General features: G+C 41.3%; 4 protein-coding genes across 5 annotated transcripts in view; 1 reads left to right on the forward strand and 3 right to left on the reverse strand.

Moving 5' to 3' along the window:
* The first annotated feature begins 5,044 nt into the window (after positions 1–5,044).
* On the forward strand, positions 5,045–171,651 carry cacna2d3a (calcium channel, voltage-dependent, alpha 2/delta subunit 3a). Its single transcript, XM_078253980.1, has 37 exons — positions 5,045–5,160; positions 5,546–5,627; positions 46,377–46,493; positions 67,280–67,339; positions 98,163–98,325; positions 101,631–101,762; positions 107,336–107,547; positions 108,635–108,709; positions 113,000–113,089; positions 113,746–113,859; positions 122,428–122,506; positions 126,783–126,916; positions 128,777–128,794; positions 132,511–132,582; positions 132,930–133,010; positions 135,728–135,802; positions 138,992–139,075; positions 139,187–139,258; positions 140,002–140,063; positions 140,203–140,270; positions 141,182–141,227; positions 141,726–141,823; positions 141,940–142,033; positions 142,446–142,541; positions 142,712–142,833; positions 144,033–144,110; positions 156,275–156,336; positions 156,758–156,802; positions 156,895–156,957; positions 159,215–159,285; positions 161,269–161,344; positions 161,466–161,518; positions 162,362–162,417; positions 165,175–165,289; positions 169,348–169,460; positions 170,527–170,609; positions 170,808–171,651. Exons 1-37 carry the CDS (start codon positions 5,045–5,047, stop codon positions 170,898–170,900), a joined length of 3,270 nt encoding a protein of 1,089 aa, XP_078110106.1. The 3' UTR covers positions 170,901–171,651.
* Positions 147,780–152,178, reverse strand: lrtm1 (leucine rich repeat transmembrane protein 1). Its single transcript, XM_078253981.1, has 4 exons — positions 152,142–152,178; positions 149,903–150,287; positions 149,570–149,775; positions 147,780–148,309 (listed from the first exon to the last, which is right to left on the reverse strand). The coding sequence occupies exons 1-4, from the start codon at positions 152,176–152,178 to the stop codon at positions 147,780–147,782; spliced, it is 1,158 nt and encodes a 385-aa protein (XP_078110107.1).
* A 29,912-nt stretch (positions 171,652–201,563) lies between the features above and the next one.
* wnt5a (wingless-type MMTV integration site family, member 5a) lies at positions 201,564–213,963 on the reverse strand. Its single transcript, XM_078255111.1, has 5 exons — positions 212,896–213,963; positions 209,748–209,896; positions 207,539–207,786; positions 204,234–204,526; positions 201,564–203,539 (listed from the first exon to the last, which is right to left on the reverse strand). The coding sequence occupies exons 2-5, from the start codon at positions 209,882–209,884 to the stop codon at positions 203,081–203,083; spliced, it is 1,137 nt and encodes a 378-aa protein (XP_078111237.1). The 5' UTR covers positions 209,885–209,896; positions 212,896–213,963; the 3' UTR covers positions 201,564–203,080.
* Positions 213,964–215,532: 1,569 nt separating this feature from the next.
* Positions 215,533–225,138, reverse strand: part of LOC144520974 (ERC protein 2-like) — a 165,497-nt gene continuing 155,891 nt past the window's right edge. For both annotated transcript variants that reach the window (XM_078255114.1, XM_078255113.1), the window contains one exon: positions 215,533–216,846. The gene's annotated coding sequence lies outside the window, so the exon portion shown is untranslated. The remainder of the gene's footprint in view (positions 216,847–225,138) is intronic.

Raw genomic sequence — 225,138 nt, forward strand, 5'->3', positions numbered from 1 at the left:
AAACCATGCTGATATCATGACGTTTTTAGTAAAAGACTTCAAATCTAAATCACAGCCCAAGCTATTTGGTTTGCAGAAAGCGATTTGATTAATCAGTTCAGAGTATTCATTTAAATGCCTAAATTATTCAAAAAACTAAATGGAGGACTTCAAGTTTATAATCTGCTCCTTGAGGCTTTAGAGCCCTTTGCAGCTGCTGACTGTATTCTGCTTATGCCTTAGGCCAGCTATACAGATATTCTCAGGTGAAAGTCTTTAGAGAAAATGGGAACACCAGCCATGATAGATGGTCTCTTGCACCATTCATCCAAGGAGGAATTTCTGAACTTTTACCACTCACTACTACTCCTCATCTTACAAACTAACATTTATAGTATATGGATTTATATAGTACATCTCTTTTTCTGCATTGGGTTATTAAACATCTCTAAAGTTTAGATTTTAGATTTTATATGATAAATAATGAGAAGCTCCCCAAATGTAACTGAATGGTACCCCGTGGGGTAAACCTTTCTCGCTCTTTCTAAATGTGTTAAAATGGCATCTAAACATCCACAGCAATTATGTAAAGAAAAGATGTCAGTCTGGAAAATTAGGCTACCTTTCACCAGCACCGGAGGAACCCAAGTCAATCTCTGCATAAGCTTTTTAATCATCGATTCAACTTAGAGTACTGTGTGTTGACAGCCACTATTGAAGATGATTTCTCCCAAAAGCTTTTTATTCTCTTTCCATCTGCTTAGACATTCCTCTTCAAAGAACTTACTTTTTTGTACAAGCCCAGTCAGCCTTTACTTTATTACACATTTGCGATCAAATGTTTAATTCAAGGACATAGTTTCCAGTAAGGGAGGAAAGCCCAGTAGTCATTCATTTTCCCTGTCCTGATTTCATAGGTGACACACCAGGCTTAAGCTCACCTCTCTCGCATTGAGGCTACTACCGCACCCTGCTGATTATCATGGCAAAGCTTCGTGCAGTTTGTCCTTGTTTTCCGAGCCCATGAATCTTGCATGCAGTGGATATTTTGATCCATGACAGTGCAAATTCCACAGGCAGCTGTGTTCCATCATATACAGTCGTCTGTTTCTCTGCCAGTGTGGATGGAGGAAAGTCTTTGGCATCTCATTATTAATTGAATTAAGGGAGGTATTTCTGAAGCAAGGTGAGTTCTGAGCCTGGTAACAAAGAATTATTTATGGTGCGTTTTGAAATTCCCAGGTACTAATGGGACTTAACCCAGCACTGTATATACGGATAAGAACATCGATGCTCACACTCAGACACAACCTCCCGTCTTCTAGTGTAAATACAAAAAGTGACTAGATGTCTAATAGGGACTGTAGGATGGAACATTGGCAACTATCTGGTTATCATGACCACAAATGTTCCACAACTTTCAGTTTGATTAGATCTGTCAAATGTGCAATTCCCCTAAAAGCTGTGTATTGTATCATCAAGGCCTGTCACGCTGGTGCTAAAATCCCACCTAAGTGTAGGTATTATACTAAAAATGTCAGGGCATAAGATTGTTGGCAGTAGAACAGTAAAAAACCCGCATATTTGTGGAGCAAGATAAAAAAAAAAAGAAGAAAAAAGCATATACGCTCAATGAAGTATCAGCATATCCAGATCAATCATGCCAAAACGCCTACCCTTTGCTTTCCCACTGATCCTTTATTCTGTAGTGGTATGCAGAATTGACCTTGGTGCTAATGAGCTGCTAGAGATACAGGATAGCTGGTAGGCCTTAGGTCAAACTAGCGACATTAGAAAAAGAAACATGGCCATAGTGATGAAGATCTCACGCTGTTCATAGTCTCATGTAGTTTGTATAATATTATTTCTAAGACTTTTTAGACATTTCCATCTTGGAGAGAAGCTATCATCTTCCAGTAATATCAACAGCATCTCATTAGTTTGTGAACCACAGATCTGCCCCCTTACAGTTGCTCCACATGTAAACTACAATCACTTGGATGTTTGAAATGACCCTCAAATGCTTGTAATCCACTGTTGTGCACATGAAATAACACCTCGTATAGCACACAGCATAATCTTACCTGTATGTTAATATGACAAAAGGAATGACTGTGATTATTTTTGTCAGACCTGAGATCTGACAGTCTTCACTTTCTCAGAATTAGGAGAAAATATATTGTCAATTTGACAAAACAGAAATCAGGCATACAGAGACTATTCCAAAGTGGTTCAAATTTCAATTGATATGGAAATAATGACATGTCATCTTTAAAGCTGTAGGTTTTATGTTGCAGGGACATTCAAATTCAAAGCCATCGCTATTGGATGGAAAAGGAAATGCACTATCAAAACTGTCAGAATGTTTCTTTCATCGCTGAAATGCCAGGTACAGCCCAATTACCACCCGCTATAGTACACTGCTCTCCAAAATCAGGTGTGATTACAGCATTCAGAACTGAGGAAATGGAGGGTTAGAGGAGAAACAAGAGGGGTCGTGGGCGTGTGAAGATGGAAAGGAGTACTGGGTCATTAGTTTTTTATGTTTTTTCCTCTGATGTGACCCATGACTAATTCTCTGCCACTTTTTTACATGAAGTGTGTGTATGTATCTATAAATACATTATTAAATGTATCTATAAATGCCTGTTCATGTCCTCTAATACTGTCTGGTCTTGCTCACAACGTTATTAACCTCTTCCCTGTGGCGACTGCATGCTAGATATTGGTTTCAAGGTTGACTGTAGTGTGTAAAAGAATCCCTTGCTAATCCAGACTTTAGCTCCCTATCTTAATGCCCCATCCATCTAGAAATTCTCCTGAGACATGCCTCTAGCTCACGTGTATAAATCTAACATCAGGAATTATGTGGAAAAGTGTTCGGCTCCTAGCTACTTACTGGAACTTATTTAATATCAATGAGTAATATCACTGGGACAATGTTATTCTCTCTCCAGACTAGCTGTGTCTTTTGGGTCATGGCTGGCAGCCATTATAACAATGGATTGGAAATCATGAGGGACTAATGGGATGGTGTATGGGGTCCCATGGGACATGAGTGGTATTACATTGTGTTGAATCAAATAATTCAATGAGCCTTGGGAATATAGATAAGAGACGTGAGGAATTAATGTTCAATAACCTTATTATCATCTGACTTTTGTTTAGTTTGGAACCGTTTCATTTGCTCAACTTAAATTGAAAAATCAGCTATATATAAAAAGGCTTATTACATTCCGTTTAACAGTACCACTTATACTTAGACCTACCTTGTGTGTGAACAATCTGTAATACTCATTGAAACAAGATGAAGAGGAAAGAGCTCTGGAGGGGACAATAGCAAAAGGTCCAGGATGGGTAGAAAATAACACAATAATAAAATGTGGAAAGACATAAATGACTTATCCTGTCCACCCTCTAACCCTGATACTGAAGACTTCCGTGAACTGCACTGCACATATGTTTTTCTTTATTCCATACTTTTTATTTGGCCATTCACTTTACTTACTGTAGCTGCTATTATTCAGACCCCATCGTACTGTCAAGCGAAATGCCCCTGCTATGCTCAGGGATATTCCTTTACACAATAACATTTCCCTCCCCGGAACTCTCAGGGGAGACTTTAGCCTTGTAGATAAAAAATCACATTTAGTAAAGAAAAATCAGTCCAGCTCCACAGCTGATATTTTTTGTTTTATTTTTGCAGGTTTCCAGAGTAATGAAACCTATCTTTCATGCTGTATGCCACGTCATCTCTTTCATCTCTGTCAGTCAATACCTTTTTCTACCTTAACAAATACACAGTTTTGTTTCAAATTACAAAAGTCTACAGTGTAATGTGATGTTGACTCTACATCTGTGTTGGTGTAATGACTCTTGTGAGAGGTTTGAAAGACAATTTGTGGGTTTGACTAACCAACGTTTTACATTGATGTTTGACCCACATATGTCAAAGGTGAGTCTTCAAGTGTGAAAGAGGGAGGCCTGCAATTAACACGGCACCACTGCAGGGGTAGAGATAGGCTATTTAGTCCGTGTTGATCCCCTTTCAGTGCTTTGCCAGAATCCTTCAAGCTCTATGTGAAACGCGATCTGTCACATGGGGTCCGTCGCCTGGGGGCTCTCATCCTCTTTCACAACCCATATGCCCACACACTGCCAGTGCCACATCACTGCTACAAAGTGCATTTAATTGACATGCTTTTGTGCAGCATAACTAACTTATCATGTGGTCCTTCCCTCCTTCCACCAAGAGGCTGCACATCCCAACTTCCTTCTGTGTCTATGACACACACACACACACACACACACACACACACACACACACACACACACACACACACACACTTTATTTTTTCTTCTCCCTCTGTCTTTCGTCAGCACTTTGGCAGTAAGTCCTGCTTCAGTGAACTGGGCACAGTGCATGACTTGATCCGACATGAAAGCTAAAGGCTAGCTATTATTGCCCTGTATTAGAGCCCATGAGTGGGGGGGAGAGAGAGAGACGGAAAGAAAGGGAGAAGTATGGCGTAATTCAACAACAACAATAACAGCATCCTCAGTAGCCTATGCTCAGATCCTGAGAGTAAGGAGGAGAGAAAGTGAGAGAGAGGGAGTGAGAGAGGAGGCTAGTCGCATCACTCAAGAGGAGTAGGCGTGCTCTTGCTACATCGTTTGATGATCTCCCTGGTTTCCCCTGAACCTCCACTCTCTGCGGGTGAGGTCGGTCAAACATAGGGGCTGAGCGGACTTTCCCTGTCGGAGGAGTCGAGCTCGACTTTCCCCCGGGCAGCAGAGCCGTGTGCACAGCACCGGTCAGCGGGGCCACGTCGCGGCACTTTGGATAACTCACACAGCTGAGGATCCTGCCGTTTGCCAAGGCGCATCGCTCATTCGCGTCCCGCACCAAGAACACATTGCTATGAACGATTTAGTCAGACAGCATAGGTGACTTTTGATTTCCGGCAATTTTCCCTTTTTCTTTTCATTTTTGGATTCTCTAAAGGGGGGAAAAAAATCCACGGTGGCAGCATAAGCCCAAAACTCGCTGGTATTTTTGCCCAAGATGCAGGTGGATCGGAGCTGTGTGGTTTCCAGTGCGTGTCTGCTTTTACTTTTCTCAACTCTGAGCTCCAGGGTCAGTGAGGTGGGAGGCACCCACCAAAGCATCCCTCCGTCCGTGTAAGTAGATGCATTTTTATGCATCACTTAAATATCCTAGTTTTAAGCAGAACTTGATTAAACATACTCCAGCTGTATCCGTACAACACACATTTGATGGATTAATGTGACCTGTCGTTGGATAGTTTCTACTGCTGTGTTTATTGAGTGTGATCTCCTCTTTTTCCAAATTTCTGTCTTATTGTCACATTTAAAATGGGCAGGGTTGCAAATGAATGTACTTGCAAAATCTGTCAAAAAAATCGGTCCAAAAAAAACAGACTACTTTTTAAGTCGTGAGTTAAGTGTGAAAAGTTGTGGCCTATATGTATATATAGGCTATATACATATATTATCTGATTTCTTCCTTGTCTGTGTGTGCTATCTGTGTTGGTGCTGTCTGCAGGGTGAAGCTGTGGGCTTCAGCTTTTGGTGGGGAGATGAAGTCCATCTCGGCAAAGTACTCTGGCTCCCAGCTGCTGCAGAAGGTGAGCAGTTTTATTGTCTGAACCCGACTTGTCAAATTGAAAGTACACCCTAGAACCTCAATACTGTTAAAATATGATTCAAATGTGCACATGACTGAACTTGAGCAGAGTTTTCTTGTGGGCAAAATAGTGTTTAGAGGAGAAGATATTTTATTTTAAAAAGGAGCTCTACTGTCCCTGAAATAAGTTTTTTATTAGATACAAAATGTTTACACCAACCCAGTGTGTAAGTACACCCATGGACACACAGTGATACTGTGGGTAAAACAAGTGAGAGAGACTTTTAAAATTACTGTGTGGATGCAAAAAAAGACCAGCTTATGAGAGAAAATGACCAGTTGAGTCATTTTTGAATTGAGAGAAATGTCACTCTTCATCTCTTAAACTGCAGTCCTTTTAAGCCCCTTGAGAATCAGTAATGCATGTCTACTAGGTAGGCACTGATTTAAAAAAAAGCTTATGTGTATGGGTGTCCAATTCACAAGCTCTTCAGCAAATACACACACACACACACACACACACACACACACACACACACACACACACAGATATACTCTCTGCTGGAAAGCGCTATTTTTTTTGCTAAGCAACTGAATGTTTTTCACATTTCTAACACCCCCTTACCTCTTTTCATACCTCTCTGCAGTCTGTTCCCCTCCCTCATTCACTCTGCTTTGTGGCATTAATGCAAGATTTGAGTGTGATGGAATGCAAATTGTTCTAATGGCGGGTCAGTTGATGAAGCATGAGGTAAAACTGGCTAATGGATAGCCAGTGGATAAAGGGCAAAGCTGAAGCTAACCTCTCAACGGGTGCACAGACACAATGTTGTGCTTGGGGCCATTGGTCCAGGTACCCAGTGGATGCAGAGACCTACTGTGGTGTGTGGCTGCAGTTATGTCACACAGGCCAAACTAGTGATCTGCTGTGATGCATACATGCATTACATGTACCCTATACATTATTGCACACATACATAATTTCCTCCACCTCCCACAGACATAAATGTATTCACATGACCACACACATTGCGTATTCACATGCACAAGTAGTCACATAGACACACATTGGCCTATAGCGTGGATTTCATCAACCGCTCAGAAGCCAAAGGAGTGGTGTTATCTTCTTGATAGGATAATAAACTGTTACCCCTTCTCATCTTTTTCTGCCTCCAAAAAGAAGATAACCCTCCTACAGAGTGACGACCTCTTTATGAAATGCAAATGAAGGCCGCTGGGTTAATTGAGCAAAGAAAAGACTGGAGACCTTTTTCTGGGAAAAGTGCATCTTTGACACCAAACTGGTATGTTGCAAGTATAGTGGTATTCACTGTGCCAATGCACACATGCAATCACTCGCAGGATTTTGGCAACATGTCACAGTGTCCTGTATGTTTTGCCTTATTGTGTATCCGGTAGGCCTATTGTCGTAGTAGCTTTTGTCCAGGAATGCTGAGGAGGGACCACAGTTCCCCCAGGGGCACATATGCTTTTAAATAGACAGAAAGAACGAGGGCTATACTGTACACTGTAGTACATAGAGATGAGGATGGTACTGAGGAGAAAAGATAAAGGCTTGTGTGCGTGTGTGTGCGTGTTTGTTTCCCCTGGGCAGGGGACAGATGGACTTAGTCTCTCTTCAGTTATCTCTCTGACCCAAGCGTAACAAAAATCTTTTTCGGAAACCACACACACACAACACACACACGACACACACACAGTGTATTATGGTGTGTAGGGATGTCACAATACCAAAAATCTAGTAGTTTGTACCGATACCACCAAAAGTACACGATACTCGATACCAAAGTCATTACCATGGTGTGTACAAAAAATAAATAATAATACTTAATTAATACATTAATACCTTAATTTAAACATTTGAACATTATAAAAAACACAACAGTCACATAATAAAAAAACGATTACAAAATAGATATGTAATAAATATTTAAGCAGTTGAAAACACAACAATATTGGCATGTAGCCTTTAAATAATAAATAAAATTAAACTATTACAAAATAGATCAATTACAAAATCACAAATAAACAAAAAAGATCAACTTTTACCACTGTACTCTCCTGGTGGACATCCTCCTCTGGCTAATACTGTCAAAAAAAGACAGCGAGTTATCAAACATAATGTCTGACAATTCCTAATGAAACAGTGGAGGCTACAGACCTGTGCTAAGGTATTTGCTAAGGTTGATACTTGATGTTACTTCCAATGTAATCATCTTGAATGAGAGATATTCTTAAAAAGCAAAACTGTAATTAATCAAAATTAATATCATAAAACCGTGACTTTAAATTGAGTGCGAGCCCTAATCTAAATACATTAGTAGTTCAATTTAATATTTGCTTTCAGTAAGAAAGAAAACATGTTTGTATGATCAGTTTTGAATGAATTTATGACTTGAAATAGTAAATTATTTCATGGCTACTTCTTTGGAAAACAACATAATTCACAAAAGGACCTAGGTGACAGGAAATTCTATAAAAAATAAAAAGATAATATAGATAATATATATTAGAAAATAATGACTTTTGTTCAAATAAGCCAATTTGTTTGCTGCTTTTTTTCAGAGACAACATTTTAAATCTCAGGAAAAAAAAAATACAGTTGGACCAGATTTGGCCTTTCATTCAAACCCCCATCTCCTCTTTCCTCTACTCTCCTTTGCTGATCTGTCCTCTCCTCCCACGCCACAGCCCGCTTCCTGTAATAATCGGAAACAGCTCTTCTTTCAAGGTTGTACCAGTCAGGGCACATGTATGAGTGTGTGTGCACAGCAGACGTTAGCGGTATACACATTACTCTATGTACAAATACAAACATAAACACTATATTGAGTACACTCCTCATACAAAGGACAGGAGACTTCAGTTTGAGACACATTAAACATCTCCCACTGATGGTTAGAATTAGCTCTGTGTGTTTTACTATCTTCGCTGCTATTCTGTTGAAATCTTTAATTTCATGTATCATTGAGCAACCTGTCTATATGAGCCTGTGTGTGTGCGTGTGTGCGTGTGTGCGTGTGTGCGCGTGTGTGTGTGTGTGTGTGTTTTGTTGGCTGGACTAGTTTTCACCTCACTGATGTTATGGCTTTCAGGAATCAAAGTTGTAGGACATTATGCCACGCTGAAATAACTTCAAGCCTTTTGGTAATGGAAGATATAAGACAAATGATCATTCTGTGAGATTGCCACAGTGGCTGGCTGAAAGTCATCCGTGCACGTCTGCTTTTCCTATTTTAAAAGCATAAGCTGGAGGCAACAGGGCTTCTGTGTTTGCAGCCTGTGTGTGTGTGTTAAGTTTGCATACAGTACCTACTTATAGCATGCTATAGTACACATACACACACTGTATACACAGCACAAGATCAGAGGATGCTAGGAAGGTGTAATGATGTGTGACAAGAGTATGCTGAAATCGATTTTCCTAGGTGGGGAAGAAAAGTGTGTGTGGCTGGGTGTGTGTTGTGGTGTGTAGGGATGTCACAATACCAAAAATCTAGTAGTTTGTACCGATACCACCAAAAGTACACGATACTCAATAACAAAGTCAATACCATGGTGTGTAAAAAGAATAATAATACTTTGAATTCCTTTATTTAAACATTTGAACATTATAAAAACACAACAGTCACATAATAATAATAAAAAAAGATTACAAAATAGATATGTAATAAATATTTAAGCAGTTGAACATTATAAAAACACAACAATATTGGCATGTAGCCTTTAAATAATAAATTAAATTAAACAATTACAAAAAAGATCAACTTTTACCACTGTACTCTCCTGGTGGACATCCTCCCCTGGCTAAGGCCGGCTACACACTGCCTGCGTGGCGTGAGAGTGGCATTTCTGTTGCGTGTCAGCTGCGTGGCGGCTGTGTGGATTTTTCTATGTCTTTACACACCAGCAACGTGTCTGATGTGGCGCTGCTGCTGCTAGCCTTGTCTGTACACATGTATGTTTCCCATAGGTAAAATGAAATACCATGTTAAACATAAATATATACTGATTTGATTACAGCAAAGACAACGTCGACAGTATTGACGGCAAAATAGGATACAGAATATTTCGTTCTGTATTGACAGGTGCAATATTAGAAAATCGTTTTTTTTAAATAATGTAATTTAAAAAGAAATCTGCATTTATATCAAAACCTAGAGACTTTCAAACATCAATATGTCATTTATTAATATGTATTCATGTCAAAATGACATATAAACATCTTTTCCTATTCTATTTGCCTGGAAACGCTTCCAACACGCTTGCGTGTTGCGTGAAAAATAGGCGTTGGTTCTATTTCTAGCATGCATGCGTTTTCCGCGCGGTTTGAGCTGCGCCTAAGACGTGCCTGTCACGTGCCTGTGACGCAGGCAGTGTGTAAGCTCTACCCTGTTAACATGGGAGCCGAAATATAAACGGATACGCCACGCAGCTGACACGCTCACGCGACGCAGCCAGTGTGTAGCCGGCCTAATACTGTCAAAAAAAGACAGAGAGGGAGAGAGAGATATTTTTGTTATCAAACATGTTTGACAATTACTAATACAACAGTGGAGGCTACAGACCTGTGCTAAGGTATACAACACACACACACACACACACACACACACATACACACACACACACACACACACACACACACACACACACACACACACACACACACCTTATACTCTGAATGCAAGCATTAGTTTAAATTCACTGGCATGGTGGCAGGCCGAAAAGTATTATATAAAAGTAAATATATAAAAGTATTTATTAAAACCATTAACATTTCAATAATTATTAAGGCTACATTTTGCTGACAGGACACAGACTGAGGGGTGATGCATGTTAGCCCATTAGGAGGTAATTTATAACGTTGCCATGCGTTTGCGTCGTTAACAAATAACTGGCTATTGCAAACATTACATTGAGCATAATGTTAGCTTGTTTCCAGGCAACAATGCCAGCTGCCTCAAACAAACATAGGGCCTGTGTTTCAGGATTAGGGTTAGAAGTTTGTATATGATGTTAATATGACTTAAAACTTACTCACCTTCGCCAAATTCGAGGTGTTACCTCCCTTTGTTTGAAATGAACGATGGCATCGTTTGCGTGTCCATTGTCATCCGCCTCGATTGCAAAGTATTTCCATATTAGATTAAACTTGTTGCTGTCTTCTGTAGTTTTTCCTGTGTGCTTGTCGGCGTTTTCTTCTTCTTTACCACTTGTGGACCGACTAAAACAGTTATGTGTATATGCTGCCCCCATCAGTTCCGGAAGAACTGCAACCTTGGTACCATCGTTAGCAACGGTACCTACTCTACTGCAGGAAAACAAGTACTGTCACGTTTTAAGAATATTGGTACCGACTTGGTACCAAAGTACCGGTTCTCGTGACATCCCTAATGGTGTACCATACCATTCTCCTTTTCTACTATAGAGCTTAGTGTGGCAAGCCACTGACATGTTGACATGCTGATAATACTTCTGGAGACCGAGCAAAATAAGACGAAGTGAAGTGGTTCCTTAAAAAGAAGCAGTGGATGAATCACATATATCAGTATTAAAGTCGTCAAGAGAGGCAAATTGCTTAGCTGCACAACATGTGCATGCTGGGATTATGGAGTATAGAGAGAAAGAGTTACAGAGAGGGAGGAGAAGAACACTGATAGCGTCATCAGCTTTGTTATCACTATGTGATTTAAATCAAATAAATGTATGAGCATAAACTGAAATCTTGAATACTATGCACCTTATCAAAGTCAGGAAAAAGAAATTGTAAAAAAAAAAATATATATATATATATTTCTGACTACATGTTCATTTTGCAGTTGCAGTTGCCAACACCTCTAGTCCTGCAGTACACACTTCTTTTTCTTCCACTACCTTAATAAACACAACATATTTGTGCATTGTTTCTACAAAAATAGCATATTATCACTGACTAATAAAACAAATCTGGAAATGAAAGCCTACGAAGTTTTCAAAACATAAGAAAAAATCTCTGTAACTGTATCAATCAAACATTATCTGTATAGCATCTTTCATATAGAATAGTGAAAAAAAACAGCATATTTTTTTGCTTGATACGTCTTTTTTTCTTGATACTAGTTTATTTGGCATTATCTAATGAACTGTCAGAGAATCTTTTAAACCCAAGAGCTCAGTGAATTCTGTCGCACATGATCAGTTAAGTGATTTACACACAACAGCAATAGGTTTTGATATAAGATGTTTCACAAAAACATAATTTTATATTTCTGCAGAAGGCAGTTTCATGTTTGTCTGTGTTGGCGAAAGATCTATTTTTGTTCTGAATATGTATTTTAGTCACACTAACCAGATTTAAGTGCATGACAAATTATCTAATTTAGAAGTGGAAATGATTTTGTATTTCAGTTTTTTTATTAAAATTAATTACATATTTGGCTGACAACAGTGGAAGAATGATTCTTGCTGTGTGCGGATGAGTTTTTTTTAAATAGTTTCCACTCAGTACATATATTAAACAGCGCTTAAAGTTTTAATTTGATTAAGCATTCCTTTTTTTATTTCCAAATGTCATCCATTTGTCATACTTGTTAAAAGGATGTTCATGTAGTTTAAGTGCCTTTTAATTCTTATACAAATTGGCCTTTTCAGAAATTTGTAAAGAAAATATTTTGTTTGTGTTAGCCATAGGTTGTTTGTTAAAGGGTGTTTTTTTAACAAATACATAAAAAATGAAGCACTATAGTATTTCTCCACTGGAATTACATTATTGGATAATGCTTTTAGACAGTATTCTGGGGAGATATATATATATAAATTTATTATCAGAAAACTTTACAGACTTTTTTTGGCTGCTAGTCAAAAATTTCTTAGAGGGTCGGGGTTGTGCTGGAGGAATTTAGACAAACTCTGTGTTACTAAAATGTTTGGCTATTGCGCTGTTTACTGTATTTAAACTGCTGTGTTTCAGCATGGTGGAAAAAATATGATTCACCTGATCAGTGAAACCCGAGTTGTAGGCTGCTATGGTATTGAAATAAGTTATTTTTGGGTCCATTAATTCAAAATTGTATGGACAAACTCCATCACTTGTTCTTCAGACTCATTATTTCTCCTTTTGCCCTCTATTTGTCTTTCTTGCCTCATGGATGACTTTGTGTGTGTGTGTGTGTGTGTGTGTGTGTGGGGCTGTTTCGAGGTGGAGGGGGAAGTGTGATGGTTCCAATCTGCTGCCAAGGGTGGGTGATGGCTGAGGCGTTCCAGTGTAACAGTGTGTCAGTGAGGGGGAGACGGCTGCAGATTAGATTTAGCTTTGGGAAAATTGAATAGCTGTCAGGTTTGGTTCAGCACGGCTGGCGATGAGGTGAGGGAAGGGGGTGTGTACTGATGACTGTCCCTCTTTCCCTAACCTCCCCTTTCTCTCCCATCTCTTCTCCTGCTTCTCTCGCCCTCCCCCTCTTGTTCTCATTGACCAAAGCATGATCTTGCTAAATTTGATTCCTCCACTGCTCGTAGAGGGAGAGGGAAGAGAGAAAGGTGTGTGTGTGTGTGTGTGTGTGTGTGTGTGTGTGTGTAAGAGAGAAAAAGGAGGAGGAATGCCGTGTCACACAGTTAATTACAGTGTTAGCAGACGGGAGTTTAGCCTGTGCTGCTATCCTTTCATGTCTAGTAGGCCAGCTTTAGCCAACACAGCCACTCACTCATACTATAATTAGTGCTTTGTTGGTGAGAAAAGCATGAGAAAGCCAATGTGAATCAAACACCCTCCCTTTACTGTAGAGAGGTCAGGAGCAGGGAGCGAGGCCCTTTGCTACTGAATTAAAGAACTTAAATTCCTAAAGAGCACAACTGCTGACGCTGTGTTTGTGGGCTTAGAAAATCAAGTGTCTTTTGATGACTTGTTGTGCAGTTTACCTCTTTGATTTATCCCCAATCTCTCTAAGTTAATTTACCAGTGTGAAAAGTGTTTGATTTAGTAGTTAATTTGTGTTTTTAAGATTTTTCTTCCCAGATCCTGAAGTTGCTGCAGAAGAAACGCACGCACGCACGCACGCACGCATGCACACACACACACACACACACACACACACACACACACACACACACACACACACACACACACACACACACACACACACACACACACACACACGTAGTGTTTGCATACAGTGTAACACTGTGCTCTGTGCTGTTAGGATGATGAATGTGAACACTGAAGATAAATATCCACTGTCATCTGTCATCGCCTGTTCGGGCCTGGCACTGCCTCTGCCTCTGTTGGCCTGCAGATAAAGAACATCTCACCGTGGCTACACCAGACATTAACGGACGTACACAAGAATACAAGCATAGACGCACACACACTCACAGATTTCTGTAATTATGACAGATTGTTCACCTGGTGTACTCCAGACTGAATTGCATGCAGAGAGTAAACATTAGCCATCTTGGTAAAGGGGCGGGACCACTACTATTAAGCACATTAACGTGTTCACATTGTGTGAAGGACTGTCTGTGACTTGCTGCTGTCCACATCCATCATCCTGGGTCCAGTCTGTGTGCTGTAGGTAAAGATGGCCCGTATGAAGTAAAACAGTGAATAGAAGAAAGGAAATCAGACCCATTACAGCTATTCCATCAATCACAACTACCTCGTTACATGCTTAGATAATTCTGCTTTATACGTTATACTCAGAATTGAAGATGAACTGGCACCCCCAGCTCTTTCTTTCTTTTTTTCTTTCTTTTTCTAACGTTGTCTCTTTATTACCTTCAACCTTTCTTTCAACTTGTCCCTCTGTCAACATTTTTACCCATGTGTTTTTGTGTCCTTGTGTCTCACCCTAATTATTTTTCTCTCTTTCTCCCCATACTTCTCACACTTTCTCTTCTCCTCCCCCTCCATCCCTCTGCTTTAATAATGGATAGGATGCAGCTACGGCACTAAAGAATACATGGGAGGGGATCTTGGGACACGCCAGTGTTTGGTGCAAGTGTTGATGCCCACACCCTTAAAAAAGTAGTTCCGCTGGCCTTGCACAATGTTGTGCACTCACTGCACTCTCGAGTGCCCTCAATATGTGTCCCAAGTCACCCCCTTTGCCTCTCCATCACCTCTGCCAACATACACACACACTTGCACAAACACACACTTAGTTTGGCTGAACTTTATGGAGCCCCACACTGTGTCCCATTTGCACAACACTTCTCATAGGCTGTGAGAGTGCTGCCAAATCCTCCTGATGACCTCCACCTGCACTTGCTATTATCTCACCAAACACAAACTTGCTAACACAGGGTTTAAGAATACAGTTATGCATAAACAGCCATTTGGGAGCAGAAACAAAGCTGCTTGAGCAGAATAAATAAAAGGGTCTTTTGAATGGCAAGTTGAGTTTCAAAGCCCCTCCAGATAGTTACCAATGAGGTAGTCAGTCTCAAATACCACATGAGCATTAAAAACTTCATCTATAAAAAAATTGAAAAAATATCCCTTTTAGTACATTTAGAATAGATACAAACAATTTTAGATTAATTTGCGGTCAATCGCGAGTTAACTAGGACACGTGATTAATCGCAATTAAAAATGTTAATCGATTGACAGCCCTCGAAAAAATAGAAGACCAAAATTGTACTAACATTGGGCATGACCAGAGCATGTGATAGGATTGGCTGGAGCCTGATGGCAACGGGAGCAGGTGAGATTTGCGTCTGGATATATCCTGGCAAGATTACTCCTAGAGAGATGGAGCCTATGGAACACTTTAAACTGAAGCAGGCTGTGTCTAATACATATAGATGAATCTATTCTCTTGATTGCCATTTGCCAAGAACTATCTGAAATATCATAGCCAAAGTCAGGGGAGGCAATCATTTGAATAGGACAGTGCAATCTACCAGAGATGGGGACTCGAGTCTGAGACTCGGACTCGAGTCGCACTTAAGTTGCACAAACAGCTGACTTCAGACTTGACTCGGACTCGAGCTTCGAGACTCGTCAACAACCTGTTTTCATGCAGTTATTGCTTTTTAAATCAAAATGTATTCATGTATTTCTATTTTCTTTTATTGGCGCATAAACGGGGAAACGTATGACGAGCTGTATGTCCCCTGCCCTTTGCCATAATGTGCAACATAACGCATGCGCCTATGTGCGCGCACTCACATATCAAAATATGCATTGCCGATGGGGACACCAAATCCTTCCGGAGTTGTGCCTTTTCTCATTAGTTTTGCTTTCAATAACTTGGTAAACAGTGGCAGTAAGCTAACAGCTACATGCAAAGTGTGTGGCACCAAGATAAATGATGCTGGATCAACAACGTCGGACTTCATCAGGCATCTCAAAACACACCTAAATAGGTCAGTCACTCTAATGTGAAAGAGTCGTTACATTTAGCATATATCGTCACAGGTAACAAGCTAACCATCGCAAAGTGTTGTGCTAATGCTGGGAACAGGCAAATTGTATCTTAGAATTAGTAGTTGCTGAGGCTAAGACATCCATGGTGCACAGGAGGGGTGACGCACGGATCCATCTCCCCAGGAACAAACGCTGTGTCGGGTGGGCAAACTCATGTGATGCGTAATTGATCCCGTGGATGATTTGTAGGCTATTAAGTGAACAAGGTGTACCCGGTCCACCAAACACTGGGCCGTCTTGACTGTCTTAATTCTGCACATATTTCTGTTACTGTAGTCCTATTTACTATTTCATTATTTCATCCATGCGTGGCACAGCGGATCCGTGCGCACTGTTACCTGCCGTGGAGACGCTGGCCTCACTAACCTCTCCTCCTCTGAGTCGGATCTTCCTTGCGCTGGACTCAGTTTCACTGAGCGTACTAACACTTAGAAAATAAATGGCATTATCAGTGAGTTCAAACTGCTTATTGTGCGTAATTTGGACTGACACTGAGATGCATGTTGTTCTATAACTGGTGTGGCGCTGCCACTTTGCTCTTGATTTCCACTTCGACATTAGACATTTTTTTGAGTGAAAGAGACGTTACATTTAGCATATATAATCACAGGTAACAAGCTAACCATCGCAAAGTGTTGTGCTAATGCTGGGAACATGCAAATGGTATCTTTATAGTTGTATCCATATGAGGTGACAGACTTAGGTTAATATTTCACCAGGTCCGAGGTCTAGAGGGATGTGTTAAGTAGACCCAATAAAGTTATCCTACAACTGATTTTGATACTGTACTCTATGGATGGTAGCTACAGGACATGGTTTGAATTCCTAAGATTTAACAATACAGTGTTAGGGACAGATCAGATGGCCAGAGACTTGAGACTTGACTTGGACTTGTGGCAAAAGACTTGAGACTTGACTTGGACTCAAGCTCAAAGACTTGAGACTTGACTTGGACTTCCAAAAAAGGACTTGTGAACATCTCTGCAATCTACTCACAACTCCCCTTTGATCCATCCAACTATTCAACAACGGAAACAGAAAGGAATATGCACCTGTAAATACCTGAAAAAAATGCGAGTGGGGGATATTGTACTCTTTCACCAACTGCTCAAAGTCATGAACAAACTGTTCTTAGAAATGTCCTCTACACGTTTTAGGCCATTCCTGAACTATAACTTGAACGCTCCATCCATGTGTGAGGTTGGAAAAAGTGCATTAGCCACAATTGGGGAAACACATGTACTTAGTTAGCCTTTTCCTGTTACTCACTGCACAGCCTCTCTCCCAATAAACATTGCAAAGAGATTTTTCACTCTATCAGTGTGTGTCTATATTAGTTTCCTTATGCGTCTCCTTTACATGTCATGTAGTCTCACATTGCCAGCCCTATCTCCCCAGCCCTGTGGAGTAAGGTCTGGCTACACCACAGATACATTTTAGGATAGGAGAAAAAAAACTCTCTGGGTTGTTTGTATTTCCTTAAACCAATCACAATCGTCTTGGGCGGTGCTAAGTTCCCGCGACAGTGGCATTGCAAAATAGTCTTGGAAAGTAACTTGTTTTGGTGGAACATCTGAACCCAAAAGAAAACACCACATGCAATATTAAATGAAGTTAACTGTTCACACAATACAGTAACATGAGCTATTTAAATTGGCTGGATACATGGTAATTTGCTCTTATCAGTGTATCGCTGTGTGTATTTCATCCATAGCAATCCCCACCGATCGGTCCCAAAATGGTAGATAGTAAATGGCGTAAACATATTCCTTGTGAATCTTTACAATCATTCCCCGAAAGAACCTTGCTAGCTCGAAGTTTGTTGTTGTTTCCTGTAGCAGATGGATTTTGAGAACGGCAACACAAAGAGAGCGGGTGTGAGCCACGCGCAGGATGGCATCCTCTATCTTGGAAATTTACTTCCGTTGATCCAGACTGTTGATGTAATATAATGCATTTACTGGCTTGAGGCCTGCACTGGCAAATGTGCAGATGACACTGGTAATGCTGAGCACTGAGTGAGTGACTAAGGATTACTTAGACACAAGGATCAGTATGGATCAATGCTGAGCCATATTGATTACATGTTGTTTTTGACGTGCAGTACCGATACTGTGTGGAAAGTAAGCAGTTTTTTACTCCCAGGTTAGACTGACAACATGGTATTGGTTTAACTTAATCATTGAATCGCCAACGTTTATGTATTGCTGGTTAATGCTTTAGGTGTGTGGTGACAAAGTATTGGTTATTCCAAATATACATAAACTCTACAAAAAAATCTTCAATGGTCTTCTCAACCACTTGGTAATGCACAGTTTGAGTTGTGATATCTTGTTGAGTTGTACTTAAGGGCTATGCTTGATGCCATATAAAAGTGATCATATATATACTGTAATATGTGTTGAGTTGTTGATGCTGTTAATGTTCATAAATGTATTCAATTATAAAGTGTATATTATCTTTAGTGTATATTTTATGATCTTTAAATATTTCAAATTATTTATTTATTTCATATATTCAGTTCACTTCATGGTATCTACTAAAAAACTTTGTGAGGCCTTCAAAGCAAACTCAAATAAAACTGCAGTCCAAAAAGTCTAACTTCCCATAATAAATCTCCACTTGCAAGGATGAATATTACCTTAATACATCCACCACAATGTTTTGCTCTCTCCTACCACTTTCTTGCTGGCTGCTGCTAGAATCAATTTGAGACTGTGACAATGTATGGAGTGGAATAGGGAAGCAGCAGGCCGCATTGTACGTGCTGCTAAGCATGAAAAATGTTTCCACGACTCTACTGAAACCAACTGAATGCAGGCAACTACAGATATTCTGTGGACTATTAATCAGTTCCATGTGAACAGATTAGACCTGCTCTTAGTGCATTATGCCTGTATGGAAGAAAAAAAGTGGAGTGGAGATGGTAGAGAAGGTACTTCCTCTACCTGCTTCATACATATACTGTAAATTACTTTTTTTTTTTTTTGTGTAGATATGTTCTCATGCTGGCATAGATGATGTCAGCCTCAGCACTTAAGGAGCTTGTGTGTGTGTGTGTGTGTGTAGGTGGGGGGCACACCATGATAGAAAGGCATATGAGGACATTGAAAGATGGCGGTCATTAGAGAGAGCAGGGATTTGGCACCCACTCTGAGGGGCAATGTTGCATGCCCAACAGACGCAGTGCACCCTGGGACAAACTCCTGCTATGCCATAAGGCTTTGTGTGTGTGTGTGTTCGGGTTAGTATACAGCTGTTATTCCACTGTTCCTCCTAATAAACCTCAGGCAGCCTTTAAACACTCTATCACTGCAAAGGCACACACACACACACACACACACACACACACACACACACACAGGAGCTGCAGGTGGCAATCCCACATTTCTTAGCGTTTTTACTGATGGACAAAATGAACATCATGTCTTTGCTCACAGGGAGGATGTGCAATCTTGTTCATATTCAGTTATGTAGTATCTATGTTGTATGTAGTATTAAAACCTGACATGTTTGCGTTCTGTGGAGGAAAACCACCATTGTCAGTCGGTCGCTCCACCACTTTGGTCCTGACTGAAATATCTCAACAACCATTAGATAAAGGATTGTCATGTAATGTTGTGGTCCCCAGAGGATGAAGCCTACTGACTTTGGTAATCCCTGGATTTTTCTCATAATGCCACCATGAGGTTGACATTTGTGATATTAAGTGAAATATCTCTACGACTATAGGCAGATGCCATGACATTTGGTACAGTCGATCATGCCCCCTTCAAAGTAAGGCCTCAGCCTCAGCTGTACTTTGCAGGGTTTCCCGCAGCACTTTGCAGTTAAGGCGGCTGCCTTAACAACACGTGGCTGCCGCCTTAACTAAGTCTTCAAAAAATAAAATAAAATAAAATAAAATATATATATATATATACCGCTCTGTTACTCTCTCCTGTTTGAGTGGCTGTAATGTACAAGTCGCATCAACACAGTCTGTAGGAAACAAGGTAATGGCGAGTTGTCAGGATACCACCAATCACAACAGAAAGAGCATTTGCTGTGAGTGTAACTGTCGTTTATTCACATTTAAAGGGATAAATCGCCATTTCACCGTCGCCTGCGTCATTGTTTGTGGGAGTTTGTCAACAAATGCGTGGGCAGCTGGTGCATGCCCGGGCAGAGACGGGGTGAATGGACTTACTGGAGCGTTGGCATATGGCAGGCAGAGAGCATTTATATATGTATATCTGTCCTGTTCTTTCTTCTTTTGTTTCAACGAAGTGAATACATGACGAAGTGACTGGAACTATCCATCACCTCTCGCGCGTGGATTCTCAACGTCCCAGCTGCTGTTGCCCGGTCTTTTACACACAGCTGTTGTCTGTTTTTTTTTAATCACTACACGTGGTTCACAACACACGGTTAGTTAGCGTAGTTAAACACTACACACAGTGAAATTACATGTCCTGTTTTTATTTCATGCATACTATCTGCTTTGACTGAGTGAAGCTGAGTGACTGAGTGAAGCAGAGCTTATTTGTTTTGGAGAAGAGTTGTCAGGCGAAGTGGAAGAGAGCGTGTCACAGAGGATAATGGGAGCAATGCGAGTAAAACCGTTTTTTTTAAAATAGTTTAATGAGCTTAAAATTGCACATTGCAACTGTTATTTTGAAAAGCTGGTTATTTATTAATTATATATTATTATTTAAATTTAATATTTAGTGTAGTGTGTAGTACAGAGTCTGTAGTCTATCTACCCTCTTCCCCCCCCCCCCGGTCAGATGGGAACCCTACCACCTTAATTAACAAATTTTCTGTGGGAAACCCTGCTTTGTGTTTAATGCTTATTAGCACATGCTTAACTAAGATGGTGATCGTGATAACATTTTACCTGCTAAACATCTGCATGTTAGTGTTGTCATTGTGAGCATGTTAGCATGCTGATGTTAGCATTTATATCTAGCTGCACACTGTGCCGAAGTACAACCTCACAGAGCCAGCATAGCTGTAGACTCTTAGTCTCTCAGGGGAAGTGTCAAGTACAATTCAGCTCAAGTTTGTCAGAGCAAGTGTAAAGTCCTTTACTGTAGGTCAACTTTAAAGGTGCTGTAGGTAGGATTGCGAAGATCCAGGACTTAGCCAAAAATGTTTAACATTGACAACTCCTCAGTCCCTCCCCCCTTTCTGCTAAAGCCCAAAACGGTCTCCTAAGCCCCTCTCCCCACAAGGGAGAATGAATGCATGTGCATGAGCAGTGATTGACACGCAGTTAAGACACCACCCCTGGCCCTGGTTGGTGCATCTGAACAGGGAGCTGTGGAGTTTTGCAAATCGCACTACAGGCTGTAAGTGGTGCCAGAGGAGCCAGATTTTTTTTTAAATTACCTGCTTCATGTAGGTAAGAATGGGTGGCAGTGAAGGTCAGGGGCCTCGACGGACCAGACCCGGGCAGCAGAGGCTGGCTCTGGGGACGTGGAATGTCACCTCTCTGTGGGGGAAGGAGCTGGAACTTGTGCGGGAGGTGGAGCGCTACCGGTTAGATCTGGTGGGGCTTACCTCTACGCACAGTCTTGGTTCTGGAACCATACTCCTGGATAGGGGTTGGACTCTTTTCTTCTCCGGAGTTGCCCAGGGTGTGAGGTGCCGGGCGGGTGTGGGGATACTCACAAGCCCCCCGCTGAGCGCCGCTACGTTGGCGTTTAACCCGGTGGACGAGAGGGTCGCCTCCCTACGCCTGCGAGTTGTGGGGGGGAAAACTCTGACTGTTGTTTGTGCATATGCACCAAACAAGAGTTCAGAGTATTCGGCCTTCTTGGAGGCCTTGAGTGGAGTCCTGCATGGGTCTCCAGTCGGGGACTCCATAGTTCTGCTGGGGGACTTCAACGCGCACGTGGGTAATGATGGAGACACATGGAGAGGCGTGATTGGGAGGAACGGCCTCCCTGATCTAAACCAGAGTGGTTGTTTGTTGTTGGACTTCTGTGCTAGTCATGGATTGTCTATAACGAACACCATGTTCGAACATAGGGATGCTCATAAGTGTACTTGGTACCAGAGCACCCTAGGCCAAAGGTCAATGATCGATTTTATAATCGTTTCATCTGATCTGAGGCCATATGTTTTGGACACTCGGGTGAAGAGAGGGGCGGAGCTGTCAACCGATCACCATCTGGTGGTGAGTTGGGTCAGGGGGTGGGGGAAGACTCTGGACAGACCTGGTAAGCCCAAACGGGTAGTGCGGGTAAATTGGGAACGTCTGGAGGAGGCCCCTGTCCGACAGACTTTCAACTCACACCTCCGGCGGAGCTTTTCGTGCATCCCTGTGGAGGCTGGGGGCATTGAACCCGAGTGGACAATGTTCAAAGTTTCCATTGCTGAAGCTGCGGTGAGGAGCTGTGGTCTTAGGGTCTTGGGTGCCTCAAGGGGCGGTAACCCACGAACACCGTGGTGGACACCGGTGGTCAGGGAAGCCGTCCGACTGAAGAAGGAGTCTTTCCGGGATATGTTATCCCAGACGACTCCGGAGGCAGTTGCAAGGTACCGAAGGGCTCGAAGGGCTGCAGCCTCTGCCGTGAAAGAGGCAAAGCAGCGTGTGTGGGAGAAGTTCGGAGAAGACATGGAGAAGGACTTTCGGTCGGCACCAAGGTACTTCTGGAAAACCGTTCGCCACCTCAGGAGGGGGGAAGCGGGGAACCATCCAAGCTGTGTACAGTAAGGATGGGACGCTGTTGACCTCAACTGAGGAGGTAATAGGGCGGTGGAAGGAGCACTTTGAGGAACTCCTAACCGACTAATACGCCCTCTATGGTAGAGGCAGAGCTGGAGGATGAGGGGGGGATTGGCATCAATTTCCTGGTGGAGGTTGCTGAGGTAGTTAAACAACTCCACAGTGGCAAAGCCCCAGGAATTGATGAGATCCGTCCAGAAATGCTTAAAGCTCTGGGTGTGGAGGGGTTGTCTTGGTTGACACGCCTCTTCAACATTGCGTGGAAGTCTGGGACGGTGCCTAAGGAGTGGCAGACCGGGGTGGTGGTTCCCCTTTTAAAAAGGGGGGACCAGAGGGTGTGTGCCAATTACAGGGGTATCACACTTCTCAGCCTCCCCGGTAAAGTCTACTCCAAGGTGCTGGAAAGGAGGGTTCGGTCGATAGTCGAATCTCAGGTTGAAGAGGAACAATGCGGATTCCGTCCCTGGTCGTGGAACAACGGACCAGATCTTTACTTTCGCAAGGATCCTGGAGGGAGCCTGGGAGTATGCCCAACCAGTCTACATGTGTTTTGTGGATCTGGAGAAGGCGTATGACCGGGTGCCCCGGGAGATACTGTGGGAGGTGCTGCGGGAGTACGGGGTGAGGGGGTCCCTTCTCAGGGCCATCCAATCTCTGTACGACCAAAGCGAGAGCTGTGACCGGGTTCTCGGCAGTAAGTCAGACTTGTTTCAGGTGAGAGTTGGCCTCCGCCAGGGCTGCGCTTTGTCACCAATCCTGTTTGTAGTATTTATGGACAGGATATCGAGGCGTAGTCGGGGTGGAGAGGGGTTGCAGTTCGGTGGGCTGGGGATCTCATCGCTGCTTTTTTGCAGATGATGTGGTCCTGATGGCATCATCGGCCTGTGACCTTCAGCACTCACTGGATCGGTTCGCAGCCGAGTGTGAAGCGGCTGGGATGAGGATCAGCACCTCTAAATCGGAGGCCATGGTTCTCAGCAGGAAACCGATGGAGTGCCTTGTCCAGGTAGGGAATGAGTCCTTACCCCAAGTGAAGGAATTCAAGTACCTTGGGGTCTTGTTCGCGAGTGAGGGGACAATGGAGCGGGAGATTGGTCGGAGAATCGGCACAGCAGGTGCGGTATTACATTAAATTTATCGCACCGTTGTGACGAAAAGAGAGCTGAGCCAGAAGGCAAAGCTCTCAATCTACCGGTCAGTTTTTGTTCCTACCCTCACCTATGGTCATGAAGGCTGGGTCATGACCGAAAGAGCAAGATCCAGGGTACAAGCGGCCGAAATGGGTTTCCTCAGGAGGGTAGCTGGCGTCTCCCTTAGAGATAGGGTGAGAAGCTCAGTTATCCGTGAGGAGCTCGGAGTAGAGCCGCTGCTCCTTTGCGTCGAAAGGAGCCAGTTGAGGTGGTTCGGGCATCTGGTAAGGATGTCCCCTGGGCGCCTCCCTAGGGAGGTGTTCCAGGCACGTCCAGCTGGGAGGAGGCCTCGGGGGAGACCCAGGACTAGGTGGAGGGATTATATCTCTAACCTGGCCTGGGAACGCCTCGGGATCCCCCAGTCGGAGCTGGTTAATGTGGCCCGGGAAAGGGAAGTTTGGGGTCCCCTGCTGGAGCTGCTACCCCCGCGACCCGACCCCGGATAAGCGGATGAAGATGGATGGATGGATGGATGTAGGTAAGAATTGATTTCAAAATACTTTTGCTGGTTTATAAATCACTAAACGGTTTAGGGCCAATATACATTTCTGATCTGCTACTACACTATGAACCACCCAGACCTCTCAGGTCATCTGGGACAGGCCTGCTTGTTGTCCCCAGAGTCAGAACTAAACAGGGGGAAGCAGCGTTTAGTTTCTATGCTCCACATATCTGGAACAAACTCCCAGAAAACTGCAGGTCTGCTGCAACTCTCAGTTCTTTTAAATCAAGGCTGAAGACCTATCTTTTTGATGTTGCCTTTCTTTAAATAACTGTTAATTTCTTATACTGAAGCTGCATTGTTGACAATGTATAACAATCTAAGCATATAAAGAGAAATTCCTAAAACAAATAATAGAATTGAATTTATGATTATTCCGGTGACATTCTTTTGCAGAAACAGACATATCTCTGATTATTTCTCTGATGCAGGCATGACAATAGTTGACAGAAGAGACAGATGTTGGGCTGGTCAAAAAGTTAGTCGAAGTAACTAACTAATTTAGGCATAAGGCCTAAAAAGAAAAATAGTCTATCAACACTCTGAGTGAGTTCCTGACTATTTAGAGACAGACTGCAGAAGAAATAAAATAGTTTAAGAATACGTTCTTGGCTATTAAAAGATTTTTGTCTGCAGGGCTGTACCGGGTTTGCCGAAAAAAAGAACTAAGCTTTGCGGTGACGACTACATCGAAAAAGATAAGAGTATATTCAAGAAAAGCTTCTGTAAATATGGGGAATGAAACCTCAAATACGTGCGACGCATCTGGACCCATAGTGGGTGAGATGGTTAGAAAATATGGACCGGACTACATGAGATATCTGTCATATTGGTCAAAAATCTTTGGCTTTCCAAAAAATGGATCACTGAGTCCAGGAAAGTTATTTTATCTGCTTTTATATATTTAACTGTTTTAACTGCTCTTCAATGTTTAATTTCTTATACTGCACTGTAACTTTTTTTTTCTCGTATTTTATCTGTTTTTAATTTTTTAATCTGTTTTCATATAAAGCACTTTGAATTGCCCTGTTGCTGAAATGTGCTATACAAATAAAGCTGCCTTGCCTTGCCTAGTTCTACTCAAACATAGGGTCAGTTTTAGCAATTATTACAGAAAGTTAGTTTTATAAGTCTTACCTACTGCATCTTTAAATTAAGCTGCAAGTCCTAAACAAATCAAGTTAAGATGTCTTTTAGATATGAATGCTGACCATTCAAATTACACGATATTTGAACGTTTTCCTGTCAGTCGTTGTTTTTTAGTTACATTATTTGAGACCAAGTCCTTCCAATGCTTAGGCCAAATAATTAAATATGCAAATCATGCATGTTTTTCTCCGATTCATGACTCCCTGCTAAGTTTCACATTTAAGTTGTGAAATGAAACTATTTTCTGTTTTCAACAGTCAATTCTGGCTTTAGCTTTACTGATGATAACACATTTACAGCTGCTGTCACTGCTGTCAACCTCCTCAAGAATAGGAAACAGCTTGTAACTGTTGATGAAGAAATGCTTGTAGGATCATAATTTAACGGTTATCTCTCTAGAGACATACTTAACAGAGTGTTAATCACTCAAAAGCAAAGAGATACGATATTGTTATTAAGCCCCGACGCAAGGCAGGATTCTGTTATATTTCATCGTAATCAATCGTCAGTTTAATTAAGTTTTAATAATTCAGTGTATTCATCTAGCAAGCAAAATGGCACGTGGGATAGTTTAGAATTGTTACTGTATGTGGTCACGTGTGTATGTTAAACACGTGCTTTATGATGCCTTCAGATGTGACTGAGTAGAGCAGAAATGAAGACCAAAACAATTTGTTTAAAAAGAATTGAGTGCAGGGTGCCAAGTGTTAGTGATACCACAATCTGCTTTCCTTCTCATTCTTTTTCAGCCTCTAACTGTGAGTCTGACCGTGTGGTAGATGTCCAGGGCCCAGTGACAGACCACAATTAAACTTTTTTCCAGCTTGCTTCTTATGGCACAGTCTGTTTCCTATCAGGAGCTGCCCTCTTATCACAGTATGATTGAGTGGTCAGTCAAAGCGGTGTGTGCGTGCATGTGTTCTCACACACCTCCCCATTCATTCACAGCTCATTGATCTCACTTTGAGACACGTTATGATCAATATTATATTCATCCCAACTGATAGATTGCATTATGGTGAATGGAGCAACGATGAAAGTGTGGCCAGTCAGGCAAGAAGAGTTTATGATCCTATGAGTTTTATGTGTGTTTAAAGATGTCTTGTTTTATGTCTGTGTGAACAGCATTTACAGTAAGTGTTTGATTTACATTGTGTGTGTGTGTGTGTGTGTGTGTGTGTGTGCTTTACAATCCGTGGAGAGTGTCTCTGTGCCACCAGATACAAGACTCAGACCAACATGCTTTTGAGGCAGGGAGGACAAGCGTGAAATTAATTGTTCCACTTCATATCCGGCCAGTGCTCTTCTTTTGAGGGAACAATTTGTCGGCTGGCATACAAGGGAGGGTATAAAAGGAGGAGGGCACAGCAACGATTTTGGTGTTCCTGGGAGATCCTGTGATCTAGCAGTGATTTCCTGCTGTGGATTTGGGCTGACGTTCCTGTCCCCCTCTCAAGTAACAGACTTGTAGTGTTTGGAGTGAATGCAACATCAGTCAAAATGCAATTGTTTCAGACAGCCCCTCAACCCCTCTCTGTTTTCCCTTTGTTTCTGCACACAGACGCACACTTAGCCACACACGCAGAAGTGGTCCAGTGATACTGTTTTTACTGATGGACACAATGAAAATCATGCCTTTGCTCACAGGGAGGATGTGCAATCTTGTTCATATTTAGTTATTTAGTATGTATGTTGTATATAGTATTAAAACCCGACATGTTTGCGCTCCGTGGTGGCAAACCACCATTGTCAGTCTGTCAGTTGCTCCACCACTTTGGTCCTGACTGAAATATCTCAACAACCATTGGATAAAGGATTGCCATGAAATGTTGTGGTCCCCAGAGGATGAAGCCTACTGACTTTGGTAATCCCTGATTTTTTTCATAATGCCACCATGAGGTTGACATTTGTGGTATTATAGTAAGTGAAATATCTCAACGACTATAGGCAGATGCCATTACATGTGTACAATCGATAATGCCCCCCTTAAAGTAATTACATTTCCCTCAGCCTCAGCTGTACTTTGTGTTTAGTGCTAATTAGCACATTCAGATGGTAAGATGGTGTTGACAGAAATGGTCCAGTGACACTGTGGCAAAAAGCAGAATTAACTTCAACCACCACATGATGCCTCTGGGTCCTACCTCTTCTCTTTTTCTATCCTCACCTCCTCTCTCCTTGTCTCTCTGTCCCCACTCCCCTTCTCCTCCTCCCCGAGTCATGTTGGCTGTAATTGCAAACATGGCTTTGGGTAGTCAGTGGCCCTTTGTATGAAATGATGACACTTTTGTTCTCATGAACAACTTTTAGGAGAATACATGTTTTCGCACTGTAGGCACAAGGTTTTACTGTAGCTTGCGTTACTGGACACATACATGCACCTGGAAGCATATACACACAGAAAGTGAACTTCATCCAGAAAGAAATGACTTCCCAATGGTGGATTTCTGTCCTAAATAATTCAGGTCTATGTCTGACATATTTAAAATGTGTTCAACCAATATTAAATATTGTCTTTTATATTCTCCACATGTTGGAAAAAAGATAAAACAGAAATATAAATTAGGCTGCAAATGTTTAGTCTGTTTAATGTCAGAGTTAATATATATGTTTGTGATGACATCACTGACATCAGGGGCTATTAATTGTGCTGTATTGATGTGGTAGTAGATGTATTCAGACCCCTTTAAAAGGGTTAAAAGCAATTTGAATTGTAGCAATACCACAATTCAAAAATACGCAGGCAGATTGGTGCCTGTCATTTACAAGTTATTGTAAATTATTTACAAGTTATATGTTATATTATTGGACTATTGCAACTAATGCATTCACGTGTAAGCAGTATTTTAATGTTGTCTAGTGGCTAATTTTAACTACTTACGTATCTTATGTTTTGTATGTAAAGTCTTAAAGGGGTGATAGAATGCAAAACCGATTTTACCTTGTCATAGTTGAATAACGACAGTTCGGTAGGTAAATAGGACATAGATAGTAACTCAAAATCCCATTGATACCCCTATCCTCTGCAAATCTCACATTTTGAAACTGCCGCTGATAACGGGCGAAATTCACTTCTGAGACTTTTTTATGCGAGAAATCAACTATGTAGAGGTCAAATATGGGCCGTTTTACGAAAATTGATGGCTAATTGCAAATTTTCTGCGCCGCCCGACATGTCCTACTTCATAGACTCTGGCTCGCTGTGAGCTAGCTGGATCTCCGTCACGAAGGGAAGCCCACGGTGCTCCATACCCGCGCAAAGTCACCGGTTCTGGGTTACTGGACTACAAAATGCCGAGGCCCTAATGGTGCTCCAGGGCCTGCAGCTAGCCGCGATTCATAGGATTGAAGGGACAGCAGCAGCTAACGAAATCCCTAATGTTCACAAAAATGCATTAAATTGAAATTGGACACCATAGTTGGCTTTATAAGACCTTGGGGTAGATGTTATATAAGTGGCGTGACGAAATTCAAACTGTAAATATACTTTAATTATGCCGAAAGTGAAGCTAACTAGTCGCGATCTGTAAACATAGGATTGGAGGGACAGTCGCAGCTAACGAAACCCCTAATGTTCACAGAAATTCATTAAATTCAAATCGGACACCATTGTTAGCTTTATAAGACCTTGGGGTACATGTTATGTAAGTGGCGTGACGAAATTGAAACTGTAAATATACGAAAGTTATGCCGAAAGTGTAGCAACGATCTTTTCCCCCAGATTAAATGGGACACATAGCCTAGCTTGGAGCTCCGCGGAGCCCCGAGCCCCGGTTGTTCAGTAACCGAGAAACGGTGACTTTAACTGGGTATGGAGGTTGCCACTTTCTCGTCAGACTGTGTGGAGCTCCTAAAGTCCGACACGTCTTACTAAATTTGCAATTAGCCATCAATTTTCATAAAACGGCCCATATTTGAGCTTTATATAGTTGATTTCTCGCTTAAAAAAGTCTCAAAAGTGAATTTAATAATGAAATAGCCTGACAAACAATGTATACCTTTGCAGTATCTGAAATATGAGACCTGCTGTCTTGTCTCCAATGTGTTTCTATGGGGTTTGCTCAAACCAATCAGCGCGCAGCTCATCTAAATATTCATGAGCATACCATATTTGGAAGGAAAACTCTTGGTCCAAATAGAGCCATATTCACAGGGTAGTTAAGGGCCTAATAAAATAGCATTCTGGCAATTTTCAGCCCAACCAATGTTACATACCCTATTAGGAGACCTTAAGAAACTGTGTAAAATACCCTATATAATCATTCTATCACCCCTTTAATCTGCAAATGAACTGCAGGTGTAACTATAGGTGATACATGTAGTGGTTTTTGGCACGAACAGCGGTAACGCTAACGGATGTGTAACGTTACGTATGGCCGCTGTTATGACTCGGGTGCCTGGGTCTGTTTCCTGACGGTTCAGTAAACTGCCGTTAGCGTCCTTAGCACCGGAGTTAAGTGCTGACCGGGTGATGATAGTGGCTGGCTGGGGGCTGGCTGGGGGCTGACTGTGGATTTGTCCCCGGGGCTGTTGTCAGCTCTCATCCTGACTGAAGCCTTGCAGCGCCGGGAGAGTGAGGCAGATAGACAGGGGTGTGCTAGCTGGCTAAATTACCATTAGATTAGTTGTCTATCTATACAGTTAACGTTACTGATGAATTCGTGGGTTTGCCCAGAGTTGTTAACCGTGGTCAAAACAATCATACTAAAAATAACTGAGCGTGTTGAACGATGTCGTAATCTTATGTTACCCACCAAGAATTAGCTAACGTATAGACCAAGCATTAGCATTAGCTCCTTGTCAACCATATATATATATATATATATATATATATATATATATATATATATATATATATATATCTATGCTTGTCAACCAGCACCTTTACAGTAGGCACCAAAGCACTTTTCCTCTTCGGTCCCCCTACAGGTTGGAAGCAGAATTGTCTATTACCGTTACCATTATTCTTATGTCTCATTTTTGGAAACATTATTTTAAGGTACAAAAGAATCTTTGGTGTTGGATCGATCAATATTGAAATCAATCAATATCAATAAATAAGGTCTCTGTTGTATTATTGTGTTGCAAAGTGGCGTGTAATCAATGACAAAACGATGCCATGTGGCAGAAAAAAAGTTGTATTACGTTTACTGAGTATAACTTTCCTTGAGGTTTGTATCGAATTGTGGGTCAAAAATCATGATTCAAACTGAATCGTGGGTTTGGTGTATCGTTACAGCCCTAGTAGTCCCTGATACTCCAGTTCCTTTCTGCCCATTTTCTTACCCATTTACATCGTCTTCCATTTCTTCCCTACTCCGTTATTGTTGATCATCAGTATCTTGAGGGAACATTGGCGAAACTATTACTAGAAATGTCATGCACACTAGAAACTTTCGTGTGTATACCACAATTGCTCATTTCAGCGGCCTCAGTACATCAGAGAGTCTGTTAATGAAGACTTATTGGTCTCTGTGTAGTCTATTCTCGCCTCCTCCAACACACACACACACACACACACACACACACACACACACACACACACACACACACACACACACACAACACACACAACACACACACACACACACACACACACACACACACACACACACACACACACACACACACACACACACACAGAGGGTTTTCTGAGCCGTGTCTCTTTTGTTCATCAAACCAGACTCATCCACTTGTAGCCAGACAAGCAGGCAGAAGCAAACAAAAGAGACAGGGCTGCTTTTTGTGAATGAAAACCAAATAACACAGCTTGAATAAGACAGGATATTATGGCACAGACTTGTAATTCAGAGTTTTATGCTTGGCTTCTTGGCACATGCTTCCGCCTCTCCTTTTCTTTTGTGAATGTTCAGCTTAATTTACTAAGCCAGAGCGACGAGAAACATCTGTGCAACAACAAAATCAATAACACTGTTTGAGGTGTAAATTATGTTTTTTTATTTAATAATTAATACTGTTTTTCTTTTGGATTTTTTATGCACTATTTTGAAATAGTGTAGTGTTTTTCAAAACACTACACACAATTAGCACAACCACACACCCCAATTAGCAGAAGACCTCAGACCCTTTGCAAAATGAAACACTTGCAAAAACTATACACTAATTTATGAAAACCATATTTTGTTACCATATGAAACACTTCTGCTGAAAGTCTTTTCCCCCGGGTGATGTCATCCGCTGGGTTTTGGGCAGAGTCTACGTAACGCCATGCCTCCCGGTCTTTTAAGTCTTGAATCTCCGCCGCTCTTGTTCCAACGAAGACTTTAAATCGACATGAGTCGGACTGCAGCCAGGATAGGACGGTGGTGGAGTCTGACCATAAAACAACCTGATGGATGGGCAAAGACAGTTCTGTGCTGAGTACTGTGGATAATTGGGCTCCTGTAAGTGCCGCACAGAGCTCTAACCTTTGGATGGTCTGCTGCTTTCTTGGTGCTACCCTTGACCGAGCAGCTAGAAAGGCGATTTCCACCTGACCGCTTTGGGTCCTCAGTCATGAGATAGGCTATTGAGCCATAGGCACGCTCAGACGCATCACAGAACACATGGATTTCTCTTTGACTGTTGCCAGGGTCCATCTCTGAGCTGGTGTAGCATCGTGGTAGAGAAATGTGCTGCAGGTCTGCAACTCGCTCTCCCATGCCTTCCAAGCGTGAAGAAGCTGCTCAGGCAAGTTAGGATCATCCCAGTCACGTTGCTTAGTCCATAGCTGCTGCACTATAACCTTGGCCCTTGTTGTGTAAGGGATGATGAATCCAAGGGGGTCGTATTGGCTGGCCAGAACTTTGTAAATGGTACGCATGGTGACCTGTGGGAATACCGGCAGGCGTAGCTTGTAGGATAGGTGTCCGTGGGGCAGTGCCAGTGCAATTCCAATGTTGATTCCTGAGCATCCGGTTGGCCTTGTGCTATCCAAAGATCGGCACTATCTGACATGCTTCAGCTGGGAGGTGACTGATAACAGCTGTTGCTTGCCCACTGTCTCAGTTCGAAGCCCCCATCGGCAAGCACGTTTAGCAGCTTATCAACAAGGACTTCTTCTTCTGATGGTAAGCTCTGCAGACAGTTGTCCACATAGAAGGACTGCAAAACAGTCTGGCGTACATCCTCTCCTGGCTGGCTGTGATCCAGCACATGCTTCTGCAATGTGTATATCGCACAACAAGGACTGCACGTTGTTCCGAATGGGAGAACTCGCCATTCATAAACTATGCTAGGTTCCTCTCGCTTCAGATCATGCCACAGGAATCTAAGAAGCGGATGGTCTTCGGGGAGCAGTCTGACCTGGTGGAACATTCCACGAATATCACTGCTGATGGCGACGGCATGCTCCCGGAATCGAAGTAGCACAGCCAGGAGGGAAGACCCCAAGGTGGGCCCAGGAAGGAGAAGCTTGTTGAGATTGTCACCCTGGAACTGGAACGAACAGTTCCAACAACTCTGTTCTTACCATTGTGCTGGACCATATGGTGGGGGATGTACCAGCTGTTCTTTGTTTTCTTTGTTTGCTTGACTACATAGCCTGCCTCTTCAAGCCTACAGATCTCAGCAATGTAGGCCTTTGCCTCCTCTCGTGATTTAGCCAGTCTCCTCTCTGTACTGTGTAACTGTGGGAGCACCGCCTCCTTTGGTGCTTGCAATTGTGGCATGTTAGAGACACGCAGTAGGGGAGTGGCATAACGCATAAGTCCATTATCATCTACTCTTATGGTCTTGGTTTTGAGAAGCTTTATCGCTTCTTGGTCCTCGTGAGACCTGGTGCTGGCCTTCGCACTGCGCCATGGCAGCACGTCCATTTGCCACAGTTTCTCAACATTGCTGTACAGGTCTCCATGCCGTGGCTCCGGGCATGTGAATAGACAATGCTGGTCAGTAAAGCGGTGCAGCAGCCCCTGAGCTGGACCCTGCAATGTCCAGCCTAGGCATATATTGATGGCGGCAGGACCCCCTGGGGGACCAAAGCAAACTGGCTCTATGGGCGAGATTAAGTGGGATTTGTCCGAGCCGATAAGCAGCACAGGGCAGACCCGGTCCAAGTCCTGTAGTGGTAGTCCCCTGAGATGTCGGTACTTCTCTGTGTTGACTGTGTTAGTGAGCTGACTGGGTGTGTATGTTCAGCCAAACCCAGTTTGTTAGCCGTGAAGGCACCTTGGATCTGATAAAGTTTCTTTGATTGAGAGGCCAGGGAGAGCCTGAATGATACAGCCGCCCCATGGAGGATATGAAGCTCCTGCCGCACTGTCCGCAAGCAAATCCTCTGGTTGTCCCTGGAGGCCCAACTGCTGAGCTGCGGTATGAAAGAGGATTGTCCGCTCTGACTCGTCATCCAGGATCGCATACGATTCTAGGGTCTGATCTCCGTAATGTAAGAGGACTTTAATGACTTTAAGGAGAACCTTGTGCCTTTCCACTGGCCGATCAATCTAGAGTACTTCCTCTGCAGTCGTTGGAGAACTGTTGCTGTTCACCACTCGGTTAACAGCCTTCTCATTTACCTCGTGGAGCACAAGTAGGTGCTGATTGTTGCATGTCTGGCAACACATCTTCAAGTTGCACTCTGATGCTCGATGGGCTCTCCCACAGCACCAACAGGCCTTAGTATCCTTGATCCAGCTGTGTTTCTGAGGTGTTGTCAACTGCTTGAAATTAGTGCATGCATTTAGTGAATGCCTACTACTATCACAGTATGGACAGTATTTCTTTGGCCTTTCTTTGGAGACTTTAGGCTCAGGCTTGCCCTCAGCCAGTTTATTTTCTGTGCCGAGGAAGATGGTTGTGATCTTCCCAGAAGACTTTGATTCCTTCCGTGTTTCTTTCCTTGCTGATGTCTCTCCCTTTGAGCCGTATCGGGCAGTATCCACTTGGACTTGAATCTCAAACTCTAACCAGTCCGAAAGATCAAAAAGCGTGGGAATGGGAGTGTGATGAGGGTGAATAAAACGACGGAAACTGGCTCTCAGGTCATGAGGTAGCTTCCCTAACAACCTAGGCACATGGGACCCACACTGCAGCTCCATTTTCCCCTTTCCCCCCAGCTGCTCCAGCATGGTCACAAGGGAACGCACCTTTAATGCAAACATGCGGAAGGCCTTTACATCCCCACTGGATACATTGGGAGCTTCCATTAACTCTGCAATCCTCTGTAGAGCGAACTGATGAGGCTACCCGTACTGCTCAGTAAGAGCAGCCATAGTGTCTGTGAAAGGGTACTGTGAGTTTGAGTAAGAGTCAGCAATCAGTAGGGCTTCCTCAAGCTTCAGGTGATCAACTAGAATTTGGAACTTGAACCTTTCAGTTGCATCAGCTGGTAGGATGTTGTTTAGTGCAACTTTCAGACATGCAAACTCTCGAGGATTTGGATGAACAAAGTCTGGTATAGTAGGCGGTGGACCTCTATATGACCGTTCTTGGCCACCAGCTGGACTGCGGCTGCAGTGTCTGGAGTGAGAGCGATAGTATCGTGGGGAGTAGTGCTGCTTGGTGACTTCCCAATTACCTCTCCCTTCTGTACGGTAATGGTCAGGGGAACAGAATCTGGGCCTCTCGGCGGTGCGACAATTTTCAGATGAGCGGGCATGTGAGTACTCTGGGGAGTAGTGACTCACAGGAGAATGAGCGTGGCTGCTCCTTGGTGACTGGCTGGGTCTTCTCACCGATCTGTATGAATGTCTCTGATGTATGTGGCGATACTCAGGAGAACGGGCTTTATATTGCTCTGTGGAGCAGTGGCTATACTCAGGGGAACGAGCTTTACAATGCTCACGGTGCTCAATAGGGTAATCCTTTGGATCACCTGAGTGAGCATAAAGTCGTTGTCCACCTTTCTGCCTTTCACCTCCATCTGCCATGGTGAGTTGTAGATCTACTCTATTCTGCTGGCTCTCGAGAATAGGCTGATTAGATCCTGATATGGAACTTTGTCGAACAACACAAGGAAAGTCCCTATTCCCTTCTCTCATCTCAGCATCATCACTTTGATGCTGAACTGTCGGCTGAGGCTGAATTGCAGGTTCATTAGTGTTTTGTAACCGTTGGAGTACTCTTCCTAGGTGTTGTAACTGCTGATGAAGCTGCTCGTCTCATGCGTAGTTTGGCGTCTGAGCTGCTCTAGCTTGTGCTCACTCACTTTAGCCTAGATCCTCATTATGCAGCCGTAATTCCTGTATGGACTCCAGGAGAGCTTTCTGCTCGAGCTTTAAGACTCTGTTCTCCGTTCGTAACAGATCGGTCCTCTCATCCCAGCTTTCCTGTATCACCCATTGTGATAGGCTGTGCTGCTCCCGACTTCCTGGTGAAGATGAGCGACTGTGGTCTCTACTCCTCTCATACTCCTTTTCCTCCCTTGCTTGGTCGGTTGGAGCGTGTGTTGATGTAGGCAGTGAACTGCGTCTCCTTGTTTCTAGACCAGTAAGATAGTAGTCCATCAAACGTGCTGGAAGTGCAGTCTGCCTCCGCACCCGCTCTGTGGGCGCATCTGGATAATCTGACATCGTCAGTGGGCCTTGATCCGGCTCGAAGGACCATGAAAACACGGGTGCACGATGGTGCTACCCATGTACCGGTAACTGACTGGTTAGTGGTGAATCCGAGTCCACTGAAGGGGGCCGACGTTTTGCTAACGTTAGCGTAGACAGCTAGGTAAATATTACGACTGCCTTTGGAGTTTCTTATATCTGCGTCAACTTAAGACATGTGGCGTTAGTGTTCCTTTTGTACCATAATTGTATTGAATGAAATGTTAAACTTCGCTCCTATGAGATGGGTGGATTTTTTTTACGTTACACACAAAGCTAACTGGCTATAGTTAGCCTGTGCGTATGCTAGCGGAATTAGCTAACGTTGCGTAGCTAGCCAGCAGCTTCGGCAGTAGTTTTGGTGAGCTAACCACGACAGCTAACACATCCACAAGCGTCTCTATTTCAAACATCACTGCAGGTTGACTGCTTTTAGCAGCAGAGGTTGATTGTGGGCGACAATACTGTCGTGGTTAGCTCACCGAAACTACTGCCGATTGCCGAAGTTGCTGGCTGGTTACGCAATGTTAGCTAATTCTGCTAGCATACATACAGGCTAACTATAGCCAGTTAGCTTGGTATGTAACAAAAACCCACCCATCTCGTAGGAGCGAAGCTTAACATTTCATTCAACAAAATTATGGTACAAAAGGAGCACTAACGCAACATGTCTTATGTTGACAACGTGGATGCAGATATAGGAAACTCCTATATCTGCATATCGTAATATTTACCTAGCTAGCAGTCTAGGCTAACGCTGTTGCGCTAATGTTAGCAAACGTCGGCGTAGCTAGCTGTCTAAACTTGTGAAAAGCCGAACAGCATCCCCGTCCAAGCTGTGTTTCACTTTACCTCCAATATTATTATACACATAATAAAGACACATGGACTCGGTCGAGACCAAAAGCTATATTTTGCAACACCAGTGGCATAGACCGAGACCATAAACAGTGAACAGAGACGGGGCTTTCGTCTGTCTTCTCCCCAATGTGACGTAATGCAATGCACTGTGGGGGAAAAGAGAATCATTGCAAACATCTGTAAAATAGTACTACTTTTTCGTATTTTATTCCGTTTTGTGATATCCATTGTATTTGATGTTGTTGGGTAACAGTTTAAATGTTTATTACCAACAAGCAAATTGCGCAAATTCATTAGAAAATAAAACCTGCAACATGGGCTTTAAATCCCAAATTAAATAGACAGCATTCAATATATCTGTATATCTAAATCCTTACCAGTTATAGGCATATGAGCTAACAGTTAACATTAACATAGAAACTATCATACATACATTTAAATGCCCTCTGTAAATTGACGGTATTACATGGCTATGCTGCCGCCTGCTGGTAGGGGCAGTTAATTACATTTGACCTACTTCCACTTAACTGCCGTAAAATCTGCACTCAAAATCTCCGTGATCTGCGTAACTACAGCACTGTGGAACATTTGCCTCCAACAGAGTGACAGCAATAACCCATTGTACCATCATTACTGAGATTAAACTACACTCAGTTATATTTGCACTGAACAACGCATTCAACAAACAGAAACATAACTCCTGCAGCGCACATGAACAGATGCGCAAATATTAGCTTACACATGAATTAGCACGCTCGTGAATTAGCCTACTGTTGCTAACATGCATTTATAAATCCTACATAACATTGTCCTGTACCTACAGGACGTCAGACTTACTTATTGATGCACGCACACAGTAGTGTCCACAAACTTCCAATGATGGGAGAAAAAGAAAGTGATATAGCGGTTCACGTTAACGCCTTTTTCTCTCGCTCGAGACCGCTGTGCCTAAGCTGAGGTGCAGAGCATGACCTTACCGCATGCCGATACGTTACTAGTCCAGATAGAGCGAGCCACTGATGACAGGGAGAGAGAGAGTGTATCACTACAGCCAATCCAGTCTGCTCAAAGTAATGGTCTTTTTTACATCTGCAATTAATTACAGAAAAAACAAAAACAAACAAAAAAAAAAGGATCTGAAAAAGTACAGAAAATACTAGACATTATCTCTTCGCCTAGCTGGATCTGGCCAGAGAATTTCATCAACATCACAGTCGATATACTGTATTCCCATTGGCAAGACAATGTGGGAAGAACCGTCTTGAATGTTGAATCCATCCTTGCGCAGCTGCAAGTCAACCTGTTCACAGGCGTCCTCCATGGAATGATGGGTACCTCTTCCTCTACCTCCTTCTCCTCCTCTGTGGATTCCCCCTTTCACCCTCCCTCTTCTTCTGACTCCTTTCATTTTGATTGAAGGCAGGTGAACTTACCTGCTGCATTTTTATAGTGCTTAAACCTGAATGGTGTGTCTACAATTAAGCAATCATGTGTTTACGCACCTGATGGCTGTGTTTCACAGTGACATCATGATATAGTTCTGTGTCTAATGTATACAAGTGTGCAGGGCATGGAATTAACACCCGACCACCCGCCAAATGCGGGTGAATTTTGCAATTGGCGGGTAACACTGTCAATCTACCTGCCACATTGGCAGGTAGCCAATAAGAATTGAGTGATTCAGACGCGTAACTATTGGTAAGCAGGGTACACGGTTGTTTACGGGCCTGGTCCAATCAGGGGCCCGCATCACTGGAAGACATTGATTGACAGCCGGGGCCCCCTATCACATTTTCATTACTCACACAATCTCAGCAGTCCCACGTGCAGCCACTGACCAAGCGGGAGTGAGGGAACGGGTAAAATGTATTTCCTTGTTTCTGTTATGAAGGCGAGACGTGTGTGACTCAAACATCTCACATTTACCAACAAAACGTACAGCGAAAGACCATGCAAAACATTTCAGACCGTCCTGCCAACATGTATACATTGTAACATCAATGTACGCTGTAACATTTTTTCACTCTAAAGTCTAAAGTTTCAATCTGTCGGCTGTCTGCAGCGGGCGGGGCTGTTGCTCCGTTTCCTCTGCGACTGACGCGCGCACGCACACACACACACACACACACACACACACACACACACACACACACAATCACACACGGTGGATGCAGGACAAAACGCAGATGAGATGTACAGTTTGACATAAATTGAGGACAGCTACGCTCGTTATTGTAAGTGCAATGATAAGTTAAAGTCCAATAAGTACTTTATTAAACTGTATGAATGTGTGTCCCAGGCCAGGATAGGAAATTAACTAACAAAGAACAAGCCACTGACAATGACCGATATGTTCATATTTGATTCATTCAATAAATTATTTTGTGTCTTAAATCCACTAGCCGTTTTCATATTATACCTTTATAACATATAACATTTGCAGCATCTTGAGCCTTTTTGGTAAGGTTCCTAGAAAATCTCAGCCCAGAGTAATTCATTAATAGTAATAATTATTATTTTACCCAAAACAAGTTTCCTTTTTATTTTTATTTTTTATTTTTAAGAACTATACAAAAAAAATATGTTCATGTGTTATGGTGCGCATTCACCAGTGTTGTTGTGGTGGTGCGCATAGGCTACTCCTGATTTTGTCAGTCATCTCATCTCTTATATGCAGTGGCGTACCGAGCCAACACCGGGCCCCTAAGCAGGATTATCAAGGCGGCCCCCCCTACTACAGCACGTGATGATGGCGCAATGTCCACGACTCGTGGACCACGAGTAGGCTACCATGAATAGGACAGGATAGGATCATAGAGACACAGTAATTCCTGTTTTTCACCTTTTATGAGGCACAAAAAGAAATGGCTGGTAAAAAGTCACTGTGGCAGTGGCTGGTGGTCAAAAAAGTTAACTTCATGCAAGTGTGTTTAGTGTTTTGCAAATCACTGTGTGTATTGTTTTGCAAAAAGTGTGAGGCTGACATTGTGCTTATAGTGGTACACATCCGGGCCAATGTTTTGCTCCTTGAGTGTAAGGTTTTGATAATTGTGTAATACTTTTGATTTCAGTGTGTAAGCAATCGGCAAAAACTGTAAGTCAGAAATCCAAAGAGAGAGAGAGAGAGAGAGTCAAACAGCAGGGAGGTTGTGTGAGAGCGGAAAGAGGACAGTGGGCTCTGGTGACGCGTTAAATGAGCTGGGATTTTGGGGACTGGTGTTCAGTCTTAGTGTGAAATGAAGTTTTTCCCCTTCAATAATCACTTCATTATCAAAACCCAAGGAAATGACACACATAGATACCAACACATGCTGTATTATGTTATTCAGGAGTCTAAACTCTAACACTGCATTGTAATGAATGTCCAACAGAAGAGAAACAAAACAAAACAGATGCATGCATGTACCTACTGTATCTTGCCTTCTATAGTTTACATATATCTTTTGGGTCTACTGTGTACCTATTGTATTATTTATTGAGTTTTGTATGCATGTGGGTGCATGTGTGTACATTCAGCCTTGCACATGTCTCTGTTTTTGTGTGGTAAAAAGCAGCCTGGATATGGGGAATCTAGCCTCTAATTGTTGTCCCATAGTCAGAGCACACTGTGTAGGAGAGAGATTAGCAGCATCAGCTCATTCATGTGATGCGGCACAGCAGAGGGGTGAGGGGGGAGAAAAAGTGAGGGATTGAGTTACCACAGACCATACAATATGTGTCACCACTGCTGGTCCCTGTCTTCAACACAGTTGATACTACTTTTTGCAGTGGACATATGAGGTACTCTGATATATACTGTATCTTGTTAGGGGAGAAATAATTTCTTCTTTTTCTATTTCTTCTTTTTTGTGTGTGGCATTTTTAGGCCTTCATTGTTGATAGGGCATCTTAGACTTGAAAGGGGAGAGAGAGGGGGAATGACATGCAGCAAACGGCCACTGGTCGAACTGAACCCGCGGCCTCTGCGTGGATGACTGAGCCTCTGCATATGGGCGCGCGCTCTACCAGTTGAGCTACCCAGGTGCCCGAGAAATACATTTCTGACTGGGCTGTAGTTTTGTTCATGGGCAGAAGGTTATTCCGGGTTATCAAAGCACAGGGACATCACTAGGATTTAAAGACAGGGGGTGCTTAGCCCCCAGGGTATTTGTAACTTGCGTTTGCAAATTTTTGCACTCACATCTTTTGTTACTGTATTAGAGCTACACTTATTTCAACAACCAGTCAAAAAACCAAGATGTTAACAAGTAAAAAGTGACAGACATATCCTCTTCTTCCATTTCTACTCTGTTCAACAAAAGTTACTGTAATGTTAGCTTTTAGACACATCAAAGCTGCATGGGGGAATTTACTTAGGCCAGACTTTGCTTCTGATCAGATCTTCTGTAAGCAATGACTTAAATGCTATCTGTGTGCTCGTGTAAATGTGTGATAAAGTAATACCATACTATATCTAATTCCTCTCTCTATAAGATAAGTTGTCCAAAGAACTACTACTGTGCATGCAGTAGCGAGTTCAGACCAAAGAGACGAGATGAATCCTCCAGTTACTTGCAACGCTCCGGTCTGCAACGCTCTGAAAGCTGCCAGTTCACACCAATGCAACGAGACGGTGCATCATCTTGATAGCACAACGACTCTTTGTACTTCTGTCTAACTTCCGACTTTTCGGCTATTTTGTAACTGGATATATATCATTTGTTGCTTCTAAATATGAATGGGGATATGGTTAGTGATAATGAGATGCTTGATACAATTGCAGAATCTTTGATTCTCTGCTTTGTTTTAATGCCGCTTGGCTCTCTTCAGTAGCTACCTCTTTACCTCAAGACTGGCTGCACAGGGCAGCTTCAAGATGTGACTGTATATTGTATGCAACACACTGAACCCCACCATACTACGCTGCTGTCAGTCATTATAGTGTGGTTAATGACATTATTGCTAGCTAACTGAAAACGATTAGAAAATCATCGATCTAACAAAAGGGAATGTTTCAGTCACAGCTGAAGACTGTCTAATCCTGTCTGATCACTCATGTTTGCGATACCACGTGAACTCCAATGTAAAGGATTTATACAATGGAGGTGAATGAAATTAGTTTGTGGTGCTCACTGTGTGGAAGGATTATGTTTAAAAGCATTTTTAAAAGGATTTTTCTTAGACTTGTTATTGAGAAAGGTCCTAAGAAAAGTCTACATCAGATTCAGGACATGTTCTTAAACTACAGAATTCTTCGCACCTGTGTTCTTATAATGATGAATCCCATTGTCCTCATAAATTCAAAGTGTGTGTTCCTAATTGACAAATGAAAGCCCATTTCCTGTTATTGGGGTGGCAGCAGAAATCCCAGAGGTGGATATTTGAAAGCCTAGGCGAATTAAATCAAAATAATCTGCAAGAGGTAGTAAGAAAATGTTTTGTTGTCATTTGCTTTAACCGATTTAATAAAAGAACAACCCACAACCCCATATCTCAGCAAGATGGCAAGTAATTTTTTTTTTTAAACCAATAGGAATGATGGAAAAACCAGGTGCAATGAGATTATATAAAATGGAACCACTTCTTTGTTAGTTGCAAAAAGTTAAACCTGAAGCCCAGCTCACATTATACAGTAGGTTAAAAGAAATCTCCCTGGTGAATTGAATACATCTACGACTGGTAAATCAGGTCAGTATCCAGGTGCACAAATGTTCTGTAAATAGAGCAATCTTTGGGGAAAAGGGAAAGGAAACATTACTTTGTGCTCAACAGCAAGTTAGGCCAAAACAGGATTCTTGTGATACAGCGTCACTGCTCAGCAGGAGATGAGCAGCTAAACTAGTGGACATAAACAGGTGCTCCAGCTAAGCATTACATCCCAATACAAACCCCCACCTTCAAAGCAAAAAAATGTTACCACTTTAGTAACTGTACAAAAAGCAACTATTGTATTAGAATATTATTTCACCTTATTTTGCCAATAAAGCCAGTTGTAGAAGCTTTCCTGTCCCCTCTCCTGTGAAATGGTGGTTCTGGATGTATGTCAGTTGGCTTTCCTGTGATATTGATGTGATGTGAAGAGGATAGCTTCAGGCTAATTAGGCTTGGTTTGCCCTGGACTCGGCTCTGGTCAGCTTGACTGAACATAGCGCTGCAGACAGCCTGTGGTCAGCTGGACCCTCTTAACCTCTCACTGGCCACACGGACGTGATAGCAAACACATAAACACTTTGGCTCAGGCCGTGGGCACTCAGTGCTTTCCTTATGGAATTCCTCCTTGGAATAGTAAAGTGAAATATCTGTCAGTTCTGGGCCAGTTTCATCGACAAGGATTTAGTGGAGCTGTAGACAGAAATATAAAGATTTCAATAGAAAAGACTTTGGAACTGTCTTTAGAAAGAATTCTTAGCTATGACTGCATCCATGAAGTCAGCCCAGTCATTTGTATAATTAGCAAAGGAAGTGGGTGCAGTAGAGAAGAAGAAGGATGATAGAGGAAACAGGGGGATGGACAAACTAGAGAGAAGAAGAAGCTTTAGGGAGCTGGTAAATGGGAATGGAAAGAGAACATTGGTGACGAAACCAGTCAAGCCAGTTCAGGTTTGAGCCGCTGCTGAGCTTTAACAGCCCACCACCGCAAGCCAAGAACCAGGATTGGCTTAAAACCTGTTCCTCTGACACACTGCAGTTGTCAGTCAGCCAGTAGGATTATCATTCTGATTTTCATACAGTTACGGTTGCTGCGTTTTGGATTTCTGAGTCATCAGCCAGTCACTTTGATTGGCCACAGAAGATGTTACTTGAGGTTGCAATTAATTAGCAGTGCTGTTGGGTCAGGGACTTTGAAAGGTTTGTTTGAAAAATGTTAAACTTAGTTGGGGTAGTCGTCATGCAGAACAATTCTGAAGAAAGAAATTGTATCTAAGAGAACATTAAATTAACATGTATTCAGGTGCATCTTCCCATTGCTTCGTAGGATTTCTTTCTTTATTTCCTTGCCTCTTTATGTCTGATCCAATCTTTACCATATGCAAAGCATTTTTGGATGGCTGCACCGGAGCTTTTGAAGACAATTTTGATACTCCAAACTGTGACATGCAAATGAAATTGGCAGCGAAGGCACCACTTCGGCAGTGTTTCAAAGGCGCACAGGCTGTTCAGTGTTATGGTTGTGAACAGAGTGTTGATGCTATGATATGAATAAAGATGGAACAGTGAGTGTTTACCCTGATGAACCTGATTTTATTCAACCATTCCCTGGCATCTTACCGTTAGTAGCTCTTCGCTCTTCCTGCTGCTGTTCCTTTAAATTTCTCCTTTTCCACTTATTCAGAAAGTGAATAGGTGAACTCCATTATCACCACATTCTTTATTATACTATAAGTTGGATGTTAGTTTCTTTAAAAAGTACCTTGATAAATCAGACCCTCTTTTCTCTAACCACTATAATTGCTATCACAAATCCCTTCCACTTTAGCTCTTATTTTAATTCTATATTAAGCCAAATGTAAATTTAGCGATTTGAACCTGATTCCCTCTACTTGTGCCCACCTGCAGCTCTTGAAATACAAATAGCATTTCACACTGCCCTCTGACCTACCACTTCAATATTATCTTCCTCTGTTCATCCATCATCCTATTCCTCTACTTTATACCTTCATGTTTCACCCTTAACATCCCTCCACCTTCCCTTTCTTCCATATCCTACTTGTCTTGCATCTCTTTGCACCCACAAAGTGTTTGCTCTCCCTGTCTTTTTTTCTCTATCTCTCTCCTGTCTGTCTCTTTGTTTCTCTTTTATCTGTATATTCCCTTTCTCATGTGTTTGTCTTTCTGGCTGTGTCTTTCCTTCGTGATGAAGGCAGTCAAGCAATGTACCAATCATTCTAGCAAGATAACAATCAATGATCAAATTCAGTGTCCCCTTCACAGTTTTTTGGGGCTCGATAGTTTTCACTAAGTTTTCCCCCAGTGGTATTGCACAATACACTAACTAGTCTCACTCAAGTGACTCAACATTTTGCTCAGCCTCTCTGCTTTTACTTATAACCTTCAGCTACAACTGAATAATTCACCCTCATCATACGATATGGTATGAAGCAGAAAAATATTCCTCTTTGTTTTGCTGTCCTGCAGTTTTTCAGATGATTGCCTGAATCCAAAAGCTGTCCCTGTTCCTCCTCCTACCTTGATTTCTCTCCCCTTGCCCTGCTCGTCATGTGTGTTGCTGTACAGGAGCAGCTAAGAGCATGTGTCTAAGCAGGTTGGCATAACATTAGAGGGGGCATGCTATTTGATATGGCGGTAATCTCCTGTTAAATCCCCCAAGAGTGAAACACAGCCGCCTGCAGCTTAACAGAGATTTCAAAATAGTTTTCTTCTCTTCTTCCTTTTTTTTGCACAAGTATACCTCCTCACTTAGATCATCTCTGCATGTGTGTGTGTGTGTGTGTGTGTGTGTGTGTGTGTGTGTGTGTGTGTGTGTGTGTGTATGTGCCATGTATGGGTGTGGAATTAGCGAGACTTAATGTCACTGTCCCCGGTTAAGGCGCTGGTTAAGTTAAGCACCCTAGTATTGGTTTATTGTGGAATAATGTGATTTAATGTAGAGGGGCAGCAGTGTGTCATCAATGTTAAATGTGTGGTTGGTAAAACTTGAAGGAGGCTGATAATTCTCTTGGCTGAGCTCATTGGTTTCGTTTGTACATTAGTTTAGAGAAGCAACTCGCTATATTCCACTATTGAACGACTAATAATGCATTTTTGGTGTTTGGTTTTATTTTGTAACGTTGCCATTGCTACTTCTGGCTACTCTGAATATGCAACATCTATTCCATGTTTGTAAATCCTGGAACAGGAATCCCTGTTTCCTCAGGTTTTCTCCCATTCATTTCCTGAACTCTTTTTTTCTCTTAGTTTCTCCAATCCAAGATCTACTGTATCAAATAGATTGGGTCTTAATTATGCTGTAAAGAGCCTTCTGAGAACTTGTGATATAAGTTTATATAAATACACTACTTTTTATACCTTACTTACCTCTAGAAAATACCTACAAAAAAACGAATGCTTTCATAACTGATAATAAGATGTGTTTTAAAGACATTAAACACATGACTCATGCAAGTAGTTGAATGTGGGGTTATCATATTTTCCCCATCACCTTGCTTTGCCTGAGAAATATGGTTATTTGTCAGATATGATCAAAACATTACTGTCGATAGGAGCCTGAACATTAGCATGAACTCACACTGGGAGGTCCATGCTACAAACTATCACATGTAGTGTAAAGCAAAGTAATACTTGCCTATTTGGAGTTGTAATGAAAACACATTGTTCAGTGGTTTAACTGTTGCAGTAATTCAAACCTGATAACATGAATGTGTTATTTTCTTTCAGAAATACAAGGAGTTTGAGCGGGCAGTGCGGGTGGAGGAGATTGGCGGGCTGCGGCTGGTAAAGAGGCTGGCAGAGGACATGGAGGAGATGTTTCACAAGAAAGCCCAGGCAATGAAGGTACCTTAATCATCATCTATCACACTTAACCTACAGGTACCTTAGAATTGATCAATCCAATCCATCCAATCCAACTTTATTTGTAAAGCACATTTAAAACAACCAGGTTGACCAAAGTGCTGGACATTGACATGATTATAAACACGAGTAACAAAACAAACATTTAAAACAAATAACAGACTAGAAAAATAAAATGCAGAATACAGAATACAAACTCTCAAGCAGGTTTGAAAGCCAATGAATAAAAGTGAGTTTTGAGTCGTGATTTAAAAATGTGAAGGCTGGGGGCCAATCTGACATTTAGAGGCACTTCATTCCAAAGCCTTGGGGCCACGACTGAGAACGCTCGATCTCCCCTATTTTTGAGCCGCGTTCTAGGGACAACAAGGAGTAGCTGGTCAGCAGACCTTAACCACCTCATAGGAGTGTGCGGCTTCAGTAGTTTAGTGATATAAGCTGGGGCTTGACCATAACGAGCTTTAAAAACAAACAACTGAATCTTAAAATGTATTCTAAAGCAAACCGGTAACCAGTGAAGGGAGGCAAGAACAGGTGTAATGTGATCTCGTTTCCAAGTTCCGGTAAGGAGCCGAGCGGCAGCATTTTGAACCATTTGTAATCTTGATAGGGAGGCCTGGTTAATACCTAGATATAAAGCATTACAGTAAGCCAGGCGAGTTGTAATAAAAGCATGTATAACCCTCTCAAAATCAGTGAACGATAAAAATGGCTTCAGTTTGGTAAGCAGCCTGAGTTGAAAGAAACTAGCTTTTACAACAGAATTGATCTGCTTCTCTAGTTGAAACTCACTGTCCATTTTAACACCAAGGTTAGTTATCATGGACTTGACATAGGGTGTCAGAGGACCCAGGTCCAGTTGGGAGGCACCAAGAGCACTACTGGGTCTAAATATCATGACTTTGGTTTTACTTTCATTAAAATGTAAAAAGTTTAAGGCCATCTAGGCTTTTATGTCAGAAAAACAATCAAGCAGTCTTTTTAGGGAATTATCACCCTTACTTTTTATAGGCAAGTAGATCTGTGAGTCATCTGCATAGAAATGGAAGCTGATGTTATGCTTCTTTAAGATGGAACCAAGGGGAAGCAAATACAAGGAGAAGAGAATCGGCGCCAAAATAGAACCCTGAGGAACTCCACGTCAGTGGTGCTGCGGGTGAAGTAGAGCCACCAAAGCTAACTTTGAACACTCTCTCTGATAAAAATGGTCTAAACCATTGGAGTGCCATGCCTTTAATCCCCACAGTGTGCTCGAGACGAGAGATAAGAACACTGTGGTCAACAGTGTTGAATGCTGCCGTGAGGTCTAAAAGCATAAGTATTGCAGAATCTCCAGAGTCTGTTGAGATTAAAAGACCATTAAAAACTTTTATAAGTGCAGACTCTGTGCTATGAAATGCTTTAAAGCCAGACTGGAACATCTCAAGGATACCATGCAGATCTAAAAAAGACTGTAGCTGCACGAGAACTGCCTTTTCTAAAACTTTGGACATAAAAGGAACTGCAAGAACTAAGGTGTCTAGATTTGGCTTTTTGATAAGAGGCTGCACCACTGCCTCTTTAAAACAAAGTGGCACATGACCAGAAGTAAGGCTACTGTTAATAATTGCTTGGATGTTTGGTCCAATAGTGTGCCACACCTCTTTAAAAAGATGAGGTGGTACAATATCAATAGGACAAATTGAAGGTTTTAAATGTGTAACAATATCAGTAAGGGCCGAGAGGGATAAAGGCTCAAACTTAATGAGAACTGCTGCACACACTTTGGAAATGGAGGGGTCAAAGGCTGGAATTGAAATACTAGCTCTAATGGTGGTGATCTTTTCCACAAAGAAGTGGAGAAATTGTCTGTGCTAAAAAGAACATGAGGTTTATGGCAGTTTTTTTCAATAACATCCGAGAGGTATTTAGCCTTTTCAGCTTTAACAGTTCTCTGGTAATTACACCAACTATCGTTTAGGATATCGTAAAATACCTGCAGTTTATGTTTTTTCCACTGGCGCTCAGCTTTCCTACACTTTTGCTCAGCAGCTCGAGTTAAGTCATTTATCCAGGGTTCAGAATTCGGTTTGGAACGCCTGGGTTTAAGTGGTGCAATTGTGTCGAGAATATTGCTACAGGTAGATGAAAAAGAGGAAATCAACTCATATACCTAGACAAGCAGATGACCCTATATTCTCCATAACATCATTGAACGTTTGGGAGAATTGGGCCGCAGTGGCAGGTTTAATCATCCTGCGGAGACGAGGCGGAGCGCATTTCTTAACAGTATTAGTGCTGGGAAGGGAAACATCAAATAAAACCGGTGTGTGGTCAGAAAATACAGCTTCGTGTATTTCGATATCAAAACACTTCAAATACAGAACAACTCCTATAAAAGCACAGGGAAATGTAAAGATTTGTTTAAAAAAAAATTCTATTTTATTAACAACCATCTACATTTCACACGTACTGTAGTACATAATACATAACAAAATACATAATATAAAGTATAACATTTTTAGTTGTATTGGTACATCTATTCCCAGAGAGGCTGGGAATGAAAAAGCAAAGGTACTCGACTGCGCTCAGCTCAGTAAAATCACTTGGTAAAGAATTTATTTCCCTCTGCTGACCCTATTCGATGTCTGAAGAAGTGCTGTAGTGTCACATTGCCACAGTGAAACCAGACACGTCATGTGTTTGCTGTGTGTATGTGTGAGAGAGATATGTGAAAGAGCGGGTGCTGTGGGTAAGGTGACAGACAGAGAGAGGCGGTGAGCCACCCATTAGTGTCCATGCCACTTTATTGATCTGCTCAGACCAAACATCAGTATCTAAGAGACCACTTTAAGAAAAAGCTCTAAACTAAGCTCAAATCATTTGATTTCGGGATTTTTATGTGTTTATCACTTGTTTTTTTCAATTCTGCTAGTATGTGGACAGGACAATGTTAGTATCCTGGGGTGGACAAGTACTGTGCTTGAGTATATGTTTTAGGTATACTTCTACTTAAAAAAAAACATTTCACATAGGAATATTGTACTTTTTACTCCACTACATTTATTTGACAGTTATAGTCAACAGTTACCTTGTGGATGAGATTGTACATGCTAAACATATAATCTGCTAATTAAATATACATTTTTATATTTAAGTAACATTTATGTAAAAATTAAAATACCACTAATATATGCATGCATCAGCCATAATAATGCAATAATTATATGATAAAATTAACCCTGAAAGAAGCCATTCTGCATAACGAGTACTTTTGCTTTGATTCAAATTTCTTTAATAATTCTTGCGATGTATGGATATGTATGTTTGTCAATGTTGTAACAGGTGCAGTTCATAATGTGTCCACGGTGCACTGCCTCTCTGGCTGCAGCTCTAGCTCCAGGTGATAGATCTTATCAGGACAACATGGCGCTGTTAACAGAAATTGGATTTCTCTCTGAGAGTCGGGTGCATGGATACAAGCTGAAAGGAAAGCGAGGGAGGAGAGAGAGAGAGACAGAGAGAGAGAGAGAGAGGGGGGCACAAATAGTGACAAACCATTTCCGTGCTTTAGCTTTACCCGTGCCTGTGTTATTATTCTTATGTATGGTACCTTTGCCTGCTCGGATTTCATGACCATCCCTGATGCACCGTGTTACATTCCCTTTGAAAGCATTCACATTTCCACCTGTCCACATGCACAACAGTCGTCATTGAGCACATAGAGAAGTATTTCATGCTATTGTGAGTCATCTGGCATTTCAGAAATATGACTCCTACTCTTATACAATGATTGCTGGAATGAAATCAAGGTTCTAATTGAATTTTGTTACTGGTTATGTAAAAACTATTATATTAACTTAATGAGTTTTCTAATTATAATGAACATGGTTTTGGAATTAAAACACTGCTATACTCTTTCCAAACCAGTATCAACTATATTTAACTTATGTAAAAAAAAAAGAGATATGTCTTGTCAACCTGTTGCAACTGTCTGATAAATGTAATTGTTGACAAGTGTCTGTGCTGTGAGATCAGATGTATTGAATCTAGTAACATAGTTTTCTGTGTGTGACAGCTCCTCAAGAGTGCGTTAAAATCCTAGAGATTCGAGGACTCGGCTAGCTAATAGCTTCTCTAAAGCCGCCTGCCCGGGTGCTGGCTGCCTGATAATTACGCATCTCAGTGGGGTTGAGTGTGCCAGTGTGTGTTCATATGTGTGTGGAGTAAAAGTTATGGGGGTTGATGAGAAGATGAGACAGAATACTGGTCATAGGGGTGATGGAATTGCACTTCAGCAAAGACAGATAAAAGCCGTGGGAGGAATAGGAAGAATAAATGTTATAGGAAAGAACATGAAAGATCGTGGAGGAGTGAAAAAGAGGCAGTATGCACACATCCGTGGAGAATTTAACCCCTTGTCTGCTGCTATCATGATTCCACTTTACCTCTGCCTTTCTCATTTTTAACGCAAACATTTTGCCTTGTGATAGATTACTAGTTGTGAACATACAACTAGTGTCCATGAGTCCTTTTGCCCTGTTTTTCTCCATCTTTCTCCAATTTCTTTCTGCTTTTATTACCCAAACTCTCATCTGTCTGGCCTAGGGTGCAGTCTCACTGCTGTCCTTAAGCATCCCTCGCTCCTTTGTCTGTCTCTCCCCTCTCTACTCCGCCTCCTGCCCATCTCTCTGCTTTTTGCTAAAGTATATATGGCGCTTCAGCAATTCAATTTCCATGCAGGCGCTCTCCCCTGTCCGTCAACGTGGTTTTATCTCCCCGTCTCCACGTTGATTCCGCCTTTTTATCGCATGCCACCACCTGTGGAGAGACAGCAGCCTCTGATGCTGTAAAAGGTTTCACCTGTATACGTGTGCATGCTACAGTAGTTGATGTCATTCTGTTTAAGTGTGTTTGAGAGAACATTTGTGCTTTCATTCTTGTATTTTAAGATAATGTGTTTGATATGGAGAGAGGAAGCTGATATGATAGAGAAACATGTTTATAAGCTTAATTCACAATAAGCTTTCTGCAGGTTTTGTGTGTGGTATTGTGTGTGTGTAGTAACAGAGTTTATGTGTGTGTTGTTGCATTTAGAATTGCTGTTTAATTGTCTTCATGTCTCTATCCCCTCTCCCTTATCTCCACATTATTGAGGCAAGCACAGCCTCTTCTCTGTCTGATCAAAAACATGAAACATTGGGGTTTACTACTCCACTATTATAGATAAGATAAAATGGCCAATGAAACAATGTTTCAAAATAAGCATGTGCTTGCAAAGGGCATTGTGTGTGTCCTTGTTTGTAGCTCCCACAGGCATGTATGTGTATGTATGTGTTTATTCCTGGGCTCAACAAGCATCTTAGCTCACCATTGCTGCTTTTTAATTACTATTACCTTCATCACTTCCTGAGTTGGTGGGATAATATCCTCTCGTCTCGTCTCCTCTCCTCTCCACTCCACTCCACTCCACTCCTCTCCTCTCCTCTCCTCTCCTCTCCTCCTGAAAATGGTGGCAACAGCAGACGTTTAAAAAAACAGTGAACATGTTATCAAAGTTGAAAGGCGTGGAGCTATTGTAATGCCCTCTTTGAAGTTAAGCACGGCTGTGTTTCATGCGACAAATGCACTTCAAAGCAGAGTGGATGCCTTGCTGCTAGGGCTGTTTCTCCTGTAATGGCATTCAGTCTCTGCACGCTCTGTACCTGCTGATATCATTTACCTGTGGCAGCTACTCCTCTGTAGTCTTCAACATGATTACCAGTGTATTGCAGGGGAAGTCTACATGGGTTTATGTTCAAAATAAAAAGCACACGCAGGACTTTAAAAGTGTCTGCCAGCAAAACCTCCTAAAACATTTAACTTTCATTTGCTGACATATACGGGGAATTTTAAACCCAAATTCAGCATTTCAACAATGTGGCACACCTCGTCCTCTGCAAGAGATGATTTGAATTATGATGTGTTTCCTCTTAACACTTGCAATTTAATTGCTGAGCATATGACGACATTGCTCAAAAGAAGTCAGACAGAGCAAGATACACCAGCAATCAGACAATCAAACCTCAAGGTTTGGCTCATCAAAATAAACTGTTGGGGGAGCTTATCCTCCAGTCCTGTGCATACACCATTGCAGAAGAAGAGGGCGTAAGGAAGTTATGTAATTAAAAGAGGTCCATTGGAACCGTGTAGAAAGGTGATAGAAATATGGCATTTATGTTAGTTTCATGTATTTATTTGAGGAACATTACTGACTTGGTCCACACCAATTTTGTCACATGTCATGTCCATCATAACTGGTTCGGTAAGTGTGTTTCCATTGCATTTCGTCATATTTTCTATTCCTATTCCTTTTTCTGAATTTCTTTTTTGTGATACATTTTTTATTGTATTTTATTTTTATTATATAGCATACAGGTGGAAATTCAATGATAGTACAGGCTTTAAGACATCACAAAACCTTATACATCACAGAAACAGAACAAACATCCCCACCCTCCCCCAACCCATGGCGACCCCATTACCAACTCCCCAAGAAATAAAAAGCTACAATACAAAAATACAAATATAATAAAGACATGGTAAAAATTAGTCAAATACATTAATGCTGCACTCTTTCTTTGACCAAGGTGTAAACTTCATCCCATGCACGTAGAGTTTTCTGACTAGCTCCACGTACCCGGGTCACAGATCTCTCCATCATAACTATGTCTAGAAAAGAGTTGGCCCACTGCTGCCACGATAATGTGTGAGGCGGTTGCCATCGCAAGGCTAAAATTTTCTTTGCTGCAGTGAGACCAGTCCATAGTATGCGCTTCTGCTGTAGAGACAATTCTAAGGTAGAGTCATCTTAAGTAAAAGTAAGGTCAGTGACAGTGGAATATTTACTCCAAGCATATCACTAAAAGTGAGACATAAATGTCTCCAAAAGGCAAACACATTGGGACATTCCCAAAACATATGTAAAAATGACCCTGAAACATTAAGTGTACATAAGTGATAAGGGGATGGGATGATTTTCATAGCATGACGTTTTCTTGGAGTAAGATACCGTCTGTGTATACATTTAAAATGTATTAATTGGTGATCAGGGTTTTTGGAGGTATCCTGTAGATTCTCCCATACTGTGTCCCAGCAAATCTCTCCCTCTTTTATAGAGGAGAAATCCCTACACCATACATGTTCTACTGATAAAGATATATTAGGTTTAAAGATAAAATTATAAAGTTTTGAAACCATCCCTCGTGTTTGTCTTTTGCAATTAATTTATGCAGTGGGTGTGTTAGGAGTTGTACTCCCCATGGGACATTATATGCCTTCATGGCAGATCGCAATTGCAAATAAAAGAAAAATGATGTGCCAGGCAAATCATAATCAGCTTGTAGATCACCAAAAGCTCATAAGCCATTGTCGTCATACAAGTCTTGGAGAACATAAACTCCCTTACCCATCCATTGTGGAAAAGAAAATGATGTTTTGCCAATAAGAAGAGAAAAGTTATTGAATATAGGAGAATGCTTATGCCATTTAAGATCTACTCCAACATGTTTCATTACAGAGCGGCAGGTTATGAGCAAAAAAGAAATCAGAGGACCTAGGCGTTTTTTAGCCTCTTTAGGCGGTATGTTGGAGAATACCAGGTCTTACAGGTCTTACAAACCATACAGACAGGGGGCGAAGAACAAAAGACTTCTTCTAGTACCTAATCTTAAAATTAGGTAGAGCTAATCCTCCCTGTGTCCTATCTTGTTGAAGAGTTTTTAGTTTCAAGCACGGCTTCTTCCCATTCCTACAAACTTAAATATGATGGAATGCAATTTTTCCCAATACCCCTTTGGGGGTGCAAGGGGAACCATAGAGGAGTAAAAGTTTATACGAGGAAGGACATCCATTTTTACTATTAATGTGCGGGCTCAGAGGGAATTTGGAAGCTTAGACCAGCGTTCAAGAGCCTTCTCAATTTGATTATATATGCCTTGGAAATTCTGTGATGCGGATGTGGAAGGGAATATGTCAACACCAAGGTACCTAAACTGCCTCAATATTGGGATGTTAGAGGGCAGGGACGTCAGTGATAAAGCCGAATTTAAGTGCATTAATGACGATTTAGTCCAATTGATCTTATATCCAGATAAAGAGCTGAATAAATCAAAGGTGGATAGTAAATGTGGTATGGAGGACCCTGCGTCCCTAACATAAAGTAAGATATCATCTGCATATAATGATATTCTGTGTTCTGTATTGCAAAATGTAATAGGAAGTACAGCAGGATGCTGTCTAATTTTCTGGGCCAGTGGTTCCAGAGAGAGGGCGAAAAGTAATGGGGACAGGGGGCAACCCTGACGGGTGCCCCTTGATATAGGACACTGGGTGGAGCAAATATTACCTGTGTTAACCACTGCTGAAGGATTGGCATACAAGACCTTGATCATCGTAATAAACTGAAAACCTAGCCCAAAGGTGTCCAAAGCATCCAAAGATAATCCCACTCCAGCCTATCAAAGGCTTTCTCAGCATCTAGTTACAGGACTGAGCAGGGGAAATCAGCTGTACTTGCGGCATGAATAATATGTATAAGGCGACGCACATTATCAGATGCTAGACGGTTCTTAATAAATCCAGTTTGGTCATTATGTATCAATTTTGTCAGATAACTTTCTAGGCGTGTAGCAAGTACTTTAGCAAAGAGCTTGACATCCCCATTGAGAAGAGATAGGGGTCTATAATTACTGCACTGGGAAGGATCTTTGTTTGGCTTGGGAAGTAATGATATTATAGCAGCATTGGCACCTGAGTTGAATGCACCTTTATCAATCGCAGTATTAATCATATCCAGCAGTGGTGGGCCAAGTATGTCCCAAAAAGCAAGATATAACTCTGGTGGGATACCATCCCACCCTGGGGACTTGCCCTTCTTCATACTGACAAGAGCCTCTCTCAACTCCTCTAAGGAGATGGGAGAACTTAGTTTTCCTGATTCTTGGTTAGAGAGAGAAGGCAACTCCAGATCATGAAAAAAGTTTTCACAGGTGTTTGGGTCTAGTGTTACTTCAGATTGATAAAGGGTAGAATAGAATGTTTTAAATGCAGAATTAATTTCACCAGGTTCAGTTAAAGTACGATGAGGTGATTTAATGGCCGAAATGTTATTATGTGTTTGTTATGTTATTATGTGTATTTTTCATTATGTTTCAGTCTTAGAGCTAATAGATGGCTTGGTCTAAATTCATTGAAATAATATGTCCTTCTGGTTCTGTGAATCAATAACTCTGCCCTCTGCCTCAGTAAGGAGTTTAACTCGGCTCTTGTTGCAGATATTTTGCCTAGTAAGACATCACTTTGTGCGCTCTGTTGTTTGGCCTCAAGTTGTGTAAGTGTATCCTCCAGTTCACTTATTTTAAGAAGCCTGCTTTTTTTAAGGTGAGATGAAAAGGAGATTGATTAATCTCTTATTGAGCCCTTAATGGCATCCCATTTACATCCTGAAATAATAGTTTTGATGTATGCAACCCTGCCATCCTCAATGCCAAATGTATCTAGTATATTTAATGAGAGATTGCGTTTCAATACTATTAATGAACCCCTAGTTTTGGAATTCAGGGATGCCTTTTTTCCGAATTTCTGACGTTTTTACACAGGTTTCTTTATTCGCAAATTGAAAATGCATATACAGACAGATGAATGGAAACACACTTAATGTCACTTTCCATAAAAAAAATTTTTTCAACATTTTATGTATACTGATTATGATACGTAAATGGGAGCTAAACTTGCTTATCCAGGAATTTTCCATGTTTGTTGGTGTATAGTTCTGACAGGGATTATAATGGTGTGGTCCGGTCCTACAGTCTTGTCCTGACCTTTCCTTCTGTCTGCTCTCCTCCCTGACATACAACACTGTCACGCTGAGCTGACAGCACTGCTCCCCTCATTTCCCTAATTTCATTAGCTGTCTTCAGTCTCAGATCATTGCTACGTCTGTCTGTGTGTGTCTGTTAAGAGTGATGGCTACTAATGGCAGAACCAGCCAGTAGATGTCAGGTTAGCGACAGTCTCTTCCTTGTCCTTCTCCCTGGTTGTTTTCCGTCACCAAGAAGTCACAGTGAGAGAGATGAAATGGCTTTTCACACCAGACATTTTGACTTGTCATAGTAGGAAAAGCACATTGATAGTGTTTACTATTAACACTATCAATGGCTCTGTTCTATTATATGCCCAGTGATAGTCACAGTGAGCCGACATGCACAATACCAGGACTCTGAAATATAAGTAGCTAAATGGAATTCCGTCATTATTCATTTTATTATTTACATATACATTTACTGTGCTTTTCTTACTGTGACAAGTAAAAATGTCTTCTGAGGCATATTGTCTTCTTGAGAGATGAAGAGATAAGAGATGTAGACAGGAAGGATGGGAAAGGTAAAGAAAAGAGATAAGTCAAAAGTTCAGTCCAGGCATTAAATGAAAGTGAAGAAAGTATGAAGAAAGAGTAAATATGACACAGAGAAGAAAGGAATGGCAGGGCTGGGTAAGGCACTTCGTATTCCCTTTATATTCTGTTTCAGTCAGCACAACTGCTAAGAACTTGTCAAGTATTGATTATTGGAACTTGATGTTTCAAAGCACACTATTCCCCTCGCTCTCTCTGTCTTTCCCTTTGTGTCTGTCTCTCCACCATGCTCTTTCTACTTGGCCTGTACCCAATCTAAATGTGCAAAACAGAGGAAGCAAAGTGTCACAGAGCACGTTTCCATTTTGTCGATGCTGCAACTCTTCCCTGGCTGGTTTGACAATATTAATTGCTGTCCCCAGTGCTATTGATGGCCTGACCTGAGCCAATCCCGCTTAGCCCAGCTCAGGCCTCGATGGATCAGGGCTCTGGCAGAACCAAGACCCATAGGACATGTCCTGATCCAGTAGGCCAAGGCTTAGATGGCATTTCTTCTTACAACCAAGGAAAATCTATACATTTGGCCAAGCAGAAGCACGCCAAATTATTCAAGTGCATTAGCTTGTGTTTATTTATGAAAGGTTGCACATATATTGTAGCCATTTTTAAAGGTGCAAACATATTTAGATGTGAGAAAAAGTGTCAAAGCTACCATCTGCACATGCAGAAAAAGCTGATCTGGAATAACTTGTGTTGCTGTTGGTAAGTTGTGTATTAAATGGCAACTCTCAACAAATATTTCTAAAAGATTATATGGAAAAAGGAAAATTTATATTTGAACCCAAAATACAAATGCATGCTGGAGCGTGCTGTTTTTTTTATGTGAGTCTATTTCGACATGGAGTTGACTGCGGTCTTGTTTTCGCCTACCTCGGAAGAACAATCTGATTCAGGCCACTGCCTCCTCTTGGTGGAGGGAATGTGCCGAGGCAAGGCTTAATGTACTGCTTAGAAAAAAGTCCAAAACTTTCTCTACCAGTCAATAATGTATGTGACACCCCGTCCACCCCTACTCTGCATCTCAGCGGTTGTTAGTATAGCTCAGCTGTATATGACAGCTTTTGCTAACTTTCACAGCTTAAGTGTTGCATTCATAATGGATAGGCATTTGTTAAGGTCAGTGCCTTCAACCATCAGGAAACCACACAGTAAGTACGGCACAAGAACAATAAGGCAATCATGTTGACAGCTAAATGACGGGGATCGTTTATGAACTTTTGAAAGTGTAAACAAGCTGCATCCTTTGTCAGGCAAATCATAATCACAGCATGTCAGATAATGAAAGGGGGTAGATGATTCCAAATGTCAGAGAAATGGACTGATGGGTGAAAGGGGGCGGGATGAAAAATGATTAAATAGGAATGGAAATTGTGTTAAATCAAGAGGGAAAACATTGATTCACAATAATGTGTCTATATAAGGACCACCCATTGTGTTGTATTTGACACTATCACTAAGTTTGAAAATCCTTTACAAATCTTTTGTTAAAACTACAGTAGTTTTGTTAAAAGTAACACAAACTGTGTGGTCCCTATATAGACACTTTAGTGTGTTGATATTAACATATCTATGTTAAGTAGGGAACTGAGAGTGTAGGGGAACTGAGAGAACACTAGGAAGTTTTTTTCTTTCAGGCTAAAAAAAGTTAGGTCTAAACTAGAGCTAGGCGATATGCCAAAAATCTTCTATCCCTATATACTATAGTTCATTTCATATCTTGCTAAGGATTTATATAACGATATAGCATATTTTCTGGTAATTCAATAAATAAATAGTCAATAACCACATGGTAAAGCATATTTTTTATAGACTTTTCCTTCTGTTAGGACAAAATAAATTATCTTGATGCTAATGTTCTCTTCATAGGCATCATTTTCTGCACTAATATGTATCACCTCAGCCAACCTGACAACACCAAAGTGTCATAGAAAGTGCTGGCCAAGCAACGGGGGGCTAGATGTCATCTTGTTAACACAACACACTCCTGTGGTTTGATTTCAAATCGACAAATAAAATGAGCCTGAAGGAATCAAGAGAAAATGGAGCCTGACCCGGACTAGACTAGTCAGGTGTGGTCTAATCAGGTTTGTGATGAGAATCTAAAGCTCTATAGGGAAGATGGAGACCAGCAGAAACGCATCAGGAATCTGTAATCAGGTAGAGATGGCAGACTCTTCTTCTAGCACTAACTAACTAATCTAGTTACCAAAGCTAGTCTTGTCAGCTCTGTGTGTTCAGCTTTTACCCTGTCAGCTGAAGTGAAGGCTTGGGAATGTGTGTGTTTGTGAGCGTGTGTTTCTCATGGAGACAACAGGGCCTGCCCCTCTGACTGTGCCAGTTTAATTATTGCTGTCATCTCGTACCAAGGCTGAGCCTCGACAGAATTAATTGAGAAAAAAAAGTAATTTCCTCTATCTTTTTAAACTGCATCATACACTCTGGCAGGACCACCTATTGACAAAAAGACATGGCAGACTCATTTGAATTATTTTTTTCAAACAAAGGATTTCTGGCCAACGTGCTCAGAGACAATATTCGCTTTTCCATTACATGGTACCTGCTCGACTCGCCTCGACTCTACTCGCCTTTTTTGGTTTTCCATTACGAAAAAAAGTACCTGGTACCTGCTAACAGGTACTTTTTTTTAGTACCACCTCAGTCGAGGTTCCAAGCGAGCTGAGGTGAGCCGAAAAGGTGACATGAAAGCGACAGACGGGGGTGTCCTGAACAAACCCGCTATTTTTAAATAGTTTAGCCAGCTGTGTTTTTTTTTTGCTGCCTCCAGCTTCATTTGAAACTAAATGTGTCTTCTGGCTGTGGCAACAACAACACACCTTCCACGTTCTGTGTGTGTGTGTCGCGTTAGGTCACGGCAGTTTCCTGCGGCGCCGCTTGTTTTACAGTTCTGCGGAGGCTCCAGGCAGAGCTTTCGCCATAGCCTACGTACACACACACATGGCCGGCTCGATGCACGCACCAGCGCACAAGTATAAACATCAGGCCACTTACATAGTATACGGCGAAAGCTCTGCGTGGCGCCTCCACAGAACTGTAAAACAAGCTCAAGTGGCCTGATGTTTATAGCCGGCATATAACGACCAGCCACGCTGAGGCGGTACTAAAATCTGCAATGGAAAATGGACGCACAGTGTGTCGAGTTGAGTCGAGGCGAGTCAAGCAGGTACCATGTAATGGAAAAATGCCAAATGGGCCAGAGACAAAGAAGCGGCCTGCATGTAAGAGCCCCAGCCTGGTGAGTTCACACCTCTATGCGAACGTCTAAGCCAAAGGGGAAAGAGCCTCGCAACTGGCCGGAAGTCAAAGAACTACAAGATTGTAGTCTTCACACGTTCAAGAGTTTCGAGTCTTCCTATTGGTTCAGCGGGACCATAAACACAGCATGAGTTCTTAACCTATAAATAACCTGACCACCCAAAAATCCCGGTCTTTCACTGCAACCCCGTTGCTGCAGGAAGCGCGCAAGCTTCTGCTAAAACTTTCTGGCGAAAGTGGATTTATCTCTTGGTGTTCTGAAAGAACACTACTGGATCCGGGAACACACGTCGTGTTTCAAAACTGCAGTAGAGAACACCGTTTCTCTACAAGGAAATCGGACCACACAACGCCGCTTTTTCCTTCATCGAAGTCGACTCTGAACTGCTCCACAAACCCTGCTCGGGTGGAGTTGTTTCGTTAACCCCTGGCCAAGTGGTTAACCCGTTTCTGTCCTACGTGGAAAATCCGCTGGACAAACTTAACGGACTGCACACAGTGAGGAGGCTTACGTCTGGGCAGAGATAAATAGTGTGTTTTATTAATGAGTAACTTGCTATTGCTGCTATTTTGTGTTACCATTAATGTGATCTGATTAATAAGCGCTACTGGTGTGCGTTTGATTTATTAATCTGTTTGGCTGTGACTGTACCTCTGATCCAGATATTGTGGAAGTCGTGTTGAAACTGTGAACTGTAGTTTTTACTCCCCGCCGGGGGAAGTTAATTACTGAAATAGTCAGCTGTGCGCCCGCAGAAAGGAGTGGGGAAAATAACTCTCTCTCTCGTTAAACAAAACCTTGGATTCTGCTGTAACGTCGAGTTAAGTTAGAATCTCGAGTAAACAGAGAGAGCGATTATTTTCACCAACACAGAGATCAAGGTTTTAAGTGTTTTCTTTCTATCAATCGTGTTTTCCCTCTTTTTCTCTAACCTCTCTATCACACACACACATAGATATATGAACACATAGCTACAGAGCACACACTGCTTAACAACTGCGCTCCTCAGGGTGTCCCTTTGTGTCAATCACACGGTAGTTTGAGAGCTAACTGGCTAGCCTAGCCACGTGGAGCCTGCAACGAAGCCCACTGCCGCTCTCTTGGGGGCTAACTAGCTTTTGCGCAGCTAACACCTAGCCTAGCTTCAATGAGCTAATAGCTAATCTGGGCATAACCAAGCAACTCCTGGGTTTCGCCCGCCCCCTCCTCACTTACACACTCACACTCATTCACACACCATCACACACACAGTGTCTCACAGAGACATGCTGGTTTGCTTTGTTTTGTTTGTTTTGCTGTACTTAAAAGAAACGTATATTGGTTTTAATTGATCAAAGGATTATTGATTGGCCATTGATAATTTTGAAGTTAATAAATTCTACTATACTTTAATTAGCAGTTGTCTGTGAGTATTTGTGTTCTTATTGTAATAATTGCTGGTTGAACACAGGTCAGTGCTCAAATTTCCCCCTTCCTTTTGTTCCTTTAAAGAATCAGATAGATTAACAAAGTTAAGATCTGTATTTTAAAGTGAACACTACTAATGAGACTATTTCACAGTTCAATATTGGCCCCTGAAGCTTCAGGGTGGTGCCCCGTTTTGATTGTTTGTTGATTTGATAAAGTTATTAATAACCATATTCATAACTTTATTAATATTGATAAACATCTTTGATAATTTGCCAATAATTGGATCTGTACCCCTACGAGTACCCAACAACACACATTCACATACAGCCACAGTGACACAACATACACACAAAGACAAACACACCACCTGGAGTGTTCATCCTGGTGATATGCTGGAATTGAAATTCACAGAGTGAGTAGTCTACTTATCTCTAATCTGTTTTTCCAATTGAAAAACTCCCTGCTTTTAAGCAAGTTATGTTAACCCTAGAGCTTTAAATCTTCCAGCATGGTAAATTACACTACATGAATAATATGCCAGAATAGAATATTCACTTATTCACGATTATTCGATTATTTAATTAAGTGTTTAATTTTTTTTAAACACAATTTTTTAATCACTTATGTACCCATATGGCAGATTAATAGACCCAATTTTGAGTAGGGAAGATAAATTATACATTTCAATTTGAGAGACCATTATTTAGACCATTTCACATCAAATTCAATCAGATTCCATCGTGCACATATTGACACACTTTCATACTCACATTCAATGATTGACATTTGCAAAAGCAGCTGCAAGGCAGAATTGGTCAAAGGTCTAATATCTTAACACATGTCAGCTGAGAAAAACATTAACACTCACGCATGCAACACACACACACACATCCTCACCCACTCACAATTGCTGAAAAGTGTTTCTATCGACACTGGCTTTACAGGCAGCGCTGACATTTAGCTGGGAGTGTGAGGCTAAGCATTCAGACCTTTAGAGAATGTTATTCTTTCATTCCTCTCTCATCCTCCCTTTATTCCACCGTCCTTGTCTTTGTTTGTTCCTAGAGCATGCTTTGTTGTGGATTTTCAACAGATGAGATTTTTATGGTGCCTTTCAATGCCCGGATGCCCTCACATAGGCGTAAGAGTTTCCTAATCGATTCTAAAAAGATCTGAAATCCAGGCCAGAGAGAACACAGAGGCATTTACTGTGTCTTCTGCTGTTCTCTCTCAGCCTATCAGACCAGGAAGGAAGCAGAACATATCCATGAATCGATAGCCGACCGGAACCGAGCACAGAATGATATGCAACAATATGCAATGGCCAGGTGTGTTGCTATGGTGAAGAAAATGATTGGCCAGGCTCTAGATTAGAGTGTTTACTTCCCAAAACAGACTGCCTGCACACACAGTAGCAGTGACACATACACACACACACACACACACACACACACACACACACACACACACACACACACACACACACACGCGCAGCTCAGCTGACATAAGCTGGCTGATTGCAATAGTTTTACGGGTTAAGCCATTTGAATGGAAATGCGGAATGGAAGTGCATTACCAAAACTCGTAGACACCAAGACCAGCTGTGAATGAGTGAAATTACTTTCTGTGAGAACATACCATGTGCATCACAGTTGAAAGTAGAAAGAAGTGCTTGTGTGTGTATGTGAGAGAAATCCCTGAAGCGGTTACTCAGAGCCCAAAAACCTTCCATCAGGTCTTTCACCTTTAGCCCATTTGAATTGCTGCTCTATGACAGCCATTATTACCCTAGTCTTTCTATGGAGTACAATTTCCTCACAGACCACAGGCAAGAGGGACTGACACCTTTTATAGCATATATATACAAATGACCGTAACAGCCCTACACCTATCACCACATTTGTACTTCATATACTCTGATGTCGCTGCCATACTTGGGCCAATCAGTGTGTAATAACTCTGTAATAACTGCATTACATTGTGCTATTCTGACTATATAATGACAGTTAAACCTTGCAACGAAAAATAATCAACAAGTGATTCATCAAGCAAAACTGAGGGTTTGTGGCTTTTTACTGTTTTATGTAATTGTGAACTGAATATCTTTTGGTTTTGGTCTATTAGTTGGACAAAACAATATATGACGATGTCATCTCAGCCTCTGGAAACAAGTTTTTTTGTTCATTTTTAACTATTTTCTGACATTTGTTTAAATAATCCATTGTTTAGTCTGATTTTACACGCTAAACAATTAACTGATTATTTAAATAAAATCAGATTAATTGATGATAAAAAAGAATCACTATTGAAGACTGGGAGCTGGATCCTTAAGGTGGATAATAATATATAAAGGTAATTTGGACAGCACTCCAATTAATACTTTTTATTGCCACACGGTCGGTTTGGGTAGGATGCCTTTCTTCAGCGTGTTTCACAGGCAATCTCAAACAATCCTACACAGGTAGGGTTTATTATACACAACCAGCTCATCAACTACATCCCAACAGAGGGAGCCACAACATATCCAGACAGTAGGGTTACCAAGTCAGAATGATCAGACAAAAATGAGAAAATGAAAAAACAAATGAAATCAATAAGCATTAATGAAATACAAACTTTTTGAAATTAAAAGACTAATAAATCACCAATTCATTTTAAAAAGCAAGCAAATAAAACTCCTCATTCACACCATTGGGAATGAGGGTGTCAAGGAACTGTATCCAATATGCCTCCCTTTGGAGAAGGATTCTGTCCATTTCCACCTCTCTGTGGCATAAATACAAGGAAAAATATGATCTTGTTTTACACAACATTTCCATGAATCATGGATGTGTTGATGGCATAAATGAGGAAATGTTAGAGGACTTAAGGAGATGTGATGTTGAACTGCATGTGCCGATGCCACTTAACCCAAATGCCCCAGCAGCAGCACGGGAGAGGAGAGACAGAAGAGCTGCACCGTCTATAGTGAGGTAATCTCAGTCTAATGTTAGACTACATTGCAAAAATATCACCATGCATTCATAACCTCGTGATTCAGTGAGAGTGAGCCCAAAACATCGGAAAGTATGTTTTTGTGACATTTCTTTATTTACATAGCAAACATCGGTCTCCTCGGCTGTGAATTGCTCCTGGCGTGTGCCAATGGTTGTATTAAGAGCGTGCGCCTAGCAAATCCGCCATTATAATAGCAATCCGCCATGGAACAAGCGCGCCTGCTTTTAAAGGGAATGTGCGATAACGCTCTGATTGGTTTATTGCACGTTACGCCCAAACCACACCTATGAGTAATGTAGCTACTTCAGACCAACCCATTTTAGATTTGCGTCGGGCGCAAAAGTCATTTATCCCGCCGGTATAATAGCAACAGCGCCCAAGATGCGGCCACAAAGCTACTTGCGTTTGGCGTTTGATACATGCGTTTCAGATCATAAATATAGGGCCCTCAGTGTGTCAAAACACACATTCATGAATTTGTGTGGATGCATTGAATTATTATTGTCTTGAATGACGTGCTTCTCGCAAACCATCTATATACTGTAGGCAAGGCAAGGCAAGACAGCTTTATTTATAGCACATTTCAGCAACAGGGTAATTCAAAGTGCTTTATATAAAACATTAAAGAGCAGTTAAAAACGATAAAAAAATTAAAAACACAAAATATGAGAATAGAAGTTACAGTGCAGTATAAGAATTAAACATTAAAGAGCAGTTAAAAACAATTACAAATAAAAAAGCAGATCAAATACGAGATTTTAGGCTGCTAGTATGTGACAATGTATAAGCCGTTGCTCTATACACGTAATCCACCCGCAATCCTTGCCGTTCCCAGAACGGGCCGGTCCCACCGGTCTTACTCTCTTTATATGCTTATATAGATTGTCATACAGTTTTAACAATGCAACTTCAGTATAAGAAATTAACAATTATTTAAAGAAAGGCAACATAAAAAATAAAGGTCTTTAGCCTTGATTTAAAAGAACTGAGAGTTGCGGTGGACTTGCAGTTTTCTGGGAGCTTGTTCCACATATGCGGAGCATAAAAACTGAACGCTGCTTTTCTGACTCTGGGGACATAGACATAGAAGTAGAGGTGTCCCAGACGACCTGAGAGGTCTGGGCGGTTCATAGTGTAGTCCAGTCATTAATTTGTTCAATGCACTTAGTCAGTTTTTGTATTAGACTGTAGTCCCCTGGCGATAAGGTTATGTAAATTTGTGTGTCGTCTGCATAACTATGGTAACTTATTTTGTTGTTTTCCATAATCTGAGCCAGTGGAAGCATGTAGATGTTAAACAGAAGAGGCCCCAGAACGGAGCCTTGGGGAACTCCGCACGTCATATTTGTATGCTCAGATGCATATTTACCTGTTAATACAAAGTAATCCCTATTCTTTAAGTAGGATTCAAACCAGTTTAGTATTGAGCCAGAAAGGCCAACCCAGTTTTCCAATCGGTCTAGTAATATGTCATGGTCGACTGTGTCAAATGCAGCACTGAGATCAAGTAATACTAAGACTGAAATTTTGCCACTATCTGTGTTTAAGTGGATGTCATTAAAGATATTAACAAGAGCCGTCTCAACGCTGTGGTGTGGGCGAAAACCCTTCCAGTCGGAAGTGACAAGAAAAGGTTCAGTTGTTGAAAAAACTCTTTTTCAATGATTTTACTTAAAAATGGAAGGTTTGATATCGGCCTGTAGTTGCTCATTAGTGACTTGTCTAGATTGTTCTTTTTCAAGAGTGGCTTGATGACTGCAGTTTTCAGGGCCTGTGGGAAGATACCTGAGAGAAGAGACGTGTTTACAATCTGTAGAAGATCAGAAACCAAACAATTTGAAACATTTTTGAAAATGCCCGTTGTTTTTACAGTTGATCATATGAAATTGTGTCATATTGGAATTTCTTTTGCCTGGACACTGTGACAATTGTGACAACTGTAACATGAGTGTGAAGGTTTGTATTATGCTGGAATATTGCCACTGCACAAAAGATGCAAGTCATAAATCAGGGAGAACTTTGAAAGGGGCTGTGCAACTTAAATTTCTCCATGATTATCTTTAATTTGAGAAGGATGGCAGTGACATTTTGCCTGCTTTTGACAAAAAGCTTTTTTCAAAAGACGATTGTTAATTATTTCTCTCCCATAAGAGAGAGAAAATAAAGAGAGAGAGAGTGAGAGAGACAGCACAACGTTGACTCCAAGGGACACAGATACCCGCACCACCCTACAAGCACACACAGCAGACCGTAGCAGCAAGGGGGTGATGATAGAGTGAGTGTGTGTGTATGTCTGTGTGTACAGTGTGTTGTTAAGTGTATGAGAGAAAGAGAGTGCATGTGTAAAACAGCATGAACTGGTGATGATGGAGTTTGTTATTTTAGTGTCTAAAGAACCCAAAAGCAGTCATTACTTCTACTGCTGAACCATTTAGGAAAATAGCCTTTTTTCGCGAGATGGCCAAACGTCAGTCCGCTATCTGTGTATGTATTTTATTTGTGTATCCTAAGAGCTTGTGCTCTAGTGCTAACGGGTGCTTATAAAGCCAGTTGTAAAGCTTCTTTCTTTAGGGCTGTTTCTCTGCCTATTCTTATTTGACCCACTAATCAATTCACTTTTGTACTGAAACCGTTTTTTCTCCTCCCCTGCTGTAGAGACTGGTAGAGGCAGCAGAGGAAGCCCACCTACAGCACGAGGAGGATCCAGACCTACAGGTACGTGTATATGTGTGTGGATCTACAGTATAGTCATCAACATGTTCACTCCCTGTTGTTGTAAGCTCATTCATTAAATCATGCTGAAAATAATTTATCCCTCAAAAGCCAGTGCTTCTGGGATTGGACCCCAGTGAGAGAAAAAAATCAGTGAATGACAAGTGCCTCTGTAAACACAACAGAGGAGAGATGGGGAGAAAAGGCATTAGGAATCTTGTTCTGCAGTTTGTTTCGCTTGACTAAGCTTAACAGTCTTTTCTCTTTTAAAAGTGTTTTTGTCCACATCTCTCTATAATCAATTTGACAGCATATGTCACAGTCACAAATTTTTTTAATTGAACAAAAAATCCACCCCAACTCTTCAACATCCGTTAGTGATCATTTACAACACAATCCTGCTTCCATCTTGTTTAATAATAACAAAATCATAGACAATGAGAAGCCACAATGACCCAGTTCTAGGAAATGGACTAAATAGATAGGTCATCAGTGAGATGTGTATGAAGAGGGTGTAAAACAAATCAGAAAGACTAAGGTCCCTATCTTGCACCTGGCACAAGTGTCTTTGCTAGTTTTTTAAGACCGACGCAGTTGTCAATTTCCCGTCCAGCGCCCGTGTCGTTTAAATAGCAAATGCACCTGCGCCCATCTTCGCGCACATAGTGTGTGCTGGTCTTACAGGGAGGTGTGTTCAGATGAATTCTTGGCGTATTGCTATCTTAAGGCAGCGGGAAGTGATCGCGCCATTGGCCAAGAAAAACCTGGTCTAAAGTCAATAGCGCAGCATTTCATTGTTATTTTAACAGCAAATTAGTAAAATGCGCCTAGGCTTATGCACAGTGCGCGCACACTATTGTGCTACTTGTTACACACACACAGGGAAGTGCAGCAGCACACAAATATACAAAAGATTACAAATAAAAATATTACGGCGCAAATCTGGCATCATAATAGCGATGCGCCAAGGTACAAACGCGCCTGGCTTTTAAAGGAAATGGGAGATGACACTCTTGATTGGTTTATTGCATGTTACGCCCAAAACACACCTATCAATTAATGGAGACACTAAGTGCAACCCTTTTGAATCATGCACCCGGCGCACGGACCCTTTTTTACGCCGTCAAACTAGCAAAAGTGGATTTGGACACGCCCTAAAGGCACCTGCACTAGGCGCTTCACGCCGTGCACTTAGATCGTTAAAATAGGGCCCTAAGAGCTCACGAGGAGATCAGGAGGAGTTGTTAAACTGCATCAATCGCAAAAGTATTATATTCAATATTCTAAGAAGGAAGCCTCCCTGTTGGCTCAGAGTGCAGAATTAACATTCATTATTCCTTAATGAAAAATTCCACTTTTTTACAACTTGGGTGTAAGTTTTTTTTTTTTTTTTAAATACTTTTTATATACACAGATGTTTGTACAATATTCACAGTTTTAGTCTAGTCCGTTGTTACCGGTGTTCAGCCATTATGATAAAGTAATGGCTGACAAAAATGTAAACATAAATGGTAGTTATGTAAGCCCCAACCTCACTGTAACACAAACTGTGCATTTGAAAATATGCTATAGACATATATATGTATATATATTAGAGATGCACCGATTACAACTTTCTAGGCCGATTCCGATTTTCTGTGAGTTAGGCCAGCCGATACCGATTTTAGCCGATTCCGATTTCATTTTTTCTAACCACTTTACAGCACACACAGATATTTATTTATCTTTTCTTTAATAGAAAATGTTACATTTTGCATAGAACATAGAACATTTTTTAAATAGATAATCGATCGCTATAAAATACAACTATATAAATTACTCCTGGTGGGAAATTCACACACATCTAAAGTGCAATGTTATAGAAGAACCATTTCCTTCTTTTCACATCCAGTATCCAACTAAAAAAATTTGATATATTTAGCAAACTAAACTTCTGTATGTATGAAAACAGGGGAAATGGGTAATGGCAATAAAATAATATAAAAATAACAAATAAAAATAAAATAAATATAGCCGTAATGCAGTAGGCTATAAAGATATTTCTCAAAACACACACAGGCCTGTTTGAACGTCAATAGTAACGTTACCTGAAAACAGCGTGTAGTTCCTTTTTTAGCAAGTTTGTTTTATGTCATTGTGCATAAATGTGAACACTACCGTTGCTGTCAACAGGCTTATCTGCTAACGTTAGCTACCGACGGTTACCTCGGAACAATCCAGCAAATAGATGGTACCCTGGAGTGCCGTTACCTGAAACAGATGATTTAACGTCACTGCTCATTTTACACACAGTTTAACAACAAAACTAAACTCTTTAAAGATTACTACGTTTTTAATGTTGGTTTTGAGCGGTATGCATCCCCACTAACATGGAAAGCGTTTTTAACAGTAACGTTAATACAGCTTGTCGGAGGAATACACAGCGTCTCTTTTAAAAAAAATGTTTTTATTCACAGCGTCTCCTACAGCGGCCAGCGGGGCGACAGAGGCAGAGGGATCACAGCGTTTGCTAACGTTAGCTTCTTGTCTCATCTGGGGTCTGATAAACAGTAAATTCATCAAAGTCAGTGTGCCTAACGCTATTTTCCGATAAACTGTAGTTGTCATATTTCACGGGACCCGCGTGAGTGCGGCCTCAGAGGGGAGAGAGAGAGAGCGGCTGACTGTTCGAGCTGTGTATAAATACGACTGTATGACATTTCATAAACAGCTGATGTAGCGGCAGTGCGCCGCTGCTACATGCATATAGCGGAAACCCTGCATGTGCACGTGTGGTGTTGCTGTTGCGCGATGTACGTGGCCAATGACGTGAAAATCGGCCAATTCCGGTCACCGGCCGGTCAATCGGTGCATCTCTAATATATATATATATATATAATGGCATGCCGTTTAGGAAATTATATATATATATATATGTAAAGTTTGAATATATTGAATGAAAGTCTGAATATATTGAATGAACCTTGAATATACTGAATGAAAGTCTGAATATATTGAATGAACCTTGAATATATTGAATGAAAGTCTGAATATATTGACTGAAAGTATGAATATATTGAATGAATGTGTGAATATATTGAATTGAAGTCTGAATATATGGAATGAAAGTTTGAATATATGGAATAAAAGTCTGAATATATGGAATGCAAATCTGAATATATGGAATAAAAGTCTGAATATATTGAATGAACCTTGAATATATTGAATGAAAGTCCGAATATATTGAATGAAAGTCTGAATATATTGAATGAATGTCTAAATATATTGAATGAATGTCAAAATAAACGTCAATATATTCAGACATATTTAAGGCTCATTTAATATATTCAGACATTCATTCAATATATTCAGACTTCCATTCAATATATTCATTCATTCAATATATTCAGACTTTCAGTCAATATATTCAGACTTTCATTCAGTATATTCAAGGTTCATTCAATATATTCAGACTTTCATTCAAGATATTCAAACTTTACACACACACATATATATATATATATATGAACTTAGCTCACTCAACTTTGTCTGTCAGGTCTCTACTCAATAGTGGGTAGTCTCGCTTTGCAAGACCTTCCTCCACAGCGCAGCAAAGGAGGGTGTGGCTAGTCCACACAGCATACCGGGATGGGAGAAAAACTTGATGTGGTTCATTTGCATTTCTTTAAATCAATCACAATCGTCATGGGCGGCGCTAAGCACCGGGAAAAACCACAGTGCCTCTGCAAAATGGCCTCGGGAAGGAACTTGTTTTGGTGGAACGTGTACGTTCAAAAGTTGTTTTAGTCGTGCAACAGAAAACTCAGATTGGACAGATAGTCTAGCTAGCTGTCTCGATTTAACCTGCAGAGATCTGAGGAGCGGTTAACCCTAGTCCTCATAAATCGACCAGAGTTTAAAATTAAAATTTTAAAACAAAACGGAAGGTAACGGACATCTGGGTGAAAAACGACATCCAGCGTAATTTCCAACGGCAACGGAGCAATCCTGGAATTGGAACGTCGTGGATATAGACTATTTAGTGGGAAACCCCGGGGTATTGTAGTCCAAATCCTCAATCTCAGTAGAATAAATCTACCGCTCGTTTAAGGCATCATGATTGCGCCTGCAGATGTATAGTAATAGCTAAAGATTAAATTGAATATGAACATGTATTGTCAGAGGTGAAGCAATTCATTTCTGGCATACATTTTTATGCCAGAAATTACTCTTTTGGGTCTGAAACATAAACCATGCAATATTTATGGTATTATATCACTGTCGTATTACTACTCAAAAACTCAGTATTTAAAACTACTCCCTGGGAGTAGTTAGTTGCTAAAATCCATTTGATCAGCTTTCATTTTTAGAGTGCAGCTTTGTGTGTGTGTGTGTGTGTGTGTGTGTGTGTGTGTGTGTGTGTGTGAGTGTGTGTGTGTGTTTGTGAGTGTGTGAGAGAGCGCTAGACAGAGGGACACACAGTGTACTTGTAATGTGTTTTGTCTGAATTTGCTGCACATCATGCACATCTCAGAACAGAGTTTATTCAAGTAGGAGGAGCGACAGCAGAAAAACTTGAGTTTTAAAGAGGAAATGATGCTAAGCCGACTTGGGAGTATTTGCTGCTAAACTACTTAAAAAGTTGGTGGCATGAGTGTTATGTGTGCCTGTGGCGATGAGTATGTGTTTACTCTGTCAGCTCTTTAAGGCATTACAGTGAATGCCCTGTGGTTTTCGGCTGTCATGGGCCATTAAAGTGGATCAATTACTACATTTTACCACTGACTGACTGCTGTCTAGCTCTGAATCTTTCCTTTCTTCTTTTTTTTTTTGGTCACCTGGTTGATTTTCCACAAACTCTGCAATGTCCCCCTCTGTGCTGTAAAGGAATATTCCACCCTCTATCACTTTAACAATGCTTCAAAGAGACTTGTCATTTGTGGCCTCTTTGGTTTTAGATAGTATATAATTATTATTATTATTAAACATAGATAACTAGATCTTTTAATCAAAAGAAAATGTATTTTGATAATCAATTAATTGTAACCATTTTTTAAGCAAAAGCTCCCAAACATCGCTGTAAATGGCTGCCCACTGTTACCTTGAGGGATGGTTAAATGCAGAGAATGAATTTTGCTACATGTATGTGTATGTGACACTAAAGTACCTTTACCTTTACCTTTTACATGCATACTCTGTTTCCAGCTTTACTCGTGAGGGATACACTGTTACCAACCAGTTAATCAAGAAAATAATTAGATTGCTCAATTAGATTAGAGATTAACTGATGATAAAAAAAATAATCATTAGCTGCAGGCTTATAGATAACACAACATCACATTGAGATAAATTATTGAGATTTACTGCAGCTATAGTGGTGTTTGAGTAAGAAAAAAATTAAGCTGCTGTACTTGACATAGAGTTTAAGCTCCTAAGAAGCAGCAAGTGCTTCTGTCAAGACAGTTTTGCACTGAAAAGTAAGAGATCCACCTTTAGACCATAATGCAATTCAGTCACACAATGTTATGTTTTGAGAAAGGGTTTTTTTTTTTATTGGAAAAAAGTCTCTCTTTCTACTTTCTTAAAATTGTGTTTGCTTTAACTGCACGATCACCCTCAGCTGATTGCAATAAATTCACTCTGGGTTTGACAGAGATGTATAGTCACGAAGTAGAACTACTGCACTACTGTACTAACTACTAAAAGGCTGTATTTTCACTCTACTGGAGTATTATTTTTTTCTCCTAATTCCACTTTTACTTCAGTACACATTTTCGATGAGTTTAATACTTTTATTCTGATAAAATTTGTATGTGCTGCATCGTTACTTGTTACAACTAGTGCTGTCAAACGATTAAAATATTTAATCGCGATTAATCACATTAATGTCGTAGTTAACTCGCAATTAATCGCACATTTTTATCTATTCTAAATGTCCCTAGAGTTCTTTTTTTTCAATTATTTTTTCTCATTTTAATGCTCTTATCAACATGGAAAAGTGGATCAGCTTTTGTATCAGTATGTGACTCTGAGAGACAATGACCAAGCGGGAGTGAGAACGGGATGACGTAACACACGGACGTTGCCAAATTCATTTCCTTGTTTCTGATATGAAGACAACATCTCACATTTACCAACAAAACGTACAGCGAAAGACTGTCATTTCAGACCGTCCTGCCAACCTGTATACATTTTAACATCAGTGTACGCTGTTTTTTCACTCTAAAGTCAGCGGCTGCTGTTTCAATTCTGTCGGCTCTTTGCAGCGGGTGAGGCTGCAGCTCAGTTCCCCCCACGACTGAAACGCATACAGACACACACACACACACACACACACACACACACACACACACACACACACACACACCTGGTGGATGCAGGAAAGACCGGAGATGAGACGTACACAATGACCTAAATTGAGGACAGCTATGCTCATTATTGTAAATGCAATGATAAGTTAAAGTCCAATATGCACTTAATCAAACCATATGAATGTGTCCCAGCCCAGGATAGGAAATTAACTAACAATGTAAAGATCAACAAGCCACTGACACATATGTTCAAATTTGATTCATTCAATAAATTAGTATTTTTTGTCTTAAATCCACCAGCCATTTTCATATTATACCAACATTTGCAGCATCCTGAGCCTTTTGGTTACTAGGAAAACTCAGCCCAGAGTAGTTTTATTTTTCCAAAAACAAGCTTCCTTTTTATTTTTAAAGAACTATACAAAACAAATTGAAATAATATAAACAATATGATATTCAAACTTTTGACTGCTTTCTTTAATAACTAACACAATACTTGTACTTTAACTTTCAGTACTTGAGTAGTAAATATTAAAATAAACTACTTGCAATACTTCAGTACAAAAAATGTTGAATACTTTAGTACTTCCACTTAAGTGGTGTGCTTAAAGAGCACTTCAACTTCTACTCAAGTTATTTTTTTGATAGAGCACTTGTACTTTTACTCAAGTCTGGCTCTCTAGTACATTATACATGTCTGGGGTTTGAACACCATTCTGGAAAATGTTTAGCACCATCTGAAGCAACAGTTACACCAGGAGAAAAGAAAATTGCTACATTTTTATCACAAGATTACTTTTGTGTGTGTGTGTGTGTGTGTGTGTGTGTGTGTGTGTGTGTGTGTGTATGTATGTGTGTCTGTGTATTGTTATGATATCAGTCTAGTGTTTTTAGAGAAGTGGGCATGGTTAGCTGATGGACAGGGCCAATACTGACATGACGCTTGAGGGGGCGTGTTTGTGTGATGCTGATATAACCCAGGCCAAACGGCAGAGAGATTTATTCAGGAGGTCGATTCAGAAAGGAGCAGCACACGGCAGGCTGACGGCTGCAAACCACATGCTTTCACACGGAGAACATTATTGAAGAAAAAGACTTAAAGACTATTCTTTCTTCTTGTTTTCTACAACCCCTGTTAGGTAGGAACGTATACACACTACAATCCAGGCAAGCACATGTCTCATTCTCATGTTAAATACATCAGGCAGAGAGAGGAGCCCAATACCATTAATGTTATAACAGGCTCGGATTGGCTAATCAGGAGCACTGGGAGAATTCCCGGTGGGCTGGTCTGTTTTTTTTGGTTGCGAGGGCCGGCGTTGTTCAGTCATGGTACTGGGTTGAAATCATAGGCGAAATATATCATGGATGTTGTCCCTAGGTTGCCTGCACTCCGTGACAACTCTTTTTATTTATTTTTTCTTGCAGCCCACTGTTCTCCACATTCATACAGCCCACTACAGGGTGTACTGGTGCAAAAAGAAGCTATAAAAATAGATAATAATAAGGGCAAAAACGGTGCTGAAAAGGCGACAATTATAAAAGGAAGGGTCTGGAAAGTGACACGGCCAGATGATCTAAACTGAGCAACTTTTTCATTAAAACCAGCTCACAGTTTGAGAGTGAAACGCCAAAGATGATGAGACTGGTAAGCTAAGCTACGAGCAGTGCAGGATGCTAGCGGCTGTGCAAAACAACATACAACGTTGCCTGCAAACCATTAACAGTCTATGCTGCTGTGGTATGAATCAAACTTTTTCTTGTAGCTCCTCAGCAGCAGCCACTCATCCAGTTTGCTGCTAACAGTGAAAAAGAAGAGCCAGTACCAAGCACCGGCAATGAGCCCATAACTCCAGAGTAGGCAGGTAGGATTGCTCATTGAGTGAATAATATAAGAATTAATATTAATGAAGAGTATGGTGTGGGCCTGTTCTATACAATAAAATGCCCTGAGATAATTACAGTTTTTGCCCATTGCTTACACACTAAAAACCAATGCTTAGACCAAAGCCTCAATACCTAAACTTCTTGTAGCATACCTTAAACAGAGGATAACCATAGCTTTAACACATTGTCAAATTTGCACTTTGTTTGCAATTCTTTAACACACTTATTGCGAAACACTACGCACGTTTTCTTACATTAGACACTGTTCAAAAACAAAATCTCCTGTTATCATTGGGAAAGCACTCTGTTCAAAATGCATAACTCATCTGGCAATTGTAGGCACTTACATACAGACCTGAAAACACTTGCACAGAAAACAGAACACCAATCAGTCTTAGCACTACAAATAGGCCTCAGGTAAGCCTTTTTGAGAACTTTGCAAGCATGTCAGAGTAAGAGGACAAAGAGAGAGAGGAGTCGGACATGGAAGAGACATTGCCTGTGATGTTGACGAGGTCTTGTGGCCAGATCCCCACCACTTTTTACTTTTGTTTTGTTGCTAAATTTGCTATTTCTCTTTATTTCTGTAAGAATGTTTGGTTTTTGTAAAAACTCTTGTTTGATTACTGCAGAAATTCTACTTTTGAGTTTTATAGAAGACTGAGAAAATGACAATAAAAATAGAAACGCAAAGACTGCAGTGTTTTCTATAAAGCCCATCAGTGTGTTGCTGGTGATATGAAAGAGTAATTCAAATGGTGCTTGTGTGTATGATTTTGTTGCAAGAATTTGATTTTTAGAAAGGAGTGTTAGGTTTTGATTGCAGTGTTTTATTTTGGCATAGATATGAGTTGTTAATCTCCAAGTGCTATGTCTGATTGGCTTGTGTGTAGAGTTTTGACGTAATGAGCCAAATTCTGAAAAAAGTGTGTAAGCAATAGGCAAAAACTGTAATAATGCCAGGTGATTTGGCACTACATTAATGATACTCACTTTAGATTTTAGAGATTTGTGCTGAGAATTATGACAATTTTTAAAAGTTGATTTTGTGTGAGATGCAGAACCAGTAGTGTGCAAGGAATAGCTGCTGTCAGTGTGGAAGACACATTTACTGTAAGCTGTTGTACCACAGTGTGTGAACAAGCAAACATAAACAGATTAGTTAAAATATAACCACTTTCTATGTCCAAATGTTACTAGTGACCCATTATGCCTTTTTATCACCGAAAATAGGATAGTAAATATGCAAACCTACGACTGAAAGGGAATAGGTTAATAAATAGGATAAAAGTAATATGCAATATCATACAAAGTAAAAAATAGATGATAGTGTCATTAGAAAGTGCAATACATTTTATTTTATTTTTATGTCTTTTTATTTATATTTTTTATTTATTCTTTTATTTCATTTTCAAGGTTTGGATATCTGTGAACACTTATTTGCACAGAAAATAGATTCTGATATTGTTGAACATCATTGTGTTGTTGTAAAGATGTTATCTGTTCTTATACACCTACATTGTAAAGCAACACTTACTGTGTTTTCACTGAATTGGAAATTATGATATTTTACAAAAATACACTGAATTACAAGGCTGTAGAGAACAGTGCGCTATTGCAGACTTATATACTAAGGTTTTAATTACATTATTTTAATATAGCCAGTCGTGAAGTAAAGTGGGCGGGTCTAAGGCATGAAACTCCAGGCCTAAAAATCCCACTCCAGCCCTGTGTTACAAGCTAGGTTAGCCTTTAGTAGATATGTCCCTTTGTTGTTCTACGAGCCCAGGTTAGCTTAGCCTTGTAACAGTATGTTCATTAGCCGATTTTCAACTATTGTTGGCCTGGGATTAGTGTAGACTACCACCCACCCCTTTTCATTTGACAGTGGGGAAATACACACACACACACACACACACACACACACACACACACACACACACACACACACACACACACACACACTAATATAACAACAATCTTGCTTACTGAAGAGTAAATTGTGAAAGTTTGCCTGTTGCAAACTGCCCATGCAAATGGATTGCATGCATAAATATATATATGGTTCCCTGTACAGGTTTTATATGGGAGTGCACTCTGTATATCTTGATGTATCTTACTTTATCTGTACTTGTGTGTATGTTGTTGTTGATGCATGTAAACAAAACTCAAATATATATATATATATATATATATATATACTATATATATATATATATATATATAGGTACTTGTGTTTGTCAAGTATTTTGCATGTGTTTGTGCATCTGCATGTGTGTGTCACCTCTGGACACTTGTCTGTATGTTTGTGTTTTCAAATGCTGCTTGAGGGGCAGTAACACTGTGTGGGCTCACAGCAGTGCTTTATGCCAGCAATTACTTGGTGGAGATGAGATGAGCCCAGCGAAGTGAGTGTCCCTTTGTGTCAGCTTTAATGACACAGCTCCAGAACTGATAATGGCTGATAGAGAGCCTTTAGTGTAATCTGGAGTTTCACAATGTCTAGGACAGAGTGAGAAGCCACAATCAAACCAAAATACCTCTAAACAAGAAGAGATATTACACTAACAAACTCTGTGTTCTATGTAGTATGCTATAACTAGGGAGAGGAAGGGGAAGAGAAGGAGGAAGAAGAAAGTGACAGAGGAGGAGAGAAATAAACATTATAATGACAATTACATTTACATGCCAGATGCTTGTTGGCATGGTGTGTGACCACAGTAATATAATTTAGTTTAATCAGAGATTAATGTAACTGCAGATGCGGTTGGTGTATGATGCAGTGTTACTACATTACAGAGCATAATTTCAAAACCAGCAAGACACGGAAAACAAAACAAGTAATGGAAACTATCAAACCACAGAGCCCATTTCCTTTAGGACCTTATAGGACTTATTTCAGCACACCTCACAAATGCATACTTTTTTTTTACAGTTTTTGCCTATTGCTTACACACTTTTTGCAGAATTTGGCTCATTACAAAAATGCATCAACCAAAGGGTTTCCGTTAGGTGTCTCTGAACCACGATCTCCCAGAACTGTTTGGAGCGCTGTCGTTCCCACACCACAGGCCGCCTCTGTTGTCGTCGGGCATTTACGTGCATCTGCATCTGCATCATCATAGCAATGTGTTGATAGCGTCGTTGTTTTCTTATTATAGCTTGATATGTCACTATCAGCTGGCACATAAGCACTATTACAACTTATGCAATATTGATCATTTGTTGGTAGATGGCACGATCCATTTTGTCTAGCTTAAAAACTTTGTTCGCAAATGTTTGCTTGAATGTTGTGCGATTCAGTGTGAAAATGAATGGAAACACCTTAAGATGTCTAAAATCAATTCAATATACCAATTTGATCGCAAAACAGCATGTGACGTCATTACGCACAGGTATTTATTCCGTTGGATGGAAACACACTTTCACCAGCTTTATTCGCATGAGTTTTTTTTTACCGAACTTTAGATAATTCGATTGACAATTGGATGGAAACTTAGCTACTGTGTTTAAGGAATGCTACAAGAAGTTTAGGTATTGAGGCTTTGGTCTAAGCATTCGTTTTTAGTGTGTAAGCAATGGCCAAAAACTGTAACGGTGGGTCCTAAATAATACTATGACAAAATATTCATTCAGCACATACCAGCATCATAGACTCATCATCATCTTCGTCATCATCATATTTATAGTCACACTACGCATTACCCCTCAACCAATCATCAATCAATCAATCAATCAATCAATCAATCATTAACAGCACAGATTGTTAAGAAAAACATGTGCTTCCTTTTTCATTTTTACAAAACAAATGCTCCTACTTTACACTTCCAGTGTGCTCTCATCTGCTCCAGCTTCACCATTCTCCCCTCTTTATTTTGGCCACCTGTGATGCTGCTTTTTCCACCCTGCTGATCCACTGAAGCGAGTTTGGCCTGCTTCAGGTCTGACAGTTAGGTTATGCTGATGTAAACTATTACATTACATATATTACATTTCTGGAAAATGTGATGCAAGTAGTTCTGTCATTACTTTATTTTCCAATTGATGTTAAAGGAGAATTCCGGCCAATTTTTACGTTAGTCTTGATCGCTATAGCTACGCGAGTACTTTCGATAGAAAAAACCCCAACCCGAATCAGTGCAGGTAACATGGAGAAGCTGCAGCTACGTACTACAAGCGTCCCCTGAGCTAAAACGGCAGTTGTCGGGGAAAGTTTTAGAGTGCCTTTGTGCCTCTTACCAGACACAAAATACAATTAATATGTCTGTGCCACATGAACAGGGCACTTACGTGTCAACAAGATGCGTTTTCAACTCAGGCAGTGTTTAAATTCACCTATCCTGGTCCCTGTCTCGATCCTGCCGGTAGCTAGCTTGCCCTGCTAGCTGATAGCCGTTAGCTGCTAGCTGCCGTCCGGTGAGTGCATTCAGACAGGCTTCTGTGATAATCATCCCAATAACAATCCACGGAGCGGCGGTGGTCTAGTGGATGTCCTGCATAGGACAGATCATGCCTTCGCAGCGAAAAGTTTAGATTATTTCCTCCTCAAAATAGGTAATTGAGCACTGTAGTGGTTATGACCATATCAGTGACTATGTAACTACATAGAAACTGATAAACAATGTCTGTGGCTTGCACAGTAATAGCGTTACTGAAGCTTAGCTGTAGCATCGCGCTGTCTACTGGGAATTCAGTTGTAGCAGGAAAAGGTAAAGAGTAGTGTGTGAAGAATGAAGAGCGGAGTTGTTCACAAGGGAAGAAGCTTGGAGTAACGTAACTATGGAGAACATAGCAGATATACAACATACGGAAGAGCCTTTTGAGTTTGATGGTCGTCCTTATTTATTCGAACCCGAGTATACAGACAAAGAGCTAGCCTCACAAGAGCTGGAAAGAATGAGACAGACAGAGGGGCAACAGGCAGATGAACTTGCTGCTCCAAGCGCAAGCTAAAGCTAGCCTTCAGTAACTGGAGGACATAGCAACACCATCGCCGCTCTGTGGATTGTTATTGGGATGATTATCACAGAAGCTTGGCTGAATACACTCACCGGACGGCAGCGAATGGCTATCTGGCTGTACACACTCACCGGAGGGAAGCTAGCAGCTAACAGCTAACAGCTATCTGGCTGGACACACTCACCGGAGGGCAGCTAGCAGCTAACAGCTACTACCGGACTACTGTTTTTTTTTAGGGGGAATAAACTTCAAGACGTGACATGAGGGGCAGCTAGCAGCTAACGGCTATCAGCTAGCAGGGCAAGCTAGCTACTGGCAGGATCGAGACAGGGACCAGGGTAGGTGAATTTAAACAATGTCTGAGTTGAAAACGCATCTTGTTGACATGTAAGGGCCCTGTTCATGTGGCACAGACATATTAGTTGCAATTTGTGTCTGTTAAGAGGCACAAAGGCACTCTAAAACTTGCCCCGACAACTGCCGTTTTAGCTCAGGGGACGCTTGTACATGTAGCTGCAGCTTCTCCGTGTTACCTGCACTGATTCGGGTCGGGGTTTTTTCTATCGAAAGTACTCGCGTAGCTATAGCGATCAAGATTAACATAAAAATTGGCTGGAATTCTCCTTTAACATCAATTGGAAAATAAAGTAATGACAGAACTACTTGCATCACATTTTCCAGAAAATGGATTGAAAGATCTTGATAGTCACAGACGAAATTCAGAGTAAGTCCCTGTCCAAATGTGGGAGGTTCCGCATTGTGTTCCGACATCCGTCACAAATGAATCCCTGCCTCACCAGCTCGGCCATTATAGTAATAGTAACGGATTGCCTTTGCCTGGCTATCGTTCTGCATCCGTAGTGTTGCCTCTTGGCAAATGATGTAGCAGCCATTCATTTTTTACTGCTAATTGTGTTTTGAATTGTCTGAGCATAAAGTTAAATGGTTGAGCATTCTTTAGTTGCGATCGAAAACTGCTGTTGCATCTTTTGTTGCTATTTACCTGTTTAATTATGAATATGCATGCATATTTTTGTGAGCGCTGTATGTGTACACCTGTGTAAGTGTGTGTGTGTTTGTAAATGTACAGCTATGATGGTGGCATTTCTAATAGTGCCTTTTACTGCAGAACATGGTGAATAGATGGTAATTATCACCAGCTGTGCTAAAAATACCACATCCACGCTGTAGGGTGAAACCTCCTCCATCACTATTCGGGGGTTTTTTATAAAATGTTTGTGTGGTTTTTTTTCCTATTGGACACATATTTAGCTGGCAGCGGTTTGATGGGAATTTCCTTATCTATCCTTTCCAGAGCTCTTCTGCTGCCATGTGAAATTGGCATGGTAATCTGCTACGATTTTCCTCACTTGCTCTTTTACCCGCACTGCTCATGCACTGTAAATAGGAAAACAGAGAGCCGTCTCCGATGCCCTCTGCAGCCAATGAAATCCTTCCTTGTAGGTTGGAGACAAACAGCCAATTGCCAAGCCTGATGTTGACTGAAAATGTAGCCCCAGTCTGCAGGGAGCAGTGGGAGAGAAATGCTTAATCTTTCCTTTTCTCTCTCTCTCTCTCTTGTTCTCATACCCCCCTGTCTAGGGTATTACCATAGAGTGCAGATAGGTGGCCACACGCTTGTTGATTTGCCAATTTGCTCTTTTTATTACTGACAAAAAATATTTGACCTCAGTGTGTGTGCCTGTGAATCCAGAGTATCTTCACTGTCCTGTGGCATGCATGGCCACTGATGCGAAGATGGGATTTTTTAAGCCATTTATTCAAGCACCACACCCACTGCTTTCCAAATCCAGACACAAAGCATTTCAAGGCACTTTTATCTACAATCTTAGGAAAAGGTTCCAGACAGAGAGATAGGGTGCTACCTATAAACACTGATGTTGACAAGCCTCTGGAAAGTGTCTTTGAAAAAATGTATTAGTTTCAGAAGAAAAAGTAAATAAATAGTAAGGCGGTGAAAGGTGAAAAATCAATAACATTTCTACAAATAATCCTTTGTGGTATTTACTATCTTATTTTTAGATTACTTAGCATGCACTAAACTCAAACTGCCAATACTTTAAAAAAAAATGAGTGCTGGCAGACAACCAGATTGGAGCCTGGTCATGATGCAACCTGGTGCATCACACAGATAACAAATAGAGCGAACTGTGTTTTATCACACAGAAGCTTCTGGAAGAAAACTGAAAGGTCAGGTAGGAGCAGGTAAGTTCTGTCTTATCTGACATGAGTTACCTGACCGTATTCTTTGTTGAGGGGAGGGTCACCCAACGTTTTTTAGTCTAGGGAGAAGGGTCACCCAACTTTTGTATTCATGAAAACAGCAACATTTCAAAGTGGCTTGTTTGGTGCATACTTTTCCATGTAGATCTCACTCTCGGCCCCCCATCGCTATCAGATGGGTCTGAACCAACAAAAATCGCAACATGACAGCAACACTAGTTTGGAGTTGCTTTCTTTGAGAATGCAACCTATAGCTAACTGCGCCACCTGTTGCCAAAGTATCATCACTGACATGAAGATGGAATATAATGAAGCCGGCTAGCTGAAAGGTTTCACATTGCCTCGAGCTGGATCACCCACGGAAAATACCTCCCGTCTCATGCCTCCCGTCTCATGCCCTCCTGGCTGGTGCTTCCCTGAGCTTAGACTTTTGCTAAAAAGCTTGCGTCTGGTCCGCTATGTTTTCTTACTTTGGTGTTTTGGATGTTTTTGAATTAAACAGTACAGCAATCACACATAAGTGTGTTCAGCCAAAATATCACGCAGCGTTTCCGTGTGTATTTGTAGCTCATCCATTTTGTGTGTGATCGATCCGGTGTTGGTGAGTAGGAGGCTTGGCAGTGTCGATCGGTGTAGTAGTTCCCTTAGCCGCGCTAGCAGGCACGACCTTGCTTCTCAGAGCGATCTGCACACTGTTTACCTTTTCCTGCTACACCGGGACTTCAGCGCAAGACTACAGATAGCCTTCATGTTTCCATGTAGTTACATAGTCACTGATATGGTCATAACCACTACAGTGCTCAATTACCTATTTTTGAGGGGGAATAAACTTCAAGTTTACATCGCAAAGGTATGACCTGTCCTCTGGAGGACATAGCCAGACCACGGGCGCTCACTGGATTGTTTTTCGGGAGCCGGGAGGCGACGAAGGCGGGAGAAATCAGAAGCAAGGATGCCCAGCCGGTCGGGCCTGCTAGCGCAGCTAAAACTACCACACAAATCGACACTGCCAAGCCTCCTACTCACCAACACCAGATCAGTCACACACAAAATGGATGAGGTACAAATACACACGGAACTGCTGCGTGATATTTTGGCTGAACACACTTATCACGGACGGCAGCTAGCAGCTAACGGCTAGCAGCCGAAAACGCATCTTGTTGTCACGTAAGGGCCCTGTTCATGTTGCACAGACATTTTAATTGCATTTTGTGTCTGTTAAGAGGCACAAAGGCACTCTAAAACCTGCCCCGACAACTGCCGTTTTAGGTCAGTGGATGCTTGTACACGTAGCTGCAGCTACTCCGTGTAGCCTGCACCGATTCGGGTCGGGTTTTTTTAGTACACGCATATTTATAGCGATCAAGATTAACGTAAAAATTGGAATTCTCCTTTAACTGTGACTTCATTTAGAAAATAATTCACGTTTTTGTATTCTCCATCCATCTTCGTCCACTTATCCGGTATCGGGTCGCGGGGGTAGCAGCTCCAGCAGGGGACCCCAAACTTCCCTTTCCCGAGCCACATTAACCAGCTCCGACTGGGGGATCCCGAGGCGTTCCCAGGCCAGGTTGGAGATATAATCCCTCCACCTAGTCCTGGGTCTTCCCCAAGGCCTCCTCCCAGCTGGACGTGCCTGGAACACCTCCCTAGGGAGGCGCCCAGGGGGCATCCTTACCAAATGCCCGAACCACCTCAACTGGCTCCTTTCGACGTGAAGGAGCAGCGGCTCTACTCCGAGCTCCTCAGGGATGACTGAGCTTCTCACCCTATCTCTAAGGGAGACGCCAGCTACCCTCCTGAGGAAACCCATTTCGGCCACTTGTACCCTGGATCTTGTTCTTTCGGTCATGACCCAGCCTTCATGACCATAGGTGAGGGTAGGAACAAAAACTGACCGGTAGATTGAGAGTTTTGCCTTCTGGCTCAGCTCTCTTTTCGTCGGTGCGATAAATTGAATGTATTACCGCACCCGCTGCGCCGATTCTCCGACCAATCTCCCGCTCCATTGTCCCCTCACTCGTGAACAAGACCCCAAGGTACTTGAACTTCTTCACTTGGGGTAAGGACTCATTCCCTACCTGGAGAAGGCACTCCATCGGTTACCTGCTGAGAACCATGGCCTCCGATTTAGAGGTGCTGATCCTCATCCCAGCCGCTTCACACTTGGCTGCGAACCGATCCAGTGAGTGCTGAAGGTCACAGGCCGATGATGCCATCAGGACCACATCATCTGCAAAAAGCAGCGATGAGCTCCCCAGCCCACCGAACTGCAACCCCTCTCCACCCCGACTACGCCTCGATATCCTGTCCATAAATACTACAAACAGGATTGGTGACAAAGCGCAGCCCTGGCGGAGGCCAACTCTCACCTGAAACGAGTCCAACTTACTGCCGAAAACCCGGACACAGCTCTCGCTTTGGTCGTACAGAGATTGGAAGGCCCTGAGAAGGGACCCCCTCACCCCGTACTCCTGCAGCACCTCCCACAGTATCTCCCGGGGCACCCGGTCATACGCCTTCTCCAGATCCACAAAACACATGTAGACCGGTTGGGCATACTCCCAGGCTCCCTCCAGGAACCTTGCGAGTGTAAAGATCTGGTCCGTTGTGCCACGACCAGGACGGAATCCGCATTGTTCTTCTTCAACCTGAGGTCCGACTATCGACCGAACCCTCCTTTCCAGCACCTTGGAGTAGACTTTACCGGGGAGGCTGAGAAGTGTGATACCCCTGTAATTGGCACACACCCTCCGGTCCCCCTTTTTAAAAAGGGGAACCACCACCCCGGTCTGCCACTCCTTAGGCACCGTCCCAGACTTCCACGCAATGTTGAAGAGGCGTGTCAACCAAGACAACCCCTCCACACCCAGAGCTTTAAGCATTTCTGGACGGATCTCATCACTCCCTGGGGCTTTGCCACTGTGGAGTTGTTTAACTACCTCAGCAACTTCCACCAGGGAAATTGACGACAATCCCCCCTCATCCTCCAGCTCTGCCTCTACCATAGAGGGCGTATTAGTTGGATTTAGGAGATTTTGTATTCTGAACATCTGAATTTACCGTTGGACATGCCCAGACATGAGACCGGAGGCATGAGACGGGATGGCATGAGACGGGATGGCATGAGACAGGTCTCCAGGCTGCAGCTATACACTCTTTGAAAATACTTCCATCCACTTGCATCCACGTGTGCCAGACTGCCAGTAGGCTACATTCATTCAAAATTAAACATTGCAGTTGTTGCTAAGTGGAGCGTGTGAGTGCTGATCGCGGTTACATGTATTACAGGTACAGGTCATAACTTCTCATCTCCAATCCTATCTGTATTTGTGAGAAGTGGCGCTGTCCTGAGTTGAAAGATAGCCTACTTTACGGCTTTATTATCAAGTTAATAGGCGTGTGTGTTCGTGTCACCCTGTTTTTTTTAAAGGGTGTGCGCCTGTGAGCACCCACCGAGGAAAACATATATTGGAAGTGAATTTAGTAATGAAATAGCAGACGAACAATGTATACAGTTTTCAGTTGTAGTTCCAATGAGACAACCTGTAGGGGGACCGAAGCGGGAAAAGTTCTCTAGTGTTGCTTTAACTTAGAATTTCTGATTTGTGTTTTGTTGAACGGTCTCAATGTTTTATTGTTTTATTCCATGTGAATACTAGTTTACTAGACGAGTAACTTAGTATTTGAAATAATGCAGTAATGCAGGAAGTGTGCATTTAGTTTCCATGCTTATTTTGTTTCCACAACAATGTTAGTGAGTAAATCTACTTGCCACCATAGTAGTGGAGTGTGATGTATAAGATGAGAAAGCAGAGGTTAAATCATCTTTGACATGGTTGTATAAAAAAAAAGTGGTTATCTGTACATCTTTGCCAAGTGCAAACCAGTACAGAAGGCATCAATAAGTTGTTGGGTAGGGTCATGCCTTTTTTCCCAATCATTTTGGAGGGTCATAGAAAAATGTATTGCTGGTGAAGGGAGGGTCAAGTCTATTTTGACTAAAAACTCCTCCGGTAGCCCCTTTAATAAAAAACGAACAGTGTCTTTGTTGAGTTTCTCTTCACAACCCAAAGTGTTGATTCTAGAGAGAGTCTGGAGAGATAAGTATCCAGTTATTACATTACTTATTATGAATCCCCTTTGGACGGAACACTGGCAGCTTACACAGAGATGTGGTGGATAGAGCTTAAACAGGATTTAACTTTTTGGGTTTTTTACCAACATACTACTTTGTGTTAATTTCAACAATTTCACAGTACAATTCTGCGTTAATCACAGTTAATAACACTGATAATATTGTTACCGTCTCCTTCTCACACTCACACACTCTGCAGCAGAATTGTTTTAAGGTGTGTGTGTGTAAGAAACATTACAGCCTTATGTGGCTGCTATAGATTTTAGTCTGTTGTATTTTTTTCTCAGAGTGTGTGAGCACAAAGTTTAAGATGCATGAAAAGGGATTTTAAGCACAGCATATGAACCCCTACTTGACCTTTCCTCTAAGTTATTTACTCAATCTGCAGTCTTGTTTACTCACTGATTACCTGTATCCGTGCCCCCTGGTTGTTTTCCAGTCAAATTTCCACACTCTGGGAATGGTGTCTTCCTCTTTCCCCACCGTGAAGAAAGAGAGTAGGGAGGTGGGTGAATAAAAGAGGAGAGTCGAAGTGGAGCTGAAAGTTAAAAGTGAACACCAGAGGGTGGAGCGTCATGGTCAACCCCACATGAAGTCTCCTCTCTCTCTCTCTCTCTCTCTCTCTCTCTCTCTCTCTCTCTCTCTTCCCTTTGAGGCTGTTGACACACTGTGCAGGAAGAGTATTTATCTAAATCAACAGGAGTGTTTTTATTTGTATGTGAGCATGTGCATGTGGGTCACAAACTTACATACTATATGTGTGTGTCTTTTTCACACTTTGTGACAACCACAGTTTTCTCCATTATAACTAAGGCTATAATTGTTTTTAACAAATAACTTAAAAAGAAGCAAACAGTTAGTTACACTCCAGCAGCTTACATTAATATAATTGCCCTGTAACATTGTGCAACGGCTTGAAATAAATGATAGCCATTCAACTCAATGATTGCATGGAAAAAGCAGTATTTAAAGTCAACATTAAGTGTGTGCCTCACTGTGATGCCTTACTGCACAAGTCTCACTCAGCATTCACAAACAAATTCTGACCAGTTTGTAAAAAAATAAATAGTAAATTGCATGTCCACAGAAGCACTGAAACAGGTTTATTTATTTAGCTAATTCTTTGCAGATTCTATTACATGATTTCTCTCAAACCACCATAGTGATTTGTGAATTTCATTTCTGTAATAAGAGTGATCTGATGAAACATAAGTTGATGCATTGATCATCACAGCAGCGAAGTATAAGGATACTGTAGTGTTAATGTAGCTGGGGCTGCACCTAACGGTTATTTCTTGATTAATCGAATACTTTTATTTCTGTAAAATGTCAGAAAATAGTGCCATTTGTCCCAGTGACCAACAGTCTAAAACCCAAAGATATCCAGAAAGGCAGCAAATCCTCATATATTGATCTGGAAATAGCAAGTGCTTAGTCTATTTCCACGATGTTCCACTTTCGGGATTGCAAGTTTGCCGCCGGAAATTCTGCTGGATGTCCCTCTTTTTGGCCGGCTGTCCATTACCTTCCGCTTTCTTTGTGTTGGAATTTTAAACTCCGGTCGATTCATGAGGACTATGGTTAACTGCTCCTCAGATGTCTGCAGGGTAAATCCAGACAGCTAGCTAGACTATCTGTCTAATCTGAATTTTCTGTTGCACAACTACATGTTCCACCAAAACAAGTTCCTTCCCGAGGCTATTTTGCAGCGGCGCCTTTGCTCCGTGTGGTGCTATGTGTCACCCATGACGACTGGGATTGGTTTAAAGAAATGCCAATAAACCTCAGCAGGTTTTTCTCCCATCCCGGAATGCTGTGTGGACTAGACAGACCCTCCTGCGCGGCGCTGTGGAGGAAGGTCTGGAAAAGCGAGACTAGCAAATGCTTGGTATTTTTGCTTGGAAAATGAAACTCAATTGACTGATCAATTAATCGACTAATTATCCCGCACTTAAAACAGGAGATGTTTTTATTAGGTAATTGAACTTCCATAGGCCCAGTTGATACCTGACCTGATGAAATGCTTAAGCACTTGTTTGAACGCTAAGAAGCGTCATCTTTGAATTATGCGTTTTTAATTCTTCCATAAAATTACTTTGCAAATTTATATGTATTACTGTACTTCCTTTTTTTGCTCTCAAGAAGTGCTTTATGTGTAAAAATTCAAAAACAAAATACATTTCAAAAGTACCCACATGAATGTAAAGAACTAACAGGGCAGAAACCAAAGAAAACAGAGAAAGTACTATATGATAATGATATAATTATAATGTATCATAAATTATTGTATTGTGCTAACAATATCAATGCAGCAATGACATTTTGATGTTAAAATGGTACACAGAACACCTTAAACCTACCTATTCTTTGGGCTTATGTTTTGAAGCAGGTAACTGAAATGTGCTCCACTGTTTACCCCCAGTAACCCGTCCTCATCCTCGCCCTCTCTGTCTGTACCGCACTGAGTGAGTGGGTGCTGATGGTACATGTGCAATCCCTCAGCATAATGCACTGCAACGTTAAAGATCAGGTTGTTAACACCATGATCAGGGACTGCATTAGTGGCACTGAGCACTCCTTCACTGTAATGCTGGAATGGCATAATTGACTTACTCAACACATACACCCACACTGGGCACACACATTTCCACACACACAGCCTCAACTGATGCTGGGGAGCACACACACACACACACACACACACACACACACACACACACACACACACACACACACACACACACACACACACACACACACACACACACACACACACACACACACACCATGATTTGCTAGGCCTCCATTCTCACACCCACACTCACTCCCACACTCCTGAAACTCAAATGCTGATGGGTGCAATTTTAATCAAAATTAAAGCCCACATGCTGTGAATTTAAATAAGTATATTAGCAGACTCATTAACAGTTGTTTGTTTTACTCTTTTCACCATTGACTTTGATTTCTCTATGCTTTTAAGAGCTAATGTTTCTGGTGGCATTTCCACTTGTCTTTGCCTTTTCTCTCACTGTCTTTCAAGACACTTCCATAGGGTATAAAGCCAGAACATCTGCACAGCTTGTTTCTCTGAATTGAGCCATTAGTAATTATTTTTTTCTGTCTTGGATCTTGAGATAGTCACTGCCGTTGCTGTGTGTGTGTGTGTGTGTGTGTGTGTGTGTGTGTGTGTGTGTTTCTGTCTATTGTTTCTGCCCAATCTATATAATATGTATGCATGCGTTTTTGTTTACACCTTTACAAATCAACTTTGTTATTCTACTGTCTGCATTTGAACAAAAAGAGCCACATTTGCTGTAAATTGCTTTGTTTTTAGGAATGAGATGTATCTAATTTTTCTATTCCATCTATTGTACAGAAAGAGAGAAAAAATGGAGCACAGCCAGTGAGATGGAAGAGCCAAACAGATAGAAAGGGTTGACTAGATAGTGACAACCTGGCAACAGTGGTCTCACAGATAGAGCTGATTGTAGCCAAACATTGCCATTGAGAGCTGTATGCATGAGAGAGCACATTGGAGTTGAATGCCTGGAAGAGACAGAGGGTGGTGAGGAGCTTGATGAGGATTGCATACAGCCAGTGAACAATGGTTAGAAGGAATCAGGCTGAGCCAGAAAAGGAAAGGAATAAATCAGGTTGGGAGGGAGAGATAGAGGAAGTGATAGACAGAGAATGATAGAAATGGTACTAACGAGACAATGGCAGAAAGAGAACAGGATGAAGACACAATGGGGTCTTGTCTGCTGCAGGTATAGTTGACTCTGCCTCTGTGTGCCATGTGTGAGTATGTGTGTCGTTGTCTGTGTGCGTACTTCTTGTGTACACTAAGCTCCCAATTTTAAGTATCGTAATTTTCACTCACAATGTTAGGTTGAGGTCAAATGAAGTATATGTCATTGGTCCTTTTGCACTGAACGTTATTTTGTTTGCCAAAAAGAAAGTCTGACTACATCTGACTCATAACTGTTTTTGTTAAATGATAAAAAAAAAAATGAAAGGCTCAAAATTAGCCAAGAAACGAAGAATGACTAAAATATTAAAGCTGCAAGCAGCGTTGGACGGGCCCTCGCTCCTGTGCGGGCATCGGGGTTACTGGCGGACGCAGATCCTTGTGGCCGTGCATTTGCGCAGCACTCAGACACTGCAAATCATCACTAATGAAAAGGGAACTCCCTGCTGAGTTCATTGATGCCTCACACAAGACACTACATCATACAGGTCACCAGTTATGAAAGGGGCCGTGGCTTAACCATAGTAGGGCGGCCCAAACCATCACCAATGAATAAGGAACTCTCTGCTGAGTTCAATGATACCTCACACAAGGGTCTACATCAAACGGCTCATAAGTTATTAAAAGGGCCGTGGCTACAGCATAGGGGGCGGGTCAAACCATCACCAATCAAAAAGAAACTCTGCTGAGTTCAACGATACCTCACACAAGACTCTACCTTAAATGGGTCACCAGTTATGAAAGGGGTGTGGCTTAAGCATAGGGGGTGGGCCAAACCATCACCAATGAAGAAGGAACTCTCTGCTGAGTTCAATGATACCTCACACAAGACTCTACCTTAGACGGTTCAAAAGCCATAATAGGGGGCGTGGCCTAAGTACATGGGCGTGGTTAAAGTATAGGGGTTTGTCATATAAGGCGGATTTCCTGTTTCCAGCGGGGGGTGCTATGACCAAAAGTCAATTTTGGCCTTGTCAAAAGTGAGAAATTTCGGGCAGATATGACAATGTACACTAAAGTTACAACTTCTACGTTCATTGATAAATGCTCAAAATTTCCACCACGCCCACACCGTTTGACGAAAAGTTTTTCTTTTAATAACTTTTCATCTTTAAGGTGTTGAGATGGTACAGACCAAATTTGAAGTCCATCGGATAAAATCTCTAGGAGGAGTTCGTTCAAGTATAGCACCTTGACTTTTAGGTCTACTTCCTGTTGCCACTAGGGGGTGCTATGACTTTGAGCCAATATCGGCCTGTAGATGTCGTCAGGGTTGGACTCTTATGAATCCTGAAAAGTTTTGAGCCAATTGGACAATGTACACTCAAGTTACACCCACTTCCTGTTTCAATGGCGAAACACACAAAATGGCCGCCACGGCCGTGCCCTATGACAAAAAGTTTTTCTTTTAATAACGTTTCATCTTTAACATCTTAAGATGGCACAGACAGAATTTGAAGTTGATTGGCTGAAATCTCTAGGAGGAGTTTGTTAAAGTACGACGTGCAAATGGCCAAAATTGCATTAATTTCGAACTTTTAATTAAAAATGGCGGACATCCTGTTGGGTTTAGGGTATGGCTCCAATGAGCTTTTTTGTACGTCTTGACATGGTACATATGTGTACCACGTTTCGATAGTCTACGTTAAACGTACTGCAGGGGCTCAATTTTTTAATATTGTAGGCGGCGCTAGCGAGTCATTTTTGTGCGCCTATTCCCGAAACCCTTAAAATATAACAATTTTCACCAGGCTTGATGCGACCGCCAATTCTGGTGAGTTTTTGAGTATCTTAAGCCCCTCAAAAAAGGCAATTCATTTGCCGGAAGAAAGAAGGAATAATAAATTCCTTTAGTTTCAATAGGGCCTTCGCCGCTGTCTGCGCTCGGGCCCTAATTAAAACCAATTGAGCAATCACAAAGGTAAGAAGTACTAAAGGGCAAATTTTTTATTAAAGGTGAAGTACTGGTTGTGTGGAATTTGCATTGTATTCTCTACATGTGTTTTATATGGATTTCTTTAGACTGGAGAACAACATACTGAGAGAGACCTGGAAAGGGGGTGAAGGTGATAATCAGGTGTACAGTAAGGCTGGCTCTGGACACTGTGGCCCTCTTTGGCAGGAACAAAGATACAGTTGCCAGATGCAGAGAGGTCAGGTGCAGAGGAAGCAAGAGATGGGTGAATAGGACACGTAAGCCATTCTCTGTGCCAGAGTTTCCCACCACTCGAAGGTCGTCATTCCTGCAAGCTCATTTTATTTCACAAGACTCTCTCTCTCATGTCAGTGGCAACAGTTGCAAGGTGCTTGTTTCAAACAAGTTGTTTGACCTGACAAGAACATTACAAAAGTTGCACAAGCTATCAGGCCCATTAAACATATTATTCCCTTCAGAGTTGATATGCAAACTTGTTAGCAAACAGTTGTCTATTTACACATTGAATTGATTGATTGATTGATTGATTGAAATTTGTATTAAGAACATGTAAAAGAAAACAGAAAATCAGGTCATACATAAAATAATAATGTACATAGCATAGCATGGATACATAATAACAAACATGTTATTGATATAACATAACATGTTTTTTGACATGTCTGAAAGGACTGGGAAGAAGGATACATTTACTTAATCCCACCCCTTCTAACACACACACACACACACACACACACATTTATTTGAAGTCGTGTTTCTGGCCACCTGGCGACTATAAGTCTGATACTCAGTCTCCTTTTTGCTCTGTTTTTTGACTCAACTAACTCTTGAGGGTTTCACTCTGGCAAGAAGCTTACATTGTTTTTTCAGAAACTGCTGCAAAAACAATGAGCACAGTGAGAATAAAACATTGTGAACAGTGAGCAGAAAGATGCTATAATGCTCTGTAACTGAGGAGAACTGCAGAGTCGGTGATGATTATCTGTGGGTTCGTCATTATGAGCAGCATACCCTTTTCACACACAAGTAGTCATGTGATCCATTGTTGGTATACAAATATTTATTATAGTTGCTTTAAAGTAACCAGATAAGTCACCTACGCAGCAGCATGACCCTTTTCTTGCCTCTTCGTATCTTGTCATGTCCTTCCTTTTGTCCAGTACTATCATGTCCTATCATATTCTATCATTTCTTCTTCTGTCTTTTTGCCTCATCTGTCCTGTCCTATGCCTATAATCTATCTTTGTCCTTTTTTCTTTCTTCTCTTGCTCTCATGTATTTGCCTCTTTTCCATTTCAATTACTTCTTCTTTTCTTCATTACTTTTGTATGGTGTAATTAAAGATAATATGGAGACTGATGTTTTTGTTCTGTAAATTCTTTTTTTTGTTTTTTTTGTTTGTTACTCTCCTGACTGTTTACTATATTGAATACTATTATTGTGAAGCACTTAAAATGTTGTTTTGAAAAGTCTTCCATAAATAAATCCTTACTTACATACTTGCTTGAAGGCGCACTGTCAGAGCTGACATTTCAGGTTTAAAGTGGACATTTTGAAAATATTTTAACGATTAATTTTTTTTGGTCTATTCTTAAAAACACAAGGTTGAAGCAGTTATACTCAAAGTCGACTCATTTGGATTGTATTTACCCTGTTGCACTAACAAAATATGTACCATACTGGTGGTAGAAAATGGTATCCCAAACCTCGTAAAGGTCAGTGTAGATCAGATTTTCACAATTGGTGGTTCAAGACCAAAAAGTGAGTTGCATACTAATGTCTTGTACTGACTGAAGAAACCCCTGTCCTACACTGACTGGCAGTGCATTTTGCCATGTGTATGTCTATCAGAGATGTTCACAAGTCATTTTGTGGAAGTCCAAGTCGAGTCTCAAGTCTTTGAGCTCGAATCCAAGTCAAGTCTCAAGTCTCTGGCCATCTGATCTGTCCCTAACACTGTATTGTTAAATCTTATGAATTCAAAGCATGTCCTGTAGCTTCCATCTATATAGTACTGTATCAAAATCAGTTGTAGGATAACTGTATGGGGTCTACTGCAATTCAGTCTGAAGAAACACAAATTAAGAACTCTGTTTCAATTTCATAACTGTATTTTTCAACATTTTGGTATCTGCACCAAAGAAGTTTGTCTGTGTTACGAGCTGGCTGTAAAACCCAACCTCATCATGCGTTACATTTTTATAATGAATGACTCAGTGCTGCTCTGTCCCTCTCTAATAGTACCTTTTTTAGCATTGGTGAATTCTGTAAACCTGTAGATGGACATGGGAAACTATTTTGCTTGCCACTAATAATATCTGCATAAAACTGACGTGTAATGTTCTGTGGGGGAAATAGCTAAAGTAATACTAAACGTTTCTATCATGTTTTTTTTTTTCTGAAATAAAATGTGGACACTGCAGCCAAGCATGGATGTGAACTTGTGACGGGAAAAATATCACGTATGTTTTAATGGAGCTAGCTTAGCTTAATTTTGTTACATCCAGAACTTACATTAGGTCTCCAACTTGTATAGTCTAATTTTCTGCTACTTAACACATCCCTCTAGCCCTCGGACCTGGTGAAATATTAACCTAAAGGCCCTGACACACCAACCCGATTATGGCCTATTTCTCGCTTAAAATGTTTTCAGAAACACATTTCGGTGAACTATCTACGTAAAATATGAGATTGTATTCTGAACGAAGCCGCCATTATGCCCGGTTGTAAAATCCGGGAGCAGCCAGACGCGCAGAATGTACGCTCAAGTCGGCGTTGCTTCGGTGTGTTCCGAGGCACTTTTTTGATCAACTCGGGGACGCAGTCAGTCCAACTGCCTTTTCTGCCGAAGGTCGGCCGTTCGGTTGGTGTGTCAGAGCCTTTAGTCTGTCACATCATATGGATACAACTATAAAGATACAATTTGCCTGTTCCCAGCATTAGCACAAGACGTTGCGATGGTTAGCTTGTTACCTGTGACAATATAGGCTAAATTTAACATCTCTTTCACATAAGCAAGTGACTGACCTATTTGGGTGCGTTTTGAGATGCCTGATGAAGTTCGACGTTGTTGATCCAGCATCATTTATCTTGGTGCCACACACCTTGCATGTAGCTGTTCGCTTACTGCCACTGTTTACAAAGTTATTGAAAGCAAAACTAATGAGAAAAGGCACAACTCCGGGAGGACTTGGTGTCGCAAGTCAAGTCTAAAGTCACTGTTTGTGCGACTTAAGTGCGGCTCGAGTCCCCATCTCTGATGTCTATTGAATCTTACTAGGTCTCTGGCCTGCCCAACCCACTCATTTTTAATCTAGTATTTTGGTTTGTCACTCACCACAAAAAAATCTTCTTCTTTTGAAAACATATTTTAGGTTTTGTGTCCACACAGGGGTAGAAAGAGGCAGGTAAAACAGAAAGAAAAGGAGAGAAAATATAGCCAGAAGTATGCAACACTGTGCTCCCTCACCTTGAAATTGCAGTGTTCCCCTTGATAAAAGGCTAATAAGCCTAATCAGGCCTGATTAATTACACTGATAGGCACTGTGTTTGCCAGCCTATTTGATGACTTTATCTGTGTTTTGCACCGGGCTGAGGGGATGATGGTGTTCCTCAGGAGGAGCTGGAAAGATTTAGCCCAAGTGAAGGTTACTGGTGCTAGAAAAGAGAAGTACATGGTGGGATGAGTAATTTTCGGGGCATACAGAGGAAAGAGTCCACCAAAGTGAGTAGTAGGACAATACAATTTGTTCAAGGGCTTGTGTCAGGGTTTGGTCATGAATAGATAAGGTATGGTTACTTTTAAATGTGTGCTCTATGCTGTTTTCTCTGCACTGAATCACCATTTACTTGGACCTGCGGACTTGTCAGTCAATCAAGTCCAGGGAGTATCTGTCCCCCTCTGAATGATAGCACATGTACTGGGACTTTGTATTGTACTCTTGAGAATGGCAAATTATTCTCCTCAGAGGCCCTTTTCAAATCCTATTCTCTTGGTCATTACAAGATAAATCAATGTGGCCTTAAGCCATGTAATCACCACCGTTCACTTGCACATTGAATGGATTGAATCACTGCCACTGCCATTGCTATTGACAGTAAGAACAGTAAAATGTATTAATATATATAAGTAGGAAATAAAGCTTGTTCCTCTGATGGCACTTGTTATCCTAAATTATGTATTAATGATCAGTTGGAAGCAAATTTCAGTTTGGTGAATTCAGACCTGGTTCAGATTTCAGAGGTCATCAAAGTGAAATTCGTTTCAAATGAGAAAACAGGACTTCTAAATATGTTGAACATGGGCACAAACAGTTTCATAGGTCAGTTAAAGGTCCCATGGCATGCAAATTTTACTTAATGAGGTTTTTTAACATTAATATGAGTTCCCCTAGCCTGCCTATGGTCCCCCAGTGGCTAGAAATGGCGATGGGTGTAAACCGAGCCCTGGGTATCCTGCTCCGCCTTTGAGAAAAAGTAAGCTCAGATGGGCCGATCTGGAATCTTCCCTATATGTCGTCATAAGGGGAAAGGTTACCTCCCTTTCTCTGCTTTGCCCGCCCAGAGAATTTGGCCCGCCCATGAGAAAAAGAGAGAGACATCATGGCTTGCAAACAAGCGAAGCATGGCAGTTGGTCAAGGCCACACCCCCACCCTCCACCTTGCCCCGTTACTCTCCTCCTCAATAGCATTTAAAGCTACAGACACAGAAATGGCACAGCCTAAGGAAAGCACATTTAGGGACTGGCTCTAGTGGCTGTAATTCTGCACCAAGGCTGAATTTCGGGAAAGAGACTTCAGATACAGTATTAGGGGACCACTAAGGCCTATATAAAAGCATCCAAAAAGCAGCATGTCATAGGACCTTTAACAATTTTACACTACACCTTTGCTCCTGCAATGATGGACTGTAACCACAATGAGAGCTTTTCAGTCTTTTCAAGACTAAATTGCAAACAATAAATACACAAATGAAGATGCCACCTTAAAAAATTAATGACAAGTTCGCCGGGTTCAGTTTGAATTTACATTAACATTTAGTTTTACTCCCTCTGTTGGTGTATGTGTAGATCATTGACATGTAAACATACACAAATATGTATGCTCTACTCTAAAATGTATTCTAAAAAAATGTAATCGCTTGAGGATCTTTATCTCTTTGTTGTCTTTTTTTTCTGCCTCGGCTATAGCTCCCTGTTTGGTACCTCAGACTTCAGAGCCTTTGGGATGCAGGGAGCCATGTGCTCTATATTTGTCTTTCTCTATGATTTATTAATAGTCTTCCCAGTATGCGCAGTACTAAAATACAGTGCAGGCAGAGCACCACATGCAGCATCTGGCTAGGAAGGGAGTGTGCGAGCTCAGGAGAGATTTGTTAACTCAGCTGCTTTCCGCTGTAACATCGTGCATGTCTGGGATGATCCAGGGCTTCAGGTTACCTCAGTACGCAAACTACTCTCTGACTCAGCACTTCAGTGACCCAGTCATTCTAAACAGTGATAACACGATTCAGCAAGTCGAACATTTCAAAACTAAGATACATGATTCTGAATGACAGATACTCCAGTATTTTGGTGTATTTAATTGTTTGTGAAATGTCTATATCTATTTCTTCATGTCTCCAGTATGAATACTTCAATGCAGTGTTGATCAATGAGGTGGATGATGTGGGGAACAGCGTAGAGCTGGGAGGAGAATTCATCCTGCAACCCAATGACCACTTTAACAACCTGTCAGTCAACCTCAGTCTCAGCGTGGTCCAGGTGCCCACCAACATGTACAACAAAGGTATGTTTACCTCCTGCAATGTATTCCAATGGTCTCAAAAATATATGTGTGCAGATAAGTTTAACGGCATCATTATAAAGTACAATATGTCTAAGCCTATCATGAACAGACGTTTTTTGCTGAATTTTTCAATTATTTAGATAATTGAAGCCCCAACAATCAGTACAACAGTTAGTATGTGTGCTGGTGCCCGTGGATGTACGCCTCCATTAACTGTAATTCTTTGGATTACCCCTACCACACACTAAATTAATTAGCTGTTAAATAATCAGACATTCCGCTAATTTACAATCCACTCAAGTCCAACCCATGTAGTCATGGCCTTGTATCATGCTCAGTGGACAGAGTGAATGTCATGTCGGCTTAACCCAGCTACCAGAGAGGCAAAGAAATTGTATGGAGAGAGCGAGAGAGAGAGGAACAGAGGGAGAGAGCAAATGAGAAAGAAAGTAGGTTAAGTCAGACTGATGGAAGGTTTGAGCAACAGATTAATTACAGCTAGGTGAAAAAAAGAGAAAAAGCAAGTGAGAGTGACAGGAGAAGAGGGAATGAAATGGAAAAGGAATTGAATGAAAGGGCTAGGAGAGTGAGGTTGGCAGGCCGATACAGGGAGAGGAAGAGTAATTTTGATTTGATTCACGGGCAGATGAGTAAAATTGCACACACACTCACACACACTCACACACACACACAGAGCGAGAGAGCTTTAGAGTTTTAAATCTGCAGGTTTTGCTCATGGGTAGTGATAACGTTGATGTATTGGCTGGGACTGCAGAGAGCTCATTGGTGGGCAAAGTTTCACAGTTCTGCAAAAGGAGATTAAGTGACTCGGGGGAAGGAAACAGTTTGCTGTTTCTTCAAAACTTTTGGAAATATTGTTAAATCTGTTAAATTCTCCTTTTGAATAAATTTGCAAAAACATTCATGCAGTATGCAGCATTGTCAGTATTTTTAAAAAGGGATTTTAATGTGTCTCTACTGCTTGCTCAAGCAGACATTTTTTAGTAGGTTAAGTTAGCAGCACTGCGTTTAAAAAAAAAAAAGAGGCTGCGTTGGTTTGCGTTGTTGCTACATGTGCAGGTGAGAAGATGAAATATGATTCAGGATATCCAGTTTTAGCAATACAAACTTGTCAGATACCTAAACACTGCACAGTGAATTATAATAATATAAGACAAGATTTGCTGCTGCATTTCATTGCATCCAAATTGGAACAAGGTTCTCGCTGAAATCACGGAAGAGGCTACGCTCTTTTACGGAGTGCTAATCTTTGTCTAATTACATCTGTGCTTCTGAAACCCTCCCCACGCGTAGTAGCAAGACACTGTCTTCTGAAAGTTTTTTTATGCTGCTGAAGAGCGGCCTGTGCACATCATAAATGGTTTGGTGGCAGCGAAGATAAATTACAGGTTAAGTCCAAGATAGCAGAGAGCTGCACGCCCCCGGAGATTAATCGCAGGAGGAACGCACCACATCAAACATCCATCTTCTGAACATCGCGACCAAAACCACACCTACACCATCATACTTTATGAGGCTACATGACATGAACATGTACCATGCACGCAGCGAAGCCATGCACACATTTGTAGCAGGTCGATACACTCTGTCCATGCACTAACCTTTATACTTTTAAGATGGAGAGTGAGTACATGCACTAAAAAAACACATTGCTTCCCACTTCTTTCCTGTTTCTACTCATGCTTTTTTGCTGCTCTTGTTAATACCCTCCTCCCTAATCATCATAAGTAACCTATGAAAGTGAAGTTGATTTCAGCTCAGATTGCTATGACTGGTGCAGCAGTGGGTAACCTACACAGTTCTACTTTTCAATCTTGAGTACAAGTGCATGTGTGATTATATAAAATCATGGGAGCTCCTTTGATCAGATTAAATGAAGGAATGCATTAGTTGAGATGAATTTAAATGACAGCTTAGGGGAAAAAGTAGAGCCCATACTCTCTCCCTCATCATGATGAGTTCAGATTGTAATAGACACTCAAACTGCACCAGAAGTGTATTGTTGTGTAAATGGAGCCTGGATCAAATCCAGCCTCCTCGCCACTTCACTCCATAGAGGTGGATGGGTGTTTACTATCAAGAGAGGGTTTTAGTGTGCTAGCTTCCAGAGGACTAATTCGATCATGGCTTATTGGCATGACTGTTGACAGCAGAACAATGTTGCCAGCATACGTAGGCGATGATGGGAAACCTGTTATCTACACTCTCTCTCTCTCTCTCTCTCTCTCTCTCTCTCTCTCTCTCTCTCTCTCTCTCTCTCTCTCTGTGTCCATTAGGTCCTTGTCTGTCTGACTGTTGTAACATCCTGACTGTATCTCCCTAAAGGGACACCGTAGCCCCCGGCTCCTTTCTGCCTGCCTTTCTGTCTGCCTTCCCGGCTTTCTTTTTTTATCTCTCTCTAAAAGGATTTTGTGTATATGCCCTACTGTATGATTCTGTCTGTCTGTCTGCTCATTCTTTTCTGCTTCCATCTTCCCCACCCTGCTTCTGAACCAAGCAACATTGTGGTAGTACTGTAAGCAGCTGTAATAAGCTTGGCTGCCTAGTTGCAAATCGGTTACATTCTTGACTCTAGCAGCCTGTAAATTGAAAAGAAGTTTTAATGATTGGATATGCCCTACCATATATCACAATCAGTTTGGATATAATTATTAGTAGATGCACATGAGCCACCGGAGTCAAAAGCTGAGATGGAAATTTAGTTTTAGTAAAGTCTACCCATCTCATGGTTTTCACTTGATGCAGCTCTTTTGCTTTAGCTGTCTAGTTGGCAGATAGTGCACCATGTGCAATGGTGGGTGTAAGAGATACTAAGCCACAGTGCAGTTGGTGCAGCCTGAGCAGCAAATACAAAGCCAGAATGCAGTAGAGTTTTCACAGAAAGTATACACAATAGCACAATAGTAAAACAGATGTCCCAAAGTCAGATTCAGGTCTTCAGGAAATGATTACTCAAATATATAGTCACTGCTTGTTCCTTTGTAGGGAAGGCAGTCTCTTCTGTTCCTATTCTTTTTTTAATCTCTCTAATTTTCTTTTTCTTTACGCTAATCTTTTCACTCTGTTTTACTGCAAACTCTTTCACTGTGTAATGAATAGGTCCTGATAGTGATCTGTGGAGGTGCAGTGTATGATATGATATAAGTGGATGAGCAGGCACTAGAGAATACCTGTACCATCCTCCTCGCCTGTAAAACAATGTTAATCTTTTTACTCAAATGGTGCTGTTTCTTTCCTCTCCATGCTTCTCTTTGTCTCTCTTTCTTTTCCCCTTTAATCGTTAGACTCTGCAATCGTCAACGGAGTGTACTGGTCTGAGGCCTTGAATAAAGTGTTTGTGGATAACTTTGAGAGAGACCCATCACTCATATGGCAGTACTTTGGCAGTGCCAAGGGCTTTTTCAGGCAGTACCCAGGTAAGTGTGTGTGTCTGTGTTTGTTTGTGAGTGTGGAGCAGTGTTAGGTAGTGGCTGTGTGTGTTTGTGTGTTTGTAATTAAGTCGCTGTCTCCCTAAAGCAGAACGAGAGGTGTATGGGAATCTTCAGTGACTGACAGCTAGAGACTGGAGGCTAGCAGGGTGTGAGAGAGGAGGAGGGGGAGAGTAGATAGAAGAAGAGAGTGGGGGGTAAAGAGAGACAGGTGAGAGAGTTTGTTGAGATTAGAGAATGGGTGAAGAAGATGGATAAAATTAACTTTTTCAGGTGAAATGGAGTGAATAAGAACAGGAGTAGAATAATAATGAAAAGAAGCCTGTTGAATGTAATTGGTGAATATTATAATTAGGGCTGTCAATCGATTAAAAAATGTAATCTAATTAATTACATACTCTGTGATTAGTTAATCGAAATTAATCGCATACATAATTAATGGTGCCTAAAAAGAAAAAAAAGGGTACTAAACAACAGTTGGTGACATTAAAGAACGGCTTGTTTATTGCTCTTCTCCGGGAACCATCACCTTATCGTGGTGGAGAGGTTTGTGTGTCCCTATGAACCTGAGGGCTGTGTTGTCTGGAGCTTTGTGCTCCTGGTAGGGTCTCCCAAGGCAAAGTGGTCTCAGGTGAGGGGCCAGACAAAGAATGGTTAAAAAATCCTATGAAACATCGAGGAAGGGATGAAGTGACCCTGCCCGGAGGAAGCCCGGGGCCCCCGTCTGGAGCCAGGCCCAGATGGAGGGCTCGTCAGCGAGTGTCTGGTGGCCGGGTTTGCCACGGAGCCCGGCCGGGCACAGCCCGAAAATGCTACGTGGCGGACATCTCTCCATCCCATGGGCCCACCACCTGTGGGAGGAATCGCTGGGGTCGGGTGCGCTGCCACATGGGTGGCAGTGAAGGTCAGGGGCGTCGACGGACCAGACCCGGGCAGCAGAGGCTGGCTCTGGGGACGTGGAATGTCACCTCTCTGTGGGGGAAGGAGCCGGAACTTGTGCGGGAGGTGGAGCGCTACCGGTTAGATCTGGTGGGGCTTACGCACAGTCTTGGTTCTGGAACCATACTCCTGGATAGGGGTTGGACTCTTTTCTTCTCCGGAGTTGCCCAGGGTGTGAGGCGCCGGGCAGGTGTGGGGATACTCACAAGCCCCCGGCTGAGCGCCGCTACGTTGGAGTTTAACCCTGTGGACGAGAGGGTCGCCTCCCTACGCCTGCGGGTTATGGGGGGGAAAACTCTGACTGTTGTTTGTGCATATGCACCGAACAAGAGTTCGGAGTATTCGGCCTTCTTGGAGACCTTGAGTGGAGTCCTGCATGGGGCTCCAGTCGGGGACTCCATAGTTCTGCTGGGGTACTTCAACGCGCACGTGGGTAATGATGGAGACACATGGAGAGGCGTGATTGGGAGGAACGGTCTCCCTGATCTAAACCAGAGTGGTTGTTTGTTGTTGGACTTCTGTGCTAGTCATGGATTGTCTATAACGAACACCATGTTCGAACATAGGGATGCTCATAAGTGTACTTGGTACCAGAGCACCCTAGGCCAAAGGTCAATGATCGATTTTATAATCGTTTCATCTGATCTGAGGCCGTATGTTTTGGACACTCGGGTGAAGACAGGGGCGGAGCTGTCAACCGATCACCATCTGGTGGTGAGTTGGGTCAGGGGGTGGGGGAAGACTCTGGACAGACCTGGTAAGCCCAAACGGGTAGTGCGGGTAAATTGGGAACGTCTGGAGGAGGCCCCTGTCCGACAGACTTTCAACTCACACCTCGGCGGAGCTTTTCGTGCATCCCTGTGGAGGCTGGGGGGCATTGAACCCGAGTGGACAATGTTCAAAGTTTCCATTGCTGAAGCTGCGGTGAGGAGCTGTGGTCTTAGGGTCTTAGGTGCCTCAAGGGGCGGTAACCCACGAACACCGTGGTGGACACCGGTGGTCAGGGAAGCCGTCCGACTGAAGGAGGAGTCTTTCCGGGATATGTTATCCCAGACGACTCCGGAGGCAGTTGCAAGGTACCGAAGGGCTCGAAGGGCTGCAGCCTCTGCCGTGAAAGAGGCAAAGCAGCGTGTGTGGGAGAAGTTCGGAGAAGACATGGAGAAGGACTTTCGGTCGGCACCAAGGTACTTCTGGAAAACCGTTCGCCACCTCAGGAGGGGGGAAGCGGGGAACCATCCAAGCTGTGTACAGTAAGGATGGGACGCTGTTGACCTCAACTGAGGAGGTAATAGGGCGGTGGAAGGAGCACTTTGAGGAACTCCTAAATCCGACTAATACGCCCTCTATGGTAGAGGCAGAGCTGGAGGATGAGGGGGGGGATTGGCATCAATTTCCCTGGTGGAGGTTGCTGAGGTAGTTAAACAACTCCACAGTGGCAAAGCCCCAGGAATTGATGAGATCCGTCCCAGAAATGCTTAAAGCTCTGGGTGTGGAGGGGTTGTCTTGGTTGACACGCCTCTTCAACATTGCGTGGAAGTCTGGGACGGTGCCTAAGGAGTGGCAGACCGGGGTGGTGGTTCCCCTTTTAAAAAAGGGGGGACCAGAGGGTGTGTGCCAATTACAGGGGTATCACACTTCTCAGCCTCCCGGTAAAGTCTACTCCAAGGTGCTGGAAAGGAGGGTTCGGTCGATAGTCGAATCTCAGGTTGAAGAGGAACAATGCGGATTCCGTCCTGGTCGTGGAACAACGGACCAGATCTTTACTCTCGCAAGGATCCTGGAGGGAGCCTGGGAGTATGCCCAACCAGTCTATATGTGTTTTGTGGATCTGGAGAAGGCGTATGACCGGGTGCCCTGGGAGATACTGTGGGAGGTGCTGCGGGAGTACGGGGTGAGGGGGTCCCTTCTCAGGGCCATCCAATCTCTGTACGACCAAAGCGAGAGCTGTGTCCGGGTTCTCGGCAGTAAGTCGGACTCGTTTCAGGTGAGAGTTGGCCTCCGCCAGGGCTGCGCTTTGTCACCAATCCTGTTTGTAGTATTTATGGACAGGATATCGAGGCGTAGTCGGGGTGGAGAGGGGTTGCAGTTCGGTGGGCTGGGGATCTCGTCGCTGCTTTTTGCAGATGATGTGGTCCTGATGGCATCATCGGCCTGTGACCTTCAGCACTCACTGGATCGGTTCGCAGCCGAGTGTGAAGCGGCTGGGATGAGGATCAGCACCTCTAAATCGGAGGCCATGGTTCTCAGCAGGTAACCGATGGAGTGCCTTCTCCAGGTAGGGAATGAGTCCTTACCCCAAGTGAAGGAGTTCAAGTACCTTGGGGTCTTGTTCGCGAGTGAGGGGACAATGGAGTGGGAGATTGGTCGGAGAATCGGCACAGCAGGTGCGGTATTATATTCAATTTATCGCACCGTTGTGACGAAAAGAGAGCTGAGCCAGAAGGCAAAGCTCTCAATCTACCGGTCAGTTTTTGTTCCTACCCTCACCTATGGTCATGAAGGCTGGGTCATGACCGAAAGAACAAGATCCAGGGTACAAGCTGCCGAAATGGGTAGCTGGCGTCTCCCTTAGAGATAGGGTGAGAAGCTCAGTTATCCGTGAGGAGCTCGGAGTAGAGCCGCTGCTCCTTTGCGTCGAAAGGAGCCAGTTGAGGTGGTTTGGGCATCTGGTAAGGATGCCCCCTGGGCGCCTCCCTAGGGAGGTGTTCCAGGCACGTCCAGCTGGGAGGAGGCCTCGGAGGAGACCCAGGACTAGGTGGAGGGATTATATCTCCAACCTGGCCTGGGAACGCCTCGGGATCCCCCAGTCGGAGCTGGTTAATGTGGCCTGGGAAAGGGAAGTTTGGGGTCCCCTGCTGGAGCTGCTACCCCCGCGACCCGACCCCGGATAAGCGGATGAAGATGGAGATGGATTGTTTATTGCTAAGGCCATATGGTCAAAATTAAATGTTTAATAATAATAATGTATAACAATAACAATAACTTATTTCACTAGTAAATTGCTATTGAACGACAAAAACAACCACCAGATGGTAAAGGACATTTACAATAACTTCAAATGCACCACGAGGCTGTAGTTTACCAGTTTCATTGAACGCACCGTCTGTGTTGTTTCTCCGACGGCAGCTGCAGATTGTTACATACCGGTGTTGAATCCTCTACAGTAAAACACAGTCAAACTTTACACCATTTAGCGTTAGCTGTCAGCATTGTAACCGTGTTTATCCAGCTACTAGCTAGCGGTAGGTTAACGTTAGCTGCTGTCGAGTATAGTGTTAACTAGCATCACGTGCAGCGGTGTTTGTGTTCCCTGTATCGTCTTCAGAGCATCAGAGAGAAGCGCAGACATATCAGTGGCACCAGATTTCGGTAGCCAGGGTTGGCAGGAAGAAGATTTTTTACAAGTAAATGTTCAAATTAATGATCCAGGCAGCACATTCTCGTCTCCCTCCTTCATTTTACAGTCCAATGGTGGCTAGAACGGCTCCGGGTCAAACGTCAATATGGAATGGATTAATCTGCGTTATTTTTTTTAACGCATTATTTTTTCTCAGATTAATTAATCGAAATTAACGCGTTATTTTGACAGCCCTAATTATGATATTCTACTATGGAAAAACAAATGGAAATATTCTCTTTCTTATTTTTTATCGTCTGACCTCATGTACCTGCATGTAAGTGTTTTTAGTTATGCTTTTTAATATCACACGCCCACGTCTCCATCTTACATATATCATCTCTGCAGCAAAAGGCCTCCTCCAAGGTCCATTGTTAGTTTTCTGAACTGGAGGCCTCCAAAGTCACTGCTGCATACAGATTCTAAATTCATTCTATTCTTTTCCCTTAAGTTCACTAACATTAGAAAGAAATTGTCACTGTGAAAACAGTGTGTTCTGTGGGTTATTTAAGCCGTTTCTTATATGAACTCTGGACAGTGTCTGACCAATCAGGTGTGGACATTGTCCGAAGTTTCCCTTTCTCACACGTAGCACACAACAGGTGATTGTCGGTGTCACACGCATTCTTAATTACTGCAAATCCTCTGTTTGGTTTAGATGAGGGGTGGTGCCTGGGTAGAGCATGCAGGACATAGGATATGATGCGGTCACGTAGGCGGTGTGTAATTTGGTAATAAACTACTGAGTCGTTGCCGTTCCTTACATTTGTCTGATGATTTTGGTGTCGACCCTAACAGACAGAAGTTCCTGAATCTCTTTGTCTCTTCAATTGGACATTGTCGTTGCCGCCTTTGTTTAAATTACCCTTCTTCTTCTTGTTTTTGTACATTCACCTCCATTGTACTGGGGTGTCAGCAAAAATCTCACATATCTGCATGGCCCAATGCCACTAGAAGTGAGTGAGATAATATGTATTTGGCTGAACTGAATGCCTAAAATTAACAGACTTTAGTAGGGGCAGAGGAAGTCTTAAAAACAGATGAGTGTTTTAGAAAAATGACAGAAAAAGCAATGTGCTGAGGCAAAAAGCCTTTTTTTAGGGCTCAAAGAATCAGGCCACCTTTTATCTCTTTCAGCCAAGGTAACAGTTTGTTTTCTAACTCTAGTACTATTGCAGTTCATTGCTTATCTTTTGAGTTGTGATGCTGACTCTGTCTCTTCAAGGGATCAAGTGGAAGCCGGATGAACACGGAGTCATAGCTTTTGACTGTCGTAACCGGAAGTGGTACATCCAGGCTGCCACCTCTCCAAAGGATGTGGTCATCCTGGTGGATGTCAGTGGCAGCATGAAAGGTCTCAGGCTCACCATCGCAAGGCAGACTGTCTCCTCCATACTGGACACTCTTGGGGACGATGACTTTTTTAACATCATCGCTGTAAGTCCAGGCAGATATGCACCAAGTTGTGAGGGGGATACATATACTACTTAACCTCTACATTTTTTATATATACATACACAAACACAGGCTCACATCCTCTCCTCCTCAGATCAGAGGAAATGCTGGAACAAATCAGCTTTCTCTGCTGTCACGCTCATAACCAATTAGCAGTCAGCTGAATGAAGATTTGAATTGCAAAAGAGACAGTTGTGATTGGATCCTGCCTCAGGCACCCAATCCATTGTTATCAAATCTCAGTCTGATGAAACTCCATAAGTGTGTGTGTGTGTGTGTGTGTGTGTGTGTGTGTGTGTGTGTGTGTGTGCGTGCGCGTGCGTGCGTGCGTGCGTGTGTGCGTGTGTGTGTACATGACCACGCACTTGCAAGTGTGTCTGATGCTCAATTAAAACGTATCTAGTCACTTTGCCAGCCTCCATTCTCTTTCTCCAAAGAACAAAGTCTTCATTATCATTTGTTATCCTAATCATGTTATTTTGAAAAGTATTCTTTTGAAAGATAAAGGAAAGGAAGATTTAGACAATCTGGCAGAAACACATTTTTTCCCCTCACACTCTTTAAAAGGATGTGTGATTTTGACTCATCTGTTTCTTCTTTCTTCTTTTTATTTGTGCTTTATTAACTGTGTTACCTTCTATATGAAGGAAACTCTCCCATAGAAGACAGTTGTGTTAAAGTTGTTACGGGTTTTGACGAAAGTATCTGCAGTGAGAGTTAGTTTCAAGCTGCAACGTTTACATACAGTACACACATAGACAGACACACAGATGCATATGCACATAGACACAAAATTGCTGGCTGTGGAGGAACACACTTCCATTCCCTTTCTTGGACTTTGAAGTCTAATTCATACATGCATTAAATGATGAGTATTATCACAGAATGGCAGGCACTGGATACATTGTGTACTGTACTGTACAGTGTTTGCATGTGTGTGTGCTTTTCATCAAGATGAGTGAAGTTTCTAACATCTTCACATTTTGCATTTTTAAACATTTCTGTATATACAGCACAATTAAAAGTGACAAAAATGATTACTTTAATTATTCCTTTTGTATTCTTTTAGTACAATGAGGAATTGCATTATGTAGAGCCGTGCCTAAATGGAACTCTGGTCCAAGCAGATGTCACCAACAAAGATGTAAGTCTTTCTCTCCTTGTCTCCTGTTGTTTTTTCCTGTTACAATCAGTTAGAAGTCATTCATAGTTTATTGTACATTACACACAATACACATTAATATGAAAATATTTAACTGACATATTGGTATAGGCTTAAGACAGTATGCAGTATGAATATTGCACATTGCCTACGGTATGTAATCACATGAATCTACATTGAGCGTGTGTGTGTGTGTGTGTGTGTGTGTGTGTGTGTGTGTGTGTGTGTGTGTGTGTGTGTGTGTGACCTGTTAATCAGCCTGCTTGTGGAAAGACAGTGACTCTGGACCAGTGAACCAGGTGGTGCGAGTGGTAATGCTCTGATAGCGATTTCCAGATGGCAGGAGGGAGAGAGTAGAGACTGAGCTGGGTGACGTGTCCTTAAAAGAGAACACTGATTTTACACATTAGTGTCTACAGGTCTTGGGGAGTGAAACAAAGTTGTATAAAGGCTTGTGCGGCTCCTGAGGGGGCTGTGCAAAATTTGATAAATTGTGATCACTTGAAGTTTAAAAATTAAATAGAAAATCTCGATCTGTGGTGTCAGAAAGAAATGAGCGTACCAGACCTCTGTAGCTCACTCCTCATCTCTGCTTGAGGCTAGCGGCTCAAGGCTACATTAGCCGCTACTAGCATAACACACCCGATTCTCTGACCGAATTGTGCATTGCGGGTACTGTAGGTTTTGACAAGAACGAAGAAGAATGTGTGGAATTAAAAAAACATATATCTCTGGTTCTGCTGCTTTTTTTTAATACTTTTTTTCCGACAGTATTATAGCTGTGCATTGCTAAATTGTAGCAATGCAGTACTCTTATGGTTTTACTTTTCCTGAGTCAGTGAGTAGCATAAATATTATGGGGAATGTTTGTATGTCTAAATGTGTTTATGTGTAGTTACAGTACACTGATTGAGCTGTGCATACAAGACATTTTCATTAAGATGGCACATGAGAATCCTTGCAATTACTGTGGCACCTCTGAATCTCTTCTTTATTGCCTACAGTATACTGTACTCGCTCCAGGTGCCCACTAAAATGTACATCTCTTCCCAATTATTTTTAAAATTCCATAGTAAAATGCCATTTCTAAATGGAATTAAATTCAATGACCTATATCACCTCTAGTGCAGGCCTAATCTTTGGGGTGCAGCTGTTGGACTACTTTCTATGCATCATGTGTATGTAGAATTATATGTGTGTGTGTGTGTGTGTGTGTGTGTGTGTGTGTGTGCGTGCGGAAGCAGTCTGCGCTGGTAGATACAGTTAATGTCTTTTACATCAGCTGGGGGCAGGAAGTGACTGTAACACTGGAGACTTAAACTTACTGATCTGTCTTCACAAAATCTGTTATTTTATACCTAAACTTCAACTGGGTCATAAATACCTGTTGTCAGGTTTCCATGGGATACACATTAATTTGGCTATATTACGATGAGTAGTTGTCTAATTTGACCTGTCTGATTATTACTTACATGCGCAGTAGTTCCAGGCTAATATTTAAAGCCTTAAAGGTAAACACTAATGATTTCCAGCATTATCTCTGTCTAACAGTTGTTGGGCTTAGACTCAGAGCAGTCCTCTGAAATGTGACTGAAGGTCTGCTGAGCAGTTTGCTCCAGTTATGTCATAGATAGTCATTTAACAGATGACACATGCAGTAACTAACTAAAGTAGAACAAAAGTCAGAAATCCCAGAAATAATAAATGGTTTATTTGCAGCTCAAATAGCATCAGCAATGTCTAGGTTAGAAAAGGCAGCCTCTTTTTGATGATATTTTAAGGTGACAGGTCCAAACTTCACTTACTTTTCAACCAAATTAGCGCAGTCTTAAAGCTGTGGAAGGCACTTTATTTTTGGCGTTGTTGGGCAAAAATTCCATAATAATCTTTCACCATATTGTAATTCAAGTGGTCTGAGAGAAAACTAGACTTCTGCGCCACCTCTTGGCTCTGTATTCAGACTTCGGAAAATCTAGCCGCTACAGGAGACTTTTGTCAATCACAAGTCATTTCATAGAGCGAGCATTCCTATTGGCTGTTCTGAGCATGCATTGCCTGTGAGACAGAGGGGAGAGTGAGAGCTGCAGCAAGAGGCTTCACTCAAATTCTGCTGTTTTTTTGTGTTCTACCCACTGCAGCTTTAACATAGACATCTTTTCACCTGTGATGTCCTGCATGTCCAAATCCATTCTTAATGGGCAGGAAGTTTTTATATGGATGCAATACTTTACTGCAATATCTGTCCAACAAATCTTCTGCCTCTCTTTTCCATGCATTTATCAGAATTGCACCTGCCCCATGTTGGGATAAATAACTTGCCATAAAAATCAAAACCTTAGGTTATAGCAAACAGCATAGCCTAAACCGCCTGTAGCAATCCTTTTGGAGTATAAAAGGTGTCTGAACCAGGGCTGGACTGGGACAAAAAATCGGCCCTGGCATTTTTGGCCCAGGCGGCCCACACCCACCGTGATTGGTCAGACACATTCCCTGCAGACAGTGCTCTTAAAATATGCGTGCATTCTATGATACGAGTTGCCTAGTGTTCTGCGTTCATGTGATCGTTTTGGATCCTTCAAGAGGGGTCTCAAGACTTATCTGTTGATCTTACACTTAAATAATTCATTCATTCTTAGAGTTATGATTTGTATATTTATGGTATTTGTTTATTTTTTTATTATTGATATTTTATATTGTATTGCCATTATTGTTATTATTACTATTTTGCTTAATATTGGCTTAGCAACTTTTAAAAACTGTTTACTGTTAATTTTAACTATTGTAAGATTCATATTTTGTCGCTTTGGACAAAAGTGTCTGCTAAATACAATAACCATAACCATAACCCTTCCCAAAAGCTACAATAAAGCTGAGAGTAGTAGCTATATGCCCTGGAAAAGAGCTAATTAAGCAATTCAAGGAACACCGATGCTTATATCAACACTGATTTCATAGATCACACACACTTTTCAGCTACCCAACAGGCCAACCGCTAGCATTTTCACTGTAAGCTTAAGCAGTTAGGTTGACAGCCAATAAATTTAATGTTACAGCCAAACTGCTTGTTGTCACACACACACACACACACACACACACACACACACACACACACACACACACAGCAGGTTAACTTTACCGTGCTCCAGGGTACAGCCTTTTGTTGGAACCGATTAACCTTTTTATCCACGTCAAAGAAAAGGTTGTTTTTTTTGCCATATGGGGATGTTGTCAGGGACGCTGGAGGTTGTTTTTGTGCACATATTTATTTGTGTGTTGCTGAAGCTTACACCTGCATGTGTGTGTATGTTTGCTCCCAAGTGAGAAGGCTCTAATATGGCCTTATGCTGCTTGGGCCCCGTACTGTGTGTTGAGAGACATTTCTCCTCCGATCGGGAAGGAGCAGAATGAAGGAGATTAATGTAAAGTGAGTGAAAGGAAAGGTGTAGTAAAATAACCTAGACCCTAAAATAATCATATTTTGTATGTAATGCTTTGGTTGCCATTGATAACATAGAAGTGGAGAGGGAAGAAGAGGGTTGCTCACCTCCATAGGTAAAAATGTTGTTTGCAGGTAATTGGACAGAGCCAGTCAGAGGCAACAGGAAATGTTCGAAATACCAACAACTGGATCTAAACAGATTCAATAGCTTGAATTGGATAATGGTGTGTGTGTGTGTGTGTGTGTGTGTGTGTGTGTGTGTGTGTGTGTGTGTGTGTGTGTGTGTGTGTGATTTGCCTCCAGGCTGTTGCAAATAATGAGACATGCACATGAGACCTGTTAGGTTGCTGACAACATTAAACTCATCATTACTGTAATTGCCAGAGAGATAATGCACCCATTGTGGCACGATCACACCTATGTACAGACTCAGACACTTGCAAACACAGTAGACTGACCAGTCATCAACTTAAAAGAGGTGGAAGGAAAACAGGTGATTTTAGTTCTTTCAGTCAGTATGTGACATTTCACTCCAACGCAATGTTTTCCGCAAAAATGGCTCAGGGCTCTATTAAAGAGCCCATTAGACCATTGGTGCAATCTCTGTTCACACACAAATGATGGTGAATATAATGAAATATATTGTTTCTCTGTGTGTTATGAGCAAATAAAATACATTTTTTTAACATGTTTTTACCGTTGTTATCCCGTCTTTGTCTCTCTTTTTTTTCTCTCTCTCCTCTAATTCCTTCTCCCTCTGTGTTTTTTCACTCTTGTTTGGTCTTCTTGTCGCCGTGATCGTAATGTTTCCTTCCCACACATTATGTTCTCAGCATTTCCGGGAGCACCTTGACAAGCTGTTTGCTCAAGGCATTGGTATGTTAGACATAGCTCTGACTGAGGCCTTCAATCTTCTTGGTGACGTAAGTTATACACTAATGCATGATCACCCCCCCTACACACACACACACGAACACGCACACACACGCACGTAGACACACTTACATGCACACACATACACACAGAAAAGATAATTAGCACACTGTAATTAATAGCTAAATCAATAAAATCATACAAAAAAACAAGTAAACAAGGCACTTAATGACTCAGGTTACTAGTTTGACATCTCCTCATTATGAACAGGCAATGAATCACGCACACAGACGCACTCATTTACCTTTCGTTTCTCAATGCTCTTATTTCAAAAACGTGTATCAAAGTGTTTACTAAATGTCTCCGTTCTCGTCTCTGTAATCGTTTGAGTTACATATCATCTTAAGGTAGATGTTCTTGTTGCTTTTGTGCATGGGAAAGGAATGTTATTATTCCATTAGCTTTTATAACACAGTTAACTTCCATGCTGTGAAGGTGAGTCATATGAAGACACATTACATTATCTAATGGGAAGTAACTAGATGATATGTTTGGTAAGTGTTTGAAAGAAGTAGATTTTGAACTGGTTGTATTCAGATTGGAGGGGATTTTTTTTATTGTTTTTGTTCACCTACCTTAACCCCCTCTCTCTCTCTCTCTCTCTCTCTCTCTCTCTCTCTCTCTCTCTCTCTCTCTCTCTCTCCAGTTCAATGAGACTGGGAGGGGCAGTGAGTGTAGCCAGGCCATTATGTTGGTGACAGATGGGGCAGTGGACACATATGATGCCATCTTTGCCAAGTACAACTGGCCAGATAGGAAGGTAGTGTATTAAACACACAAACACACACACAACACACTATTGAGCAATTGTAGTTCCGCTACAGATGTAAAATGAGGTCAGCTGAGCTCAAGTTCCCATTATGCCTTGTTCGCAACTTCATGAACCTGCAACCTGGGATTCTAATGGAGAGCAGTGGACTAATGTCCTCCTGTGACTGTGAATGACTTTTTAAACTCGCTGTTGAGAATCGGCCATCACAAAATGTGGAAGTTTCCATTTCACAGAATTTTAAGGTAATACCAAGGGTAACATTATCTCTCAAATACATCAATACACAGAAATAGTGAGGAGAATTATGTTTTATACGGTTAGGGTATTGATTACAAATTATATATAATCTAACATCAAACACAGTTTTGAGGAAATTCCTGCTGACCAAGAGGACTGAAAAAGAAAGGCAAGCAGTATTAGTATTTGTCTGAGTTTGTTATAGAATGTTTTTTACAAGCAGAAGGTAGTGACTGGACCCAGTATGAGTTCCTTTCAGAGGCTTTTAAGACAGAGTTAAGTATGGCCCTTACTCTGAGGACAGAGCTGTCTGTCTGCTGTCCTGCAAGGTAATTGTGGTGCTCTTCTGACAGGCCGTGAAATGAAATGGGAGGAGAGAGAGAGAGTAAGGAGATGGAGGGGAAGAAAAAGGGTTATTCTTAGGTCATTTTCTGTTGTAAAAGAAAGCCCATGGGGTCTTAACCCTTAAAAGGTTGAGAATTGAAGTACCATTCTAAAGGCAATGGTAGATGCATACACCCTTAACACACAGTGTATATACATGCATGTGAATGTGAAAGGGTTCACGTAAAGTGCAAACTCTCATTGTCTCAGGTAAGTCTTTTAACACATTATTAGCCAATTTCAATCTTGAACCTGTGAGTATATGCGTGTGGGTGCCTATTTGTTACCATAAATGCTGCACTTGTATTTGTGTGTGTCTGGTGGTTGAAAATGCTAGCAACACCTCCTCCACCCTTACTCCTGCCTCAAGGCTGAACAGCAGTGAGCGGCAAGCGGACAAGGCTGCTAGATAGTTCCATTTAGAAGAAGCCCCGCTGATAATAGAAGTCTTCCATCTCTGTCACTCTCTCCAGTGTCCCTCTCTCCCCGCTTCTGGTTTTTAATGGCTTCCTTCCAACCAGCCTTATAGCTTCACCACTGTAAAGCATCACACTGAGAATATGGGCATGTTTTAGAATATCTGCATACAGATGGCATTTATTCCAAAAAAGCTAGAAAGAAAAGATCGTAAGATCATAAAGAAAGCATTGCTGTGAAAAACAATATCTATTGTAAGGAAACACTGAACAACTTCAAATACTTCAGTGTTTCTTTCATGTTACACCATGATTATTTTCAGAGAGATACTGTCACAGTTTTCAGAAAACTGCCATTTTGTAGATAAAGAATGTTTTAGAAACTTACATATATTTTGTACTCACAAAGACCATTGTGGTGGAGCAAAGGTCTCCCAGACTTTTAATGTAGCTGAAGGCTTGTGTGTATTACCGATCTTAATAACTGAGTTAAAACAACAGATAAAGGTATCATACACACACAAAGCTTTATTTTCCAGTTTTACTTGGACTTACATTATATTTCAGTGGTCGTTTTGCTAAGCAGAACAATACAGAACAATTAAGCAGAGTGAAACACATACAACAAAGGGCAATACAAAAACAAGGCCAGTGCTACAAACACATGTAGAGAGTAATGAATCAGAGCACCAATTACAGTACAGTACATGTGGGTAACCAGATACTATTTTAATATTATGAGTTGTACTGTGCATCTACAGAGGAAGTTCGTCCACATCCTAAAACAGGAGCCAGATACAATCAAACCCAGCAAGAGTTTCTTGCAAATAAAATGTATATTATTTCCTAAACTCATAAAATTACAATACATCCTTAATCAAGCAAATGGGAAAGGGGATCAGAATGTTTACCACTTTAATGTAGGTTAGGAACACAAGAAAATGACAGAGCAGCACCCTCATGTGGTGCCCCTCCCTAATAAAAGGCAATGATTGATGGTGAATTGGGAATCTCACCACCTTTTAAAGGGACAGCATTGATTGGAACAACAGTGGCAGTCCTACTTGACACCAAAAAGGTTGACCATTTCCTGTCTGTAGTGCCGCCAAATTCCTACAACCACCTGAGAGTGTAGCCTCCACATCCCCAGACACCTGATCCTCTGACAGATTTGCCGTGTTTGGCACAATAAACCCCCCTTAGGATAAAAACCTGGGTTGTGCCATCAATGTATTATGAAAAACAGGATAGGGTGTTCCAAGATGGCACAGATTCATACCAATTAAATTTGATCACTAGGCGCATACACTGTAAAAGCTCTTCAGCCATTTTTTGCCCCATAGCACATTTGTGTCTTTCTCTGGCTGAGTTGGCCACACAAATGCCATAAAATGAATTGGTTGATATGGCACTAGGCCAAATTTTCTTTATCATTTTCTAGCCGTTTTCTTTAAAACATGGCAAAAAGTATTTTGTGTGAGTCACATCATTTGCAATTTAGACAGCAGCCACTGTGCCAAAATCACTGCAAAGGCCAGCACTGATTGTGGGGACTTGTGGTGTGCTCTTAGTCACAACTGTGGGCAATCTTGCAGAGGCAAAGGGAAGCTAGACAACCCTGTCAACTGATGAAAGAGGCTGCATGCTGTCTGTCTTTGCCAGCGTGGACTGACCTTGAAGTTGAAGTTATAGAAAAAAATGGAAGTGGGTCTCATGTACTTCCCTCAGTTTCAGGAGATTGATATGCTGGGCTACACACAACCTTGCCCATGCCTGCTTGTGCCTTGTCCTTTGTGCACTGTCCATACCTTATCTGTCTCCACTATTTGGCAGTGCATCATAAGGCTCCACCCAGTGCCCGTCCTTTAACAACATTGTTTCTGTTGTCCCAATAGCGAAGGGCTAACCATAACTGCCTGTGACATGTAAAAGGGACTCCGTGGTGTAGTAGGCATGTGTAATAGGGTCAACAGCACGGCCTAGAATGGTGATACCATGAGCCCTAGGAGACAGAGACACAGTCTCCATGTGGCCTTGGCTCTCAACCTGAATTGTGAGAGAAACTCCTTGAGTAGAGTCTGCCTCTTCCATGTGAGAGTCAATAGTGCAACCTTGAAATCCACTGCTAGGCCCAGAAACCATGTCCACTTGGAGCAGCAAAGTCTGTCCTCACACACACATACTATATTTACTAGGGGTGGGGGGGGGGGAAATCAATACAACATAGTATCGAGATATTTTCCGTTGCAATACTGTATCAATACACAGATGCCAAGTATCAATCTTTTATTATATATGTGTTGGTCAGTTTGCCTGCTTGACAATCCTATTATGCAGTAATAAAATTGAAGTGAGATGAACAAAATCTTTTTAGATAAAACAGATGTTGACAAAGTTTCCTTTTGGGGACATCATTTGAAATTGAGAAAAATTTGAATTTGGAAAAAAGGTAATAAATTGTAATATATTGCAGAATATTGCAGTATGTTTAAAATCGCAATAATATTGTATTGTGACATAAGTATCGTGATGATATCGTATTGTTAGGTCTCCTGGTCTAAAATTGAGCAACTCCTGAATCTTTGCCAAGACCGATTAAAGTTGGGCCTGTAATTATTTAGAAGTGTTAGGTCACCTGCTTTTAGTAATAGTAGAACAAAAGCGCACCTTGAGATAAGGAATTATCTGTAGGCAAAAGGTAGATTAAAATATATGTCAGTGAACAAGATGTGTTAGTGAACAAGAAATAAATTCAGCTGCTATCTTTAGAAAGTGTGGCACAAGGTTGTCAGGGTCTTCTGATTTGTGAATGTCCAAAAGCATGAATGCTTTGTGTACCACAGTGGTAGTAACAATGAAAATGAAAAGGCTTGCTAACAGTTAGTGATAGAAAAGTTGTCAGCTTTAACATGAATTTACCTTCTCTTTCCTTGTTAGGAATGATCTGTATTTCCTTCAAATCAAGATCTCATGACATATTTCACTTTATAAGCTTCAGTTTAGATTTTGTTTTTTAGAAAACTGCAACAACCATTATATTGTAACAATGCATACATCTGTTTATCCAAAACAGGGATCTTTCACCATGACTCAAATAAAACTATCATCAGCATCAGCAGACAGTGCCCACGTACAAACCCAATACATTTTAGGAATCATCATTTTCATGGATGTGGTTTTGGTTTCAGCAGCGGCTCTACTCCGAGCTCCTCACGGATAACTGAGCTTCTCACCCTATCTCTAAGGGAGACGCCAGCTACCCTCCTGAGGAAACCCATTTCGGCCGCTTGTACCCTGGATCTTGTTCTTTCGGTCATGACCCAGCCTTCATGACCATAGGTGAGGGTAGGAACAAAAAACTGACCGGTAGATTGAGAGCTTTGCCTTCTGGCTCAGCTCTCTTTTACGTCATAACAGTGCGATAAATTGAATGTAATACCGCACCTGCTGTGCCGATTCTCCGACCAATCTCCCGCTCCATTGTCCCCTCACTCGCGAACAAGACCCCCAAGGTACTGAACTCCTTCACTTGGGGTAAGGGACTCATTCCCTACCTGGAGAAGGCACTCCATCGGTTTCCTGCTGAGAACCATGGCCTCCGATTTAGAGGTGCTGATCCTCATCCCAGCCGCTTCACACTCGGCTGCGAACCGATCCAGTGAGTGCTGAAGGTCACAGGCCGATGATGCCATCAGGACCACATCATCTGCAAAAAGCAGCGATGAGATCCCCAGCCCACCGAACTGCAACCCCTCTCCACCCCGACTATGCCTCGATATCCTGTCCATAAATACTACAAACAGGATTGGTGACAAAGCGCAGCCCTGGCGGAGGCCAACTCTCACCTGAAACGAGTCCGACTTACTGGACCCGGACACAGCTCTCGCTTTGGTCGTACAGAGATTGGATGGCCCTGAGAAGGGACCCCCTCACCCCGTACTCCCGCAGCACCTCCCACAGTATCTCCCAGGGCACCCGGTCATACGCCTTCTCCAGATCCACAAAACACATGTAGACTGGTTGGGCATACTCCCAGGCTCCCTCCAGGATCCTTGCGAGAGTAAAGATCTGGTCCGTTGTTCCACGACCAGGACGGAATCCGCATTGTTCCTCTTCAACCTGAGATTCGACTATCGACCGAACCCTCCTTTCCAGCACCTTGGAGTAGACTTTACCGGGGAGGCTGAGAAGTGTGATACCCCTGTAATTGGCACACACCCTCTGGTCCCCCCTTTTTAAAAGGGGAACCACCACCCGGTCTGCCACTCCTTAGGCACCGTCCCAGACTTCCACGCAATGTTGAAGGCGTGTCAACCAAGACAACCCCTCCACACCCAGAGCTTTAAGCATTTCTGGACGGATCTCATCAATTCCTGGGGCTTTGCCACTGTGGAGTTGTTTAACTACCTCAGCAACCTCCACCAGGAAATTGATGCCAATCCCCCCCCTCATCCTCCAGCTCTGCCTCTACCATAGAGGGCGTATTAGTCGGTTAGGAGTTCCTCAAGTGCTCCTTCCACCGCCCTATTACCTCCTCAGTTGAGGTCAACAGCGTCCCATCCTTACTGTACACAGCTTGGATGGTTCCCCGCTTCCCCCTCCTGAGGTGGCGAACGGTTTTCCAGAAGTACCTTGGTGCCGACCGAAAGTCCTTCTCCGTGTCTTCTCCGAACTTCTCCCACACACGCTGCTTTGCCTCTTTCACGGCAGAGGCTGCAGCCCTTCGGGCCCTGCGGTACCTTGCAACTGCCTCCGGAGTCGTCTGGGATAACATATCCCGGAAAGACTCCTCCTTCAGTCGGACGGCTTCCCTGACCACCGGTGTCCACCACGGTGTTCGTGGGTTACCGCCCCTTGAGGCACCTAAGACCCTAAGACCACAGCTCCTCACCGCAGCTTCAGCGATGGAAACTTTGAACATTGTCCACTCGGGTTCAATGCCCCCAGCCTCCACAGGGATGCACGAAAAGCTCCGCCGGAGGTGTGAGTTGAAAGTCTGTCGGACAGGGGCCTCCTCCAGACCTTCCCAATTTACCCGCACTACCCGTTTGGGCTTACCAGGTCTGTCCAGAGTCTTCCCCCACCCCCTGACCCAACTCACCACCAGATGGTGATCGGTTGACAGCTCCGCCCCTCTCTTCACCCGAGTGTCCAAAACATATGGCGTCAGATCAGATGAAACGATTATAAAATCGATCATTGACCTTTGGCCTAGGGTGCTCTGGTACCAAGTACACTTATGAGCATCCCTATGTTCGAACATGGTGTTCGTTATAGACAATCCATGACTAGCACAGAAGTCCAACAACAAACAACCACTCTGGTTTAGATCAGGAGGCCGTTCCTCCCAATCACGCCTCTCCATGTGTCTCCATCATTACCCACGTGCGCGTTGAAGTCCCCCCAGCAGAACTATGGAGTCCCCGACTGGAGCCCCATGCAGGACTCCACTCAAGGTCTCCAAGAAGGCCGAATACTCTGAACTCTTGTTTGGTGCATATGCACAAACAACAGTCAGAGTTTTTCCCCCCACAACCCGCAGGCGTAGGGGAGGCGACCCTCTCGTCCACCGGGTTAAACTCCAACGTAGCGGCGCTCAGCCGGGGGCTTGTGAGTATCCCCACACCCGCCCGGCGCCTCACACCCTGGGCAACTCCGGAGAAGAAAAGAGTCCAACCCCTATCCAGGAGTATGGTTCCAGAACCAAGACTGTGCGTAGAGCTAAGCCCCACCAGATCTAACCAGTAGCGCTCCACCTCCCGCACAAGTTCCGGCTCCTTCCCCCACAGAGAGGTGACATTCCACGTCCCCAGAGCCAGCCTCTGCTGCCCGGGTCTGGTCCGTCGAGGCCCCTGACCTTCACTGCCACAGGTTCCTCCCACAGGTGGTGGGTCCATGGGATGGAGGGATGTCCGCCACCTAGCTTTTTCGGGCTGTGCCCGGCCGGGCTCCGTGGCAAACCCGGCCACCAGACGCTCGCTGACGAGCCCTCCATCTGGGCCTGGCTCCAGACGGGGGCCCCGGGCTTCCTCCGGGCAGGGTCACTTCATCCCTTCCTCGATTTTTCATAGGATTTTGAACCATTCTTTGTCTGGCCCCTCACCTGAGACCACTTTGCCTTGGGAGACCCTACCAGGAGCACAAAGCTCCAGACAACACAGCCCTCAGGTTCATAGGGACACACAAACCTCTCCACCACGATAAGGTGATGGTTCCCGGAGAAGACTTATTCCTGCCTATGTAAAATTTGTGCAGTCAAGTAGGTTGAAAATTGCATGCTGTGGCTTGAGCCCCTGCTAGTTTTTATCTGCACTGTACTTAACTCAGCTGTACAACTCGTCCATATTTAATAACCAGCCTGCCATAGTTTGACCTTCGTCTTGGCTACCAGCAAAGGAAAACACAGAAACAGAAAATGTGACACATCTTATCCATAGCCCTACAGTACATGAAGCGGTTATGATCATATCATCTGTGTTGTGTTTTCCTGTCACTTTGGCAATTCCATTTAAATAACTGAGGTTTGTATAAAGAGAGGATGATTACGGTCTAGATGAGGGCTGCCTTTAAAGTCTGACAACTGCACTTATTCACAGTGAAACTTATACAGTTGACAATAGACAGATATTATCTATACTCTGCTGATTATATATTTGCTGTTATTTAGCTGTTATAATTATAATCAGTATTGCATTTACAAAGAGTTTATCTATTACACACTGCAGTAACAATACAACTAATTTAATTGAATACTCAAGTACTCCTCAAGAAGGAAATGCCATTTAGACATAAATTATGTTTTTGCAATTTCCAGACCCTTCTGTTGGGAGCAGTCATCTAAAAATCACATAAAGATACACATGTGGCTGCACATACAAGCATACATACACACACACAAACACAAACAGACACATGCTGTCAGGGTGAAGGGAGGCAGTAAAAAATGCAGGCATGGGAGCTATGGCAGCTGTGCCCCCAGCGGCTTGCATCTGGTCCAATCTGGCAACATGCTCCTCCTCCAACATGCTGCACACACACACACACACACACACACACACACACACACACACACACACACACCTGCCAACTACACCTGCTTCTTGAGCCAACTGAGCACTGCCGTTCAAAAATGGGTTTGGCAGCAGAGAGTTTAGATGACTCTGGATTGAGCACACAAAGCTTGGATTTGGCTTTTTCAACTCAAAATATTTACTTCATGGTTAATCGTTTACATTCATTTTTATTGCAGATTCTTAATACACTTATCTTATTCTGAAACCCATATCTGTTAGTTTCTTAAGTTGATAAAATCTGAATAGAATTATTTAATTCAACTTTAAATAAAATCTAAAAGAAAAATGTCTTCCATGGGTCCATAATTGACTCTATTAAACAAGGAGAAAGGGCCTGCTTCTCCGTGGCTTTGACAGTGTTATCTTCTACAGTATATGGTGCATGGTGGGCCCTTTCAAAATGTGATTAAAATGAATGACGGAGGCTATCTGCTTTTTCTCCGCAGGTCCGCATATTCCCTTACCTGATTGGTCGAGAGTCAGCCTTCGCAGATAATCTGAAATGGATGGCATGTGCTAACAAAGGTGGGATCTTACAACACATGCATAGACCTCTGTGCTTTTTTCTACTTCTAATCTGTTTTAGCAGAATAAAGTTCCTGAATGCTGCTGTCAGCCGAAAATGAATACATTACGAGCTCTGAATTTGGGTTACGGTTAGGTTTTTTATTTAATTTTTATTTTTTGGCATATGTGTCTGTGTGTGTGCATGTAGTTGCATAGACATGTGTTTTTCAGTGCTCATCAGTATAAGCATGGTATGTGACAGCAGGCAGATGGTTCCAGTTGCACAGACCATATATGCCACATTACATCTTCATTTAAGCCTAAAGTCCAAACTATCTTGGTGATACACCACTTTCCAGTTGCTTTGTGTGTGGCAATGGTTGTCTCGGTGTGTAGAGCACTTTACTTCAGGTTCTATATTTAGCTGGGCGGTGGGTAACAGAGACAGTCTGGCTCCATTTCCTCAGGCTGCTGTAGATAACATAGGCAAGCCATAGGTCACACAAGGGGTGTGCATGGGTATATGTGTGTAGATAAGAGGACAAGGGCAGTTTCGCTTGGAAGTAATGATATCCGAGAACCCATCCAGTCAGTTTGAGGGTGATGATGAGACCTGCCTGGGTGTCGTGCAACACAACACAAGTGCGTGTGTTTTTATGCCGCATAATGATTCAGACTTGTGACAGTGACATCCTCTCCAGTCTGCAGCAGCTGTGCAGTCTTTGCTCTGCTCCCGAGGCACAACATCTCTACAGCAGAACATTTGGGTTTACGTCTTCACTGTTTTACTTTAAGTAATTTTGCTGGTGAAAGTAAGGTAAAGTGTTGCGTTGTCTGCCCTGTCACTGAAGGCTGTGATGACAAAATCTCTCCCTATGGTCTTTGATTGGAGCAAAGAATATTGTTAACCATGTGGAGACTTGCAACCAATCCAAAAATGACATTTGACACCCTGTGACCGTGACACTAATATAGAGATGACTAGATAGAGCACTTTTTTTATATTGACTACAGTGTATTCCATCAGTTAATGTCCTATGACCTCCAAACATATCAAACATACAATATATGGCCAAAGATAAGTGGACTGGGCTGTACTTTTATGTACATTTTGTTTGGGCTAGATTCAGTTAAGAAAAAAAACGTAATGCTACATGATATTTTAGATAATAAGTTCTAACTTTGTGGATACAGTTTACTATGAGAGGCTCTCCTGCTGTGTGTGGGTCTGTCTTTGTGAAGCTAACGTACTGTTCGCTAGCCCTATACAGTATTTCTTGTTAAAGGTCCCATGGCATGAACATTTCACTTTATGAGGTGTTTTAACATTAATATGCATTCCCCCAGCCTGTCTATGGTCCCCCCAGTGGCTAGAAATGGTGATAGATGTAAACCGAGCCCTGGGTATCCTGCTCTGCCTTTGAGAAAATGAAAGCTCAGATGGGCCAATCTAGAATCTTGCTCCTTATGAGGTCATAAGGAGCAAGGTTACCTCCCCTTTCTCTGCTTTGCCCGCCCAGAGAATTTGGCCCACCCATGAGAGAGAGACATCATGGCTTTCAAACGAGCAAAGTGGCAGTTGGTCAAGGCCACACCCCCACCCTCCACCTTGCCCCCCCCCCTCTCCTCCTCAATAGCTACAGACACAGAAATGGCACGGCCTAAGGAAAGCTCATTGTGGGACTGGCTCTAGTGGCTGTAATTCTGCACCAACACTGAATTTCGGGAAAGAGACTTCAGAAACAGTATTAGGGGACAACTAAGGTCTATATAAAAGCATCCAATGAGCACATGTCATGGGACCTTTAAGCCCTGAATATAGCACAGTTATCACAGAGCCCATGCTTTGTCTTCACTGCCACAGAAGAGAAATCATAAGCCTTTGTGAAGGCTTGCTAATGTTACCAGCAGCCAAGTGTAAGAGGCACTAAATAACTGGGACTACGTTAAGCCAGTGTCCCACTGTTATACTCAATGTACAAAATACACCTCAGAGTTTTGCCTATTACGTCACGGTTGAGGACGGGCCACAGATTTCATCACAACTGTACTTTCAAATCCAAGCATACACATACAGGCTAGTTTTGGGCAGAACATAACACATTTTAAACACAATATATAGCCTATATATGTGTTTTTGGAAAAATCACCCATATTAACACAACAAGAATCTATGTGATTATGTGTGAAAAGAAATAGTGTGGAGTTCATCTTTAATGCTCATGGTTTTGGAATTTCATGTTCAACAATCACATATAGGTGTATGTTAGAGCTTAGATCGGGCCCAAAAAATCAAGCCCGGCCAATTTTTTAATACGTGGGCTGTTATAACTGACGTTCTCAACTACAATTCCGAGTTGTTTGAACTACAGAAATCTGTTTAGAATTATCTTAATAAATACAGGTAATGCAACAAGGACGAAGCATGTAAACTGCGCTGTTTGTTTATTCAGAATAGAATGGATCGCAAATGGATCCAAATGAAGAAACGTAAAAAAAACCTCGACCCTAGCTCCCTCAGCCGAATAGTGTGGGTAACAGATCAAGGCAGCAACATAATCAAAGCCCTGGAACCATATAGGAGACTTTCTTGTCTCAATCACCTAATTAATACTGTCCTTCGCACGGTCTGCATGCTGATGCACTGGCCGTGAACAGTGCTGTAGATTGGGGAGACACGATGTAGCACAGTTTACCTCACGCTCAAGTCAGTGCAGGACATACACCCAAAGCTACGGGAGAAGCTGGAGAGGCATATCTTTCTCCCCACCGAATAAGGCTAATAAAGTAATGATTAAAAAAACACAAATGCTTGATTAGGGGCCCGTCCCCGCCCGAGGATAGCGGCCGAAAATATCGGGTCCAGTTCGGGCTCGGGCTCGGGCTCAGGCAGAGAATCTAAAATCTAGTGTATGTTAGGGAATCCACATATTTGTAATGTATTTTTGCCTCACATCATGACATCTTTCACCTCCATCCTGTCCACTATTTTCATGCATCAGGACACCTTGTTGTGTCTTTTTGCTTACATATTACCCAAACCAAGGTCCTTTAACAATATATTAGTGGCCCTATCCTGCCCAGACCATGCTGTGAGTGTCCTGTCCTGTATGTACGACAGATGTACCATGTCACTGAATGCAGGGAACGCTCATATATTCACTCTCCAGCTCATCTCACTGACTCCAGTGGCCTAGCCCGAAGGACGCCCTCAGCCTTCCAAAGGGAGCAGTCATTCTAAACTCACCACTGTGATGAACGATGCAGTTAGACGGAGGCAGCTGGCTTTGTGTGCGATGCAAGTCTGCATGTGTGTGTTCTCATTTTACAGTTTACTGTTTTAAATGCATTCTTGTTGCTATAGTGATTGCAGTAATCATGTGGCTTTGATGCTTCCAGTGTTAGTGTATGATATGAGATTTTAGCCTTTTTAATTTCTTTACTGTGGTTGCAGATTTTAAATTAGATTATCATTGACAGATCCTGTCCTTAGTTATTTGTTGGAATACATCGCATCCTTCATGGATCTGTGTATTGTATCTAGACTCTACCTCTTTTCTCCCTGGAGTTAAAGTCGTTGCCGGGAACGATGACCCCAAAATCTATTTCCTCCAGCTATGATTTTCTCCTTGACTGCCTCACGGTGATGGAGGCAGTTTGCTGTTTTTACGGATCAGTGGAAATGTGGTGGTCTCTCTCTTTTCCCTTATTCTCAATGCCACTTCTTGTCATATCTCTCCCTCTGTCTGTTGCTGTTGTTCTGAATCCCTCTCTTCCTCTCCCCAAATCTGCTCCCCTGCTGAGATAACAGTATATTTCCTCCTGCACATGCACATTAGCAACATAATGGCGGCATTACCAGTGTAGGAAATGGCATTGCATTTGGTTTAACTTAGTTTTAGTTTTTCCATTGCATTTTCATACCACTTAACCATTCACAAACCCATGCTGGTTCACTGCAGGGAATTATTCAGCTATTACTCATACATGTACCCAGGTTTCCGTCTGCTTTATCAAGCAAATATCTGCTGCCTACAATACTGTATTCCAGATGTAGTTTCTCTCTGCTTGCTTCCAAGGTAAATAAAATGGGAGTGATGGCTTGGAAAAGATGATATATCCAAGCTGATATTGGATGTGACACTTGCTGCTATGTGTAACAGTATTGGAGACACTTTCAAGGCAGCATTGTGAGTGAGGAGACTGGACCTGTTCACTCTCCATTGTACGCAAGCATCTAAGTTAAATGATCCATCATAATTTATTTCTTCCTCTTCCTCTCTCTGCTCAACAGGCTACTTCACTCAGATTTCCACATTGGCAGATGTGCAAGAGAATGTGATGGAGTATCTTCACGTGTTGAGTCGTCCCAAGGTGATTGACCAGGAGCATGACACAGTGTGGACTGAGGCCTACATTGACAACACTGTGAGTTGACTATACCTTCTCTCACGTAATAGTGGACTCCAGTTCCCCTAGTCTTCGCTTTCCACCCACTGGGTTGTGGGCACAGAATATTCTCTGATCGATTCACAGATTCCAACTTATTCTACTAAAACATAATCCACAATGCACAAAAAGTATATTTACATCTTCAGGATCGATGACTTATATAATCCAAAGGAAATAGTAGTGATACAATGCAAGCAGAGGCCTGACAGTGCGTTTTGCCTTGTGTACGTCTCAGACTTAATGTGTGAAAGTGTGTGTGAGCAGCAGATAGAACCATTATGTCAATGAGACTCCTGTGAGTGTTTGGGAGTTGTGTAACATGAGTAGAACATACTGGGGCAAATTGGTGAGTCTCTGATCTCTCATACACTGGCCAAACACACGCAGCTTATTTTCACTATAATATTTCTCAGCAAACTCATATAATCACATGCATTGCTAAATCCCCTGTACAAGCTTTAAAGTTCTCTGGCACATATATTATCATCACTAAAACACCCCAAAGGGTAACGCCTGACCTACAGTATAGGATCCTCTGCTAAAACCACCATCAATGTGTAAACAAGTGTCTTTACAATAAGAAATAGCGCATGCTATATGTATGCTCCTTTTTGAAAGTTTTTTTGGGGCAATGGCTGCAAAAGTTTTGTACAGCATCTACAGCACAGCTAATGCTTAACAGCAGACAAACTACTACTTTGGACCAAACGTGTAGGCTGTGTGTGTGGACTTAGGCCAGCGTGGATCCGCATTTTCATACTCTCTGTGTGGTCGCTGGGACGGTACCTGTTCAGCTGATGGAAAAGATTTGGTTGTGTTTCCCATCCTGGTTGGCCCCAACCGAGGACATGTTTTGCAGAACGGCTTAATCTGCTCAACGTTGATTTAGTATAATCTGAACCATTTCCACACAACTGACGTTGTGTAACCCTTTTTTATCAACAATGCCTTCAGCTTGAGAGGATAATGCGAGTTCACGTTCATGTCCACTATCACTTCCGTTGCCCTCAGCTCCACTTTTGCTGTCAAAGACTGTTCCCCGATCAATAAGTATTTCCCCCTAACGTTACCTAAACCTGAACCAAACCTTATCTCTAGCCATAACTATGGATGGGGTTGCTACGCCTTTTAACAGGAGGGAAACACTATTCAATGGGGACACACACTTGGACACAACACCGGCAACTCAAACGCTCACAATAGGAAGTGGGCGTGTCCGGTATCCAAGGCGAAAAGGTCGACTCTAGCAGTTTTGTTATCGGCTAAATCTGTCCAAAGCTTATCATCAGTTTTGACCTGAATTTTATCGCAATCACGTTTTGAGATTGTTTTGTTGCCCAGCCATAAAGAGTAAATAGCAGCCATTTGTCCTCCACTATTTGTGAATGGAATATGAGAGAGAGCTTCAAAAATGTAAGGAGACAGGCAAGTTTTGCACACAGGCTATTAACAGCAACTGCATGAAAATTGATTCTTTCCCTCTGCGATCCTCTTCATATTCCTTTTACCTTTTTCTGTCTTCCTCTGCTTATTTCCTTCTCTTTGCCCTCATTATCCCCATCCATTTATCACAGTCAAAGTGCATTCACCCAACACTGACTCAACACTAACAGCTTAAGTGTTGCTTCCTTTGCTGTGACCCTCCCAGCCATAAAGTTCTCCTCTCTTGACACAGTCACTGTTTTTAAAGTTGCAGTCAATGTCAGTGGATTTTACACGCCCATAGATGCTGGCACTCCATTTAGTGGAAACTGCACTGAAAGGCTTTTTTGACACTTATCCACAAACGTATTGACCCTTTCTCTCCTCCCCTCCTCCTTAATCTGTTCTCTTTAGCTCCCCCAAGCACAAAAGGTAAAAAACAATCTGATTTGAGGTCATCGCTGTATTGTGCTGTGTTGAGGCCTGGTGTGTGTTCATGTGCATTTCATGTGCATGTGCGTTTTGGTCTCCAATCTCTTCGAGATGACGGCATAATTTGGGTGAACTAACTACCATACTGACCCATGGCATTTTCTTGTGTGTCAGTGTCGTATGTCGCACCTCAACCTCCTGATTCAAACCATGCATCGTGGTTGTCAAAGGTTCAGTTGATCGCTCTCTTATGCACGTCTGATCATGCACACGCACACGTCTGTGCACACGCTCACACTCATTCATCATTGGTGATGCTGTGTTGGCCGTGCTTTGCCGGTATCTCTGGGGCTGGCAGTGTGACCATATGTGTAAATGTGAGGCTACGTTTTTGCTCTTTTGCCTGTGTGGTTTTGGTGTGAAAACAAGATTGCCTGTGTTATTTGTTTTGGTAGAATTCTCCAGAATAAGCTGTTTTGTCATCTTAGGGGTGAAAATCCAATAGCCTATAATGACTGGTGGGATGATCTGTTCTGATGCCTTTTTATCGTTTTCAGTGTTTTATTTTTCAGTGTTTTATGAATCATATGTGGGTTGAGATAAGAAGCTCTATAATCATAACAATGATGATGATGGAACAGAAGAGTGCTCTGCCCCCCCCATCAGCATGAGCTGGGCACAGAGCAGTCCCATTAGACAGCTGGCAGGCCATATGTCTAACATAGTACTGTTATAGTGTGATAGATCCAAGCTTATTGACATTGAAGCGGCTCAGCAGAAAACAGAAATAGATATCACATTGTCAGACATGATAATTGGGATTAGCAAGGAATCTGCACTGCTTCTTTGCATGTAATCATCCCAGCACAGCTCTCGCCTGGGTGCGAGGAGCACACATACACAAAGTAAAACAGACAGTGACAGAAAGTCACACACACACACACACACACACACACACACACACACACACACACACACACACACACACACACACACTCCCCCTGCATGGTGATAGTGTCTGATAAGAAGTTCACAGAACTGGGATTGGCTCAGTGTGTTAGGAAAGTGATGAGCATCTGGTATTTATGTTCCAGGGCTGATGTGTATCATCTTTCCAGATGTACCCTTCATCCTATCGTTTTACTCTCCTCTCCCTATCCCTCTCAGTGCAACCCAGTAATCCATCTAGCCTCTCCCCTTTCTTTCTCTGTTTCACTTTGCATCCCCCCCACCTGTGCTCTCCCATCCTCTCCTGTTCTCCTCCCACTCCCTCCTCACCTTCGTCTCACCAGCTTCATCCATCATTCTCTGGCTCATTTGGCTTTGTTTCCCACTCTGTCGGATGAACTGACACTGGAGCTCAGGGATGGTGGGAGGGAGGTGGTGGTTAGAGGAATTGTGTTGGGGGCGATAGTTGAGGACAAGTGTATGGAGGGTGAAAGAAAGAATGTAAGAGATTTGACGAGAAAGTTGGGAAGAGAACATAAATGGATGTAAAGAAGCACGTGGGGTTGTGAAAAGGGTTTTTGCCCGGAAGTTCAAAGAACAAGATTGATACTTGGTAAAACACAAAGACAGATGGGAAAGCTGTGAGCAGTTGATTACCTTTTGATGACAAATTGAAGTAATAGGCTGTTGTAAAAATGTCATGACAGGTGAATATAACAACAATGTTAATTGTGATTGAGGCAGTTGAGAGCTTTCATAGATGTGCCAGGTCCGTGCCAGCTCTGTTCCCCTTTCGGTACGTGTTCATTTTCACACAGGAGCCTACAGGGGGCTTTGGCTTACACACACCAACATAATTAAACCCATTCTCCTAGGAAACAAGGGTCACCTCGTCCACCAGAACACAATTTGTCACAGCAACCTAGATTACGAGGTGTCCTATGAGACAGCAAACACAGGGCAGGGTGTGTGTATCTGAGCCCTCTGAGGGGTGCAAGTGTGTGGGTATGTGTGAGTATTTGTGTCAGTGGGGAGTGAGTGTATTTAAGTCCAGAAGGGTTCTTTTTTCATTCTCCGACCCACAGCAGGGGATAGGACTTACACACCCCATTTGCTCTGACTGATAAAGATAAAGCCATGGAGGCAATGATGATGCCGATTCGGCCCAAATTTGTGTTGAGTTCTGACCTTACATTAGAGGTTGCAGGTTATGTATTATATGTCAAATTCTAGATACAGAGCACTCCCCTAGAGACTTGGGGCACGGTCATGTTGTAGGACACTCATTTAGGGTTCAAGGAAGTGCCTCTTTCCTCTCCTGTGTTTGGATAATGAAGCACAGGTTTAAAGGTCTTTACTCATCTGGGTGAGGAGCTGTAGCTGTGCTGTTAGCTTTGAATCCAACAGATGCAGTTGCTGGCTGCCTTTCTCCATGCAGCTCTTGTTATCTTCTTAATTACAGTATGTAATTTCCCAGAGCAGCTGGACAAGCCTGGTTTTCGCCAAATGCACAAACTGAAAATAAAAACATAAATTAGTGTTGAAGTACAAACAGTACACATTTGATGGGACTGCTCAACAACAGCTCATGGGGATACACAATAAATCTCAGTCCATACATCCGCTGACCGGTGATACATGATCCAATAGACCTGAGCTTGGAAATAGATTTCGTATTTTTAGATGAGGCTTTGATCGTTTTTGCTGTCCTTTGATCGATCCTGTTCTCCAGCAGCAAGGCTGTGCATTGTTACAGCAGCTGTATTTAGGTGTGCTTTGTTCTCTCTTTGATGTCCAATCTTGCGTCTTGGATTGCTATTATCAGCTGTCTGGGCTCGAGTCACAAATTCCCCTTTCCCCAATGTCTGAGGGAGACAGAATGGATGCTAGCAGTTTCCTGTCATTACCTGTTATTACTGGAGGTAAATGAGCGCTGCGGGAAGGAAAGTGTACAGGAAGTGTGTAATGCTCAGTTAAGAGGATTGGTTAAATGGGGTAGTTCCCCACGAAAAGTACTATGCTGGTATCTTATATTTAAGTCTGTCTAGACTAATACTCAGTTGATTGCAGCAGCCGAAATAGATCATGTGCAACATGATTTTTGTTTTTTACCACCCCATCTAACTTAACACATTTGTAGATTGGGTTCTGGGATTCATATTGCATTTAAAGTACCAATTACTTACATAAACTGCGTGAGTGACTGACATTTCTGAGTGGACAAGGTCAGACCACTTTTTGCCGAGTGTGAAGCCTTCCCCCAGTATCTTCATAACAGTGTCAAGCTTTCATCTCTAATGGATATCATCGTCAGATACAGACAGCCGCTGGAAAGATAAATATCATAATTATTCCAGCAGTCTTTAGGGAGGGAAGATACCCAGATTCAAACTAGAAGCTTTGCCTTTGGATAAGTTTATTCTGCAAGAGATCAAAGGCAGTCTGGTGATTGAACACATTTTAAGGCAAATAATAAACATGAATAAAACATGTCATGGAAGTAGATAATATGACTAAGTCTGCTGCAGCATTCCTATCAGGTTCACTACTTAAGGAACCAGTGTTATGCAGCTTGAGATAATCACTCATTGAGTGTCTTTAAGCAAGATTATTCTTATAATGTGCATGATTCCATGTAGTTACGTTTCTTTTGTAAATATAATGTTTCATCATTAGCTTCCCTCTTTTCCCTCTCTCTGTCTCTCTTTCTCCTTTCTTACCCTCTCATTTGCTATCTTTCACTGTTTCTTCCCTCATGAATCACTCAGATGGATGATGGTCAAGGTCCGGTTCTGATGACCACAGTGGCAATGCCAGTGTTTAGTACCAAGAATGAGACTGTAAGTGTACATAAAGTGCAATACAATCAATAGCACATTCACTGCCACTTTTTTTCTAACAAGCAGTTTAGTATAATTGAAAAAACTATGCAATTATGTATTGCATAACTCACAAGGAATTAGGGTTTGAGACAATAGACACAAATTGTGAAATGTTTGTCTTTGATAGACACTAATTTCAGTTTGATTGGAGTCTGTAAATGATGACACAGTAGAGCTTCACTAATTAAATATGTATTATAGATTGAAATGGTTTATGTCATAAACAGTGGATCTATAAGAGACTGTGTTGTTTAATTAACCTTTAAAACGCAACCTAAGAATATTTGTAATGTGTGTGCTTCCAGAGGAACCGTGGCATCCTGCTCGGGGTGGTTGGGACAGACGTGCCTGTCTCTGAGCTGCTCAAGACCATCCCCAAATATAAGGTACAGCTATTAGAGATACCCCTCTAGACCATCACCCTTTTTTATAATCATATCTTCTGAACCATGGTTGAACTTTGTGAATGGTCAGTGTATATTTTAGTCATTTGATTTTCATTTCATAAACAGGTATTAAAAAAACAAAAAATGAATAGTTATTTGATTTTTGTTTTAAAATACAAAATTGTAAATTGAAATAGAAGGCATTCTTTTTCCTGGTAAAAAGGGGATGAGAGAGATTTAAAAATATGCTTTGATATTCATTTTCTATTTCATATAACAACAAATAAAACCACTCGAAAATAGAAACGTAAAAAGGCCTGTTTTTTCATATTCAGAGACCGGATGTTGTCATTTCCAATGCAACAGCGCCAGTGTATCAGTGTTGCTTTCAGCACAGGCTAAAATGACTTTGGAACATAGATTGTTAATATTAATATTTACAGTCTATGCTTTGGAACCCTACTCTGATGATGCTTGAGCGGACTTTTATTTCATAATGTCACATTTATTTATTTCTCTCTCCCTCCGACTCTCCGTCTCTTAATACCGGCATTATGCAACATGACCCCACACAAATTGCAAGAGAAACTCTTTCAACTGATCTAGTCTCATAAAAGTCTCCTCTATAACAAAAAGTCCTAAGAAAGAAGTGGTGGAAAGTATTGAAAAATACTGAAATCAGTAATGCCAGTTTCCCATTGCAGCCTATGTTAAAGAGACACTACAGGTGAATAGTGAAAACATTTTAACTAACAGATATCTCCATTAAACTTCCCCAGTTGATTATTTACATTAAGACAATAATCTCTTGTATTACTAATTCTGAACGTGTATAATTATACAAATAACTGAGGCATTGTCTAATTAAATAGGTCTATATGCTAATTTGCATAAATAATGGTATTTCAGTATTTTTCAACTTGGACTTGAACTTATATGCTATAGAGGAGACTTTTATGAGTAATAAACAGTTGTCAGATTTTCTGTTGCAATTTGTGGGAGATTCACAGATTTGTTTCTCACAAAATGCTTGTACTCCCCCCGCTGAGAGACAACTTCGCCGCGAGAGTGACTTTCATTTCACGGCTGTAACGTTACTGTTACATTAATGTTACCATAGGTTGCGATCCGGGTCCCCGGTGCCTACTGATTCTGGTCCGTGTGCGAAGCTAGTTTGACCCGCACTAGCTAACATTAGCTAGGGAATCAGATGAATCTGCCAAGCTTGTGTTTTATTCATGGGTGTATTAAGGTTTTATTTCCTTTGGCAGATAGTGATATGGTTTGATGCGCTATGCCAGGGATGCTAGCTAGTTGCTTTTAGTCTGAGTCTGTAAGATAACCAAACTTAATTTAAATATAACGTGCAAATAGGAAAATAAATGTTAACGTTACATATAAAATAAAGTCCCCTGAAATAAATAAATGTAAAACATATGTATAGGCTATTGAACTATATTGACTAATCTATATTGTCTCATTTATTCATTTCAGGATGTATTTCATAGCCATATTTATGTATATTTATGTAAAGAGGTGCAAAAAACGGAGGATCAATCGCTCAGGAAGTTGGGGTACAAGTTTCCCTCAATTGCAAAATCAGACGCTGAGAAGCGGAAGCTAACTTCAGCGTGGTGTTAGTTGAGTCCATGCAGTCTGGTCACATCATGTTTGAGCCATTTTCGGCGCAAAATCTCTTCACATTTCTTCACCTCACAAATCCTCTTGCACTCTTCCACTTCCCTGTGATATGCACACAGAGATTTCTGCACATGACAAGCCTTTTTTTCGCCATGTATAAAATCACATCAGAGTACGAATCCAAAGTCATTTTAGCCTGTGCTGAAAGCAACACTGGTACACTTGGCACTGTTGTGACAACATCCGGTCTCAGAATATAAAAAACATGCCTTTTTTCATTTCTGTTTTCTAGTGATTTAATTTTTTTGTTATATGAAATAGAAAATTAAAATCAAAGCATATTTTAAATGATGAAAAGAATGAAAAGGAAAAAACACCTTGTATTTCAATTTTCAAATTTTGTATTTTAAAACGAAATTCAAACAACCATTCATTTTTAGTTTTTTAATACCTGTTTATGAAAGGAAAATTGAATGACCAAAGGATACACTGACCGTGAATGCACCATTCACCTGGTTGCTAAGTCAGTAAAAAACTAATACAAGTTACTATAAAGGATTTAGATTTTTTTTTTTTATATCTACACGTATGTGAATCCAACTCCACAGTGCAGTAGTTGAATGCCAAACCCAGTAGCAGATAAATCAAAGGTTTTGTTGAAGTTTTGACACTGCTTATTCACAGCTCCTTCCTTGGACCCTCCAATAATGACAGGAACATTATACACTATGTATGCTAATGCATTCTGATAGTGTCCCCCGCCACATCTCCTGTGCTGATTTCATTTACATGTAGATCTGAAGCGTGGTTGGTTGGATGTAATTTGACATTTGAAAGTGTGTTATTTGTCCAGACGTGGATGAATTATACCATCTTCCTTGTATTGTGTAGTTCTGTGAGTTTCACCACAAAGGCAAATATTCTGCCAGTAAAAAATTACAAAGAGCTTGATTAGCCCAGATTTTCAAATCGGGACAGATTTGTCATGCATCCATTTGGTGTGTGTGTGTGTGTGTGTGTGTGTGTGTGTGTGTGTACGTGCGTGCGTGTGTGTGTGATTGTGTGTATCCTCCTAGCTCGGCATTCACGGCTACGCCTTTGCAATCACTAACAACGGCTACATCCTCACCCATCCAGATCTACGGCCACTTGTGAGTATTACCTCCAGCATCATTTCGATGCTGTGTTAACTGAGAATGCACCTTATTATCATAACAATCCCTTTTAGGGCACATAGATAGAAGTTCAAATGTATTAATTTATTTTAGTACAAGCGACTGAGGAATACTAACTCTTGAGTTCATGTCAAGTCAATTACTGATTTCGTTGTCAAATTGAGATGCCGATTGACACAGAAAATGAGTGCATAGTCGTGTCTATGCACCGTGTATTGCGTGTGAATTGGCTGTGTGGTGGTATGTAGATGAGGAGAGTGTGTTCCAATGCTTCGCTGTGCTGTGACTAGACAGAGATACAGCTTCTGAATGGCTGTGATTAACTCTATTGTACTCACTCACTCCTCTCACAAGAGGATGAGAGGAGAGAGGGAGGGAAGGGAGATTGGGGAGAGCAAGGAACCTGCTTAATGTGAGAATAGGTGCAGGGTGACAAAGCAGGGTGCAACACTGGAAGGAAATTGAGAGATATGGAGGTATGAGAGGAGAACAGACATCCAATCCAATCCAATCCAACTTTATTTGTAAAGCACATTTAAAACAACCAGGTTGACCAAAGTGCTGGACATTGACATGATTATAAACACGAGTAACAAAACAAACATTTAAAACAAATAACAGACTAGAAAAATAAAATGCAGAATACAAAATACAACTCTCAAGCAGGTTTGAAGGCCAATGAATAAAAGTGAGTTTTGAGTCGTGATTTAAAAATGTGAAGGCTGGGGGCCAATCTGACATTTAGAGGCACTTCATTCCAAAGCCTTGGGGCCACGACTGAGAACGCTCGATCTCCCCTATTTTTGAGCCGCGTTCTAGGGACAACAAGGAGTAGCTGGTCAGCAGACCTTAACGACCTCAGAGGAGCGTGCGGCTTTCAGTAGTTCAGACGATATACGCTGGGGCTTGACCATAACGAGCTTTAAAAACAAACAACTGAATCTTAAAATGTATTCTAAAGCAAACCGGTAACCAGTGAAGGGAGGCAAGAACAGGTGTAATGTGATCTCGTTTCCAAGTTCCGGTAAGGAGCCGAGCGGCAGCATTTTGAACCATTTGTAATCTTGATAGGGAGGCCTGGTTAATACCTAGATATAAAGCATTACAGTAATCCAGGCGAGTTGTAATAAAAGCATGTATAACCCTCTCAAAATCAGTGAACGATAAAAATGGCTTCAGTTTGGTAAGCAGCCTGAGTTGAAAGAAACTAGCTTTTACAACAGAATTGATCTGCTTCTCTAGTTGAAACTCACTGTCCATTTTAACACCAAGGTTAGTTACCATGGACTTGACATAGGGTGTCAGAGGACCCAGGTCCAGTTGGGAGGCACCAAGAGCACTACTGGGTCTAAATATCATGACTTTGGTTTTACTTTCATTAAAATGTAAAAAGTTTAAGGCCATCTAGGCTTTTATGTCAGAAAAACAATCAAGCAGTCTTTTTAGGGAATTATCACCCTTACTTTTTATAGGCAAGTAGATCTGTGAGTCATCTGCATAGAAATGGAAGCTGATGTTATGCTTCTTTAAGATGGAACCAAGGGGAAGCAAATACAAGGAGAAGAGAATCGGCGCCAAAATAGAACCCTGAGGAACTCCACGTCAGTGGTGCTGCGGGTGAAGTAGAGCCACCAAAGCTAACTTTGAACACTCTCTCTGATAAAAATGATCTAAACCATTGGAGTGCCATGCCTTTAATCCCCACAGTGTGCTCGAGACGAGAGATAAGAACACTGTGGTCAACAGTGTTGAATGCTGCCGTGAGGTCTAAAAGCATAAGTATTGCAGAATCTCCAGAGTCTGTTGAGATTAAAAGACCATTAAAAACTTTTATAAGTGCAGACTCTGTGCTATGAAATGCTTTAAAGCCAGACTGGAACATCTCAAGGATACCATGCAGATCTAAAAAAGGTTGTAGCTGCACGAGAACTGCCTTTTCTAAAACTTTGGACATAAAAGGAAATTTAGAGATCGGACGATAGTTTTCAAGAACTAAGGTGTCTAGATTTGGCTTTTTAATAAGAGGCTGCACCACTGCCTCTTTAAAACAAAGTGGCACATGACCAGAAGTAAGACTACTGTTAATAATTGCTTGGATGTTTGGTCCAATAGTGTGCCACACCTCTTTAAAAAGACGAGGTGGTACAATATCAATAGGACAAATTGAAGGTTTAAATGTGTAACAATATCAGTAAGGGCCGAGAGGGATAAAGGCTCAAACTTAATGAGAACTGCTGCACACACTTTGGAAATGGAGGGGTCAAAGGCTGGAAGTGAAATACTAGCTCTAATGGAGACAGACATGGAGGAGATGAGAGAACAGACACTGACACAGACAGACAGATGGTTTAATTGCAGTCTAATTGAAGACGTTAATGAACAGTGTTTAACAACTAATGAGGGGTGGGAGGCTGTCCTTACTGGAAAGTGGGACTCACAAGTACACACATATATAGTACACATTAATACGCCCAATAATCTGACCTCTGTCGTCATTATTTAATGTCCATTAAGAGTTGTATGTGGTTAAAAAGTTAGAATTGGAAATGCTGAAACACTTTTGACCTTATAAATGACAGATAATTAAATGAACATCACATACACATATTGCGTAGCTTAGCCTGGTTGCCTGGCAATCTTACGGTGATGACAATACTCCAGGAAGTCACTGCTCCTGTAAAACTACAACTTGTTGTTTTTATGTAGTAATTAAACAAAAAGGATACAAGAAATATTGTCTTAATAGTGAGCTTTCCATACTGATAGGTGGACTTTTTTAGTGGTTTTTAAACCTTGAGCAGAGCCAGGCTAACTGATTTCACATGCTTTCAATCTTTTTGCTAAGCTAAAATAACTGTTGCCCGTCCTGACATATATGTCAATTATCCTTTGTCATTTGTTAGAGGCTTTCAGTTTTTCAAATTATACTTTTATCTGGTTTATATCGTTGTAAATTGATTTCTTTTTTCAAATTAACGATATGAAAATGTTAGCTTGGGATCTTGAAATTGTGCTTTTAATGACAAATAGAATGTGTCATAAATAAAAATAGATTAAATGATTGTATTCAGTAGTTGCTGCCTTGGTATGGTGCAGTATATTCTTTGTGTTTCATTGTTTTCAGTATCTCTATCTGTGCATGCATGTATTGTTTACATGGGCCAGTATGGAGATGGCAAGAAGCGAAGGAAGCCAAACTACAGCAGTGTTGATCTGTCTGAGGTGGAATGGGAGGATAAGGATGACACGGTGAGACACTTGTAGTAAATGTACATTAAGCATCATCACAGTAAATCCCCCCCCCCCACCCCTCAATACAAATATGATGTTTGAGATGTGTTATGTACTTTGTGCTGCTAGCTGAGAAATGCCATGGTCAACAGGAAGACAGGGACTTTCTCCATGGAGGTGAAGAAGAGTGTTGACAAAGGGGTGAGTAATCCATAATTCCAAAATCCACAAACACACACAAACAGCACTTTTCTGATGTACCCAAATGGTGAACCAGAGAAAATACTGGCAGGGAGAATCCTCTCTGCCATGGGGTTGTCACATTTGGCACAGTGATGTGCAGGATTGACTTGGGGATTTTGTTTCTGATTTTGTTTGCTCTGCATGCGTGCATTGGTGTGTGTGTGTGTGTGTGTGTGTGTGTGTGTGTGTGTGTGTGTGTGTGTGTGTGTGTGTGTGTGTGTGTGTGTGTGTGTGTGTAAGTGTGAGCCCCTTATCTCCACCAAGCACATGTTGCTGAGTACAGGAGAGACAGCAGCCCAAATGATTCTCTTTTACTACTTTCCTTTCTGAGAGAGCGAGAGACATTCAGGTGTGTGTGTGTGTGTGTGTGTGTGTGTGTGTGTGTGTGTGTGTGTGTGCGCACTTTGTATATTCAAAGCTTAGTGAAAAGCATTATACATTAGCCTGATTATTAAGCATTCAATATGTAAATAAATAAATACACACACTGATTCAGATTCACATTCCTTATCAAACTACTCACAGACTGCAAAAACATACATCCATCTGCAGAGTAACAGGTTGTGTGACAACCACTGCATGTACCCCCCCACACCAGTAGATGGAGCCAGACTACAGGGAATCACATCAGATAACTGCTATCACACTGCCTGCTGTTTACTGCAGTGTATAATGGAATATATTAATCTCTTTGATTTCAGAAGCGTGTACTGGTGTTGCATAATGATTACTATTACACAGACATCAAGGGGACTCCTTTCAGGTAAAGAAACTGGAGACATTTCTGTGAGCAGTGAACAAAGTTTAGAATTACTGAAGCATCAATAATCACAGTAGTCTTTGCACAACAACAAAGAACTGGTGAGTTGTCATTATAAAAAAACATTTATATTTGTTTTCAGTCTAGGGGTAGCTCTTTCCAGAGGCCACGGGAAGTATTTCTTCAGAGGGAATGTCACAGTTGAGGAAGGTAGGAAATTCTCTCTTTTCTTCATCTACTTTTACTCTTTTGTTTTCTGTGTCATTTCTGTCTATAGTGCTCTGCTCTCCCGCTTTCTGTTCTATTGTCTTTGTGTCCACATTTCTCACTCAGCTAACACTATTTTACTCTGCTGCAGTGGTTTTCAGATACTTTACTGAAGAAAAAGAGTACCAATGCCACATATGAATCCTGCTTTCAGAATTTTATTGTGCATTCTACTACAATATATATCAATTCTATACGTGGAAAAATAGAAGTAATAAATAGGTATATAGGTATGTAAAAATGAAAATAAAAATATGTGTATTATACTACACTGTATAACAACATTATGTATGTAAAAATAGAGAAACTTACTAAAGCATTGCAAGTAAAAGTACTCTCACACACACACACACACACACACACACACACACACACACACACACACATTTAGCAATAATGAAGTGATAATGAACTTGAAAGCCACAATTGGACAGGAAGTTAATATTTCTTTAGCGGCTCCTTAGGTGTGTCCATGTCTTGACAGTGCATATGTGTGCCTCTGTGTATGTGTGTCTATTTTCATCTTCAGCCTCATGTATGTTAATATTCATGTGGTGGCTCTAGTGTGTTAGTGTGTGTGTGTGTGTGTGTGTGTGTGTGTGTGTGTGTGTGTGTGTGTGTGTGTGTTTCTCTAAACATGTCCATCATGTAGAGCCCTCTGAGCATGACTTGGCTCTTCCTGATCTAATTAGACCTGTCACATCCATTCAAAAAAAACATTTTTCACCCCTGGTGTGTGTTTAAGAGTGTGTGCATTTGAGGTGTAGGTGCCTACCCCTATTTTTTCTGTATGAGTTCATATTGAGTGCTTTTGCTTATTTTATTGGAGATATATATTTCTTATTTTGTTTCAGGACTTCATGACTTGGAGCATCCTGATGTAGCACTTGCAGACGAATGGTAACAGTATAGCGACGATGCTGTATGTTTCTGTTGTGACAATATCATTCTCATCCCTTCATCAAGTCACAATTTGATTGGACTTTATTGCAAATATACTCCTATATTCCTACTTATAAAATAAAAAAAATCTACAATCTAACTGCAATACAATAGTTATATTACAGATTGAGGATCTGCCGGACTTTGACTTTATGGTTTGTGTCACTTGATGACTTGTGGTCACCGGGAACAGGAACCAACATCTTATTAAATTGCAGTTAACACTTTTTAAACTAATGCTTGTAAATGGGAAAATCTTCTTTGTTTTACTTCACATTTCATTCATCATACATTCCCTGCAATGCAAAAGGAACTAAAAGCAACTGGGCTATATGATTGAGCTTGACTTCTGATAACAATCCTAGACAGATAATTTCAAATAGCTGGTTCCAAATATGACGGTGTTACATGTTATCTTAATCAATATCCTTGTTGTCTATTCTTGTTATATTGCAGGACATACTGCAACACAGATGAGCACCCAGAGCACCGCTACTTGTCCCAGATAGAGGCAATCAAACTTTACCTCAATGGACATGAACCCCACCTACAATGTTAGTTAAACTCATCTACAAACTCTCCATTCCTCTCTCTGCTCATTGAGTTACTGTAGACATATTTTATGTGTTATGGCTGGTTTATGTAAACATCTATATGTTTGCTTTGTTAGGTGACAAGGAGCTGATTCAGGAGGTTCTATTTGACGCGGTGGTGACTGCCCCTTTGGAGGCCTATTGGACGAGTCTCGTGCTCAATAAATCAGAGTGTGTGACCCACTCTTCACTTCTTTTCCCATGTTCTTAATCAAATGATTGATATGATACGATTGATAATTAATGCATGTGTTTGTATGCAGCTGTTGTCAGCGCTTCTTGCCCAAGACAAATTTCCTACGGGACAATAAAGTTTATCTTATCTTATCTTAAAACCTATGTTAATCTTTATTCTTAATAAACTCAACAAAAACTGAATTATGTAGTCAAAGACCAATTTTACTCTCTGAAATGCTAATGGTAGTGATAATGCCACGGACATTTGCAGAAAATAAATTGTAAATAATTGCATGAAATTACTTTTACAGACAACCAGAAATCTAAGGCTGATTTGTTGATTGTGATAGCAAATTACAATTGTGCACAAATGCAGGTTACTAAATGTATTTGTCATACTACACAGGAACTCTGATAAAGGGGTGGAGATAGCTTACCTGGGCACAAGAACAGGCCTGTCCAGAATTAACCTGTTTGTGGTGCCTGACGAGCTTACAAACCAGTAAGTATTCTGAGTTATGTATTCAGTCTATATGTGCGTATACACAGATATAAGCTTAGGAGTGTACATCTTGATTGTCTCTTTGTTTGTGATTCCAACAAGTATATATCCTGTTTTGTGTGTGTGAATCCTCTGTATCTTCATCACCTCTGTTTCCTGTCTGCTTCAAGAGACTTCCTGACAGCTGAAGACAAAGAAGGGGTGTTTAATGCCGATCACTTCCCCCTGTGGTACAAGAGAGCAGCAGAACAAGTTCCTGGTACCTTTGTCTACTCTCTACCTTTCAACTCAGGTTAGTTGTAAATTTTAATTTTCAAAAGATGATGAATCAGTTCTCCCCTCAAAGTCAAATGTTCAGGGATAAGTCAGTTATTACTTTTAAATTATTTTCAGTTCTACACACTAGCCTTTACGAGTGTGATATAATGAATAGGCATGGGCCGGTTACCGGTTTCAAGGTATACCGTGGTTTGAAAAAGGTTGGTTTCAATACTACTAAAATTTCCTATCATACCGTTCCTGAGGTATGACCTGTTTTTTTATGAGTGAGAAATCCATCTCCCTGCCAGTGTGCAGTGTTTAAAAATAAAATGCATTGTGTTCAATGGGGGAAAAAAGTTGTTGTTTTTTACCCAGACATTTCAAAATAATACATTTTAAAGCTGTCATTGCAATACCATGAAACCGTGATATTTTTGCTGAAGGTTATCATACTGTCAGAATCTCATACCGGCCCATGCCTTATAATGAAACTAATATTCACTGTGAGACTGGCACCACCAATTGTCTGGAGCTTTACTGAAAAGGAAGTGGGCAAGAGTTATAAGACACACTATAAAGTCAATCAAAAGAAACTCACATTTGATTTGGTCAAATGCACTTCTTAAACTTTATACTCACTTGTATTAGAAAGACCTTTTTTCATATTTCCCCTATCCCCTATTTTCCTCTTTCACCCATATTTGGTCGTTTTCTATCGCCACTGCATCTCTACCTCCCCTTTCTGTCTTATTAATTCTGGGCTGTGTTCTTGTGGACAGGACTGATTGCTGTGGGTTGAAATAAGATACGTTAGGAAGAGGTTCAGCCCTTTCCATAGTGACTTGGCCAGAACACACAGACACACACTCACAAAAAAACACACAGGCACCTCGCACATTTGCAGTTTAACTACGTCTCTACGAAATGGTTTCTCCTCCAAAGGGAGAATGTGTTCTCATCTGTCCTCAGCCTCTGGCTTTCCATTAGTGCCAGCTAATACAAGTGATCTGAAAGCCTCTTATTTACTCGCCGGACTTGCCTTGGATGCACTCTTCCTCACTGGACTGTGGCAGTTAGTGGTAGCCATGACTATGTGCAGTGTTTCTTTGTCCAATCACCCTGTGGTCAGTTCAGAACTAATATAAGGAATTATGATATGACTGGGATGTGAACTCTGTGTGTGTGCCTGTGCGTGTTGTGCTTGTGTGTGCTTTTATGTGTGTGGCTTAGGATCAGAAAACAAGAGTGTTGTATTGGCCAGCACCGCCATTCAGCTTCTGGATGAGAGGAAATCACCCATAGCTGCGGGTAAGTGTGGACTCAAGTGGTTCTTTATCTCTCCCACACACACTTCTAGATTGACAGAGGCTGCAATATATTTTCCTTACACTGCTATGTTGGCTTTGTTTTCTCAGTCTACAGTTGTCTAACCATACTTCTTTTCCTCTTTTTGAGTTGAAACACTCACTGCCCACATGTGCTATTTTTTTTGTCCATGCGCTTGCATGTACGTCAGAAGAAGGCGAGAGTGCAACATGGTACAGACGTTTGCATCCAAGAGTATTTATGCCTACATATATTAATAGATGCCAGTTTCATAAACGCCTTTTGTGCATTCATCTTTTGCCCCTGTGGTTATTTAAGGCATATTGTGGCCTAGAGGATTTCATTGTGGCCTGCCTCATCTCACGTCATGGTGACTCAGAAGTCCCACAATGTCACGCCCATATAATGCAACTTGGTGCAATCAGCTAGTTGATGGTATGAAGTGCGGCCCTCTGTTTGCCATCAACTTGGTTACGGAGAAAGATTAAATGGAAGAAATGGGGACACTGGAGGAGGATAGAGATATAGACGTATGGTTTCCCAGTAGTTCAGTATCTTTCAGAAAAGTTGCAAAATTACATAATTCATCACCCACCTCCCCGAAGGCACCAAATGACTTCCAGTCATCGTTTTGTGTATTATGTAGCTAATGCAATATTTTTACTGTGGTACTGTACAGTACATATGACGATGACAAGTTAGAAAATAGATTTATATTTTTTACAACTTCTCACGTTGAGCAAAATACAAACATACAAAATGGCTAAAATATAAAGATAGATAGACAATGTGTTTCTGGCTCAGTTCTATTCCTAAGGCAGCTATGCTTGAAGTAAGGTTCATCCAACTTTCTTTATGTTTATCCTCTGCATGCCTTTTGAAAGTCCTGTTGTCCCACTGTATTTTACATTGATAGCTTTAGTAATCACCCAGTTCAACTGTCTTTTATGTGCAAGTTATACTATTCAAATACAGTGTACAGAGTGTGCAGTATTGCAATTATTTCCATCGCCCAAATGCGCCAAGGATCAATGTGGAGCACAGCTTTTGCCTCATATTAAAAGCTTCTTCTGATTATCTATGCAAGTTCTCGTGTCGACAGATGAGAGCCAGTAATGCCAGTAGGGGAATCACAGAAAAATATCTGGACAATGGAAAGACAAACTAAAGAAAGGAGAAAGAGGAAAATTGTATAGAAATGCAGTGATAAAGTAAGAGAAGAAATAAAAGGGCAGAGAAAGAGAAAATTATTTCACGGTGCCTGAATGTGTTGACATGAAAGCAGTGCATTGTGGGTACTCTTGGCCTGGGGGAAACCACTGGAGCAGAAGGACAGAGATGGGAGAGTCTGTGCAGTGCCACAGTGTGTGCGTGCACACACAAACACACAAACACACGAGCGCGCACACACACACACACACACACACACACACACACACACACACACACACACACACATACACACGTACGTACGTAGAGGGAGCATCAGATTTCTAGCAGAGTGGTACACAAGCAGCCCACAGTTTACACCAGCCCACGGTATTATTTGACATTGTTGACTTGATCACTATTGTTTTTAAGATTATATCATTCTCTCAAATCCTGTTCAGCAGCAATCCAAATGACTAATCAATAACAAGGTTTTATGAATACCCTGTTGTTACATTGGGTGCTGATGTACAGTAATGAGCATCATGCTTGTCAGATCGGGGGATGTCTGTAAGGATTATTTTATATAAGCGAGTCAGATGGGAGGAGAGATGTAGGCTAGAATGCAAATATAGCGTGGGCCGGTTAGGGCCAGTTTTCACTGCTCTGCGCTTCACTGAGCTGTAGACTTGTAAATACACTAATACACTAACTGAACAGGACAGGCTGATGACATCACACACCATGGGCCCTGCAGACATTGCTTGAATCACAATGTTACTGTGTTCGTACATACACGCCTGTGTATTCCAGCGTGTCTGTTTGTGTGTGTGTCAGTGTTTGTGGTCACATCCTGAGCCACGTGCAGCGAGTCTGCTGCCTTAATATACAGAGCCACAAAACTCAGGTCAGCCGTTTAGACCAAAGGCATCTGTGTAGAGTCATGTGCCTCCACACTACACTGAGTAAGCTGAAAATGACTGCTGAGGGCCAATTATTAATATATAGATTATATTAATGGATGCTCGTAATGTGCACAATAAACTAAATTTTTTATATAATTTTAAAACATTGCCTGAATATCCTCTCTGTAACAGTTCACAAACATTAAAATAATCAAGAAACAGAAATCAGATTGACCTGCTGTTTCATTATATAATACTTTAGAATTCCCTTTATCTTGTCAAGTTGACATAATAACAATTCAACAGAAACTTAACTAACCAAAACTAAAAGAAAACGTTTTACTGTACAAGCAACACATGCAAACACTACTAATTTAAATATTACCACGGTAACACTTCAAATGAGGGGTATTTTCCTGTTTTTTTTAAGAAATTGGTATTGTTATCTGTGACATTTTCTTTTCACCAAAGGTTGCATGGCTACATTAAATTTAACTTGGTTTCCAGAATTGTTATTAATTCCATTATTGTGTTGAGTTATTTTATTTTTTAAAACAATTAGTGAAACAATTAGTGAAACAAAGAGACATACAGAAAACGGTAGAATCCAAGCCAGAGTGGATTTTTTTAAAGATACTTTATCCAATTAAGGATACATGCCTTCTTAAAATATTTACCAGTAGACAAATAGTAATCAGGTAAAATGTTTCCCTTTATTTTATATAATACATACTAAATGACATGACTACCATTATGTGATCAGCATTAACTCACAAACTGATCTCAAAAACTGTAGATCTAAAAATTCAAACTCATGAACCTCTGAGGTCATAGAAAAACAACATGGCTGAGTCCAGGTTTTGTTATTGTTTTCGTTTTAGTTTGTTTCATTATTGCTTCAATGAATTCCCCATCTTCACTTCAGTTGTCAGAAAAATATCCTTTAAGAAAACAAATTTATTCCTTAAAACTATATCACGTTATTAGGCACACACTCTTATATTCTCTATAAATATGTGCCTACAGTATACACCTCCACACACACACTCAAGAAAAAACACTGACACAAACACTCTCATTCTCATTCTCTTACTCTCACGTCAATGATACAAACAACTTAGAACAAAACTTAACGGACAGCAGCTGCCTACTATAGGTTTTTGCAAAATTACCTCAAAATCAGACTCCAAATTATGAACAACTAAAATACAACAAATTTGTGAAATCCATTGTTTTTTAAATACCAGAGCTTTTCTATCATACCTACAAATACACAATTATAAATATATAGCAATTTGTTCCTATCTGTGATATGCATTTTTTAGATAAAATGGAATTGATTCCTTTTGGATTCTTTGGCCTGCCCCTCGAACCCGCATACAGCAGAAGATACTCTTCTCATCAGTGCATAGTCAAATACCTGTGGAGTTTAGCTACCCAAGTCTTGGTAGGAGGTGAGCACACACACACCCACACATAAAGAATCTCATTCTCTTCTTTTTTCTCACACATGCACTAGCACACACATAAATCCACTCTGGATTAGGTTAAAGGGTTGAGGCCCAGGTTTTAAGTCCAGGGTTCATGTTATCACCTCCTAGGCGATGGCATTCTCCAGTGGTTCCTTCTCATCTGCTATGGCATGATCTGCCCCCTTAGCTGCTGCCAACTCCTCGTTCTTCTTAAGCTCCCGCTGATATTTGGCCATGATAGCGGCGTAGGCGCAGCCGTACACTGCTGCAGCCAGCATCATCAGACACACAATCCCACACACTACACCGGTGATGATCACTGTGGCAATTGCATGGCGCAAGTTGACAGGCCGATGCCTCTGCTTAGGTTCACACTCTGGCAAACCCCCTCCTCCTCCTCCTCCGCCTCCTCCCCCGCCACCAAAACCCTCCCCCATTGCCATGGGGACATGGATAGCGTGGCTAGAGGGATGAGCATGGTTGCCATGGGTGTGGCCTCGCAGTAGCCTCTCAGACTCCAGGTGGTGTATGTTAGCAAACAGGTAATGGTAGCTTGTGGTCATGCAGGCGTGGAAGAGCTGGTAAGGGACTTTCTGCAGGTCTTTATCCCTCATTTCCTCTGGCTGGGAGCAAAGCACCTCATCCACCACTCCACCTTGGGATCAGAGTTAAATAGTTAGATCAGAATGAGATGGTAAAAGACTGACTGAGGGGCAGGAAGTAATAGGGGTGTGTGCATTAGTCAGTTGTGTAGTATAAGCACATTACCTTCTGTTAATTGCCCATTTCCTTTTTGGCAGCTTACTACAGGGGAGGCCATGGTCATAATCATCATAGCTGAGCCTGAACCTGCCCATAACTTGAGATTTTTATTAATGTAGGGTGTAATGGCTTACTTTAATGGGTCATATTAGCAAGTGTGATATGATTAACATCTCAATCACTGGGGCCAAAGGAATCGAGGCAGAGAAAGCATTGAGTTGGGACTTTATTGGCTGCCCTCTGTTTATCCCGTAAATCTCTTTATTTCATTAATCATCTCTCTTGGTATTCATGTCGAGCGTGCTCTGTCACACACTTCCTTTCCGCCTGCCTGATTCTCCACTGGCTCTCTATTAAGCATACATCCCTGTATCTGGGTCCATTGTTCTGTTTTGCAGTAATTAGAATTTTCAGCCTCTAAGACAATAGCTGTGTCAGGGTAACACAGGCGTGTAGGCGGGCCAGCCAACTCCAAGCGAGCTATATCTTTCAGTGTACACTGGTTATTGTGTTATCTAATCTATGCTGGGGTTGGTCTAGAATGGAAAATAATGTAGTTGGCAATTTAACACACACTATCTCTGGCTGTAGAGATCACTACCATATTTATAAGAGCTGCTGCATAGAGTGCCTCACATGACATCATTCTTATTGTTGCATGGTACGTTTTGCTAAGCTTTATGGTCAGGCAATGCCAGTGAAGCAACAGTCACAATAAAGACTCTACTGTAAATGTTGTAAATCGTCACCATAACATTATCCAATGCGGCTCTGACATGCTTGTCGTCACCTTCCCAAACACAGTACTCATCGGATGTTAATAATAGTATAAAAGACAAAACAACGTGCATTCCTTCCACACACACACACACACACTTATTCCACCATGTTTAATAACTGGAAAGACTTTTTAGCCTGTTTTTAACTCCACTGTGTCAACCTCTCAGTGCACAATATATAAACATTTTGAGGTCAGTCAGTCTATTTTATTCACTAAAATAGACTCTACTCTCATTGTGTAAACTGGTCATTTCAATATATAGGCCAGTCATTTCTACCCTAATGCCCAGCAGGAAAGGCATTGAGATGGATGGATGTTGGAAATGTTACAGACATTTCCGTAGCCACTGCCTGGAGCTACTAGTGGTCTAACCTTTGAAGAGGTAGGACTCCAGCCAGAGTTTGAGGCCTATGAGCTGGCAATCACACCTCCAGGGGTTGCTTCGTAGTGTGAGGCTGTCCAGGCGGGTCAGGACCTCCAACAGGGAGCGGTCCAATCGTGTTAGCCTGTTGTATGCTAGCCCCAGGTGGCTAAGGTTTCTCAAACTGTCCCCCATGGCTCCAGGCAAACCCCACAGGCTGCAGTAAAGGACAAGGCAGGGAAACAAAATGCATACAATGATTTATCTGTGATCAAGTTTACACTGTGTATTGTTCAACCAAGGACAAACAACGAACTTGATCTATTCCAGTGTTGTTGCTTAACCTGTTGTGTGAGAGGTCCAGGTGTGAAAGCGAGCGGATAGGTCCAAGCAACCGCTTGTCAAGCTCTCTCAAGCTGTTGTAGGCTAGGCTGAGGCGCTGTAGAGTTCTGAGACCCAGCAGCGCAGTCGGTGAAACAGATGTTATAGAGTTATTAGATAGATCGAGAATTCGGACAAGTGGTATTTCTCGGAAAGCCATTGATCCTAGCCCCCTGATACGGTTATCTTGGAGATAAAGTTCTTGGGTGTCTGGATGCAGTCGTCGGGGGACGTCATATAGGCCTCGACCCCGGCAGTCTACTACTTTGGTGTTGCTGTTGCAGCTACACTCCTTTGGACAGGCATGTGACAAAGAGGGGATGGAGAGGAGGGCACACACCAGTACCACTGTGAAAACAAGGGGGACAAATATTGGATTAGACATCTTAACAAATATGCTTGTGTATTTACAGCTAAATATGAAAGAAAAGTATTTTATTTTTTAGGGTGCCAAAGGAGGTGATCTCTTTCAGCAAGACTCTGGACTACTATTACATAATTACATACATTCACACTACAGTCTTCAACTGCCATAATGACCACCTTCACTAAAGTAAATAAATACCTTTGTCACAGAAAAGAGACATTTAAGTGCGTATAAATGCATTTGAAAATAAAGTCTTTGAAAAGAATGAAGTTCACTTTGTCTTTGTGCAGATGAACAGTACTGTTCACAAGAAAGTAAACTTATTACTAATATGCCAACTCCCACTTCCCTTCCTCCCTTAGCCAGTGGCCCTGGGTGACTTCACCAAAGACTCATCACCCCTCACCCACACACAAATCCATACACAGCAGATATTGGGTGTCTGATTCCCATTTGAGATGACTTCACACGTCCATTCCTTCTGGAACATTACAGCAGTATTTATAGCATTGGCTGGACTAGCTTGAGGGTCATTGAAATGCAGCTCAGACCCAAGCCTGGGAATGAAGCTGGCTTACAAGTTGCACTCACAGATCCTGAACAGATTGATTAGCTGCACCATGTTTATCTCCATAGGCATACGTTGTTCTTCTAAAACAGCCATGTTCCTAATTGGGTTTGTTTAATGTTTTCTCTAATGGGAATTATCTTGTTTTTTCCTGTATCATGCATCATCTTCAACTAGAATCTTCGCCTAAATTATGCCTTTGTGATGAAGCAGCTGTGGGTCTCATATTGTCAACCTGAAGCTTATTTTCAGATTCATCTTAGGAAACACTGTGCAGCTGAAATAATCAAACAACCATTGAGGAATGTTGATTTGCATGGGACAGCACAATATAATTGTTCAAATTCTGTGCTTATACAACACTCATCTCGAACAACTGCTATTTAGCATTCAGCAGTTATGCAGCAGTATCACTTGGAAAATACCAAAGCTTTTCGCACACTGCTCCCCTATTCTTTGAATAAGGGAGCATTGTAACATAGTCTACTAATTAGAGTGACCGGTTCCCATTAACAAGCATGTAATCATCATTTTCTCTTTACTGGCTGGTGGACTTTTTGCAGTGGATTTTAGAAATACCCAGGCGCTGACACTCCCAGGCCTAAGCTCAGGTGTTAGTTTGGTACGGCGGTTCTTGGCAGCGTTGTTGTTTTGATGTTGCTTGCATCAACAATAACAATCAGAACATGGCTGGGTTGAGATTTAGCATGCTGCAGTGTAAAGACATGTGTTATTTGCATCCTTGTTAGTAAAGTGAGAGTGTGTGTGTATGCAAGAATGCATTTAATTGGATGTGCTTACACACGTGTGCACCTACTCATAAACAAACTCAAATACATACAATGCATGGACACACATAAACAGCATCAGCTCAGTGGAGCGTTGTAACAACAGCTCTGGAATGAGTTCAACACAGGAGAATTGCTCTTTGCTCTGATGTGTCCCTCCAGCCCAAACACACAACACACAGCAAGTACTGCTTTAAATCAGCTTGGTAACGATGCCAATACCTATTTGTAACAGGAAACACTCAGAGGCAATGCTAATGTGTGTGTGAATGTAGTGATGGTGTGTGTGTTAAATTTAGGAAGTGTTGTGGTTGTACGCCAGGAGCAGTCCATGCTTCGTTACCACTCAGTTATACAACAGTCTATACAACATACTAGACTCAGCAGCTGATAGCAGCCCACCTAGCCATGCACACGTACAACACACATATTCACAAATGCATTCATGTTCATATTCTTCCCAGTGATGGAACTCCTACCTCTCATATCTGCCAGTTGTCCTTGGGCCACTTGCATTCAATCTTTTTTTAACTCCCTTTTTGGATTCTAGTGACTGTCACTGGTTGATGATCCATTAGCAACCGGTAGTAGGTTAAGATTAGCTGTCCAGACTCTCATCTGTGTAGGCTGATATGGTCAATAGGTAGGAATTAGAGGCTGAGATCAGCAGCAGGAACCTGTGTTGCCTTCAGGATCCCCAACACTGTCTGCATGGGCATGAAACCCCATCAGAGCAGGCAGATCAGAGCACAGAGCTTACTGCCAGCCAGTCTGGGAATCACTGGAGTTAGGGAGCTCTTCCACTCTCTCTCTCTCTCTCTCTCTCTCTCTCTCTCTCTCTTTCTCTCTCTCTATCGCTCTATACTGCTTCCTCTCTCTCACTGTCTCTCAACCTCTCTTTCTGTCTCTTGTATTTTTCTTCATGCTGTTGGTTGCTATTTTCCCTTCTCTCTTGCTTGATATGATTTTTTGTTCTGCTCCTCTATTGAATCCATGATTGGGGGAGTGTGATGGCATGTCATCTCCCAGCGGACAGCTGCTCCTCTTAAATCACAGCGCACACATGTGCGCTGACATTTACGTTATCTCCTATTGCTCTGACAAAATTAGATCTGGATTGTGGTATGTCAAATACACAAATACTCAAAACACTTCAACACAGAGTGAACACATTCAGAGGTTGCCCATTGCTGTGGCATGCTCTGATGATATTATGCATGAGCCGTGGGCAGAAGGGCTGGCAGAACACGCCCCCAGCACAGCAACACAGAACGCACAAATGCACAACTACGCATGCACACATGCACACAGCAGGATATTAAGCTGTTGCAGTAAATTCACATGGAGTTTCTTTTTCTTTTTTTTTTCTTTTTTTTTTCTTTTTTACATGTAAATGGATTGACTATTAATCTTATCTGACCACATGGGTCGCTTGAAGGAGAAGCAAAAAATGAACAAAGATGGATACAGGGAGGGATTAATGATGGAATCATTTTTTAACGATGATTATGATTAAGCTTAAGCTTACTAGCTGACCTTGGCTTGTAGTACCCTCCCTGATATTTGCCCTCCTGTCCATCCATATTTATATCCTTACTTCTGCTCAAGGGCATGGCAATTATTTTCATTCTGTCATATACAGAAAAAGTGAAGTCAATATTTGTCACCCGCTTATACTTAGTCGATTCATTGTGGGTAAATGTGTGAAGAAATCAGCCTTGAGCAATTAATGCACACATGAAGATGCTTTAAAAAAACATGAATGCATGTATAGGGTCATGCCCTGCGCAAAAATGTACACTTGCATCCACACTCACATGCACACTTGAGTGGTCATGTGCACCTACATAGGCAAACACATCCTCAAATGTGTGATGACACCTTTATATTTGCTAAAAGTAAAAGTAATTTTTGTTGATGTGTACAGACTGCAACGTCTAAAAATGTTAAGCATCAAGTTACAAAAAAGGAAAGAGAGAAAACATGCCCTACTTTTCCTCCTCTGACCAGATTGTCATATATTATCACCATGTGCATCTCTTGTAAAGCATTTCATGCATGTGGCATCAAGGCCTTAAGGGCAAACTACAAAGATGGTTTGCATGATTTGCATATGATCTTTTCTATTTAATCTTATGGTTTGTTCAGAGAGCTATTTGAGATTTGCTCAGCACAGATTTTTCCAAATGTTTTCCAAATGTAAAGCAATGAACCACCTGATCATTTTTAAAGTCATTTATCTGGATTTTGCAACAACGAATAGTCTTAATTTTGCCTCAACCACAACACACAGGAAGGAGAGGTCAGTGGTGCTGACTTCTGGCACCCTTAATAGCCTCCCGTTCTGCTCATCCTGTAAATGTTGCTCAGCATCCCTGCGCTGTGTAGCTGCTGTGGAATGCACAACTAAAATTTGCAAATCACTCCATCTCTCAGACAGCTCTGTGTGTTTGTGACACTTGTATGCGGGTTTATGCTTGTACTAAATGCGCTGTCACTGGGATGTGAATTGATGCATAAACACTCAAAGAGAAGAGAAACACTCATGCTTGCCTTTGCAAGCCTTGCCTAGTACGTACCTGAGCTCATACATGCACACACTCGGATGCACCCTTGCGCTGATGGATGTATATGTTTATATAATCCTTACTAGAACCTGAAATATCCGTAGGATTTAAACTGGTTGTCATCTCTCCTTGCCTGGGATTGCACTGCTAGCAGATTGGTGATGGGGTGGATTTGGAGTGGATTTCATCTTTGGACTCATAAACCCAGCTCAGGGCATAAATAACCCCAAGTTCCTAAATTATACCTTGGGACATTAAATGTTCCCCCATAGTACAGAAAAGTCCCAAGCATTAGTGAGATAGATTTGGGCTTTTCTCTTTTTGCTCTGAGCCGACTTCCAGGTAGCAGCCAACGTCAATGTGCACTTTTCACCTCTAATACAATTTTGCAGAGCAAAATCCTGTACTGCTCATTTTGGATTCATGTTTCCATGAATTATTTTATTTGCTGAACAGATCCTATATTATTTAACTAAATTTAACCATGTTTTCATTAATTTAGCAATACCATATACTACATAGAGTATTTCATGTTTCAGATGAGTTGTGTCATGAAATCTTACATCTTTTAATCTATTTAATTATTTAAGGTTTCACAGTATTTTCTATCTGACAACTTATTTGACATTCTTTCTTTCTCACTCACTCACTATTTCCTTTGTTTTTACAGCTTCTTTTAGAGTAGATGATCCTGTATCTTTTATTGGCTTAATGATCCAGGTTCTCCCTGGTTTTATACCATGTGTGTTTCCATTGCTGTTGCCCAGCATCTTAAATTAACCTCTTCTCCTGGGTTTTCCATGTGGGTGTAGAAATGGTGGGCTGCTGAAAGGATCTGGCAAAGCTTATGACGGGATAATCTGCACCTGTTCCTCTGGACAAGGACTAATAATACTATTAGCTGTTTGTGTATGGATGTGTGTTTCAAATCTGAATTTTATAACAAGATAAAATCAACATTTGTGCAATATAAGAATAAGTATTGTTTAATTATGTATAATTGGCAAGCTGCATTATATTACAGTAATGATACATCAGGTAGACAACATTGACTCCAGTATTGGCTTGATACCAATAGCAACATTGAGATGACAGTATAATAATAGTATAAATAGTATAAAATAAAACTAGTATAGTAATAACAGTGTTAGAGATATAAACACCAAATATTTCCTCTTTAATAGCTACATGCACTTTAAGATATCTTAAACATGATGTATACATTATAAAATATCTCCTCCCAAATCCCATAAATAATTAATCTTGAATTAACAACATAACAAATTTTAGCAAAAGGACTTTGTACTGATGGGACACCCTGTTTGGAAATCAAATATGTGCTTGGCAACATTTAGCTAGTTTTGCCATTGCTTTGCACTTGGATGAAGCTCTTAATTGTGCTCCTGAAAAGACGTACTGTACAGACCCCAAACACATGGCAAACCCCCACTGAAAGAAAGCTAGGGTGCTCTGAGTCTTAGTAGCAGGGGGTCGAAGGAGTGGAGGACGAGAGGAGGGAAGTTAAAGCCTGTTTGAATCTTTCCTCAGCCAACTCTGAAAAATGACTGAAGACTGTCAGTGACTGTTTTTTTTTCCAGGCAAGGAATTCTGGTCATATCTGGGCATTTAGGGACCTGCTGGGATGAGGCTCTGTATACCAACTCTGGAAATGCCTACCGGGATAACAACAGGGAGTGAGGAATGTGATGGATTTCATGTGGGCACAGAGAGAGAGGTTGGGTTTAGAATCGTGTGAAACCACATTTTGAGTGTGGTTAGCGACATCTGTGCACATGTGTGCAGACAGTACAGTATTATATACAAACGCACACACTTAGCCTTCCTACGTATCTGCGTGTCTTTGCCCTCAGTTGGGGTTCATAAAAGATGCACTCTTACTCTGTGTGTATTTAAATAATATCTCTCTTGCCCGTAGGACGACTCCTGCAATGATAAAGATCACAGTGCACTTGCACTTCAACACACAGAACACGCAGAACATGTCCAGTTGCTACGTCTCTGTGACTCTGTTGACTCTCTTTCAGCTGTGGGCATCCAGATGAAACTAGAGTTCTTTCAGAAGAAATTCTGGACAGCCAGCAGACAGGTACACATACTTAAACACAAACCATGCTTACACATTCACATATATAATACAAACCCACCTGTAAACCTAAAATAATACAAAAAAATTAAAAATACAAAACAATTTAACACAAAAGCAAGTCAAGTCTATTTGAAAAAAATGTGTTTCATAAAGCCTTCCTTTGTTTTATGCTATTTGTTTTACTTGAATAATAAATTCACATGTTGTAAATATTTAATGACTCAATGACCCATAAAAGCTGTTTAAATATTTTGGTAGAACTTTTAACACATGAAGGTCATCATTCTGTTTCATTCAATGTATTTATTTGAAAAGGATTTTGGAAGACTGTTAACTTTTTCAGCTGACAAAAGGAACAGCCTTAATATTTGGTGTAATACCCAAATACAGTATGCAGATATATTCTTTTTTCATCTTACAGTGTGCAGCATTGGATGGTAAATGCTCCATAAGCTGTGATGATGAGGTCTGTCAGCCTTCCGTTCTTCATCAACCATGCATGATTCTGTCACTTTTACTTTCTACAACTACGTTAACACTTTTTTTTCTATTTAACAGAACATTAACTGCTACCTCATTGACAACAACGGCTTTGTTTTGGTGGCGGAGGACTATACTCTGGTAAGACATTGACACACAAAGAGACACACATATCAGGCACGATTAATGTAAAATATTGCATAATATTTATAGTTAGAATAAACACATTCTGTTTTGTTTTTCATGCGAGCAGATAACAAGCGGAAATTCTGATGTTATTTTAATTCAAGAGAAGCATTTAGCCCATTAACTAGTTCTGTTAGCAGCAATAGGCTATAAAGACAATTGTGTTTGTGCCAAGTGTGAGTATACACATACAATATAATACAATATATTTATATTAAGTCAGGTTTAAGATTACATAAGAGTGGATGTGGTATGTAATCAGTCAGTGCATATCTAAACTTAGCACAAAAAGTAAGGAAATTTGTGTTTGGTAGATTATTTCTCTGTGGTAACAATGCTTTTTGGCAATAAATCTTATACTGTTGGAAAGCCTGTTGATGGCGGGGTTTATCAGAGACTACCTCCAGAATGTGGGAGTGGATAGGATGGAATGGCCTGCCAGCAGTCCTGACCTCAACCCCATTGAACACTTGTGGGATCAGCTTGGGCGTGCTGTTCGTGCCAGAGTGACCAACACAACCACGTTGGCTGACTTGCGACAAATGCTGGTTGAAGAATGGGATGCCATCCCACAGCAGTGTGTGACCAGGCTGGTGACCAGCATGAGGAGGAGGTGCCAGGCTGTTGTGGCTGTGCATGGTTCTTCCACACGCTACTGAGGCTCCTGTTTGTGAAATGAATAAATTGTTAAATTGCCAATATGTCTTGTTTCTTCAAACTTCAATCATCCAATCCACCAAACAAGTCAATGGCAGAATAAGCTGTTTGGCATCGGCAGAGAAGATTTGGCAAATTTTTCATGGGTGCAACCCACATACTCAGCGCTGCTGCTCATCCCACAAATGCATGTTCCTTACAAATGGGGCACCATTTGAAAGGGAACTAAACAGGCTTTCCAATGGTATAAGATTTATTGCCAAAAATCATTGTTACCACAGAGAAATAATCTACCAAACACAAATTTCCTTACTTTTTGTGCTAAGTTCTTACATTTGTTTTTCTTTTACGATTACAATCCCATGCATATTGTTGCTTAGACTGCTCTTAAGGAGACATGGTGCTGCCCTAGCATATACCCTCTGCTTTGCTGTCACCAGTAATGCTGTCACTCTGGCTTTGGCTCATTTAGAAGCCAGTCCGCTGGCTGTCACTGCCCTTCTCTTCCTCTGCATGTCCTTTTCATGTGTCTCTCACTTGCCAGCTCCCATTTTTTATTTGATCTTAATTTAGATGTGATGGAGCATTTAGGGTTCCACTTGTCAAGTTGTTTCATCTCATTGTTGTTTAGTAGAGAAAAATGTAATCAACCAGCAAGGTTACAATAATATGATCGGTCCAAATGCTGTATTACTTTAAATGTGTGAGCGGTCTTGAGTAGGTTTGGAGCTGGAGGATCTACCAGGCTGTGTCATTTCAGGCAATTTCATGTTGTTGAATGCAGGGTGTAGTTCACCCTCCCAGTCCTGTGTCGGATGTGGCTAATGGATGCTAATGGTTTGATAGCTTTGCCTTTGTGGCATCAGCTGACTTGGTGCACTTTGGACAGGCAGTAGGTCAGCCCTGTGACTGTGTAACAATCATGAATGTCAGGGGTATTGAATCACCTCGGTCTGTTTGTTGAAACAATTTATTAATACAAAAAACGGACAACAATTTTGATTTATCAAGCTTCTTGAATGTTAAGATCCATATTATTGTAAATGACTAAATAAATGTCAGACAAAACAATACATTTGAAGATGTCACCTTGTGTTTAGGAAAATTATAGGCAGGGAGAGGTTGGGGGAGCTTCCAAAGATAATCTGCAGTGGAAAATGGCACACAGTTTTTAATAAGCTAAATGCAAAGATAAGGTGGTTGTTCTTTTTGCAGACTATCAGAACAGTAATGACCGGCTTTGGGAAGCTTTATGTGTGGATGATTTATTCCTAGCTATGTCCCTAAAAAGTGTGTTTGCATCACTGATTTTTCTCTTTGGCCATGGCCTCTTGGTCTTTTAGCTGAGCAGAAGGAGTGATCCCACAGACCATGTAGCAATGGGTTGTGTCTGCATGCTTTAGGGTTTGCAGTTGAAGGTTTCTCGCATCCAATCCGATCTGGACATGTGTCCACTTTTGTACCTGTACCTTCTTATAAACACATAGTTTTAAGGGGATGTTAGTTTGACATTTTTATAAAAAATATATATATATTTTTTTTTCTTCTTTCTCAGACAGGAAAATTCTTTGGAGAAGCAGAGAGAGCTGTAATGAGTAAGCTTCTGCAGATGGGCTCTTTCAAGAGGTAAGTATCAAACTGCTCCAACAACTTCAAACTGCACATGTGTGTGGGTGTAATAGTGTGTACTTATAATATGTGCCAGCACAAGTGTAGGTATGAATGTGTGTGTAAATGTATGGGCATAATATCAGGCAGGCCACAGAATGAGAGCACGTCCCACCTCGCACTGACAGCTTTTAACTTGGCCAATCGTGTTGAGCTATTCAGTGCTGAACTCCGACCCCTCGCTCAGCAGAGTTCTCCGTTAGGGGATTACAGCAAATCTTTTCCTGAAACGAAGGAATTAGGAGAAACTTGAAGTCACACACACAGACACACACACACACACACACACACACACACACATAGACACATTCAGGCATATACTGCTTGTTGTAGACTTGTGTCTTCTGGAAAATGCCAGGAGCAGTGGGTGGTGACTTTCTGCAATTAATTTGGAAATTTAACCCGGGAGGATAACTTTCCCAGTATTAGAGAGAAGAAATACAGAGAAGCAGACAGAGACAGGCACATATTGTAGTTTGACTGTGTAGTCAAACTGGTATGGTCTAATATTTGTTGAATCTAGTTGCAGAAGCTTACAACCACATTTCCAACACTGCAGTTGTGCCTTTGGGATGTGGGTGAGGAGATTTTAGCCATGCTGTCTCAGTGCATACAAATCAGGTGACAGCCACGCCTGTTTATCATAGGGATGAAACTCAAAAGCTGACAGCTTTAGTTTATAGTCCCACTCGTAAAAAACAAAGAGGCCTACAAGTGCTTTCAATGAATCTTTAATGTCGGATGATGAGGGATTGTTTTAAATTAAGGACGACGTATGATGAATGAATAATAGAACTTGTGTCAGTGAAGTATGAGCATGATGAGTAATAGAGCTTATGGATCTTAACACTAATGAATCCAGTGAGATCTGTCCTAACCGAGTGCCATCTGTAGAGAATTAATGCTCTAAGTTGCAGCACAGTTTTTGTCTTGTCAAAAAAAACATTAAAGATGTTTTTAAGTGTGCCACTTAAAATCGACACCAAGCTGCCAGCTTGGATTTATCTGTCAGCATCAAGGCTGCAGATGAAGACACATGTGGACAAATTATTTTGAGTTACGTTTGGATTATCCATCTTTTTAAACGAGCAATAGAAAGGTAAATCAATAAAAACATTGAGAATGATGGTATGCTCCCATGCAGAGCAAATGAAGGCTCACATACTCATATACAGCAGTCACACACCCATGAAAAAAACACACACACACACACACACACACACACACACACAACGACACACAACATTACATTAGTCAAAGTTTGCTGGTAACACCATTATGTGGCCTGGCTTAGCACTAATTGGTTCCTGGCGGTGAGTTGGAGCTGTGTGTCACCGGTACTGTGACTGAGGTTTAAGCATCGCCCAGGGCTGCGGATAGATCATGCCCACTCAGACATCACACACATGCACATGTCAAGTATATAGGAACTTGTCCATGGGCTATGAGAAAGAGACGTCCAGTGTGTTTGTGTGTGTTACGAACCCCTTCAATAACCTCACCCAGACAGACCCAGACCTCACACCCTCAGGGCCTACTAAGCCCTTAAATCCTCTGATATCCCCCTCAATATCCCCAAATCATCTACACACACACACACACACACACACACACCTTCCTACATTACTTTGAGGAACCTCTCAGGAAGCCCTCGGCTTTCAGTTACTTTCCTTTTCGCATTCTTGCCACATCCATCCAATATATTATCCGTAGGTAAAGCAGACGTGGGATCTTTCCTTCCTGCTCCCACACAGCAGTCCAAAAGGCCCCGCAGGCATGGAATATTAGAGATAATGTGTGAATCAAGACTTATATCACCTTATCTGGGCTATATATCTTCCTGACAAATGCATTATTTGTCAAACTTTCTATCTATCTTTAGCTAACTTTATCTCTATTTCTGATGTATCTGTCCTCTCTTTTTTATTTCTATTTACTCAGGGTCACTTTGTATGACTACCAGGCTCTATGTTGGGTTTTTTCAGAGAGCAGTGACAGTGGACACACACTGTTGGATGTAAGTACTGCATTTTTTCATTCTGTTCAACCTTGTTGTTTGCGCTCCGTGCGATGCAGAGTTGGGACCACGTTTTATGTGTTTATAGTGTCTGATCAATATTCTCTCTTCTTTTCTTTAGCCTTACTTTGCTTTCTTCTCCGCTGTGAAGTGGATCCTGACTGAGCTTGTCATGTAAGACTTCTGTGTATGTGAGTCTGTAATAGCGCTCGCTGCATACATGTGCTTTTGAGGCCTCGTATGGTGGCCTCTCCTGTTAGTGTGTGTGTGTATGTGGCTATATATAAACTGTATGTTTGTTTATGTGTGTCTCCGCATGCACATTGACGTGATCATCTGTGATCATGAACAGTAATGGCTACCTGATGTTTCCTGTAGCGTGGGTATTCCTGTGATGCCATCTTGTGTTTTTGCAGAGTCTTTTGGGTGGTCTGTTGTCACCACAGTGCATCATGGGAAGATTGAGTTGTCAGGTCCTAATTTTACATCATGTCACAGTGCATACATATTTTTTTTGTCTTTGTATAACCAAATCATCTGAATAAAAAAAACGGACTAATTACGAGATGAACAAAAGATAACCTGTATTACAAGCTTTGGACAAGTCAAGACTGAAGTTCAGAGATAATTTCTTGCTTTACCCGCATGAAAAGAGTCAGATTTGGGCATATCAACAATTGAGAATTCTCAGTAGACGTTTAACTCACTTCTTGAAAAAGGGTTTCATGGTTAAATGGACAGAACAACTTTGAGGCATCTAAGAGGCATAAAAACACAATGGAATTGCAATAGGATAACTGGCAATGAGAGAAAGATTTATATACGTGCCATAAATGCTTTTAAAGTTCAATTGATTGTTTTCTGTGAAAATATACAATTTCTCCCGACTGTAGTTCTTAAGAAATTTTTATCGTGTGGTTCAAAAATGTTTGGAATGCAGTAGAGAGTGTTACAGTATGTATTATATAAGCATGTGTTGGAGTGTTTTGTTATGGTCGATGTCTTCTCCGTATTTAGATTCCTGGTGGAGTTTAACTTGTGCGGCTGGTGGTACTCTGACCACACAGCGAAAGGTAAGAATGCATTCTTTGGTGATCTGCTTGTTCGCTCTCCCTGTGTGTCTGAAGAAAACTCACACATGCACACACTCATATAAAAGTATTTAGCTTATACTGAAATTGTAATAACAGTTTATATATGACAACATTGTCTACGTACATGACATTCCAAAGGCTTCATGGATGCACACAGCACTGTATGTACTGTAAGAGCTGCTCAAATGGGCCATCATAATTTATTTTGAATGTCTGTTAAAGTTGAAAATAGCCACAATGGTCATATTAGATGTAAATAGAGTTGTAAATAATTCTGATCCTGAAATAATAATCTCTATCTCTAACTATTATGATACAGCTAGAGAAAGAATAAGGATTAATATTCTCACTTTACATTTGTGTACACAACTTTGTACAAGTTTGATTGTAAATGATTGCACCAGTATACATGCTTTTCAATTTATTTTTTACAAATATAGTTTTTTACATCTAAAAAAGATTTTCGCTGTAACCAAGATTGTCAATAGTAGCACCCATTAATTACATGTCATATGGGTCTGTGTACTTTTTTAGTTATGATCTTGTATTTTCAACGTTAAGAAAAAGAAATGACTTTTTTTTTTTTTTTTTTTCCATTCAAAGATCCAAAAATATTTGTTTCCATTTCCAGAAAGATAAAAAGATAGATATTTTCCTTTGTAAAACAAACAAAGGAAATGCCAAAAAACTATTTTCTGGGAAACTGGATTTTCTTCTTTTCAATTCATATCACTTTTAAAGCATTGTGAACACAGACAGGTTCTTAGGGATCTCATAGCTCCCAAACATCAACTATTTCTAAAGTTGACCTAATTGTTTTTAACTTAATAGCTACATTTCATTTCAAGGCTTATACCTTGACATAACCTCGAATGACACCTAATTGGCCAGTTTCTAAAAAAGAAAAGTGGTTTTTAGTAATAGTTTTTGAAGTTAACTTTTTCTGTCTTGGAAAGGAAAGGGAAATAAGTAATTTTGCATTTGCCCATAAAAACATGAACGTCTTTTAGTATGACATTATTCTTTTTATTATGTTTTATTGGTATTTCTAAAAGAATAATCCAAAGACGAAAACCTACACTGACGCAAACACTTTTACTTTTTCGTCCTAACGCTTAAGTTCACATGGAACAAAGTTCATTGCGGACAGAATAAACAACCAGTGTCCTCAGCACTGACCTCCAGTCGTCATCTTCGCCATCTCCCCTCCATTTCCTCTCGGCCCAGTCAGTGTGACCACTGGAAAAACAGAGTAAAGAGGCACAATCCAAAACCAAAAAGTAAAAATGAATGGCCGAACATGAGATCGCCTCAAGTGACCTCTGTGTGTGTGTGTGTGTGTGTGTGTGTGTGTGTGTGTGTGTGTGTGTGTGTGTGTGTGTTTGTGCATTTGTATTTGTTGTGTCCACGGGGTTATACTTGATGGTTTTATAATCTGTAAGAAGGGTCTCTCCTTCTCTCTCTCTCTCTCTCTCTCTCTCTCTCTCTCTCTCTCTCTCTGTCTCTCTTTCTCTCTCCTCCTGGTTTTATGTCTTTCCTTTTCTCTTTTTCTGTCTCACTTTCTTCCACAAACACGCACATTCTCGTATGATAACCGCCAAGCTATGAAGCTTGAGCATGAGCCGTAATGCCTTATGCTTTACGGTGTGTTGAATACTGTTTGCCTGTCTAAAATTAAAGCCTCACTGAGCATTTTGCAGTATTAATTCTAGCCAAAACTAATATGAAAATATGTCGTATGTGAAAGTAAGAGAGGGGGGGCGGTGGGGGGGGAGACAGACAGAGAGAGAGAGAGAGAGAGAGAGAGAGAGAGATAGAGAGAAAAATTAAAGTCTATAAAATGCTTTTCTTGCACACTCTTATCCCGAGTGAAGTGAAGCTGGGCATCGCTGCTCGCCAAGCAGTCGAGACAATTTCACAGCTGGCTAGCCTCAGGTCTTAGCAGCACTTTCTGTATCTTTTTACAAAAGAGACACAGGCCTGTGACACACAGCTGAAACTCCCCAATTTAGCAGTCCGTAACCCAATCTACAAAGCCATTCAAGCTGAACTAATCCCAGACGTTTATACATGTAGGCTGTGTTTTTCACATGTGTATAGTTTATATACAACTGCGCGCACACTTATTTTTTTTACACAATACTGCTGCACTGCTGACATTCAGTAATTAAACTGCTCCATTCTAATCACACACATAATCCACCCTCTTTAGAAATGTGTGTGTTGTAATGTGTGTGTTGTTAAAAAAAAAGTGCCATTACATTTTTTTTAAATAAAACCACATGTATTGTTTAGATTCCATATGCAAATTTGGATTATATTGGCCTCTGCTTTAATAAACCTCCTTTAAAAAATATTGTACCATATAGAAAGATTTTGATTTTGCCTTCCCCACTCCTTTCCATCTTGTAGCATTGTTTCAAACCTCTGGGTGGCAGGAGAGTTCAAGCAATGTTGCATTAATGTCTGGCCTAGATTTACACTGGAAATATCCAGCAGGACAAGAGGCAGCTCTGGTTCAGAAATGCTGCTTTCTTTCAAGCTTGTATATTTACAAGGGTGTGGTGTGTTTAACTGTTTGCTTACAATCTATTTGCATAACTATTTTAAATATGTATTTTCCTTTGAAATGGATGTTGCACGACTCTCTCTCTCTCTCTCTCTCTCTCTCTCTCTCTCTCTCTCTCTCGCGCGCTCGCTCTCTCGCTCGCTCTTTCTCTTCCTTCTTCCCTCCAGCTCAGAGGATAGGTCGGACCATGCAGGTACCATGTGACACAGAGTACCCGGCCTTTATCTCCGAGAGAACCATCAAAGAGAACTTGGGCAATGTTGACTGTGACGGCTGCATCAAGTATGAGACATACACATGCAGACATATGTGAACACACATAGCAACAACACAACAACGACAACGGTCAAAATATCTGTCTACTGTTCAATAAGAAATACGCTCCATAAAACAAGCTAACAATGAAAAATGAATTATCCTGTTAACGCCCATCTTGGTGAAATATTTGTATCTCTATAATCCCTGGTAATGACAAACACATTTAAATCATTTGTTGTCTGCTTAAAACACTTTTATCCAGGGCGATCCATCAGACACACACACACAGACACACACAGACACTCACTCTCTCCTCCGGCAGTTTGAAATACGAGGCATTTAGAGATGAGGGAAAGAGGTGGAAAAAAAGGCTTCCTTTAAAAATGAGAAAATGAGTGTGGTCCCCATTAACAATTTGGGCTTTTCTGTCAGGCAATTGTGGGGTGTTCTCTGGATCCCTCCAATGGGCCCTTCATTGCTCCCAGCTGTGGAACTGCCAGGGAGGCTCAGAATCTGTGTGTGTGTGTGTGTGTGTGTGTGTGTGTGTGTGTGTGTGTGTGTGTGTGTGTGTGTGTGTGTGTGTGTGTGTGTGTGTGTGTGTGTGTGTGTGTGTGTGTGTTTTCCTTGTGTGTCTGCTGCCGGTACAGCCCCACAAGGTCAGCAGGGTAACCACTGCCCTGGGTGCTAGGAGTAAAATGCGGTTGGGGATGCAGTCAGACCACCAAACACACATGCTGTATACACGCACGCACGCACAGACACACGCACACGCAGCACAATCTCAAACACACTCACACCCACCCACACACGCATGACAGAAGAATGGCCTCATCTCCAATGATGACACCAGGACTGGGATTAGCGGGCAGGGCTATGTGCTCTGAGCAACATCTCGCCTTCAAATAAATCTTTTTTAAAGCACATTGAATTTGACAAAGTAAAATTGAGTTTTTATTTCAGTTATATGGAATTTTATAGCTCATATTACTAATAGAGGATATTGGTGATAAACATCTGTTTTACGTTACAGGCTGACTGAGGCCTTTCTCTCATATTTTCATGGGTACACGTGTGTGCTTTATGCTCTAGGAAATATACCCTAAGCTCTTGCCTGTTAAACTTCTCTTTACTGTATTTTGACTGTATGTGTGCATGTGATGTCGGTATTTGTATTTGTCCATTACTTCCTGATAGGTGAAGTGACAGATCATACGAAACAATGAAATCTAATGAATGATATAAAAGGTTAAGTGGCTCTATACGATTATTTAACCTCCGTTACTATATAGCCAGCTTCTCTAGACAGTAACATGAGATTTACGACAAAGAGTGTGTCGTGTCTCTAACCAGAGAAGGTCTTCAAGGGGACTATTAGTGACAATACTCGTGGCCATATATTCTACTGCTCCACATGCTCCTTTGCTTTCTCTCGACTGTCCCAGACTAGCAGTGTCCCAAAAACAGAGAAGTCTAAAGTTGCAATGAGCTACAGCTTCAGCGCTACAGTCAGACATGTAGACATGGTTTCATCTGTTAGACATTCTTGAAATGCATCTGTCTCTTTATCCCAGGTCACACTAATAATCTTGGTATTGTTAAAATAATTGTGCATATTATCATGCTGTCCCTCCCAACATGCTATATATATATGTATACAGTACATACAGTACAGTATATAGCTATCGTTATGGGACCAGCATTTATACATTTTGAAGGGATTTTATGTTTTTTGATATTTTTATTATCCATTGTTGAGTCTTGATTATTTTTTACATGCTAAATTAATAATTATATACATTTTTAGATTGAAATTTTCTTAGAAAACAGTCCCCTTTTTTAATCCCTGACATTTTTGATTACATGTTTCACATTGTTTTATTTAATTTTTCTATTTAAAAAATGTCCATGTTACTCAATCAGGACCTTTTGTTGTAAGCTTTATGCTGCATTTGTATTTTTAATTTAAAATCATTCTAAAACCTCCTCCCAAATATGCTGTATATTAGAATCATGTGAAATGTGTAAAAAGGCTTAAAAAGAGAATACTGGAATCATGGTACCCAGTTTCCCCAAAGGTAATGAGAGAAATGGAAATAAAATGACACCATTTCTCTGAAAACTCTCCAGTCTGTTTGTTGAGATTTTATTGGAGCAATTTCAACTCATTGAATAAGTAATTGTTAAATTACACACAGTAATTACTGGGCAAACTTCCCAACTGTGATGACAGATATTTCTGAAAACCATACAGTGCATGCAGTTATGGCTATGGTGAAGTTATGCAATGATTAAATCATTGGAAAATGTGAACATCCTCTACATAGCACATAAATATTGCATTTAACCAAAACTGAATACTGAATACAAACACATACTGAATGTAGAAAAACTTTACCACTGTTCTGCATCAAAAGAAAAGCATGTGTAAAGCAAAATGTATTGTGAAATGTTATCATCTTAGCTGTAACCCCTAAAATAGGCTTCAGTACAGCTGACTCTGGAAAGATAAAACATTTTCCTCCGTGATCCAAATGTGTTCAGCTTCAGCTACAGATTGTATGATAGGTTTATCAGAACTTTGAGAGGAAGACAAGTTCTGTCACCAAGTCTTTGTATGTCTTTATCTTTTCCTACAATACATCAGCTTTATACTATACATCTGTCTAACTCTTGATGGCCTTATTTTTTTTTTTGTGGATCTTTATGCCACTCACTGTCGCTCTTCATCTTTTCTCAGAGTAACTTATTGGATGTGTTTGTTGTCTGTTTCTCTGCTGGCCAAAATCACTAAAAGCCACAGCACTAGGAGACCATGTCAAGAAGATTTTACCGTCTGTTTGCTTGTGAGAGAGAGTATGCATGAATGTCTGTCTCTGTGTATCCATGCATATTGCACACATCCTTGTTTGTGTCAAAATGTGTGCCTTCATAGTAGTGCTCCATTTCCCAGCACTGGGTATGTTCAAGGCCAGCAGCTGTGCAAGTCTTTTCTCCAAGAACACTTGTTCTGCTTTCTATCAGCGGGCTGAGCTGGGCCAGCCCGGCACTGTACAGGAGTGAGCACAGATTATTAAACATCAGCAGATCCTAATTCAGCCTGATTGGAACTGGCTTGGCCTATTTGCTGGGCTGGTTTGGTTGGGTTTGGTTGGTCACAGTGGGATAACTGTATTAGAGTGCGGTGGATTGGTGCTACTCAGGGATTGGAGGCTGTTTGTGGTCAGATTAAATTGGTCATGCTATTGAATTAGTAAGGACTGAGATATTCCTCGGTCTGTTTTGATCTATCAGGTCTCTCCCTCTTTGTCTCACTTCCTCCAACAAGAGTTAAGAACGTGTATTTCTGCATTTGTGTGTCGACTCAGTCACACGTGCCTGTTCTCATACGTGTCTGATAAATGCTTCACAGTAAACTCAATATATCATCCAGCTGTGGCAGAAGAGAGAGAGAGGGAGAAAAAGCAAGAGATAAAGAAAGAAAGGGTGACAGAAAGAAGAGATCATCTTTATGACCTCTCTTCTTCATAAAGCTTATCCACGGTCATATATCACTGGACAGGAGGCCGAGGCGAGGCCTGATCTCTCAGGCCAGTAAAACACAACCATGGGAATCTATGAGCACAAAAGTGTGGTTCTCATTTGTCTCCCTTTGGAGTGTTTTATATTCTGCAACACTTCATTGGTGCTCGCCTTGGAGAGTATATAACAAAGACAAAAAAGAAGGTAGGGAAGAGAATGAGGAAGAGGAGGGGATGGATTGAGTTAGAGAAGTATGTGTATACTTTATATGTGTGTCTGTTTAGTGCGAGTCTGTCGATGTCTCTGTATGTTTATTGACAGCTGGCGGTGAGACAAGTCATCTCCTTGACATGCATCCAGTGGAGTCTCTTCAGTGCATCTTCCCTCCGCCAGGGGAGAATGTGAACACTCATAACACAAATCCTCTGACACACATGGAAATGTATATCATACACATGCGCCTTGTCAACTTGCCAGTCCTACTCTAAATCCTCCCTTGCTCTCTCTCTCTTCTTCCTTCCTCATCTTTTTTTGTTTCTGGCTGCCTGTGCTTTGATTGGCAGGTCCTTTGTGATCCAGCAGATCCCCAGCAGTAATCTCTTCATGGTGGTGGTGGACAACAAGTGTGACTGCAGCATGTTTGAGCCAATAACCATGGACCCCATCGAAATCATGTATATCCTTTACTGGCCAAAGACTGGAGAGGTGTGGGTGATTGAGTAAACAAATTCAGTGTGCAAATTGTCTCTTGGTATCCTGATTGTGAGGATGTGGCACCAGGATGATTTGGAGCTACATTTAAAAGGGATGTAAAGATCAACAGCTACAGTAAAACCTCGACAACCTTGACAGAAAACTTGATAAAAAGCCATAAAAACTAATAATTGTCACAGCTCACATTTTGCACTCACTCAGAAGAATAATGAATAAATGAATTGATGTTTTTTGAGGGTGACTTAAATGTTTTATACAGCTGGCTTGTTGCAGTCATTCCAATTAGGCTGTTTCCCCCTAATGAGAAAAAAAACAGTATCACCTGATTATGTTTTTTAATGGAGAGGTCTAGTCTCTTCCACCTCATGAGTTCTAGTGTCACATTACTGTAGTTATAGCCAGTGTGTTTTCATTAATGTTACCAGGATGTAAATAGCGAGAGGATTTTAATTTGTGGGGAAGCTCTGGAGAGTTTTTTTTTTGTCCATTACCCTTTTTGTGGATGAAAGAGATAAGAGCTTTTTGAGGGTCAGGATCGGAAGGCTTTGAGACAGCACTCTAAAAGTCTGTTTCACAGTGATGTGTTTGGACCCGTACTGCGATGGCATACTGATCAATAGCAGACACAGCTCAGAGTTGAGTTAGAGTTTAGTAACTTAGTCACCACATACCCGAGCTGGATTCTCCTACAATGTGCAGCTCTCTGAAACTTTATGCAGTACAGTCACGCTGTATATACATGTCCACCACTGTTTATTTTGTTGTTGAGTGCTTATTGTAGCATAAAGCCTGCTATTGTGTTGGGTTAGAAAAACAAATTCATCAAACATTTCTCAGACTGCTTTTTTTTTTTCTCTTTGTGCACACCGTGCTGTGAGCAAAAGTATTACTGCCGCCATACAAACCTCTTTCCGTGGTGCACTCAAAAACATGCGTTTCATTCCATTATAAATAAGACATACACTCCAGCAGGAAAAAACCCTGCAGAGGGTACACATAGTCTGTTATTGCCTTAACTTCAGCTGCACATAATGAATCTCTCAAGTGCGAGAGGTTGAAGATGCAAAAGGACAGGAGGCGCCCAGATACCTGTCATCCTTTTCACCCAGAGGTATTTGCTCCACGAACACACAAAGTGCACACACACACACACACACAGAGATCACTCACTATTCTAGTACTTTCTTTCATAATATATCTGCTGCAAATTCTGCTTTTGTGATTTATTAAAATATTCCATATCTTGCCCCCCCTTCTCTCTCTCTCTCTCTCTCTCGCTCTCTCTCTCTCTCTCTCTTTCTCTCTCTAGGAGAACTCAATGGAGTGTGGAGGAGCTGTGGGTCTCACCCCATCTCTTGTAGCAACACTGCTTTGTGTCCTCCTGGCACTGTTCTCTAGGTGACCAGAGCTGGCCACGCCTCTCCTTCCACAACTTGACTTGAATCGGCTTGGCTCGGCATGCAAAAGAATCGCAACGATGCCACAGAGAAAAACACTCCTGCCCCTTATAAAACTGTGCCCAATTCCAACTCTCCACCTATGCCCCGAGCCCTGAGGTACATCCCTACAAGACACGTATTTGAAAGGATTGATAATGGATTACAGCTGCTAAGTAGTGATCATTACGGTGCTTTAGCAATATCACATGAGCTGCACGAGGAGATTTTTGGGGAGATATAAAGTTTTGAACATAGAATGAATGCTAACATTGCACACAGTAGCTTAAAAACTGCACAAGTGGTCCAGTAAAAGCCACTGACACTCACACCACTATGTTCAGTCCTTTCAGGTAGCAGCTAAGGGTTGGGGTCTGTAGTTGGCCTTGGAACTGGGCATTAGAGCCGTAACACCCATGTGGAGAAAGACAGGTTCACCATCTCCCTGGCCCACTTTGACTTTTCATGGACAATAATGATTCTGAAGATAAAAAATAATACTGAAGATGAAGATGATTATATGTGACTGGGGTTGTAATAAAATGTTTGTCTAATGATCTTTTTTTCATGATGAGAAAATAAGTTCTAGTCTATATATGAAGAAAAAAGAGTTTTATTTATGATTTGCAAGTGGTACCCATAAACTGTGACTATAAGATTTTGAGTCCTCTGACGTGAGTGGTTGTTAGTATTTGAGCTTTGCCTTATTGAGCGATATTGGTCCTGTTTGTGTACTTTTGAAATAAAATGATGTTTAAAATGTATGCTGTTGTTGAAAGCCATGTTGTTGAAGGGCTCAATAGAACAATAGAGTTAATTTGAAGCATCAGGTCCCATCCTTATAGACTGTTCTATTGTTGTTGGCAGATTTGACTGATTAATACAGTGTCTGCTCTTAGTATTTGGCTGTAGAAAAATGTTTGGCTGCTTTCTGGCCTCCACATGAGCAGAAATGTGTGTGCATGTGCACATGCATGTATTTGTATAAGTGCATATGGTGGTTCGCTCTTCTGTCATTCGTGTGTAAGCCTCAGAGGCCTATCCCCCACACAAAGAGAGACAATGAAAAAGGCCATGACACTGAAATCAAAGGACATCCACCACATACATTTGTATTTGTTTAGAAAATAGACACAAAACTCCTTTGACATTTTCTGAGAAACATACACATCCATTAGAGAATAGGATTCCTGTGCCATGTCAACACGTCGTATGTGTTTGTGTGTGCGTACAGTAACAGTAAGTAAAAATACCAACAACGGTTCTCAGAAACCAGTGCCGGCAAGAGGCCGCTCTGCTGTGGTCTCCATGTCAACACCAAGGTCCCTGTGGTCAACAACGGGACATGCTTCGTCACCTCTCTATTCCCACCTTTGAACTAGCCAGTTCTACTAACCCCCTCTTCCTCTGCCACTGAGGAGGTAATTATCACCATCCTAGTGGTCTAATCTGTTCTCTGTTGTTTCACTGATGTTATCCCTTGAGCAGAACTGTGGTACTCTAATCATTTCCAGTTGATCGTGTCTTTCCTCTTTCTATGGTCCAGACTCCCTGACTTGCTGGTGTGTCATTTATCACTGCATAATGGGATTGGAGCTCTTTTGGGTCACAAATCCAAATGGGTTTGTGATTCCTTCCTGTTTGCCAGATGAGTTATGGGAATGTGTGTACAAAAGGCAGACGTGGGAAAGCAATCTTCTTTCTGGGGAGTTGCCCCAATGGCAGCCCTGATGCCACCTCGGGTCCTGTGACTGATAAATGTTCATCTCTGTTTTCTGTAAGCTGTTTCCCACCACACACTGGTAGGGGAAACATAACCCCTGCAGATGCTAAAATACACTCTTTTCCGAATTGAATTTGCACTGCTCATACATGCACATCAGGCAGGTGAGAAGGGCATTCAGCGAGTTGACTTTGTGTGATTATGTTATGTCAAACAGTAATTGTCATTTTTTTAACACTTTAAAAACAGAAAAGGGAAAGGCAACAGTAAAAGAATGTAATAAATAAAGAAACAACGTGAAAGGTTGAATGTGTTGAAGATCTATTGAAAAAGACAGATTTCTTGTCTGTTTTTATGGAAATGTAAATGTGTGTCTTTACATGTTTGGCTCAGCAGACAAATGTTCACATGGATGCCAGTTCACTCCTATAACCCCGGTCCATCAAAAGAGACACTCAAAGACAGGGCGAGTAAGAGAAACACCACTGAAGGTATCTTATGAGAAAGCTTCCACATTCCTTACCAATGATCCGATCTACGCTGCTGTTTGTGGGGGAAGGAACCCCTGAGAGAGGAGTCACTGATCACTGGGACACAATGCCCTGAAGGGGCTCTGCAGTTCAAAACACACCCATCCATCAGCACTCACACCACTCTAACCCTGTTTGCTCACCATTATCTTGACTAAATGAGAAATCTCTTTTGCTGATATGCCGGAAGACAGGTGACAGTGACTCACACACATATTCACACACATAACATTTGTGCAAACACCCACATGCATTAACACGAACACATATGAACACAACATTCGCACATAGAAGGGGTCACACAGAGGGCAAAGCTTTTGGTGTTACCTCCGATGGAGTGGATAACACTGGTGGTTTGCATTAAGGACCACAGATATGTTTGAATGGAAATGATTCTGAGCAGCTGAACCACACCAGGACCACACAGGCCCAGTCACCACAACACGCCACAGCTAAGACAAGCTGGGAAAACACACACACACACACACACACACACACACACACACACACACACAATTCTGTCAGAATTCCACAGGGTGACAGCAAAATCTCAGCTCTGCAACTCATTGTGCACATATTCTTATGTTTGCAAAGAGGATAGGCTTACAGTAGTGAATATCTAATTTTAGAGAAGCAATGAGAGAAAAGAATTTATGGCATTTGATAGGCTGTTTATTTTGGTGCTCACTGAGCTTGGTAGGATTGTATCCTTTTTTGCATGGATTGTATAAATGCAAGGTCACTGTCGTCCATTAGATTTTTTTTTAACATGGGGTCATTATTTTTATCCCTTGCCCTCTAAGCATCTTGTCTTCAGCGCTGTCCTTATTTACCTCCATCTCCACACTTCTTTACCTTTTTTCCTGCTGCTCTGGCCACATGCTCACTGGCTGCAGTGGTGATAACACACACACATCAGAGTTGAAAAACCTAACCAAACCCCAAAGACAAATTTGTTCCTGTGCGTTCCAGGATACACTGCTGCCAAGGTTGAGAGGTGCCAGCTGAAAACATACACTCTTAACACACACACTCATACACAGAGTTAGTTGTGTACCCCATGCTGTGACAGGAAGAAAAGCCTTCAGTACTTATAGACCTCTTGGTGAGCTTGAGGACCTGACAGCCAGCTGTACTAATACTGTCTGTGTGTGTGAATGCGTGCGTGTGTCGTCACTTGCATACCTGTTCAACAGTGGACCTCAGCGTTGTTACACATTCCTGCTTTAAATCGTAAATTTTCTAAGACCCTCTGGGAATTTATTTTAATTTTAGCCAACAGGGGACCTTTTGGTGTGTGTGTGTGTGTGTGTGTGTGTGTGTGTGTGTGTGTGTGTGTGTGTGTGTGTGTGATAAAGTTCATACTCAGCACTGCCTCAGCAGGCTGGAGCGAGGAATGTAACAACTCACTAACACACATCGTTTTTTCCCACTATGGAGGAACCAGTCTCCTTAAACATGATTTTTTACTGTCTTTTTAAAAAATATATAAAGGCTCAACTTTAGTGGATTTCCTAGTTCAAGCTCCACACTAATAAAATGAAAGGTTAACAAGAAGGTATGGGAATACAAAGTATTTTAAAATCTAAAAGAAAACACAAACGAGAAAAACAATCAGGGTAAAGTTAGAAATAAAAGGGTCATCAGTAAGATAATTTATTTTCATTAAATGATTCACTCAAAACACATTAAACAACAGACTTTTACTTGACCTTTAAAATGTTTCTGTCCCAAAAAACTCCCCTGGCCAGTTTATCTCAAGCACAGGATTTCAATCAGTTTTAAAATGTACTTGTATCCCCAATCTTCTCATATGAGAATGCAATTTGTTTGTTGATGGGTAAAACTAAAACAAACAAAAAAGTGTATTCGATACTGAAGTTCTTGATAAGTGTGCATGTACCAAAGCAACTAATGATTTACAATAAAAACAATTTATTGAAATTAAAGTGGCTGTGATTATTTTCAGCATATTTGTGTTACAGGGGGATGTTTAAATGTTAAAATAGTGTTTTCGCTTTTCAGTCTGTATCACCACAGATAGTTCCATTGTAGGCTATGGAGATCCCTCTTTGATACGTAGACATCAGCCAGGGTTGCATGTCCCCTCTTGGAATTTTTTAAAAGATAATTCAAAAAGCATTTGTGTGTGTGTGTGTGTGTGTGTGTGTGTGTGTACAAACAAGCTGAGGGAGATTTTTCAACTTCAACATATTCGGTGGAGTCTTTGTACCTGTGATCTGAGCTCTGCCAGCCAGCCCGTTGAGTCTACGAAAAGCCTCATTTGGTTACACATTGCTCACTGAGCAATGGCCTGGAGGGGCATACAGATTGGCTCCTTCAAACAGGAAGTAGCTAAATGGAGACCCAGGAGCCCCCTGCCTTGCCCCTGCCACTCAAATGCAGCTAGGCTGTTTTTAGAGTATAGGCCTGTTTAACAGAATGGACAGTCAGGATTGAGGAAAGAAGAAAAAGGGAAGGGTGGCAAGGGGATGGAGGAAAGCTAGATTGGAGGTCAGGGAGGCAACGGAGGGGAAAAGGCGGGTTGATTGCACCCGAGTAGGTGGTCTCACAATTTCATAGCTGCAAAGCAAGCCACACCATTGGCTCTCAGCCTCGGTTTGCCCCCAGGTCTCTGCGCTGAATTGGGATTTAGAACTGCAATAAGTATTGGGAGCATTTAAGAGTTCCCTCGGATCACACTTCATCAGCATCAGCATGTTTATCTTGGATGGAGGAACGATCAATGCGTTAGGGACAATTGGCTGTTGGTTCCCCCATGCCTGCTATAAATCCTGCTGTGCTGATGAAGGCTGAATGTTGATGTGATAATTGACGCCGTGTTTTTTGTACATGGCGTCTCTGGGCATGGTGTGGTTACATCAAACTTTTATAGAAGTCTCTGTGTGTGTGTGTGTGTGTGTGTGTGTGTGTGTGTGTGTGTGTGTGTGTGTGTGTGAGTGAGTGTGTTTTTGAGCAAGGGAGCGTGTGTGTCCATCTGTCGTGTTTGATTTGTATCTTTATACCTCAGCTGGAGAGCTGCTCCTGCTAACCCTCTATGAACTCAGTGTGGACAGGACTAAATGGTTGCTCTTATTTGCACATCAGTGTGTATATGTGTGTGTGTGTGTGTGTGTGTGTGTGTGTGTGTGTGTGTGTGTGTGCATGCATCTGTTATACTGGTTTTGCTTTTTTCATGCAGTACAAATACTGAACACACACATATACAGTGTATATCTACATTGTATATTCAATAATGTCAATATAGTTTGTGGTCATGTGCGTGTGTGTGTGCATGACTGGCCAAACCAATGAGCCGCATGTTCTGTGTATGCCTGGCCCTGGGACTTCAACGCCCTTATTTTGCATAGCAGAGCAGTGAAAGGAAGGCTAAGGTTACAACCACAGGCCCTGACAGAAAAATCACTGCAGCAATGTGACATTTATATGCCCTAGTGTCCCCCACTCGCCCCCTCTCTCACCCTGCCCTCACCCATCATTACCTTCTTGACCGTAGGAATATCCAAAACCTTGCTCTTGACATAAACTACAGCCCTGTACGTCCCCCTGTTCTCTCTCACTATAGCCACCACCACGCCCCCTATCTCTGATCAGTGTGTCAGTGTGCATGTGAGCACTTGCGCTCACACATTTATGCTTATGTGTACCGTATGCACTTGTGTGTGTGTTTATTTCAAGCATGTGGTCCTCCTGCTCTCTCTCACCCTAACTGTCTGGAGCATTTAAAAGACATGACATCACAGCAGGGTAATCTTGGGCACTGACGTGTGTTTTGCGGTAAAGGCTGGCTGGGCTGTGATGCCGTCTGTTTGTATTTCGAGATCCACAGTTGGGGTGGGGGGACTAGGGCTCTCATTTATGTAACTGTTGCAGTTCCACAGTTAAAGGCCATGTTGTAATTAAAAATAATAAGAGCTGTAATGTACTCAGGACATGATCTCGTCATAGCTCAGAGGCATAGTGAGTGTGTGTATGGTTGCATGTCCGTGGGTGGATATATGAATGTTTTTATCCATATTGCTTATTAGTGGGTGTATGGAGTGTATTATTAATGAGCTGTGTAATCTAAAAGGTATGCTGTGTGTAATTACTGGGTGAGGAAAAGAGGAAACTAACACACAATCAGTTTTGTCCAAAACGGAGAAACAAGTAAAGAGAAAGAGCAAAAAAGTGTGTGGGTGTTTTGGACTTTTCCACCTTTAATTGATAGGACAGCTGGGTGAGAAAGGGGGAAGACATGCAGGAAATCATCACAGGTAGGATTCGAACCATGGCTCTCTGCGTCAAGGCATAAACCTCTAAGTATATGTGCTCCTGCTCTACCCACTGAGCCAACCCAGCCGCTTTCCTGCTCTTCTTAATGGACCTTTTCCTTCTCCTTCTCACTGAATCCGATTTCTTCCCTTTTTCCCTGAAACTTATATCCTCCCTGTTCTCTTCAGACCTTATTTTATCAACTTTTCCCTGGTACTTATTTTGTCTCCTTCTCCCTGAACCTTATATCCTCCCCTTCTCCCTGGTACTTGTTTCCTCTCCTTCTTAATGGAACTTATTTCTTCCCCTTCTCCCTGATACTTATTTGCTCCCAGTTCTCTTCAGACCTTATTTCGACAACTTCTCCCTGGTACGTATTTCCTCTCCTTCTTACTGAAACTGAATTCCTCCCCTTCTCCCTGGTACTTATTTCATCTCCTTCTTAATTAACCTTTTCCCCTCCCCTTCTCCATTAACTGTGGCTCTGCTTTAGTTGGCTGTGTCTGTGCCATTCAATCAAACATCCAAATCATATTGAAGTTCCCAGATGATTTTGATGATTTCCTTGTTGATAAGAACATAGACCTCACACTAAAACACATCCTTAAAGCTGAATTTAAATTCCCATGTTCAGAAATATCCCCAGGGAGCATATATACAAAGGAGTAAGACATATAAACTCTCTAAAATCTCTTAGCCTCTGGGCTTATCACACCACTCTCACTGCCGGTGTCACAGCAACAGTTAAGGACACAGCTCCTGCTCTATGCAGTGCCTCCCAATCAGCTCTGTGGCCTGGAGCTGTTTATCTGAGAAAATAATTCCTTTGTAAATCATTCAAACCAGCCTAACCCAGTCTCACCAGCCAAATGCCTTGCCATTGTGTTGATAGAGAAGAAATGGGCCTGATCCTAATAAACTATGTATTTATGGACTGAGGGTAGCAAGTTGAGTCAGAATGGTAATTTTGGCTAGCATGTGTTTATATACTTTTTTAACAATCTGCCTGAAATAAACAATGTGTGTGGGTTGCAAGCGCTAAATGCCTGCTCCATTAAACAATCAGATTTCTGCTACTTCTAAGAAACTGCAATGCTGCGAAGGCATAAACCTAATAACCTGGGGAATAAAGTTGTTCAGAGTAATTGCAGCTTGATGTGTAACATTGAAAAGTAGAATTGTTAAAGGAAAGTAACATGAAGAACAAGAGGTAGAAATATCCCCATTGCCAAATACAATAAAATACATGTTACAGTAAAAACAGTTGTATAAGAGCAAGAGTATAGTGTAACACGAATATAGTGAATGTGGTTGAAACAAATGGATTTTTTTCACAAAAGAAAATACACTATGCATTGGATATGGATTCCATGCTTTTTTTTTTACTGTGCCAGTCCAGAAAAAATGTGTGGCTGATTATTCAGCGAAAATAGTTTTGGTTGTGTGGATTTCTTAAACCACTCAGAATTGTCAAGGTTTCTCAACAGCACTGAATTCACTAATGCTTTTACTAAACAGTGCTGAGGGGCAGTGTATAGGGGGGAAATAATAATTACTTGCTCTATACACAATTCAAGTGTTTTTCAAAATTGTTCATCATTAACAGGCTGACCACTTCTTCAACCTGCAAGACAAGAAGGTAAAATTAAAAGAAGCAGAATTAGATAGTTGCCCTATGGCGGTCCACATGCTGGGGATGAATTTATGTTTAAATGAATTTTGACATGCTGAGTGTGTCTGGGCCTGGAAGGAAGTTGGGTACCAATTCTACATGCAGCAGCCCGTCATTGGAGACTCCCAACCCTCAGGAGACCTTCCGGCTGATGGAGATTCAGCTGCAAGGTCTCATCTGAACTCTGTATGTAGTTATTATGTGTGTGAGAGGTGATGCAGCTTAGGAGGCCCTAATTGCTCAGCTGGTTAAGAAACAGCTTTGATTAAGACAGAGAGAGAGAGAGAGAGAGAGAGAGAGAGAGAGAGAGAGAGAGAGAGAGAGAGAGAGAGAGAAGCTTTAAATCCTGTCTGGATTTTTAAATAAATGGCTTGTCAGAAAAAAAAAATCCTCTATTGTGGGAACCCCTAATTAAAGATGTTACTGGTGATGATTTTCAACACCACATACAGCACATATATCCTGTTCAATTATCATTATGTTCTTTTCTTGATACACTGTCCAGGTCAGGATGTCAAGTTAAGTGCAACCCTGTCTCTTAGAAACTATGTTTAGATACTACTAATTTGTATTGAGTGCCAAAGGGTTACATAGCATATGCAGTGTGTTATGAGCATGACTATAATTGTGTAGTCATGAGTAACTCCCAGATGTCTCCCCCCAAAGTTGAAATGTAAATTACACCCTTGGGTGAAGGTGAAAACAGGCATAAATTGCTTAGGCACACCTCTGAATCTCTCCTGTAATTCTTATTTATTTTAGGATTGTAGATTTTTCACTTTTATTTTGCTGTTCTGCTGAAACTCCTGGCTGACTCCCTATCTCCACTCAACGGCTTTGAAAACGGATGTGGGGGTGTTTGTACCAGCTGTGTGTTCATTCATGTGTGTATTTAAACTGCCAGGTGTGCATCTTGTCATGGGTATAGCTGGTGGGTTGCAGCAACTGGACCCAGCAGGCAAGTTAGCCTCTTGTCACACACACACACACACACACACACACACACACACACACACACACACACACACACACACACACACACACACACACACACACACACACACACACACACTGATCACTGTTGACAACTACCAGACCCACATTTAATTTTCAAACACACCTGCTTTGGAAGCAGGGGATTCCAAGCAGAACGTATAGTGAGGCTTAAATTAGGATGCTTTGAATCGAAGAAAGAGATTTATCTATTGATTCAGGTCACTGAGTCATTGAGTTGATGATATATCGTTGGATAAGATCTCCCCTGTGCAGACATACTGTTACAGTATTTTACAATCACTTTGGCACTCATTTCAGAACCTTGATGTCATTTTTCAAAACTCTAGACACAAAACTCACAACCAATGATCAAAATACACATTTTTCAAAACTCTAACACTTTTTTCAGTTGCTTGGATACAATACACATAAACCAAAGATCATTTGTTCATTTAACAAAGATCACCTGTTCAATATGACACAACTTAACATCAAAGTACTACTATTTCAAAAAGCAATTCACACATTACATTTCAGATGATTGTCTATTAATTTCATTACAATGATCTAACTATCAATCGATACAAATACTCAAAATGATAAGTAACTGTTGCATTACTCTTAATGCATCCACAAGACGGAGTTGATGAATATGTAGAAGTACAGTAATCACTTCTTTGTTTTGCTTTTTACAGTACAAGCAAGTTGAGGAACACTGCATTTGATGCTTTACAGTACTGTCTTTTCTATTTTGTAGCTTATTATTTTGCTTTGATTCAAATAAACCTATGTTGTGATCATACTGTATTGTTTTTCATCAATACATTTCAGGTTAGTCTGTAGTATTCGCTCTACTACTGCAGTACTTTTACAGGGAAGTCTTTACATCTAGTACCATAATGAAACATGTATCACCTATTTTGTACTACAATATTTAATGATTGTACGAAAGATGACCCATTGAAACTATGGGTACTACTTGTGTAGGTGATCTAAAGTAAAGTTTCAATGGTATTTCACAATAAATTTGTTTTTTGAACAAATGATTGTGCAAGTGCAAGATTTATTTAAAGATATGAATGCACAATACAATGTTTTGAACATTGGACAGCCTGTGTTACAAGTGATGATCGTTTTGAGTTTTGTGTGTAGAGTTTTGAAAAATGACGTCAAAGTTCTGAAATTAGTAGAAAAGTGATTGTAAAAAAACTGTAAATGGATTATTATTCAAGCCTACCAGCTCACTGATGTTGCCAACACTTGAAATTGACAACATTGTGAGGTTGTTCCTGAGGTCCGAACGCTGTGCCTAACTCCTGCTCTGATAGTCTACAGAGTATGTTTTTGTGTGTTTTTCTACAACTTTAATGGAGCAAGATCAAAACATGTCATTGCCCAAGAAGTACATAATGCATTTGTTGGTTTCTTTCTCTTTCTCTCTGTTTTGTCAACATTTCATGTGACATTTCATATGCCTGTATATAGTCATCCAGGGAGTAAAATGTCAGCGCAAAGCACAACAAAGTGAAAATAGTCACTAAGGATTATATTGTGGACTCAAACACATTTTGACACTCTTCTGAATTGCTTCTCCAGTGAAGATCTGAATGGTAACCCCTCATCTTCACAAGTTTTAAGCAAGCAATGGTGGAAGAATTAATGGATATAATAGAGAAAAATTAATTCTCCAAACTGTAATTTAGATTTTTAGATAATGAGTAAAAATGGCATGTCAAGTACAAATACCATTTAAAACATGGTAACCTGTACTGAAGTTGTAGTTAAAATCGACACTTTCTCTACTGTTGCAGCTGCTCTGGATAAACGTGTCAGCTGAACACTAGACTGTAATGTTTTCATAACATGAACTATCTGTTCTATGATAAAATTCACCAAGTTTATTTTTTTAAATGTTTAATGAATACCCACTTCCCTCATTAATCTCCCAGCTAAGCACAGAAAGATAAACAGTGAAGCAGTTAAAGAGCTGAGCTGCCCCGTCTTTTTTTTCACCCACATATTTATACAGTCCTATAAAAACGTGGAGGGCTGATATGCACTCCAAACTTGGCAGATCACTCTAACTTTGGTTTAAGGACTTCCCTAGTCTTTCTCTCCCTGTGCGCTCTGTAGTTTCTGTCTCTCTTTCGCTCTCTCTGTCTCCTTTTTTTGGAATTCACCTCCATAATTTATTTCATGCAGGAAAAAGACATTGTGGGCTAGTAAATCAAAAGCACTTATATACAAAAAGAAATGAAAGCCGCCTGCATATGGGATGTTTTAGATCACATTCTTAGCAATTCAACATGTAATAAAAGAAATATGGAATTTTCACCTCAGGTCTCTATCATTAAAAAAATGTTAGCACCGAGTACGCTCTGTGTTCCTGCCCTCACACCGTATTGTGGCATTTACATAACTTGATTTGTTAGACACAGGAGAGGATGTCTGAGATAGTAAGGCAAACATGAGTGCATGTACAGTAACTCTTAAGTGTGATCTACACCCGTGCAAAGAAAATTCTTATCACAGCAGATATATGGTTTGAGGCCCTTTGATGGCGGAGTTTCCCAGAACACTAAAAAAGCTTTGTCCACAGACAGGTTTATACATCAGTTTAAATCTCACACTTAAATCTTTTGCTCTGGACATCACAGTCTATGCTGTACACAATGTTTTTGGTTTCCCAAAACAAAACCAAATAGACTAAATACATTGTAGTTGGGATTTTTGGAGGGCAATTAATGGGCTGACATTTATCAATCACTCATATATCTGAGAGGCAATCAAAATAAATTAACACAGACGTTTTTTGTGTGTGCACCCTTGAAGATGTAAAGCCTAATTGTGGTCTGTAGATTATCTGGGCATTATACGTGGCAGCTTCATTTTAATTTTCCCCTGTCAGATTGAATCTATCATTCTGCATACCATTTGAGTTATAGCGTAACTACTAGCCTGCTAAAGCCAATCCTGATCACTTTAATCTGTGCTGCTGTTTATGGGTTTTAAACGATCAGGTTGTTAGTCCCTCCCCTGTGGAGAGATCAAGTTACTCCAGGACACCACTGACAGCTCTTGTCTTTTTCTCATTCTGTGACTGCTGATTCAGCAGCATTCACAGTATTATTATACTTTCAGCTACAAAAACCCTTCAAATATCAAAATGTTCAGCTCTTTAAGGACATTTATGTTTGTATTCAACTTTTTTCCACCATTTATAGTTTTTAAAATATTAGCTTTTTTCTTTTTACATTGAAAGTCAATGGAGCAAATCCTCTCCAGTCTTCTTCCACTTCTAAATGCTACTGCTCCTACATACTTTCACTTACAGACGTCATTCAAACTTTAAACTATTCACAAAACCTTTTTCGATAACTATACTAAAAGTAAAAGTACATACAATAAAAGAAACGTCATGAGAAACGGCAGCCTGGACTCAGGTATCAAATCAGGGTTTACAGTGATTGCTTGGTGGCAGCAATGCTAACCCCTGAGACCTTTTTCGACATACTATACCATGACTTTTTTTTCGATATACTATGACTTTTTTATCACTTTTTTCGACATACTATACTATGACTTTTTTATCACGGTTTTCAACATACTATACAATGACTTTGTTATCACTTTTTCGACATACCATACTATTATTTTTTTGACATACTATATACTATGACTTTTTTCGATATACTATGTTATGATTTTTTTTTACTATGTTATGATTTTTCTGGGTATTGACCAAGGTTCAATACCCAGTGTAGGCTACCCTTTTTCATGACGTTTTTTTCGACATACTATACTATGACTTTTTTGACATACTATACTATGACTTTTTTTGATATACTATGTTATGATTTTTTACACATTCTATACTATGACTTTTTCAACATACTATACTTTGACTTTTTAATGGCTTTTTTCAACAGACTATGCTATGACGGCTTTCAACATAAATTATTAGTGGCACAGTGGATAGCACTGCTCCAACAGCGAACCAGCAAGTAGTTACTGCAGACTTTAATCCAGGTTTGATACTTAGTCCAGGCTATCCCTTTTCATGACGTTTCTTTTACAACATAATACACTTTGACTTTTTTATGTCTTTTTTTCGACATAATATACTATGACTTTTTTCGACATACCATACTATGACTTTTTAAATGGCTTTTTTCGACCTACTATACTATGACTTTGTTATCACCTTTTCGACATACTATATTATGACTTTTTTCAAAATACTATACCATGAATTTTTTTAACATTCTATACTGTGACTTCTTTTATCACTTTTTCCGACATACTTTACTATAACTTTTTTTCGATATACTATATTATGATTTTTTTTAACATTCCATACTATGACTTTTTCGACATCCTAACTTTGACTTTCTTCAACATACCATTCTATGACTTTTTAATGACTTTATTCAACATACCATTCTATGACTTTTTAATGACTTTCAACATACTATGCTATTACTGTTTTCAACAGAAGTTCTTTGGTGGCATACTGGCTCAGGGGTTAGCATTGCTGCCAACAAGCAATCACTGCAAACCCTGACTCAGGTTCAATACCTGGGTCCAGGCTGTCATTTCTCATGACATTTGTGAATTTTTGACATACTATTCTTTGACTTTTTTCGACATACTATACTATGACTTTTTTATCACTGTTATCGACATACAATGCTATGACTTTTTTCGACATACTATACCATGACTTTTTTCAATATACTATGCTATGATTTTTTTTAAACATTCTATTTAATTTAATTTAATTTAGTTTATTATACAGGAAAATTTAAAAGCAACAATTAAGTTACAATAAACGGGCCTGACTCAGTTTAAAAACTGGTTTACAGCAGGTTCCTGTTCTGCAGCAACATAGAACAATGAACACAATTTCGGCACATTTATAGAGGACATTATTATTGACTAGACAGATACAAACAAATAAAACATTAAATACGGAAAAACAAGACTAAAAACAATATATGAACAATCAGTGTGTGCAAATATGACTATCAAGAAGAAATAGTTTATATGACTTTTTGAAATATGTGATGGATGATAATGTTCGAATGTGATGGGGAATGTCATTCCAAATTTTGGTGTAAATATAGAAAAAGGATTTCTGACCGTAGTTGTTTTTGTATGGGGGAACTGGAATGAGTGCCTGTGAAAATGACCTAGTGAAGCGTAGTGGTCTCATATTGTGTGTCGGAAGAAGAACTGCAAGTGCTGGTAAAGAGCTATTTTGAATCTGAAAATAAAATGCAATAGCATGGCTGTTTACGTAGTTCTGGTAAGTCAAAGCATTTGTGCGTGTGAGTGCACTGCATGATGAGACCACTTTGGAAGATTACTGTGGATCTTAAGTGCTCGGTAGTATAGTCGTGCTATTGGTTCAGTAATGTCCTTAGTGGTAAGAGACCAGATTGGAAGACAGTAGGACATTATTGAAAACACAATGGCATGGAGGTAGGTTTCAGAAACCGAAAAGGAAAGATATGATCTAATCTTGTTATACACATAGTTTCTTAGTCAACTTTTTTGTTAATTTAGAAATGTGTTCCCAATATGTAAGGTGTGAATCAAGTAGCACACCAAGGTAGTTGTAGGTCTTTGTGACGACAAGATCTTGGTTTGCAAAAGTAATAAGATCAGTAAAAGAAAGACTTTTTCTAGGTGAATGAAAATACATACATTCAGTTGTCTTTATATTGATGGTCAGGTGGTTCTTTTTCAACCAATCATGTAAGTGGTGAAGATCAGATGATAATTTGGAATTTATGACATTAGGATTTGAATCAGAGAGACAAATCACAGTATCATCAGCGTACAATAAGCATTTTGAGTGTTTACACACTCGAGCGAAATCATTACAGTTTTTTACAGTTGCTAGGATACATTTCTCAATACTTAGGTCACTTTTTCAAAACTCTTAACACAGTTCTCTTAACCAACTTTCAGCTCGGCACAGCAGTTCATTTCCCATTCAAAATGCACTAAAACTACCAAATCACTTCATACATGTCTCAAATCAACTCCTTCTCCTATAACACTAACAAAGGTTGACAGCCAACAAATACACTTTGTCACCCACAAAACAATGACCTAAAATACACTAACAACAGGTATCATTATACAATGTTTTCTTATGTAAAACAAGGACACCTCTCTACTGTTTAGAATTCACTGCAATATATGTTACTGGAATTAATCAGACATGATGCAGTACACTTCAATATATTGTATGTCTTTTATTTGCACTGAGTAATTCCAAAATACAACAATTTGTATACACACCATCCACTGATACAGATACAATAGCACTAAAATCAGCATTGAATTGTGGTAGTTTTGAAATCTGTATTTTTGGTACAGAGTGGGGAGCATGAGTTTTTTTGGATTTTAAGATTGTTCTAACTGCATAGATGAGCGAATGATCTGAAATAGCCGCATCTATGACACCAGACATTGCATATTTTGAAGGCTGATTTGTGAGGATAAGATCCAGAATGGAGCTGCGTGTTTTACCAATTCTTGTTGGATCCTTAAATGATACAGTCTGAGTTTCATTGCAGTAGCTTTCAAAAATTTTGATGAGCTATCATTCCAGTCAAGGTTGATATCGCCCAGAATTACAAGCTCCTTTGATGTAACAGATTTAATTATGTCAGAAAGCTGAGATAGATAAGAACTTTCACTAACATTAGGGGGCTTGTAGGTAACAATAATGGTAATTGCATGTTAATTCTATGACTTTTTCGACATACTATACTATGACTTTTTTTATCACTCTTTTAAATACTATACTATGTTTTTTTACATTCTATAATATGACTTTATCACTTTTTGAGACATACTATATATAGATTTTTTTCGACATACTATAATTTTTTTTGACATACTATGCTATGATTTTTTTGACAGACATACTATGACTTTTTATCACTTTTTGAGACATACTATACTATGACTGTTTGCTCTAACAGCGAACCAGCAAGTAATTAATGCAAACTACTTCTACTACTAATTCGATACCCAGTCCAGACTGGGCCTTTTCATGATTTTTTTTTGACGTATTATACTATGACTTTTTTCGAAAATACTATACTATTATTTTTTTTATCACTTTTATGAAATACTATACTTTTACTTTTTTTTTTACATACCATACTATGACTTTTTAATGGCTGGTTTTCAACATAAATTCTTTAGTGGTACAGTGGCTCAGTGGTTAGCGCTGCTCCAGCAAGTAGTTACTGCAGACTCTAACCCAGGTTCCATACCCAGTCTAAGCTGGCCCTTTTTATGATGTTTTCTTCGACATACTATACTTGGATTTTTTTTTACATAAATTCTTTGGTGGCTCAGTGGTTAGCACTGTTCCAACAGGCAATCAAGTAGTCACTGCTGTCTCTGACCCAGGTTTGATACCCAGTCCGGGCTGGATCTTTCATGACATTATTTTTTCAACATACTATACTTTGACTTTTTTATATACTATACCATGACTTTTTGTCACATTTTCCAACATACTATACTATGACTTGTAATCACTTTTTTGACATACTATACTATGACTTTGTTATCACTTCTTTGACATACCATATTATGACTTTTTTCAACATACTATACTATGACTTTTTTCAACATACTATAATAGGACTTTTTTATCAGTTTTTTCGACATAGTATACTATGACTTTTTTATCCCTTTTTTTTGACATACTATACTTTGACTTTTTTAATTACTTTTTTCGACATATACATACTATGACTTTTTTTGTATACTATGATTTTTTTTAACATTCTCTACTATGACTTTTTCACTTTTGTTTAATACATTATTGGTATTATTCAACATTTCAATGAAATTCATACTAATTAAAACCATTCCCACTTTTCCAACTATTCTCACTACTACACATTCTTCTTACATAATTATGCCAGCAATCCAGTCTAGCTATAGCAATTTAGCTTTTCAGCATTCACAATCATTTTCTGCAGGAAATGCATTCTTTTGTTAATCATTTGATGGTGCTAGTTAGCCACTTATACTCTCCACAACTTAAGCTTGACCATACACAGGAAATATTCTAGCAGTGCTAAGGCAAAAGGAACTTTTAAAAGTATGTAACTGATGAGAGATGTTACATAAAACTGCCATTGTCTTCTCTGCTTTTTGAGTCTCGTTCAGTCATACATGTGGAGTGTTGCTTTTAAATACGCTTTTACTGACTAGGCAGGGTCAAGGGCTCATCTTAAACTCTGCTAAAGCTGGAAAGCATGTCTGTGCCATTTGTGTGTGTGTGTGTGTGTGTGTGTGTGTGTGTGTGTGCATACTTGCATCGATGCAGGGTGGTGATTTGTGTTCTCTTAAGGCCCTCTGTGGTCAGGGGAACAGCCATATATTACCATAGTGGAGAAGACAACCATGTCCTCCTCATGTGTCTTTACCCCCCTCACCTTTTTCTCTGCCCCGACTCCTTTTTTCAGAACAGCAGACTATGTGGTTGAAATATTGTGCCGTACATGTTATGCTGTCTGACTTTTATATCAGAGTCTGCAGAATGCATTTGATGACACTATGACAGTTGCAGCTATACTTATTGAAAAAAGTATACATCTCTGCAATGTTGTGAAATAACATTCTGAGAATTACACTCTAAATGAACAGTAAAAGAACTCTGTGAGTTAGTGACTGTAGGTTAAGTTAGTGCACAGTTTCCACGAAGCTGCAGTGCAGAGGGACAGGTCTAAAAGGAATGTCAGTCTCTTAAAACCCTTCGGGTAAGGACTTAGGAACCACGGTCTGACTGAAAACACCTGCACCTTATGTAGGCCAGTGTACAGAGAGCTTCAACATCCTGATCCAACATACACATTCATGAACGTACGCTTTCACACAAACACACATGCTACACACACATGCACACACATACACAAATATACATAAAAAACATTTGTGCACACACACAGCTACGCACAAATCCATACAAATACTGCATATGTAGCATGTGTCATCTTTTCCATGGTTACCTAACCCTTTCTAACATCAGTAACATTGTTTGTATCTTTTGCTTCTATAGGTAAAGTGCAATGAAACACTATCCCCACGGTATAGAGATGGACAAGACCCAAAAATGCTCTACACTCCCAAAGAAACTTCCCCTCGGCTCCTTTTCAGACTTTCAGGAGGAAAAATCTCTTCTGTAGACAGTGAGTTATTTGTACAGGTCTGCAGCATGTCTGCAGGCTTGCACTGGACTGTCGCTGGGATGGGTGACTGGTTTTACTGGGCTACCTCTGCGCCCCTCAGCGTGAGCCACGGGAGAGGGGCAAAGTGAGCGGAACAGCATGATCTGGGTGTAGTAGTGGAAACACTTTTCCTGGGCAGACCTGTATGCGGGGCCTTACAGGCAACGTCCTCATTAGTGTAGCTTGCTAGAAATCCTATTGATTGAGCAGTAGGCTATGTCTTCAGACTGATTTCAGATTTATTAAGTCTGAGATTCCAACACAATGTACAGAAGCAGGCTCAGTCCTTGCATGGTCATTCAAACTGTAACACCTGGTATATTTCAGGTTTTTCCCTTTAAGAAGTCAGTCTAGTTAAGTTTCAAACAACTTCCAATATGTGTGCTTTGGTTGCTTGCCATCTAATGTGGTCCCATCCAAATGATAAAAAAGAGGTAGCACAACAGGATACCTTTTTAATCTAATCGTGTCTCATTTGACTTGCCTCAGGGCTGAGGGCAGACGGCACTATGCATCAGGTTAACACACTGCCTTAGTTAGTCTTAGCTTGTTTTCCTTGGCAGACGCCACACTGCGGCGCTCCAGTCATTAAGAACCACAGCACGAGTGATTAGCAAAAGGTTATACTGGAAGCTGGCTGGGAATCAGAGGGCTAAAAACACACACACAGCTTTCATAGACAGTGACCACTCTGCCCTATCCAACACCAATCTTTAACGCTGTAGCACCTGATGTAGCTGACTGTGAAAAACTGCACAGGATGAGACCGGTGTCATGTAATGTTTGTGGACAGAGGACTATTCTCACTTTGGAAACAGGAAATCATATTTCTCTTTGTTGACATCCAAAGGAAAGCTTGGGAGAGCCAGGGGGAAGATAGATACAAGAGATTGTGTGAGAGTGAAGCACATAAAGAGTAAAAAGTGAGGAGCTGCAAGGAGAAGGGAGACAGTGAGGGAAATATTGGCACCAGGTATTTCCCCTGTTTTGCTGCAGAGCTGCATATATATTTTGTCTATGTTGTATATTTAAGCTTTGGTGTCAGAAAGACTTTCCTTATTGTATTGTCCACTGGTAGAATTCAGAGTAGTCAATGTTGGAAATGTACATATTAATGATCAATAAGAAAATAGGATTAGTGCCACATTAAGTTTATGCCGGACACCAGTTGAGCTGAAGGTGCTTAAAGGAGAATTCCGGTCGATTTCAACACGTAGCTCTGTTGTTTGTAAATTTGGAGTGCTGTCAGTAGCGAGACAAATGAAAACAATCGGTGCTGCCTACACTGTGTTATCCTCCTGCTAGCATTAGCACCCAACAGGCTTAAACAGGGCACGTTTTAAACTTGTTTTTAGCCTCTTAACATGTTCAAAATGTCATTAAAAGTGCCTACCCATGTGGAGTGATTCCTTCCGAGTGAACACAGTGAATCTGACTGCAGGAGATGTGAAAGAAATGCATGAAAGTTCTGCTAATTCAGCTCTGTTTAGTTCTGGTGTTGAGATGGCAGTTAAGAGTGCTTAGGGACTGTCTACAAATTACAACACAGAAAAGAGATACAACAAAAATATGTAGGTAGTGTCTCCAAACTTACCTCAATTATAACTTGTCACCTGCTAGTTGTAGTACAGCACTTACTTTAAAGAAATAAGCATATGCCTATTTTTGAAAATATGTTTGCATCTCTTTTCAGTGTTGTAGTTTGTAGACGGTCCCGAAGCACTCCTTGCAGTATCAACACCAGAACTAAACAGAGCTGAATTAGCAGAACTTTTATGCATTTCTTTCACATCTACTGCAGTTAGATTCACTGTGTTCACTCGGAAGGAATCACTTCACATGGGTTGGCACTTTTAATGACATTTTGAACATGTTAAGAGGCTAAAAACAAGTTTAAAACTTGCCCTGTTTAAGCCTGTTGGGTGCTAACGCTAGCAGGAGGATAACACGGTGTAGGCAGCACCGATTAGTTTCGTTTTCTCGCTACTGACAGCATTCCAAATTTACAAACAACAGAGCTACGTGTTGGAATCAACCAGAATTCTCCTTTAAGAGGATATTATACTATGATGCATGCATTTCACATTAATAATTCAAAAATGCCATTTACAGTTGCTGTTTCATCTTGTTTGCTGTGAAATCAGAGTGAAAAACAGATAGAGATTCCAAGTGAATATGAGGAATGTATTTCCTTTAAATTAGATAACTGGCCTTTCTTTAAGCTCTGAACTCAATTCAGACTATGTGAATTCAAGTCAAAGTATATGAGCTCTCTGGATTCAAAAGTGCATTATGATTCTCTGTGTCAGTAATGAATAATGTTTTCCATCTCGAGGATGAAGGCTGAGGAGAACTTTACATTTAATAATGTGCGCTGTTGTGCGGTGTTTTTTTTTGTGTGTGTGTGTGTGTGTGTGTGTGTGTGTGTGTAGAGGGGGAGGGTAAATATGCGTGTGCATGTTGGTGGGTATGTGCGCACATTTCTGAATGTGTCTATGAGACCCTGGGGAAGCAAAGTTCTGGGTGTAAGAAGACCTAAATCTAGTCCTCTCATTCTGCCTGACACTGTGGCCAATCATAACCTTGCCCTGGGTTCCCTATGTAACTCTGATCAAGCTTAAGGGGGCCCTGAAAGCCACTCCATGTGCTTGTGCACACACACACACACACACACACACACACACACACACACACACACACACACACACACACACACACACACACACACACACACACACACACACACACACACACACACACACAGTGCCAGAACCCATTCATCAGCCCCTCATAGCTGGGCCCTGTCAACCTACAGCCCCAGGCCTGTATAGGCCTCAAGCCAGGGGTTTGAGTTCCGGGCTCCCCGCCAGTCTGTCATGGTGCTGGGCCACAAGCCAGCCTTCCATCAGCTTTGATGTGAGCTGGATAACCAAATGGCTGAAGAAGGGTGGCCCCTTGCATAGGAGTTACACAGCATACTGAGCGGGTCAGTGATTCAGCATGTGTGTACACACACACACCAATAGACTTCTCCAAAACATAGTTTAGGTAAAGGTTTTAGATTGTTTTATGGAAGTTTCCATTGCATATGCTCCTTGTTATAAAATAAAATTAACGCTTGAAATATTTTGTATTCTAATATGATTAAGTGGGCTTAATTGTTTGATTTGGAGGCTTTATAGAACTCTACCAAATTAACATTGCAATAAATACATCTTTTTTTTTATTGCTCCACATGCTGAGCTATAATTTGTCAGATTTTCATCATGTTGAAGAGTGAAATATAGCGTTTTATGGCACTGCAAGCTGATTACATTGGAGGAAAGCATGCAAAGGCAATGAACTGTTTGAATTATTTCGTGTTTTAAAGTAGTGTGCCAACTCTCATCTGCATAGACAGGTTAGCCCCACTCTCCCCCTCTCTCTTTCTTATAACACATAAATACCCTCAGGCACAATGTACAAAAACCTCACATTTACACCCTCATACACACCACAACAACACAAATCTAACAACAAATAAGTATGTACGTGCTGATTGGCAGTTGTTGGATATTTTCAATGTGATATGAATTATAAGTGGAAAAATGTGATGTTTTGATCTAATCTGAACCATAGTTTTGCTAAACGTTGTCTGACCTTGCTATTGTTAGAGGAGGAAAGAATTTTACCAAACCACTGGACCGCAGCATCACCTCATATCTCTGGCTGCTTTTTTTGTTTTGTTGTGTTTTTGGTCCCTCACTATCTCACTTTCTCTTTATCTTCCATTTCTGCTTTATATCACAAGGAATGTGTCTGAGTGTCTCATCTGTCAGCTTGTTAAACAGAATCGATTAGTGATGATGAGAAAGAGTATCCATCTTTCTCTGAGGTCAGTAAGGCTAGACAGGCTACTGGAGCCACCAACTCTGATTCATCTGTAATAAACTCGTTTCTCTTTAGGCAAAGTGAAAAACAAACAAGAACAATTCAAAGTCTCCCTTACAGTGTTTATCTGTGGGCGTGGTCTTAAAACAACAGTAAAGAAGTACTACAAGTATGTAACCGCAATATTTAGAAAAGCTATCGTCCTTGCCAAATCAGACAAATAAACATGACATACAATATGTGGGAATAAGGCGGCCTTTCTGAGCCCCCCTCTAAGAAAAGTCAAAGCCAATAGGAAGTTTGAATGTTCCACGAGCAGACACAGGGCCTTACAGAAGGATATTCACCTTTAAATAGGTGTTAGGTTTATTGGATCTAGCGGGACATTACCTGCATACCCAGCTATTCCATTTTTCCGTCTGCACTGTGTCAATTCATTAACCACAAAGACCTCAGTGTAATTCCCCTATTTAAACACCTTATTTCATTAAGTGTTTTTTAATGAGGGCGCTAACTAGCCCGGGTGTCAGTCATCAGGAAAAAGATGGCCAAAGCTGTTGGACTATTACATTTTTCCTGTGATGGTAAAAGTTATGATGAGTGTGTGTGTCGATTCTTCTCTAGTTCTGAGTCCAAGCGCATCCTGTGTGACCTGTGTGGGGGATTTTTTGCATTACTGTTCCTTAATAAAGGAACTGGCAGTGGCACAGTTCTCTCTGTTTCACAATTTCATGACTGGGCCTCCATGCTCACTTGCAGTAATAATACGGTCCCTTTACTGTGTTCGTTTTCAACACAGCAAGTTAGAAAATTATTTGTTTCTTAGATTGATTTGACAAATCTTGAGGCAGTGGCTCATCTTCACACAGAATTTCATTCTTGGCACTTAGTTTCAACGCATTTTGAGTATCAGGTTTTTCCAATCCATTGTAAAAAGGCTATACACACCTGTCATTTATAATTCCAGTTCTTTATACCATATATAATCCATATTTTATTTTATTTTCTCATTCAGCATAACCAATTGTATGTCTATGGCAGACATGTCACATTTTTCTTCTTATTATTGTTATTCTATTCTCTATAATATATTTTATAGCCTTTTTCACAGATTACTGGATGGGATGAGAGTCTATGGGAGAACTAGCTCTTAGGTGATTGATTGCCACCGGTGGCCAATGACTCACCGGGAACTCTCTTAAACCTGAACTTCAACACTTCACTGATACGCTTCATTAATATGAGCATTAAAGCAAATTACTTCATCTCAGAGACCAGAAGTGCATCAGTCACTGTCTGTCCGCTTCCCCTGCCATTTCCTCTCTGTGTTTTTTCACATTTTCACTCCTCAGTGTGATGAGATTGAGTGTCTTCATAAATGTAGGCAGAGTGGATACAGCTTAGCCTCCTGTCCCTGTTGTGGTCCTGTTTAATAATAAAGGCAGTTAGTTGTACTGGCTTTCCATTCAGAGGAACAAATTTTGCTTCTGCAAAGGCGAAGGTCATATAAAGTGAAACTTGAGCATTATTCAAAATGTTCATACTGAGAGCGATATCAGTGAATTCAACTTTGAGGTGTTTTGAGGTGGGCTTTTGATCTAATTTGTTTAAAGCTGGCTATAACCGATGCTCTACAATAACAATATATTAAATGATAGCATGAAAACAATCTCATAGATGGGGTGTAATCAGAGTACACTTTGGGGTAAAATGTCATATAACCTTCTAACCTTCTAACCTATAACCTTCATATGTCCTAACAAGCAATAAAAAGGTCATAGTATAGTCGTATTTTTACAGTCTATGAGTATGTCATAAAGTCATAGTATAGTATGTCATACAAATATCATAAAAAGTCATAGTATAGTATGTCATAAAAATGTCATGAAAGTCAAATATAAAAAAGCTGCAAGCAGCGTTGGATGGGCCCTCGCTCCTTTGCACGCGTCGGGGTCACTGGCGGACGCCACTCCTTGCAACCGTGCATTTGCGCGGCACTCAGACACTACAAATCGTCACCAATGAAAAGGTAAATCCCTGCTGATTTCAATGATACTTCACACAAGCCTCTACGTCATACAGTTCATTAGCTGTGGAAGGGGGCGTGGCCAAAGCGTAGTGGTCGGGGCAAACCTTTACCAATAAAAAAGGAAGTCTCTGCTGAGTTCATTGATACCTCACATAAGACTATACCTTAAACGGGTCACTGGCTTAAGCATAGGGGCGGGTCAAACCATCACCCCTGAATAAGGAACTCTCTGCTGAGTTCAATGATACCTCACACAAGGGTCTACATCAAAGGGGTCATAAGTTATAAAAAAAAAAAAGGGGCATGGCTACAGCATAGGGGGCGGGCCAAACCATCACCAATGAACTCTCTGCTGAGTTCAATGATACCTCACACAAGCCTCTACCTTAAACGGTTCAAAAGCCAAAAGAGGGGCGTGGCCTAAGTACATGGGCATGGTTAAAGTATAGGGGCGGATCAGTATCACATGTAGACCACACGTTATAAGTTTCATGTAAATTGGATGATGTTTGTCATATAAGGCAGATTTACTGTTGCCAGCAGGGGGGCGCTATAATGACCAAAATTGACTTTTGGTTATTACCCCTGAGAAATTTCGGGCAGATATGACAATGTACACTAAAGTTACAACAACTTCTACATTCATTGATAAATGCTCAAAATGGCCGCCACGCCCACACCGTTTGACCAAAAAGTTTTTCTTTTAATAACTTTTCATCTGGTGTTGAGATGGTACAGACCAAATGTGAAGTCCATCGGATGAAATCTCTAGGAGGAGTTTGTTAAAGCAAAGAATTTCTAATAAGGGAAGAAGTTATACTCGTTACTTCCGGCTTCTGAACAGGTTGCAGTTCCACTCTTGATCCATATAGGGATCAAGGTAGGGGCGCTCACAGGCCAGTGTAGAATGAATGGGAAATATGGAGCTATACCCCCTCAGGATATAATTTTTTGTCTAGTAATTTGAATGTTGCATTCGAAGGGGAGGCTAAGAAAAGACACACTACTGGGTGTTAGATTTTTTTAAAGTGTCTTTTTTGTTCTAAAAAGCCTTTTTAAAATGTCAATGACGTCATACACATATAAGGCCAGAGATACTGCTTTTACGGCAAGCTCTGAGTCGCTTCCTTTTTTCTCTCGAGGCATCAACAACACAGCTGACAGGTTAGCCTCTCCCTGTTAATACACGTGCTAGAAAGAGGTTTGCTAATGTTTTAAAGACCACGCCGAAATATTCACTCTGACATTCTGGTTCGTCAAGCGGGATCTCCGATCGTAATCAGTCCTTCACTGACCAATCAGCATTCATTAGCAGAATGTTAGCGTGTTATGGGCAACAACGACTCAACCTGTAAGAAATCGAAAGGACATAAGTACTCGTTCATTCAACTTTCGACCTATAATCCATGTTGAACTTGCAAAAACTACAATCAAATCTGAGATTTCTCAACGACAATCAGGCGAAAGAGACAAATTTAGCCGTCTAGCTCCATAGAGTCCCATTCATTTAGCACCCCCAGTGGAACTCTGGTGGAACTGCAACCAAATTCGGTACAATGGGGCTGAATAGGGAGTGGAAAGGCTTTCCGTGGACCGGCTCTGGTTAACGTATAGCACCTTGACTTTTTAGGTCTACTTCCTGTTGCCACTAGGGGGTGCTATGACTTTGAGCCAATATCGGCCTGTAGATGTCGTCAGGGTTAGACTCTTATGAATTCTGAAAAGTTTCGAGCCAATTGGACAATGTACACTCAAGTTACACCTACTTCCTGTTTCGATGGTGAAACGCACAAAATGGCCACCCCGCCACGGCCAGGGCCCTATGACGAAAAGTTTTTCTTTCTTTTTTCTTCTGTTTAACTTTTTCATCTTTAACTTCTTAAGAAGGGTACAGACCAAATTTGAAGTCGATGGGATGAAATCTCTAGGAGGAGTTCGTTAAAGTACGACATGTGGAATTGGCCAAAATTGCACTAATTTCGAACTTTCAATTCAAAATGGCGGACTTTCTGTTGGGTTTAGGGTATGGGTCCAAAGACGTTTTTTTTGTACGTCTTGACATGCTTCATATGTGTACCACGTTTCGTTAGTCTATGTTAAACATACTGCAGGGGCTCAATTGTTTTAATTTTGTAGGGGGCGCTAGCGAGCCATTTTTGTGCGCCTATTCATGAAACCCTTAAAATACATACATTTTCACCAGGCTTGATGCGACCGCCAATTTTGGTGAGTTTTTGAGTATGTTAAGCCCCTCAAAAAAGCGATTCATTTGCAGAAAAAAAGAAGGAATAATAATAATTCCTTCAGTTTCAATAGGGCCTTCGCCGCTGTCGGCGCTCGGGCCCTAATAACAGGTTGTCCTTCTCTTGGAGTCCTAACATTGCATTCAAACATCTAACAAATAGTGCGGATTGCCATGGGATGTAAAGTTAATAGTAGACACTGAGGATGAGGATGAAAAGGAAAAAGGAATCAATAAGTGGCATACAATACTTTAACCATAACTGGGTAGAGCTGCGCTAATGTCAAGCAACCCCAGGGGCCCACTTTTGTGTAATCCACGAAGGCTTAGCAGGCTGACAGAATCACTCAGCTACTAACTCTGACCTGGCACTCAGCTCCCTGTGGGGCAGAGCCACACACACACACACACACACACACACACACACACACACACACACACACACACACACACACACACACACACACACACACACACAAATACATAGACACATCACCACCACCACCAGAGAAGAGAGAAGAAAGAGAAGATCCCCTGGCAAACCACAAACAAGTGAGTCTGTTCTGGTCTTGTAAACATGTCTCATTGTGTAAAATACTGCATGCACTCTGAGAGGAAGCCATAACACAAAGATGAGATGACTGTGAGAGTGTATGTAACCTACACTAACTTGAAGCACAGAGCATTAGCTACATAAGAACAGCAGATCAAATGTCAGAGTGGAATACTCAACACAGTGAATATTTACCTTTTTCGTGAAAGTTCTGTAAAACCGATTAAAGCGAGGATTGATTGAAACGCGGAAAATCGTCTCTGAGCAATAAAGCAAGATGCACTGCAGTGCACTATGCTTATCTAGTGCTGCACACACACACGCACACACACACACACACACACACACACACACACACACACACACACACACACACACACACACACACACACACACACACACAAAAGCCTCAGTCTTGCAGATTGAGAAATTGTGACCTATATGTATAACCTTTCTATTTTCGGCCGGAGTTGTGCCCCATTGAAACAACTTGTGGTGTGAGTGGTTTCTAGGGGGACACTGGGATAGAATTGGCAGTGAGAGAAAGGGGAGCCAGTAACTCTGTGGCACCGACCCGTCTCTCTGATCCAATCCAGACTATTTGCGACGTCACGGTGTGGTGTCCTGCCCTCTTTCTGTAAAACATATGACCACAATCCCAAATAGCTCTAAATGCAGCTCTGTGGAGCGCTTTTATTTTGGCTCCGTTGTCGCTTTTTGAGCGTTTTACAGTTAGAGCTGGGGAATGGAACAAGCTCCACTTTGGCTTGGACTGATGAGCTTTGCCAGAGCTGTTGCCCTGACAGCTAATGTATTGTATTTTCTGAGGCTTTAGAGCACAAAGCTGGTCAGTACTGATCAATACAGTTTTTATGTAATTGTAGATGTTTTCTGTGACAGTTTTATAGTGTTAAATGTAGAGTCATGGTTTAATACATGGTTTAATATGGTGATGTAAACAGGAGTAAGACTACTGACATGCACCAAATTCACCTGGCCACTATGTAACGTGGATAAAATGAGGGGGATAGGCTAGAGTTCAAGCTGAGGTTTTGTTTCACAGATGGTAAAATGTGGTGTAAATGTATTACATCAATATGTGCAGCCTGTTATATTGCAGTTACAGTAGAACGTTGCCGCAGAAATATAATCAATAAAATATTTATGAATCTACAACGTTGTGGACAGCAGATCTGGCTTCAGCAGAGGGAGGTTGCTTTATATCAACCAGCTGCTTTGTTTTAGGAAAACACAACTTGTCACGTAATCGTCCTGAAGAACCTCTGAGGAATTTAAATGCAGTGGAAGAAGAATAGAGTAAAACCACTAGATGAGCCCAGGCAACGTCAGTCTTCCAGCCTGAGTGGTCCATTCATCATCATAATTATCACCCTTGCATGAATACAAAAACACAGCTGCATGCACACAGATGCAACCAAGTATTTCACGCACAATAAATGCTTATTTGCTGTTAGGGAAAAATTATGATACATACTTTTTCTCTGATTATTATTAAAACTGTTTGCATTATAACAAGACAAAACACTGTTGCTGCTGTCGCCATCTGGTATCTGGGTGCCACTGTCTTGTCCTTGTCTGGAGCACGGTGTGATGCTGAAGAAAGAACAGGCGCTCCCTGACTAGATAAGGGAAACGTCATTGTCTTTAACCTGATACCAACTCTTGTATCATGATTGTATTGCGAAAAGCTCTCTACAGCCGCTTTTTATTGGTATTATAAAAAGCGGCAGTAGAGAGCTTTTCGTTAGGTCACTTCTGTACTCATGCTACGAGTACTGTAACTGTCTTGTGTTCACAAGTAAAAATGAACATTGTTATAACTTCAGTGGTCCTGTCTATCCTTTGTTAATGAAATTATTCTAACAATTGCATATTTAAACATTTTAGAACAATGTGGAAGAAAGCTCATTTAGACAGGCTGCTGTTTTCTTAGATAAACTGTGAAGAGCAGATGACAAAGTGATGCCTAGGTTTACACCAGCTTAAAATAGCTGCTAAGAACCTCCCTCCCCAAGTGTGTGTGCTCTTGTGAAGTTACTGTGAAAGAGCTCTTGCGGTCAATTCTTAATTGTGTGCGAAACCTAAATAACAACCGTATCACCCTGTGACCACAGCCCAAAAAAGACGGTGTTGTTCTCTGTAAAACGAGCGCATAAATATTTACACAGTTGCCCGCATTATCTTTCAAACTGGAGGTGGGAGCGGAGAAAGGGGCAGGTGGAGAAAGGCCTGCCAAAATCAGACGTCCAAGCATTTTGTTTGAACATTTGAAAGTATCCTCTGACTGAATGTGTCATACCTGTGCACCTGTGGGTCTCAGGTTTCCTCTGCCTGGTGAACCAGCCTGCTGTGCACCTGGATTTCTGTTTATGCTATTGCTGGAGGAGTCCTGCTGGTATGTAGTCACTCACTCTCTCTGACATCCAAGGAGCCTCATCCAGCATGTGCAAGTAGTTTCTCACCTTCAAGTACATAACAAGGTTGAAGGGTGATTTCATATCCTAATAAACCCTGCTGTTGACAGAAGGTTCAAATATGTGAAAACTTGTGCTGTTCTTGGTCTCCTTTGAATCTTTTTTACTTCTTACACTTTCTCCCTATTTGTTAACCTTGTATTGTTGCTCCTTGCTTTCCTTATTGGCCTATGTGACACCAATCAGAAATGTAAACACACACTGGGGGCCAATTGACAAGGTCACATATGGGATGTGCTCCTAAAGTCAGTATAATTTTCCCAATGTAAATATTAGTCAATGTCAGGACAGTTTACACTGTAATGGCAGTCCTTCGGCTGTACTTTCCTTAAAGCACTTTCTGTCTCTGCTCCTCTCCCTCGGGCCTCTCCTCTCACAACCCCTCTCCTTATTACTCCCCTCTCGTCCAGCCCTCATGTAATCCCCCGTTTCTCATTACCCAATCAGCTCTCCTGTTCTCTGCGTCTTCTCTTGAGCTTCAGCAGTCTCTGACAAGGCCCAGTCGTCTTCCAGACAGCCTCGTTCCCCCCACATTGAAAATCCCTTCTTCCTATTCTCCTGACACAATATGATTAATCATTTTGTGATCCACTATCATTGGATTGGACAAATACAACCTCAACCATCCCCTTGCGAGACACCCAATCTTCAGGCCATCTTCCAAAGCGCTCAAGAAAACTCTCGTCTTTGTTCACTACACGCCTAAAACAGCTGTCATCCAATGTGGGTTCTGTCACTAAATCAGCCCATAGGTGAGGAGGAGACTGAATGAAGGAATGTAACTGGTTCTGAAAAACCCTGAAATGCTGTTTGATTTAGAAGAAAGGAAAAGTTAGTTACTTATTGAATGGAATCACAGGTCAAATCTCTATAAAAGGTGCACACATTTCAAGTAGATAAACATATTTAGCAGTGTACATGTAGAAAGGAAAAGGTCAGGAGATTTTGGCACAGACAAACAAGACAAACAGTAAATACTTTTCTGCTGGTTTTACATTTGATATTTATTGAAACAAAGTAGAGCATTGAGCCAATTTGTAAAAAGTAACAAAATATCAGCTATAGCACATTACGTTAACTGTAACAAACCTCAAATTCATGGAGAAGCTTTTAAATATACATATTTGGATTGGTAGAAACAGTTTGTCTGTTTAGAATCATCACAGGGATAGTGAGCAGTTAACTGAGTGGTACTGGAAATATGTGGTGATGTTAAAAACTGAACATCTGTGATATATATATATATATACACGTGTGTGTGTGTGTATGTATAACAGTAAATCTGAACATTAGTGATAAGAATTTGTTTTGAGACAATAAGGTGCATTTCCCTTTACAAAAACAGTGAAGAGCCGCATTAGTGAGAACACAATTTTAAAAAGTGACTTCAAAACTTGAGGATCTCCAACTAAATATTGATCTATGATGGAGATGATGCTTTTTGTTTTAAGCTTAGGGAAGGATCTGGTTAAAAGAAAAATAAATATAGTTTACTGATTGGTTGGATAGACATACTATATACACAGAGCATGGAATATTTCACCACTGTAACCACAACATTGCCCATATATATTCAAACCATATTAAGTATTGTAGAATAATGTTAAATGGATAATCTGAATTAATATGGAAAAGAATGTAGGCTATAATATTGATATAGTTGCTGATGCACTGTAGTTAAAAAAAAGAAAAAGAAAAAAAAAAAGACAGCTGAACAGACACGCACAGACAGGTTTAAGCCTCTGTATCAAAGTGCATAATGGTGGAGGGCTTGTTGCAGCACCTGGGGAACACTAAGGCTTCTGGGACAGCTTAATAAATGGCCCAATCCCCAAATAGCCCTCTTTTTGTACCCCTTGTACTCCAAGGACTCGTACGAACCAACAGTGTTCCTTACTCTACATGTGGTGAGAGGGGACGAGTAGACTTCGGTTAGGATGTAAAGACGGGTTTGGGACTGGGTCCATGAAAACACATGCATACACTACAGCACACAGGCGTTCTCCTCTCAAAACACTCATTCTCAGATGAACTAACCAGGACCTCCTAGTCAACTATGTCACAAATATCAAACACTACTCTTCTTAAGAAAATCTGAAGCACAGTCCAATTTCGCAATCAGTGTGACCAATTTGACAAGGAAAATTGTGTTTTCTGATATTAAAAAAGGGTGGGGGGAGATTTCCAGCCAGTTTTAGGCACTTGAACGGGTTAAAATTGGCTGGTGATGCAGGGGGCAAAATAAAACATAACAATCTCAAAATAAATATTTCACAAAACTCAGTTTCTGAAGACATAAGATTTTTTTGTTGAAAAAAAGATTCAGTCTTTTTGCAATGGCATAATTGTTTAACTCTATAAATATAATTTATATAGTTTCTTTCTTCCATTCTCTCTCTGTGTTCAACTCCTTTGCTCTTCTGCTCACGGATACACACAGATTTATGCCCATCGTCTGCAAGCAAACACACACACAGGCAACACTCCTCTTCTCACTTGCAGACAAATTGGTCTACGATTTTGGTGCAACGCTTGCACTTGACATAGCAGCACCAGTGGAACTTGCAGTGGCAGCGCTCCACGATCTGGGCCTTGTACTGGTCGTATCCGCGGCCGCAGCACATCAGCTCACACCCATCCATGCCCTCTGAGGTCTTGTTGCAAAGGCGCCCCACTGTGCCCAGGGAGCCTGTGCTTTGGTTCTTCAGGCAGTAGTCTGGACTGGACTCAATGTACACCAGGTCGTGGCTTGTGGGAGCGTTGAACTTGCTGTGCATCTGCACCAGCTTCCCACGTGTGTTGAGCTTCATGGAAGCAGCGCTGTCATACTTTTCTTTCAGTGCATCGCCCACCTTGCGGAAGTCAGCCAGCTGCAGCCAGCAGGTTTTCAGGCTGCAGGAGCCTGATACCCCATGGCACTTACAGGACACGTTGGCAAGGTCTGACACCGTCTAAGAGTAAGGAGGAGAGGAAATGAATTAATTGATTCATAACCAGATGAAGAACTTGCATAAACATGTATTCTTATGTGGCAAAGTGCAGAAAAATGTCCAAGCGAAATATGCTTCATATTTCTAATTTGACCTGTCTCCATAAATATTTGCACAATGTGCTGCTCATGATCTCATAAGGCATCACTTTGCCATAAAGGACTGAATGATCCTGTCCAAGTCTTGAATACATTGTTGTCCACTCATTTGTCCTACTTGAAAGAGAACAGCCTGGCAACAGATATCTGGCATTACGTTTCCTTTGAGGTGGTTTCCAAGATGTTTGGAAAAGAAGAGAAACCCCAGAGCTGCCTCCAATGACTCCATCTCCCCACAGATCAAAGCCTGAGGAGGAGAGAGCTGACAGAGCTGTTACACAGATGATCAGCGGAGACCTGTCTGATTGACATGGATTGTCTCACTTCCAACTACTCTTGCTCTTTCTATCACTGGTTGGTTCTTATTCTAGGGCCTGCAGTTTTTTATATATATATATATATATATATATATATATATATATATATATATATATATATATATATATATATATATATATATATATATATATATATATATATATATCTGCTTGCTTCTTATCTAATGGCATCTGAAGATCTTTGTGTGTGTGTGTATGCATATAACCCCAGTGGCTTACCCTCCTTCCAGCCTCATTATTGTGAATATTCATCATCAGTCGGGCGCTCTCATACGAGCCTTTGGGATAGCTCTTCTCCCTCTCACGTGCGTCCACAAATTCTTTGGAGAACCTGTAGCCGTAGTTGAGGTTGTCTCCGCAGCCGCCCCACAGCCAGTCACGTGGCAGGTCTTTGGGGCGAGCTGCACGGCTGCACCCACAGCTGGAGAGCTCGCCTTCTCTGCAGGCACGGCTCACCGCATTCACCACCCCTGCTGCGCTGATGGCATAAGTGAATGCCGTTTCTCGGCTGCCTGCAGACACACAAACAGCAACACTATGTCACATTTGACACAATAAGAATCAGAGCAAATCAGAAATGCATGTTTATCATTTGGCACATCCATCGATACGGCTTCCATTTTTGTAGGTTATGCATGTCTATTTATTTTATACTATATTATGTGTGTCACTATCAATCTGCTTTAAGAAATTGTACAGTGTTTTGAAATGTGATGTCATATGACAGCACTGACCATACATTTAAGATTACAGCCAAGACTTCAGCCAAGAGCTGCAGGCTCCTCATCACCAACATGTTGAACGGTGGAATCTGGTTATTGGGCTTCAGCCAGAGAGAAGAGAGCGCCCTCCAGTGACAGAGATCCTTCTTAACAAGCAGCTGCCATTTTACCCAAATTAAAAGTGACAACACTTCTTTTACTTTATTTGTCATGATTAACTTCTACCCTCAACAATTCCTCTATAGAGACAAGAGGTAGGGAGTCTTAAAAACCTCACTTTGAAAACTTTCTTTAAACTAAACTTTTTTCTATTACCAATCCATTACTCTAAACAAAGCCACAGATAAGGATAATATAAGGAGTAGCCAACCGAACTATAGGGGTTTGTGTTTTGAAGACATTGAAGACAGGGCTGCTACAAAATAAAAATGCACAGCTCATATACCTGCTGGGCCAAACCTTCAGAGAGCGTGCTATAATGAAAATAACAGATGGACAGAAAACGTGATGAGGGAGGAGAAAGAAAAGACGACTAAAAAGTTAAGAAAAGACATTGAAGGAAAAAAAGCACGCAAAAAGGATACACACGCATGCACTTATGTCACAAAAGGTGGGAAAAAGGATATGCAGAAGAGAAAAGTTGAATAAAAACATTTTGTGGAAAGTCTGAAAGATGTTCAGGTGGGAAGCTCTGGCAAGAACAGAGATGATCAGAAAAAGTGGGGGATTTATTAGTCTAGTACAAGTTTGAATCCAGTCTGAGGATATTGGCCCAAAAGTGGACATGTGGACAGAGAAATTGTCATCCCCTACACTGCTGCCTCCCTTCTCCTATACACCATCCAGGAGCTAACCAAGCCATGCATGGAAGAGGGTCTGAACCCAACCACGGCAGCACCCCCTGGAGCTCAGCTTTAAATCCCAAGCAGTGTCCTACGCCAGCAGACAGACAGTAAGACGGGCTTTTAGATAGACAGCCATAAAGGGGAGGACATGTTTACTTGGCCCAGAGTGGTCTGAGATGGGAGCAATGTCGGGGAGGGAGAAGAGGAATGGGGGAATGGCTGCTGAAGAGGTTTCTATGAAGACTGATCTTTGGAGAGGGAGTCAGCAGCGCCAGAGACACAGACAGGCAGAATCACCAAGAGTAGCGTAAAAACGCAAACACGCGCAGATGCGCGCACACAACGTCATACAGGGTATGCTCACAAGTTCAGCACATTAAAGGGTCGGTTCATCAAAATGTAAAAAGAAACAGTGTAGCGTTTAACACTAATGGTATCGGTCTTGCAGATAGTTTCAGTTTAGGTGCTGAGATTTCCTACACCGCTCCAGCGATGCAAGTGAATGAAATTTTGTTTTTGTTGCTCACAATATTACATTTTAAATATTCACATATGTCTCTTTCCAAAAACAATGTCCTCAGGATCATCAGCAGACCTCGGTGTGATCACTTTTCAGTGGAACTACTTTCTAACTAAAAAATAGTTACCAAGAAAACTGTTTACAGTATGTTCTGATCATCGAGAGTAATGGGAACATTATTACTAGAAAGAAAAGTTGCTGTTGATCACATTAAAAGGTTTTTAAAGATGTCAGCACCGCATTCATCATTTATTCTATTATTTGCATTGGGGTGGGAGCAGAAATCTCAGATGGATATCTCATAAACTGGACAAATGCATGCGATCTATGTAGGAGATAACATTTTTTTAAGAATTTTGGATAAACTAAGCCTTTAAAGACTACCAAAATGAACAAAATGCCAACCCCTCTGCATGTGTTCTTCAGAGGAATTTGAAGGATTCCCCAAATGTAAGCAACACAAGAACTGACTTTTGCTACTATGCAGCCAAGTCTGCTGTAACTCTGCTATGATCACACTCTGACATTGTATAGCTTCATTTTAATTCAGCTGGAGAGTTATGATCAATAAATGGTAAACCACCTTTACATTAGCCCTGAGGTGAAAGCCCACATCCAAAGAAAACTAAAACAAACCATGTTAAATGATAGGATCCAAGAATGGGGATCACTAAGAGAAGATTGTAAAGCTCTTGAACTTTCTATAAGAGATCCGAGCACACTACATGCATGTGCACACACACAGTTTAATCTCTGACAAGGTGATATATTAGTGCATACACTCACTGCACTCCCATTACTTGTAAATACAGGGCAGCTACAGCCCAGCTCCACAGTGTGTGCATCTGTGTGTTTGTGTGTTAAAGTAGATTAGATTGTTTCCCATTCATCAGGGGAAAAGCAGATTCTCTGACTCCCTCCTGCTCCATGTCAGGAGCTGGTTTAGCAGGCCAAAGCCACATGTGATTTATCCAGCAACCTCACCCACCAACTACTCCCTCCACACAGCTGCTGAGAATCAACAGCCCCATACATAAAACACACACAGGTTTGTGGCACTATCTTTGTGGGGACCCGTCATTGACATAATGCATTCCCTAGCCCCTTACCCTAACCTTAACCATAACAACTAAATGCCTAACCTTAACCCTTACCCTAACCTAATTCTATCCCTAATCCTACAACCAAGTCTTAACCCTCAAACAGCCCTTTAAACTTGTGGGGTCCAGCATTTTGGCCCCACAAAGCTGTTGGGACCCCACAAGTATACTGGACTCCCGGTTTTTGGACTGCACCCACACCCACACGTTAGTCACAAGAGAGGGAGAATGGAAAGGAAAGTCAGAATGTACAGAATTTAAATTACACCGGTGAGTCAATTTGTACTGCATACATGTTGTTGATTTTTTTAAAATAGATCCTTTGCCGATTACTTACCTATTTGCATGACCCGTCCGAAAACCGAGGAGTTGTCCACCGTGCTGCAGTTCCAGCGCCGATGTCTGAACTGGTACTGGCACTCTCTGATGCCTGTCTTGGCACCTTCACCGATGTACTGCATGTGGTCCTGGTAGAGCTGGCACAGCTTCTTCTGGCCCTGCGACAGGCCCACCAGCTGGCTGCACAGAGGCTGGGCACCGATGATGTAGGCCTCCGGTATCAGTAAAGGGTTCATGGCCAGAGACCTGGATGAGGGGGGGACACACATAATGCAGTTGTTTTCACTCATTTGCCACTATGACAAATATTCACAATCAACAGATGATTGTGCTTGATTAGTTTCTCCCTCTCAGGGTTAAAGCCATGTTAAATCAGTGAAATTAGGTGCAGTTATTTACTGAATGGAGTAAAACCCTATACACTCTTAATGACACTTGACTTACAGTCATGTGCTATTTTGGGCCAAGAACATACAGTAAAAGGAAGCATAGACAAGCGAGCAAAAGAAGAGTCACGGAACAGGGTGGACAGTGAAGAAAATGTTAAGTAAACGTAAAGGATAGAGTAAAAGAAAGTGTATGATGTAAAAGGGGCGAAACTAAGCAAATCTGACAAATGTACGGTTTCTGTATTTAGTGTCCTTAAGCAGAGGTTGCCAACTTTGTTTACTTGTGAACCTCTATAGCCAAGCAATGCCATGTCAGTGACCCTTCATCACAGGTTGCATATTACGTCTATGAGTTTAAACATCTCTCTGTTTCATCTTCAAAGTTTTTTGAGGCCTTAAGAGGTAAAGAAAAAAACAAATCTAGTCATTTCATCATCAAAACTTAGAGAAATAAAAAGGGGAGAGAGAGAGCGAGCGAGAGAGACCCATGGACAAACACAAAGAAAAACACTAGTATGAGCATCTGGTTCCAGGCCACAGGATAATTAAAGCAGCCCATCCCTGAGCCCTAAAAGAAAGACAATTAGCCCCCAGTGTAACCTGATCAACTAGGGAAAGTCAGCAGCGAGGAAACACGGAGTGAAAACACATAACATATACACGGACGTACACACAGAACAAATAAAATAAATGTACACACACGCACACACACAGTAGGTCCGCGGCTCTGACACTCTAAATCATTCACACCTGTGTCTCCTCTCAAAGAGGAAACTGAAAGACACACACAGTTTGTGCTCCAAACTCAGCTTTCCAAATAGTCTGTGGTAATGTGTGAGTCCTCAGCTGGTAAATCCAACTCATTATTGAAACTTTACTGTAGTCGCCCACTGAGGTGATCCAAATAAAATGGGTTTCTATATAAATCCTTTTCAAAATAACTGTTTAAATTATTATTTTCATATAATTAGGCGATCACTGCATTATGTCACTGCTGGCTTTGATCTGCTCATTTGAAGTATGGAAAAATCTTACACAAGTGTGGGTTTACTGTAAATGCTCCATGTTCTTCTACAAGCACTTAAGTTGAGATACACATTTATCCACTTGTGCACAATTAGACAAAACAGGATGTAAAGAGTTGTGATTTGCCTTAAGTAGTGCCTCTACGGCAACTGGTAAACAGTATTTTCCCATTTAAGAAGTACTGTGTTTAAGTGTGTGTTTAAGTGCAGTATGCTCAAATATAGACTTTTCTAATGGCAGTAGGACGTGGGTCTGCACACACACTCACACATGTACACTTCAACACACACGGTGTTCGTGTTTGCACATATTTGGACGCCGACTCATAAACCACAGCATTCTATGTTTTCTATAATATTCATAATTTTGGTTTGGCTATATGCAAAGAAAGAAAATAAGGGAGAAAAAAGGTCCTTCCTGAAAAGCTAATGTGCTACAGTCAGCATGTTGTGTTACTTCATATGTGGTGCAACTGAAGCTGAGGAGGCTTACATAGCAAACACGCACACACAGGCCTGAAATTGACTATTAAACTCACAGACTAATATAGACACTAACGAAATGTTGTAAAAACATTTTTTACCCTAAATCTTTGGCTTTTTTCATGGCTTTTTTAAACTCTTTTCAGGCTCTGCTACTCTATTTACAAATGTGACTCATCTACGAATTTAAAGAGAAGAAATTTCCTTTTGAAAGATGACAATCTCCACAGGCCATGACACAAGTAAACACACCGTGCAAATTTGAGGCACAAAAAAATACTGTATATATGGAGAGAAAATGAATACATACCACCATGAGTTGGCCTCCACCACCACCTGCATGAGGAGTGTGAGGAGTGTGAGGGCAAAGACACAGTGTCTGGAGTCCAACACGCTGCCAAAGGGCCAGCAAACCGGCCGACTCACACAGCCCAGCCCCAGGTTCATACTGCCGCTGATCTGAGAGAGGACAGAAAAAAAAAAAAAGGATGCTTGTCAGTCTGCCCGCCGGTCTGGATGTTTGTCTCAACACAGAAAAACACAGAGACAGATATCTGTGATGTCAAAATGTATGAAGGGAATGCAGGGGAATTATTTCAGCTGTGCGACTTCATAACTAAACTCTCTCTTCTACATGCAAACAGCACCGTGGTTGTATGTGTGATGAAAGCCCTAAGGCCATCAATGCTTGCACAGCAGAGCAGTCATTTGGCAGCAGGTTTGAGTGTGAAGCACATACGACTGATAGACGTGCCAGAGAAGACACAATGACCATGAAACCCCAGCTAGACACATTCCTGACAGTTCACTTTACTCAGAGAAAGAGACACACAAAGGCAGAGAGAGCCAGACAGAGGTCTAGTCAGATTGATTGAAAGTGCGTGTGCTTGATTTTAAATATATTTTAGCCTACATGTTTACTGCTGACATAAGGGTCAAAACTCAATTTTCTCAATTGTTAACAGTTATGACTGCATTTTTTATGCAAAAATTGTTAACTTAAAATGAGATCTAAAATATAGAATAAAAACACAATTTTGTTTTTATTCCATACTGGTTCATTTTCATCTGTGGCCTGATTATGTTTATTCCTGGTGACAAGGTTTATTGTTGTGCAATTATCTAGGCTACATAACATCCTTGGGAAATGATCACACAATTGTTATACAAATTCGTTAATTAAAAACATCTTAATAGGACTTAATATGAATATTTATAGAACATGTAAATTAAAAAAAGAAGACTTGATTTTTTTAAACAGTTTCCTTCTTGAGAACTGTATACATATGCATATGGCAATTACATATGTAATTTGACAAGTAACGGTCATGTCGTTCTATAATTATATTGAAATTAATTTTGAAATGTATTGAAGGACTATGGGTCGTAGTTAAAGGAGCCACGTCAGCGGATAATGGACTGGGCATGGTTATATTGTGCAGCCTTTTCTCTAACGAAAACTACAAGCAATTAAAAAAATGGGGAAAAAAAAAAAAAAAAAGCAATTATCTGCAAGCAACTGTGTGGCTTTGGTAATATTTTGGCTGCTATGTAGGCAGAAAATTAGTTAAAATAATTACCCTTACATTTGCGAGTTGAACCGATGTGCCAGTCTTCCAGTTGGGCCGTGTGTGAATTTCGGGACTCAGCGCAGTTCTAATTTGTCACGCTGCGTTATTTTCCAGGGTTGAGTCGTGGAGATCTGGGCCTGCCTAATACTCATTAAAGACAAGGCCAAGTTCACCATCACTCACCCTGCGCACGCTCGCGCGCGCGCTCACACACACGCACACGCCCATGTGCTTTCAGTTTGTGCACTGCTTCAGAAATAGTTGGTGAGGTTATGTTCCTTGTAGTTCTTCCACATAAATTAAACCAATAATCCACAGAGGGCGGCGGTTTTACACTGATTTTAAAACAACTAATTGAAATTGTCACGTCCGCCAGGAAGCGGAAGGATTTAAAAAATATGTATTTTAATTTACGGATAATTAAGTTCTACGATTAGGCTACACTTATTTTTACGCCAAGCAGGACACTTCATCAGGAGTAACTCAACAGCTGGGGTTACACACCGATTTCATTCTGCATATTCATATGGAAATGTAGGCTACCGTCATGATTCCACAGGTGCGTGCAATTATCTGACATTTCACAACTGATTCTTAGCCAATCAGAGCAGAGAACAGCAATTATTCGATTTAACAGACAAAGACGAGAGACTTTTATTTTTGAATTAATATTTCGTAATACTGCTTAAAGTAATTTATTTCAGTGCACTAACTATTCAACGCTATACATAACTTTATTAAAAACGTAAATAGGCTATACATTGCTGTAGTTGGTATTCCTACTGCAAGCTTCGTAAATCATGCGCTCCGTGACCCCTGCAGACGATTTGACCCGAGTAAAAGCTTCATTGGGACTTCACTGGATGACTGACGACTACCTCGCTGATTTCTTTCGGTAAAAGTGGCATAAAATTGGGCACATTTCAGGAAGAGAGCAATTAGAATACCGCCGTCACGGCGATAAAACATCGGGCGCTCCTTACATTTACAAGCTGAGAAAGAAAAGTAGCCTACCAATTTTTTTTTATTTTTTATTTTTTTTAATGAGAAAAATGCTCTTGAATTATTTCACCTATAGTTCAAATTTGGGACCGTGTCTTTTCTATGGCTGGAACCTTTGGCCAAACTATCTAAAATAGTATTACAATTAAATATATTAGCATTTGAAAAATCTTAGCAACAACTATTGTTAAAATGTGAAGGGAAAAGCACCAGGATGCTAAAAGTGTCAAATTATGACAACGTTTAATGAATTAACTATTTTTAAGTGACTATATTTACAGTAGGCTATGGCCTGCACCTTTAATCCTTTGGATAATATGCATGATGACAATAATTCAATTCAAAGATTTTTTGTGGAGTATGTGTTTTTGTAGAACATGGAGCAATTTAATAAAAAGAGCACATTTTCCCAAACTGCATGGCACAGTAATTGACTGACTAATGAGTGAAATAGTATCCGCATTTAACAGCGCAAAACAATGAGTCTCTTTTACTGCCTGTCCTGTTGTTTAGAAAAACCAGAAGAGGGAGCCAGGTACAAGGATTTGATAAGGAGAAGCAGCACAAAGAACATTGCCTGACTTTAAATGGGAACCGTTAACAATGGACACAAAAGCAGACTATTTTAAAACAATTAATTTATGGTTAATTTTTGCTGAATTCATTTTTTTGCCAAGCAGGACACTGACATATGGGTCACAGTCGATGCAGTGAGGGGATTGCATGTTTTACACATCACATCTGTCAAGAACTTTAGTCCACATCCAAGAACCAGTAGGCCTATTAGTCCAAAAAGGTCCCACTGAAACACGCATTTTCCACTGTCTAAGATCAACTGCGGCTGCATGGAAATGTGAGTGAACCAGGAGACCTATAGCTACTCACCAGGGAGCACAGCCCGTTAGAAGTTGTAATCCACTTTCAGCAGACGATATCAAACCAATAATCCAAGAGCAGGCCAGGTGGATTTAAGATTTCCTTTTCCGCTGCAGCGAAGACAAGTCTCGTCGTTTTATCCGGATTTCTTGGAAAGTGCTTGGATGGGGTGAAGAAAGCGGAACGCTTAAGCTAAGAGTTCTTCAGGTTTGGTGTTTTGATGAACACGGACGCCCAACAATCAGTGAATGCGCTCCGTGCGCCAAACCGCTTGGAGGGCTTGTAGGAAGCAGTGGGATGTATGAAATGTGCAAAGACAGTGTAAGAAAATGACCAGTTCCTTTAACGAATCAGTACGTGACTTTGCGGTAACTATCAACAAATGCAACCATCTACAGTAACCCAAAATACCACTGGCGGAAACGTCGGATGTACTTTGTCGATTCTCTTCTAATTGAAAGCGGCCTACTTTTACAGTCGCTTTCCAAGTAATAAAAAATTGTCCCAGAATATAGCTAGACTATGTCACATCAAAAACATAATGTGATGCACATTAAATCCAGCCGCTCACACGCTCAGGTCATAGCGCGTTCTACCTGCGGAAAGATCCACAAGGTGATCCTCGCCACAAACGACTTGTCACTTTACCTTCCATTCTGTGCAAAAAATGACTTTGACAATTCCTCAGCTCGACTTAAAAGTCCTCACATGCAAAAAAGTAAGTCATCCTACTCGCAGAAAAAAAAAACAGATGCCACAATTAATCGGCTCCAGACAGTATGCTCCAAAAAACTTTCCGCGCGGACTATCTCCAAACAGTGCGGCTTGGCGAGTGCGCACGGTGCCAGGGGGAGGAAAAGAGCACAGCGTGTGAACAACAGCCGCTTTGCTGAGGCTCCCGAGTCTGTCGTACTCCCACACAGTAGGCTATGTGTGTGTCTGTGTGTTGAAGTGCAGAAAAGTATCACCGAGTATCACTGAGTATCCCTCCCTCTCTCTCTCTCTCTCTCTCTCTCTCTCTCTCTCTCTCTCTCTCTCTCTCACCTGCTTCAGTCACCTCCTCTCACAACTAGCACACTGCAGCATGGATGCACAGCGCAAACACTTTAGATGGCGCATGCGTATCACATTTCTCCTAAAATCCCTTTTTTTCTTCTTCCAGTCACCAACTTTCAAGAAGCAAGAAATTTGAGTGTAGGTAAAATTGAGCGAGAGCGAGAGAGAGAGAGAGAAGGGCGGAACAGGCTGTAACAAAACAAGCGTCTCTATTACCTAAAATAAACTTATAAAGCACCCAAGGCTATTACCCTATCCATATCAGAGCATAGTTAGGATTTTCACTGGCAGCAGATCAAGTTACCACTCAGTAAAATCAAGACAAGCAGGTCCATATCTTGTGCTTATACAGGCTGCTCTCATCACCTGAAGGCCTGTGAGCATTACGGTCATTACGGTAATTATTATTTTATGGTACATTATCTCAAAACATGCTGCAAGAATCCGGCGGCTTACAGTTCGATATTTTTCAATGAACCCGATGAGGAGTGTCAGAGGGCAAAGTGTTTAATAGTTTCATGTGTGTCACTGTGGATTTCTCAGTCTGTGCACACTGAAGGCATTCAAGGGTGAAAGTTATTTTCAATTGCGCTGGACAGAATTTCATATGGATTGAGGAAATAGAGATAGAATAAGTAAAATAAGTAAAACAATGCTTAAAATGAATGGAAGGGGTCAATCATCTGAATATCTGGCTGCATGCCCAAAGAATGACTTGACGAATGATACAGGGAGGAGAAAGAGAGGGGAAAAGAAATCCATTCAGACATTTTTATGATACTGATCTTGTTGTAGCCTTAGTCAATCTTAATGGTCTGCTACGGACCTGATGAGTCCTTCAACCCTTATTTAAATGAAGGCACAATATAAATGTAAATATGCATATAAAATTAGAATTATACATAAAAAACTACATTCTAAGCACCTCAAGTGAGTCATTTATAAAAAAATATATATATAGCTCTGCTCATAATGCTTTTGCGAGAGCCATTATTTTGTCACACTTTTTCACAAAATGTGTATCTCCTTTAGGAATGTAACTCTTCATGTGACTATGAATACCTGTGGCAGAATTGAGTGTGAAGTGCTTGCAAATCTCGCAAGAGTTCTGTTCTCAGCTAATGTTACCGTGGTGGATGCTGGAGGCTGTGACTGCGTCAAAGAGCACTTAAAACATGCTCAGCCACATTTCTGATCCCTCACCATGCCTCGCTACCCCTCCCTCCTCCATCCCCCCACGTTCCCCTAGGAAGAAAACTGGGCAACATCTGGCAGAGTTTATGAGAGAGAAAAAGGGAGAGAGAATTGGTAGACCATGAAAACTGGGGAGAATTCTTTCTTGGGCAGCGCAAGAGTCTATTGTTGTAGTTGCCATAGTGGCGGTGAAACTTTAATCTTGTGAAAATCCCCATTGTTGTACTCAAATTTACCAATAACACTGTCGATGTCGATGTTCACATTATTGTGTTTCTGATAAAAACACATGTTGCAGTTCTTGTGAAAACAACTTTTATTCAAACCAAAGAAACAAGCTGACCACTGCAACACACTGTGGAACGATTCAAGGGTGAATACTGTTACCCCCCCCCCCAAACTTTCACAGTCATCACAATCACGAGAGCAGCATGAAACCACACACACATGCATACACACACACTGTACAAAAAGTGTACATGTTGGGTAAGGGCCAAATGGAAACACTGTTATACCATTGAATCAAAACATAACACTGTATGTTATCGTCAACCTCCAGTACAGTGGAAAAAAGTAATGACACAGTGCTTTACAATGCAAGTCACTTCATTATTAACAGATTCACCACTCAGAATCACAGGATCAACATATAGACAACAAAATAATACATCACTCATCAGCGTAATAAGTCACATACAGCTGTTAAAACTTCAAAAAAAAAAGAGTGGCACTCAAAACGGTTTTGGATGTAGAAAAGCTAACAGAACATGATATTGGTTCATTAAACAAACGCACAGCAGGCTAAACGAACACAAGGAGAAATGTATAAACAGACTGTTCTTACAGTAAGCTGGCTGTTTTGGGGTCAGCCGTGTTTCCTTCCCTGTTAAAAAGAATCCAGATTTTTAGAGAAGGTGTAAGCTGATGTTTAAACTGTTTTTGTGGGGCATCTTTAAGCCCACATTTGTTGTTTGTTTGTTTCCTTGTTGATCTCTTAGCAGTAAGTGGGAGACAGTCAAAGAAATGAGTAACTAGGATGGTTTACTGTGTAGTCCAAATAATTCAGATATATTCAGGAAGTCCCATTTCAGTTTTTTGTTTCAGCAGACAGGGTTGTCTCCTTTGGCACGGTACATTGAGAAGGTCTCTGTGGATTGTGGATTTTGAGGTCCATGTTGTTATATTTACAAAAGTCTGATATTTAGCTGAAGAAGTAAACACATCATGCCATCATAAACTAGTCCAGGATTGGCATGGGTTTACGGCTAGTTCCACTGGCTCAGCTTAGCCACACCAGTAGTCCACAGTGGTGAAGTGATTGTGCGGTTGATGTGAAGCCAGAACTCTGTAGCCCCACAGTACTGTAAAATGAATCCAGCTCCCCGTCTATTGAAAACAACTAGGGAAATGAAGGCCGCTTGCCAATACCTTGAAGGTCCACAGAGATGACTGATGGTTCTGTGAGGGTCATTCACCCACCCTCAGTGGGCCATTGCATTTGTCAGCGAAGGTGACATTCATCGATAAGCTAGGAGAATTTCTGACCGGCTGAACACTGAGCTTGTCCACGATCCATTGAAATAGTGGGTCCTGGAGTATATATATGTTTATAAGTATGTCTGGTGGTGATAATGGTGGGGAGGTATAGGCCGGTCCAGTGTGTATGCTTTCAGTTGAAGCTCTTGAATCTCTTGGTGCCTGGCTCTACAGCTGTGGAAAGAAACATTAAGAAAGAATAATCAGTATGAGAGGTCAACCACAAAGAATGAAAAACAAATGCTATAATCCACACAGGGATATGAAGATACATCATCTAGCCAAAGATCTTAGTTTTTTTTTTTTTTTGTATTATTTCTCATAAAAGGTTACATCATACAATTACATTGCTTGGTAATGGACAAAGAGAACTCAAGACACTCAGGTCCAGTGTAGATATTTTTTCTTAGATTAAGGTTGACCATTTTCTTGCTTGTAACTGTCTGGCGAGCCTCCAGAGCTCTTTAAGAATGCTCTAAATGCAGTTGGCAGCAGCCCAAACATCAAGTGCTCATTAATTAAAAAAAAAAAAAAAACTCTGTCGGAATGTGTCTGTTATTCAGACCGCACAGCAGTCAGCAACAACTCACTTCTTTCCTGAGGTTTAGGTTGTGAAAAAAAAAGAAACAATGATGTATGTCTAGCTTGCTGGGGGCGAGCAAACAGGCCAAAAAATAACTACCAATCACTGAAGACGTTATCATCTGTCACTCAGAGAGGGGATGATGATAGAACTTTAATACAAACTTTGTTTGTTGGGGACAAGAGACGTTCACAGGTAAAGTTGGGTAAACTATTGTGATAGAGATGATTTGATCTGCGTAACGACCCATAAGTCTTGGATGTAAGGGGATTACCAGTATTTAATGGTAGCATCTTAGGTTAGTGTGTTGTGTTGGAAGAGAAATGTCAAATTGTATGGAATGTGTCCAGTTCTGCAGGGCTGCTGAAACTCTTCCTGTCGCCCTCTGATTGGCTGCCAGGCAGAGAAGGACCATCCATTACAGCCAGGAGTAAATAAACATGCACAGCAATTAAAGTGCCATCATTTGTTATGCAACACGGGGTGTGTATGTATGTACACATCAACCAGCTTGCATGTGAGTGTGACCAAATGTTTGTCTGCGCATGTACATGCTTGTGTGTGTGAATTTGTGCTTGTGTGTGTGAATTTGTGCATGTGTGTTGGACGCCATTCTCGGGTTTCTTTGCCGTCGTCTGCACTTAAATTAATGATTTGGGGGCCAGAGAATCAACAAATATGGCCCCCGGCAGAGCATAATGGAGAGCGTGACCTGGCTGTGGATGTGTTTGAAGACCGCTCCTCTTTCTTCTCTGTCAACACCTCAATACTTCCACACAACAGACGCATTCACTACACAAACTCACGTGTGACGCCTGTGTTCGTGTTGTTAATGAGGAAGTGTGTGTCGCTATGTGGTCATGAATGTGTGTACGCTTATCGGCCTATGATTATTTTACATGTCAGCATGTTGTGACAGAGTGTTATGGAATTTTATGTTCCTGAGTTCTACATTTGTAGACGTGATTATGGCCGCCTTAGGAACATGTGACTAAGCAAAGCATATTATATCAGCCAGGAAAGCTACAACCATGCTCTGGGTAATGTAGTGAGCTCAAATGGCTCTGACAGGCTGCTCAAAGCCTTTTTAGCCCAAAGGTCATTGTCCACAATTTTCTGCATCATCAGCTGCTAAAGGCAGCAAGAAAGCCAGCTACACATATACTGCACTGAAGTAAGTTCTTGTTTTATCTGGTTACATTTCAGCTGGGCGAGGTAGCACTTGCCACTGTTTCTGTTTTTTTTTTTTCAGATAAAAGTCAGATACATTTTTAAAAATAAGTAGAATATGATTGAAAACAGCTGAATGCACATTTGTCACAAAGTGGTAAACACACATGGAGATTCCATTTATCAAATGGACACTGGTGATGTGCAGCAGTTTGCCTGCACATGGGTAGGAATGTGATGAATTGCACTGTAATATCCAAACCGTGACCTGAATCCTCACAGGAAAGGCTACCGATAAAACTAAAACATTAACACTTGACACTCACTTCAACGGATCAGATGCAGCCCATTATCATATTGAGCCACTTTTCTTAAAGAGGTTTAGTGAGGGGCACATTTGCTAATGGCTTTATTCAAAGGCATATGAACATACATATTTCTGTCTCTCTTTTGAGGTTGATTTTAGATCACAATTGGGTCCTTTATACCATACCAATGCATACATATAAATAGCTAAATGTCTCTCCCTCTCTCTCTCTCTCTCTCTCTCTCTCTCTCTCTCTCTCTCTCTCTCTTAAAGCACTCATCATCTCCCTCTAACTAAAATCAGCCATTCCTATCTTCCACTCCCTTCCTAATCCTTATCCTCCTCCCCACTCCTCTTCTGTGTGTATGCTTGATGTTGGGATCAAACAGGGTGAACTCTTTCTCAAATGAATACTGCCTTATCCTGCGTCTAGAGACAGGACAATTATTGACTTATCAGAATTTTCAAATGCCCTCTGCAGAAACAGGTGTAGTTGAGGTGAAAATCAATTTATTTTGCCTGGTACCTGTGTGTTAATTTAAACAATGTTCATTTTGTGACCAGTATTGTGTATGTACATACACAACATATCAGGTCAAAGTCCTTGTAAATTGATGAGGTAATCCAAATGAAGCTGTAAGGTTTTTATGTTGTTAGTCTACCTGTATTTTCCCCAAACACCTATACTAGTCTGTCTGTCTGTCTTTTGTCCTAAGGGTTGGGTGTCAAGCCTAAGAGTCTGGATGTGAGCGGCTGAACCCCTTCTCGTCTTTAAGTGCTACTAATATAAACTGCCCGTTACTGCTTCTTTTTAATAATAATAATTTATACTTTATTTATTAATCCCGCAAGGGGAAATTGTTTGTTGAGATACTTGTACGTGAATACATGACTATGACATCATCATTCTGATAGGATGGCCTATTTAACCTTGGGAAAGATTACATCAGAACAGAAGCAGTTTGGAAAATGCCTTCACTGCTCTTATCATGTCTGATTTATTGAAAGGTGCCTATGGTGCAATGGTGATTCAATATGCTCATTGATGGTAAGACAAAAGAAATCAAAATCATCTCTATTGCCCCATTGCAAGGCAGTGTCTAAAGTAATCCATTACAGCAAATGCAAACACTTAAAAAAACAATTAGAATTTGGTCCAGTTCCAATTAATTGATCTGACGAGACACATTCCGATTAGCTAAGAATAAATTAGATGGGTAAAATAAAAGGATCTATGTGCATATGCCCATTCAGTCATTTTGAAACCACAGCCCTTTAGAATCCTTAAAGAATATGGCCTACATCAAGCCACCCCAGGAAGAGAGAACATCTCTTGAAGCAACAATTGCTTCAAGAGCTCGCCCTTTCTTCCGTACATTTCTAGTTTTTTCCCTCTCTCTCTCTTTTTTTCCTGCCTGAGTTTTACAACTTCCTCCTGGTTGGGACTGCAGCTCTAACCCAAACAAAACTCCATTTTTTAGTTATTGGCCCTCATGGCATGTAATGGAGAATCAAGCTAATTATCCCTACAGCTGTTTTCACTTGCTTTTTATGTAAGCAATACCTGGCTGATCCAGAGAGCAACAGTGAGGCCCTTCTTAGCACTCCAGGCCTCCAGGGCGGCTGGAATTAGAGAGCAAAATGCCAGGTTTTCCTCCCCCTGATGCTGCCCGTGTGTACCCCTGCACCCATCTCACAGCACACAACCCCGCCCGACACAACCCCCAGCACGCCCAATTCGTCCATCTCCACTCCCTCACACACCTCTCAAAACTCCCCCTTTGATGTTAAACAAAGCTGTTCTTCAGCATTAAGATCTGTATGGCAAGCACTCATTTTCTTCCACGGATGGTCCCTGGCAATTAATGCAGGAGGTGAGCTAGGGTGTGGCTCGGATTAATCATCTCCTGCTTTCAAAGGACTAGAAAGAGAGAGAGAGAGTGAGTGCAAAAAAGAAGAGGGAGGGAAAGAAAGACAGAGAGCGGGAGGGTAAAGAGCGAAAGAAAACAATCCCTCACAGGCTAATTACATAATTTCCTTCATATGAGCAAACACATGCTGGGTGAAAGCAAGTGTGAGCAAGCCTCACAGATGCCAGGCCAAGAGGTGCTGAGGAGACCTACTAACACAGTCTACAACTGCTCTCAAGCAATGGACAGCCTATGCCACAAAAGCACTGATCCAGATCGCAGAGGCGACATTTTGCAGCTTTTTTGTTTGTAGCTTTTGTGGGATTCATATTCAAAACCTTAGTACTGATCCTCCCTTTTCCAGCAATCTGCAGATAAACAATTGCTGGTGTAATGTTCATTCCATGCTGCAGCCAGAAATCTGTTCAGTACAAACACCACTAGGTGGAGTTCACTGTTGATGAAAAAAAAATTGCATGTATCAAACTAATTAAACTCCCACAGAGAGAGTCAGACATTGTGCATGCTTCACATGTGCAATTTCTGAGCTTTCTACACATTCAAACACTGCTTCAATAGCGTGCGTTGTCTCCCTGTGCCTCCTTAAATTGACATCTGGTTTGAAATGAACAGAAACAAAGATGGAGAAAGACAGAGGGGGACACTGGTAGCAATTTTAAAACTTCTATTAATTCAGCTAAATTATAGTAATGACTGTGCCAGCAACAAAAAAGTAAAGGAGCAATCCCTCCCTTGAACTCTCTCCCTCTCCCTCTTTTTGTCTCTAATCCTGTGAGGAATGATGGAGGGCTCTCTGTGGAATGGTGATGAGTTTCCCCGAGTCGAGCCAAGGTGCCAATGTACAAATGATACGGGTGGAATCTGCAGTACCTACTTCTAATGTGGAGGTTGTCTTGACATATTTTGCACACACAGACACAAGCACACCTGCACACACACACACACACACACACACACACACACACACACACACACACACACACACACACACGCATGTACGCTTGGGTAAAAAAGTGGTACATGTGCATGAATGTTGAAATACACGTACGCAAATACAAAAGGCACAAGCATCAGAGAGGGAGGTTGAAAAAGTGTTTTCGGCGGGACATCTTCAAATATTAATTTATCACTTGGGGCGAAAAAGAAACTATGTTCATAAAAGTTCAAAATGTTCATGCAGGTCTAAAATACAGGTTTGTTCAACAACAATAAAAGGTGCATGGAATTCTTTCTGCTCCCAAATTCCTCCCCCCCATAGGTCTCTCTTGATCTGTCTCTCTTAGCGCACTCTGACTAATCTCACTCATTTATATTAAGCTTCTTTTTTTTTTTTTTGCCTTATCACAGGATTCTTTCTTTTTTCCTCTCTCTCGCTCTGAGCACAGTATGAGTGGCAGTGTTTATGTTATTGGGAGAAATGTCAAGAGCTTTACTGTGGGCCAGCTGCATGTGTGTTAAAGTCTGCCTGTATAGCTGTGTATACAACCCATCATGGCACCTATTTTTCCTAGTAAGAAAAGCTCAGACAAGGACCCTGGTAAGCTTGCGTCCCATAACAACACCTTGATCTGGAGCAGCAGCGGCCCATCAGAATCCAGGCCGAAGAGCCCTGAATGCTACATCCTGACACCAGTGCAGGCCCAGCCAGGCAGGGGAGACAAGTGAAACCTGAGCCCACATTAAAGCATCTCCATCAGGTAGGAGATCAGGGGAGGCCTCCATGCTCTCAGTGTCTGCAGGGGTCCGGGCCTCTGAGGCCCTATCTCACCTCCATCTGGAAAGAGAATCTGAGGGTAGTCTGATGGTTCGATAAGAGGCCATGCCGACTGACACGGTAACAGCCTCTCACCCCCATTCGCAAAAACCAGAGTGGATGCAAGTCGAGCTATGGCGCACTCTCGTGCGGGTAGGGGAGGGAGGGCAGCGGGCCTGGTGTGGGGGGTGTGGGTGCATGGTGGCATTCATTTTGCTTTGAAGGTTTGACCCAGTACCCTGAAATGTGTGCGCAGTTACAAGCTTACAGAAACAAGTTTATAGTGTAACGTGTGTACAACAAATTCTTCTCTTGTGCTTTCTTTGCTCTTTGGGCACTGACGAGTCTATACACACAAATGTGGGGGGAAAAACATGACAGACATTCATATTTTTGTTTTATAAGGGAGGGAAGTTTCCATGCCGGAGATACAGTGTGGGCTGGCGTGAAGACTTTATTCCTATAAGAAAGAAAAGGACAGAGAGCCAGACAACTGATGAAAGGCCCACTCTGCACAACCAGCAATGTTACAGAAACATATATTTATTCAATAAAAGTGTTTCTTCTCTACTACCTTTCTTACTTCCTTTTCATATTATATTTGTGTGTGTGCACATTTTACAAAAATACTGCCTGCTTATACGAGCAGTCACCCGTCCATCGTTTTCTCGGGTGCTATTAATGCTCCACCCTCCTCTTGATGTCTTCTCAAGATGAGACCAACTCCACTGACCCATCAGTCCTCACTACTGACCAAACTCGCTTCCTCTCTCTCCCTCTGCCCACAGACTCTGTTTCCCCATCTGTTCTTTATTGTCCATAGTTCAGTTCCCTCACTTAACTGATTTGCCCTTCCACCATACCAAGCAGGAGACATCTTTTCATCTTTTCTCTGTTCTGTTTGTGCAGTACAAAACTGATTCCTAAAAGCTAAGATTGAACACACAAATTTGGCAGAATAGAGACAACAAAAAAAACACATTTTATAAATTCCTGCCTGAGTGGTGAAAGACACATTAATAAGACAAGGCTGATTACTGAGCGTTATTCTTTTGGTCATGAGCCTAATGTGTAAGCAGACTAGGGAGTAAATTATGTGTGTGTGTGTGTGTGTGTGTGTGTGTGTGTGTGTGTGTTTGCTATAAATGGGCACAGATACAATGAAATTGGAGCTTTGGATTTCAAATGGTTTGGTTTGGTCATCTCAGATCTATTTAGGATCACTTGAACCAGTTAAGCAAATAAATGTGATCCTTCAGATCTCAATCTGCTCTGAAGGAAAAACAGGCTCACCTTTACATAGGTGTGTGTTGGTGTGCATATCTGCGCCGGCATGTGGACCTGTGCGTGTTTGTGCATGACTATGTATGTGTGTGTGCGGGACACTTGTGTCAACACAATCTGATAATAATGTCTATTCAGTGGCTACAAGTATTTGAGGTAGACGGAGATTTACACAGTCAGCAAAGATCTGTGCTTGTTCATCAAATATTAGAGCCCCTGCCCATCCAATGTTAACAATGTGTTCATTTATACATCCATCCCACTTGGATGAGGGGTTAACTGATTTTGTTTTGTGGTTTATTCTCTCTTTAGTATTTGTGTGCCTCTTTCTTGTACATCATGGATGGGCAATGGCCTATTTTACTACTTTATTCAACCAAACGCAAAATATGTCTACAAGCAGGATCTGAGACAGATTGACAAAGGCGAGGTTGATGTCAAGTGGAGTGAGTGTGTTTGTGCTAGCACAGCTGCAGTGTGGTGCTTAATACTATTTAAGTCCGGTCTCAGGAAGAGCCAATCATGTTGTTGGCCAAGTCTGTTTGGTGCTCTTGGGGTCAGTATAGCCCCAGGACATGAGACACATAGGATATATGCTGTGGATAAATAGGGAGGCTTTCACAATGCCTGGTGGTCTGCTAGTGATCTCTACCTCAGTCTGACTTGTGTGTCTCTGTGTGTGAGAGAAAAGGGGTGAAGAAACACTTAAAAAAGATGCCAAACAGCTACTTTTAAAGTTGCCAATTCCGAGCAATACTTTCATAGGGGTGAGATGAACTGCAGGTAGCATGCATGTAGTAAAAAAAATAGAGAGTAAGGAAAACATTAGCTATATGTCCATTCAATTGTTCAGCGGATGTTTGCTATGTCAGAGTTTTTGTGTGTATGTGTATGTTTGTAGGTACAACAGGCTGTGGGGTGCCCCTGCCAGCAGGAACATTGTGGGGCAATGAGAGGAGTTGGAAAGAAAGAGGCAAGGGGGAATGTTTTTTGGGGAATAACCCAACGTTGCACCTTTAGGGTGGAGAGAGGGTGTGTGGTGGAGAAGTGTGGGTGATATAGCGAGATGGGGAGAGAAAGAGGCTATAGGGGTACCTGAAAAGAGAGGGGAGCCAGAACACACACATTTAAGTGAAAACAGTGAAGATATCTGGGCCACTTATGATTCCTGAGACTTCTCTGAACTATAAAAGGCCTCTGGAGGGCTAAACCCCTTAACATGTAAATTTGTCACTCTGACTAAAAGTGACACTCCTTGTGCAGCCATCTTGAACCTTTAACAACCTTTTGGAGAGCTCTGTACGACACTGTGGAAAGGCCCTGCCAGTTAAATTTAAAAGGGAGTTACTCCAGATCATAAACAAGCATCGTAGAAAGTGACAGAGGTTTGGCTCGGTGTGCAAATAGAGAGTAAATAATCATTTATTTTTGATTCATT

The sequence above is a fragment of the Sander vitreus genome, chromosome 7, assembly GCF_031162955.1.
Source record: "Sander vitreus isolate 19-12246 chromosome 7, sanVit1, whole genome shotgun sequence".
Taxonomy (NCBI): Eukaryota; Metazoa; Chordata; class Actinopteri; order Perciformes; family Percidae; genus Sander; species Sander vitreus.

Coding starts and splice junctions, on each gene's coding strand:
- cacna2d3a (XM_078253980.1), top strand. CDS start 5,045: ATGCAGGTGGATCGGAGCTGTGTGGTTTCCAGTGCGTGTCTGCTTTTA. Junction 46,494..67,279: donor AGAAAGCCCAGGCAATGAAG/GTACCTTAATCA, acceptor CCCCTGCTGTAG/AGACTGGTAGAGGCAGCAGA. Junction 162,418..165,174: donor CTCTGACCACACAGCGAAAG/GTAAGAATGCAT, acceptor TCTTCCCTCCAG/CTCAGAGGATAGGTCGGACC.
- lrtm1 (XM_078253981.1), bottom strand. CDS start 152,178: ATGCAAGTGGCCCAAGGACAACTGGCAGATATGAGAG. Junction 149,776..149,902: donor CTGGACCTCTCACACAACAG/GTTAAGCAACAA, acceptor CCTTTACTGCAG/CCTGTGGGGTTTGCCTGGAG. Junction 148,310..149,569: donor GGAGTCCTACCTCTTCAAAG/GTTAGACCACTA, acceptor TCTGATCCCAAG/GTGGAGTGGTGGATGAGGTG.
- wnt5a (XM_078255111.1), bottom strand. CDS start 209,884: ATGAACCTGGGGCTGGGCTGTGTGAGTCGGCCGGTTTGCTGGCCCTTT. Junction 207,787..209,747: donor GTGGAGGCCAACTCATGGTG/GTATGTATTCAT, acceptor CCCCTCATCCAG/GTCTCTGGCCATGAACCCTT. Junction 204,527..207,538: donor CGGACGGGTCATGCAAATAG/GTAAGTAATCGG, acceptor GTGTGTCTGCAG/GCAGCCGAGAAACGGCATTC.